Genomic DNA, 288,358 nt, shown 5'->3' on the forward strand with positions numbered 1-288,358 from the left:
GGAAGGGCTTTTGCCCAAAATGTCGCTTTGCCTGCTCCTCAGATGCTGCTCAACCTGTTGTGCTTTTCCAGCACCACGCCCTCAACTCTAATCTCGAACATCTGCAGTCCTCACTTTCACCCAATAAACACAGTCCACCGATTTCTCAACAACAAACCGACAACAAACCACAAACCTACCAACACACTAAAACAGCGACTAATGAATCTAAAGGATCCAATGGAAACAACCAGCAAAACAACTGTCATTTACAAAATACTATGCAAGAGCTATAACAAACACTACATTGGACAAACAGGCAGAAACTTGCCACCAGGATACATGAACACCAACTCGTCACCAAAAGACATGACCCACTATCACTATCAAAAACTGTAAGTACAACAAACTTTTATCTACCCAGCTCCATAACCAGCGCTCCTCGAACATTCCAGAAGATTCCCCTGGCCTCGGAAACGCCATTAGCCATGTGGCTGATGCAGCTACCACCCCCACGCTGATTGATGATGTCACTTCTGCCCCCATCATGGCCACTCCCACAGCCACTTCCGGCCCTCACATCATCGCCGATGCCACACGCACAGTGACTTCCGCCACCCCTACTGCCGTGTCTGCCACCACTTCCGACCCCACCAGCGCCACTCACCTGCATTCTGCTGACACGCCCCCCACAGACCCCACTGTCACTATCCCCACCCCCCAGAACCCCGAGGGGAACACTACCCCTGCTCATGACTCTACCCCTATTCCCCCCACCATCACACCCACTCCAGGTACTGGCTCCGACCCCACTCCCAGCTCTACACCCACACCAGCTCCCAGCTCCCAGCCCTGCCGAGTTTTCACCATCCCCCCAGACCTCCCCCTCACTGAGGACGAACGATCAGTCCTCAGCAAAGGACTCACCTTCGTCCCCGTCCGTCCACGCATCAATGAATTTAATACACGCCGTGACATCGAACAATTCTTCCGTCGCCTCCGTCTCCGAGCTTACTTTCACAATCAGGACTCCCGCCCACCTTCCGAGGACCCCTTCGCCCACCTCCAACACACTGCATCCACCTGGACACCCCGCGCTGGCCTATTACCTGCCCTCGACCTCTTCATTTCCAACTGCCGCCGGGACATTAACCGCCTCAACCTGTCGACCCCCCTCCCCCACTCCAACCTCTCACCCTCACAACGCGCAGCCCTCCAATCCCTCTGCTCCAATCCTGACCTCACCATCAAGCCAGCGGACAAAGGGGGCGCAGTGGTAGTCTGGCGCACTGACCTCTACATCGCTGAAGCCAAACGCCAACTCGAGGACACCTCTTCCTACCGCCCCCTTGACCATGACCCCACCCCCCATCACCAAACCATCATCTCCCAGACCATACAGAACCTCATCACCTCAGGAGATCTCCCACCCACAGCTTCCAACCTCATAGTCCGGGAACCCCGCACTGCCCTGTTCTACCTCCTTCCCAAGATCCACAAGCCTGACCACCCTGGCCGACCCATTGTCTCAGCATGCTCCTGCCCCACTGAACTCATCTCTACCTACCTCGACACTGTCCTATCCCCCCTAGTCCAGGAACTCCCCACATACGTTCGGGACACCACCCTCGCCCTCCACCTCCTCCAAGACTTCCGTTTCCCCGGCCCCCAACACCTCATCTTCACCATGGATATCCAATCCCTCTACACCTCCATCCGCCATGACCAGGGCCTCCAAGCCCTCCGTTTTTTCCTCTCCAGACGTTCCCAACAGTACCCCTCCACCGACACTCTCATTCGTTTGGCCGAACTGGTCCTCACCCTTAACAATTTCTCCTTTGAATCCTCCCACTTCCTCCAGACCAAAGGGGTAGCCATGGGCACACGTATGGGCCCCAGCTATGCCTGTCTCTTTGTTGGCTACGTAGAGCAGTTGATCTTCCGTAATTACACCGGCACCACTCCCCACCTCTTCCTCCGCTACATTGATGACTGCATTGGCGCCACCTCGTGCTCCCGCGAGGAGGTTGAGCAATTCATCAACTTCACCAACACATTCCACCCTGACCTTAAATTTACCTGGACCATCTCTGACACCTCCCTCCCCTTCCTGGACCTCTCCATCTCCATCAGTGACGACCGACTTGACACTGACATCTTCTACAAACCCACCGACTCCCACAGCTACCTGGATTACACCTCTTCCCACCCTACCTCTTACAAAAATGCCATCCCGTATTCCCAATTCCTCCGCCTCCGTCGTATCTGCTCCCAGGAGGAGCGGTTCCACCATAGAACACACCAGATGGCCTCCTTCTTTAGAGACCGCAATTTCCCTTCCCACGTGGTTAAAGATGCCCTCCAACGCATCTCATCCACATCCCGCACCTCCGCCCTCAGACCCAACCCCTCCAACCGCAACAAGGACAGAACGCCCCTGGTGCTCACCTTCCACCCTACCAACCTTCGCATAAACCAAATCATCCGCCGACATTTCCGCCACCTCCAAACAGACCCCACCACCAGGGATATATTTCCCTCCCCACCCCTCTCCGCCTTCCGCAAAGACCGTTCCCTCCGTGACTACCTGGTCAGGTCCACGCCCCCCTACGACCCACCCTCCCATCCTGGCACTTTCCCCTGCCACCGCAGGAACTGTAAAACCTGCGCCCACACCTCCTCCCTCACCTCTATCCAAGGCCCCAAAGGAGCTTTCCACATCCATCAAAGTTTTACCTGCACATCCACTAATATCACCTATTGTATCCGTTGCTCCCGATGCGGTCTCCTCTACATTGGGGAGACTGGACGCCTCCTAGCAGAGCGCTTTAGGGAACATCTCCGAGACACCCGCACCAATCAACCACATCGCCCAGTGGCTCAACATTTCAACTCCCCCTCCCACTCTGCCGAGGATATGGAGGTGCTGGGCCTCCTCCACCGCCGCTCCCTCACCACCAGACACCTGGAGGAAGAACGCCTCATCTTCCGCCTCGGAACACTTCAACCCCAGGGCATCAATGTGGATTTCAACAGTTTCCTCATTTCCCCTTCCCCCACCTCATCCTAGCTTCTAACCTCCAGAAACTCGATCCCCTGACCTGTCTGGACTTGTCCGACCTGCCCAGCTCCTTTTCCACCTATCCACTCCACCCTCTCCTCCCTGACCTATCACCTTCATCTCCTTCCCCACTGACCTATTGTACTCTATGCCACTCTCTCCCCACCCCACCCTCCTCTAGCTTATCTCTCCACGCTTCAGGCTCTCTGCCTTTATTCCTGATGAAGGGCTTTTGCCCGAAACGTCGATTTTGCCTGTCCTCGGATGCTGCCTGAATTGCTGTGCTCTTCCAGCACCACTGATCCAGAATCCACTATCACTAGTATCCTTGTATACAGATGAAGAATGACACCACTTTGACTGGGACAACATATCCACCCTAGGACAAGCTAAACAGAGACACATATGAGAATTCCTAGAGGCCTGGCATTCTAACCAGACATTCATCAATAAACACATTAATTTGGGCCCCATCTACCATCCTCTGAGAAAAAGAACTGGAAATGGTATTACACACCTTAAGAAACCAAGATACATAAAAGAAAGCGGGACATAACACCAGTGCTTCACCAGAGGCTCACTGATGATGTTACCTAGTATGGTGACGAGACATCTGAAAATGAGCCTTTCAGCTCAGCGTGCAAACGTACATCCAAAACGGATTAATTATTAAAATATTTTTGAATAATTGAAAGCAGAAGCAATTACTGGAGTAATAAAACAAAGAACTGCAGGTGCTGGAGATCTGAAACAAAAATAGAAATTGCTGGAGAGACTCAGCGGTCTGGTACTATCAGTGAGGAGATAGCAGAGTTAATATTCCGGTCTAGTGGTTCTTCTTCAGGACTGCTAGCAGCTAGGAAATAATGATATTTATGCTGAAGGCAAAGTGGTGCAGGGAAGGGCAAAGGTGAGCAGACAGGTGGAGATGAAAACTAGAGAGAGGAATGAAATGGGTAGATAAACAAAGAGATTTTGGATAGCAGGCTAGTGCAAAAGAAAAGCTGAATAAGTGATAGTAAGAGTTAGAAGTAAGTGAGAACGCATGACTGTGTTAAAAGCAACCCATGTCATAACAGGACCAAGTGTGGGGTGTGTTAAAAAAAATGCTTTCCAAGAAAAGGTGGATTTCCTGAGGAGAAATAAATCCAAATGTCTCCACAAAACTGTGACCTAAGAAGTCCTTTCTGTTGCAGGATCTCTTGATTTGATAAATTTTATGTCAACTTCTTAAGGTCACTGGTCACATTGATAAATAATTAACTGGTTTTCGCTTTTGACATTAATAGTCACTGGGTTTTTTTTACGCTACTGCCAATTGTGAAACGTTTCCATGATAACCAAGTAATCCTCCTTTTCCTACAGATTGTTTAATTTGTTAGGCAGGAGTAAGAGTAACGTTTTCTTCTGTCTAAGTTCATTCAAAAGCATCCATGTCCTTCTAGTGGTGTTGCAATAGGAACTGCACGTCATTTTCCAAATGTAGCCTACCTAAAGTTTGTACATCTGTAACATAACTAGCCAACTTTTAAATTCAATGCCCCAGCTGATGAAGACAAGTGTGCTGGATGCCTTCTTGACCACCTTATCCAATTGTTTTGCCACTTTCAGAGATCTGTGGACCAGTATGCCCAAATCTCTCCATATGGGCGAAAGTGAGGACTGCAGATAGAGTCATAGAGATGTACAGCATGGAAACAGACCCTTCGGTCCAACTCGTCCATGCCGACCAGATATCCCAACCCAATCTAGTCCCACCTGCCAGCACCCGATTCATATCCCCATCCAAATGCCTATTAAATGTTGCAATTGTACCAGCCTCCACCACATCCCCTGGCAGCTCATTCCATACACGTACCACCCTCTGTGTGAAAAAGTTGCCGCTTAGGTCTCTTTTATATCTTTCCCCTCTCACCCTAAACCTATGTCCTCTAGTTCTGGACTCCCCGACCCCAGGGAAAAGACTTTGTCTATTTATCCTATCCATGCTCCTCATAATTTTGTAAACCTCTATAAGGTAACCCCTCAGCCTCCGACGCTCCAGGGAAAACAGCCCCAGCCTGTTCAGCCTCTCCCTGTAGCTCAAATCCTCCAACCCTGGCAACATCCTTGTAAATCTTTTCTGAACCCTTTCAAGTTTCACAACATCTTTCCGATAGGAAGGAGACCAGAATTGCACGCAATATTCCAACAGTGGCTTAACTAATGTCCTGTACAGCCGCAACATGACCTGCCAACTTATGTACTCAATATTCTGACCAATAAAGGAAAGCATACCAAGCACCTTCTTCACTATCCTATCTACCTTTCAAGGAGCTATTAACCTGCACTCCAAGGTCTCTTTGTTGAGCAACACTCCCTAAGACCTTATCATTAAGTGTATAAGTCCAGCTAAGATTTGCTTTCCCAAAATGCAGCACCTTGCATTTATCTGAATTAAACTTCATCTGCCACTTCTCAGCCCATTGGCCCATCTGGTCCAGATCCTGTTGTAATCTGAGGTAACCCTCTTCGCTGTCCACTACACCTCCAATTTTGGTGTCATCTGCAAACTTACTAACTGTACCTCTTATGCTTGCATCCAAATCATTTTATGTAAATGACAAAAAGTAGAGGACCCAGCACCGATCCTTGTGGCACTCCACTGGTCACAGGCCTCCAGTCTAAAAAACAACCCTCCACCACCACCCTCTGTCTTCTACCTTTGAGTCAGTTCTGTATCCAAATGGCTAGTTCTCCCTGTATTCCATTCGCAGGAAAATAGACATTTCGGGCAAAAGCCCTTCATCAGGAAAGAGGGCTTTTTCTGATGAAGGGCTTTTCCCGAAACGTCGATTTTCCCACTCCTCGGATGCTGCCTGACCTGCTGTGCTTTTCCAGCCCCAGATCCCTCTGTATGCCAATGTTCCTAATGATTCTGTCAGTTTTTGTATAATTTACAGCTGAATTTCATCTTCCAAAATCCATCACCTCACTTTGTCTGGATCAAACTCCATCTGCCATTTTTCTGCTCAAATCTACAATCTGTCTAGATCCCACTGTATTCTTTGACAATCCTCACTATCTGCAACTCCACTAATTTTGATGTCATCTGCAAACTTACTAATCAGACCACCTCCATTTGCCTCCAGATCATTTATATATATTACAAACAATAAAGGTCTCAATACTGATCCCTGCAGAACACCACTAATTACTGTTCTCCATTCTGGAAAGCATCCTTTCACCACTACTCTTTCTTCTATGACCAAGTCAGTTTTGTATCTAGCCAGCTCACCTTGAATCCCATAAAACTCTACCTTCTCTACCAGCCTGTCATGAGGTATCTTGGTAAATTCAACATAGAAAACATCCACTGCCCTTCACTTATCAATCATTCTTGACACTACCTCAAGAAACTCAATCAAACCCCAATCAACTCAATATCCAGCCTCTCCTTATAACCCATGCCTCCATTACTGGCAGATCTCAGAAGGTGTAGGGACAGATTTTTATCTCTTTGCCATGAACTGGGATGTGGTGGAAACATCGATATTCAACTGTTCTAATCTTGCACCCATACTTGCTGCACAATTACATTCCGACATAAGACCATTTGTGTAAGCTGGCAATATTCAATACATAAACCAAGTTCCCAGTGCCAGAGAAGCTCAGAGCCATGCTTCCACTGCATGCCATTGCCTGATTCTGAACCCGTCAGTGAGCTCACTCAATGGTGAATCCAATAGACTCCCAGGCATTTTGGCAGGGGAATGTAAAATCGTTAATCAGTTCAGAGGTGCTATTACTCATCTACTAGAGAAGTGAGACTTGAGCCTGTGTTTCCGGTCCAGGGGTGGATACTACCAAGAGATAAGGACACCACCACTGTGTCACAGGAGGTCACATTATGGAAAGTAGGTAACCTTCGTTGAAACCCTTTACTTTGTTCCGATGATGTTAAAGACAGCCACAAAGAGGGAGTCTCTTTGAGAGTTAAAAGTTTTCAAAGAAAATGAGCAACCAGTCTGCTGTTGCATTGAATAAAAAGGAAACCATGAGGATCAAACAGCAGTGTATCTTATTGTATAAAATGTTATTTCGAAATTTTTAAAAATGCTGTTTCTCATGTTATGTCACTGCAGGAGCGATGTCTGCTTAGAGGATGAGAAAACAAGAGCCAGACAGTTTGTATGCTCATAATTATTCATACAGTAGAGGTTTCTTTTTAATTAACTGAAATTATTTATTTCAATTGAAGCAATTTTTCAGTAACACAATGTCTTAGTACCATCAGTTATGATAGGAAAACAAGTTTTTCAATGAACAAAATTAATTGTTTCCCATGGTAATGGATTTTATATTTTCCTCTGCTGTGGATATCTCAAAGCAAGTGATTTGGCACACAATAGAGACATCCTCTGCAAATATAAACGTTCTAGTAAACCTACCAATGTACCCCTTCAACCACATCAGGGGCAGCTCCAAGTATAAAAATTTCTTGTGAGTGCCCCACCCATTCGCCATAAATGTCAATGATTTCAGATGCCATTCTTTATGTTACCAGTAACAGAAATAACAAACCAGTCAATCAGCAAATACAGAAACATGGTAAACACAAAGGCTGAATGAATTTGGAGGCCCTTTTTGGCTTCGTGCAACGGTGAGGCAGCAGTCTGAAAAGCTGTACATTGAGATAAGGCACCAAGACAGGAATGTTCAAGCTGAGCTCAAGGCAAAAGCACTACAGAGCAAAAGTGAATTAAATTTAAAGAAACTATTTGACACTTAGTTGAAGCTGCAATAAGCACTGATCGGTGGGAATCTAACTAAGCAAATAAATAACCTAATAGATCTTTCTTGGAATAAATGCATAGCTTTTAGCTGGTAGTTCAAACAGAGAGATCGTGTTCAGGTGCATAAATCCCTGAAAGTTCCCACCTGGGTTGATAGGGTTGTTAAGAAGAGGTGTCAGCCTCGACACTGATGTCTCACTCTGCCAGAAACTCTCAGTCAATCACAGGCTGACACCTTCTAGGAGCTGGAAGCCATTACTGGAGGCTCAGGTTACATAGCCATGAATGGCTGTAAATGCGAGTAGGTAATAATACCTCTTAGGAGGCTACAGGACCAGGAGAAGGGGATCAAGGGGTTGGAGCAAGGGCACAAGGTGACTTTTTGCAGTCCTGCTTGTGCTCCAAATACTCTGGAATTGGGACAGGTCGAGTTTCACACCAAGATGGTGGGCAGTCTTGCCTGTTGGGTAAACAGCAATGTTTCTAATCTGCTGGGAAGGCAGGTATTCTTGTCAGTGTTTGATTAAGGACCTTGAGTGGCTGTTTATTGTCCACTTAAGAACTTTAATTGGTAGCAAGTTGGGAAGGTGACCCATTAGCCTTCCCATCCATAACCTGATTGCTGGGATGGCAAGAAGGGTGAGAGCCTCTCTGGTGTCAACCTGCTTGATTATTTGCTATTCCTGCCACTGCCCCATCTCTGGCGTCCCAAAATATTAAAGACTGTGGTGGTTCAAGAGGGTAGATCTCACCAACACCTTCTCCAGGACAATTGGAGACGGGAAATCAATTCTGGCCTGGGCACTCATGCTCACAGCCCCTGAATGAACAACAGTACTGTAGAAAATAGATATGTGAAACTATCCACTACCTCCAAGTTACATTGTCAAGGATAAATCATGAGAATCCTGGATCATTTGTCTTCCTGATTTGGATAGTCATGGCAAATTCATTAAATGCCTATCTACCCTAAGACACTGTCCCCTGCCTCCAACAGAGACCGAGAAGTTTGTGCAAATGCTGTAGGAGTGCTGGGTTCCTATGCCTAATAAACTGTCTCACATTAGCACCTGGAACTTTGCCAATAGCAAGTAAGTCAATAGCTTTGCTAAGCTTCTCCACAGTGGGTTTGATATTCAGCTCTATCATGAAAGATATGCTTTCTAAGGCAACTAAGCTAATTCAGTGAATGTATTCCTCCTAGGACACAACTCAGTGTAGTCACCTATTCAAATATTTGTTGTGGTTGGTAATGTCTTAGTTTACAATTGTTTTCAATGGAACTCTTTTCTTTGCTCATTGATTTGTCACTTCTTTGAACTTTTCAAACATGTTCCTTGACTCTCCTCTGTTAAAGGCCATTTGGATATTCTGGCCAATTTGTAGCTGATAGCCACTGATGCATTGCCCAGCGTTATGTTTGATTTTATTTTCAGTGGCTTTTATATGCAGTCTTAAACTTCTCACTGAGATCATTGTTCCAAACAGGTAACTGAATTCCAGAGGCAAGGTGAGAGAGACCAGCCTTGAGATCAAGGGTGTATTGAGGAGATCTAGCAAATCTGTATCAATGGGAATCTGGGGAAGATTAGAGCTGTACTTGGCACATAGGAAGCGGGCTGTGGTTATTAGTGGGCAGTCATTCGTGCTGTAGGACATCACTGCAGGAGTTCCTCAGGCTAGTGCCTTTGCCCCAATCAACTTCAGTTGTTTAATGATGACCTCCCTCTGTGATTCTGTTAGAAATGGGGACAATCATTGATGACTGCATAATGTTCAGCATAATTTGAAACTCTTCAGATACAGAAGCAGTCTATGTTCAAATACAACAAGAGCTACATAATATATGAGCTTGGGCTGACATTGCAAGCAAAATTCAAGCTATGCAAGTGCCAGGAAATGACTGAATATCCCTAATAAAGAGGATCTAGCCATCACCCCTTGACCATCAATGGTATCATCATTACTGATTCCCCTATTACCAACATCCTGTGGATTACAATTGACCAGAAACTGAATTGAGCTGACTATATAAGTACTATGGCTAAAAGACAGGTCAGAGCCAATAACCCATTTCATGACTCCCCAAAGCCTGTCCATTATCTACAAGGTACAAGTCATCAGTGTGATGGAATATTCTCTACTTGCCTGCATCGTAAAGCTCCAGTAAGACTCAAGAAGCTCAACGCCATCCAGGGTAAAGCAGATCGCTTTATTGGCTTCACATCCACAAACACTCACTTCTCCATTACCGATACTCAGTAGCAGCAGTATGTACCGTTTACAAGATGCACTGCAGAAATTTGCCAAGGATCCTTCGAAAGCACTTTCCAAACCCCTGACCACTACCACCTAGAAGCACGAGGGCAGCAGATATGTGGGACCATCACAACTTGCAAGTTCCCCTCCAAGCCACTCACCATCCAGACTTAGAAATATATTATCATTCCTTCAGTATCGCTGCATTAAAATCCTGGAACTCTCTCTTTAATGGCAAGGATTGCTGCAGTCGAAAAGTGTGCCAGTGGAAAAGCACAGCAGGTCAGCCAGCATCCAAGCAGCAGGAGAGTCGAAGTTTCGGGCATGAGTCCTTCATCAGGAATGAATACTGGCACAGCCAGCATGCCCACATCCTGTAAGTGAATAATCAAAAACCTCTCTTTTAATGAATGAGAGCAAACAACTAAGCTTCAATGGCAGGTTCGATCACAGTGGTGTTAGCTGCAACTCACTCAATACTTTTCCACTCTTACTTCCCATTTGATAAGCGGGCAGTCCAGTAGGTGGTTAGATTGTAGGAAAGAAGAGAAAGGGATGTGGGAACTGGACAGTTGAATGGGATTAGTACACAGTTCATGTGGAGGACAAAAATCAGCATGGGCCAGCTTGGACTGAGCAATCTGTTTCTATGTTTGATTTTTGTGTAACTTAAGGTAATGAAAGACATAAAATGTAGCTCCTTGAAGAGTGTTTGTAGTCCCTGTAGTGCTTGTCGTTGCAGCAGTGAATTTCTCTGCAGTTTATCAAATGTAGAACTTAATGTTTCCTAAATTACACTGTTCTCCTGCGCAGTATGTTCACTTCCAAATCCATAGCATGATAATTTGTTGATCAATTCCTTCAAAGCAATTGTATTAATAACATTCTTGCAAATTGAATGGAAATGGATAGGCCTCCAACAAACACTACCTCAAAGATGGCATTCAGTGCCATTTTACTACTTGTAGCATTTCACAAAATTTTGAGATAGCTACGTTGAGCAAAATCTTATTTTTGGCACAATAAGGCATTGTTTATGACCCCATTCACATTCTATGCAGCATTTCCTGCTTCTTGAAAAGACCAACATTTCTCAGTACATTCTGCCAGAAGTAAAACTCACCCAGCAATCAGACATGCCAGAACACCACAGATCAGCTGCTTACTTACCATGCACTACCACTTGTGAAAGCATAGATAATGATCTTAAATTCTCCTGATACTTGTGGCAAATGGACAAGTTTTCATGTTTGCCGCTAGTTCTGAGAATTAATCTGACACTATGCAGAGAGCTTTTTACAGAGATTGTAAAGTAACAGTGCTTGGAGTGGAATGTTATTCCACTTTTTGTGAGCACTGAATTAAGTCTACATTATCAGAACAATCAGAGCACTGAAGGAAGTGGCTTTGGAAATATTGGATGCATTGATGGTTATATTCCTAAACTTGATAGATTCTGGAACAGTTCCTATAAATTGCGGAGTGGTGAATGTAACCCCACTATATGAAAAGGGAGAAAAAGAAATAAAGAGCTTTGGACTAGTTAACCAAACATCAGCAGGAGAGAAAAAATGCTAAATGCGAATATAAACAATTTGATAACAGAACTTTTAAAAAGCATTAAAGGAATTGGACCAATCCAGAAAAGCATTAAAAAGGCCAATTATGCAAGATAAATCTACTGGAGTTTTTCACTAGTTAACTAGTAGAATAAGGAGAGGAGAATCAGTGGATGCGGTGCATTGGGATTTTCAGAAGGCTTTTGAGAAGTGGTTAGTCGGCCAGGTTAATAGGGATCTAATATATTGATTGAGATTGAGAATTGATTGACAGACATGAAACAGACATTGGGAATAAGTGGATCTTTTTCGGGGTGTCAGGCAGTAACAAATGCAAGGATCAGTGCTTGATCTCAGTTTTTCACAATACATATAAATGACCGCAATGGGGGAACGAACTGTAACACTTCTAATTTTGCTGTTGAGTAAGAATTGGACAGGATTATGAGTTGTAAGGAAGATGCAAGGAGGTGTCCAGGTGATTTTCCTGATGAAGGGCTTTTGCACGAAACATCGACTTTCCTGCTCCTTGGATGCTGCCTGACCTGCTGTGCTTTTCCAGCACCACTCCAATCTTGACTCTAATCTCCAGCATCTGCGGTACCCACCACCATCCAGGTGATTTAGACAATTCAAATGAGTGGAGAAACAAATGGAAGAAGCAATACGATATGGCTAAGTGTGAAGTTTTACACTTCAGAATGAGAAACAGCAAAGTAGAGTATTACTTAAATGGAAATATATTGGGAAATATGAATGTCCAAAGAGATCATACACTCATCAATGAAAGTGGATGGGCAAGTGCAGCAATCAATTGGGAAGGCAAATGAAGGCATCTTGGCCTTCATCGCAAGAGTTCAGAAGTAGGGTTGCCTTATTTCAGTTGTACAGGGACTTGGCAAAATCACACCTAGAGTATTGTGTGCAATTTTGGTTCCTCTACCTAAGAAAGAATAGACTTGCCTGAGGGAGTGCAGTGGAGGTTGGCTAGACTGATACCAAGGATGGCAGACTGTCCTATGAAGAGAGGTTGGTTTGACTAGGCACTAGAGTTTAGAAGGATGAGGGAGGATCTGATTGAAATGTTTAAAATTCTAACAGGGCTGAATTGGACTGACTAGGCACAGAGAGGACAATTTTCCTGGTTGGGGAGTCTTGAACAGGGGTCATAGTCTTAGAATATGGGGTAGACAATTTAGGACTGAGATGAGGATTTTATTTCACTGAAAGAGTAGTGAACCTCTGAAATTCTTCACCAAAGAAGGCTGTGGAGGCCAAGTCATGCATACCAGAAAGAGGTAGATACATTTTTAGATTTTAAAGGCATCAAGAGTATGGGAAACAAGCAGGAATATAGCATGAGATAGAGGATAAGAGGATCATATTGAATGGTGAAGCAGGATTGAAGGGCTGAATGGTCTGCTTCAGCTCCTTATTTATATGTTCTTATGTAACAATGCATCTTAACATCAAAACTGTGTTGTACTCCAAGTGTAGCTATACAAATTCACAAACACTCAAATATCCCAAACAAATTATTATGCTGAGACCATCAGTTTAATTTCAATTGGCACAGAATTATTAGTTATTTTCAATCTTGAACTTACTGTTTCTTTCTAGAAGTCCCTCAATGTGAGTAGAACACTGTTCATGATGTAAAATGGTAAGAGCCTCCATCTGAAGTCTTTTTACAAAAGGTGGGGTTATTGCACTGCAGCGACCACATGCTTCTGGCTGATCTGGAAAATCTCCTTCTCTTGCTACCTATCTTAGACATGCAGGAAGTATATATTTATTTATTTTTAGATTAGATTACTTACAGTATGGAAACAGGCCCTTCGGCCCAACAAGTCCACACCGACCCTCCGAAAAGCAACCCACCCAGACCCATTCCACTACATTTACTCTTTCACCTAACAATACGGGCAACTTAACATGGCCAATTCACCTAACGTGCACATTTTATTTTGAACTATGGGAGGAAACCAGAGCACCCGGAGGAAACCCATGCAGACACTGGGAGAATGTGCAAACTCCGCTCCGACAATTGCCTGAGGCAGGAATTGAACCTAGGTCTCTGGAGCTGTGAGGCAGCAGTGCTAACCACTGTGCCACCGTACCGCCCATAATTTGGTCACACTGTGACCACAGCTTCCATGACCACAAAGTGCTGCAGTGGGACTCATGCTTGGAGCTTGTGGGTCAGAGGTTGGGATACAATTCATTGCACCACATGAGCCTTTCCCATCATTAACTGCTGTTCATTGAAAGCTGGGTGTTGGTTACTTTAGAAATAGAATTTGATTTTGCAGAGGACCCTTGCGGTCAACAAAAATGAGAGATTTCCATTCCTTCTATGTGAACTGGTTTTGAAACATGGGTCCTAGAAATAAAAATGGTGTCTTGCTTTGATATACCATTCTCTCCAGTTATGGTGATACTATTATGATCTAATTGCTCAGTTTGAGATTTTACACAATGCCTTCACATACTGGACCACTTAGGATTCTGTGCATAAATCTCATTCTGTGCATAAGCTTTCAATTATGCTTAAAATCACTAAATATCTTGCGGCAACTAAATGAATGTTTTCCCTGATCCTTGAGCCCCCTTATTTCAATACTTAAATTTGAAATTAGTTTGGATTCACACGAGTGTGGAACTATAATAGAAAATTTAATTAGTTACTGCCTTCAACCTTCTCAGAACTATTGCAACAATTGCACCCTGTAATTTAAGTGCTAAAGGTCAGCAGGGTATCACAATAAATGAGAGAACTGCACATAATCACCCTCCTCTACCTAACAATGATACAGTTAGATCATATTTACACCTCATTAAACTGATAATAAGACACACTGGGTGGATAAAATTGTTTAAAAGCATGATACAAACTATTCTTCAACAAGAATAGTTAAGAATTAGCTGTTGTTAGAAAACTTCCAATTTTTTTCCAATAATCTCCCTCCTAATTTCCTCCCCTTCTGAAAGCATTAACTTGGTCTGATATAATAAAACAAAGAACTGTGGATGTTAGAGATCTGAAACAAACAAAACCAGAAATGTAGTTTGTTTCTCTTTTAGTTTGTTTTAGTCGTGGTTTTCATGAATGGTAATACCTTCATCCACGTGGAATGATTTTACAGGGAGGTTCAAACCAATGGTTAAGTGAGTGTGCAGTGTGGCTGAGACCAATTCATTTCCAAACCTAAATATATATATTTCTAATTTCATCCCCATCACTCAAGCTATTGACATTAATTTTAATCATGGTACCCGTTAGAAATGTTAATTCAGGCACAACCAATTAATTGAACTAACACTTTCTTAGTTCCAATATTTATAGACAATAAAATTGCTTAGCAATATTACTAACTTTTAAAGTTCCTTCTATATATTTCACTTTTTAAAAAGAATGCAACAAATAGTCTCCATTAGTGTGTATATGGTATTCATTATTGATCATGTATATGGAGAACACTTTTTCAAATGTACCCTCGAAATTATAATTAAATCCTCTGTGTAGGTGTGCCTCATCTGCTCCACTTCACTGTCGCTGCTTCCATCCCTGCCCTTTAGGGTGTTGTCACAGACTCGTAGAAATTGCCTGTGTGCTGGCACTGACATCTTGCAGACTCATTGCAAATGAGTGTAGTGCTGGAAAAGCACTGCCAGTCAGGCTGCATCCAAGGAGCAGGAGAGCCGATGTTTCGAGCATTAGCTCTACATCAGGAATGTGACGTGACATTCCTGATGAAGGGCTTATGCTCAAAACCTCAACTCTCCTGCTCCTCAGATGCTGCCTGACCAGCTGTACCTTTCCAGCACTACACAGTTTGACTCTGATCTCCAGCATCAGCATTGCAAATGAGGGCCAACTACTGAAGTCAGTGGGCCTCTAGCTGGTGCCATTGGGTAGAAAATGTAATTATTCTGGCCACAACCCACACCATGTTAGAAGTAAGGCTTAACCTAATATGTCTAGAATTGACCTACCTTTACCTAGCCGTAATGAAGCATTCACTTCTAACTTGGGTTCTGGCATGTAATTCAAAATGAAATTTCAAAGGAAACAATTATAACACTGTACACTCTTAGCAGTGCACTCAAGGGTGGAATATCCAGCCCTAATGCAAATTAACTCCATAATCTACCCGTATGTCTTATTTCATCCTAATTTTTTGGTAGAATACCCTTGTTACCTGAGAGCTGGAATTTTGCACTCTGACCTTTGACTAATTCCCTACTCATTTTATGGATAGATCAATCATCAATAAACTGGAGAAGGGATCCGGTAGATCATTTTCTCCCTTGGTATTTCATTACCAAATAATTAATCAAAATTTACATTACAATATTAAAAAATAAGAAAGGACACAGTGCATAATAGCTCTACCTTCTTGGTAGCTGTTTCAAGAACTGATTTCAATTCACAATTGTTTTGAATGATACAAACACTTATGGTCCAATTACCTTTGAATAACATCTTGCTTTAATAAAATGTGGGTGTGAGGCGGCCAATCAGATTTAATTCCATTAAACTTAACATCAACAAAACAACTTGTACCTCTAAAGTACCATTACCATTGAAAAATATCCCAAGTACTTCTCTGAAGCGTAATTATACAACGATGGATGAAGCAGACTATAAGAATAGTGAGCAAAAATGTGCTCCAAGAGCAAGGCCTTAAGGAGGATCTCTAGAGCATGTGAACAGCAAAAACAGCAACAACAACTTGGAGATGTCTAACACTTCTAACATAATAAAACATTGCAATTCATTTCACAGAAGCATGATAAAACAAAATTAGACATTGAACCCCATCAGGACATAATTAAGGAAATGACCAAATGTTTGATCAAAGAACAGGTTTTGAGACTTGTCAGAATTGTGTTTCCCACATATGGCACTTCATTTTAAAAAGTTCATAAAAGATGTTTTCATCCAAAAATTTAACTGATGTCAAAAAAGGCACTCCTAACAGCATAGTTTTAACTTGGTGCGTTAATTCCACTTTATGGGTTTCTACATTTACTATCCTGTGATAATATTTGCTGTTAGATTTTAGGCAGATTGGAAGAAATGTACAAAGAGTGGCCACTTCAGCATTCACTGAAAGGTTCGGTCTTAATAAACAGCATAGGTTTATAAAACTTTCACTCCTCTATTAAATGCCACATATGTATTCCTATACCATAAAGCTTCAGTGTAACCAAAATAAGTCTGTCCATTAACGTTATCTTAAATACAAGGGTCTAATAATATGATATTTGACACCATTTGGTACAAATAGGAGAAAATAAATGAAAATTTTGTAGTTTCTGGTGCACCGTACAATGAAGATGCAATCCCATGGCATGCTATCCCACTTACATTAAGTGTAGCGTTCAGCTCATCGGAGGCTCAGTTTGCTTCTGGAGGTTGTGTTTTTGCTGTGAATGCAAAGTTAAAGCCTGAACTGCAGCAATCATCTTTCTATTTTAAAAAAAAGCCTACTAAATGGATAGTTCATTCAAACGATGCTTCTAAAATTTGAATTAACTCTAAATTGAATTTCCTGGAATGAGACAGGCACTGTGAATTGATAATTCATAATATGTTTTCATCTTTGTAGACACCATCAGCTGGACATAATCCATCATGTGCAAACTGCAAAAGATGTTTGGAGAAACGAGTTTTTCTGTGTTTGAAGATGAATGCATGCATTAAATGGCAATGCTTCAACTTGACTGATATTGAAGATTCTCACGTAATTGTCAAAAAAGATAAATATGAGAGGGCTGCAGGATTTCCATGTTGCATAGTTGAGCAGACTTGAGTATTGTTAAATAAAAAAATAAACTATGCCCAATTTTGATATTTTAGTCGACTAATCTTGAATTATAGTATTTGTACATAAAAAGCCAGGCCAATTCCTTGTTATCCATGATTAAAGTATATCAACAAATATAAATGTTGCCTTTTCGATCAAAGCAAAATCACCTGCTGAGTTTTGCCAAAGCAAGATTTTTTAAAAAAATAGATTTGGTTTGGTAATCACAAATGGGCACTTACTTTCACAGAAAATTATTTGGTTGATTCCTGCTCTGACCTTCAACAACCATAGTATCATCTGAATGATCTCTCCAAATTGAATGAATATTTCTTCCCCAAAGGAAATCTCCTATGGTTTCTGTTTCCAAACATTCTCTGGAATGAGTTACATCCTGATAGTTCCATCTTGATCAAATCTACTAAAATTTGAAACAGAGCTGCTATCATTTGCAGTTAAATAGCATAATATTTTTAAAAACTCAACTAAGAATTTTAACTAACTGTACAACAGAGGATGATACCATTTGACTCACCTTGTTTGAATGTGTGTCTTTGAAAGTGTTATCCAATTCGTCTTACGCCTCTAAAATTAGCTGAAGAACTGCAGATGCTGCAAATTTAAAGCAAAAATTGAAACTGCTAAAGAAACTAACAGGTCTGGCAGCATCTGTGGACAGAGAAACAGAATTAACATTTTGAGTCCAGAAATTCATCTTCAGAACAGTCCTCTGCTACTGCTGCTTTTCAAATAGACACCAAATATTTTTTGTCAGTTTATATTATATTTGCTTCCAGCAGCCATTCAGGTACTGTACTCCATCCATAACAACTTACTGCATTAAAAAAAATCCCCAGACTTTATTTTGTAAATTGTCTGAAAGCTCTGTCATTGATGTATCTGCCATGCTGCTAATGGAAATAGTTCATTCCTATCTATTCTCCAAAACTCTTAGTAACTTTGAATGCCTCTCTTATTAAATCTCCCCCAAAATGTTCTCTATGACTGGAAGAATTCCAATTTCTCTGGTTCCCACAAAAATTAAATCACTCTTCCATGGTATCATTCCAACACTGTAATCACTCCAAGGCCTTGACTTATCTCTTAAAATGAGACACCAATTGTATACACTAGTCAAGTCAAGTCACAACCAGAGGCTTGTAAGGGGTCAAGGCATGAAAAATAGGTAAACCCTATCTGAAAAAAGGGATGCAAGTCCAAACTATTTAGCTAAACTATTAAATGTTCCACATAAAAGCAATGCTAAAGGAGAATCAACATTTAATGAGTTACAAAGGGATGAATCTAAGTCAGCCATTTTCCAGAAACTATAAATTTGTGAGCAGCCAGAATCACAAAATGTACATCCATCTTCGAAATTTATAACAGAGAAAAAAAACAAATCGATAACTTTTCATCTTGGCCGCAACTTGAACCAAACTGAACAGATTAATTTAGATGTTTAGAAGTCTGAATTATGTCCCTCCTCAGTGAGAGCTGAAATCTAAATATGCTCTTTCTTTTCACATTTTGACTAATCATTGCACCAATGCTATGTTTTTTGGAATTGACATTTACTTGAACTGCAACTCAAATCCCTATTTCCAAATCATCCTTGATGGCTTTTTTATGCCTTTGGTCTTTCTTACTCTCTTGAAGATTGCTTAATCCAAAATCTAATTTCTTATGAAAAATAAACACTACATCAACACTTATAATTTGCATTATAAGAATATTTGTTTAGAATAAATAATGATCTAGCCTTAATATTTCTCCAAGGTATTTAGGATTCTTAATGACTTTTCCCAGTGTTCAAAGTTCTAAATAATAGGTATTATGTGTCTTAATGAGATGGAGACTCTTAATTCTTGAAACTGGTGCTGTATTTTTATTGTAATATGGGGGCTTAATGAGCATTTTCTATTTTCTCAACAATTGCAATAAAGGGACCATACTGCCCAGAAATCTCTGTAAGGGAGGATTTGTCCACTTTGCCGTTTAAAGTACTTTGTCCAAATAAATAATAAAGCTTGACTATTGACTTTCACTAATATTGATTATCACACTAGTAGAAGCATATAAGTCATACTTCCATAATCCAGCATCTTCAGTACTGGGCTTTTGTTAGACTGGAGAATGTGAGGGACCACAGGAGGTCAAGTGTCAGGATCAGCAGAGTAGTTTTTAAACATGTTTAAAAAGTGCTTTGCAACATATTCAGAATAATTTTGTATTTTATTAATAGATTCAATTAGATTTTCTTGCAGTATATTATATTTTGAAACAATAATTGTTTGTCAATGTAGCACCTAATATAAGGATAAAGTTGCACAGCCACTAGAGGCATTTGTTCCTGCGTTTAATTTTTATATCTCTCACACCCAGCTGTCAGCAACAAAATAAACCTTTTTACTGAAGGGCCAACAAGTATGAACATAATTATTCCACACACCAAGAGCGTTTCACTAAGGTAAATACTGGTACAGATTGGGCACGTGCACACCGAGACCTTGTGATCTGAATAATGACTTTACATAGACTGAAACCAGAATTAGACCCATGCTGTTGGTGCCAAACCACAAAGCTTACCAGACTAGACAATGCTGGATCAGGGAGGTACAACTTCTACCAGGAACACATGTTACAGCCTCACCTGCCAGATGTGTTTTCAGTCAGTGAACAAGTAAAATATGCCTTTAAATGGTAGATGTGAAGAAGATGGTTCCTCTTATGGGAGAGTCTAGGTCTACATGTCACTGTATAAAAAAACCCATTTGAAATAGAGATGATGCAATACATTTTTCTCTCAGTGGATGGTGAGTCTTCGGAACTCTTCCTGAAAAGGTAGTGGAAGCTGGGTCCTCGAATAATTTTATGGCAGAGAGGTAAAGAGAGTTGAAGGGTAATCAGGGGTGGGTGGAAATGTAGTTTTAAGGTCACAATCAGATCAGAAATAATTCAATTGCAGAACAGGCTCAGTGACTGAATGACGTATGTTCATATGCCAGGTGGGACCATCTGATCCTGAGCTGGTCCCAGATGGCAGGAAGGCTGGGGAACACTGAAATTGAGAACCCACCCACCATTTTTTGGATAGTTGAGCTCGTTAACAAACCATTTGTCTAATACTACAACTATTGTGGGCAGGCAGGAAGTGGGCAGAGTGGTTGGAAGGCTGTGATATTTTACTCAAGCTGGTTAAAAGGTGGGAGGTATGAGGTATATCCTTCCAGGGTTTTACTGTGCGCACTAGGGGTTCATCCCCCATTACTGCTAGTTATCATTTCCCACCTGACCACTTCCAACCCCTTCCCTCCCTTGGCTTTGCATTGCCCCTTCCATTCTATCTCTACCTGTGATGAGGTTCTGATGTTGGGCTGGGGTGGACAAAGTCAGAAGTCACATGACACCAGGTTATTATCCATCAGGTTTATTGAAAATCGCAAGCTTTCGGAATGCTGTTTCTTCAGAGGGTGAGGTGATATTCACCTGACAAAGGAGCAGCGCTCCAAAAGTTTGGAGTTTCCAATTTTTTTTATTCATTCATGGGATGAGGATTTCACTGGATAGACCAGCAATTATTGCCCATCTCTAATTGCCCAGAGGCCAGACCAGGTAAGGATGGCAGCTTCCTTCCCTGAAGGACATTAGTGAACCAGATGGGGCTGTTGGACCATAACCTGGTGTCATGTGACTTGTGACATTTACCTCTACCTGTCCCCTCCATCCCAATCCTTGCACCAACCTCTCCATCCTATCCTCTCCCTCGTCTTCCGAATACTTCCATAGACAAAAGAACTTGGGACTTAGCTGGCTGCAGGATACACATTCTATTTCTATAGTGCTCTTTGCAGTCCCAATAATGCCTATGACTGAATTATGGCACTGCTAGATCTGCCAGCCAAACTGATGGGCTAGCAATGGTTTGAGGGCAGAACTTCCTCCAGCTGAGAGGTGGGATGTCCAATTCTCACCTGCTTAAGATTACACATAGGGTTTTATGACTGTCGGGCACCTTGTTTAACAGTAATTTGTTCAGGATCAACTTTGCCTCTGGATAGAGGGAGAACACATGGTTCCATCAGCCTGCAGTGATGAGAATGTCTGCCTCCTTTGCTGCATTATTGCATGAGATGGATGTATAGCAAAAAATTGCATGAAATGAGTTCTGAGCTCCACGATGTGCTGGTGATCATCATTTGCAAAGCACGACTGAAGATACTTGACATGTCAGTTTCTGATTCAAGTGCTTGATTCGATTCTGGAAGAAATTGGGAGATGTTGGAAGAGTACAAAAATAAGCAAGCAGACTTGTCCTCAGAAGCAAGCATGGCTATGTGATAAGCCAGGGTGGAGAAAGTCCATGAGCAAACAGTTTCGTGATTTGTAATGAGTCATACAATAGGCATAACCACAGCTGTAATCCTGACATAATTTGGCAGCTAGCATGAGCAAGGATGACAAAGCTTTGAGTCCACTTGCAAACCTCCAAATTAATGAGGGACCCAAGCGCATCTGTAAATCATTCCTGATCAGCTGTTACTGTGTACGATATAATGAAGACAGTTTAATCAGTTTTGTTTTCTGTTTTGATAAAAATTGTTAGACCACTTTGACAGAAATGATGGTAAGAAGCCTGTTGTTAATTAAGACTGGTATCACAGGTGAATGATTGTGAAATACAACTGGGATCAATGACAGTAATGATTGTACAGATGAGAAAGTTGCTGGTAATGAAAACAGCATGGCACCAAATGAAGAAAAAATTATCCCCTTCCTAGTCGCACAAAAACATCATCCCTATGATCAATCTATTGCTACTGCTTTAATGTTTAAAGCACAACATTTGTGATCTGTGATTGCGCAGGAAAGCATATTCAATAACCAATTTCAAGAGTCATCATTTATCAACTATAAATTGTTGTTTAACTGGGTGACAGACCAGAAGACAGTAACAACACACACTTGTTTAATTATGTCTGCAAGGTACAACTATATTAATAAATAGTGACCAATGTGTCAACTTGTTTGTCAAAGAATTAATTGCCACTAAAATCATGCTTGATGCTTCTAAAGATTAGCTAGAATTTGCTGAGTCTGTTTATAGTAAGAAAAAGTGTTTGAGGGATTGAAAGATGTTGTTTCATTTTTGTTCAGCACATTGTTCCAACTAATAAGTTGAATATCCTTTAATACCTTTGTGTGCAAAGCCCAACAAACCTTATATCAGTTGTACAACATAATGAGAAAAATCTTAGCACATTTCACAAGGGCATTACTTTCATAAAATCCAAGAAGGAAAGCAACTTCATTACAAATCAACATCCATTCTGACAGGGATGGAATTAATTCTATCCTTTTATTTTTTTAATGATGCTTTTTACAACAGCTTTCAAGTGATTTTTTAAAATTTTAAGGCAGATGATTTTCTATATTATAGACTTAAATCAGTATTATTGTAGTCCAGAAAAGAGTTAAATCAGAGTTATTACAGGCCAGAAAAAGTAACAGCATGTCACACCATTATATATGTGCAAATTAGTCTACATATTCAGACTGTTAGGAGAAATGCAAGGAGTTGCAAGTATCCAGAACCACTAGCTCTATCAATACTGCTCTATCATTTGTTCCATAAAAATGATGTATTGCTCATGGTTTTCTATGCTTTTCTTGACCTTTCTGGATATGCATATGTTATTACAATAAATGACAAAATTGGTTAACAATTTTGGTGAACTAAAATACAGAATTAAACTATCTCCTTAATCGTAAACACATATATTCGTAAACACACATGATGAACAAGACATTATGGCTCTGCTAAGATGATATTGAACTATTAAAAAAAATCAAAAGGCAAAAACACTGTGGTGGTCCATGAGTCCAAAGGCAAAGGATATAGTGGGAAGGTATCACCCAGTCCAATTGATTTCTTGTTAATGAGATCGAGATGCTGATAGCCAAAGCATTGATGGAATTTTCAAATCAGACTTCAATTCAGGCAAGAGTCAGTTAACAATCCTGAACTTTCAGTTGATCAAGTTCCCACAATACATACGCCAAGAGAGAGATCTTTTCAACCTGTTCAGCTTTAAAGAAAGGGAGTCAAAAGGTGTAGTGCTGGAAAAGCACAGCCAGTCAGGCAGCATCCGAGGAGCAGGAGAGTTGATGTTTTGAGCATAAGCTCTTCATCTGCAGTCATCACATTCTCCTTTAAGGAAAGGGAGTCTAGCTTTCTGCTGTAAGCTTTCTGAAGTCTTTCCTTCGGCTGAGACACCCAGGTGGTCATGGAAAACAGAAACCAGCTCCACAAGTGTGTTGGAGCAAATTACTGCAGATGCTAGAATCTGTACAGAAAACAAAACCAAAATGCTGGAGATCACAGCATCCATGGAGAGAAAGCAAGCTAACTCATCAGAGTTAGCTTGTTTTCTCTCCTTGGATGCTGCCTGATCTGCTGTGATCTCCAGCATTTTGTTTTGTTTTCTGTACAGATTCTAGCATCTGCAGTAATTTGCTCCAAAACACTTTTGGAACTGGTTTCTGTTTTCCATGATCACCTGGGTCTGTCAGCTGAAGAAAATGCAGTCGCAATCAACTATAATTGAAAAATTTTGCAAACTTATTCTTTCAGGTGATAAATTGTTCATTGAGATTTTCAAAATTTCCCAATTTATTTAGTTATTTTTTTTCTTTTCTATTTCAGTTTTCTCTATCTCAATCCAATCAATTTGCTCTTAAGTTTTTATCTTCCTGTTTCTGATTTGACTGCAATTAATTCTTCATTGCAATCCTCTTCTTATTTATTTTTCAATTCTTAAGTTGCACTGAAGTTGGTCCCACTATTCATTGAGATTGTCAATGCCCTGTTGCTGCCTTAATCATTTCATTGAGGAGCACTGAGGAGGTGGGAAGGCTGCAGAAGGATTTGGACAGGTTAGGAGAGTGGGCAAAGAAATGGCAGATGGAGTACAATATGAGAAAGTGTGTGGTCATTCACATTGGTAGGAAGAATAGAGGCATGGACTATTTTCTAAGTGGGGAGGAAATTCAGAAGTCTGAAGTGCAAAGACACTTGGGAGTTCTAGTCCAGGATTCTGTCAAGGTAAACTTGCAGGTTGAGTCAGGAGTTAGGAAGGCAAATGCAATGATGGCATTTATTTTGAGGCCTTGAATATAAAAAACAGGGAGGTACTTCTTGATGGACTATAATGGTCTGGTCAGGCCACATTTGGAGTATTGTGTGCAGTTTTGGGCACCACTGTGCCCCATTTTGGGCCGTGGGGTGGCACGGTGGCACAGTGGTTAGCACTGCTGCCTTACAGTGCCAGGGACCCAGTTTCGATTCCAGCCTCGGGGTGACTGTCTGTGTGGAATTTGTACGTTCTCCCCAAGTCTGCGCGGGTTTCCTCCTACAATCCAAAGATATGCAGGTCAGGCGAATAGGGCATGTTAAATTGCCCATAGTGTTAGGCGCATTAGTCAGAGGGAATGGGTCTTTGTGGGTTACTCTTCAGGGGGTCGATGTGGACTTGTTGGGCCGAAGGGCCTGTTTCCACACTGTAGGCAATCTAATCTAATCTAATCTAATCTAATTTTAGGAAGGATGTGCTGGCCCTGGAACGTGTTCAGAGGAGGTTCACGAGAATGATCCCAGGAATGAAAAGCCTTACACATGAGGAATGTTTTAGGACTCTGGGTCTATATTCAATGGAGTTTAGAAGGCTGGGGGTGGGGGGGGGGGGGGGGGTCTAATTGAAAGTTACAAAATACTGAATGACCTGGATAGAGTGGATGTTGGGATGATGTTTCCAGTGGGAGGAGAGACTAGAGCCTGAGGACACAGCCTTGGAGTAAAGGGAAGACCTTTTAGATCCGAGATAAGGAGAAACTTCTTCAGCCAGAGAGTGCTGAATCTATGGAATTCATTGCTACAGAAGGTTGCGGAGGCCAGGTCATTAAGTATATTTAGGAAGAGGATAGACAAGTTCTTGATTGTCAAGGGGATCAAGGGTTATGGGGAGAAGGCAGGAGAATGAGGATGGGAAACATATCAGCCATTATTGAATGGTAGAGCGCACCCGATGGACTGTAAGGCCTAATTTCTGCTCCTACATGTTATGGTCTTATGGACTTATTATCAGCTCAGATATCCAGCAGCTAATGGTGCAAAATATCTCGACCTGTAGAGTCCAAAGAAATGTACACCTTTTTTAGGCTGATAACTGATATTACACCTGCTGACTGGAGAGCTAACCAATGCCCCACATCCTTCTTGTCCAGAAAATCTGACTGGTATTATTTGAAAATCCAACACTTTTTAGATCACCAGTGGGTCATCTTCCAGGACAAGATTTTCGGCAGAAATCGCTCCCTACATCATCTTAGTTAGAGTCAAGGCAGAAAGCTAATAAAACCATCCCTCTAGCCCCAAGCCATGTTAGATTTCTCTCTGCCACCAAACTCACGTCAGCAAATGGCACAAGATTCTGCCCAATGTTTAACAAACAGGGCATGCATACTTCCTCCACTAGTACCCTCTCCTCTATTGTGGGAAATAAAACCATTTGTCGTGATATGTGCATGTAAAACAAATGTTCGTCATACACATTCACCCTTAACTCTGTAGAATGTTAATCCAATGAATTTTGCAATGGTTTTTTTTAATCCGTGAGAGGCCAAGTGCCCTTTAGTAATTTTCAGATGGAATTTTGACTTAGTTTCATCTCTAATGGTTGTGTTTAATATAAATTTGATTATATAAGTACTGTGACTACTAGTGTGTGTCATAAGGTGGAAGTAACTCACCTCCTGACTCCTCAAGGCTGACCACTCAGCTGCAAGGCATAAGTCAGAAATAAGATGGAATATTCCCCTTGCTTGGATGAGTGTCACTTCAACAAAACTCAAAAAGCTCAATACCATCAAGAACAAAGAGTGCCCATATGACTGGCAACCATCTAACACCTTCAATATTCACTCCCTCTCGTATTGATTCCCAATGGCAACAGAGTGTATTATCTATCTACAAGAAGCAATCTTCAAGACTCCTTCCAAATACGTGCCCACGAACATCTAGACAGACAAGGGCAACACAAGCGATAAAAACACCACACTCTGGGAGTTCCCATCCAAGTCACACAGCAATAAAAGTAAAATATTGTGGATTGTGAAAATCTGAAATAAAACAAAATGGTGGGAGAACTCAGCAAGTCTGGCAGCATCTGTGGAGAAAGAAACAGAGTTAACATTTTGAATCCAGGATGATGATTCTTAGTTCCAAAAGAAGTGTCATACCTGACTCGAAACATTTAACATTTGCTGCCAGAACTTTTGTGTTTTTCCAGCATTTCCTGTTCTCATTTCAAGCGACACACTATCCTGATTTTCAACTATACCATCATTATTGCTGAGACAATATCCTGGAACTCACTTCCTAACAGTACTGCAGCTGCATGTACACTACATGGACTGCAGCACTTCAAGGAGACAACTCAACTTCACCTTTTCTAGGGCAGTCAGTGACACCCACATTCCATAAATTATATATTTTTAAAATCATAATTCCTTTTTATCCTTTCCATCCCTGCTCATGCTCTTATTGTTCCAATAAGTTGACTTCCAAACATACAAAAATTGGGGAGTAGATAAGAAACAGACTGCCCATCAAAATTTGATTTCATTGAATAATTTTACAGCTGTTCAACATGTTTGTTTGACAATCTTTCAAGAGCTTTAATCAAAAATATATTTTCTAAATAAATAAGCAAATCACGAACACAGGGTCAGTTTAAATTGTATCCAATCTTTGTTCCCTCATACACAATATAAGACCAACCAAGAAAATATCATCATAACCTGGTCAAAATAAATGGTGTTTTCTTTTTAATATGTGTATAGGGGAAGTTATATATGTAGTGCATTTCACAGACAATGACTTTAATAAACTAGTAACTGATTGCCATAATGCACCCATAAAATGGATAATGAGATTTCATAAAATACAATGTAACATAGTAATGTTAGCTATCAGCTTCCAAAGCAGTTACTGTGAAATGGAATTGGTTAAATGATATTTGAGGCAATTGACTTGTGAGTACGAGGAAAACATTATATATTTCTCTCGACATTTAATTGCATTCACAGGAACCAAAGGTGCTATAGACAAACTGTGTCAATAAATTATATTAAGATTTGATTAATCACTTTAGCATGCGAAATTTAGCTTTGAAATCTTCTATCTGCCTCCAAACAGGCATTGGTTATCAAACAGGGCTGATGTGGTGAGCTATAGATTTTAGAATGGAACCTAACATCTGAGAGTGTAGGTGAGGCAAGTTCAACTGGGACCTTCAAGAGGGAACAAGAATGTTATCTGCAAAGGAAGAATATGCAGGGCTATGGGGAGATGACAAGAATGTTTCCATTAGATAAATTGCTTCTATGATGGGCTAAACAGTAACAATTCTGTGTTTCTGTGAAAGTTTATTGCAGTGTTTAAAATTAAACACTGCTAATTTTGTATTCTACAGCTCATTCATTTATCCCAAAGGTTAACTTACGGCTAAACTGCTCAGCAAGTGTTTAATTCATTAGATCCCTGCACTGCTTGTAGTCATTTTAAACTGTTACTGGAAACGGTTTTCACATGTTCTAAACATGTTTTCAGAAGTAACCCTATTGGCCATGATATCAAAGGTCCCTTTTGCCGATCTCATTACAGTTTTGCTTTATTTGTCTATTTAATACAAAACTGGTAAGTGGTTCCAGGTTGTTTGGTCAGGATCGTTAGGCTCTAGAGAATGATTCATGCAGAGACTATTATTTCCTCTGTTCTTCAGTTAGGTTGTATTTCTTGAGAATAGTATTGGTGATAAATGATAAGCTAATCTCAGCTATCTTGGTGAAACACTCTGGTGGATGCTGGTGAAATATTGTTTGGTGTTGGAGCTGTGTGAGAAACGCGAGAAGCACTTTAGAACTTTTCAACCGAATTGTAAGGGCATATTGTTTCCTCATATGTTTTATATAGTTTTAGCTTCTGTCCTTCAGTGTTTTGTTCTCAATGTAAATGGACTTTAGTCTCCCGAAAAGGTTGGAACAAAAGCAAAGTAGTGCTGATGCTGAAGATCTGAAACAAACATACTGTTCCGAAGAACTCATGCTGAACATGAAATGTTAATGCCGTGTCTGTCTCCACAGATTCTGCCAGACCTGCTGGCATTCTCCAGCATTCTCTGTGTTTGTCCCTGAAAAAATGGGACAACGTCAATACAGTTCTGTCAGTCCTTATTCGAGAGGAGTGGCCTCTTTGCTTGATTCGGCTTTTATCCATTATCATTATTATTATTATTATTATCCCTACTATTTCAGAGGACATTTGACTGTTTAACTTTACCTTTTGTTGAATATGTTATTGATCAACCAAAATATTTTGCTTTGCCTTATTCTCTGTTTTGCTGTGGCCATTGTTCTGAAACATCTAGATGATAGTAAAGGTCCAATTTGGGCAAAACTGACAGGAATATGGTCCTCAAACTATGACAGATGATTGGATCCTCAGTGGCATTGTAATTTAAAATGCAAAGTACAGATATTTTCCCAGCAGTGTCTTGCATCTTTAGGTAATGAGTTAAAAAGGGTATTGGGCAAAATCTTCCATTTTCAGTTAAAATGCTTTCTCGAGTGAGATTCAGGATGTCCAGTCTGCCATGGCTCACAGCAACATTTCCCACACAATTTTCCAAATTTCACCTCATGTAATTGAACTCTGCAACATCTTCTCTATGGAGTCACAGGGGAGGAGTGACTGCAGCGCTTACCACTGCTGCAGCTTTGCGACATTTAGATGTCTCTGGTCCTGTATTTTAATTCCAGCTGCACACCACTTTAGATACTGCAAACCACTTTTCATTGTTTTGCAGCCTTTGACATGTTATCAGTGAGAATGTGGTCCAGAAAGAGAAGCTGGCTGCTGCTTTTCAGACAGGAGCCTGGAGGTGCTGGTGGACAGGCCAGTGGAGGGGACTGCTGGTTTCTACCCAGCTGATCATCATAGAGGCCATGTCACCAAATATCACCCCCTTCTCTCTGCCACTATCTCCTCACTGCTACCTCACACTCTCAGGCCACCACACACTCCAACATTGAACCCTAATGTACTCCCTTGTCCCAGGCCCAACAGAATACAAACCTGTTCTGATCATTTAACCCCTTTGGCCATGGTATCATTCTGGTGAATGTCCACTGCATCCCAGCAAAGCTGATGTAGCCTCACAGACATATGTTTCTCAGAACTGAACACATTGATCCGGGTGTAGTCTAGTCAGAGCTTCATATGACAGTAACTTTGTGTTCACCCCCTTTGAGATGACAGCTGAAATCCATCAAACCTTTCAATTACTTTTTGAAGGAAATACTGGTTTTTAGTGATTTCCAAATTGTTCTCGTAATCCAGTGTTCCAATGTTTAATGCAAATGTTTGCTCATGTGCTTTTCATTTTGCTGACGGTCTCCTTCACAAAAGCTTTTCAAATACCTTCTGGAAATTCCTATCTAAAAAATTCCATAGTCAGTCCCATACCTATCATAAAAGCAAAGTCCCACTTGAAATATGTCATAATCCGTCTGAACAATTCGATGAACAATATCTATTATAAAAGCAAAATGTTAGGGATATGAAATTAAACCAGAATGAGTTTGAGAGACTCAGCAGGTATTACAACACATCTAGAGAGAGAAAAACAGAACATTCTGAAGGAGAATCATATTGAACTTGCAACTACTTCTCTCTCCACAGATGTTGCCAGACACAGATTTTTCAGCATTTTCTGTTCTTCTCCCATCCTGATTATGTTTGTGACCTCCTCCGCCAATACAGTAAGCTTAGTCTTACATTATATTTGCTTTGCAAAAACACATAATACACAACAGTGTTAGTTATATTAGTCTATGATTTATTCCCCCACCTTCTGAATCAATAATAATCTATAATAAGATGTGTTTTTTTTTCTGTCTGTCTCCACTGCTGTGATTGGTCAGAGGGCTGATCTAGAAGGTGAAGTAGCATATGGAAGCTGTCAATGGTTGGCAGTAGCGTTGAGATGGGGAGGTAGGGTAGGTGGAGAAAAAGGGACAGCAGAGGGTAAGGCTGGCTAATAAAGAAGTTACCCTGACTGGAAGGATTGGCCATGAGGGAAAAAGGCAGGGATGAGGGATAACAGCTTGGAAAGGGCAGTTGGCAAAGGAGGTCCAACATGAGGAGGGGGGGTATAACTGAATGATTGACATGCAAAGCAGGCTATGGAATGAGGAGAAACAGCACTGGAGATTGGGGCAATGGCATGGGAAGCTTGGAATAGGAAGGAAGGGTTGGATAGTAGGCAGGCTGGGGTTGATCGGTTTGGGATTGGAAGAAGAAAAATATATTTTTATAACATATTTCATAACCACTGGATGTTTCAAAGTCATTTTCAATCAATTTATTGTTTTTTGATGTGTAATTACTGCTATAATGTCGGAAATTTAACAGTCAATTTATCCACAACGAACCTCCCATAGACTGTAATGTGATAGTCAGCAGATAAGTTTTCTGTGTCATGTTGATTGAGGGATACATATTGGGCAATATAACTGTCCAACACTTCTTTGAAATATTGCCATTGGATCATGCACATTGACCCAAGCAGACAGGCAGGAACTTGGTTAAATATGCCAATCAACAAATAACATCTCTGCAACAACACTTGGCCAGTCCTGGGCCATTAACCTTGAATTTTAGTTCAAGATTCAAAGGGATGGAATGGCACAGTGTGGAGATTGACAGAAGTATTGTAATATTTATTTTACCACAAAAATCTCAGCTGGTTTTCTAAAACTGAATATAATTCCTATTTTCTTCACAGTTAATGAAGTCTCTGTCAACTTAAGATGAGGCCTCAGCAGAAATGTATCCAGGTTAAAAAAAATCCAACCTCACTAACAAACATTTATTATTCTGCAAACCACATTCTCATATACTGCTTATAACAAAGGAGAAAAACAAATATGTTGCATTGTTGTGTTCACATACGTGCTTTGAATATCAATGTGACATGTGCAACATGATCATAGGAGATGTTAAAAACTGCAGCTACCAACAGCAAAGCCAAAAGCAAGTTATATTCAAAGCATTTATTTTAAAGAAATGTTCATCAAAATACTTAAAGCTGCTATGGTTTTACTTCTTACTGTTTGATATTTCAAAATCCTGTGACTTTGTTTAAATCAATTTGGATCTGTTAAGTCTAATTGCCTGAGTTCTACAAGAACATCTTTGTTTAAACATTCATGTTTGAAGTTTCATTGATCACAGACACACATCCAGCTGTTTCAGAGAAGCTAATTCAAGAGTCATATGAGCTGTCATGAGAAAACAATCAAGTTAGACATGCTCATTCTTTCTTTTCTCAGAGTTGGAGTCTGAAGTTCTTGTGTTAGGCTCACTATGCCTTTACAATAATACATATTCACTGTAATTCAGGCTCAGAAAGCATATTTTGTATGAAACTAAGTTGTCGTCACCCAAACATTGAATCATGCTTTTATACAAACACTGACCATCACCCCAAATAGCCATTAACATTGAGTCTAAAATGGAATGACAATTGTGAAGCCTTGTACACAATTGTCCCAATTTTAACCTTCTCTGCCTGAATAGAAGAATGTTTCTGGCTTTAGAAAAGAGATATAGTACTTGCTACTGTGTTTAAATTGCACTTGATTTTCAGGCTGCTATTTTAATTCCAGTCTAGGCCGGTGATGCATTCGTCACAGTAGACAAGGATTTCATAATCATATATGATCAAAAGTCAGGGTCACATCACTAACTCCCCAGAAGATTTTCGATCTGAGCTGGTCAAAACTGTTCGCAAAAAGGCTCAGAAAACCTGGATACATTCAGTATGTTGGATGGTTTATTTCTGTGATGAGTGAAGTTCCTCTTGGACCACGACTTTGTGCATTACTCTTGACTTGTACTTCACTCAAAACTTCCTTTTGTGCTGATTTCCACTCAACAGTTCAACCAAATAAGCCGGTTGCTAATCTTACTCCCTCATGCCTTTAAAATGGAGGCTGATGTATCATCTGTTATGCACCATATTGTTCGGTTGCTTAGTTCAGGTTTCTGCTGCATCTTTAAAATATAGTGATTCAGTGTTGTTCACACAAAGTTCTCTTATTAATGATGAATAAAGACCAAACATGCCTGTCTGAACTTTATCTGTTGAGGAATTGCACGCATACAATTAAAACTGACCTTTTTTATCTGATTTTACAAAATAGTCCATGTGACATTTGATCCATTGAAGTGATGAGAATTTCCACTCTGCCTATATCAACAAAATAAAAACTACTTACAAGTCCTATTCAGTTCTAAAGAAGTCATGAGATTCGAAACATTGACATTGTTTTTCTCTCCACAGATGTTGCCAGATCTGCTGAGTTACTCCAGCATTTTCTGTCTTTATGTCAATGGTATAGTTTTTGTCTGTTTCTAATCTGTCTCATGACACACTTTTAGAATTGATTTTTTTGCATAAATATGAAAATACCTGTTGCATGAGAGGTTATGGTTTCTTTTCAACTGCACACAGATTCTATCATATCTGGAAAAAAATAAATCATTCACATTTTTATGCATCTTATATTTTAGCTTCTGTATCAAAACCATCTGTATGTTAAAAAAAACATTTTGCTTCTTGAAAACTGAAAGGCGGAGAATTCAATGAGGTTTGAGTCTTCATTTGCTATCTGTGAGAACACTCCTAGATGATTATTTGCTGACGTTACTGTTTTGGATACCTGATGACTCCTTTAATTTAGCATCAGATTTATTAGATGCCAAGAAAGGACAAGTATATGTTGTGGAGATTGCTAGATCTTTAAAAACAGCAAAACACACAATTGACTGTAGATTCCAATCCATTAATCTTTGTAGAATAGTAATTTGTTGTACATTTTTGAACTTGAATTACCACCAAGTTCATTGGCACCTCAGTATATGGATAACAAAATGGCGGAGGTGGCAGCTTAGGTAGTGTTTGGGTTCCTGGTCCGTCAACTTCCTTTCAGGTGAATGGCCGAATCCATTTTTATTATTATTTCTTCATATTATTATCTCCTAATTTCACCTTTTATGTCAAATTAATCTTTTCTTTCTGTGGTTGAGGTGTATCAGTTTCGGTTGAACAGCCCTGGGTCCTTGGCAGTTTCAATAGATCCCTGGGACCCAGTAGTTTCAGCAGGCCCCCTGGTCCTTGATGATTTCAGCAGGTCCCCCTGGTCCTTGATGGTTTCATCAGGTCCCCCCAGTCCTCAATGGTTTCAGATGGCCCCGAGTCCTTGATTGTTTCAACAGGCCACCAGCCCTCAATGGTTTCAGCAGGCCCCCTGGTCACTGATGGTTTCAACAGGTTCCCCCTCTTCCTCAATGGTTTCAAAAGGCCCCCAGTCCTCGATAGTTTCAGCAGGTCCACGATCCTTAATGTATTCAGCATGCCTCAAGTCCCTAGTGGTTTCAGCAAGCCACCCAGTCCTCAATAGTTTCAGCAGGCCCGCTGGTCACTGATGGTTTCAGCAGGCCCATGGTCCTTGATGGTTTCAGCAGGCCCACGGTCCTTGATGGTTTCAGAAGGCCCATGGTCCTTGATACTTTCAGCAGGCCAATGGTTCTCGATAGTTTCAGCAGACCCCCTTGTCTTTGATGGTTTCAGGAGGCCCCCAGTCCTCATTAATTTTGAAAGGCCCCTAAGCTCTTGGCAATTTTGAGAGTCTGCTGGTCCAGGGCAGTTGGGTAAGGCCTTGGTCCTTGGCAGTTGTGGCAGCGTTTCCACCCCCCCCCCCCCCCCACACACACACACACAGCTTTGACAGTTATGCCAGCTCCAACCCCCCAGCTTTGACAGTTATAACTGCTCCACCCCCCAGCTTTGACAGTTATTCGATATAACCCCACCCCTCTTTACCCCAGATTTGGCAGTTATACCAGCTCCATTCCCCACCCAGCTTTGGCAGTTGGGCAGTTCATGAAACCAAGATCTATGGAATGAACAAAAAATGATGTTTGCCTTAACTTTCTTTTTTTTATATTTAATTTATGTAATTAAATGGTGCTAGTTTTGAGGTGAGTTACACACATTTTACTGTATTTTCACAAATACAAGTAACAATATACTTGTATCTATATTGATAATGATATATCCAAAGAACAAATAGACAAAGTCTTTTTTCCCTGGGGTGGAGAGCCCTGAACTAGACGACATTGTTTTAGGGTGAGGGGGAAAGATTTAAAAGGGATTTAAAGGGCAACATTTTCACGCAGAGGTGGTGCGTGTCTGGAATGAGCTGCCAGAGGAGGGGTGGAGACTGGTACAATTACAGTATTTAAAAGGCATCTGAATATATGACGAGGAAAGGTTGAGAGAGATATGGGCCAACTGCTGGCAAATGGGACTAGATGAGGTTAGGATATCTGGTCAGCATGGTTGAGTTGGACCAAAGGGTTTGTTTCTGTGCTGTACATCTCTATGACTCTATGTTGTTTTAGGGAACCAACAAGATGAAGTGAAAACTCATAAATGTTTCAATGATAATCAGAATATAGTCAACATGAGAATATAAAGTTAAAAATCCCACAGTGCATGCCACCATTTATTAGCGTCTGGAATTACTATCATAGAAAAGTTTCTTGAATACAGACTGAATGAAAAGGCAGGCAAGGGTTTATTTTGCCAACACAATAGGATCTGTATCGACTTGAAAAGAAAACACAAGCCCCTCATTCTCCAGGTATTTTCAGTATTTATGCAAGAGGTCAATTCTGAAATCGTGAGATGGGACAGATTAGAAATAATCACAAACTAAACCACTGAGGATGAAAGATCTGGAGAGCTTGGCTGAATGAAACAGCAGTACTCTTGTGTTACCATCTGCTGGTAAATAATTTAAACATATCTTTAGGCAGTTAGAACACCTGGTGTTGCTGGGGGTACACATTCATGAAATTAAAAAGGAACTTTATGAAATATGAAGAAATAATCAAGAGATGTATAGTTCCCATAGCATAGTTTATTCAAACCAAGCCTTAAACACTGAAGATGCTTGCAAGTGTTTAATACAGGAATTATTATTGAATGTATTCAGGATCTTGCACAAAGGTGTCATGCTATTTCTTAGTTTTATTTTGGAAGATGTTGCTTTCTCTCTGAAAAGAATGACTTCAATACAAATAGGAGTAAATGGTTTTACATTTGGTTTTATAGTTGAATAATAGATAATTAAAATTAATCTTTTATAAAAGAGCAGAGAGTTATCAAGAAATTGTCATCATTAAAAGACAAGGTAACACTAAAATTGTACATTGCTTTAATGGAGGAAGGGAAAAGTAATAGAAAATAAATTTAAGTTCCTCATCATTGCAGATCTTCCATATAGACCTGACCTCTTGATTTCTCAGTTGATTTCTCAGTGCATGGTTCTACCTCAATTTATATGTGTGAATTTGTGTGTGTATATATATATATATATATACGAAGGTGGGAGATGCCAGTCCTGAAATATGATACTTTTCTAAATTATAATATCAATACTTCATAGTTAGATAAAACTAGACACATAAAGAGCATAACCTTATCCAATCTGCTCCAAAAATGATTTAATTCTGAATTGAGAATTACCAGTTCTGAGGGAGCATGCAAAATTAGATAGATCCTGAAGTTGGCTCTGGGATTGCAAAGCACACTTAACTTACCACAGGTCAAAGTGATGCAGGCAACAAGCAAATGTTGTAATTCCAGCAAAGTACAACAATTATAGCAGGCAACCCAGTGCTGAGTGCACTTCAGGATAAGCTCATCAAGTCTGCTATCATGAGAATAGGAATTCAGCTGTGTTACTTGCTGAGCATGGTCACAAGATAAGTAGTGCACTCCTTTGCAGTTTCAGTACACGACATAGTTTACAAAGCTGTGTGTGTTCTGTCGATGGCAACCTGGTCCAAGGGGAAGCTCATCGGCCTGGTAAAGGTGCCTGCATGCTCTCCTGTGCATCTTTTTTTTACAGAAAAGATAACAAAGTTTCTCCTCCTAAAACCTACTTCCTATGCCATTTCTCTGATGCAGCATCGGGCAGTGAACAGCAATGTGTTCACTATGTCTTGCATTCCAGCCTGGAAGGATTTGAGCACAAATAAATCGGTCACCTCCTCAGTCACTGGCAGTGCCAGATATACACTAATCTGAAACTGCTTGCTTCTTCTTGGTGAAGAACCCACTGAATTACAAAGAGCTTCTAACATATAGAGAGATAAGTGAAGTGTTCCTGTAAGATAAGGCCACCTTCTCATAGCTGTCCTCCCCTGATTCTTGGAATAGCTTTTTATCTTTACTGAAAAGGAGTGAGAAAGAATTACTACTATAACCTATATATCATAATCCAATAAAGTGGGCTTTGCAATAACAATTGATGCCTTTGTCATGTGCAGCCTTTACCTAATGTTATTGACACCTCCAAATTAAAAATAGCCATTCGAGATTAATCAGCCGATAGCCCAAAGTCATTGGTGCTGCCTTTTAGCAGCAGTGGAGGAGCCATCTCAGGTTGCTAAATCCACTTCCAACTATACATGGTTAATAGTAGCCGCTGACTTAAGTGAAAAGGTCCAAGTGGCTGGGGTAGCATCAAATGAGGTTTGTCTGCTGACTGATGATAATCTTTCCACCCTACGTACTTTCTGAGCATGAAGATATTGCCACTGCTAATTCCCTCATCAAAATGGGATACAGCATGCATTGTGCAGCAAGTATCAGAAATAACAGGAGTGGCAAGTTGCCACTAATCCATTAGCTATCAGCATTAGGGAGCCAAAGCTTTTCTATGAATGCCATCATTACTTTTGTAACGAGGTGTATTTTGAAATCTGCGATGTGTTGTCCTTTGCACTTACAGATGTTTGGAGCTGTCTGGAACCTTGGGGAATGGCTGGAAGATAATCTATCTCCTTAGCTGGTGATAGTTAGGAATATATAAAAAACAGAATGAAGAACAAGAAAATTTGGTAAACTGGATTCAAATTAAGTTCAGAAAGAGAAATAAAGTTCTTGGAAGAACAAGTGACAATACAGGAAGATAAAATTGGAAAAATAAATAAAACTTTAGAAATGTTAAAAAATGACTTGGAGCTTTAAAAGTTCCCTTTTATAGAATCACAATAGTTGCAGCACAGAAGGTGAGGTGCTGGATTGGTAGTGTGGTTATAGTGATTATCATATTGGACTAGTAATCCAGAGCCCCAGGCTAATGATCAGGGGAGGTAGGTTTGATTATGGAATTTGAATTCAACTTAGAAATCCTGAATTCATATCTAGTCTACTAGTGTCCATGAAGCCACTTATATAAAAATGGGCCTCTTTCCCCTAATGCCCCTTAGAGAAGGAAATCTGCTCTCATGACTTGATCTGGCCTATGTGAGATTCCAAACCCATAGCAATGGTCCAGAAATCCACTTAGTTGTACTAAACTGCTACAAAGCCTCAGGTAAGGAATGAAATCAGACAGACAACTTGATGTTGACTTAGACACCAAAAACTTGCAACTCAAATGCAGTCCTGTTGGCTCTGCAAAGTGCTCCTTAATAATGTCCAGGGGCTTGTGCCCAACATTGGAAGACGAGTCCCACAGACTCGAAATACAACTACCATGTTCCCATCATATTTTGTACCAACTTTGCAGGAAACATTTTTTAAACAGATCTAGCAACTGGGGTTCCAAGAGATTCAGTGGGCCAAATCAGAGCAGAATTAGAATTCAACCACAATCTGTATCTTCATGGCCCAGCAAATGCCCCACTCTACCATCAAGCTGGGGACCAACTCAAGTTCAATAAGAGGGGAAAAGGGCATTCCAGGAACAGCATCAGGAATATGTGATAATGAGGGATGAAGACAGGGAAGCCGCAACATAGGATTACTTGCATGTCAAACATTGGAGGCAGGATGCAATATGCTGTAATTGACAAAGCACAACAACAGATAAAATCTCAGCTCTGTAGTCCTGCCACGTTCAATTGTAAATGGCAGTGCATACTTAAACAACCAAAAGGAGGAAGGTCCAGAAATATCCCAATCTCAATAATATGGGGTTTCAGCACATAAGTGAGGTCTGGGTGAGCATTTTTTCAGGAGTGGCATGAATTATCCAGCATCCTGGAGGAATTTGTAACTCACAATGTGCCCCCTTTCTTTTCACAGATTCCTGGATAGTTTAGACATGAGTAGCAGAGTGTGGATCTAACTCTCAGATCTTTTTTCAGCAAATGCCAGACTTCAGGATCTCAAAACAATGTTTCATACCAATCTACAATGCACAATATAATCTGGCTAGGATAACTTATTTATGCATCTGTACTGGGAAAAATGAGTTAAAAACATTGCTCCCCAATATTTTATAATTTGTCATAATTTGTGCATTGATATCTCCTTCAGGATAAAGCATCAGCAGACAAGGACAAGGTCTTGTCTTTAGGTACAGCATATAAATGAATGAATGAATGAATGAATGAATGAATGAATGAATCTCCTTTCATTCCAGTTTAAGGTAACAGCCTTAAAATCAACCATGCAATGAAACAATGAAGTTAGAAAGTGTTGGACACACACTGTTGAATATCTTTGATCTTCAGGACTGGGCAGTTTGAGCTGCCTATTCTGGGTACTTGCATTACTATATCTCATAACTCCAGCAGTTGCAATCCATTCAGCCAATTCAAAATTGGAGGAACAATCAAACACCCATCTTGTTTTAAGGTACCACAGAAGGACATTTTAGTTATCTGAGAATGAAGTCTCATAACTTCTCCGCACCTTGGCTATTCATTTTTTCCTCACAAATTAAAGCTCAAAGTATACGAAGAAAAAACTTTTCACCCTCTGTAGTGCATGTGGCACCTGAGCTGCTTTTGTTTCCTTGTGGCCGTTAGACTCCTGGACCCACTGCCTGGTCATATGTCAGTCCTTGGATATTTAGAAGAAAGCTGGAAGTATAGAGTTGTGGTGGGGGAAAAAAATCAAAAACTGCACACTTACACCATCTGTAGCCTGGAATCAGAAGAAATTGTGAGCTTGAGGGAAAGCGGGATTTGAGGAGGAGGATTGGAGATGTACATTTCATTATCTTCAACCTTTGCAGCCCTGCCTGAGTTCTTCCTGCTCCAATGATGGTAGTGCTGTATCATTTATAGAGCTGTGAATACAAAGCTGTCCCCTCCTGTTAGATGCTGCTGTCTTTGGTTATATATTGCATACAATATGGAAGTGAGGCTGAGGCTATGGTAGCATGATCTGGTTGATGCAATTGTCATAGCTGAATAGATAACACTGTTTGTCTACAGGTAAGACTTGCAGCAGTATTAAGTTTGTAGAGGGTCAGGTGAAGCTATGAATAAGACATATGACTTGTAATGTATGGAAATTATTTACAGGTGGTTGATTGTAGTGTGTTGCATTGAGCAGTGTGAACAGCTAGTAGTGGAGTTATTGGAATGAGACATTTGAAGATGCATTTACTGACCTTGATCACTCATGGGAGATCATTGAACTAATTTCAGCACTGCACTCAGCTCCTTGTGAGGAGCCTCCTGGCATTGACCTGTTCAATGATCTACTTCCTTTGAAGGGATTATCTGGACGACCTTCTCCTGCACCAAGGACTTCAGTATGCTACCAGAAAACCATGAACTGAGCTCTCTGTCAAGTTATACTATTTCATTGTCTTTCTCAAATCTAATGCTTCTTCAATGAATTCCTTTACTTTTTCAAATCAAAATTGCACAACTCCTTTGAGGTGAAGGCTTGTTTTAAGTATTCCAGGCCAGTGAGAATTCCTGTTAACCCCTCAAGATTCTGCACCTTGTGATCTGGCTTGCAGCCACTGAACAGTGCACTTAGTGCTGGATATCGAATTGTTACAGTAAGTAACATCACAATGTTTTTGTGTTACCTACTTTGTAACAATTGGACACGAGTTAATTCCACATCACTATCTTCATGCTCATTTATGAGCTAAAACCAAACTTTCTCCATTATTTCTGAAATGACTGCTTCATTCACAAAAGTTTACAATCACTCACATAAACAGGCAAGGATGTAGTCATACCATGTCTTTGAAGTAAATAGTGACTGCTGATTGCAAATGACACTGTTATAAATACCCGTAACCTTTATTAAATGTGTGCTTTCAAAAACTCATAAATGAGGTAAAAGAAATTACCCAATACAGAAAATAGCACCCTCAGTTAAAGCAATCTGTGAATAAAATATTAAGATAATACAAAGAATTAGCAACTCTGTAAAAATAACAATTTCTGCGAAAAGATTTATAATTTTGAGATAACAAGTGTCAAAAACTTCTAAATAATTCCAAGTTAAACTGAACTCTAATGCAAATGTGCTAGAGTGCTCATTCTATAACCTTTTGTAATATGTAGCTAATAGTTTAAATAAATAATGCAAAAATGCATATTTGAACATCAGGATAAAATAGCCTTGCTTCCAACAGTATCACGTCCAAATTTACTCAGTATATCTTTTTATCTTATTACTTTACTCAAAAAGTCTTATTGGTAATATTTTACATGCTTAGTATTTCAGTTATCCCAACCAAAATTCTGTCCTGTCATTTGGTAAAACTTCATGTTGAAAGGCCGGTAAAAGTCTCTCAGTCTCTGAACGACCTCTGGGTCAATGTTGGGATGGGTTCTGCCTTTAGTTTTGCCCAGACAGTGGGGCTTGCTGCTGCCCTCTGGCTTCTTCAAGCAGGGGAAGCCCTTGGTCTTGTTGAAATAGAAATGTTTGTCGGTGATGATTCTCTTCAGACCCAGAAAGTCTTGTACTTTGCCTAGTTCTCCGGCTGGGTCACTGATCAGCCTCTCACCACTCACAAACAGAATCTGGCCCATTGGGAAATAAAGGAGCCAATTCTCCAGGTGCTTGGCATAGATGCCAATCTGAATAGCACTCCATGAAGTGTCGATCAGGCCTGTAGTCCTGTTTTTGAAGGCCAAACTCTCAAAACTGGGGATATCCGGTTTCTTTGAGAGAGTTTGTGTATAGTCAGAAATCGCCCTTGTGACAGGATCCCGAACCACCACTATTAGCTTGGCATCCTTGGACATTGCATAGATTCGGGCAGCTGCCTCCTTAGTAACAAAGTAACTTGGTGTTTTCTCCATGGTGATTTGTCCATCCAGTGTTTTGGGCATCAGACCCCTGTAGAAACATAAATTTATATTTTGAAAAAAAAATCATGTCAGAAAAATTATCTAGAATTCAAATATTTTAGTCATGCTAGAATTCTGTTTGGATATAATGGAAATACAGTTTATCGTTTACAGGAGACAAATTGGCTTCCTCTAAATGTCTGCACCCACTTTTCTTTCCCTTTCAAATCAATAGACAGTAAAATCAAATAGGGGTGTGATAGCAACCATCCACCAATACTCCTTTTATGCCTTTGCTGAAGTTGGCCTTTCCTCCTCATCAGTCTAGATATTGCTTTCTGAGCTTTTATTTTATGGAAGTAACACTTTGGACAACAGTTCGATAAAAATGAAAGAAAAATTGATTTCCTTTATTTCTCTCATTTCTTGTGCCAGGCACTAGGCCTCTTTTGACTTTCTTGCTGAATGCTGATTGTTTTCATGAACTACTAACATGAAGTTGTGTTTTATATTGAGGCTTTCAAAGCTGTAAGCCATTCCAATGTGTTTTACAGGAACATAACCAGACAAACAAAACTGACAATGAGCAGAAGGAATGCTTAGAACAAGGAACCAGAAATTTGATCAAATCAAGAAGTTTCATGGAAGATTTTAATGGATGGAATAGAGATGGAGATACACAGAGCTTTGGGGAAGGAAATCAAGAGTTTTAGGTCCAGATGGCTGAAAGCATGCCCAGCAATAGGTAGAATATACCCATTTAGTGGAAGAATGTAGAGTTGTTGGAAGGTTGAAGGACTGGAGGACATAGAGAGATAAAGAAGAGCAAGACATTGAGGCATTGACTATGAGGCTGCAGATGCTAACATAAATCTAAGCATAATCTTCATGTTATACTCAACTACAGTTGAAACCTTTCTATTTTTCGTGCTAGACTGTAGTACATACTGTAGCTTAGTACTGTCAATATTTCATTCCCAGTATTTGTTCTTCATTCCCTGAATTTGTGCACATTGATTGGCATTTGCTACTCTTAAACTCAATCCCCAACCTTTCCCCTTTTGGACTATTCATTCTCCTCTTACAGCTCCTCTCTCCTCAATTAATTAAGATAACTTTGTTTCTGTTTCAGCTTCCAAACTCATTTATGTCCAGTATCAGAGTTGACAGCCCCAAGGAACCTACTGATTATTTTTTGCTGTTCCTTTATAGCTGAATGTGCAATGATCCTTTGTTCCTTCTGATTGAGCCAATCTTTGACTTGCTCCTGAGATTTAGACCAATTAAAGCACAATGCTGGGTCTAGTGGGATCTCACTGTTTACACAATGCATCACTTCGGCTTTACTCTGAGGAAAACTCAGAACTACCTTGCCAAGAAATTTTATGGTTCAGACAGGATTTTCATAAACTCCAAATAAAAAAAAATCTAATTTGCAAGTCTTTGTACAGCAACCCCTCATTTTCACTCAGTGATTTAAACTTAAACAAAAGCAACAAAATGCTTTCTGAAACCACAGATTACTCACAATAGTGATTATGTGTGGCTGCTTCTCAAACAGACTTAACTAAGTTCCATGCTCTGTAAGTGCTTTTTAAAAACATGACCACTGAATATTTTATGAATGGTTTAAGATTTTGTCTTTGTAATGCGTAAACACTGTCAGTGAAAGACATGATTTGCTTGGTATATTTCAAACACAGTTAGGCCTGGCTTTTGTTAACATGAGCCTTCTATCATTGTGACAGAGTTTCATTCAGTGTGGATTTTCTAGAATTTAGCTGGTACTTTTAAAAATCTTTTTAATAGCAAGCCTGTAGCATGCGGTTAACTTGGGTACACTATCTGGAGTTTAGCGTGTACAATTAATAGATGCAATAACCCTCCTATGAATTGGTGGCACTTGGCTTTTCTCCTCTTTAGCATACTCCCTGTGAGCCACTAGAGCTGGCTACAACTCCACAAACAGCAATGACACTAACGGTGGGCCATCGGCCTCATAGACTCCTGACCTCAAGGACAGGCTGAGGTATAAGACAGGTGACAGCTAATCTTAGGAGCTAAGCCAACTCTGTATTTCCACTGCATTCAGAGGGCAACTCTGGTCCCTTTATGTCATATCATTTTTAAAAGTTGCACGCCTTTGATGCTCACAGGGATGCTGAAGACTTATAACCAGGGTAGGCCACCCACACTGCTTATTGTCAACTGGTTTCTCTGATGTGGAGCTGCCAGTGTTGGAGTGAGGTGAACAATGTCAGAAGTGATGTGTCACCAGGCTACAATCCAACAGGTTTATTTAATATCACATGCTTTCAGAGTGCTGCTCCTGCATCAGGCAAGGCTCCTCCTCTCACTCTTGTATAAGTTGTTGGTGAGGCCGCACTTGGAGTATTGTGTACAGTTTTGGTCACTCTGTTACAGGAAACACATAGTCAAACTGAATGCAAAGAAGTTTTACAAGGACATTGCCAGGACTAGTGGGCTTGAGTTTGAGGGAGAGGATGACCAGGATAGGACCTTATTCCTTGGAACGTAGGAGAATGAGGGGTGAACTTATTCAGGTGTATAAAATCATGAGAGGCATAGATAGAATAAATGCATGTAATCTTTTTCCCAGAGATGCGGAAGTGAAAACTAGAGGGCACTGGTTTAAGGTGAAATGGAGAAGATTTAAGAAGGACATGAGAGGCAACTTCTTCTTGCAGAGAGTGGTGCTTATATGGAATGTGCTGCCAGAAAAAGTGGTTGAGGCAGGCATAATAGCAACATGTAAAAAACATTTAGATAGGTACATGGATGGGAAGGGTTTAGAGGGATATGGACTAAATACAGGCAATTGGGAACTAACTGAGTGGGCACCATGGTCATCATGGAGCAGTTTGGGCTGAAGGGCCTGTTTTAAAGTTGTATTACTCTATGACTCGAAATAAATCTGTTTGCCTTTAACCTGGTGTCATATGACTTCTGAACTGGTTTCTCAGTGGGGTCTTTCAAGAATGCCTATTTTGCATAGCTAAGAGGCCTACTGCTTTAAAATGGTTTCCATGGATTTGGCAATGGGATGTCTGGGCAGATTGGGCACAAGCTATCCCACTAAATTCTGGTGCCTTGCAGCTATTTTCTGCCAAAACCAGGTGGCTGTAGGCATGTGAAAGAAAACAAAATCACAGTAAAACATGGAAATTTGGTACCAGTCCAAACTCATTTATGTCCAGTACAGAAAAGTGTACAAAATTATGTTGGACCAGTTTAACCATTTCCATGTTTTAACGCATTTTTTTCCCAGTGGTTAGCACTGCTGCCTCAAAGCGCCAAGGACCTGGGTTCAGTTCCTGCCTTGGGCAACTAGCTGTGTGGAGTTTGCACATTCTCCCCGTGTCTGCGTGGGTTTCCTCCGGGTGCTCCGGTTTCCTCCCACAGTCCAAAGATGCAAAGATTAGGTGAATTGGCCATGCTAAATTGCCCGTAGAGTTAGGTGCATTAGTCAGGGGTAAATGTAGGGGAATGGGTCTGGGTGGGTTGCTCTTCGGAGGGTCGGTATGGACTTGTTGGGCCGAAAGACCTGTTTCCACACTGTAGGGAATCTAATCTAATATTCCATGATGTACACTGGTCCAGTTTAGACCAGAACAGGTGTTTCTGTGTTTCACTTTCTTTTACACTATAGCATGGTGCTCAATGTCTCCAATAACCCATGTGATCTGGATACTCTCATAAACTTTGGAGCTGTTTCAAATAAAGCCCCCACAGAACCAATGAGAGAGTCTCAGTTTTGGATCCTGGTGTGCTATTGAGTTGGTTGGTCTCAATTGAGGTCAAGATGAGGGAGGCAAAATTGTACAAGGTTTCTCCACCTCACATAGGCATCATCTGACTTGATTGACTGTGACATTTTTCCAGTTTAATAGTCCATTTCTTCTTGGGGGAGTCCTGTGGGGAATTGCTGTGTTCACTTTGAAAGGGAATCTGTTTGAGTAATTGAGTGAAGCAAAATTTGAAGGCAGAAGTTTTCTGAAATGATAGATTGTTGTACAACAATTGTCGTGCAGATCAGTTGAAGCAATGTTGGCCAGTTCAATATTTTCTACAAGCATGTTAAGAAGTTTCAGCCACTAAGCGTTGTTGTAATGAATTATAGGTCAAAGAGAGGTTTCCAAGTTGGCTGATCATGAAACAAGACCACAGCTTTTTAAAATCCAATCTGATAAGTGAGGAGCCTTGGCAAACCATCAAAATGAACTTTTAGAAGCTGAATAGACAATTGTCCCTGAAATGGAGACGTGGCTCTTAAATGAACTTTCATTATAGATAAGTGAAATATCCTGCCAGATTCTGGGATAATGTTCAGTACTAATGTAATATCTATTGTCATGTTGCCTTGGACCACCCTCATTTTTAATAGGCACACACAATATATCTATTTATTCCTATGCTTCTTTTTATTATTTTTATATTCATTTGTTTAGCGGACAATGTGACTCTAATTAATATTAACATTTGCTCAGGCTAGTCAGGCAGCTGATGCAAATCCCATCACTCGTGGATAGTGCAAATCATAAATTCCCACGATTAGCACAACAGGTCACCTCAGAGCTTATATCTGTACAAAGTATGTTCAAGGACATCAAGCATAAGTGTGAATATGTGTGTCTGAACTTTGTCAACTTTGCCAGCATCCCACAAGGGTCTAACATCTGGTTTTCCTCTCTACAATTTACCACTAAATCTCCTGTAACACAGGACCCAGAATTGTACACAATATTCCAGCTGAGGTCCAACATGAAAATGGTCAAATTGCTCATCAGAAATGAATTAGCTCCACAGGTTAGTTTATTACCGTAACGTCTGCTTCATAACTAATAAACCAACTGAAGTGTGCGCATGCAGGTTGCAAACCCAAAGCCAACTCACAGGATCACAACATTGTATACATACAGCATATGGAATCCTTAAAGTTGAACTTTCTTAAAGACAAAGCACAACACAACAGGATTCAGGAGATAAAATCATTCTCAAAAAGGGAGCAAGGGTCTGCAGTGCAGGACACAGATTCCTGTTGGAATAGTGAATGGAAGGTGCAGGCTTTGGATGAAGAGCTCAGTGTCATGTTGAGGTAGAAGATAATCAAGATGGGAGTGTAAAGGGAAGATGTCGAGGCCTCAGCAAAGGATTGATTATTCAGTGTCAGAGAGATGTTAGGAAAAACAGAACAAGAAGTTCAGATGACATCAACTAAAAGATTTTCAATTTCTACATGCATGGAAACGATACTCAACTCCATCTCACTATCATTCCTCATGAACACTCTATTGCCTTTGAGTTTGTCAAATTGACTATCAAACATTCAATATTAGATGAGCAGAATTTTCAATAAAATATCAGGAAGACAGCAAACACTGTCTTTAACCTTCACCACAAACACCAGCACAGATTCTGGCAACTTTCTGAACCAGGCCATTCACAGCCTTGGCATCCTGTTTGAGCTTGACATTAACCTCTGAACCGAACATCCACTCCATCAACAAGATGACACTACTCCACTTCAAAAACATCATCTGATCCCAATCTGCCTCAGGTGATGTTTGGCTGAAACTCTCATAAATGCCTTTTTAAACTCTAGACTTCATTATTCCTTAATTATTCTTCACACTTAACACACTCTCCAACCTTCAACTCATCTAGAACCCTGCCATCTGCACTTTAACTCTCACCAGACCGCTCTTGAAGATGGCAAAGACCATCTCCAACAAGAGAGAATCTAACCATTGACCTTTGACATCAATGGTATCACTATTCCTGATCCGTTAATAACAACATCTTGGACATTACCATTGACCAAAAACTGAACTGAACCATGTAAATAAGTTCAAAGTTTGTGTGAAGATTTGTAGCTCGGGTGCTCGTTGTTGTGGTTTTGTTCGCCAAGCTGGAAGTTTTTGTTGCAAACGTTTCGTCCCCTGGCTAGGCGACATCATCAGTGCTTGGGAGCCTCCTGCGAAGCGCTTCTTTGATGTTTCCTCCGGTGTTTATAGTGGTCTGTCCCTGCCGCTTCCGGTTGTCAGTATCAGCTGTCCGCTGTAGTGGTTGGTATGAATTATGAATTCATCCACAAACTCCATCAACAAACACATCGACCTGGACCCAATATACCAACCTCTACAGCGGACAGCTGAAACTGACAACCGGAAGCGGCAGGGACAGACCACTATAAACACCGGAGGAAACATCAAAGAAGCGCTTCGCAGGAGGCTCCCAAGCACTGATGATGTCGCCTAGCCAGGGGACGAAACGTTTGCAACAAAAACTTCCAGCTCGGCGAACAGAACCACAACAACACGTAAATATGTAGTTAAAAGAGTATGTCACGGTCTCAGAATTTTGTAGCAAGTAACTCATTTCATGACTTCCCAAAGCTTGTCCACCATCTACAAGTCAAAGATGTGGTGGAATACTCCCCAATTGTATGGATAAGCACAGCTCCAACAAAAGTTCAGAAGCTTGACAGCCTCCAGGACAAAGCAGTCCATTAGATTGGCACAACATCCACAAACATTTAGCCACTCCACCACTGACACTTAATAGAATCAGTGTGTACTACCTACAAGACGCACTGGAGTAATTCACAAAGGCTCCTTAGGCAGACCTTCCACACCCATGACTACTTCCATCTAGAAAGTCAAAAGGTAGCAAGTGCATGGGAACACCACACCTGCAAGTTCACTCCAAGCCATACACTACTGATTTTGGAAGAAGTCTCCATTCCTTCAGTGTTGCTGGGTCAAAATCCTGCTATTTGTTCCACTGTGGGTCTAACTATAGCAAATGGATTTCAGACGTACATGAAAGCAGCTCACCACTCAAGGGTAGTTAGGGATGGGTAATAAATTTTGGGCCAGCCAGCAATGTCCACATCCCAAGAATGAATAAAACATCAGAGGAAAGGGCAGGGAGGGGGTTTTGGAGGCACACTCTCACTTCGACTTTCCCCAGATTAGGGCAACTGGATGTCTAACCTCCCACCAGGCAGGCAGGCAGGCAGGCAGACAGACGGGTTGCCATGGGTTCCTAGTTGAAACTAGTCACATTTCTTGCTCACCACAGATAATCAGGGACGAGCTGAGTTGAACTTGTAAGTGGCCAATAATTGGTCACTTAAAGGACCTTAATGGGTAACAGGTCAAGAATGTCACCCAATGGAACATCTTGCTCAGAACAGAAATTATTAAGATGGCAAGAAGTGAGTGAATTTCTCTCCAGGACAAATCTAGCCAATTATTTACAACATGCCCAAATATTTCCCTTCCAGACTCCGCCAGTGAGGTTTATTGTACCATTAAAAAATTACGTTAAAATAAACTGATACATTTTCCTATCTCTTTTCCTTACCATGTTAGAAGACACACATTAACTGAGAGCAAAAGAACTGACTGTGCAAATATTATATCAATGACTGACCAGAGCAGCATACTTACAGGAGGGGCAAGAATGGAATGATGAAGAGCAGGAGCCACAACAGAGTTTCCCCTTGTTAACCAAGGATATTGCTACCAATGGTAGCACCCATACTACCACTCCAGATCTACTTGAAACAGCATACAGACAGTATATGAAACTGGATCCTTGTTAGACTTTATAGTTGAGACAAGAGGGTCAACATTCCAATATGGATACAGATTAGCTACAAATTATAAGTTCAGGTATAAAATTCACTGGAAAAACTGCGGAGAAGGACAGGCTGTTTTTCAATGCTCCACCGCCATAGAAGTATACTCTCCCCAACACCAGTGAACCACAGATCTACAGATCGAGCTTCAGCAAGCCCCCATGGCTTCTTAGGCAGATCCTTGCAAATCTTCAGCCTCCACTACCAAGAGGACAGGGCAGCAGATGCATGGAAAAAAGCAGTCCCCCCACTTTCCTCTTCAGCTCTTCATTTTCTTCTACTGAAAGCAGAGATGAGAGATTTCCTTTGGGGACATCTATTATTGACAGTGATGAAACTGTACAACAAGAGGTCAGGTAGCAGAACTATTGTAATAACAGTTTGCTCTAAAACAGAATAACTGCTGAAAAAGAATTTTTTAACAAAAACCTAAAAACAAATGTTCAAGTAGTTTTAAAACTGATCTATTATTTTTCAAACAGGAACTTTAAATGAGCTTGTGCTAACAGATCACCATATATTCTTGGAAGTGGGTATGACTGACAGTGCAACACACATGGACATCCAGAAACTGCATTCAGCTCTTTCTCTTCTCACTCCCATGTCACTATTTATAAGACCATAAGTTTAGAAGCAGAAATAGGTCATTCAGTCCATTGAGTCTATTCCACCATTTAATGTGATCATGACTGACCTGACAATCCTCAATTGCCCTTTCCTGTCTTTTCCCCGTAACCCTTGGTGCCCCTATAGATTAAAAATCTATTGCAGCTTTAATAAACCTAACAACCCACCTCAACAGCCCTTGAAGTATATAATTTCACATGTTCATTATTCTTTGTGAGAAGAAATTCTTCCTTCGCTCCGTCTTAACTGGGCTATAAATGAAGATCACACCCATTTGAATTCCACATTCCTTGTCCCAGTTTCCCTACAAGGAAAGACAGTGCACAATGTGGCCGGTAATTTAACACATTAGACTTCTGACAATTTACAAATGGGTTTTGAATAGGGCAAACAGGTTTGGTTGGAAAATCCTCAGGCAATGATTGTTCTGTTGGAACTATGGGAAGGCTCAGAACTGACCTTGGTTCAAAGTAGTGGCACGGTGGCTTAGTGGTTGGCACTGCTACCTCACAGCGCCAGGGAACCGGGTTCGATTCCACCCCTGGGTGACCGTTTGCGTGGAGTTTGCACATTCTCTGTGTCTGCATGGGTTTCTTCTGGGTGCTCCAGTTTCCTCCCACAGTCCAAAAATGAGTGGGTTAGGTAGATTGACCATGCTAAATTGCCCATAGCATCCAGGCCTATGCAAGTCAGGTGAATTAGCCATGGGAAATGCTGGGTTACAGGGATAAGGGTAGGGGAATGGGTCTGGGTGGGATGCTCTTCAGAGGATTGGAATGGGCTGAAAAGCCTGCTTCCAAACTGTAGGGATTCTGTGAATTCATGTCATTCAAGTTAGGATTATTTGTCATTTTATTATATAGTACAAAATTATGTATTATGGGAGGCTGTTCAGTCTGTCCTGGCTGAGGGAGAAAACCAAGGCTCATTTTCATCGGGGACATGTTGTTTGCAGACGACATAGCACTGGCAATACACTTGGGCGAGCAACTGTAATGCCTCACAGACAGCTTCTCTAGAGCCTGCAGGATTTTAGCTTGGTCATCAGCCTGAAGAAGATCAATGTGTTGAGTCAAGGCGCTGAGCATCCCCCTGCCATTACCATCAACAACTACAAGGTGGAGGTAGTCCACGAGTTTACATACCTTGGCTCCACCACCATGGACAGTCTCTCCCTGACTCTGAGGTCAACAGACGGGTCAGACAAGCAGCCTCAACATTCATCAAGCTGACAAAAAGAGTCTTGGGAGAACAGAAAGCTAACGATGCACACCAAGGTTGCAGTCGACAGGACCTGCGTCCTCAGCATACTGTTTTATGGCAGCGAGACCTGGAGCCTCTACTCCAGACAAGAGTGGTGTCTCAACGCCTTCCACCTTCACAGCCTGAGGCACATCCTGGACATCAAGTGGACTGACGGAGTCACCAACAATGAGGTCCTGGCCCATGCCCTAGATACCCAGCTTCTTCACCCTGCTCCAACAATGCTGTCTCCACTGGCTGAGCCATGTACACAGCATGTCAGACGGGAAGATCCCGAAAGACTTGCACTACGGAGAACTGGACCCTGGCAAGAGAGCACAAAGGCAGCCCCTTCTTTGTTTCAAAAGTGTCTGCAAGAGAGACATGTAGTCACTGAACATGAATGTCAAGAGGTGGGAGCACTTTGAAAGCGATCGCTCTTTCTGGGGGCTGGAATTACGCATAGGTCTACAAAGAGAAGAGAAGCTGAGGCTTTCTGCTGAAGAAAAGTGCACCCACCAAGAAAACAGCACCAAGACAACACTGGAGGACAGCACCTTCAAGTGCAGTCACTGCAGCCAAGGCTGCAATTCCCATGTGGGTCTCTACAGCCACAACAGATCCTGCTCTACCAACAAGGATTGCACCAAGACATTCCAGGCGCAGATCCATGGGCTCACGAGACTAATGGATGCCACCAATATTGCAAAATAGATGATGTGATGGGAATGGCTGTTTCAACATGCCACCTTCAGACAAGAGGCTAGTTAAGTTAGGCACTGTGCCTGGGTACATTCACTGCCTTTTGGCCATTTAAAAACATTGGCTTTCAAGGCAATAATACTAAAATCAGCTGACTTTTGCCAGTAGGCCCATTCTCAAAATAATGTCTCAGTCCAGCCTGCTAAGAACTGGATCAGGTTGAGCTGTCACTCTTCCTCATCAAAATTCACTCAATCCAATCAATCAACTTGAATGACAAACTGCAGCTTTGCTTCTTCATTGCGTTAATTGGTCTTACAGGATGGACTAGATGAAATTGTTTATCACTGTGATTGTCATTATTATGAAAAGCTAAGACACCACAGAATATGAGAAAGTGCCAGATAGCTACTGGACTAGCACAGGGCTACATGCTGACAAAGACACTAAAATTTGAGTCAGTTGCCCCAGATGTGCAATAAGAAAAGGCAACTTTCTAAGGTTATTCTGCTGTGGGACATAAAGAGGTCTAGAATCTTTCATGCTGTTTGTTCGACGTGGGATAAACATTACAAATAAAAGCTGCAATTGCAAACATGCTGAGGCATTTCAGAGTGCCACGTGTATTGAGAGAAACTGATCTCATTTGCACTTTATGTAAGGTCAACTGTCTGAGAATGTACTTTCATAAACGTTATGAATAAATATATTTTCTGGGGAAAAAAAGTACCTGACAGCTATTGGATTTTCTGGCACGCTCAAATGTTAATAAGAACATCTGTGGCAGATTCTTCTTTTTGTCTTCACTGTAGTTCCATGAGTTTTGTTTGGAATTGATTTTATATCAAAGGGAAGCAGTCTTGAATAAATGTTTGGCAAAGATATTCCATCGGTGTTAAAATCATTTTTTTGAAATTGCTTCACGAAAATTGTGTCACCTCATCTCATCACTGGTACCTAAATATTTTATTGCAGTGAAAATAATTTCATTATTTTCCCTTTTCTCCCTGTAACCTCAGAGTTAATATGAAAAAAGGAAATGAATATCTATAATCGCAGCAAATTTGCCTCATTTAGACAATGCGATTTACTGGAACAAAAAATGAAATTGCTGGAGAAACTCTGCAGGTCTGGCAGCATCTATGGATAGAAAGCAGAGTTACGTTTCCATTCCAGTGACCAGCAATTTCTGTTTTTGGTTCAGATTTTCAGCATCCACAGTTGCCTGTTTTATGTTAGTGATTTACTTCAAAATGGCCTGACATTGACACATGTTTGTGTGAGTCATCTCCAATAATTATTGAGACTCAATGAGTTGGATTTTAAAGGTGAATGTGTGTATCTCTTGACTTGAGTGTTGAAACATGTTGCTCAATAACTTTTTATTTATGATGATGGTAGTTAAGTCGCACCATTCTTTGAAGATTGCTCTGCTCCAAGTTCCTGAAAATATCCTTCACTCTGCCAACAAAACAGGCAAAATTTCATAAAATCTTACAGTAGGTGATGAGGCCATTTGGCTCCTTGTGTCTCTTCCACCTCTTTAAGCAAGAGACATTTAATTGGATAGATGAGAGCTTTCGTTTGCAACATCACCTTTGTTTTCAGAATAATTGTTGCTGAACATGAATTTGTTTGAATCTCTAACAATGTGGTACTGAAGGTCTAAGAGTTAGCCTGGCTGCTTCTCGTGAAACACAAAGGGTTCTTGTATTTACAGTTAATGTGTTCATGTTTATAAGATTGTGGTTTAGGCCAACTGTGTATGGTTAGATTATTAATGATTTACAGCTGTTCTCTGCCACTTCAATCTTTTCTCAAGCTCAGGGAATTTCAAATTCAAAAGTCAAAAGAACAGTTTAATTATTTATTAAAACTGCTGGCACTGCTTGAAGGAGAGCTTTGTGTACAATACTTCAGCTCATAATAGCACTGCACAGCAAAGCAGGTTACATTCTGATAGCTAAATCCCAAATGAAAAGAGACTTGCCTGCACCACTTAGTGTGATGCATACAAACATACAGATTGTGGATATTCGTAAAGGATGACTTTAATTAGCTGGGAATCTGCTGGAACCCTAGATAAGTGAACAATTCATGAGGCTATGGAATGTTGGTCAGGTTTACACCAGATGTTTTATTTTAGGCTAAACACCACTTTAGGGATAAAAGATAAAACGTGACAGCAATTTTATTCCAATGCAAAACGAGTTGAAAATCTTACTATAAGTTTTGATGACATAGAATTCCTCTGAAAGCATGATTTTGTCAATGTAGATCTGACTTTGATGAAGCTCAGAAAGAGTCTCAGAGAAAAAGTTAACAATTACAGGTAACAGTGGTATATCTGTTTATAACCCTGAGCCATTCATCACAAAATGAATCTGTGTTGAAATATTGGTTTTCAAATCTCTTCATAGCCTCACACTTCCTGACTCCTGTTATCGTATAAAGCTCGACAATCTTCTGAGAAATCTGTCATCCAATTCTGACCTCCTGCATCCCCTGTTTCCTTCACACCACCATTTGCAGCTTTATCTTTGATATTCCAGGAAGCTCAGTAATTCCTTCACAAACATCTTTGCATCTCACCTCACCTCCCTCCTTTAAGAAACTACTGATAACCAACAGGATATGGTTAACATTGTGACTTTAAAATAAGTTAGTACTATTTCCTATTTTTTTATTTAAACTAATACTTATGAGAGTTTATAGATGTAGTAAGCAGCAGTTTCTTTAGGGCTTGCTTGTAAAATATTGTACTGTACAAGGGTCTGAGCTATTGCAGCAGGAGCAGGCTAGTTTTCTTAACTAGACCCTTGGAACCATCAATGACTTCCTTACACTCCAGAGTTGTGAGTCCTGAGGTGACTAAACAGTCCAATACTGGATCCACATGTTTTGCTGGAGGTAAGAGAGATGGTGTTTGCAAAGGTGAGCAGCTGAGACATTTTGGGTTCCCACTCACTTCTCCCACTGTTTGTGCTTGGCCTCCACCTGGACCTATTGCAGACATTCAATGGTTAGCACTTTCCCATTCACTTCTTCTCCAGTTCCAGCCAAGTTAGCCAAGAGATTTCCGTGAGCCAATAGGGATGTAGTATGTTTTCAGGGATGCTTTGAGGACCTCCTTGAAGTGTTTCCACTGGCCTCCTGGTAACTGCATGTCGTGACGAAGCTCGCAGCACAGAGTTTAGTTTGGAAGTCGTGCACATGATGCGGCTTGCCCAAAGCGGCAGATTATCAGTCGCAAGTGTCTCAATGCTAGGGCCATTGGGCTGAGAGAGAACACTGATGTTGGACTGTCTACCCCACCAATGGATTTGCAGGATTTTGTGGAGACCACACTGATGATATTCTTCTAGTGATTTGAGGTTTTTGCTTTACAGACGACCATAGGAAATAGGAACAGGATTAGACCATTTGGCCCCTCGTTCCTGCTCTGCCATTCAATAGGATCATGGTTGATTCAACATTCTTCATATCTACTTTCCCATCTTTCGGCTGTAATCCTCAACTCCTCTACTGATCACAAATCTATCAATCTTAGCCTTAAATATACATAAGGACACTGCCCCCACAGCTCTCTGTGGCAAGCAGTTTCAAAGATTCACAAGCCTTTGAGTAAAAGAAAAAAATTCCTTTCCATTTCAATCTTAAATTAGCTTCCCCTTATTCTTAGTCTATGCCCTCTCGTCCTAGACTCTCCCAAGAGGGGAACCGTCCTGTCAGCATTTACCCATTGAGAATCCTGTATATTTCAATGAGACTTCATTCTTCTAAACTCCAGTGAGTATGGAATCAAACCTGTTTAGTTTTTGCTCATAGGACAATCCCTCCATATCAGGAATTGTCCCAGTGAACCTTCTTTGAACTACTTGCAATGAAATGGTATCTTTCCTTGAACAAGGAAACCAAAACTGCCAGATGTGGTCTCTCACCAGCACCTTGGACAATAGTAGTAAGACATCCCTGCTCTCATACTCCAATCCCCTAGAAATAAGGCCAACTTTCCATTAGCCTTCCTGCTGTGTCTGTATGCTAGCTTTCTATATTTCACACAGAAGTACAACCAAGCACCTTTGTGTGGCAGCTTTTCACCATTTAAGTAATACTTTGTTCTTTTATTCTCCCTTCCAAAATGAAGAACTTCATATTTTCCCACATTATGTTCCATTGGCAATTTTTGCCCACTTAGTTAACCTATCAATATCTGGAATTCTACTGCTTTTATATGAAGACATGCTTCATCACTTTACTCCTGAATGGCTTGGCTTTCTCATGCCTTCTTCTTAATTCTTGAATCCTCTACAGAAGATAAAAGCTGCAGTGTACGAATCTGTAAGGAGAAGCTATAAGCAGAGGTTGGATAAACTTGGATTGTTTTCATGAGAATGTCACAGGCTGAAGGACGATCTGATCGAAGCATATAAAATCATGACAGGCATGCATAGGGTGAGCAGTCTGAGTCTTTTTCCAAGAATGGAAATGTCAAAAACTAGGGTCATAGGTTGAAAATGAGGGGGCGAAAGTTTTAAAGAGATGTACAAGGAAAGTTTGTTTTTTTACACAGAAGATGGTAGGTGTCTGGAACATGCTGCCAGGGGAGGTAGTAGAAGCAGATACACTAGCAATGTTTAAGAGGCATATGACATATGAACAGACAGGGATAAGAGGGATATGGACCACATGCAGGTCGGATGGGATTGGTTTAGAATGTCAACAAGATCAGCACAGACATGGTGGACTGACGGGTCTGTTCCTTGGCTTTACTGTTCTATATTGACATTGGTTATGATTGTACTCAGTTAGATTAGTGCACCCTTCAATCTTCCAAACTAAAGGGAACACAAGTCTGTGAAACTTTTCCTCATAATTGAACTAATTACATTCTAGCATCAGATGGTAGTGCAGTGGTAATGTCACCAGGCTAATAATCCAGAGACCGAGGGTTCAATACCCACCAAAGCAGTTAGAAGAATTCAAATGCAATTAACAAGTTTTAAAAAATACGTAAAGGTGAGTCTTAGTGATGGCGACCATGAACTATTTAAAATAGTTGTACCAATCTATCTGGTTCACCAATACCCTTTACTGAAGGAAATCCATCTGATCTAAATGTGATCACCTTAACTCTCATTGAATTTAACAGTGTAATCTCCAGACAACCATGGATCTTCTGCGTTACAGCTGCAACAGTCTCTCTCCCAGCACAATAAGATGACAAGAAAGAGTGAACACAGTGCAGATTAGCAAAGATACGATACATAAGCCACAATGGTGAGTAAAATCCTCAACATATGTTGGCAAATTACTGATCTTTTAGCAGTGTTCTAAATATTGAAATGAAGAATAATACATCAATGATCTACAAATTGATGATCAAGACATCAAAATAGCCAAATTCTTAAATACTCAAGGAAGTGAATGCTTGAGAAGAATTAATTCCTCATATTTCTCTGACAACAATTGGAAACATACTGAACAGATACTGTCATAGTTATAGAGTCATAGTGACGTACAGCACAGAAACAGACCCTTCAATCTAACTTGTCTAGCTTTCCTAAATTAATCTAATCCCATTTGCCAGCACTTGGCCCATATCCCTCTAAACCCTTCCTATTCATATACCCATTCAGACGTTGTAATTAAATGTTGGAATTGTACCGGCCTTCACCACTTCCTGGCAGCTCATTCATACACACACCACCCTCTGCGTGAAAACATTGCCCCTTAGGTCCCTTTTAAACCTTGCCGCTCTCACCTTAAGCATATGCCCTCCAGATCTTTAATCTCATAGAAGATAAGCTCAAGGTTAGGGTAATCTTCAGAATTCACAGGCTTGATTTTTCGTTTTATTTACATACATACCTATGAACATATGAAACAGCAGAAGTAGATCATTTGGTCTGTTAAGCCTGCTCCTCCATTCAACAAGATCATAACTGATCGGTTTGTCAAGTTAGAATCTATCCACCTCTGCCTTAAAAAATATTGAATCTGTTTCCAGTGCTGTCTGAGGCAGAGAGTTTGAAAGCTGCACAAAGTTCTGAGGCAAAAAGAAAATTCTCCTCTTCTCTGTCCAAAAAGAGTGACTAAGGGCAAGTAATCTCAAACCAGTGCCTGTCAAACCTAGCTTGTTTTTATCTACCTTTATTAAATGACTCACTCATTTAAGTTATCAATCTAGTAAACTTCCTCTGAAATAACTTCAACACACTTACATCCTTCCTTAAACAAGGAGAATGAAACTATATATATACATATATATATATATATTTGAGATGTGCTGTCACCAATGGCATGTTTAACTAAAGCATAACATCCTTATTTTTATGTTGAATCCTCTCATTATGAAGTTAGTTATATACTAGACTTCTCGATTATATGTTGTACATGCCTTTTGTTTCATATGCTTCCTAACCAACTGGGTGCACCTGATTCCTTGTAGAAAAAAATAAAGAGAGTGGTGTAGAAGTTTGATTGAACAGCATATAGATAATTAGAAAGAAAAACTGAAATTGGGTCTTTGGGTCACTGTACCCGAAACATTAACTGTGATCTCTCTCCACATTTTACTGCCAGATCTATTAAGTTTTTTCCCAACAATTTCTGTTTTTGTTTCTGATTTCCAGCTTCCGCAGGTCTATCAGCTTTTATATACATAATTATCCCAGCTTCATTCAGACAAAGTGTAAGTGTACAAAGCAATAACACCAACACATTGATATGTGGAATGATGGAAATGTGCTCAATGAGATCGTATAATATTACAATGAGCAATGGTCTATTCTCGGACAGAACAAAAGACAAGTTCAAATTGGATATGATAATCTACAAGTAAACTAGAAGATGATTCATACACTGGAACTATTTTATTAATACCAGAAGACAATATATCCATAATAAACTGTTCATACCAACCTAAAGGAGCAGACGGCACATTGAAGTATGCAGCAAAATCCAAAGAACACAATCTGGTCTTGTACATATTCACTGAAATGCATTGCAATGTGTAAAGATCAGATCTGCAAAAGCATCTCTGTCATTTTTGATGTGTGTCCATGCATATGTTTTTCATCAGAAATCCTACCATTTGAATGAAAAGGGGGATGTTGTGATCCTGCATGTATCTAAGATCAGGGAAGTATGTTCCTATTGGGAGAGTTGGATGATGATACCACTGTTATTTATCTCATGTGATATTGTTGCATGAAGATATTAAAACCATCATGCATTGCTGCTGCTGGTCTTTTTATCCGACAAGCAAGTCAATCATAAACTAGCTTAAGCTTAAACTATATCAATGATATAATTGTAATATACTTAGTTGTTCTAGAAATAATTCTTCTTCTATATGTTCTCAGTAGGAACCCAGTCTCAGTGTTCATATAAATCCAAGAACACATCAGACTTTGAACAAAATAACAGCAGAGCTTTTGACAGGATGATCTTTCTGTCAGAATTGAGGATTGGGACGAGCTGTAATCTTTTCAAAGTTTAGTTGGATAAAATTAAGATTCATCCAAGATATTGCAGAAGCTGTCTGACAGTTGCATTGGACAAGTTGAGAAAGATTACTGGAGAGCTGAGTATCAAACGTGGAAGCTGACTATCAAAGATTATAGGTGGATAATGGACTAGAAAGAATCAAGGTGATCTGGATATAGAAGTGATGGAGATGGGTTGGGAAAGGAAGCAACTGCGAGAGATGTTTTTGATGTGAGTGCTTGTGTGAAAATAGAAAAAATTGAGAGCCATTACAATAGCTTAACAAAATTGAAGATGAATGGTGTGGTTACCGTACAGACAGAATAAGAAAGGACAATACACTATTTTTGAGAAGATTTGTAGCTCAGGTTGAAGTTTTGGATATAGGTTTGCTCACTGAGCTGAAAGATTCATTTCCAGACGGTTCATTACCTTACTACGTAACACCTTCAGTGGACCTCACGTGCAGCAATGCTGAAAATTCCTGCTTTCTATTTATATGTTTGGGTTGGTGATGTCATTTCCTGTAGTGATGTTGTTTCCTGTGGTGAAATCACTTCCTGTTCCTTTTCTCAGGGGGTGGTAGATGGGGTCGAACTCGATGTGGTTGTTGATAGCATTCCGGTTGGAATGCCATGCTTCTAGGAATTCTCATGCGTGTCTTTGTTTGGCTTGTCCTAGGATAGATGTGTTGTCCCAGTCGAAGTGGTGTCCTTCCTCATCTGTATGTGAGGATACTAGTGAGAGAGGCTCATATCTTTTTGTGGCTAGTTGGTGTTCATGTATCCTGGTGGCTAGTTTTCTGCCTGTTTGTCCAATGTAGAGTTTGTTACAGTCCTTGCACGGTATTTTGTAAATGACGTTAGTTTTGCTCATTGTCTGTATAGGGGTCTTTCAAGTTCATCAGCTGCTGTTTTAATGTGTTGGTGGGTTTGTGGGCTAACATGATGCCAAGGGGTCTGAGTAGTCTGGCAGTCATTTCCATGATGTCTTTGATGTAGGGGAGAGTGCCTAGGGTTTCTAGACATGTTTGTCTGCTTGTTTGGGTTTGTTGCTGTGAAATCGGCGGACTGTGTTCATTGGGTACCCATTCTTTTTGAATACACGATATAGGTGATTTTCCTCTGCTCTGCGTAGTTCCTCTGTGCTGCAGTGTGTGGTGGCTCATTGAAATAATATTCTGATGCAGTTTCATTTGTGGGTGTTGAGATGATTGCTTCTGCAGTTCAATATTTGTTCTGTATGTGTTGTTTTTCTGTAGACGCTGGTTTGAAGTTCCCCATTGGCTGTTTGCTCTACTGTGACATCTAGGAATGGCAATTTGTTGTTGTTTTCCTCCTCTGTAGTGAATTTTATGCCAGTAATGGCATTATTGATGGTCTTGAAGGTTTCCTCTAACTTGTTTGGTTTAGTGATGACAAAGGTGTAATCCACATATAGGACCCAGAGTTTTGGTTGGATGGTTGACAGAGCTGTTTGCTCAAGTCTCTGCATTACTGCCTCTGCTAAGAACCCTGCTATCGGCGATCCCATGGGTGTTCCATTGGTTTGTCTGTAAGTTTTGTTGTTGAAGGTGAAGTGGGTGGTAAGGCATAGGTCTACTAGCTTGATGATATTCTCCTTGTTGATGAAGTTAGTGGTGTTTGGTGTATGTGTCTTTGGATCTTCTAATAGTGTAGTCAGTGTTTCCTTGGCCAGGTTAATGTTGATTGAAGTAAACTGGGCTGTTACATCAAAGGGAAGTTTTGCTGCCTGATTGCCAGAAGATTCCTTTCTCGGCTTTGTAAACCCTGGCTTTCTCTCTCAGAAACTCTCCTGCTTTTGGACTCAATCTGAAAATGGGGAGATTCAACCCATTATTCGATGAAAGCTCAGCATTTAATTCACTTCCTATAACTTATGAAAGTTACGCTGATGGGTGAAGAATCGCAGTCTGAAGCTGTGAAGTGAAGTATGTCAGATATTAACATTAATATTCTTGCTGAGAAGGGAGAACTCTCACTCAGCAGTCTGGAGGCTGGAAACTTTGCAGAAAATTGGGAAAGTATGAACTGCATTTGCAAGTTTTCAGTAGCTTTCAGAGCAAGTGAAAATAGTGAGCAGCGTAAATAATCTCTTTCTTTGTTATTGAAGCAGCAGCGCTGCATCTGATCTCCAACGTTAAAGAGAAAGAAAATCTTGAACTGGACACAAGGGAGATGAGATTGTGAGGTTCTAGAATAGTAAACAAAACCTGATATGCAAAAGACAGTGATTTTTCACGTGAAGAATACATGAGAAATCATGATTTGTATGAAATTAAACTAAGAACTTGCATTAGGAGCTATGAAGTTGAGAATTGGCAGTATAAGTGATAGGTGCCTCAATCAGTTGTGGGGCTCAAAATAATTCTCTGTGGCAAAGACAGGAACACTTAATGTTAGTCCGTGTAATACACATCTTTGGGTCGGATAAAAGAGGAACAGCAGCATTGTGGAAGCACTTCAAAACCTTGCAGCAAACTTATGATGATGTCTCAGAGCTGTGCCTCACTGAATATAAATACCACAGTGTAGGTGGAGTTAGAACACTCTGGAAGATCAATTGGGAGAAAGTGAGGATTTCAGATGTTGGAGATCAGAGTCGAGAGTATGGTGCTGGAAAAGCACAGCAAGTCAGGCAGCATCCGAGGAGCAGGAGAATCGACGTTTCAGGTATAAGCCCTTCATCAGGAGGGCTGATGGAGGGCTTATGCCTGAAACATCCATTCTCCTGCTTCTCAGATGCTGCCTGACCTGCTGTGCTTTTCCAGCACCACACTCTCGACTCTGAAAGATCACCAGAGTGCAAACTCTGGAATGGAAACTTTAAATGAGCACAAAGAAGAAAGATTAGTCCTTACCTAACATAACATTTAATCAGAGACTGATTCATCTATGATTATGAGCAAAATTTAGTATTAATGTACAATGAATAGTGTTACTTTAAAGTCTAAGCCTAAAGGTTTAACCTTCTCCTGAACCAGTCTGGAAAGACTCCAATATTTTGGTGTGGCATCAACCACATGATTAAAGAAATGGGATAAGTGTTATCTGGTGAAGAAAATGGAAACATTCTTGGAATACACAAAAAAGAAGAGAAACCTTCCATTGTGAAACCTGAAATGGAGAGAGTGAAAGAAGAATACAGTAAATTATGTATGTGATTGCAGCAAAAGACCAGTCTTTCGGGAAGCTAAAAATAAATATGTCAAAAATAATAAGTGCAGAGAAATTCAACTACATTTTGGAAGAAAAAGTCATTTGGAAAAACATATGTAGATGCAATAGCTGCAAAGACTGGGTGCTGCTATTAGTTGCGAATTAAACAATTGTGCTATTTAAATGAACACAGGAACACAAGTGGATGTCGTGTCTGAGATCACAAGCAATTATAACATAAGAGTTTGGCAGCAGTGATACTACTGAAAGAAAGCTATGTTACTGGCTTCACACAAGGAAAGCAAACAGAAGCTATCCTCTGTATTATGCCAAAAGATGTCCGTCCAATTTTTCGGTTGAAGTTCTTTGGTTAAAAAGTAAAGTAAAAGGAAAACCAAAATACTATGGATCACTTGCACTGGAATGTAAAAAACACGTTTAAGGACATTCTGCTTGCTTCAGAATACCAGATTGATATCATAATTAATAAAAAAGCTGGTCTGTTACAGCACCCCTGAGGAAAAATGCCATTTGCACTCGAGGAAAAAATAAAAGTGGAGCATGATAGAATAAAACACATGGAAGCACATAAACCAAGAGAATGAGCAAACCTGATTGCAACTGTTGAGGAAAGGGCTTGTAAATTGCAAATTTGCCTGGAAACTACATCAGGAAATCATTAGAAATTGGAAGAGTGCCTGAGGACTGGAAAGTGGCTCACTAAAAAACAATCTTTACAAAGAAATACAAAGAACTGCAAGTGGTGAACCTCACATCTGTTGTGGGTAAAGTATTAGGAGACATCTTGAAAGAGGGGATAATGAAAGACTGAGATAGGTTTTGTATGATACCAGAGAAACAGTATGCTTTTATAAGAGGAAGTTCTTGCCAAATAAACGTCCAATACTTCTTTGAGAAAGTGGCAACTCTCACAGACATGGAAAACACTGGAGACAATCTCAGATACAACTGCATTATATTAACAAGCCATGTGATTACCTGTGAGTTGCTACAATTGCAGAAGTCATTGGTGTCTTTACTGTACATCAATGATATTAAACTGAGGACAGAAACAAAGCGGAAAAAAATTGCAGATAATACTGAAGTAATATTGCACAAATAAATGGAAATTAGTCTGGGGAAGAGTAGTCACATAAATTTTAGATGATCAAACATAACAAGCTCATTGAAACTAACAGCACAGCATGTACATAGCAGCAGCAAGGAAAGCCTTTTGAATTGATGTACATTCAGAGTGATGGTGTACAAACTTTAGAAGTCGATACTGGTTCTGCACAAGATGTTTGTATAACCGCAGTATGAAACTGTAAACTGTTCTAATCACAATTCTAAAGCAGCAATATCTAAGCATTTGGGAGAGTTCAAAAACAAGCAACCGAATTGAGAGAGCTGAAAATAATGGATATAAACTGTAAGGAATTGGCCTGGGTGAACTTATTTGAATAACAGAAGGAAAAATTTAATTGTAATATATTTAAAACAATTACCGATTCTAAAATACCAGTCAGTATCAACTCAAACTTAAAAAGGAGCAACTTACGGTAAGCTCCATTTAAGTCTTGTACATGATGATGGAATAGAATTTCCCAGGAAGCAGTGAAAGCAACTAGTGTGGAAAAATCCAAGGGTAAATGGGTTAGAGATTGAAGATTATTGAGGCATATTTGGTTTTGAGCCAGCCTAGAGAACCAAAGAATCTTTTCCAGTTTAATACTTCCTAGTGTTGTGACATTGTTATGAAAACAGAAGTTATCAGAATTCTAACTTAAGAAAATCTATGCATAATTTACTACTGCTAAATACTGTATCAAGTTACATATGATCTCAGATTTCTGACAATTGAAGTTGAATTAAACATGGTGCAAGGCTATGCATCATTTCTGATAGTTATTTCCATTTTTTCTATATTATCTCTGGCATATTGTTTCAGCTCTAGACATAGGTCAAAAAGTGTGAAGGAAAGGTATATATACAATATTAAAACATTAATAGATGCCATAAAACTGTGGTTTAGCCCAAAGAGGAACAGGTTGATTGAGGGTGGGACTGCTGGAAGATTCAGATTGTAATTTTGCAAAATTGCAGAATTATTTCAGCTCAGGAGGAGGCTATATGGTCCAACATGCCTGTACTGGCTCTCTAATAGATAAATTCATTTACTGGATATTTTGCCTTTTCTTGTAGCTCTGCACATTCTTCCTTACCAAATGATAAATCAATTCCATTTTGATTGTCTCGATTGAACCTCCCTCCACCCTACACTCAGGCAGTGGATTCCAGGCCCCAACCATTTGCTGAAATATTTTCTCCTCATTTCACAATTTAGATCTGTGCCCTCATACTCGTAATCCTTCCATCAATAGGAACATCTCCCTATTCACTTATTCTAGGCACATCATGATTTTGAATACCCCTATCAAATCTCTTCTCAACCTTTCTTCTCCAAGGTAAACAATCCCAACATACAATCTATCTATGTGCCTGGAACTGGAGACAATAGTCCAGCTGAGTCTGAACCAGTATTCTATGCAGGTTTAACATAACTTCATTCTTTAGTACTGTATGTCCCCTTTAATGAAGTCCCAGGATGCTGTATGCTTTACTAGTTATAACCTCAAACTGTCCTGCCACCTACAATGATTTTTGCACATATACAACCAGTTCCCTCTGTTCCTGCAACCCCTTTAAAATTGCGCCTTTGTTCAATGTTCTGTCTCTGCACTCTTCCTACCAATTTTACATGTTTCTGCATTTAATTTTTTCTGCTACTTGTCCATCCGCTCGAACAACCTGTCCATGCCCTTTTGAAGTTCTACATGATCCTCTTTGCAGTTCACAATGTTTCCATGTTTTGTGTTATCTGCAAATTTTGAAATTAATGCCCTGTGCACCAAGGTCTAGATCATTAAGCAGAAACAGCATGGATCTTATCATCAATCTCTGGGAATGATAAACCTTTCTTCAGTCTGAAAAGCATCCATTAACTACAATTCTATTTCCTGTCACTTAGCCAATTTTGTATCCATGTTGTCCCTGTCCCCTTTATTAATGCCATGCTGATAATACAACAGATCATTTGCCCTATTTAAAATACACCACAAGTAGCATCACTGAAACCATTTCAAATCATCAATACGTTGGACTTTGTACAAATTGCTATTACATGACCTAAGGTGTGTAAAATTTACATTATGAATGAAAAGGTGATAAATTGCTACGAACCTACCTAATCAAGTGTTTAGTCAACATAGACCATTGTATCTCAGCACTTAATGACAGCATTTTATTGACACACCTTCAGGTCTAAATTACTTTAGTTGAATGAATTTGTGAAGAAGTCAGTATGCACTGTAAGGATACAATTGATAAGTATTTTGGTGGGAAATTTGACTTAAGTCTAAAATGGATGGTAAATCAGTGAAGCAATTACTGAACATGATGCACACTTCATCCATTTGAGGCCCATTATGGTCACAGAGGTCATTTTGCTTTAACACCCTGATTAGCATTGTGGAAGAGCCTATTGTCTTACTCTGGGTAATGCCAGTGAATCAATTGAAAATAGTTTTTGCATTCACCCCAAAGACAGTAAACTAAGGATCCGAAGTTACACTGCTTAATATTTAAATAGCACTGTTCAAAAAATCATTGCAATTCCTTTCCCTGCTAGTTTATTTCAAAAGCCTATTTCAAAAATGTCATTGAAAGTAATGTGAATTTGAAAAATAAAAGTACTGTATCAAAACTCCAATACAACTTGAGAGCCATAATCTGCAATGTGGCAGGAGAATTTAACATGCAGAGCATAATGACCTTGATGGTAGAGTTCATATAGGCTAAACCTCTGAATTCATTTTTTTTCATTATTTAACTTCTTACATTATTATTTCATTTGATAGTAGTCCTGATTCTGCAGTGTCTCTTGAGTGATTTCCATTTCAAATAAATTAAGTAGGGACATTTACAATATGAATATAATTTCCAGTGGAAATTAAATTCCAAGTGCCTAATGGTTACTGTAATAGAAATGGTCAACATATTTCCAAGGACTGTTATTTCACTTAAAGAAGCTATTTTCTACAGCACTACATCACTATCACTCACGTTCAGACCTCTCTTGCAATTGACTGTGACTGCTGCTTTATAAAGACGGTTTGAAAGGTGAAATAGTGTGGGCTTTTTACATTACGTCTAATGTAAGTTGGAATGAAGCCACCTAAATCAAATCTAAATAGCAGACACTACAGCAACTTGAGACTGTCTCATCTATTTATACTGGGAAGGCCTGATTAAGGGCATTTCAGATTTGTTCAACCTATTCAATCTTAATAGATAATCAACATTTCCATCATCTGTTATCAGTAAAATGTAAGCTGCATCCCAAGTCTGAAAATGCAAACTGTTATTTACCCTGGCCAGGGACCTGTGTGTTACTAATATCACCTCATTGTTCAAGAATGGTGACCATATTCCTTCTTTTACATCCCTAAAGCATCATCATCTAGAGTCACAAAACTTTGCAATATAGAAGGAGGCCATCCAACCCATCGGGTCTATACCATCTCCTGAAAAAAGCTAACCAGCTAGGCCCATTCTCTAGTCCTATTCCTGTAGATCTCAGAACTCCCCACTTTCAAATATATTCCAGCTGTCTTTTGAAACCTCCTATGGAATCCACATCCACTAACTCTCCCAGGCAGTGCATTCCAAATCCTAACAACTCTCTTAGTAAAGATGTTTCTCCTCATCTCAACTCCTAGCTCTCTTGCTGACAATCTCAAAATTCTGACCAATAGTTACTGACATACCAACTAATACAAACAGAATATCCTTCTTTACCATGTCAAAATTGTTGATAATTTTGAACACCTCAGCAAGGTCACTTCTTAATTTTCTCTAAGGAGAATAAACCCAATTTCTTTAACCTTTCTTTGTATCTAAAATCCCTCATTCTTGTCATCATTCTTGTAAATCTCATTTGAACTCTCTCTGGGGTTTTAGCATCCTTCTTTAAATAAAGTGCTCAGAACTGAACAAAATGCTCCAAATGTGGTCTGATCAGTGATTTATAAATGTGTAGCATTCCTTGCTTTTGAACTGTATGCATGTATTTATAAACTCAAGGATCTTATAAGCTTTCTAAAGAACTATTTTAACTTGCCTGGCCACTTTGAGAATTTTGCATGTGAACCATGAGGTCCCGCTGCTCCTGCACTCTCCTCAATGTTGTACCATTGAGCCTGTATTGTCTCTGCATTTCTCTAACAAAATGCATTACCTTGCATTTCCTTGCATTGGATTTCTTCTGCCAGGTGTCTGCCCATTTGGCCAACTTGTCAATGCCCCTTTAGTCGCTCAGTATCAACCTCACAATTCTTCCTAATTTAGTATCATCTGCTAATTTTGAGATTTAGCCCTCATCATCCATTTCTAAGTCATTTATATAATCAGGAAAAGCAAGGGTCCCAACACCAATCCTTGGGGAACACCACTTTCAACTTGTCTCCAGTCTGAGAAACATCACCCATACCTACCCCCTGTTTCCAACCTTTTCGCCAAATTCTAATCCATGCTGCCAAGGATCCATCAATCTCAAACATTTCTAATTTGCTAAGCCACCTGCCATGTGGCACTGTATCAAATGCTTTGTATAAGTCTAAATATATAACATCTCAAATAAAAACTGATCAATAGTTGAATTTATGAATAGAATCATGTTCTTTCTGAGACTACATGTGGGCCTATAAAAGGGGAAATATTTCCACTTGGGAGCAGGTCAGGTTTTCTTGCATGATTACATCTTATCATCAATGACATATTCATCCACAGGTAAAATGGCAAATTTTATAGGTTAGCAGGAAGGGCATTTCACCCAACACTTGGACTTTCCTGGATCCAACTTCCAGAAGTCATACTTAAAAAGGATCTTGTCAGCACTTTGCCCTCTGAAATCCAGGAGTAGAACTCAATCTCTGCTCCTGCCCACCCACCAAACCCTGCAGATGTCTGAGACCAGGCAAAAACCAACTACATGGTTCATGGATGCCTCCCTAGAGCTCCTCCTTAAAGCTGTCTAGGAAAGAAGTGTATTTCCCTAGACACAATAGCAGGAGAGCATCTTGACTGGCAAAGGCAGCCTATACTGAGGAAGCAAAGGAGGTCAAAACTATGGATGGCAGAAGAGAACATGGCTCTAGCACCAACACAAAGGATGAATGATCTGCTCTGTTCTGCCAGGGTTATTACCATACACTAACATTGCTTCATACCCCAATGAGTGGGAGTTAGTATTATAAAGTTGCCTCTGCAGTGGACTGTTGCACCCAAGATTGGGTGCCAGGCATCTCCAACAGATGCCTTGTGTGCAATGTCTATTACATCATCCCAGCTAACAATATAACATGACCTAACTCAAGTGATGTTGTCTCTCACACATTGACCAATATTCATACTTAAAACATTAAAGGCACTCTAACACAAAGCAGCTCAAGCACCATCAGCTCACCTGACCTTTCATCACAACTTAGAGAAGGTACACATTAGCTTTCCAATAAAGGCATACATGGGATAAGAAACTACCACCAAAAAAAATGACTTTGGGATCTAAACCTCACAGAGACTTTTGGCACACACATCATGTGAAGCTTCAGTAATTTGCATCAATTCCAGTTCTTTGCTGACACAACCAGCTCTCAATCAGAACCCTTTAACTCCTAAATTTCTCCAATTTCAATTCTTCTGAAGAGTAACAGTCCTAGGAACTGACATCCCTTTTGTTATCTATGAATGAGGCCCCATGCTCATTTAGGGGAGAAAGTGAGGTCTGCAGACGCTGGAGATCAAAGCTGAAACTTTATTGCTGGAACAGCACAGCAGGTCAGGTAGCATCTAGGGAACAGAAGATTCGACGTTTCGGGCACATGCCCTTCTTCACCCATGCTCATTTATGCCAGCTGATGTCACTTAATGTTTCTGTCCTGCTGGAGACGAACAACCAGCGCGATAATATATAGACAGGGGTGAGGGCTGGTGACCCTCCATCCAAGCAGGAGGTAACTTAGTCTGGTAGGAAGGTAAGGAAACTGTCTCTGTGATTGGATATCCACAACCATCTAGTGAAAAGACCTCCAATTTCCTATTCTCAATTGCACATCAAACACCAATGTCTTGGTAAGGGTGACCATTCACAACACTCACAAATCTTCGTTTTCTTCAAGACAGTCTCCAGACCCTATTAGTTTTAGGTCTAATAGATCCCAGATCTCATAGCAAGGTTACAAGGGAAGAGCCCCATCCTCAAATCCATCTCTAACAGCCCCTCTGAGAAGGAAGAGATGCAGGTGAAGACCTTATTCCCAGCCCTCCACCAGTTCATCTTGATTGATCATCTATCAAGAATATACTTGGGTTGTAGATAGAGCAGAAAGAAATAGCAGTGGTCTCCAACACTGCTGGAGAATAGGCTCTTGCCAAGCACAGTGCAAATGAGGAGTCGCTGGACTCCGCTATTAGTTTGAAAAATGTCTTTGAGAAGGTGGACTTAAGCTCTGCTTTCAACTCTTTCACCATTTACTCACCCCATTTAGAATACACTTTTCTTCCTGTGACTATAGATGGTTTTCTCCTTTTGTCTGGTATTCCTCTTCTCTTTGTTCAATCTACTCCTGCGACTTTTGATGATCTCACTATTTCTCTTGACGTTCCTGACCTTCTCCCCAATTCAGCTCTTCTTCAGTTTCACTATCTTCCATGATATTCTCGCTCTTCCCTATATTCCCATTTCAATCCCGATTCCCATTCTCCGCTTTGTCCTTACATGCCCCTTACTCAGTTCACATGCTCGTTCTCCCTTCCCAATACACCCAGTTACCTCAATCCATTCCCCACCCTTAATAAGCATTGCCCTTTTACTGTGACCTACCCCTCTGATCCCAGTTTGCTCCCTCCATCCCCCAGGATGACAGCCACATCCTATGAGTTCCAGACCACCTTTCTGTGAACCTTTCCTGATAAGTCATCCTTAAGAAGGGCACCTTTTTCATTTCAGACCCCATTTCAGTTGAATCCTGGCTGCTTGCCCACGTCAGCTTTCTGGCATCAGACAGTGTGACTACTTTGCTTTGGAAGGCCAGTGAATCTGGTCAGCCTCCACCGCTTACTCTATGAACATTTAAGAACCACAAGACAGACCGCATCTAACTGAGACGTCTCTTCAGCTGGCTCTCTTGTTGATGTTTCACCTTTCTCACTATCCATTTTAAAGAACTATAAGTAAGCGCGAACAGACTGTAACTTCTCATTAGCTGGTCAACCCCTCACATCATAAGCCTTTAAAATCTGCAAGCAAGCCTACAACTGTTAGAGACTTCTTATGAACTTCAGCGCTTACTCTGTCAGTATTTTTACAAAGAAAAGGCTTGATCATGACAGAACCATGTGACAGAAGAAATTTATATTTGGCAGAGCTTGGAGAAAGACCTTTACCCCACCAAGAGGACACATTATATGTGTCGTTTAATTTTTGAACACACGTTCTTATTACTGATTAATGATTGCTCCCATGAATGTGATTTCTGTGTGCTGAGGCATTAATGGGTATTAGATTAGATTAGATGACTTTACAGTGTGGAAACAGGCCCTTCGGCCCAACAAGTCCACACCGAACCGCCGAAGCGCAAACCACCCATACCCCTACATTTACCCCTTACCTAACACTACGGACAATTTAGCATGGCCAATTCACCTGACCTGCACATCTTTGGACTGTGGGAGGAAACCAGAGCACCCGGAGGAAACCCACGCAGACACGGGGAGAACGTGCAAACTCCACACAGTCAGTCGCCTGAGGCGGGGATTGAACTCGGGTCTCTGGCGCTGTGAGGCAGCAGTGCTAACCACTGTGCCACCGTGCTGCCCCCCAAGGCATGTTAATAGATTTAAGAGAAGTTCTGACTATGCAAATTGGGAAAATCTGACTTGCCTGAAAGAAACTTAGTAGCAGTGTTTATCCATAATTGTGAACCTGAATCTTCATCTCTTGCCCAACAACATTCCTACACTCTTCCTACTAAAAACTCAGGCCATACCTATTGTCTTCTCTTAGTTATTATATGCTATGATAAACAGAAAGAAAGGGTAGAAAAATGATTTTATTTATATATTGAATTTTATCAACTCTGGGTAAGTATTTCTCAACCAGGTATTACTAAAGTGTCGTCACTACTGTCGAAAATATGACAGTCAACTCGGGTTTAGCAAGTTCAAACAAAATTTGATCAGACAAGCGACTGGAAAATCCATTCTTGGTCGTTGAGGGATTAATGTCACTCAGGGTATGAGGAGAACTCCTTTATGCTTCTGTGAAAAGTACCACATAATCTTTGACATCCAGCTAAGTTTATTTTGCGTCTCATCTGAAAGACACTGAAGTGTCAGTATGGATGAGGTACTCAAAAGCCTGGAGTGGGACTTAAACTCATATTCTTTTGAGGTGGAGGTGACCTTCTGAGTACTGAGCTAAATCTGAATGATGAATGATTGTAGAAACTCACTCACACACATTTCATGTTGGGTTAGACGCAGACCACACCTTGCCAGCATCCATGCAACTGTTTCTTACTGGAACATCCAGTCCTCCTGAGTAAGTCTGACTTGATGTGAATATAAGGAGAAAGTAAGGACTGCAGATGCTGGAGATCAGAGCTGAAAAATGTGTTGCTGGAAAAGCGCAGCAGGTCAGACAGCAGATCTATACATAGATATTTACATTATCCATCATTCAACGATCATTATATTCACATCAATGTGTTGCTGGAAAAGCGCAGCAGGTCAGGCAGCGTCCAAGGAGCAGGAGAATCGACGCTTCGGGCATAAGCCCTTCTTCAGGAATCTTGGTGCTGCGGGTTGGCTGTAGGTTGAGAGTCAATTAACTTCACGAGGGATTTTTCTGAAAAAGAATCATATCGGACTCAAAACATTAACTGCTTCTCTCTCCACAGGTGCTGCCAGACCTGCTGGCCTTGTTATTCAATTCATTATGTTCATATCAGATTTCCAGAATCCTCAGTACTTTGCCTTTAAACATTGTTAAGGCCCTAATTAGGGGTGATTCGCGTGGTGGCACTAGGGCACCCACTCCAGTCCTTGCTCATTCCACATACTTGTTGGTGGCAATCTCTCAGTGGCAGGCCTACACCCTGACATTGAGACTCTGACTCAGACAGAAACACCCATTCCCAGCTGTTGAACTTCACTACAGATCTCAAACAGTCATTAAAAAGAAAGTCAATGATTTTCCTGAAGTTACAAGTCATCTGATTGACCTTAATTATTTAGGAGTTTCTAAAATTAGGTGGATTTGCTTTAAAAACTAACATTAAAAACAAACTGCAAAATGACTAGCTGAGAGCAATGCCAAGGGAAATTGACCAATATAATTGAAATGCTTTGAATTCTTCACTTCTGTAAATATATCCTTTTGCAAAATCATATCATGTGTAGGTAGACAATTCCTCTCCTAATTTTATGCTCTTATGCTTTTATGAAGTGCAATAATATGAGTGATTAACAATCCAAATTGGTATTTACCATTCAATTGCAGAGGCATTAGGCGGCAAGAATGCAGTCAAAGTTGTTGGTTCATGCAACACTAATTAATGCACTCAACATACATTAACGCTAGTCCTACTCCTCACTACGGTATACATTTCCCATAGCAGTAACCATAGCAACCATAACCCATCAATAGCCAACTCAACTTCAGAGCACAATGGCATTACCATAATCTCAGACACAGAAAACAATTTCTAATAATAGATCAGAGCTAAAGCTGAATCCTGCAAAGATAGTCTGTAATGCCTCAGAGCTGCACAATAAAACTGAAAAGTTCACAGTCGAAAAAAAATGATAACTGGTCCATGTCTGCCTCTGGGGAAAACCCAATGCTACATGAGTCTGTATACTTCACTGTATATGAAAAGTCACACAGCATCACTCTGCAAAACAACTTCCTATACAAATAAGTGGCTGTTTCAATTCATTTTGTTTTCATTCTTTTAAAGGCTTGAAAAATCATTGTGATTGAACAAGCTGTGGGATGAATAGAATACATTTTAGGGTGGGGAGTGTTAAACTTCCATGCCTGAGTAACCAAAATATCATCTCATTCATTAAGTATTTTCGAAGTCCTGACACAGTCTATATATTCGGTTTACTTCATTTATCACTGTGTTAAGAACAAGTATCATTACACAAACAAGTATTATTTTCTACACAACCATGGAAAGTGAGATTTTAGATCTTCTGCTGAGATGGAGACTCTTTGCCAAGCAGAACTGAACATAAAGTGCAACACAAACCAAAATATGACCTCATCAGTGATCAGGATTTCATTCAACAATTACAGGTACACAAAAAGTAATACTCTCCACTGCACCATGAAAAGGTGAGAATCTAATGATTCTACGTGAAGACAATTCCCAAAGTAGTAAGATTGCCAAGCCCAAGCCAATGTTATTGCTTGCTGATAATGTCAGGTTCTGCTAAATGTGTAGATTTCTGGAGTAACAGAGTAATGGGGCAGTATCTGTGTCATGGTTGGTTCTATGTTTCAGCAGGAATATTGCCATTCAAATGAATCTTATTGCCTGAAATGTAACCAATGTGATTTTGAATAGGACCTGATTTAAGTCCTGTCCAAAATAGATAGGTGTCTCATCAATGTATTTCAATCAGAGTCTCATTGGTACACCCATGTATTTTAGATCTTCTGCTAGTCAGAGATTCTTTGCCCAGCAGAACTGAACATAAATGGAAACATAAAATTGGACATGAAGTCACTAGCAATTAGGACTTCTCATTCAAGCATTACACTCAGTCCTTGTACCAGAATCTCTTGGATTGATGTATTGAAAGAGCTGCCATGCATTTTGTACATTCTCAGGGGTTGGACATGGAATTTTCAATATGCAAGTGGGCAACTGTTTACTATTTAGATAATATTAAATCTGACAGAATTGAAGAAAGCTTGTCCATTCATGACAAGTTTAAGTTTGTCAATGTGGCACCAGCAAAGTCTGACAGCCAATAATAGAGCTTTGTAACACTTAATTCTCCCCCTCACTGTCACTGTCCAGTGGGAATGCTCACAGCTCCAGTGGCTTCCTGGGCCTATGACTAATCAGTGTGACTCAGGACAGAGATGAATTGTACCACAGGCTGGAGAATTTCATTTTTTTGTGAGCTGATGCATTGGCAACAATCTTCAATTAGAAGTGCCGAGTGTACAATCCATCTCGGGCTCCTCCAGTGGTCCCCAGTATCACTGCTGGGGACCACTGCTTGTGATATCAAGCAATGGCTGGAAGCATTGGATACCGCAAAGGCAATGGGCCCTGATAACATTCCAGCAACAGTACTGAGATTTGTGCTCCAAAACTTGCCACCTCCTGAGCCAAGCTTTTCCAGTACAGTTACAACACTGGCATCTACCCGACAATGTGGAAAATTGCCCAGGTATGTCCTGTGCACAAAAAGCAGGAAAAATCCAACCCGGCCAATTACTGCCTAATCAGTCTACTCTCCATCATCAGGAAAGTGATGGAAGGTGTCATCAACAGCGCTATCAAGCAGCACCTGCTCAGTGTCACCCAGTTTGGGTTTCGCCAGGGTCACTCAGTTCCTGATCTCATTACAGTCTTGGTTCAAGCATGGACAAAAGAGCTGAATTCCAGAGGTGAGGTGAGAGTGACAGCTCTTGGTTAAATGTGGCCTTGAAGTCAACTATGGCATCAAGGAGCCCTGGCAAAACTGGAATCAATGGGGTATCAGGGGCAAACATTCAGCTGGTTAGAGTCATTCCTGGCACAAAGGAAGATGGTTGTGATTGTGGAGGGTCAGTCATCTCAGCTCCAGGATATCCCTGCAGGAGTCCCTCAGGGTAATGTCCTAGGTCCACAATCTTCAGCTGCTTCATCAATGACCTTCTCTCTGTCATAATGTCAGAAGTGGGGATGTTCTCCCATGATTGCACAGTGTTGAGCACCATTTGTGACTCCTCAGGTACTGAAGTAGTCCTTGCTCAAATGCAACAAGATCTGGACAATATCCAGGCTTGGGGTAGAAAATGTGTTGCTGGAAAAGCGCAGCAAGTCAGGCAGCATCCAAGGAGCAAGAGAATCGACATTTCGGGCATGAGCCCTTCTTCAGGAATGAGGATGTGTGTCCAGCAGGCTAAGATAAAAGGTAGGGAGGAGGAACTTGGGGGAGGGGTGTTGGAAATGCGATAGGTTGAAGGAGGTCAAGGTGAGGGTGATAGGTCGGAGTGGGGGTGGGGGCGGAGAGGTCAGGAAGAAGATGCAGGTTAGGAAGGCGGTGCTGAGTTCGAGGGATTTGACTGAGACAAGGTGAGGGGAGGGGAAATGAGGAAACTGGAGAAATCTGAGTTCATCCCTTGTGCGTGGAGGGTTCCTAGGCGGAAGATGAGGCACTCTTCCTCCAACCGTAGTGTTGCTATGGTCTGGCGATGGAGGAGTGCAAGGACCTGCATGTCCTTGGTGGAGTGGGAGGGGGAGTTGAAGTGTTGAGCCACGGGGTGGTTGGGTTGGTTGGTCCGGGTGTCCCAGAGGTGTTCTCTGAAAGGTTCCGCAAGTAGGCGGCCTGTCTCCCCAATATAGAGGAGGCCACATCGGGTGCAGCGGATGCAATAAATAATGTATGTGGAGGTGCAGGTGAATTTGTGGCGGATATGGAAGGATCCCTTGGGGGCTTGGAGGGAAGTAAGGGGGGAGGTGTGGGCGCAAGTTTTGCATTTCTTGCGGTTGCAGGGGAAGGTGCCGGGAGTGGAGGTTGGGTTGGTGGGGGGTGTGGATCTGACGAGGGAGTCACAGAGGGAGTGGTCTTTTCGGAACACTGATAGGGGAGGGGAGGGAAATATATCCCTGGTGGTGGGGTCCGTTTGGAGGTGACGGAAATGACGACGGATGATACGATGTGTATGGAGGTTGGTGGGGTGGTGGGTGAGGACCAGTGGGGTTCTGTCCTGGTGGTGATTGGAGGGGTGGGGCTCATGGGCGGAGGAGCGGGAAGTGGAGGAGATGCGGTGGAGGGCATCGTCGATCATGTCTGGAGGGAAATTGCAGTCTTTGAAGAAGGAGACCATCTGGGTTGTACGGTATTGGAACTGGTCCTCCTGGGAGCAGATGCGGTGGAGACGAAGGAATTAGGAATATGGGATGGCGTTTTTACAGGGGGCAGGGTGGGAGGAGGTGTAGTCTAGGTAGCTGTGGGAGTCGGTCGGTTTATAGTAAATGTCCGTGTTGATTCTGTCGCCCGAGATAGAAATGGAAAGGTTGAGGACGGGGAGGGAGGAGTCTGAGACGGTCCAGGTAAATTTGAGGTCGGGGTGGAAGGTGTTGGTAAAGTGGATGAACTGTTCAACCTCCTTGTGGGAGCACGAGGCAGCGCCGATACAGTCATCGATGTAGCGGAGGAAAAGGTGGGGGTGGTGCCAGTGTAGCTGCGGAAGATGGACTATTCCACACATCCTATGAAGAGGCAGGCATAGATGGGGCCCATGCGGGTGCCCATGGCTACTCCTTTGGTTTGGAGGAAGTGGGAGGATTGAAAAGAGAAGTTATTCAGGGTGAGGACCAGTTCAGTCAGTCGAAGGAGGGTGTCAGTGGAAGGGTACTGGTTGGTACGGCGGGAAAGGAAGAAGCGGAGGGCTTTGAGTCCTTTGTGATGGGGGATGGAGGTGTACAGGGACTGGATGTTCATGGTGAAGATAAGGCGTTGGGGAACGGGGAAGCGAAAATCATGGAGGAGGTGGAGGGCGTTGGTGGTGTCCCGAATGTCGGTGGTTGTGATTGTAGAGGTTCAGTCCTCGAAAATATCCAGGCTTGGGTCAACAAGTGGCAAGTAACATTCGCACCACACAAATGCCAGAAGTGACCATCACCAATAAGAGACAATAACCACCACCCCTTCACATTCAACAGTATTACCATCACTGAAATCCCCACTGTCAAAATCCTTGGGGTTACCATTGACCAGAAACTCAACTGGTCTCATCACATAAGCACAGTGGTTACAAGAGCAGGTCAGAGACTAGAGATACTGCAATACCTCCTGACACCCCAAAGTCTATTCACCATCTACAAGGCACAAGTCAGGAGAGTGATGGAATACTCCCCACTTGCCGAGATGGTGTGCAGCTCCAACAACACTCAAGAAGCTTGACACCATCCAGGACAAAGTAACCCACTTGATTGGCACCACATCTACTAATATTCAATCACTCCACCACCTGCGTTCAGTAGCAGCCGTGTGTACTATCTACAAGAGGCACTGCAGAAAATCACCAAAGATCCTCAGATAGCACCTTCCAAACCCTCGACCATTTCCATCTAGAAGGTCAAGGGCAGCAGGAACTTGGGAACACCACCACCTGCAAGTTCCCCTCCAAGCCATTACTACCCCGACTTGGAAATATTCCACAATTCCTTCACAGTCATTGGGTCAAAATCCTGGAATTCCCTCCCTACCAGCGTTGTGGGTCAGCCCACAGCAAGTGGACTGCAACGATTCAAGAAGGCAGCTCAGCACCACCTTCTCAAGGGCGAATAGGGACAGGCTATCAATGCTGGATAGCCAGCGACGCCCAAGTCCCACAAATGAATAAAAAATTTGTTCAGGTGAATTAGAGGAAGGACAGGCAATGAGAACATTTGGCAGGTTAACTACTTATGATGCCAGGATCTCTGAAGCAATTCTCTCTACACATTGCAACTGGATCGATTACCAGCTCCGGGTCCGTACTTCACTAGTGGAACCATTTGAAGCTTGCATTGGGTCTGAGTATCTAGTACTTAGTGCAATTGAAACCATAGCAGGTAACATTTCTGTGATCCAGGCTTAGCTACATTGGATGCAGGTGAAGTGAGCTTGCCATTACTGGAGCGTGCTGTACAGGCCAGAGAAAGTACTTCCTAAACAGCAACAAGGAGATGCCCTTGAAACTGAGGTAGAGAGCAACAACAGGGACACATACATCAGCTCTCAGCAAACCTGTAACTCCCAGTGATGCCTCTCTAGTACGTCAGTCATTTTTGAAAATTGATCTTCCAAATCTGTTCTGTTTTGGACTGAGTTTGAATATGTAAGTCTAATTTGTGAATACCACGATGCATTGGGCCATATAAAATTCATGCAGTTTTGAAAAATATTTGGTAACTTCAGGTGAACGTACCATCCTGATGGAGTGTTGCTCCTGTGTTTAATTAGAGTTGCAGTACTTGATGTTTCAGGAACACGTTTTGGAATGATTGCACTATTTCAGGTTACCTTGTCAATTCTAAGCTATAGTCTACGTGACTTGACAAGCACCTGGTATCACTGAAGGAAAGAAGATTTAATTGCTGTCATGAATGTCCCTTTTTTTCTCCCAGTGTTCCTCATTTTTGAAGCCAAGAAGGATATTTCTTTTAATGATTTCCTTCTGGAATAAATCCTCAGAATGGTTAAAAAAAACTTCACAAATCTTATATTTACCTTTACTACAATGTATCAGTGGTGTTGGATTTTGAAGCTGAAATAATAAGTGACAGGGACACTGCAGAAATACAACTACACCATGTTTTTTGACAGCTCTGAACAAATGCTTGTCACTTTGACCTTCCTCACTGCTACACCTGCTCATCCCAGCATGCTCTATGCAGCAGCTTATTGGCTGACAACACATGTCAACTCAGGTGTCTGTGACCCTCCTCATGTCATGTGATCTGACATAGAGGTCATGTGCTTGCAGTCAGGAAGTAGCTGGGTTTCCACAACATGTGTGAAAGGCATTCATTATTTGGAAACAAAGGCTTTGATCTAACTTATTTTGCTTATCACGTGACCATGCTACAGGAAAGCCCTCAAGTCTTAAATTTCCACAATCTACATGTGGTTTCTTTTACTGTGACATCAATAAATCCAAGCTTATGACTCTCAGATTCCTGAGTAAAATTGAATCATACGGAACTAAAGAATGTTTCCATTCATAGTCTTATCCGAATAAAAAAAAATCAAATACCAGCTACACTTTAATCTTGTTGACCAGGGTTGTGCAATCCAAGGTAACTGCAGCCTCATATAATATAATGCATTTCTCATACTCTGCCACATTTTCACATATCTAGCAACTGTGCAATTTAAATTGACATACTGTAGAGAAATTGGAGAGTCACTTTAATGGGGACATCTTTACAAGTAATTAGTACTAACAATCCAGACGCTTCAATGGGCTTCTGGCAGGACTAGACTGCTGAATCAATTCTCTCATTCATTTCATGAGAAAGTAAAGCTCTTTTAAAACTAGATATTGCTTGTGTTTTCCAGCATATTTTCTTGTGTGCATTATGGACTAGAGGCTCCTCTGGGAGTGGGCTATTAGCTTACTGCTGCCAGAAAAGCATTTAAGTTCATCATTTCCTACTGCCAGGAGTAAGCTTATATTTTTAAATATTTAAAACGTTACTGCTGGTATTCAGCAACACTACTGGCCAAAGTAAAGAACAGTGTCAGACAAACAGGAAAGGAAGTTTGATCATTTCAGCCATAGCCCACCTACACAGAACATTTTAAATACCAGCTACTGTGTGTAAGTCACAAATCCTAACTCACTTATAAAGCACATACTTTCCAAAAACATAATAAGGAGCATATATAAAATATAGCAGTCGATGCTCACAAGAAGGTTGTGATCAGTCTCACCTAGTAACCAGTCTGTGGGGTGAAGACACTTCCCACAATGCTGTTGGATATGATGTTCCAGAATTGACATCCAAGGACACTGCAGACATGACAAGATATGCCCAAGTCAGTGATATTTGGCTTGTGGGTGATGCCCTCATATGTATGCTACACTTCACCTTCTTGGCAATTAAGTTGTTAAGTTTGAGAAGTGTTACTGATGAAGCTTTGGCAACTCAAGATATTTTGTGAAGCAGCCTGCAACAGGTTGAGGAAATGGGTGTATAAGCTAGTGCATGGAATGCTGATCAAATGGATTAGCTTTGACCGGGATAGCGCTGCACTTCTTGAGCAACTGCACCTATCTAGACAGAGGTGAGCATTCCAACAAACAGAGGCAGGTCATAATGCTGGTACTGAATTTACATGTGGCTGATCTCAATTGTCCACTGTAATCCATAGAATCTCTACAGTGTGGAAACAGGACATTTGACCCAACAAGTCCTCACCGACTCTCTGAGCAACATGCCACCAGACTCATCCCCCACACTGTAATTCTACATTTCACATGGCTAATCTAAACTATACATCCCTAGACACTCTGGGAAAGTTAGCACAGCCAATCCACCTAACCTACACATCTTTGGATTGCGCGAGGAAACTCACGCAGACATAGGGAAAATGTGCAAACTCCACCCAGACGGTTGTCTGAGACTGGAATTGAACTCAAGTCCCTGGTGCTGTGAGGCAGCAGTGCTAACCACTGAGCCACCATGCCACCTCACAGTGATGCATCTGCAAAGGCCTGAGTAAAACAGCAAATGATCAGGACACCCCTTGAAGAATTCTGACTCATCTAATGGGATTACAGTAAACAGAATAAGACCTTTCCAGGGACGTTCAGTATACTGGGACAACATGAAACATGCCCCTAGGAAGCTTTGATTTCAGGAGTTAATATATATTATAGTCAATATGTTAATGTGTCATGACCTGAGTCAAATCAATGACAGCTACGTGATATCATCAATGTGCAAATGTATGTTTAAAATAATGAAACAATTTAGTGCTCTAGACTATATGATCATGACAAAATCATATGATAATTCCCAGGATTCAAAAGACTTTTCCATTAATTGTATGAATGATGTGAAAGGTTCACAGTCAGAAAACTGCGGTCAATGAATTTACAGGAAATCATTTTCGCCCTAAAACAGATTCTCCGTGCTCTGTTAATCAGAGGCAGCAGTCAAGAATTGAAAGAGATCTAAACACAGATTTACTTTGTAATGGTAGTGCCATCTCCATATGGTTGAAGAGTGGCTTCAGGTGAAACTGCAGGTGGAGATGAATAAGATGAGCCATCTGTTAGAATGCATAAAACGAAAGTCAATTTAAAGTCGCTAATCCATCTCCAAAAATGAGGTGGACGACCCCTCTAACTGCCTCACAAGAAGAGATTGCAATTGGAACAAAAATAACAAGATTGTGTGTTTATTACAACTTATTCTCTGCTACCAAATGCTTAAACACCCTAGTACACAGACATTCACATTTAGTGGTGATTTAGATACTGGCTCAGTTATATGAATCACAGTTGCCACCAGTAGAACGATGGTAAAATTAGGATTGATTCACCACTCTTAAATCCAATCCAGTGAGTTATTGTTTAACTTATTCTTTTCGCTTTTTATATTTAAACAATTCGATCAGCTCCAATTTCAGTCAGGTCTCAAAGACAGGCATTTCAGGTACTGATGGCCCACCTCAGTGGACTAATTGGAAGCTTGTTAAGCTAATGATGCTGTTTTACTTACACCACCAGAGTTTCTATTGCAGGATGATGAGGTAACTGGAAAAGCATTATAGCTCATTTTGGAACAATGGGGTCTTGATGTTTGCATTTGGGTAGAACCAGCTATTGTCCAGGAAGAACACCCAGCTCTGTAACATTGTGTCATATTTATCTAGAATGCCCATACAATGCATTCAGAAACTTCAGGAAATACAATTATTTGATCGATCTTAGCCATTTTAAAAACCCAACGAGGTTGTCCATTATTTTAAAAGCAATAAAATTTAATCTCACGAGTATTGATGTTAATGCAATTTTCATTGAGGCTTCTCTTTGGCCATTTGGCCATGATTCAGTTCACATTCAGCGTTCTGATATTAACATAGAACATAGAACATAGAACATTACAGCGCAGTACAAGCCCTTCGGCCCTCGATGTTGCGCCGCCCTGTCATACTAATCTGAAGCCCATCCCACCTACACTATTCCATGTACGTCCATTTGGCTGTCCAATGACGACTTAAATGCACTTAAACTTGGCGAATCTACTACCAATGCAGGCAAAGCATTCCATACCCTTACTACTCTCTGAGTAAAGAAACTACCTCTGACATCTGTCTTATACCTATCTCCCCTCAATTTAAAACATTTGAAGTGAGGATAGGACATTCATATATTTCAACTCTCATTCTCCATGCAACAATAATCTTCCAGCTTCTTTGAGGGTGGTACTCAGAATCATAAGGTTGAACCAGCCATTTCTTGTCATCTGAAGTCTGAATTTGCATCAATGTAAGTCATGGTAAAACAAATTGGTCATGGAACTATTCCATCACATGGAAGAAATGTGCTCATTATTAGGACTTCAGGTGCAAACTTAGATTAAGATTTAACTTGTATTTAGCAGCGCAAACATCTACATATTCGGCATGGACATTGGTTTAACTGGGGCTCATTTTTAGGCAGCTTTAGTGGATACAGAAGGCAAGAATTGGGGCCTTTGATGTGTTAAATTAAGGGTCCAATTTGGACTCCTGCTCAAAATTTGTTCCTAACACTTGGAATAGAACCTGGCACTGACCCTTTGCAGGATTCTTCAACAGCTTTGAGGACAGTAGCTTTACCTAGGTCAAAATCTTTCTTAAAACTATTTGTGTGGAGTTCAAAAGGGTTTCCCGTAATTCCACAGTTTTTATGATTAACCCTGCATCCTCATTCCCAATCCGATAACCCACTCCAAAACTCCATGATTGGAATGCCCAGGATGACTGCCAGCAAGGCAGGCAGCCTGATAATATTTTCTAAAGATAAGTCCGGTACCCAAGAAGGCATGACCAGCCCCAGTGGCTCAGGCTGTGTAATGAGTCCTGAGGACTAATTTCTCTCCATCTGCTTGGTTCCAGCAAACAGCACAAAGTCCCGAAGAGGCCCAGATGAAAATACACCCAGTAATGTTCATCTCAATGTTAGCGCAAAGAGAGCATGGAAATAACACAACTTATAAATTCGGAGGCCATTCAGAACCTGTTCTGCCATTTCAAGAGATCATGGCTGAGAGGTATGGTGAATTGCCATGTTAAACTGACCCGTAGTGTCCAGGGGTGTTCAAGCTAAGTGGTTTAATTGTGGTTTCGGAGGTTTGGTGCAGCCATGATGGGCCAAATGTCCTCTTTCTGGCCTGTAGGGATTCTATGATTCTAAACTCTGCTCCCTGGTTCGAGACTCCCCCATTAAGGAAAACACCCTATCATTGTCCAAAGGCATTTGTCTATTCATTTTACTCTTCATCCAGTGGATTTTTCTGTAAAACTATCAGATGTTTAATCTAAAATTCAGAGGCCCATCTGGAAATAACATTTTTCCTATTACTGACATAATCATCATTGGGCATAACCATCCAACAGAGATTCCATTAAAACTGCTACAGTTGAAGTTTTAACAAATACATTTTCTGTTACATGGACAACTATTGAAGCCATGGCCATTAATCGTATGCATATTAACTTCAATTTTTTTTCAGTCTTTGCTTTACACCAAAGCACAGCTGCATGAATCACCCCATTAATTACATTTAACACTTCTGCACTCCATAAACTCTGTTTAATCTTTTACAATTTAACCCCAACGAAAGCAATGTAGATGAAGTTTCCCCAGCTGTTAATGTGACACATTAAAGTGTTTTCATTTTCTGTCATTCTAAGTCATTAGCAAAGGCCTACAGATTTCGGACTTCACTTTGTAAAAGTTTTATGGAACAGCTGTAGAAGTAATTGGTTTATTTAAAAGGAAACCATGTTAATATAAGACAAAGGAATTTAGATTCACATTAACTGGATGAAGGATGGCTTAACAGAGTGGATTGCAAGAGTACATCTGTGTTTTGTCCTACCCTGTCACAACTGGATGATAGCATCCCTTTCCTCTAATGAGCCATTCTAGCAGTGTATGGAGTAGCAATCAAACTTAATTTCAATCTAAAGGTATGGGAGAGATGGCTCACTTCAAGAGGTGCCTATAATTTGATAAAGTTGAATTCTAATCCAGGCTGTGCATCTCCTCAAACCTTTGAATTTGAAGTTTAATTTTGTGCTGTTTATTCCTGTTAATTCCCCCCAGTTCCATGTCAAAGGTGCCTGTTTGCTAAACTCCTCAAGATAATTGGAGTTGAGCTGTTTGGTTTGGCAAATAGTCTTGAAGCTCATCCTCCCTCACCAACCAACTTTTCTTTCACACGATGATTCCCTCCACAACAGTCTAACCCTCACTAGGGTATGATTCCAGGGGTATGAGTTTCCAGTATCATGTTCCTAAGTCATTTTTTTAATGTGTATATCAAGGTATTAAGTCCTGAGAGGCATTGGACCTCTGTACATGTGCACTCAGCAATGGTGACTGAAAGTTGTTATGAATGGAGAGCTTTACTGATTAATTCCTTTCGAATTCAGGGACGTTGCAACCAGGGCTTTTACCTCTGCCTCATACTACTCAGTCAGCTAATTCAATGTAATCTTGCACTCAACTACTGCTGATTTTTCCTAATCTGTAGTGTTGGTTCTATATTGAGTCACTGACTGGTACATGTCTGAGAAATGCATTATTGATAGTTTCAGGAGAATTTGGACAAAATCAGCAGTTATTTGGTAAACAGAGGGTGTCATTTCAAGGAATAAGCTTTGGAAGTAGTAGTGGAGAAGGGAGATATGCCCTAAATGTCTCCCCAAATGTTGAACTGAACCGGGGAAGCTCAAGCATTTAAAATTAGCAGCATAGGCAAAATGAAACCTTTCATATTTTTTTTTCACAAGGGATGTGGGTGTATCAGGCAAATACTTATTGCCCATTCAGCAGTGAAAGTGTGTACATTGCTGTGATTCTGAAATGTCCATTAGGACATTAGTGAACCAGATAGGTTTTGAACAACAATGATTACAACAATTGCCATTAGACTAGTCTTTTATCCCACATTTATGAATTGAATTCAACTTCTACTGTCTGCCATGATGGGAACTGAGCCCATCTCCCCAAGGCATCAGTCTGGTGGTTGTAGATTGACTATTCTCGTGACAGCCCCAATACAGCACCACCTCCCCAATGTAGATAACTCCCAAATAGGAAAGGAAGGAAGGAAGTCATGATAATTGTCTAAAACTAAAATTAGCCCACAGTTGGAATATTGTGTTCAGTTTTGAACAGCCAATCACTAAGGATATAACAACAGTTCTGAAGATGCAGCATTGCTTCATTAGAATGGACATAAGGATGCAGTGGGCAGGTATGAAGGGTGACTTCAGAAATCCTTCAAGGAATTTCCAAAGCAAACCCTTCTGCATTTCTGAAGCCCTGTGACTGGATAATACTGACAAATGTTTACCATTAGTCACTGAGCACAAATTTAAGATAATCACAGAGAGGAATAAAAGACAAGTTAAAAATCAAAATTGTTAGAATGTGCTGAAAATTTGCCTCAAACGGCAGTTAAAACAGAGTTGGCAAATTCCTTGAAAGAAATGAGATACTTGCTTGAAAAAGAGGAAGATTGAATGGTATTAGAGGCAAGGACAAGGGCATCAGGATACTGAGCTCATGTGAAGAACTATGAAAATGGTCTGTTATCATGCTGTCGGATTCCACAATTCTACGTACAGAAGGAAAGACAGCATACTTTTTGCTTCTGTTTAAAAGTTGCAGTTATTTATAGTAAAACAAAACATAATCTGGACTTTACAGCACCCAACATGAACTTGAACATTTGTAGGAACAAGGCAGAGCTGTCATGCCACAATTTGCACTTAAAATTTATTCAGTATTTGATACTGAATAGGAAACATCTCACAGACAACACCAGGAATTACACTGAACCCTGGTTCAGCCATGACCATCTGACCCTTAAGATTACTGCCCAGCAGTGAGAAACCAGCCAGGAATCCTGATTAAGATGAATGAAGTGATTTGACCTGCTGCTTAAGGAGGATACAGTCAAGGTACATAAGAAGAAATATGATAAATCACATTCCTCATAGGTTGGACAGTGCAGGATTTTGTTCTAAGTGCAGGAATTTGAATTATTTGATTAACTTGATTAACTGAAATCACATTTTCTTTGATTCCCCATCCCCTTGCCTCAAGATACTGACTCTTGCTGAGATAATTCCATGGGCACTTGCAGCAATTCCTAAATGGTCATTTTATGTGTGAGACCAGACAATCACGGTGAATCTATAGTCAGTGGTGTCACATCTCGTTGAATTTCATTTCAGTCTTGAAATTATCAACAAAATGGCAGCCACAACCCTTAGGTTGAGGACTTCAGATTTGATCTAGGAATGGGATGAGAGCATGTGACTACAAATAGAGAAGGTATGGGGATTCAAAAGGTAGGACTGGAGGATCCTCAGCCTTTGCATGTGACTAGCACGTACAACGCTCTTGCAGCCTTTGTGAATGGGATTAGGGACTGAAGAGAAAATGAGCAAGCCGACCACAGCATGTGATTCAGGAGGTCATTCAACTCAGGGACTGTAAAGGAATCCAGTGTAGGGGACTTTATAATTGAGGCATAGCAACTCTCCTATGTAGCACAGATTGAGAGTCACATGGCTGTGTTACCTGCTCGGCATTCTTTTTTTAAATAGGAACGGGGGTGCTGGAGATATAGTTGGAATGGGAAGGGAAAAATCCAGTTGTCATGGCTCATATGGATACTAACAACAATATCTTAGGTGGGGCTAAGATCAGAAAGGAGCCCTGCTAAGAGAGGGTAAGTAGCTAGGTGTGAAAGTAAAATATGCAAGCAAAATGGGACAGAGTGCGTAAGACTAAATGGCTCAATGCATAACTCAAAGGTTGGTTGAGGATAGATGGCTTTTGAATTATGGGACACTAACACCAATACTGGGAAACATTCTTTTGGCTTCCATTGTGCTGGGGCCAGTGTCCTGGCATATCAAATAACTCAAGCTTTAGGCTGGGCTTTTAACTAAATGATGGTGAAGGGAGAGTTCAAGTGAGGTGAATTTTAGAAATTTAAAAACTGATCTGTGCAACGTACACAATGCTGTTTATGAATTTTCTTGTTCACTTTCTTTAACATTCAGTTAATCCAGTTTTAAAACCTTTTCATATTACTGCATGCTGACTTTAGTAGCTTGTTCACACTGTTCAAGCAGGTTTTACTTAGAAACACAACACCGCACCCATTAGACCCCAAAAGTCAATGTGTTGCCCTTCTGCTGTCCTCACCTCAAAGGGTCAAAAGCTGAACACCCTTTTAAAAGCAAAAGTCACTGAACGTGCTTTGCATGAATGAAGGTTTCAGATTGTCTGTGATTCCTCCCTGAAATATAAACAAGATACTTCTCTACAAATGAAGTACATCTCCCTCTGGTATACAGATACTATGTCAGTTATACACGGTTGAATATTGCAAAGTAGAACAAAATAGCTTTGAAGCTCCCTACCCTGCTGGCATGTAACAGCTGTTTCCAACCTATTGCAATGTGAAGAGGTTTGTGGGCCCTCATTGTAGTGTAACTCCAGACTAATCCAGCCCCTCTGTGGGTTGACAAAGACTCCCCAGGATAACCTGACTCTATGCATCTGTACACATAAAATGAAGTCGCCCCAAGAGAACACTTACAGTGTAATAGGCCATTTGAACATTAGAAAAGACAAATCACACTGAATACCTCTTTTCTTCATAATGGTGAAGAATTTAGTGTTTATGTCAATGCAGGACTCCTACCTGCTACTAATATGAATATGGGTAAATTTTGTATACATTTACGAAAAAAAACTGTAGAAATGGGTGACACATTCAGGTCTATGGAAGTATACATTTCTTTTGCAGGAATCCAAAGGCTGCCTCACCTGAATCGATGAAGTCAACCTTGCTCAAGCTGTTCTGAAAGTTGACATTTTCTCAGTATGATTCTGTCATTTCAAATATGTGATGTATTGACTATGCATTCTGATCTGATTCATTAGCAGGAACAGATTCATTCACAGGTCTACAGGGCCTATGCCAAAGGGTCCAGCCAAATATGGCTGTTAAAAGTCACCATTACCCAAAAGTGCTTCTTGATATGACATATGATTTTTTTTTTCAGTATTGACAGTGTGAAAGGCTTTGGTCCTGTTGGATACCATGCCAACATGGAAGTGAGAGACTCAGATCAAAGCTGAGCTAAAGGCAACAATAAAGGTAATTTTAAAAAAAAAGCATACTGAAAGAAATATTCCAAACAAATGAAGGAGGCATTTGAAACTTGTTTATTTGTTTGGCACTGATTTGTTCACATCATTAATTCATGTTAAGGGAAGCAAAATAATGGAGCAGATTTAAAGTAATTATATTTTACTGAAATTGTGCAAGCTTTCTGCTGATCTGATATCAACCCCTGAGTAGACTAAAAACCTCTCATCCAAGATGTGTTGTGTGAATTTAACTAGGGAGCAATACACCTTTTTCTCATGGAATTTCACTCTTTCAGGTGTGCACTAAGATAAGACAATAGTGTAGTGGTAATGTTACTGTTATTAGTAAGCTACCCACCCAGGCTGATCTTCTGAAACTATGGGTTCAAATCCCACTGTGGTGAATTTTGAATTCAATTAAAAATCTGGGACAAAAGAGTGGCCACTGTGTTGTAAAGCACTTTGTACTTCTCCAGTAACAGCCAGGTAATTACCATACAGAGGAGTTTGAAAGCACACTGAGTTTGGGAATAACTTACTGTAAACATTTAAGTCACAGTTGGTTGTTGAGATAAATTTATGAACTTTTCCCCTTTTAAATAAAAACAAAATGCTAGGTAAAGTTGAGATAATAATCATACATCCTGTCAGGAAGTGCAAGAAATATATAAAGCCATCAGCCTCTAAGATGATAAAAAAAATCAGTTAACATGTATGACTCTGACTCTTTTGTTTGGATTATATCTTAGTTTGACAGAGAGAATGAATTTCAAATGTTAACCCAGCTTCTCTACACTTTTACAAATATAATAAACTGCATAAATATGAGTAGAACGTTCTAATTTATATGTTTATATTGTTAAATATAGAACTTCATATTTATTATGAGCATACTGCTATTTGCCGTAAATTAAGTAAATGGAAACTGAGTGCATTCATTTGTTTAAGATTACTAGATAATTATGCAGGAAGTAGTTTAAAAATATGGTGCAAAGTAATGTGTAGGCAGACAAAATCTGAATATTTGAGTTAAGATATAACATCTGGAACAGCAAATGATTTTGCACTCCAAATTGTATGGCTACTGTTGTCTACCTGTCAAATTCTGAGGTAATGGTGGAAAATTGTTTATAACTGATTAACAGCAAAACAAGCGACTACAGATAAAGTTTTCTTCAATCATTTGCATTCAATCCATTTAAAAGCTGGTGAGTCCACTCCTACTGGTGATAGTGCTCCCATTATGATATTAGGCCAGTAATTGCTGAAAATTAAATCCATCTCATTCCCAGACTCTAATTCTTGTCATTTTATTTTATTCTACAGGCAAGCTGTAAACGTTAAATGTTACATCTTATTTATTATACGTAACATTTCCTCAAGTATTTGTTGATTATGCAGAATGTATGGTTCCAAAGCCATAGTGAATATATTTCTACAGGTGTTTGTTTTCCATTTCATTGCCACGATACTGTTACTCTCCCTCTCACCATATAATGGAAGGTTTTCTCATGGCTCCTGACTATGCTGTTCAACTTTAACTGATAGGAGCTGCTTATACGAGATATAGGAAAATTTACCCTGCTGACTTCACCCCCAATTCCTGTGATAACAGCATTCTTCAGCAAAGAGGTCTCATGGCATCATTCATCCAAAAAATACAATATTCGACTTACAATCCACAGTAAAATTCAAATGAATCTGCCTTATGATGAAAGTGACATCTTGATTGGAATGCAACTTTCCAATGTGTTAATACTTAGCTTGAATTGAATGCTGAATGCTCAATTCTACCCAAGGTTTGGGACAGTAGATGAATTTCTATAACTGTTTTCACTAGAATGTTGCAGTTAATTAAATAAGGTGGCTCATCGCAACAAGGAATGAACAGAAACAATTGCAATCCATGCATTAGATTTTCAAAGGGGCATGGAAGCATGACACAATGCAGGTGAGAATTTGGAATCATGGCTGGACCCTTCTGTTCTCAGACAGAATGAGACTGGAAGTGAGATGAACACTTAATTAGCATAGTATGGTAATTCTATCACCTTCCCACCTCCACCAGAATTAGGTTCTGGGCAGCAGGGCCCACAGTTGGACGACCAGTCCCGCTGCCAAAAGAGGCCCTGAATTATCCAGTTAAGAACCAGAGCTCACAGCTAACTTCAATGCAGCATTCCCACCAACATGTCACCCATGACAGGGATCCCTTAATCAAGCGTGATATCAAGAGATTGCTGGATACTATAGCCTCCATTAACATTCCAGCCATTGTACTAAAGACTTCTGTTTCAAAATTTGCCACACCCCAAACCAAACTGTTCCAGTATAATAACAACACTAACATCTACCCAACTACATTGATAATTGCTCAGCTATGTCCTGTACAGAAACAGCAGGACAAATCCGGCCTAATCAATTGCCACTTCAGCTAACACCCTCTTGATTGTCAGTAAAGTGATGAAAGGTTTCATCAATAGTGCTATGAAGCAGCATTTGCCTAGCAACACCCTGCTCACTGACACTTAGTTTGAATTCGACCAGGGTCACTCAGCTCTTAACATAACTATAGCCTGAGTTCAAGCATGGACAGAAGAGGTGAATTATAGGAATGAGGTGAGAATGACTGGCCTTGACATCGAGGCAGTCTTTGAGCAAGTGTGGCATCAAGGACCTCCAGCAAAACTGGAGTCAATGGGAATTAGGGAGGGAATTCTTCACTGGTTGGAGTCATATCTGGAACAAGGAAGATGGCTGTGGTAGTTAGAGGTCAGTCATCCTCAGCTCCAGGATATTTCTGTAAGAAACAAACACAGACAATGGAGAAACTCAACAGGCTTGATTGCATCAGTGGAGAGAGAAAAAGATTTAATGCTTTGAGTCTAATATGAGTACTACCAGTCATACTGGACTTGAAATGCTAACTCTGTTTTGCTATCCACAGATGGTGTTAGACTTCTGAGGTTATCTGGCATTCACTGTGTTTGCTTCAGCATCTGCAGTATTTTGCCTTTAAAATTCTAAAAGATTTCCAAGGGGAATATCCTGGCCCAGCTATCTTCAGCTGTTTCATCAATGACCTTCTCTCCAATATAAGGTCAGCAGGGAGGAGGGATGTTTACTGATGACTGGACAATGCTCAACATCATTTGCCACTTGGACGGACAAGTGGCATGTAACATTTGTGCTACAAATGCTAGGTAATAACCATCTCCAACAAGAGTTGGAAAGACAGTTACTGGCAATAAATGAGTTTGTTTCATAAGCAGCTTGTTAAGAGCTCTGTCTTGTTGGGGTTGCAATTTTTACTCATTTTTTTCCAGCCGGCCCAAGTTGTCTCATGCAATTCACAGCATAGTTATTGAGTTTGCTACAGAGAGCTATTTCTTTGTCCTTGTGATTTTTTCTTTATTCTCATTGGTCCCCAGGCAGGCATTTATTGCCTGTTCCTAATAATCCTTAAGCTGATAAGCTCCCCAGATCATTTCTGAAGGCAGTTTCGAGTCAATCACACTGCTGTAGATCTGGACTCAGAGACAGAGCAGTCAAGATAAGGACAAGAGATTCCCTTCCCTCAAGGACAATATGGGTTTTCACAACAATCACTACATGGTTACTCTGAGCTTTTATTTCCAGAAATTCTTTTACTTTTTTCAAATTTCACCATCTGCCACAGTGGCATTCAAACCCTTGCTCCTAAGCATTCGCCTGATTCTCTGCAGTATTAGTCCAGTGACATTCCCACTATACCACTATCTCAAAACCGTGGGGCCACCCATCATCAGCATTAGTGTTACACCAATGTTTGTTTTTTATCCATGGCCATTTTCCATCACGTTGGACCTCCTGGTCATCTAATGGGATGCCTGTTCTGAACAGCAGTCTGAAGAAGGTTGCTGCCTTTCTTTATAATTGATATTTGGAATCTCCCACCGGGAAGCTGAGCTCCCCTCCTGGACAAATCGGTCATTTGCATTCAAAGATCAAATTGTGAGAGGAACACGACTGAGGCACAGAGTCGAGTCCTGTAATCCATCCACATACCAGGTCCCGACTCCCAGTTTGAAAATCTGGCCCATAAGATTACTGGTCAGTAATGGTTACGTCTGGCCAGATTCTTTATGCGGTAAATATGCGTTTATAGGAACAACGGAACAAGCTGTTGTGTCAGAGTAGATAGAACTATTTCCTTTAATATCCTGCAGTTTCACATCAAAGTGAAATTGTATTCTGATTTAATCAGTCTGTATATTATTTATAAGACAGATTGAGTAATCAGTTCCGAAGATTATTCTCATTTTAGATGTGACAGTGGTTTTAAAAAATAATCTATTCTATGTTTAATGAAATCATGGTATTTGTTTCCCTTTATCAGATTTTCACATATGTGCTATTGTCTGACATAAATATAAATTTTCTTCATTCCTGAATCTCAGCAATAGCGTCAGTGTGTCAGACTGGTAAGCAGCACTTAGATATTAATAATCATCTTGTGTGCTCAACTATCTGCTAAATTATAATGAGTAGAGAAAGCCTATACTTGGTAAAAACAGACAATTCACTAATTATATTAATTATTGTGTGACTTCCGTGTTAAGATGCCTGGCCTGTTTTCCTTGTCATTTTGCCATGCAATCACTTTATCGCTGTGAATTATCTTCAGGACAGAAACACAACATTCAACCCAAATAGTCTGGAAATTTTTATTCAGTTTGTTCAGACATGTTGTGACACACCTCTGGAGCAGATGAGAAAAAGAGCTTAATTTCCAGAGAAGAGTGAGAGTGGCTACCTTTGACACCAAAGCTGCATATGGCCAAACGTGGCATTGAGGTGATCTAGTAAAATTGGAGTTAATAAGACACAGGTTAGAGGCACTGGCTAGAGCCATACCTTGCACAAAGGAAGGTGGCTGTGGTTGTTGGAGGTCTGTCATCTCAGCTCCAGGATACCTCTGGAATTCTCTAGGGTAGTATTCTGGGTCCAACCATCTTCAGCTGCTGCATCAATGACCTTCTCTCCATCATAGGGTCAGAAGTGGGGATATTTACTGATGACTGCACAATGCTCAGCACCATTTGCATCTCTTCAGATACTGAAACAGTCCATTTCCAAATAGGTTTGGGCTGACAAGTGGTAAATAATATTCAAGCCACACAAGTTCCAGGCAATAACCACCTCTGAAAGTAAGAATCTTACCAATGTCCATTGACATTCAATAGCATTACCATCAGTGAATCCCTCATTATCAACATCCTTGGGATTAACATTGACCAGAAACTCAATTAACCCTTTAACTACTGTAACTATAAGAGCAAGTCAGATTCTAGGAATTATGCAGCAAGTAACTCACCTCTTGACTCCCATACCTTGTCCACTACCTACAAAGCATAAGTCAGGAATGTAATGGAATATTCCCCCATTTGATTGGATGGGGGCAGTTCCACAACACTGAAGAAGCTGAACACCTTCCAGGACAAAGCAGCCTAAATAATCGGCACCACAAACTCCCTCTACCACCTATACTAAGCAGTGTGTGCTATCCACAATGTATAATTCAGAAATTCACCAAGGCTTTTTTGACAGTACATTACAAATCATAACAATTGCCTTTTTAAAGAACAAAGGCAGCATATACATGGGAACACCATCACCTATAAGTTCTGCACATCATCAGTACGCGTTCCACCATCTTCCCTCCAATACCTCTGACTCTCTGTATCTCTGCTACTGTACATACATTCTGCCAAGGCTCATTCTCTGTCACTTGCACAACTACCTACAACACCTTCCATCAGCCCAACCCCTGACACCACTAATCCTGAACGTCCTTCATGCTTCCTACTTATTCACCTGGAACATTTTCTTGCTAGTTCCAACAGTAATACCTGTGCCACAAGCTTTCATCTTCTGTAAGCTCCTCTCTCTCTCTCTCTCAGTTCAAGAGTAATACAGTCCACAATAGGGCAGAAAGACTCAAAGTGGGTGGTATGCTGCCCATCATCTGACTCCTCACCACTTGTGAAGAGAGCACCATGAATCTGACTTCTCCAAGCAGGACCTGGAATGGTGTCAGACACTGTGTCAGGGGCCCCTGAGCCAAAGCTATCACCCTTGTCTTGACTGAGACCTGATAACAACTATCACAATCTTCTTGGCTTTGCCTCTGCACTAAACAACAAGTGAAGCTCGCTGCAATATTTGGCTGGAGTCTCTGGCTAAAAGAGAAAAGACCAAAGAGGCAAGGCAGGACAATGCGAGGCATGGATGCTGTGAGCAGCCACATAGGCTCAAAGTGAGTGAACAGCCCAAAGATGCAGCCTGAGCACAACAGCATCACTGTGATAGTTACTCAGGCAGTCTGATGTGCAGCACTAAAGTGCAACAGGACATTTTAAGTGGATCAGAGATTAGCCATAATGGTTCTTAGGGGCTGTTGCATATCAGATGCCAACTTCTGTGAATAGGGGACATGTGTAGATAGTTATCAGTCTCTATGGGGATCATAAAGACCTGAACTCAATTTAAATACTTTAGGACATGTCTAGGAATATGTTAAATCATTACTATCTAATTTACATAATCAGTAGAAAATATGCTTTCTGATATCCGTTCAAGTCATATGTTTCTCAGCAAATGGTAACTCAAATCTTCATTAAACATTCAAATAGTATGAAGAAATATTATTCTTGAACTAATATAAAGTCATCACTTTTCACTTGGGGAATTGGAGGATTGTAAACAGCACTTGACATGAATGTATCATGCTCTGAAAGCTCTTGATCTATCAAGGTAGAATGAGTAATATCAAAGTATACTAAAAAGCCACTGGGGGTTGGAAGTAGCAATAAGCTTTGACAACTTCCAAGGCACATCTGACACGTTCAAAACTTGGAGTCTTTAGATAATACTATTTGAAAGCTTTCCTAATGTAATTTCCTTGGTTTCCATATCAATTACTCGCTAGAGACTTAAGCTAGGTGGGCATAGATCCTTCTGACCGAGTAATTTTCCCTATGATAAAACTTTAACCACAAACTACAGTATGTAGCTTGGATAACTGTTCTTAAGAAATCATTGTATCTGGAAGTGATCATGTATTTCCATGAGCCATCTGATTTTGGGATGCACAAAAATAATTACTTCACACTCCCTTGTGCTGTAACATTAACACTTGTTTTATTTGGTGTCACAAAGAGCTGCTTTTCAAGTTGTTGAAAGATATTGTGCAGAAATGGTTTCTGGAGCAAAACCCGATGGTGAGTAAAAACTCTCATCTTCTCCAATCTCAGAACCATACTGCCTTAGTGCATTGCTGTGTATGAACTGAAATGTCCAGTTTCTGGGCTGACACATTCTCCACTTCTCTAGTTAAAGTTGAAGCAGGCAATAATGTTGGTTTTGCCAGCTCCTTTGATTGAAAGCTCTAATTTCCCCAGGGAAGTTGGAGCTCCCTGCTTATGCTGCTTGCTTTCTGTCTCAAAGAATATTTGTACAAATGAAGTTCAAATGTCAATTATTTCTTTCAGACAAAATCATTTTTTTTTACAATATCCATTACCAATTTCTTTGCCTGTTGAATCTTTTGTTCCTTAATTCTCCCTAGCTTCCATCCCATCACAGAGGTTCCCCTGCCCCGGCTCCCCATCCCACTTGCTTAAATCACTCACATTTCTATCTTTCTTCAATTCTGATGAAACATTAGTGGGCGGCACGGTGGCACAGTGGTTAGCTCTGCTGCCTCACAGCGCCTGAGACCCGGGTTCAATTCCTGCCTCAGGCGACTGACTGTGTGGAGTTTGCACATTCTCCCCGTGTCTGCGTGGGTTTCCTCCGGGTGCTCCGGTTTCTTCCCACAGTCCAAAGATGTGCAGGTCAGGTGAATTGGCCATGCTAAATTGCCCGTAGTGTTAGGTAAGGGGTAAATGTAGGGGTATGGGTGGGTTACGCTTCGGCGGGTCGGTGTGGACTTGTTGGGCCGAAGGGCCTGTTTCCACACTGTAAAGTAATCTAATCTAATCTAATTATCTATTATTAACTCTCTATTTTTAGTATATGGTGGTCAAACACTCACTTTATTATTATTTTCCTTGTTAAATACCTATATAAGCATTGCTATTCATTTTAGGTTTTCTAGGTAGCTTCCTCTTTACTGTAATTTCTTTCTCCTAATTAGTCATTCTCTCTATTCTTTATATTCTGTTCAATCATCTGAACTTCCACTCAAAATTGTGCAGATATATGCTTTTACATTGGATGGTTTCCTTAACTTTTTAAAGTAACAATGGATGATGGATTTGCCTTTTGAACTTTTTTCTTTTATAGTAAAAATAACTATTGAGAATTCTAATGTAACCCAAATAAATACCTGCCACTGTATCTCTATTACTCCATCTCCAAGCCTAGTATCCCAGTTTACTTCAGCTAGCGCAGCTTTTCTGCCCACAGAATTCTTCTGTTTTAAGTTTAAAATGCCAGTCTTAGGCCCATTCCTCTCTCTTTCAAATTGGATGCAAAGCTTAATCATAATGAGCTCGCTGCTACCTTTATCTGAGGTCATTACTTTATCCGGGTCATTTCTGTTGCTTTGTGCAAATACAAGTCTAATATAACTTGCTGTCTGATTAGTTCCACAACATGCTGCTCTCCGAAACTATCTTAAAAGCATTCTACAAACTCCTCGTCCTTTTGACTATTGCTGACCTGATTTTTCCATTCATTAATGCACTTTATAACCATATGTACATGTTTAAGGGTCACAAGGGACTATTACAATACTCAATTTGATGCTGTTGGGGAAATGAGGGAACTATTCACAACATCATCCCTATCAATTAAGCTACGAATGTTGAGTTTAAATACACTGCAAAATACTTCCATTTAGTAAATGAATTTCCTTTTAATTGTCTCTAAGAATTCTAGTTTAAAAATAGCAAATAGTATGGATAATACTGAGGTGCCTTATAGAACTCAGCTAGCAGAAAATGATGTGATTTGTCACATCATTCATTTCACTTTCAGGTGTTCAGTCATCAAACTGATTTCAATGTATTCTAAATATTATGCAAACTCTGGATCAAAAGAGCATCTCCTGATTGCTAAAGAAAATCCCAAGTCCGCTCAGACACCACGATAACATAACACCTAGACAAAGAGATTAAATCTTTTTGTTGCCATGACGAACATTACTCCTGAGCATGCAGAGGAGTCAGTGATGCCAATGGCAGACTGTCGGAACTCTTAATGATCCGAACCACAATTGAATATTCCATGACAGAAAGAAAAAAGGAGACAAAGCTAAAAACAACTCGGAAAGTGCTTTCCTTATATTGTCAGAATCTGCTGTCCTGTTAACTAATGCTTATGATTAACACTCTAGGATTTGACCAGAATACCAGGCTGCTATTAATTGCCTCAGGAATTCACCAATCCTCCAAACTTCCAATAAGCTGGCAATGCTCATTTATATCAGAATATTGGCATTGTAGTTACACCATACAGGTTCAGTAATGACTTTCAAAACAGATGTTATATCTATTGGGAGAGAAACATTTCCAGGGGTGACATGATGAAAGGGCAAGGGGCTAGATTAATTCGATAACTCTTCCAAAAAGCCCAAATTTGCATTAGGCCTCATTGGCTTCTTCTCTGCTATAATTTTCTATAATTCATTTGGGAGTAATTTCTGAGGCAGCTTTTGATCAATGCAACTTACTGAGCTGCCAAACGCAAGACAACAGGATAGCAGTATGGTATGACAATGAGCAGTACAGTAAAGATCCATACAGAACAAGAACTTTGCACATTCACCTTTTGATTGATACTGAGTTTTCAGCTGTAAGGAGGGACATGTGCTATGATTGGCCTCTGTCATGTCCTAGAGCCAAGAAAGGGAAAATGTGGCCAGGGATCCTGTGCCTGATTGATGATCAGTGATCTCTGTTGGCAATGTGTACTATGAACATCAGATGAAGGCATTGCTGGAGGGTTCCTGTCACTTAATGAATCATAATCCAACACTCACAGCTTCAGAAAAGAACAGCCATGCGGAGGGGAGGACGGTGGGAATAGTTTACAAATCATTAAATGTTTTCTAAAAGTCTTATTTAATGCAGGCAAGAGCTGAGGCATACAGGAAAACCCAGCAAGTGACCAGACAATACACAGCATTCTCTAGTTGGATAGAATCTCCCTAGAGAGGAATCTAGCCAAGGTTCCTGCTCCTGATCACTACCCAGAAGTTCATATTGAATGTACGGACATTCAGTAGGGGTCCAGAGCAGGCTCAGCTATGATCTCCATTATGGTCGCTCTTCTCCATGATCAAATTGATGTATCACCCTCACTGTGAAGCTCATAATGCCTGAATAATAGGGTAATCAGAGCAATATGTTTTTAATTAGTAATTGTTAAATGTGAATATGTTTTATTTCTCTTTTAGACAGTCTTAATATTTAATTTCAATGTTTCAAATTGATATTTTGAAATAAGCATGACTTCATCGGGTTTGACATACAATGTTAACTTTTATTGTTTCTGTCTGGTCATCTTTCCATGTTTTTGGAACTGCAGATTTATTCAATTAATGGTACTGTGGAGACAATGGCGATTATTTTGAAAATGCTTCTCATTTCTGGCTAGGACCAGTAGCAAGATCCCAGCATATTATTTAATGTTTCAAACAAAATAATATTATTGCTAATTATTGTATTTGTTTCTATGCTCATTCATTTAGCCTTCATGAGTGCAGTTAGGAATGGGAGTAAACCTTGGCCTTGATAGATGCTAACAACCCACGTTTGCATTAAATAAAATGATGATTTGGAAGAGGCAGAGACTTTTATCTTGTGGTTGGCATTGCCAATGTTGGAGTAACACCTGAAACTATTCAATGTATCCAGAAATTGACAAAAGATCAAAGTATTATTGAATATTGCTGAACATTTAAAAAGAATAAAATAGAATATATAAGATGGAAAGACATTGTGATTCCAAAGTAAGATAAAACCAATATTATATGAGTAACTGTTTAACAGGAGCCAGAGATAGATTTTAATAGCTCGGGTTATAATATCTGTCTACCATTGATGTTGGATTAAACCCAGAGAGAAGTTCAACAAGCTAACTAGCGGAAAGTCATTGTTGCAATGTCAGCCTCTCAAATTGATGTAGCAGAAGATCTGTAGCTCAGGTTGTGGATGAGGTTGTAAATTTGCTCGCTGAACTGGTGGGTTAGTTCTCAGACGTTTCATCACCATGCTAGGTAACATCATCAATGAGCCTCCTTGAAGCGCTGGAGTTCTGTTCCATTTGCTATTTATCTGTCTTGGTCTGTTGTGGTGGGTGATATCTCTTCCGGTTCTGTTTCGAGAGGTTAGTAAATGGGGTCCAAATCGATATGTTTGTTAATGGGGCTCCGATTTGAATGCCAGGCCTCTAGGAATTCCTGTGTGTGTCTTTGTTTAGCCTTCCCCAGGATCGATGTACTGTCCCAGGCGAACTGGTGTACCTCTTCGTATGTGTGTACGGATACCAGTGATAGTTGGTCATGTCTTTTGGTGGCTCGTTGGTGCTCATGTATCCTGGTGGCTAGTTTCACGTGATTTTCCTGTACACCCTGTAGCTCTCCATTGGCTTTGCGTTCTACTGTGATGTCTAGAAAGAGGAGTCTGTTGTTCTTTGGTGAACTGGAGTTCATCAAAGGGGAAGAGAACAACAACAAACTCCCCTTCCTAGACATCATGGTAGAACATAAGGCCAATGGAGAGCTACAGACCAGCGTTTACAGGAAAACCATACACAGTGACCAGATACTCAATTACAGGAGCAATCATCCCAACATCCACAAACGGAGCTGCATCAGGAAATTAGTTAAATGAGCCACAACACACTGCAGCACTCAGGAACTATGAGAAGCTGAGGAAAAACACCTATACAATGGACTACTGGCCCCTAGGCATCATGTAGCCCACAAACCTACCACCACACTGAAACAGCTCCTGATGAATTTAAAGGATTCCGCACCCACAGCCAGCAGAACAAACATCTTATACAAAATACACTGCAAGGACTGCAAAAAATATTACATTGGACAGATAGGCAGGAAACTAGCCACCAGGATACATGAATACCAATTAGCCACCAAAAGACATGACCAACTATCACTGGTATCCATACACACAGACAAAGAGGGACACCGATTTGACTGGGACAATGCATCCATCCTGGGACAGACGAAGCAAAGACACACACGGGAATTCCTAAAGGCCCGGCATTCAAACTGTTGTGCCTTTAACAAGCAAATCAATTTGGACCCCATTTACTAAACTCCTAGAAAAACAACCGAAAGTGACATCATCTACCACAACAGATCAAGACACATAAATAGAAAGTGGGACAGTACAGCAGCGCTTCATCAGAGGCTCATTGATGATGTTACCTAGTATGGTGATGAAACGTCTGAGAACCAATCTACCAGCTCAGCAAGCAAACGTACAAGTTGATGTAGTACTGGATGAAAAAGTATAATCTATAAAAGGAGTTTTTTAACTCTGGATAAATTTTCCAGACTTCAAGATGAGGTGTTAGTAAACTGATCTTACCAACTGATTGTTTTATTTCAGGCTCTTGCCGAGAGTTGAAGCAGTAGCTTGGTGTATCATGGGGCTGTGCCAAAATTCTTTATGACTTGAGTTATCAGGTTGAAGGTTGTGCAAAAATTAAGTGCCCCTGGATGAATGACCTCGATCATGCCTCAGAACTGGTGACGCTATGTGACCCTATGTGAACAGTACAGAAAAGTTGTTCCCCAAATCCTGGATCAGAGAAATCAAATGATGCTACCACTGAGACACTAAAGCAAATGCATACACAAATACACATATGATCCTGAGCCTTTGTATACAATTCTGAATACCTCCCAACAAAAACTACTAGATGAAACGAGCTAATTCTAAATGTCATTTTGGGGAGAGATGATGCACTCCTGTATCTGTGAATACCCCTCCATTCACAGAAGAACCGTGCAAAAATTGTAGGCACAGCATGGAGAAGGATAAGCTTCTGTTTAAGCTCACAATCTAGAGCTGTTTCATTAAGGTGGGAGAACACTTGTGTGGGACATAAACAACAGCACAGACTGGTGGGGCTCAATGGCAGTTTACATTCTGTACGATTTGATGCATTCCGATGTAATCAGCAGGAAAAAAATCAAATAAAATCAAAAGGAAATTTTAAAAAAGTGTTTTCAACTTAGTGAGGTGAATCATGTTGTGTCCCTCTCAAGCAAATTCTAGTGAATAAATCAACAACAGCAGCCTCAGAAAGTTGAGGAGAAATCTCTGGCTATTCTTAATCAGGCAAATGTGCATAGCAGGGATGAGACATAAAACAGAACTTTGTCAAAAGTAAAATTTAATCCTATTTCATCATCTTTTCAGTGCTGTCCCTGGAGATGGTAACATTTTGTATATCTTGATTAACATTTATAATGAATTCTACTTATTCATTGACAAAATGATTTTTGAATACAATATCACATACTCTTGCACAGGATATCATAAAGCCTATAGGCTTTCAGTGCATGTTAAGATCAATTTACAAAGGCACAGTTTGTCCCTGTGAAGAATTATTGATGGTACTGCACCCTGAGCTAAATCACATTACTCATGCACCTCCCACAGATACTGTGCCTGCATGGTAACAGAACCTTTCCAAACTATTGATGGTATTTCTACTCCATATGAACGCGGCACAGCAGAAAGCTTTCCAGCAAAAAGCACGTGCGAGTCTCCAACATCTCAACCCAGCAGCAATCCACCATTGTGTGAAATATTCCAGGAACCTACAGAGTGGAAACCCGCTGATAGACGTAATGTTTGCTGATTGAAAAAATATGGTCTGAATCTTATTGGCACTGTTAACTTTACTCTAGCACAATACTCATGTCTTCTGTGCCTCTCAGTATAATGTGCATAAACACATCATGATATTCCAAAATGCTAATTGGTTATTTAAAAGGTTAGTTACAATGCTCTATATTCTTCCACCATCATCTATATCTGTGGACAAGGATAATGATTCTGATTAAGACATTCCTTACATCCTTCCCCCCCAAATCGCTTTCTCCAGTCCATATCACCATTGCTAATGTCCAGCTACTCTGAACTTTGTTTAGTAAGAGTCCAATGCTTCTGCATAAAGTGGGAGGGCTCAGAGAGAGAGAACCCACAAGCGTCGTCTAAGGGTGTCATTTTGAGGTGGTCTCATAAGTGTCCCCTCCTCTGCTGGGGCAAAACTCAAGGTAAACTAACTTCAGAATAATCTGGCATTTGCCGTACTTGATGCACCACAGCACCCTGACCCACCCTCATAGGGTATTAAATCCAGTGCTGCTCAGGGGCCAACACAAGGGATGAATGATAAATTCATTCTGTTCGACGGAATGAAAATGACCTTGCACCGGGTATCCTGCAGCAGTGTGTTTCAACACTATTGCAAAAGAAAAGAATCACATAGTACCCTGAAGATTTATTTTACGTTTACCCAGTTCCAGAAGCAGCCTGTTCATGTCTGCTTTGAAAGCCTACTGATGCTTAAGGCTTAGATAAGAAATTACTCCGTGTCTGAAGTAATACCAGCGGTGGATGTCCAATTTGTCTGGGAAGGTTTGTTTTCTCTCTGAGCTGTTTTAGCTTCTGTGTAACCATCAGGCTTGTAGATGAATTGTCTGGACAGGGAGAAGCAGTGGGGTCATATAACTCCTCTGAAGAAAGACATTAAATCATTCTGCAATCAAATTCTCGTCCTTGAAATAGACAGAGTTTCACCAGTCACTTGATTAATCTATTTATTTTGGCAATATATCGGAAATGACAATTGCCTGAGATTGAGCCATCTTATTAGAACAGGAGTAGACAAATATTTGTTTCCAGAGCAATCCTCAGCAATTGACGTCAGTTTTCCTGGCACAGTGGCACAAGCTGATACTCAGAATGGACCAAGGTGCCACTACTGAAACTGACCTGTCCAAGAAGGCACATCTGCTTTTAAATACTAACAAAAAGATACTCCAAACCTTGATACCTGTACATTTTCAAGTCTGATTTTTGTAATTCCATATCAGATTGCAGAATAAAGTACGACTGACATAAAATCTTCGAATCTTAAAACAAATACAAATTGATGTGGGTTATAATTCATCGCACCAATCCTGCCTTGAAACGCTGGCCTATAGAAACACTCGCTGGCCTGTTTTACATGATGGGACTTGAAGCACGAGGTGCACCCAGATCGGACATAGCACCGATCAAATTAATGACTGATGATTTGTTTTCTCTATCCAAGACATGTGCTTTAATCCAAAATGACAGATGTCATTTCCTGCAATTACCACTATTGCCTCCGCCCCCACGCCAACCACCAGCAGCCCCCCTGCCCCATCCCCCAACTGACTAATGTAATATGTCCACTGCCACAGATTAGTATTTCTGTGGTTTAGCTAAGTAAGATTTTAATGGAAGGTGTCACTTTGCAAATTCAAACATCCATTATGGAGTCACAGCCATGGGACCAAAGGGACTTGGGACACAATTTTTCCATCCGCTAGTTTTAATGGATAGATAATTATGGGATTTGGAACTTTAATGAGTATGAATCTGAGTCTGAATGCAAGAATTTGTGAAATTCGCCTCTGTTTTAACTTGGAGCAGATTTGTTCCAAGGTTTGGTTGCGATTGCTTAAAAATAACATTTAGGGTTTTTAAAATAATTTTTTTTTAAATGGGCATTGTTGCCTCCACTTCTAATTATGGTTTCATCATTGCTCTTGTCCAGTTAGCCTTTAACTACGTGGTCACGTGGTGTTCAGGAATCTAGAAAGTGTTTACTATTCGATTTAATGGGCATCTCTGCATACTCCATACAGTTCTCCTCTGCTCTCTACATTAAGTTATCTCTGAGCAAGAAATCACTGGATCATAACATGCTTCTCATTTCTTGACCAAAGATATTGAAGCCAACTGAGCTCTCAATATTGCATTATCAGGCTATGATCAGCTACAACAGCACAGTCTCTAAGCAAACCCTTGGTGTTTTCATCCATATGGCTCAGAAATATATAAAACCTTTGGGGAATGACCATCTTTGACATTGGCTCCACACGAATCAGACTGATAACATTCAGGGTATTCCACAAAACAAAATTTCTAATGATCACAATTTGCATTCAAAGCCATTACTCGTACCATGCTCTGAAAAAACAAAAGGGACAGTAGTCCATTCAGCCCCTTGGGCCTTTCCACTATTCTAGAACATCATGGCTCACCATCTACCTCTGAAACATATTCCCCCATTATCTCCGTACCTTTTGATGAAATTAGAAACTAACTTCATGACTGAACTTGCACAGCTCTCCATGGTATTGAATTCCAAACTTGCACTACCCTCTTAATGAAAAGGTTGTTCCCCATCTTAGTCCCAAACGGCTTATCTTTTATTCTGGGACTTTTCCCCCAGTTCTAAATGCCGCAGCTGTGGGAAAGATCCTTTTTGCATGTCCTCTGTCGTTCCCTTGAAAACTTTTGCAAGTTGTTAGGAAATCATCTCCCATTCTTCTAAACCTCAGAAAACACAGGCCCAGACTCCTCAATTTCTCCTCATAGGATAGTCCCACCATCCCATGGATCAGTCTGGTGAACCAACACAGCACAGACTCTATGGTGACTTTATCTGTCCTTTGCAAGGGGACCTGTAACTTGGGAGTTCAGTCTTCCTTATCCAACTCAATGAAGGGACGAAGGAGAAAAGAGCAATTGAACATTAATTCTGATTTCCTTTCATATTGCATTTTGTCCAATTATGCAGATATTTTACATAATTTTGGACTCCTGAGGGATAATCTCATGAGGAGTGGCTGAGGTCACCATAACCTATTTGATTAACCTTTCATTAAATAAATTGGCAGAAAATTTGTTTATGAGGAAACAAGAACAGGAAACATTCCACATTTAAGCTGCTAGTTTGAAGATACTTTGAATTTAATTCAGCTTCTAATAAAATAATCTCTTTTAATGCAAGTTCTGAAATAAAGGACAAAAATAAGAAATGAATAACTAAGTGAACAGAACTGTACAGTTTCTCCAGTAACACAATACTCCCCATGCAACACCATTGGTGTGGACACTAATCATCTTGTTAACTGCAGGGATATAATTGCTCATGATGTTGTGAACACACCTCTGAAAATTGAAGAATTATTCACAGTCAGCTCAACTCACAGACTGAACTAATAACCTGGTGCTGCTTTATGGGAATTTAATGCTTCAATGTAGCCAACCTATTCCTAATAACAGTCCAAGGAAGTACTGCTGAAAATGCACACTGACTTTGTTCTCTACAGGTTGTATGTATCAATCACAGCCCAACGCACTTAATAAACCTCCAACTACACGTTCCCACACATTGCTTCAGAGCTCAGTGGGTATCAGGAGAAATAAAACAGAATCACCACAAGCGGGAGAAAGAGTAAAAAATTACATTAGAAAGAACAGGCGTTCAAAGCAATTTACCTTCCAGCGCACTGTGAAGAAATTAACCTTCTATTAGCTTCCCGAAAACGACAAAAATAATTTAGAAACCAATTATCGCAAGGTTAACTTTGTTCATCAGCTTGTAATGAGAGTAAAGGGCCTACTGCTTTGTAGGCAAAAAGTGCAATTGTTCCCATGTCTGTATCTTGTTGTATCATTTGCATTGCAATTACTTGAGTTGTATCAAAAACCAAGTCTTAATGTCCTGAATGAGAACTGAAGTTTGTGATTTTGCTACTGTCCTTTCCCTTTTCAATGATCTTTGGTTTTAAATTCAAACCTTAAAGAAATATAAAATTTTAGATTAATCAATGCACAGTCAATTTAATGTGCATTGACTGTTGTTCTGATTGTTCTGATTGTTCTGATATTTGTTCTGATATTTGAAGAAAGATTTTGCAATTACATAGAACTTTTCACATTCTTGTGAGATCAGAAAGAATTTGATCACCAAATGATAACTTTTCAAATGTTGTGGTTATTATCTTGAAAGACAACAAAGTCCCACAAACAACAGGAGTGCTGGATATTCCAGATCGAATACTGTCTGTTTTCCCTGTGCCCTTACCAATACTTACTGCTCAACCAGCATCACCAAAATGTTACTCATCTTGTTATTCATCTAGTAATTGTCTGAGTGACCTTTCCGTGCAAAATGGTTGCTGGCATTTGCCTGCATAACCACAATAGTACCATTAAAGGAATAAACTGACTGTGAATGTTTTCAGCAACCTTAAAAAGCTTGATAATTAATGTGAATTATGCCTCCAACAGGTTATTCTATCTGATGCATTGGTATTAATGCTAGTTGACAAAACAGATGAACAAAGACATGGGTAATGTGTATTGAAGATTTCAACAGATGTTTATTAAAGCTCACTAAATTTGTACAAATATTGCATTCACTGGCATCTCAGTGTCTGGGCCTCTATTAGGCAATTGAAAAGAAATAATATGCTTTCATTGGCGTGCCATGTTTCATGTCAACATAAATAAAGTAGTATTTGAGGCGTTTATATTGCTAGATCACATGCTATGTTACAGAGATGATATCATACCCAAGTCTCTTAAAAGCATACTGCCAACCTGACTGTTATAATATCCTGAAAATGTTTTTCTTGCCCTTACTTCAAGACATTGCCACAACCTCCTGCTCCATGCTGAAACACAATGTTCTGGGGAAGTTTCATGTCCACTGTACCATTGAAACTGGTAACAGTTAGCATCCTATTCTTCTCAAACCCTGTCTGGCTAAGTTGCAATTCTGACAGCACATCAAATGGCCTCAATGTGACTGACCAGTGTCAAGGGAACTGAAGTCCAACATGGAGCTTAAATATTGGCTATACTGACATTACTAGCACATGCTTTCATTCCTCTTACAAGATATACATTTACAAATTTACAATTTGTAAAATTTAAACGTGGCATCTTATTTCTTCCTTTTTTCAATCCTGCATTGTAACTATCATCACAAATCTAAATTAATTTGCCCATGTTAAACCAGTCTATTGTGAAATAGTTACAGTTAAGTTGTGATTAACTGAAGATTTACTTGCATTATTTTACTATAACTTACCTCTCTCCCACTGATTCATCAGTTCTCTAAACCAGTGGTTTCTTTCCAAAGTAAAAAAAAAGCTTTGTTCTGTTTTCCATCCAAATTAGGGACCTTTGCTCTTCATCTACTTTCTGAATGATTTAAGACCCTGCAGAATTCTTGTCATTATTCGTTGAACCATTCAGTTTTCTTAAGAATCTGGATACATCCATTTAGTGTACACATTGGTATGATACTGTTTTATTTGTGTTTCGGCAACATGCAAAGGCCATTTACTATTCAGCACTTGAAATCCTGACCTTTTATCACATTCATTCATTAACATTCTCACTGGTTCCTTTTTCTTAAACTATTGCACACTTAAAGAGAAATCATTTACAATAATTCTAGTTAATATCTAGTTAATGTCTAGTAATTCTAGTAAATGTATAGTAGTTCTTGTCTTGACTTGCCATCAAAGAGAATATTTATTGCAGTACAGATGGGCCGCAAGCTGTCACAAATCTAATCATTACTTGGCTCAGGGCTCACTACCCTGCAGCAGAGTTCATATATTTTTCAAATAATTAAAAGTTCTTTGTTTTCAAAGTTTACATACTGCTGAACAGCAGCTGACAAGACAAATCATTTTTTGGTTTTAAAGACGCATTTTTAATGCTGGTGTTATTACAGATACACTGACAGCCAGAAGAATTGTCTCAGCAAAAATATCTATTAGTTCCTCCCACTTGCTAATGATATGGTGTATCTTTTCATCATTGGACTGTCACTGTAAACCTGTTGATTTAAGCCTCTGCCACATGGCTAACCTTCAGCTGAACTGGTCAATAATTGCTGTCAACCAATATACTAAAGATGGTTGACAATTAAATGGTCGTTCTCAGCTGCAGGTACTGTGAATTGTCATAGCAACCTAGAGATATTTTAGGCCAATACAATTTGACTTGCAAACTGAAATTAGTCAAAAAAATTGAAACATAAAACTGACTTAATCACATATCCCACAAAATTTACCCCTGGAAATTGCACAGTGATATATGGTGAGCAGATTCATGCAAATCTCTCCATGTAATTTTGGCACAAAATTGGCAGAAGTGCAGTTAAATAAATAAAATGCCTCCATGTCGAAAGGGCAAACTTAAATTATTACATTTATGTGAAACACCTTCGGACATTTGTGAGAGATGTGAAAGGCAGCTGTATGAATGCAGTTTTTTTGAACTGTTCCAAACACAGTTCTTTCAATACACAACTACTGAGTAATATCACAGATCCCTCAAATTTCTCTATGTTCTGAGCTGCCTATTTGTTGCACTGTGCTCTCGCTTTACAATTGCTGCACACTAAAAATGCCCACCCTGAAACACTTGAATTTCTTTCATTTCTTCCAGATCAAACATACAACTAAGTATTTCCTGATTTTGCTATCAGATTTTAAGTAGTTTCTGATTAATTTTTACTTTTCATTTAAAATTTCTGAATCCTATTTATGAAACTCATAACCTAACTTTGCTTTTGTTTAAATATTTGTGGTATCATCTGCTTTTATCCCAACTGCACAATAATCCTACAATGCTAAATTCCAATTGTGCAATCATACATTAAATCCCATCCATATTGTTTTCAGTTCCTACGGCAGTATCATGTTAATTCCCAAGGGGACACTTTTGAAACTGATGGATAAAGTTGTTTCTTGCATCAGTGAAGTGAAATCTCCCTCATTTCTCTCTGAAAGGTATTACACAGTTCACCGAGAAGTTTGTAATGGCTTTGATCATATTGTTAATCTATCAAGTCAATGAACCTTCATCAGAACTAACAATGGATCATCAACTTTAAAAGGAAACTGTTTCTCTCTCCACAGATGTTGCCGGAGCTTCTGGATATTTGCAGAATTTTCTGTTTTTATTTCAGATCAGCAACATCTGCATGATTATTTTATATTTGGAACACAGAAGAATAGATGACTTCTCCCCACCCTAATTTTTTCTCATGTTGTTCTCCTGCTGGGAATCCCTCACATTTCACTATGTTCTGAGATGCCTATTTGTTGCATTGCGCTCTCCCTCTATGATTGCTGCATACCATCTAATGCAGACCATGGTTTATCTTTGTATATTGCTTGAAACATTCCTAGCTACTGTGCAACCTGCACAGAGGTGGCTATGTGTTCATGCAGCTCCTCCAAGAATGCACAGACGAGACTGAAAAGGCAGACAATGGGCGAAAACATCACTTTTATTATCACTTTTTGGTACAAAACAGTGTTTCTGAAATATTGTCTTCCACTATATACCCTGATGCTTTCAACAGGTTCAACTCCTGAATTATCAAATGTTTTCCCAAGATGCATTAAACACCACCTCTTGTCTTTGTGGCATTACAAGGAGTTGGGGCCTTATGCTTAATGAAATAAAATCTTGCATCTGAGATCCAAAGCAACAAAAGATACAAATTTACCTCTCTGTCTACTTGACCTTGACTGTTTGAAAAAGGAAAATCATTTTATGGTAGCATGCAAATAGATTATTAAAATGCCATCTATAGTACAGAAAATAATCAAGAAATGCAATAGAATTCTGGTCTTTACATCTAGAGGGCTAGAATGTAATGGTGTATAAATTATGCTTCAGTTACACAAAGCTCTGGTTAGACCCTAACTGCAATACCATGAACAGCATGAATACCACACCTTAGAAAGGTTATATTGCCCTCAAAATAATGGGCTGAATGGCTTCTGTTTGTGCTGTAACCATCCTATGATTTTATAACTATGTTTTCGCCCATTGCCTGCCTTTTCAGTCTCGTCTGCGCATCCTTGGAGGAGCTGCATGAACACATAGCCACCTCTGTGCAGGTAGCACAGTTCAATCTTGCACCTGCAGTGTAATTCTACACAAGGCAGTAAATATAACGTGTCGAGCTAGGAAGAGAGCAGGCTCAACCTGGGAAACCCAGAAAAGTTCCAGTGTGTGGGGTTCTGATGTTAAATGGCCATTATTATAGAACATAGAACATAGAAGAATACAGTGCAGTACAGGCCCTTCGGCCCTCGATGTTGCGCCGATCCAAGCCCACCTAACCTACACTAGCCCACTATCCTCCATATGCCTATCCAATGCCCGTTTAAATGCCCATAATGAGGAAGAGTCCACCACTGCTACTGGCAGGGCATTCCATGAACTCACGACTCGCTGAGTAAAGAACCTACCCCTAACATCTGTCCTATACCTGCCCCCCCCTTAATTTAAAGCTATGCCCCCTTGTAATAGCTGACTCCATACGTGGAAAAAGATTCTCACTGTCGACCCTATCTAAACCCCTAATCATCTTGTACACCTCTATCAAGTCACCCCTAAACCTTCTTTTCTCCAATGAAAACAACCCCAAGTGCCTCAGCCTTTCCTCATACGATCTTTCTACCATACCAGGAAACATCCTGGTAAACCTCCTCTACACCCGTTCCAGTGCCTCCACATCCTTCCTATAGTATGGCGACCAAAACTGCACACAATACTCCAGATGCGGCCGCACCAGAGTCTTATACAACTGCAACATGACCTCAGTACTCCGGAACTCAATTCCTCTACCAATAAAAGCCAGTACGCCATATGCCTTCTTCACCGCACTATTTACCTGGGTGGCAACTTTCAAAGATCTGTGTACATGGACACCAAGATCCCTCTGCTCATCCACACTACCAAGTATCCGTCCATTAGCCCAGTACCCCATCTTTTTATTACTCTTACCAAAGTGAATCACCTCACACTTAGCTACATTGAACTCCATTTGCCACCTTTCTGCCCAGTTTTGCAGCTTATCTATATCCCGCTGTAACCTGCCACATCCTTCCTCACTGTCTACAACTCCTCTGACTTTCGTATCATCCGCAAACTTGCTCACCCAACCTTCTAACCCCTCCTCCAGGTCATTTATAAAAATGACAAACAGCAATGGTCCCAAAACAGATCCTTGCTGTGACGGCACTCCAAGATGAACCTTTGCCATCAACTACTACCCTCTGTCTTCTTCCAGCTAGCCAACTCCTAATCCAAACCTCCAACTCACCCTCAATGCCATACCTCCGTATTTTTTGCAGTAGTCTACCGTGGGGAACCTTATCAAATGCCTTACTAAAATCCATATACACCACATCTATCGCTTTCCCCTCGTCCACCTCCTTAGTCACCTTCTCAAAGAATTCAATAAGGTTTGTGAGGCACGACCTGCCCTTCACAAAACCATGCTGACTATCCTTGATCACATTATTCCTATCCAGATATTCATAAATCCTATCCCTTACAATTCTCTCTAAGACTTTGCCCACAACAGAAGTGAGACTCACCGGCCTATAGTTACTAGGGTTATCCCTACTCCCCTTCTTGAACAAGGGAACCACATTTGCTCGCCTCCAATCTTCTGGCACTACTCCTGTAGACAACAAGGACATAAAAATCAAGGCCAATGGCTCTGCAATCTCCTCCCTTGCTTCCCAGAGAATCCTAGGATAAATGCCATCTGGCCCAGGGGACTTATCTATTTTCACCCTTTCCAGAATTTCCAACACCTCTTCTCTACATACCTCAAAGCCATCCATTCTACTTAATTGTGACTCAGTACTCACATTGACAACAATGTCCTGTTCCTGATTGAATACTTACAAAAATATTCATTCAATGTCTCCCCAATCTCTTCAGCCTCCACACGCAACTTCCCACTACTATCCTTGACTGGACCTATTCCTACCCTAGTCATTCTTTTATTCCTGACATACCTATAGAAAGCCTTAGGATTTTCCCTAATCCTACCAACTAAGGACCTTTCATGTCCCCTCCTTGCTGCTCTTAGCTCTCTCTTCAGGTCCTTCCTGGCTACCTTATAACTCTCAATCGCCCCAATTGAACCTTCACGCCTCATCTTTACATAGGCTGCCCTCTTCCATTTAACAAGGGATTCCAATTCCTTATTAAACCACGGCTCCCTCACACAACCCTTTCCTCCCTGCCTGACGGGTACATACTTATCAAGGACACTCAATAGTTGCTCCTTGAACAAGCTCCACATATCAATTACGCCCTTGCCTTGAAGCTTACTTAATATTGTTCAACAGTATTATTTTCTACTTGTTTTTCAAAAGCTATCTTGCTAGGTCCCACTGCAATTAGTTATTTTTCATACCTGTGGTAGCTGGCGGATTTAAATTTAATTTATAAAATCAGGAATTGAAAGCTAGTCTCAGAGATGATGAGCATGAAACTATCATTGATTGACGTAAAAACCCATCTAGTTCACTATTGTCCTTCAGAGAAAGAAATCTGCTGTCCTGACCTGCTGGCTCTATGCTCACAGCAATGTGGATGACTCTGTCCTCAAAAATGGCCTAACAATTAGGGATTGGCAACAAATACTGTACTGGCCAGCCATGCTCACATCCCATAAGCAATAAAATGATCTCTCAAACAATCATCAGATTCTGATAGGGTGGTAGAAATGTTCAATAGTGGCTTTCTGAAGTGAATTGAATAAAGAGAAAATTATTGGAGGGATATGGGTGAAAGAGGGGCTAACTGGATTGCTCTTCCAAAGAACTGATGCAGATCTGATGGGCTGAATGGTCTCTTCTGTGCCATATTACTCTATGATGGTACGAGGAAGTTCAGTTTACCAGAACAACATCTGGAATCCAAATGTTGAAATAACAAGAGTAATTACTGAAACCAGGGTTATGTTCCCTGAATTTAGGTTAAGAGTGATTTGGTAAAAATTTAAAAGCTATTAAATGAATAGATAAGGATGGTTGGGGAAGACTATTTTGACTGGTCAAGGAGTCTTGGACTAGAAGGCAAAGGACTGTAAAGTAGAGCAAAGTGTGCAGAGGACTGTGAAACTTTGCAGAGGCACATAGTTAGTTTAAGTGAGTGGGCAAAGATTGGGCAGATGGAGTACAGTGTTAATAAATGCGAAGTCATCCATTTTGGTAGGAATAACAGGAAAAAAGACTATTATTTGAATGGTTAAAACATTGCAGCATGCTGTTGTGCAGAGGGACCTGGGTGTCCTTGTGCATGAATCACAGAAGGTTGGTTTGCACGTGCAACAGATAACTAAGAAAGCAAATGGAATTTGGTCCTTCGTTGCTAAAGGCTTCATAGGTTGAATGGCCTCTTCCTATGTTCATGTACTATCCACCTCACTGTGCCTGAAGTATACAGAAGCACCTAGAGAGAAAGCACATGGTTGTTGGATCACTGTGGAGCACTGGTGACAGTCACAGTGATATTAATATATGCAAAATGGAATGAGATTTAAGGAGAAACAAAACATATAATTTTAAAGTTTGAAACTTTTCAAAGGAAATTGTTATTCTGGTATTTGTTTAATGCTGACAGGTGAGGTTGAATAATGTGGAATAACTGAAACTTTTTTCTGATTTAATTGAAACTTGAGTCTGATATCAAAATATATTTACTGTTGGACATCAGACTGAATGCACCTATGGGGCTGTGCAACTTTAAAATAAGAAGAACCAGCTTTGAAAATATCAAGAACATTTCAAAAGGAAGTATCGTGATAACCTGGGGCAAGAATCTGTCAATCCTTGGTGGGAAAGTAAAATAACGTTCTAATCATAAATCATGCATTTGAAAGTAGAACAGGGTTGAGTTTCCATTTTGAGCGCAATTGCACCTATTTTAAAAAGTTTTTCTCATCTAGATTTTCACTTAGTCATTAGTACATCAAGAATGCAAAATCTGCCTGAACTAGTGCTTTAGAGCAATGTTTTAAAATATAACTTGAAAGAGAATTGCTTACAAAAGCAAAAATTCAAGAATGGTAACTTGGTAGAAATATCCTAACTAGACTGGACTTCAATAATCAGTTCTTTAGTAAATTAAAAGTACTATTTGAAATCTTTCTACCTACTAAAGTTCTTGGGCAACATTTAATCTCCCAAAATTGAGATTGGAAGTTGGAAATGCGTTTCATTCAGTGGAAGGTGCTGAGTGGGGACCTAATCAACTTTCCAGTACTGCCGGGCTAAGTCTGAGGAGGAAAGTTTTGAAGGGCATTCTTCCCACCCCATTGCCTGTTGATGCCTTTAAATGGTTAATTAGTGCCTAATTAAGGGCCTCACACAGTTTCCACTGATATTCAACCAGCAACAAGCAGAACCATCACCAAATAGGATGTCTGAAATGCAAACTCTGTCTGGGTTGTTTTCAACCTAACAAAGGAGACTTTAAAAGTCATTGAAAGGTACTTAGTGGCTGATTGAAGGACCTGACATTGGTAGAGGGGAGACTCACTGAGAACCCCTACCCACCATCATTCACCTGTGGCCTAGATCCGTTTGTGATCCTTGGCCCCTCTCCAAGTGAATTGCCAACAGCTCCCTGCAGGTAATGGGCAAAAGTGTCATCGTCTTAATTGAAAATACTTCTTGAGTCCAAACATTCCAGTTAGGTTTCGAGGCTCCCAAACACCTGCAAATGACTGCAATTAGTAGAAACTCCCATTGGTAATTAATTCACCTTGGGGGCATCCCCAGCTTTGTTGGTGGTGCCTGCCACTCATATCAAGTTTCCAAACCCAGCCCAAAAAAACACAGAAACTCAGGCTGCGCTGCAAGTAATTTACATTTAAAATTTTGCAATTCTCTGCATCAATCATGCTTCCATCCAGTAAATTGCAAAAAAGAAAATGGCACTATCAAGCAAAAACTCCAGGCAAAGACAGTCAAATATTTTCAGTTTAAATCCCAAATAATTGCAATGTTTTATTTCATATTAAGAAATATAGGGCATTAACTACAGTTTATTTTTCAAAGAAACTGTCTCTTTCAAAAAATGGAAACAGGTACAGACTTTGCAGTATTTTGAAACACCAGCTCAATTTTTATCTTGTACAGTCTTCTACTCAGGCATAAGAAAAGTGACCGTGCCAGAATTGATGGCTAATTTAGAATAGGTGACCAAAATCTTGGAAGCAATGATAAAACAGTGGGAGAAAGGATAGATAGTAGATAAAACAGAATGAAGAGAGGACAAAAGAGTCTAACAGTGACATCATAGGAAGATCATGAGTTGATTCATTGTTGAGCAGCTGTTGATAGAGATTGTGATTCATGTCCAGTAATTTTGGGGAAGCATAAATTTCTAAACATGCACAAGGAAAGAAAGAATTCACAGGCACGGGAGAGGGAGCTGAGTTCTGAGCAAGAGTGAATAATTTATACTTTCTGCCAATCTCTAATTTTAATTCATAACATAAAGGTAAGATTGATGTGAATTCAAGTAACTAAAGCTGCAGATAAAATAACTTCAAAATACAAGTTAATGAATGGCAGGCCAGCTCAGCCAAGTGGAATCTCATCTTGTGGCATATGGGAGCAATGTTCCCTCTAAGCTATGCATGCACACAGCTTCTCTGACATTCCATGTACAGCGATTGATGTTGGCACCTAATCACAGCATTGACTTCCAATTCCAGAAGTCACTGCTGCATATAGGTTTCAGAAGTGCATGCAGCCAGTGTGAAAATGAGAGGGAATGCTATGTGGGCACATCATAGAATTTATCACAACTTGATGGGCCCATGTACAGAACCTTGAGATCTAGGTTTCAGAGGTGGGTCAAGTAGATCAGTTAGATTGGGGGAACATTTGGAGAACAATAACCATGGTATCATGTTTAGCATGATGCTGGAAAATGATATTGGTCAATCATGAGTAAGAATAATCAACTAACAGAGATTCCCATTCTTGTCAATGGGACAAGAATGAAGCTGGGCCGAGTAGAGGGGAACCAAAGGTTGATAAGAAAAACAGTTACTGAAAAATGGGTTACTCTCAAAGAGGAGATAGTTTGGGGACAGTTAAGACACATTCCTTCAAAAGGGAAAGGTAGGATCAACAAAAGATACAGCTCTCTGGATAGGTAAAAAAATGACTGCAGATGCTGGAAACCAGATTCTGGATTAGTGGTGCTGGAAGAGCACAGCAATTCAGGCAGCATCCGAAGAACAGCAAAATCGACGTTTCGGGCAAAAGCCCTTCATCAGGAATAAAGGCAGAGAGCCTGAAGCATGGAGAGATAAGCTAGAGGAGGGTGGGGGGTGGGGAGAAAGTAGCATAGAGTACAATAGGTGAGTGGGGGAGGGGATGAAGGTGATAGGTCAGGGAGGAGGATGGAGTGGATAGATGGAAAAGAAGATAGGCAGGTAGGACAAGTCATGGGGACAGTGCTGAGCTGGAAGTTTGGAATTAGGGTGAGGTGGGGGAAAGGGAAATTAGGAAAGTGTTGAAGTCCACATTGATGCCCTGGGGTTGAAGTGTTCCGAGGTGGAAGATGAGGTGTTCTTCCTCCAGGTGTCTGGTGGTGAGGGAGCGGCGGTGAAAGAGGCCCAGGACCTCCATGTCCTCGGCAGAGTGGGAGGGGGAGTTGAAATGTTGGGCCACGGGGCGGTGTGGTTGATTGGTACGGGTGTCCTGGAGATTTTCCCTAAAGCGCTCTGCTAGGAGGCGTCCAGTCTCCCCAATGTAGAGGAGACTGCATCGGGAGCAACGGATACAATAAATGATATTAGTGGATGTGCAGGTAAAACTTTGATGGATGTGGAAGGCTTCTTTAGGGCCTTGGATAGAGGTGAGGGACGTGGTGTGAGCGCACGTTCTTGCGGTGGCAGGGGAAAGTGCCAGGATGGGAGGGTGAGTTGTAGGGGGGCGTGGACCTGACCAGGTAGTCATGGAGGGAACGGTCTTTGCGGAAGGCGGAAAGGGGTGGGGAGGGAAATATATCCCTAGTGGTGGGGTCTTTTTGGGAGGTGGCAGAAATGTCGGCGGATGATTTGGTTTATGCGAAAGTTGGTAGGGTGGAAGGTGAGCACCAGGGGCATACTGTCCTTGTTACGGTTGGAGGGGTGGGGGCTCTGAGGGCGGAGGTGCGGGATGTGGAGAGATGCGTTGGAGGGCATCTTTAACCACGTGGGAAGGGAAATTGCGGTCTCTAAAGAAGGAGGCCATCTGGTGTGTTCTGTGGTGTGGAACTGGTCCTCCTGGGAGCAGATACGGTGGAGGCGGAGGAATTGGGAATACGGGATGGCATTTTTGCAAGAGGTAGGGCAAAATGAGAAATGATTAGCAATGAATGTAAATTTAAAAACCCACATATTTTATAAACATGCTAACAGTAACAGGGTAGTAAAAGGAAGAGTAGGGTTGATTAGAGATCGAAAAGGAAATTTGCACATGGAGGCAATCGACATGGCTAAGTTTTTAAATCAATACTTTACATCTGTCTTTACCTATAGAGGAAGATGCTACACAAGAGGTGACCAAGAGGGGAAGCTCAGTCACTGGAAGGATTTAAAATTGATTAATAGAAGGTTCTGGATAAACTATCAATACATAAAGGTGTTAAGGTATCTGGCTGGATGAGACACATCCAAGTATGTTGAAGAAAGAGAAAATAGAAATTGCAGGGACACTGATGATAATCTTCCAATCTTCTCTATTTTGGCGGATGCTGCTAGAGGACGGGCTAATTACAAATATTACATCATCATTAAAAAAAAAGCTGCTCATATCAGCCAAAAGTTACAAATCAGTCAGTTTAATTTCAGTGGTGGGGAAACTTCTGGAAACAATTATTTGGAATACAATTAATAGTTACGTGGAAAAAGGTAGGTTAATTCGAAAGAGCCTGCATGTATTTGTTAATTTTGTTCTGGATTAGTGGTGCTGGAAGAGCACAGCAATTCAGGCAGCATCCGAGGACAGGCAAAATCGACGTTTCGGGCAAAAGCCCTTCATCAGGAATAAAGGCAGAGAGCCTGAAGCATGGAGAGATAAGCTAGAGGAGGGTGGGGGTGGGGAGAGAGTAGCATAGAGTACAATAGGTAGGTGGGGAAGGAGATGAAGGTGATAGGTCAGGGAAGAGAGGGTGGGGGTGGATAGGTGGAAAAGGAGCTGGGCAGATCGGACAAGTCCGGACAGGTCGAGTTACTGGAGGTTAGAAACTAGGATGAGGTGGGGGAAGGGGAAATGAGGAAACTGTTGAAATCCACATTGATGCCCTGGGGTTGAAGTGTTCCGAGGCGGAAGATGAGGCGTTCTTCCTCCAGGCGTCTGGTGGTGAAATCACCATGGATATCCAATCCCTCTACACCTCCATCCGCCATGACCAGGACCTCCAAGCCCTCCGTTTTTTCCTCTCCAGACGTTCCCAACAGTACCCCTCCACCGACACTCTCATTCGTTTGGCCGAACTGGTCCTCACCCTTAACAATTTCTCCTTTGAATCCTCCCACTTCCTCCAGACCAAAGGGGTAGCCATGGGCACACGTATGGGCCCCAGCTATGCCTGTCTCTTTGTTGGCTATGTAGAGCAGTTGATCTTCCGTAATTACACCGGCACCACTCCCCACCTCTTCCTCCACTACATTGATGACTGCATTGGTGCCACCTCGTGCTCCCGCGAGGAGGTTGAGCAATTCATCAACTTCACCAACACATTCCACCCTGACCTTAAATTTACCTGGACCATCTCTGACACCTCCCTCCCCTTCCTGGACCTCTCCATCTCCATCAGTGACGACCGACTTGACACTGACATTTTCTACAAACCCACCGATTCCCACAGCTACCTGGATTACACCTCTTCCCACCCTGCCTCTTGCAAAAATGCCATCCTGTATTCCCAATTCCTCCGCCTCCGCCGTATCTGCTCCCAGGAGGAGCGGTTCCACCATAGAACACACCAGATGGCCTCCTTCTTTAGAGACCGCAATTTCCCTTCCCACGTGGTTAAAGATGCCCTCCAACGCATCTCATCCACATCCCGCACCTCCGCCCTCAGACCCAACACCTCCAACCGCAACAAGGACAGAACGCCCCTGGTGCTCACCTTCCACCCTACCAACCTTCGCATAAACCAAATCATCCGCCGACATTTCCGCCACCTCCAAACAGACCCCACCACCAGGGATATATTTCCCTCCCCACCCCTCTCCGCCTTCTGCAAAGACCGTTCCCTCCGTGACTACCTGGTCAGGTCCACGCCCCCCTACGACCCACCCTCCCATCCTGGCACTTTCCCCTGCCACCACAGGAACTGTAAAACCTGTGCCCACACCTCCTCCCTCACCTCCATCCAAGGCCCTAAAGGAGCCTTCCACATCCATCAAAGTTTTACCTGCACATCCACTAATATCATCTATTGTATCCGTTGCTCCCGATGCGGTCTCCTCTACATTGGGGAGACTGGACGCCTCCTAGCAGAGCGCTTTAGGGAACATCTCAGAGACACCCGCATCAATCAACCAAATCGCCCAGTGGCTCAACATTTCAACTCCCCCTCCCACTCTGCCGAGGATATGGAGGTACTGGGCCTCCTCCACCGCCGCTCCCTCACCACCAGACGCCTGGAGGAAGAACGCCTCATCTTCCGCCTCGGAACACTTCAACCCCAGGGCATCAATGTGGATTTCAACAGTTTCCTCATTTCCCCTTCCCCCACCTCATCCTAGTTTCTAACCTCCAGTAACTCGACCTGTCCGGACTTGTCCGACCTGCCCAGCTCCTTTTCCACCTATCCACTCCACCCTCTCTTCCCTGACCTATCACCTTCATCTCCTTCCCCACCTACCTATTGTACTCTATGCTACTCTCTCCCCACCCCCACCCTCCTCTAGCTTATCTCTCCATGCTTCAGGCTCTCTGCCTTTATTCCTGATGAAGGGCTTTTGCCCGAAACGTCGATTTTGCCTGTCCTCGGATGCTGCCTGAATTGCTGTGCTCTTCCAGCACCACTAATCCAGAATCTGGTTTCCAGCATCTGCAGTCATTGTTTTTACCTTTGTTAATTTTGTATCTACTTAACTTGTTATCATTTTTGAAGGAGTAACAGAAAGGTTGATGATGTGCTGTACATGGACTTCCAGAAGATATTTGATGTAAATCCTCACAATAGTCTTATGAGGGAAGTCATAGGTCATGGGATCAAAGATAAAAATAACAATATGGATACAAAATTGGCTCTGTGATAGGAAACAAAGAATAATTCTTACTGGGTATTTTTCAAGCTGGAAGAAGGTTTGCAGTGAAGTTGGTATTTGGACTCTTCATTTTAATTATATAGACTCATAGAGTCATAGAGATGTACAGCATGGAAACAGACCCTTCCGTTCAACTCGTCTGTGCTGACCAGATAACACAACCCAATCTAGTCCCACCTGCAAGCACCCGGCCCAGATCCCTCCAAGTCCTTCCTATTCATATACCCAACCAAATACCTCTTAAATGTTGCAATCATACCAGTCACCACTACTTCCTCTGGCAGCTCATTCCATACACATACCATCCTCTGTGTGAAAACATTGCCCTTTGGGTCTATTTTATATCTTTCCCCTCTCACCCTAAACCTATGCCCTCTAGTTCTGGACTCCCACACCCCAGGGAAGTGACTTTGTCTATTTACCCTATCCATTACCCTCCATGATTTTATAAACCTCAATAAGGTTACCCCTCAGCTTCCGATGCTCCAGGGAAAACAGCCCTAGCCTGTTCAGCCTCTCCCTATAGCTCAAATCCTCCAACCCTGGCAACATCCTTGTAAATCTTTTCTGAACCCTTTCAAGTTTCACAACATCTTTCCGATAGGAAGGAGGCCAGAATCAGACGCAATATTCCAACAGTGGCCTAACCAATGTCCTGTACATGGTTAGCACTGTTGCCTCGCAGCGCCAGAGACCCGGGTTCAATTCCCGCCTCAGGCGACTGACTGTGTGGAGTTTGCACGTTCTCCCCGTGTCTGCGTGGGTTTCCTCCGGGTGCTCCGGTTTCCTCCCACAGTCCAAAGATGTGCAGGGCCAGGTGAATTGGCCATGCTAAATTGCCCGTAGTGTTAGGTAAGGGGTAAATGTAGGGGTAGGGGTATGGGTGGGTTCGCTTCAGCGGGTCGGTGTGGACTTGTTGGGCCGAAGGGCCTGTTTCCACACTGTAATGTAATCTAATCTAATCTAAAAAAAAACATGACCTCCCAACTCCTGTACTCAATATTCTGACCAATAAAGGAAAGCATACCAAATGCCTTCTTCACTATCCTATCTACCTGTGACTCTACTTTCAAGGACCTATGAACCTGCACTCCAAGCACTCTTTGTTCAGCAAGGCTCCCTAGGACCTTAACATTAACTGTATAAGTTCTGCTAAGATTTGCTTTTCAAAAATGCAGCACATGACCTTAATCTTGGTGAACTTGGGTCAATTTCAAAGTTTGTGGACAATACAAAATGTGAGAAGTGTAAACTGTGAAGACAGTGTAGAACTTTGAAATGATTGGCAACTTGATGGAGTGGGTAGATAGGTGCAGATGACACTTAGTGTGGAGAGGTGATACACTTAGTACAAAAAACATGGAGAGACAGTATATGTAAAGTGTATTATGCTAAAGGATGTGCAGGAGCATATAAATTTAGGTATACATGTACATAAATCATTAAAGGTGGTAGGACAGGTCAGTAACTAAAGCAGACAGTATTCTCAGCTTCATTTTTAGAAACATAGAATACAAGAGCAGGGAGTTTAGGCTGAATCTATATGAGACACTGATGAAATCTCAGCTGGAGTATTCTGTACAGTTCAGGGCGCCATGCTATCGAAAGGATATGAATCCATTTAAGAGAATACAGAAAAGCTTTACAAGAATGGTTCCAGGAATGAGGAAATTCAGTTATGAGGATAGATTTGGAGAAGTTGAGATTGTTTTCCCTGGAGAGGAGAAGGCTGAGGGGAGATTTGATCGAGGTTTTCAAAATCATGAAGGAACTGGTCAGAGGGGATAGGAAGACACTGTTGACACTTGTGAAAGGATCAAGAACCAGTAGGTACAATTTTAAAGTGTTCAGCAAAAGAAGCAAATGGGAGGTGTGAAAAAAACAGTTTTGCTCAGTGAGTGGTCTGAGTTTGGAATGGACTGCCTGGATGTGTGGTGGAAATGGATTTAACTGAAGCATTCAATATGGCATTGGATGATGTTTTAAATAGAAACAATGTACAGGGTTATGAGGAAAGGCAGAGTTTTGGCACTAAGTCAAAATGCTCAGAGAGCCAAGTGTAGACATAATGGGCCTTCCTTCTGTGCCAGAACAATTCTGATTCAGTGAAGAGGTAAATGGTTTTTAAGAAACATTTTTAAGGAAGAGAGAGATTTAGAGAGTCAAAGGGACTTAAGAAGGCAATTTCTGATTTTGGGGCCTTGATGAGTGAAGGTATAACTGCCAATGGTGAGCCAAATAAATTTAGGCGTTCACAAGCGACAAAATTGTCTGTAGTGTTAGGTGAAGGGGTAAATGTAGGGGAATGGGTTTGGGTGGGTTTCGCTTTGGCGGATCAGGGTGGACTTGTTGGGCCGAAGGGCCTGTTTCCACACTGTAAGTAATCTAATCTACTCTAAAAAGATTTTCAAAGATATTTCGAAGATTTTTGAAGGACACTATAATATAATTCCATCTGTGGATATGGCTAATTATAATGTTATGGGATTCAATGCTTTATAAACCACATCATTTTTCAAGTAGCAGCTAGTTTCTTCTGCAAAATAATTCGAGTAATGTTATTTGTTTGAATCCGGCAGGCATAAGAATTCTCAGTGATCTTCAACTTTTCAAAGAACATTAATTCTGCAGCTCTCTATTGAGTGCATCCATTCAGCCCCAGGTGACAAGGTACATTAACAACCTGTTTTTGTTTCTGCCTCCCTGTCAGATTATCCATTGCTATTTTTATTTGCCTTTGAAATATCAGGGAGAAAACATTGTAAAGCCAACAATAGCTTAAAAAAACTGGAGAGAAAGTTATGTTTGTAGTGAACCTCTATTTATTTTTATTGTTTCCTTTTATCATTACGAAATGTGCTACTGCATGTGTTCCTTAATGTTCACTTTATTTCTATACTGCAACACACATGTAATATGTCTTTGATCTCCGAGCAGAGGAAAACTACACAGTAAATGGGATGCTAGGTTTGTCTACTTGGGAAGATATGCTTGGGCATGAAATTAGTTTCCTGACAAGGGAAAAGTTTAGATTAGATTAGATTACTTACAGTGTGGAAACAGGCCCTTCGGCCCAACAAGTCCACATTGACCCGCCAAAGCGCAACCCACCATACCCCTAAATGTACCCCTTTTTACCTAACACTATGGGCAATTTAGCATGGCCAATTCACCTGACCAGCACATCTTTGGACTGTGGGAGGAAACCGGAGCACCCAGAGGAAACCCATGCAGACATGGGGAGAATGTGCAAACTCCACACAGTCAGTCGCCTGAGTCGGGAATTGAACCCGGGTCTCTGGCGCTGTGAGGCAGCAGTGCTAACCACTGTGCCACCGTGCTGCCAAAGTTAATTGGCCAATGTTGAAACATAGCTTAACATTCACAAAAGATCACTGTTGCATTCGTGATTCAGCTTAAGTGGAAATTGGGAACTCAATTCTGGGGAGGTTTCAAATGAATCCCTTGATCATAATGGGAAAAACAGATATCTGCAATCTTATTAACTGAAAGAAAGCCCTGGAAGATTGGAGTGCAGAGGCAAAGTGACTGTAAATGAATATGAATCAGTCTTTTGATCATGCGCAACGACACTAAAGCGGACAACTAAAAACATAATCATGTCCATAAACCACATCTCTAACCAATAAGTGGCAAGAGTTTTCAAGTCTTGCTATCATAAGAAACTATGCTGCTTCGAACAAGACCATAAGAAATAGAAACAGGCATATGTTATTTGGCCCCTCAGGCTTGCTCCACCATTCAATAGGATCATGGCCGATCCAACATTTCTCACCTGTACTTTCCTGCCTTTTCTCTAAGCAACCCTTGATATCCCTACTGATCAGACTCTATCACAGCCTTAAATATACGCAAAGACTTTGTCTCCACAGATCTCCGAGGTAAGGAGTTCCAAAGACTCACAACTCTCTGAGAGAAGAGATTCCTCCTCATCTCAGTCTTAAATTAGTGCCCCTTTGTTCTGAGACGATGCCCTCTGGTCCTAGACTCTCCCATGATGGAAAACATTCTCTCTTGCCAAGCCCCATAAGAATCCTACGTGTTTCAATGGGATCACCTCTCATTCATCTAAATTCCAATGAGCGGAGTCCCACCTTTTCAATCTTGATCTTTGAGTTAGCCAGACTTAAGTAGGGTTATGGGGCACTGCAAACACTTTCTGCACCTTTGTATGAGGAAGGTTAAACATCCATTAAATCTTGATTGCTGATCACTCAGAATTATAACTGGAGGACATAAGGGTCAGAGCAAAGTCAAGAAGGTAGCAGCTAAATTTTGGACTATTCTTCAATGGATGTTAAGGCCTTGAGGAAGGAGAGAATTAGAAAGAACAAAATACAAACTTAAAAACACTGGTCCATCTTTTTTCACTTTGAACTGGGTCATTGAAAGAAGCTGGTCTTAAGAAACTGTTTCTGGTCCTATCCATAATTCAACAAATGCTTCCTTCCCTAGCCCTATTTACAATGGAAATCCACTCTAATTTGAATCAACTGGATCTGTATTGATAGAATTCTTTACTCATTTCCTCCTGCACTTGTATGAAAATGTGCACTTTTACATAATGCGTCGATCAATGCAGATTAAAGAGAAACACTTGTATCCCATAATGAGTGATACAGTGTACAGTAATAGGTTAACTACTCAATGTCGATCTCTCTCTCCACCTTCTCGGCAGCTGTAATATTGCTACCTGCACTCTGTTCTGTTATCCTGATGCACTTATACAGAACAATCTGTGTGTAAGATAACCTTTTTTCACTGTACCTCTCAAGTAATAAATCAAATCAAATTTTACTTGAAATCCCTTGGCTTGCATTAAAAATGGACTTACGCTCCAATCTGTTGGGTTAACAATGCACCGAAAATGGAAGTAAATCCAAAGTAAGTGGATGTTAGTATTTACAATAACCTAACATAACTACGTAAATAAGGGAGTGCAATGACATCATGTATTTTGACCATGCCTGAAATCTCTCAGAAAAATTAATCTATAAAGCCATCTATGAGTAAAGTACCCACGGAGAAGCCTGGAAGCTCCTAAAACAATTAATGCCATATCTTTAATTTAGCTCAGAAAGGAAACTCAATCTCTACATTTTTCCAGTAAATAGATAATCATAGCAATTTTTGGTGTGTTATCTGGGCTGAGAACAGGGAGGTCATGATTAGATTCCCTACAGTGTGGAAACAGGCCCTTTGACTCAACAAGTCCACACCGACCCTCCAAAGAGTAACCCACCTGGTTCCATTTCCTTCTGACTAATATACCTAATACTATGGGCAGTTTAGCATGGCTAATTCACCTGACCTGCACATCTTTGGACTGTGGGAGGAAACCGGAGCACCCAGAGGAAACCCACACAGACACAGGGAGAATGTGCAAACTCCACACAGACAGTTGCCTGAGGTTGGAATCAAACATGGGACCCCGGTGCTGTGAGGCAGCAGTGCTAGCCACTGAGCCACCGTGCCACTCCATAAAGTGCTCCAATCGGGTGTCAGTAACTGCAACTTATGGAGGAAAACCTGATCAGAACGCTAACACCTGACCCTTACATAGAAGCTCTTGCTGGAAGTGTGTTTGGGTAAGCGCCCAGGGAGAAACCCTACCCTTGATCTCACTGGACCCACCAGAGGATTACCTTCAAAACCTTTGAACCTTACCACAATCTTCCCCTATCTATCTCTGTTTTCTCTCCCACCCTTACATTCACTTCCAAACACTCACTTGCTCAACCTCCAGTCTTCAGTGCAATCATCTACTTCCAGCTCCCTACCCACCTCCCTCACGTTCTACAACTGGTTCAACTCTTTGGACAATCTTCTCTAAATTTGTCTGCCTGTATTCAAAAATCACTCCAAGACCCAAATCTTTGATCAACTCTTTGTAGGTACCTGACATTTCCTGTCATGGTTCAGCATCCAGTCTTCTTCTTTCTATTTGCGAAACACACAAAGGTATTTCTCAACATTAAAAGGTATTAAATAAAAATTCTTCTGGACATTGTTGCTAGTATGTGCTGCAATTTTATGAGAGCATAATTCTTGGAGATATAATATAGCCTGGGCTTTTCTATCCTGTGAGATGTTCTCTCCAATATTGTGCCAAACTGGCATTCACTGAAAATTTTAATGTTTATTGTTGTTGCGTGAAAACTAAAAACAAAGGATGCAACGGCCCTCTGCATAAAAAAAATCTCCATGTTGGGATTGCACAGATGGAGCCATCAGGTTTATAACTTAATTGTCAATTTACAATGGATTCCACACTAGATTTGGACCCAGAAAAAGTTCAATTATTCGTAGTGCTAAAATACCCTATTAATGCAGCAATTATACACTGTCACCAATACATTCCAAAACAAATGAGGATGATGAGTCAGATATCATTGCAGGGACCAAAATCTGATTGGAGCACTTCAGCACAGAGTACCAGGAAAGAAGTGTATGGACTTAGAGGTAACAACATTATCAAGTGGAGAAAGAAATTAAAGCCATAGGGCAGTTGTTTGCAAGGCTATAAGAATTGAGGGTGACTTTGTGGGGGAAAGGAATATTGATCGATTTGAAAAAGAATGTAGTTTCCTGAGAATAACACACATTGTCAGCCAGCATAGGGTTTCAGAAAGAGAAGTTGGATGGGCAGTAGTTTAATGGGACAACAAAGGTGTAGGTTGCATTGATCTTACATTCTTTTGGAGAAACATAACACACACGTGTAAGCACTGGACAAAGCCTGAGAGAATCTTAGAATCCCTGCAATGCTGAAAGAGTTCATTCAGCCTAGAGGGTCCGCACCAATCCTCTGAAGAGCCTCCTACCCAGACCCACCTCATCCCTGTAACTCTGGGACAGTTTAGCAGAGCCAACCTACCTAACCTGCACCCAGAGGAAACCCACGCAGATGTGGGGAGAATGTGCAAACTCCAAACAGACAGTTGCCTGAGGCTGGAATTGAACCTGGGATCCTGGTGCTGTGAGGCAGCAGTACTAACCACTGAGCCACGTGCCATCCTGGGTTGGGGGAGAAATAGTTAAATGTTGGTGAAGAAAAAAAAGTTGGGGTTCATTTTTTTCTCTGAAAAAATAATGCACAATTCCTGTATTCATTTGCAAGTTTCCAAAAATGAATAGCATTCAACTTCAGCAGGTGTGTGGACAGCGGTGTATTGGCTAGACGTTAGACACCCCTATTGATGTCCCTGTACATTGACTTCACTTCCTATTGAAGCCATTCATGGTGTGTAATGGTTGAGAGTGGGAAAATGAATTAAAGGAATGGGGCAAGATTAGGCAGTGAGGGAATGATTCAACATTACCCAGTTTATACTCTTATCCATCAAAATCGAACGTTTTAGTCAATTTGGAATAGACGGGAATAGAACTGTTCATTGATTTTGAACTCTGCTTCAATTTACTCAACAAGCTGTCTGCTCTTCCTTTAATAGTTGGAAAGGAAGGCCACCTGAGGGGAGGAGCTGTTGTTCTAACAGCAATGATCAGAGTTAATAGTGAGGATGGCAGATCGCCTAATGAGCCTGATTAATTATTGAAGAACAAATGATGTGTTTTCAGGGACTCAGCATGCAAGACCGACCCCCAATCTCTTTCCAAGCTTACCACAACCTGACCTATGTATCTGATCTGTGTTCTAATGAGTAAGGAGTTAGCATCTGCTCCTGGAGACTGTGACAGCTACTTCTATCATTCAGTGTAAGCTTCTGAATGGAGGGAATTACAGGATTTTATGGAGAGCTTCGGCCTGGTAGGTGCTTGTCAAATTCAAAATATCATAAAGAAATGAATTCATCCTAAGTTTCTGCATTAATGCTTGAAGAGTAAGAAGTGCTTTCAATGGCCTCTGATTACACCTTTTTATAAATTAAAGGACAGTTGCACAGTTAAGCAATTGATGACATAGCCTGAAATACCTTATTAGTTGATTCTTTCCTCATGCATGCTACTTGTTCCAATTGGAAGCAATCAGACTTCCTAATAAAATTGCTTTTCATATAATAAAATTCAATCATGAAACTTTAGGAGGTCAGTGTTTTATTTAAGAGAACTTTAATGCACATTTAAAAATTATATACTCTGTTAATGGGATTAGAATAAAACTATCATAAAAATGGTGTATATTGGTCAATTGGGATTCAATGTTTTTCATGATGTTGTTATATCTTCCACAAGGGGAAGAAAAGTGTATGTATGTATAAGTAAGAATGACACATCTTCCAAGAGAAAGATCTTACTAAAGTAGGCAATGATCAAATGGATTGCTTTCTTCTAGAGGACCCCCACTTAGTAACAACTCAGCAATATGCTTGAACTCCAGAGTTCCTTAGGTAAGGGTTTGGTTAGAATATTCATCATTCTGCATTGAAGCTTTCCTGAGAGTGGCTGTGTGGTCTTTGGCAGATAGCATATCAGGGTTAAATAGGCAATTGTGAGCCAAAAATAAATGTATATAAAATATAAACCTTATGTGTACCAGGCTTGTGTTCTCACCACCTTCTTCTACAATGACCAGGCAGGACAACTTGTACAACCCATGAAAAATTGTTGAGCAGCTTTCATCATCATGCAGGGATCCCCAGCATGTTTGCCTGATTGGGTCAGAGATGACTCAAGTAGGTTGCACATGTCCATGGTGCAAGGGGGATATCTGCAAGTAACATGCCAAGTTGACTAGAGTCAGAGTTGATGCATGGGATGTCCTTGCTGTTAACTGGAGTGTCTGGATGCCAGCAATTAAGAACTAAGTGGAAAAGACAGAAGGCAAAGAAATGACCAGGTGGGAGATAAAGAAAGCCCACTGGAAAGAAAAACCCTCAGTCAACTTCAGATTAATGCTGTTCATCTGTGGCAGCTGCGGAAGAGACTGTCTCTGACGAATCAGCCACAACAGATCACATTCAATTCAGTAGTGACAACTGCTGTGTGCTGTCCATTAACTCCGGATGAGCAGATGCCTATCTTTCTATCTATCATGACACAAGCCTAGTGAGAAATACTCAAGGAGAGGTTATGCATCTGCATTAACATTTTGGAACCTTTTCTGAATCACTTTTTTGTTCTCAATGAGGAATCTTGAAAGTGAAAATGCTTTATTGTATAAACTCAACCGAACAATTGCTTGCAATTGATGGGAACAGAAGATATAATTGGTAGTCTCCTGTATCATTTTCAACCAGCAGGCTAAACCACCTGACTGTAAATTATTCCTATTAATGTATTAAATCTACTGCTCTGTTAAAGGTAATTCAACATTCTACTTTGGGCTATCATTAGGTTATTTGTTAACCCTACAACTTCAGGTCACTCCAAAAATACTGTTTGAGGACAAAGGTCTATCTGTAATCTGAGATATTCACTATATTTATTTAAGGTTCATGCCCACTTTCCCTGTATCTTGTTTTCCTGTTTATGTAAACCATATTTTTCCTTAGTTTTGTTGAATGTTTTTGTCTTTAGAGGCAATATTTTCCCTGGACTCAACAGTCTTATTTTTCAAGCTGGATTCAGCAACAGTTTAAAAACCCAAAGTTCTCAAAAGCTTTACTTTTGATAAATTAATTTGATCTTCATTATTTCAAGATAAGGTTCCATTAGCAATTAATTATAGTTGCCATAATCCCATTAAACCCAATTAGTTTGAAAAGCGAATACCAATATCTCCTTTGGAAAACCATAAATCATGATTCTAAAAAGTCTCAACAGGGTCTAAGCAGTCATACACAGAACTTTTACGAATGGTTATCGGCTGATTCTATTCTCTGACAATTCTAATTGCTATGATTTCATATTTTCAGCTCCTTATATAATGAGTAAGATCTTCTATCCCATTTCCTTATGCCACCTAAACTTCATCTGTAGTGGCTTAGGTGCATGAGGGATAATTCCCAAAGTACAAAAGAAAAGACAGGCCAGAGTACATCGAAACATAGGCTATCACTGACCAAATACCAGGAGGTGAGACAGGAAACATACATTTTTCCCTCTATTGAAATAGGCCATTCTACTAATGATGGGGCAATGCTAATGGAATTCCTTCCAACTCCTGTAAACTATCAAGTGGCAGGCAGCCCTGGGACTCTTTCTTGTATCCATCCTTTTGAGAAAACAGGCACTTTTATAACCATGAGGTCACTGGCACCACCCTGACAACAGGGAGATCCATTGCACTGATTCATAAATGACAGCTTTCTCAGATACTCCTGAGTTTGGCAGAGGCACTCATTTAAAAAAAAAAATCCATTAGTCATTTTGAGTTAAGTACTGTTGTAGACTGTAAGTGCTACGTAAGGTGTAAATTACTTTGAACTGAACACAAAAGCATCAATGTTCTTCGGTTTAAGGCACAATATTGTTGAAACCCATCAATTAAAGAGTTGGCCCCTCGAGATAGATAAATAAGTCAAGCTTGGCTGAATTAATGGCTTGATTTGAATATGTAAACTTTGAGTTTCCCCAAATGAAGCATGTTATATTTAGAAATATATTTTAGAAGTTCATTTGTTGTGGGCTTGTTGGAGTTTAGATTGCAGAAATGTTTAAAGGGAGTTGGGGTAATGCAGTGACCATTTTACAAATGTTCACTTTGTTATTCTGTATTGGCATTAGAACATATCAATTAGAAGCAGTGTAGGCCATTTGGCCCCTCAAGCCATCTCAGGATTTGAACAATAGGGAGAGGTTGAATAGGCTAAGGCTGTTTTCCATGGAGACTGAGGAGTGACCTTTATAGAGGTTTATAAAATCATGAGGGGGGCATGGATAGGATAGATAGGCAAAGTCTTTTCCCTGGGTGGGGGAATTCCAGAACTAGAGGGCATAGGTTTAGGGTGAGAGGGGAAAGATATAAAAGAGACCTAAGGGGACACTCCTCATGTAGTGGGTGTTACGTGTATGGAATGAGCTGCCAGAGAAAGTGGTGGAGGCTGGTACAATTACAGCATTTAAAAGGAATCTGGATGGGTATATGAATAGGAAGGGTTTGGATAATGGGCCAGGTGCTGGCAGGTAGGACTAGATTGGGTTGGGATATCTGGTCGGCATGGACTAGTTAGACCGAAGGGTTTGTTTTCGTGCTGTACATCTCTGTGACTCCATGACTTTATAATCATTCAACAAGATCATGGCTGATCTGTTGGTGTTCCAAATTCCACATTCTCATCTATTCCTGTTCACCCTTGATACTTTTGCCCAACAATAATTCATCCATCTTTCATCATTTAGATAAATTATTTGGATGTGAGCATAAGAGGTATAGTCAGTAAATTTGCAGATGACACCAAAGTTGGAGGTGTAGTGGACAGCGAAGAAGGTTACCTCAGATTACAACAGGACCTTGATCAGATGGGCCAATGGTCTGAGGAGTGGCAGATGGCATTTAATTTAGATAAATGCGAAGTGCTGCATTTTGAAAAGGCAAATCTGGGCAGGACTTATACACTGAATAGAAAGGTCCTGGGGAGTGTTGCTGAAAAAACAGACCTTTGGAGTGCAGGTTCATAGCTCCTTGAAAGTAGAGTCGCAGGTGGATATGATACTGATGAAGACGTTTGGTATGCTTTCCTGTTTTGCTCAGAGTATTGAGTACAGACGTTGAGAGGCCATGCTGAGGCTGTACAGGAAATTGGTTAGGCCACTTTTGGAATATTGCATGCAATTCTGGTCTCCTTCCTATTGGAAGGATGTTGTGAAACTTGAAAGGGTTCAGAAAAGATTTACAAGATGTTGCCAGGGTTGGAGGATTTGAGCTATAAGGAGAGTTTGAATAGGCTGGTGCTGTTTTCCCTGGAGCATCGGAGACTGAGTGGTGACATTATAGAGGTTTATAAAATCATGAGGGGCATGGATAGGATAAAGAGACAAATTCTCTTCCCTGGGATGGGTGAGTCCAGAACTAGAGAGCATCGGTTTAGGGTGAGAGGGGAAGGATATTAAAGAAACCTAAGGGGCAAAAGTTTCATGCAGAGGGTGGTACATGTGTGAAATGGGCTGCCAGAGGAAGTGGTAGAGCCTAGTATAATTGCAACATTTAAAAGGCATATGGGTGGGTATATGAATAGGAAGGGTTTAGAGGGATATAGGCCGGGTCCTGGCAACTGGGACTAGATTGGGTGGGATATCTGGGCGGCATAGATAAGTTGCACCAAAGGGTCTGTTTCCGTGCTATACATCTCTATGACTCTTCCCCTCAACCCCACCCCCGTGTCCACCAACTTCTGAGGCAGAGAGTTCCAAAGCCACATGATCAACTTGAGAAAAAAATTCCCCTCATCTCCTTCCTCAAGGAGTGTACCCTCATTTTATGCTGTCTGACTCTGAACGTTCCATTAAAAAGACAAACAAAATGAATGTGACAATGAAGTAAGTGTATTGAAATAATATTATCAGAGGTGGTTGATCATTCTAAATAAAAGTTAGATTTTTTAAAAAGTAATAAAAATCATTATCCTATGTTATAAATCTTTTCCAATGCATTCTCAGATTTCCAGCACAAGATTTTCTTTCTGTCTCTGCAGGGAGGATTATAAGAGTGTTTGCATTCTGAGTTAATCTTTCCATACAAGTCCTCTAACATAGTATAAAGAAGGACCTCCTGCCAAGAAGGATCTTTGATCCCACTGAATTGAAGTGTAACACTTTAACACACTAACTTCGACTAATATCACTGTTCCTTCAATCTCTGAGTCAAAATCCTGGTACTCCCCTATTCTTAACAGCATGGTGCGGGTGTACCAGTGACTGCAGCAGTTCAAGAAAGCAGCTAAACACCACCTTTGCGTGGTCGACTGGGGAATGCCATTAAACACTGGCTTTGCCAGAACTGTCCAGATCCCACAAGACAACGGAAATGTAGCAGTCTCACTTCATACTCATATTGCAGCAATTGTGCTTATGTAACCAGAATGAAAACCTGACCTGACATTGGTCATTATGAGACCTGGAAACAACCGTTCTATTCCACTTCTCCTCAAAGTCAACTTAATACCAATGCTTAACTTTGTGGTGTGAATGCGCAATAAATCCTCATTCAAAACGCTATAAATATTCTTCCAACCACAACCCACTCCCTTGCACTATCTGACCAAGCTATCAATCTGCTTTCATTTGAATGACCAGTAGTTCTGCAGTGTTTATCTGAAGGCTGTACTTTTATAAGTCCTGCTCCTCTAGCTTAGTGTGAAAATTTATGCTTTTTAAAATACAATCTGCTGAAATAGAAATCATAGCTAACATCTAAGATGCAGCCAAGGCAATGGAACAAACTAAGTAAGATTTCCTCAAGTGACCATGCATTTTCCCATTTCAAGTTTGTTTTTATGTAACCCACAATTTTAGTTCAATAAAGTGAATGCATGATAAGAAATAATTTTTAGGCAGTGGAACAACTGATGAGATTTGCACAGCAAATGTTGATTCACCACTGACCAACAATTGAACCCTCAGATTAGAATTGCTTCCACGCACAAAGTGGTATCTGCAATTTTCATACACTACTTTGAAAGCCAGAGATCAAATTTTTCATTAAGAATGGTGATGAGATAGGGCACTATTTGGACAATTCTGAGGGTTGAACAAGGGAATTTAAACGTGCCAAAAATATGATGTGTGTTTCACTAGCCCCAGCCCCAATAGCTCCTATTTGTTTTGCCAATGAGATATATTGTTTCAGAATTTTGCTTGGATTTTAGAATTTTAATTCTTTATTCAAGATAACTAACCACAAAAAGAAACCATGAGTGTAGCTAAATCAAGAACTATGAGATGAAGAATTGGTTAAGTAAACATCCCATTCTGGTAAACACTTAATTATTTTCACACTTGTTACCAAAGTCCTAACGAAACAGAGTTTCAACTAACATAAGATTGCAACTTGGACAGCGAATCAGCAATCTGTAGAGCTATTAGATCTTGATTAACTTACATTTATTGGTGTATTAATTCAGGAATACCAATGTGTATGAACATTGTGGCAGGAACTGGGTATGTTGGTATGTATTTCTGGAGATTCTTTCAATGTAGTTAATTAACGTATTAGAAATATTCTTTTCTTGGGCTACAGGTAAAGGCCAGCTCTCTGGGTCATAAATTGATAATGATTTTACCAAGCATTCATCTGCGTTTGACCTACCCTGGAAATCTGGATGCTAACACTGAATGAGGAAAGGGGATAAACAACGTTCATCTGGTGTGATCTCATCGTTCTGTGAACTGAATAGTCGATGAAAGAAACAAAGTACCCTTGTACCAGTGACATAAGACCATGTTCAGACCACCAGCTCACCCTTTTAGCTGAGCAAGAATTAAAAACTATGTGTAGAAATTTTAAAAGGAAAAGATTTGTTTTATATCTTTCCTATCATGGGATTTTAGCATCATTGGCAAAGCCAGCATTGTTGCCCATCCCTATTTGCCCTTCCTAGATCCTTTGAGAGATAACACATTGCAATGAGTCTGATTCACGTGTAGTCAAAAAGTGTGGTACTGGAAAAGCACAGCTGCTCAGGCAGCATCTGAGGCGCTGGAGAGTCGATGTCTCAAGCATAAGCTCTTTATCAGGAATGAGTCGAAACATCGACTCTCCAGCTCCTCAGATGCTGCCTGACTGGCTGTTCTTTTCAAACACCACACTTTTTGACTCTGATCTCCAACATCTGCAGTCCTCGCTTTCTCCTCCCTGAATCACGTGTAGGCCAGACCAGTCAAGTATGGCCATTTTCCTTCACTAAAGAGCTGAATTAATCCTATTTTTATTTAAAGACAATCTAAGTTTTCTTACAGTCACAAGTACTGGGACTGTGTTTCAATTCCAGATTTTTATGTAATTGAGTTTTAATCCTAACCACTGGAGTATTGGGAGTAGAACCCATATCTGCAGAGCCAGTGGATGACAGTCCAATGATATCATCATTAAAGTACAGTCCCTCTGAATGTCTGTCCTTATCAGGATGCTATTACTGCTTTGTGGGCTCTGCAAATAGTTATTCTTTATTGGAATCTAGCTCCCGGCTACCCTCTGATTTCTCAATTAAACAGTTGACATTTTTATTGGAAATTTTGACAGTTGGGGTCTTAATTTCATTTGTTCAGTTTTGGGCATGGTAGCTCTGATGATTTTGATGGAAGCAGTCAGTTAAATGCTTTGGCAGATTGACAACGTCACAAGTTTTCCCAAATGAAAAAATGAACCTTTTCAGTGTGTTTTTAATATTTTCTATGAAAAGAATTATGTGCAAGTCATCAAATGCAACTGGTAACCTGATGCTCTTTATATCACCAAGCAAATTCTATGCTAGCAGAATGCTTTGGCCTTTGCAAACACTGTTCTTGAGCTCACATAATGAAGACGAGTAACAACAACTCCTCATTTCATTTAAAGACCACCAATTCCATCACAGCGTTTAATTAGGCCCTTTGGCCCAACAAGTTCACACTGACCCTCTGAAGAGTAATCCACCCAGCCCCATTTCCCCTCTGACTAATGCACCTAGCACTATGGGCAATTTAGCATGGCCAATTCACCTGACTTACACATCTTTGGACTGTGGGAGGAAACCGGAGTACCCAGAGAAAACCCACGTGGTCATGGGGAGAATGTGCAAACTCCACATTCGCCCGAGGCTGGAATCGAACATGGGACCCTGGTGCTGTGAGGCAGCAGTGCTAACCACTGAGCCATTTGCCACCCTAATTGTTTCATGAATGGTTTGAGTTTTTGCTTTCTGCATCTTCACTGCATTTTACTAGTTTATGTTGACTTTTTTTTAAATATGCAGTTCGGGTTTACCTACATCTACCTGCTCTATGCCATTATGTACATTCAGTCCAATAAAGTCCTATCTTAGTGATCTCCTTGAAGTTTTTGCCAGTCAATACCCATAAGTTAGTTGTCTGATGCTAAGGACCAACCTTGTGACCCTTCTCATTGTTAATGAGAACTAAGTATACATCTCAAGTAGTGGCCCAACATGAAATGTGTAGAGTTTTGGCACAACATCCAAATATTTGGCAATAAAGTTCAGGATTCTGTTAACTACATGAGCAGCTGCTTCACAAGACCCAGCTCGCCAACTGTTCATCTGATTCGTGTTCCCATATCTCCTCAATCTCTGCCACTCATTGAATAAGCACAGGCCCTTGTTCAGGTTGAGGCAGACTGCCATTAAAGTACCAGCTCCCCCAGTGACTTAAATGGTAAACTGTGCTTCTAGTGAGTTCATAATTCCATGTTGCGATCCAGTCTTCATACCATTTTCCCACTCTGGCCTTTCCACTGAATCATGTGACCAAAATTAGCAATTTGGGAAAAAAACACTTCTCCATACCTGACTCCCATAATCTATAACAACCGGTGCTTTGGTTTCCTCCCACAGTCCAAAGATGTGCAGGTCAGGTGAATTGGCCATGCTAAATTGCCAATAGCGTTAGGCGCATTAGTCAGAGGGGAAATGGGTCTGGGTGGATTATTCTTCAGAGGGTCGGTGTGGACTTGTTGGGCTGAAGGCTTGTTTCCACACTATAGAGAATCTAATCTAATCATTATTAAAGCACTTAAATAACAGCATTACACTCGTCCAGATCGGTTTTTCCCTTTCAACTGCAAACTGGTTAGCTATTCGCAAAATCACTTGGCCGTAGCCTTCAGCTAAGATTTGTGACCTTGACCAACAAATTAAAAGTGTTGCTCTTCATCCATTGATAATTGACAAAATGTGGACATTATAGTTCAATGTATAAAAATGACCTGTATCCAAAATTAACCTCTACTTTCAGTCAAATGAAATGTTCATCAGAAAACAAATGTAAAGATAAAATATTTCCAAACGGGATCAGTGTATGGGTATCAGTGAGGGAAATACATTGAGGATATTTCATCAATACACGGCATTATCAGAGCACCCTGGACATGTGGTTCTCTCTAGGCTGTGTCAACACCTTCCCCATTTTCACAGCTTCCTTTGGTTTAATTTCAGACCTGAATCCCATCCTCTCTGGCTATTACTGCTTCAAAAATGGGCTTGCATCTTGTTTCACTTCTAGCTTCAATTTCTTAACACCCTTTTCCATTATGTGATTCGAACATGATCACGGTCTATCATTGTTCTGATCAGACCTTAACTCAATCCACCAATGCTCTTTTCTAACCTTCCAGTTGGTGCTGATTCTATTTAATCGCTTGTCTAAATGTCATTTATTCATTTTTGCTGAAGGATTGTTCTCTTCAAAGATTTTGTTTACATTTCTGTTGTTTTTGTTTAGAAATCTTCTGAGGTAATTAGCTCCTTTTTGAGGTTAGAAGAGCTATTCTGAAACATTGTTCTTTCAATGGAGAGCAAAATCTGAGTCGCTGCTGCAACTATTGGATATGCAACAAATGAAGAGGATCTCATTTTGATTGTGAACACATATCATCCTGCATGAAATGTGGTTGTTCATGCTGTTTTCAATCATGTATATAAACATTTTGCAAAGGTAATGCTCACATCAAATCAAAATTAATGGGTTCGGTCCTGAATATTACCTCTCCAAATTTAAACAAATCATTCAGGCTCACAGCATTGGACAGGCAGTACAACATATTAAACTCCTAGTAAAGATAATGGAGTAAATATCTGAACCTCCTACACACACAGTTTCTCCCATCTAATACAGGGCGACTGCAAACAGACTCCGGGGCTGTGCAAAGTCTATAAAATGTGGCTTCAAGTGAATTTCAATCAATCAAAAGCTATTTTGATGACAAATAAATGGCTTGTTTCATTTTTATTTTAACTTGCGTTAACATTGTATGCTATATTTGTTTATACCAGGCCAGCATTTGTTACCCATCCCAAACTGAGTGGCTTCCTAGGCCATTTCAGACTACAGCTAAAAGTCAGCCACATCACTGTGAGTGTGGAGGAACATTGAGGCCAGACAAGGTGAGGACAGAAGATTTCATTACGATTTTGGAGAAGGTTTGTAGATCAGGTTGTGGATCAGGTGGATGTTTGCTCGCTGAGCTGGTAGATTTGTTCTCAGACGTTTTGTCACCATGCTAGGTAACCTCTTCAGTAAGTCTCTGCCAAAAAACTCTGTTCACTAATGCGACTGACCATGAATGAAAAAGTACGCTAGAACGAGTCATCAACACTAAACAACAGTGGACCAAGACAAAGAAAGGGCTAGCCCTACAAGAAAAACTGGCCAAACTTACGTACAGCAATGACATGGACAATTCAGAAGCTCGGATAAAGAACTGTCAGACAGACCACTCACAGACATGGAAAAAGCCATCCTAGTACGAGGTATGAAGTTCAACCACAGGGATGTGGACAAAAAGGACTTCCTAGCAGCGCTGGAATCAACCCTGAAATACAACGGACTTACGGAAGAAACCCAGCAGACCTTCAGACAAGACAGTAGCACCAACACTAAGCAGGAAGAAAAAAAGGAACACTCTCAACACATAGGAAAGAAAAGCCCTGGAAAGACTCAGAAAAGACTGAAATATTGTAATACTACCAGCAGACAAAGGGCACATGACCATCATCCTAAACCGGACACAGTACATCGAAAAAGCAAACGCATTACTCGCAGATACTGACACCTACCAACAGGTGCTGATAAACCTGACTTCACAGCTAAAAAACCATATTACAACAAGCCTGAGGAAATTTCACAAGACAGGTGAAATTAACAGGACTTCCAAAGAATGAAACCTGAAGGATCCAACATGCCCCATTTCTACTGATTACCAAAGGTACATAAACAAGGGGCCTCCCCTCAGACCTCTGGTCTCACTTTCCGGTACACCAACATACAGACTAGCAAAGGAACTGCAAAGAAAACTGAAACAGCTAGTAGTAAACTCAAGTCACTCCATCCATTCACCCAGGAATTCTTTAGCACCATCAAAGACACCAAGGTAGAGGACGTTGAGGTCATGGTTTCCTTTGACCTGATAGCCCTATTCACATCAATAAACATCACCCACACCAAAGAAACACTGGCCTCGCTGCTAGCCAAACCAAGGACATGAACACCTGACCTCATCAACTCCATCAGCAAGGACAGCATCCTCAAACTAGTAGACCTGTGCCTCACAACCCACTTCACCTTCAACGACAAGACCTACAAACAAATCAATGGGACGCCTATGCGATTACCAATATCAAGATGCTTAACAGCAGAGGTTAGAATGAACAGCCCTTCCCACGAACCAGCCTAAGCTATGGTCCAATATGTGGATGACACCTTTGTTCATCACGAAACGCAACAAACTTGAAGAAACCCACAAACCCATAAACAACATCCTTACTGGTATAACATTCACCAAAGAGGAAAAGAACAACAACAGACTCCCTTTCCTCGATGTCACAGTAGAATGCAAAGCCAATGGGGAGCTACAGACCACCGTTTACAGGAAAGCGACAGACAATGACCAGATATTCAACTACGGGAGCAATCATCCCAACATCCACAGATGGAGCTGCATTAGTCAGCAATCTGCCGATTTCCTAAATAACAGACCTAAACAAGAAAATACAGTACATCCAGAGATGACGACCAGACTATTCTGGCCCCTAGGCATCATGGTGACCCACAAACCTACCACCACACTGAAACCCTTCCTGATGAATTTAAAGGTCACTGTACCAACAACCAGCAGAATGAATGTCACATACAAAATACCCTGTAAGGACTGCAACAAACATTACATTGGGCAGGAAACTAGCCACCAGGATATATTATCCCTAACTAGCCACGAAAAGACATGACCAACTATCACTGGTATCCATATACACAAACGAAGAGGGGCACCCGTTCACCTGGGACAATACATCTATCCTGGGTCAGGCTAAACAAAGACACGCATGGGAATTCCTAAAGACCTGGCATTCAAACTGGAACCCCATTAACAAACATATCAATTTGGACCCCATTTACCAACCTCTCAGAAACAGAACTGGAAGCGATATCACCCACCACAACAAACCAAGACAGATAAATAGCAAGCGGGACAGAACACCAATACATCACCAGAGACTCACTGATGATGTGACCTAGCACGATGATGTAATGTCTGAGAGCAAATCTACCAGCTCTGCGAGCAAACATACAAAGAAGATTTCATTCTCGAAAGGACATTAGGGAACCCAATGGGTTTCATTATAATGACAACTGACAATGGTTAAATGGTCCATTTCCAGGTTTAGTTACTTTTCACAATCTTCCGTGCTGTAAATTAAATCCATATCTCCAGGACATTTGCCTGGGGCTTAGGAACATCAGTCCAGTGTCACTAACACTACCCATTCCCCTACTTGCCTATATAATTAACAACGCTTTTGTAAAAACCTTTTTTAAAAAATGCAATGTGCGCTCCAGTTTTTCTTCAGTATTGGCATTTGAGTAACAGCATTGCAGTTGTTTTTCAAACAAGATTATAAATATTTTGCAAAGGTGATGCCTTCATAAAAGTAAACCTACTAGGTTTTACAGTAAGAGAGAATCTAACCATCACCCATTAGCATTTAAGGACATTACCATTACTAAATACCTCACTATCAACAAACTGAACTGAACTCACTGTACAATACTGTGACTACAAAGAGGAGGTCAGAGATTGGGATTCCTGCAATGAGTAACTAATTTCCTGATTCCCCAAAGACTGTTCACCACCTATAAAGCACAAGTCAGGAATGTGATGGAATACTCACCATTTGCCTGGATGAGTGCAGCTTTAACAACACTGAAGTAACTCAACACCATCTAGAACAAAGAAGCCCATGTGATTGGCATCATATCCACAAGCATCTATCCCCCTTCTGCGACTGACATTCAGTAGTAATGTGCGTCATCTACAAGATGCACTGAAGAAATTCTCCAAAGATTCCTTAGTACTTTTCAACCACTTCCATCTGGAAGGGAAGGGCAGCAGATATATGACAGAACTACCACCTGCAAGATCCCCTCTAAGCCGCACACCATCCTGACTTGCAAATATATCACCATTCTTGGAATTCTGAAACTCCTTCCTCTAAACGGACCACAGCAGTTCAAGGTGGCAGTTCGCCACCTCTTTGTCAAGGGCAACTAGGGATGGACAATAAATGCTGGTTGAGCCAGCGATGCTCACATCCTATGAATAAGGTTGCCCTAAAGGTTGGACAGCACGGTGGCACAGTGGTTAGCACTGCTGCCTCACAGCACCAGAGACAAGTTCAATTTCTGCCTCAGGCAACTGTCTGTGTGGAGTTTGCACATTCTCCCCATGTCTGTGTGGGTTTCCTCTAGGTGCTCCTGTTTCCTCCCACAGTCGAAGAATGTGCAGGTTAGGTGAATTGGCCATGCTAAACTGCCCGTAGTGTTAGGTGAAGGGGTAAATGTAGGGGAATGGTTCGGAGGGTCGGTGTGGGCCAAAGGGCCTGTTTCCACACTGTACGTAAAGTAATCTAATCTAATCTAATTATGTGGCTACACACTACGTGAGTCCACACATGGCAATCAGCCTGCTGACTCCATTCACAGCACTGGCTTCTGGATCTGGAAATCACTGCCACACAGGGAACTCTGAGATCCATACAGAAGAAAAAAAAATGGTAACAGTGCTCATGAACAAATTTTTTAAAATGACACTTGAATAAATATGAAAAATGGCTCTGCTTTATTAATTGAGGTTGCTGACTCCTGGCCTAGAACAACAGCCAACACAAAAAAAAATACCATCTACACGATGGCTATTCAAGTCACATATACTCTTGACTGGACATATACTGCTATTCCTTTAGTGCCACTCATGTAAGGTCCTGGACCTGCCGACAGCAGTGTGAGAGCTTCTCTAGTGATTGAAGAACCATACTGGACTCAAAATGTTTCCCTCTCCACGGACGCTGTCACACCTGCTAAGTTTCTCCAGCACTTTTTTTTTATTTCAGATCTCCAGAACTTTAATATTTTACTTTTAGTCCAGTGATGAAGAATTAATATGTTGCCAGCAATCCCCACATCTCATTGATGAAAAAGTGAAAAAAAACTCTACAGATCTAGGTTTTAGATTTGACACTGCAAAATAGTGCAGGTGCTGAAAAATCTGAACTAAAACCATGAGTGCTACGAGTATCCATTTTAATTTTGAATCTGGTTGTTAAGCCAAGGTTCTTTTTTGGAATCATAGAATCCTTGCAGTGTGGAGGCAGGTCATACAGCATATTGAATTCACACCAATCCTCCCAAGAGCGACCCACTCCCTTACCCTATCCCTGTAAAGCTGCATTTCCTATGGTTAATCCACTAGCCTACACGTCCCTGGATACTAAGGACAATTTAGCATGGCCAATCTGCACTGTGGGAGGAAACCTGGGCACCCGAGGAAACCCACGCGGACACGGGGAGAATGTGCAAACTCCACACAGACTGTCGCCCAAGGCAGGAATCGAACCCTGGTCCCTGGCACTGTGAAGACAGCAGTGCTGCCTGAATGTTTGATGAAGGAGCTACAATTAATGTCCTTGTGCTTGGTTAATTTAGAAAATGATACAACTGTCCTGACCACCAAATGTGAGGATATCATTTAAGGTCCGGATCAGGTTCAGCTACAACGTTCTTTCTATGGACGTTCACTCACAATTACCCAGAAGAATATTTTTCAATTTCTGGAGGTGTTCGAGGTAATGGTTAAGCAATTCTACATCAGCAAAGTGACAGGGAGGGAAAGTTATTATTTTTTTACAAATGGGAAGTTGATCTTAATTCACTATTTTTAAATGGGTTCAGGAAATGCTTTCTTTGATTTACAACAAAACTATGAAAACTGTAATAAGTTCTTCTGTTAGTTTGTGGATTTGATTAACTACATTACAACTGGGCAAAACGATTAAATAATGAAAATGATTCCTTTGAGATTAGTTTGTTTTCATCCATCAGCAAGAGATTGCAGCTTCCATTAGCCATCAATTCTAATCCAGTAGATAAGATTTGAAAACCGATATATCAAAATGTTAAGGATAAAAGCTGGATCAATTCTCGCTTTTCGATTGATCTCATTACAATTTCATGAGGTTTGGTTGGATTCCAGCCTGCGCCTGATATGGCCTGTACAAAGAGTGTAGGATCACAGCAATACCATCAAGGGGATATACCAGTCACATACTGTACAAGAAAAAAGGGCGAGAAAATGAGCAGAAGAATCCCCATAGACTGAATCCTGCACCATTTAAGCAGCCAGTGAGGCATGGATGGGGGAGTCACCAGCAGGATAACTGGCTTATCATTGCACCTGCACAAGGAAATTAACGTGGTGAGGAATGACAGAACTTTTATAAGTCAAGGAAGGAAAGAGAATTCAGCATTGGAGTGGAGAATTTCACCTTTTTTCAGTTGACCTGTCTGGTCTTATTGTCTTCTATTTGAGATTTCTCACTTAATCTCAAGTAAAATCATCTTTTTGAAGAATCATCATCACTCTTGTTATCACAGAATCTGGAGCTGACCTGAATATATTCAAGGAAATGAAGTGAAGAGAAGGAAGCAGCTGCCCTTTGCCTTGCCAAGGCTCAAGATCTTAAGCTTCATCCTCCATTTTTAACAGGGCTGATAAAATATTAAGCTGTAAATAGAAATTTAAAAAAAAAGGTTTTTGAGCCTCAGGCAATTCCAGGATTAAATCTGATGAAGCACAGGAACTTTGCTCATAAAATTAGTTAACTCTTCTTTTCCCAGTGGCACTGTCACTGTTACCAAGGTGACGAAGATGTGCATGGACACAACTGAGACAGCTGCCTTTTGTTACTTGATACTGCAGTGCCAACATGGGGTATTGGACTGGTTTTAGTGTCTGTGATAAGGCAAACCTCTTCAAACTGAAAACATATGTTTTCATTAACTTTGCTCATTTCAAGTTAACATGGTGGAATTCAAAAGTGAAACATATAGATGCTACTTTAAATAAACAATAATAGGAAATAAAAGCCAATTTACATTTATAAGGCAAGATGCATTTAAGATGATATTTTAATAAAACTTGAAATGTGTACACGTTTCCCTCTTTGTTATTCTTTCTAACATTATAAATTGAGTGACAATGTTGCCCTGAGTACCATTCAGCCTCTCCCACATCATTGACCTCGGCAGGATAATTTTTTTTTGAGGGTGGGGGTGCTGTTTCCATATGAAAATACTCAACAAAACTACATCAAAAAAATTCAAAGAGAAAGCTCTCACCAAATTCCAACAAAAACTTTAAAGTGCAAACTCTAAATTTTAATTCTGTTACGGTACTGCAACACCTTGGTGAAGATTTCACAGTATTAACTGTTTAATTTCACTCGTCGAACTGTTGAACTGATTCAAGCTAAAAGCATTCTGTCCATCGTTCAAAGGTCCATGCTTGTCTCCATTCAGTGAGGGATGAGCAGAAATTTCCTCCAACTAATTGTTGGGAGCACCGAAGCCATTGTTTATGGCTTCTGTCACAAACTCTATTCACCAATCACCAACTCCACCCTCTTCTTGATAACTGAGTAGGGCTGAATCAGATTGTTTGTACATGTGGGGTCATGTCTGAGCGAAAGATGCATTTCCACCTATATATTTACACATCAATAAGGTCCATCACTATGGAAGACGGTGGTGCAATAGTAATGTTGTGTAATCCAGATACGCTGGGCAAATGACAAAATTTGGACTCTATGAAAATCCGCAATTAAAAACAGGCCGAATGTTAGCCATGTAACCAGTGTCAATTGTCAAAAATCCCATCTCCTTCTTGAATTCCCTTCAGTGAAGGAAATCTGCCAGCCTACCTGCTCTAGCCTATGTGTGACTCTAATTACACAGCCACGTGGCAAATTCTCAAATGCCTTCTGGGTAATTAGAGTTGGGCAATAAATGGTGGTCTACCTAGTAACACCCACATCCCATGAATTCATTTTTTTTAACAAGACTGATGATGTTCATGTCCCTTACCATTTTCAGACTTCCTCCCTGTGTCAGCTAATCTGCTAGCATAACCCTGACATTCATTACTTCCAAACCTGATTGTTCCATTGCATTGCTCACACGTTTATTCTCTATAAACTCAAGGCCACCTAAAACTCTTCAAACTGTACCTTAACTCAGGTTAGGGGCAAAAAGTTTGATTTCATAGAATCCCTACAATGTGGAAACATGCAATTTGGCCCAACAAGTCCACACTGGCCCTCTGAAGAGCCACCCACCTAGACCCATTCCCCTACCCTATTACTCTACATTCATCCCTAACTAATGCCCCTAACCTATACATCCCTGAACACTATGGGAAATTTAGCATGGCCAATTCACTTAACTTGCACATCTCTGGATTGTGGGAGGAAACTGGAGCGCCCGGAAGAAACTCACGCAGACACGAGGAAAATGTGCAAACAGCACACAGACAGTCACCCGAGGCTGGAATTAAACCAGGTCCCTGGTGCTTTGAGGCAGCAGTGCTAACCATCTTTCCTGGAGGTGGTGAATTTGAATGTAGAAAGGCAACTTGCCTCAGCAAGATGGTGACATACCCAAAACCCTTCACCATCTCACATCCACCATTAAAAATTTTCAGAGCTGGTAGATCCACAGTCAACCATCTGCCATTGCCTCCAACTGCAGCACTTGAATGACCAATTAAGTACCACTTAAGGGCCTCAGTTTCATGCTACTGAACTTGTAATCAATATCAAGGAGGTTCATTTGGAAAAGCACCAAAAATATCACTTAGAGATAAGGCACAACCCTCACTTTACCCTGTCTATTCCTGTCCACACAAACCTCCCTGTATCCTGTCTACTCCTGTCTACACAAACATCCCTGTATCCTGTCTACACAACCCTCCCTGTACCCTGTCTACCCTGTCTACACAACCCTCCCTCTAACCTGCCTATTCCTGTCTACACAACCCTTGCTGTAGCCTGTCTACTCCTGTTTACACAGCTTTCCCTGTACCCTGTTTACACAATTCTCCCTGTACCCTGTCTACTCCTGTTTACAGAACTCTCCCTGTACCCTGTCTAGACATGTCTACGCAACCCTCCCTGTACCCTTTCAACCTGTGTCTACACAAACCACCCTGTACCCTGCCTACATAACCTCCCCCCGTACCCTGTCTACTCCTGTTTACACAACTCTCCCTGTACCCTGTCTACCCCTGTCTGCACAACTCACACTGTACCCTGTCAACTCCTGTCTACATACCCCTCCCTGTACCCTGTCTACATCTGTCCACACAACCGTCTCTGTACCCTGTTTACCCCTGTCTACGTAACCCTCCCTGTACCCTGTCTACCCCGTCTACATAACCTTCCCTGTATGCTGTCTTCCCATGTCTACACAACCCGGCCTACACCCTTTCTACTCTACCCTCCCTGTACCCTATCTATATCTGTCTACACAATCTTCCCTGCATCCTGTCTACACCTGTCTACATAACCCTCCCTATAACCTGTCTACCCCGTCTACATAACCCTCCCTGTACCCTATCTACTCCTACCTCCATAATCTTCCCTGTATGCTATCTACCCAAGTCAACATAATCCAGCATGCAGTCTTTCTACTCAACCCTCCCTATACCCTGTCTCAGCTTGTCTACTCAACCCTCCCTGTACCCTGTCTACCTATCTCTACAAAACTCTCCCTGTACCCTGTTTACCTATGTCGACACAACCCATCCTGCACTCTTTCTACATAACCCTTCCTGTTTCCTGTCCACCCCTGTCTACACAACCCACCCTATACCCTGTCTACTCCTCTCTGCGCAACACTCCCTGCACCCTGACTACTATCATCTACCTATGTTTACACAACCCTCTCTGCACCATTCTCATAACCCTTCCTGTATCCTGTTTATCCCTGTTTTCACAACCCACCCTGTACCCTGTCTACCCAACACTCCCTGCACCCTGTCTACACCTGTCTACACACCCCTCCTTGTATCCTGCCTACACAACCCTCCATGGACCCTTTCTACATAACCCTTCCTGTATCCTGTTTATCCCTGTCTACACAACCCACCCTGTACCCTGTCTACCCCTGTCTACACAACGCTCCCTGCACCCTGTCTACACATTCCTCCCTGTACCCTGTCTACACAACCCTCCATGGACCCTGTCTATCCCTGTTTGCATAACCCTCCCTGTACCCTGTCTAGCCCTGTCTACACAACCCTCCTTGTACCCTGTCTACTCCTATCTACATGGCCCTCCCTGTACCCTACCTACTCCTGTCTACACAGCCCTCCCTGTACCCAGTCTACCCCTCACTATATAACCCTCCTTGTACCTGTCTACATCTGTCTACACAACCCTCCCTGTACCCTGTCCACCCAGTCGACATAATCTTCCCTGTACGCTGTCTTCCCATGTCTACATAACCCAGCTGCACCTTTTCTACTCCACCTTCCCTGTACTCTGTCTATTCCTGTCTACTCAACCCGCCCTGTACCCTGTCTACACCTGTCTACACACCCGTCCCTGTACACTCTCTACACAACTCTCCCTGTACCATGTCTACCCATCTCGACACAACCCTCCCTGTACTCTGTCTTCACAACCCTCTCTGTACCTGCCTACCCCTGTCTACACAACCCTCCCTGTACCCGGTCTACTCCTGTCACATAACTCTCTCTATACCTTGACTACGCCTGTCTATATAACTCTTCCTGTACACTGTCTACCCCTCTCTACACAACCCTCACTGTACCCTGTCTACCCCGTCTACACAACCCTCACTGTACCCTGTCTACACTTCTCTACACAACCCTCCCTATACCCTGTCTACCCCTGTCCACATAACCCTCGCTGTACCCTATTTCTGTCTGCACAAAGCTTCCTGTGCCCTGTCTACACAATTCTCCCTGTACACTGTCTACCCCGTCTATACAACCCTCCCTGTAACCTGTCTACTCCTGTCTACATAACCCTCCCTGTACCCTGTTTACCCATGTCTACACACTATACCCTGTTTACACCTCTCTACAGAACACTCCCTGTACCCTGTCTTCTCCTGTCTACACAACCCTCCCTGTACCCTGTCTACCCCTCTCCGCACAACCCTCCCCGTACTCTGTCTACCCCTGTCTACACAATCCTCCCTATACCCTATCTACTCCTGTCACATAACTCTCCCTATACCCTTGCCTACACCTGTCTACATAACTCCTCCTTTACTGTCTACCCTGTCTACGCAACCCTCCCTGTACACTGTCTACACCTGTCTATACAACCCTCCCTGTATCCTGTCTACTTCTGTCTACATAACCTCTCTGCATCATCTGTCCAACATGTGGCAGAGTCCACCAATCACACACTGGTCTATCAGCCATCTCAGAACCCTTTGAAGTGGAATTATGGCAGGTTATCCTCAATCCCAAGACTGCAAAAAAAGAAAACTTATGTGAGAGCATTCTGTTCAACACTTGGCTCAAGTATTTGATCTATCTGTCATCTATCTATCTTTGTCCCTATATCTGGGAATTCCCTTCCCCAGCCTTACTCAGATCTGTTTTTATCTCTGGTATCTATTGACTAACTTGGCACAGAAGAGGAGATTGAGAAACATTACAATGACAAATAGATTTTGCAGTGGAGACCACCAGAGACTTTAGCTGCTCTGCTGAAGTAATTTCTTCAGTAAAGCTGATCGAAGCTTTGCAGAACCTTTCTGAAAAAAATTATATCATTGGTAAAATGAATGAAGACAGAATGTTTGTCTGAACCATTGGGACTGTCTAAGTGCTTTTTTGGAATCATCTGATATGGGCAAAGTTATGACTTTATTACATTTGCTGTGAATCCTAACTATGGAGAACAAGGTTAATTTTAAAATTCCGTGCAGCAAGGTGTGTTGCCAAGTATTGGTTGCAACATTTACATTGCATAGATTGAGTCTATGTATATCGGGGTGTCCTTGGATTTAGTGAGCAATATTCCTGCTTTGCAAGCTTGAACATTTGAAATATATTTAATTATGACTATTTAAATATGGAATCAACAAAGAAAATACTTCTGTTTTCACTTGGCACAATACTCTGAACTTAGAGGGATATCACCTGTCTCAGTCCTTAGGTTTAGCCCGCTCAGTATCACAAGCCCAATGCAGACAAGACAAACTCTAACAACATGTGCTGATTCACAAGGAGAACACTGTTGCCAAAAGTGCAGTAATAATTACTCAGGCATTTTATGACAGGTTAATTATAGCCTAACTTTTTGTCAGCAACTATTCCAAGTTTCTGACAGCTATAAATGCTAACAACTAAAACTTCTTTCAATAGTGTCACGCACATCACACACATAGCCAAATAAAATTCAACACTTGGCTCAAGAATTATTTCTCAACATGCCAGTGGCACCAACACTGCTGTCATCAGTCTTGCTTGATTCTGTTTTATGTTATCTCTGTTAAGCTGCATTCCTTGGATTATACAAGTATGCTCACAGAAATTTAATTGATTCTTTTCCAATTTCTTGAGTCCTGAGTGTACATTGCCCCCCAAAATATTTGAGCTATAAGCTTCACTGAATGAAAAAAAATAAACCAAATCAAAATGAAGGAGGATAAATAATGAGTATCATTTACCTTTGTTTATTGAATCATTGTAATGTTCCTAAGACAGTAAATGACTCAGAGCACAGTCGCAAATTTGCTCGCGGCTGATTCCAACAATTTATTTTTTGTCTCTGTTGACTCCTGCTGGGTTTTATACTCACAAACATCAACAGTCTTCCAATATCTCACCCAAAAATAAGAATTCTAATCACAAAATGATGCCTTGTAACCATGAGGCCTTCCTTGGCTGAGTTCAGCCTGTTCTCACATGTATCTTCCAGCAGTGGTCACTCTGAAAGTGATCAGGAACAAGATGACTGACCGACTTATGGTAGATGGTGACCACATATTGTTAAGTTTATGCAAGGTGACCTCCTGATGATGCCAAACACACTGCAAGATCTTTCTTGTAGTGTTTTGGTAATTTATTGATGAGAATTCTAGTGGGTCTGAAAGTACAAATAATTAGTACTAATGTCTATCTCAATTGTATTGGCAGGACTTATTTAAGTCCAGATACTGGAGATTGAACCTGACATCTTCTTGGTGCAGATTTCATCACAAGCAATATAGTCATTGAATAAAGCCTGAAATGACTGCTTTCTTAATTCTTTATTCATGTTATAATAGCAGATAGTGCTTTATTTATTGCTAAACCAGGAAAATGAACAATCACTGAGAAACAATCCAGTCACTAAAACCAAAGTTTGCTTATACAAATTAACCAATAATGTTTGGAGAAGAAACCATCTGATTAATTAGCAAATTTTGATATTAATCTATATCCGGTTTAGCTTCACGTGCCCTCCAGTTGTAAAAAAAATTTCAAATTTTGGCTGAAATTTCAAATTTTGTAAACAAATCTTTTGGTGACTCCAAAGTATTCAACATGACACCAACACCAAGCAATCAGACTTAACACTGGTCCCTTTTTCATATTTATTAATAAAAGTGAATTTGTTTCACAATTTGTTGATTACACATGAATTGACTGAGAGTGTTTTAAACTTTGAGGTTATGTCTTAGGAAACGGAGGGCATTTTGTCAAATCTATGTTTGAACATTGCTCAGCAGCTCACGCCACACACTCCTGTTATTTTCAAAGAAGAATTAATCCATGCAAAGCTGTGACATTTGTGACCCAAGGACATGAGATTGGACAAGTCACTTCCAGGTGAAAAATAATCACTTGTTGAGGGGGAAAAAAACTCTGTAGGCCAGAATTAGGGAGTGATGCAAAATAGATTCTGTCCTCACGTAGCATAAAAATAATAAATAGCAAGTACTTTTTAGGACTGGCCTATATTTAGTAAACAACGCAGGCAGTTCTCTTTTTAAAGAACTGTTTTAATTATTCTAATATACTGCTTGTCTATAATAGGCTAATCAATGGAAAAAGTAGTGCTTATGGGCTAAGGAAATATTTGTTCACACTTAATAAAAAAAAACTACTCTGTCTTACATAAGACTTGCAAAAGTATGTTCAACTTGAACTGTAGTAATTTCTCTTGAAGACTTTGATGTCCACAAAGAGGAGCAGTTTTTTTTTCTGATTTAAATCAAAGTGCACATTTTTTAATGAAAGCCACCATGCCATGTGCATCATTCATAATTAGCGATGCTGATCTTTATTATGTTATGTTATCTTTGTTATTTTCCTAGGTCTCTTGTGCAGAAGTTTATAAGACTGCACTGGAGAGAATATGGATAAGTGGAGTACAGAATACTGTCAATGCTGAATTATTTTACACCGCTCTCACTATTATCTTCTAAACCAAAACCCCACTCCACAACCCCCTACCCAATCTCACCCCCAACACCATTCTCTCTTTTAGGAAGAGCACGTTACCAGGATTGTATTCAATTGTTGACTCAAGTCATGTCAAAATGACATCAATTGCCAAGTCTAATCCCTGCGCTTTTGAGAGATATCTCAACAAAGCATTGATAAAACAACACGGAGCTTACTGTATAAGCTGCTTAGTTCCTTGATTCCAGCAAGAGAAAATTAACCATACCAGCAATTCCATACAGAACATATTTGGATAACTTCTTTAATGCAAAATAATTGATTTCCATTTCTTAATAAAAAGATGACAACAAATTCAACCTGTTGCTGCTGTTTGAAAGAATATGACACTCATCAATCTGTTTTTATTGCAAATATAGCAATGAAATGTTTCCCCAATTTCTTTGCATTGAGAACCAGGATCAAATTATTCAAAGTCAGTCATTATTTAATAACAGGTAGCAGCATACGTGGTGCATTGCATCTTCCTCTTCAGGACAATCAGGGATGCTCATTTATGGGCCTTTTGAAGAAGACATTAGTATTTAGGTTAAGTACTGCTTCCAGTAAAATCAGTGCCAGATCTGTTCATCATTTTTGTTACGCTGCTCAATTATCCCAAATAGCTGAAATTTCTCCACTACAACCACAAATTTTCCTGTCAACACTAGAGTTTTAAGATCTAATTTGATTTTGAAACAATTTCAGTGGACAGGATAAAATTAAGCATTTTAGAAGCTGGACAATTGCCAGTCCATCATGCAAACTCTCTCCAGGGATTGGTGGTGCTGAGGAAGAGAAAGAATATGTTAATTCAGCCCACTCCAGTGTCCCAGATGCATGTATCAGGAATGACTGTCACTTAGTTTTGTTCAGAAGTTTGCTCTGTATCTTTCCTATAGTTTGTAAATTATGTCACACACACTGAGAATAACATCTCCTTCAATGTTGACAGCTCTGAACTCAATGTGTTTCTTTATTTTGATTTGAGCGGATATGGCTATACTCCTGTTATAAGTTCACAGATGAGAAAAGTTGTATAGTACATCTTAGTTCAATCATTCAAAAGACCCCATCTTGGCATCATATCAGTTGATCAATAATTGCAAGATTTCTAATATTCTTGACCGATCTTGTAAGATAAGAAAGGACATGCTTGCATTTCTATAATGCCTTTCTCAATCTCAGGACATCTCAAAACAGTTTACACTTTAAGCAACTATGAAGTACATGTCATGATGATGAAGTATTTATGGACACCTTCCAACACGTACGTTCTTTTACCAAATAATACATACAGCCAAAAGATGACTGTGGACATAAATTCAGTGGCTATCTGGAGAGCAACCCTGGAATTTCACACCAGAAGGTGTCAAGATAACTTAATAAACTTTTAAGGGGATAGTGTCAAAAAGTGTGGCACAGGAAAAGCACAGCCGGTCAGGTAGCATCCAAGAAGCAGGAGGGTCGACGTTTTGAGCATAAGTTCTTCATCAGGAATGTGGGGGAAAGGAGGCTGAGAGATAACTGGGAGCAGGGTGGGGCTGGGGGGAAGGTAGCTAGGAATGTGATAGGTGGAAGAAGGTGGGGGGGGGAGTGATGGTGATAGGTTGGATAGTGGACTGTAATTCCCCATAGCTGTGGAGATAACAAGGGACAAACTACTCCTGTCCCTTCTCAACTGAAACTATATTCTGTGGCTGATGCCCAAACTATGGAGGATTTCCTGACCAAGAATATGGAAGCACAGAGGTCAGAAGCCAATTTCAACCCCTAATCGGTGGGAAAAGGTTTATGCTGGGAGGGCCACAGCTGAGAAATCCCTTGGCCATCCATGTGCTGTAGCTAAAAAGACAGGAAGACTCAATAATTGAGATGGACTAAGTTAAAAATCACACATCATCAGGTTATAGTCCAACAGGTTTATTTGGAGGCACTAGCTTTTGAAGCACTGCTTCTTCATCAGGTGGTTGTGAAGCAGGACCATAAGACACAGAATTTATAGCAAAAGATTACAGTGTCATGCAATTGAAATGATATATTGAATAAACTTAGATTAAGTCTTTCATCTTTTAGAATAGAACTTCTTCTAAGTCACATTCTCAAGATAACAAAAGGTGCCATCTCAGCTAAGACAATGCATTAAAGGTGTGAGGTTAAAGACAGACAGACAGACAGACCTTCTCATTCCTGATGAAGGGCTTATGCCCGAAACATTGATTCGGCTCTTCCACATCTTTCAGGTGATTATGGGAAGATGGTAGAAAAAACTCACTAGGTCTCACGGAAAGATATTTTGTATTCAGTTATAGGATGACGATATCGGTGGCTACCCCGACATTTACTTGCCCATCACTAATTGCTCAGAGGGCAGTTGAAAAGTCAGGAGTCTGGAGTTACATGTTAGCCAGACCAGGTAAGGATGGCAGTTTCCTTCCCTAAAAGGACATTAGTGAACCAGATGCTTTTTTACAACAATCAACAGTAGACTCATGATCATCATTGGACTCTTAATTCCAGATTTGATTATACTCAATTCAAATTCCATTATCTGCTGTTGGCAGGATTTGAAATTGGGTTCCCAAAGCATGACTGTGTCTTTGGATTAATAGTCTAGCAATGATACCAGCCGGCCATCGCCTCCCTGAAATCCTTCATAAACCTTGCCAAAATTGACACTTTGCTGATTTATAGTGAAATTCAGCCCATTGTTGTTGACCATTTTCCCTGTTGTTGCTTGCTGATGCAAAGTGACTCATATTTTGCTTACAATCGCCCACCAGTCCACCTCAGTTCAGTCTAGTACATTGTCTAATTGCTGTCATCAGTAATATAAATGTTGGGGAAGCTGTGGCAACGGACTAATGTCTGGATTACTAACCCAGAGACCCAGACTTATGCTCTGCGTTCATGATGTCACCCCCACCATGGCAATGGATGGTATGTAAACTCATTGAATAAATCTGAAATTGAAAGCTAGCCTGGTTAATCTGACCGTGTAACTAACATGGATTGTTATAGAAACTCACCTGCTTCACTCCTGTTCTTTTGGAAAGGAAATCTGCCATCCTTACCCAGCCTGGCCTATACGTAACTCCAGAGCTGCAGCAACATCATTGACTCTTAGCTGCCGTCTAAGCCACTGAATTCAAAGGCAATTACAGTGGAGAACAAATGTTCAAATTGCCAGCGATTCTTACGTTGCTTGAAAGAATTTTACAAGATATGCAAATGAACATGACAAGCTCATGAACTATTAATTTGCTGGCATTACTGAATGGGTTAATTAAAGGATTATTTTCTATATTAACCCGAATTAAATAAAAGTGAAAAGAGATGAATATTCAGAAACCATGGTGCCTTTACCTTTTAATTTTGCATGCAAATAGCTTCAACAGCAGGCTTGAAATAATGTCGAGATTAAAGAACAGAGACAAACACAGAAGACATAATTATGTCGCCAATAAAGATCTCCCTAAATGAACTCGATATCTTAATGGCATTAGAGATTGTGATGGTAATGAAGCTGTTATTACATGGTTATGGCTAATGAGCAGCCATCATTGAAGGGAAATGGCCCACAGGGAAATTGGTTTTGTGTTGATTTTCATCAGAAGTGTCTTCATTATCTGTTGGTGTCTCCAACTCTCCAAACACAAGCTACCCCCAGCTTTCAAGAGATGAACAGCAGGTTTTTAATTAGTTTACTCCTCTCTCTTCCTAAAGACACCAACCGGCTGGGATTTTTGCGGGCAATGGTGACCCTGTCCACTGGGCAGGAGGTCAGGAGCAACACCACCTTTGTCACTTATGGGAGCTGTAAACTGTAAGTGGTAATTAATGCCTGCCATCAGGGCTCCCATCCAGTTTAGGGACACAATCCAAATCTCCAGCAACTGCAGGCCCTCTTCAGTCCCAGCAGCCCAAACAGGAGCAGTTGTCACTTCTAGAACTTCAACCAGATAGCGGCACACCATCGAGGACAAAGGGTTGTGCTGGGCTGTACTGTCCTATGTCCTCTGTGTTCTCTCTAAGCACACAGAAAGATGATCCTTCAAGAATGCTAGGTCAGTGGGGTTCGACATGGGGTTTGACATGGGGTTTGTCTGTGGGGGCAGTGAGTGGTACTACTACCCAGAAAATGCCCCTTGCCAGTAGCGTCCTCACTGTAGGCCACAGAGTGCACGATATGTGAGCTCTCATTTCCTCCTGGTGTCTGGCAGTCTTCCCACATCACAAAATGAATTGAAGAGTGGTCAGCCATTGCTAAGCTTCATTTGGCCTAAGGAAATGAATAAGGCCTGTCAGCCTCCTTCCCTACCACAGGCCCCAGGAAAAATGCTAGCAGCTGCAAGAAGGCAATAAACATTTCAGCTACTGCCAATTTTTATGATATCACCACTCTCAACCATCAACATCAACCTCTGAGCTCCTTGGTCCTGTACAATCATGCCTACTGTTAACAAGCTTCATGTTTGTTATTCTCACTAACCCTTCAATACTTCAGCCAATGATGATCCATCGCACAGCTCTACTTTTGGCCAGAGTGAAGATGACTGAATCCTGTCAACCACACATGGAAACTGCACTGCTGTCAATAACTCTGATTGAGTTTACATACATAATGTAACTATTATATGTAACTATTCTCCATTCAATATGTTTTGTGGGGAAATTACTATACAGATCATTCTGTTATAACACGCATTTCATTAATTCAAATTCGCTGTAACACTATTGACGAATTGGGGACAGTGTTTCTAAAGTGCAAACTTTTAAAACGTATTAGCTGCAACGTGATTACATCACCAACATCTAAAGCGTTAGTTGCAAAGCGTGATTTTTCTGTAACACAGGGTTGCACAAGAACCCAACCATTGTGTTATAGAAGAACTGACTGTATTAAGAAAAGTTGCTGCAATTTCAGTAATACGTTCTCTTTGCTGCTGCATTCTGTAGAGACTCTTCTTAAATAGACTTTGTTTGTTTTACAGTTTAAGTAAAGAGACTTTGGTTTATTTTATACAAAACACACTGTTTGAACAAGTCCTGCTGTAATGTTCATCCAGCCTCCAACTCATTGACTCATATTATGGCCTCAGTGGGCTCACCACAGCAGGGTATCCTTGTGTTATTATATCCCAGCTCAATCGCCAGCAGCTTCACCTTATGCATGCGAGCTCAAGCTTCTGAATTTGAGTACATAATCCAGGCTGACAATTACTGCTTTGATGGAAGGGCCACTCTTTGGATATGATTCTAAATGCCTCTGGCGGTTCCAGTAGTTCAGGTGAATAGTATATTTTGATAGACTATTGTGAAGAAAAGCAACAAGTTATCTGATTTACTAGACAATATTCTTCCCTTAACAAACATTAACAAGAATCAGTTAACTGGCTAATAAAAATAAAATACCATCGAAGCTCAAAATCTGAAATCAAAACAGAAATATTGTCTCATTCCAGAATGGTCACTTTTCAGATCTTGATGGCATTCCTTCATGTCAAATGGTAATGGAGTACTGGGATACATGCAAAATGAATGCTATATTGACTCGCAAAGGTACTAATAAACAATGTAAAACATTTTGTTTGTTAATTGCTTTTAGAAGTGTCTGGGAAACATCACAAAACACCATTCTTTTTACTTTCATACCTGAGGCTGCCAGCAAAGTCAAAGGGCAAAATATATGTTCACTTGCCGTCAACTGTTTTAGAAAAATACATATTTTGAGTTAAATGGAATGATTATCAGCAACATTTCTCATACTCATGGAATGGGACTCTGTTAATTGCAGGTTGTCATGAATGTGTTTGTTGCATTCTCCTTAGAATCAGGGTATGATGAAATGGTCTGGTACATTCTGGTTGTGCCAAATTTCAGACTGGAGATTGTGTAGTTTGTTTTGTAACATGCCTAAGGACAAGCCACTGAGTAATTGAAATGGAAAATCGTCAAGCTAAGGATAGCATTGAGTAAAGAAATACTTGTACTGCAGGAAACAGCTGCCATAAATGTCAAGTCTGTTGCAAAGGGACAAAGAAAGTATAGCACAGGAACAGACCCTTCGGCCCATCAAGTCTGCACTGATACATAACGCCTTTCTAAACCAGAAACCTTTCCCTCTTCCAAGTCCATATCCATCTATTTCCTGCCTATTCATGTCTCTGTCAAGATGCCTACTAAATGTTGCTTTTGTCTCTGCTTCTACCACCTCCAGCACATTTGAGGCACTTACCATTGTCTGTGTAAAAAATGTTTCCTTTAAACTTACCCCTTTACTTTTAGCCTGCGTCTTCTTGTAATTGATATTTCTACGCTGACAAAAAGTCTCTGACTATTCAGTCTATCCATGCCTCTCATAATTTTGTAAATCTCTCAGCCTTTGGCGTTCAGATGAGAACAAACCAAGTTTATCCAATCTTGGCTCAAAGCTAATACCCTCCAAACCAGACAACATCCTCATATACTGTTTCTGTACCCTGTCTAAACTCTCTACATCCTTCTGATAGTGCAGCGACTAGAACTATACACAACATTCCAAATATAGCCTAATTAAAGTTCTACTCAGCTGCAACATGACTTGCTGGTTTTTATACTCAATGCCAATGAAGGCAAACATGCCATATGCCTTCTTGATCACCGTATCCACTTGTGTTGCCACTTTCAGAGAACTGTGGGCATGCATGTCGAGATCCGTCTATATGCTAATACTTCAAAGGGTTCTGCCATTTACTGTATACTTCCCTCCTGCATTGGACATTCCAAAATGCATCATTTTACATCTGTCCAGATTAAATTCTGTCTGCCATTTCTCCGCCCAAGTCTTCAACCTATCTATATCCTGCTGTGTGCACTGGCAATCCTCCTCACTATCCACAGCTCCCTCAGTCTTTGTGTCATCTGCCAACTTATTAATCGGACTATCCAAATTCTCTTCCACATCATTTATATATATTACAAACAACAAGGGTCACAACACCAATCCCTGCAGAACACCACTAGTCTCTGTTTTCTATGACCAAGCCAGTTCTGCATTCAGCTCACCACACATCCCATGTGACCTCACCTTCTATATTATCATACCATGATGGACCTTGTCAAAGGCTTTGCTAAAGTTCATTTGAACAAAATTCACCAACTTTCCCCCTATAATCTCTATTTAGAGAAGGCAATCTGTTGTCTTTAGCCTGGTTTAGCCTACATGTGACTGCAGACTGACCACAATGTGAATTGTGTCTCTTCCTCAAAAAACATAATCACGTTTGTGAGATCTGACCTCCCTCGCACAAAACCACACTGCCTATCACAAAATAGTCCATATTTTTCCAAACGTGAGTAAAATGTGGGACTGCACTAATTTTCATGAAAATTTTGAACAACAATTCTTCCCTCCTCTCCCAGCAGATTTGAAGGTTCTTCAACCAAGGAAATTTTAAGTGGGCCATTTCAAGGGTGGACAAATGCGTACGAAATGTGGAAGAGAAACTTGATGACATCCAGTTGACTGCACTTGGGCCTTATAAGTTAGATGATTGTGGGTTCAAGTCCACTTCACGACAATCCAGTGAGGACTGAATGAGATGAGACAAGGTCCATCTGCCCTCGCAGGTGAATGTAAAAGTTGTGTCAGTGTTAGTTTAGAGAACAATAGGGCAGTTCTCTTGTCTTGGACATTATTTAGCTTTCAACCAACTGGAGAGGTGGCAGCATAGTGGATAATGTCACTAGCCTAGTAATCCAGGGTTCAGACTCTTGCTGTGGAGACATGGGATCAACATCTTGTTGTGGCAGATTGTGAAATCTGAATTTAAATAATGGGGAAAGACAAAATTGGACTTAAAAGTTCGCTATGGCAGCTGCTGTTGTTTTTTTCACAAAAGCAAAGGCTGGTTTACCAATGTTCTCCGTTTAGAGAAATAAATTTGTTGTCTTTAGCCTGGTTTGGCCTACATGTGACTGCAGACTGACTACAGTGTGAATTGTAAACCATCCTCTGAAATGGCCTTAATCCCAACAGGGGATAGGCAATAAGTGCTGGACTGACCAGTGATGTCCATATCCCATGAACAATTACAAAAAAACTGATTGTCGTCGCATTGATGCTTGTGGGATTGTGGTGTTCACAGTGTGGCAATTGTGCATCCTATATTAACGCTCACAAATATATGAACTAAGATTGGGGAGGTCAGTCAGCCCCTCAAGTCTCCTCCCCCATTTCAGAAGGTTTTTGCTGATATGATTGCTCCACATTCCTGCGTAGACCTGATAACCATTCACCTCATGTTTATCAAGAATCTCTGGCTTACAAATATCCAAACTCGCTGCTTTCATCACTTTTTCAGGATGAGAGTTTCAAAGACTCATGACTCTTTGTGAAAAAAAAAATCATCTCTGTCTAAAATGAAGACTGAACAAATTAATTAATAAAACACAATGTGAAGGTGCCAGTGTTAGACTGGAGTGGACAAAGTCAGAAGTCACATGGCACCAAGTTATAGTCCAAACAGGTTTATAGTCCAACAGGACCTTCACCTAACGACGGAGCAGCGCTTCGAAAGCTTGCGATTTCAAATGAACCTGTTGGACTACATTCTGATGATGTGTGACTTCTGACTTCATTAAAACAATATTAGAGTCCAGTAACTTATAAACAGAGATATGCGTTTTCCAGTAACTGATGGAAATTACCACATGACAAAGATTCTACTGTATCAAACAATCTAAACATGAAAAACACTGAATATTACTTAGCAGTACCTAATACACCAAACCACAGTAAAAGGTATTTTCCTCATTAAACAATTAACAAGCAGAAAACCTCACAATGTACTTATATGTTACACTAAACTCTCAACATTGACATAGCCTTGGAGATGATGTTCCAAACTTCTCCTAACTCGCATCAAGATCCATTTTTCTTACATTCTTCTTTCCAAATCATGGCAAGTCCTCCAGTATCTTTAAAAAGTCTCTTCATTCAATCTCCTAATTACCATCAAGCCTATTCCCAGGGATAAAGCACCTTCTGGTGGCACCTTACTCTTAATATCTCGATATGTTTTGTCTTTTCAAACAAGGAATCCATTCTCACCAGCTACCTACTTAGTGTTTAGCACAAGAACAGTTTTTCACTCTGGCACAGCAGCGGCTGTTTTCAGTCTCCCTCTTCAGGTCCTTCTGTTTGTCTAAGTCGAAGAGTCAGTGCCAGCCAGGCCAGCTTCCCCCTTTTATACGGAGGTGTAAAGCCAAAAGAAAAAAAAATCAGTAAAACTGGCAAATGAGACATACTGGTCTAGTTTACTTCAAAATGGGGCAGTCTGTTCATTTCTGGTTTTATACTGGTTTGCTAGCCCTTGAGTTTCTTTGAGTTTTATTCTGGGCTTCTGTTTCCATGACAACCAAACCACACAGTCTTGTCACCGGGCAGAATTCAATATTATTCCCCATGCTCCATTACAAGAAAATATGTTTCACCATAAATTAGAAAAGGCAGATTAAGACACAAGCACTTAATTAATTATGGTGTTTTTTAACAACAGCCTGACTTCATGAAGGATAGGTTTTAGCTAAAATCTTAAAGGGCTCTCGTGGTGCAGTAGTAGTGTCCCTACCTCTGGGTCAGAAGGCCTCTGTTCATGTCGCTCCTGCTCCATAGTTATGTAATAAGATGTCTGAACAGATAGATTAAAAGTGTCTATAATTGCCAATATTCATTCGCTTCTACCCACACTGAAAAGGCATACAATATGACTTCACGTGAGTGATATTGCTCGTTGTACTCTGATTAAGCGAAACTGTTTACTGTTGATATTCATTGTGCTTATTGGCTAAGTGTGAATACAGGGAACAATTAAATAAACTCCACAAAGAACTGGAAGTCCAAGCCAAAGCATTAAGTAGACATTTTAAAGCCCTGTGAATAACATCTGTTTCACACACAGAAACTATTAACATTCCTGCATAGATCTAAGATATAAAAAGGACAACAGCCACCACATAATCCTCTGATAATCGCACTTTGATCAATTTAACCAGCTATTAAACAGTAATGATCACTCCAAACTCTAGCCTGTTTACGTACTAATAAAGGTATTATTGTGTAAAATACTTTTAAAGACAATTATTAAATTAGGTCAGCTTTATTGTACTGAATTTATAGACAGAAAAGCAATGCTTTGGAAGATACATTGTACTGGTGTTCTTTCCAAGCCCTGTCTCACTATCTGCTAGTCAGAATAGAATTTTGGTTCAGGATTTTAAAATGCTAGAAATATACAACAGGTAAGTCAGTATCTGAAGAGAATCCTCATGTTACTCTTTCAGCTAGACACACCTTTGGTCAGATTCCAGTTCCTGAATATTTTCAGTATTTTCGATTGTTCAGATTTCTAACATTTGGAGTTTAGTATATTTAAATCATTTTGGATTTTCCATCAATTCCAAGGCAGATATGCTCTTTATTCTCTTTTGTCAGCATTTCTACAATTCATTAGAGAGGTAAGTATGTTACTACTCAGCAGTATAGACACCTCCTCTCAAATTATTATTGTTTCTATTCGTTCATTGGATGTGGGCAGCATCACTAGCCAGGCCAGCATTTATTACCCATCCCTAATTGCTTCAGAGGACAGTTAAGAATTTACCACATTGCTGTGAGTCTGGAGTCACACGTAGGCAAGTCCAAGTAAGGATGGCAGATCTCCTTCCTTAAAGGACATTAATGAACCAAATGGATTGTTCTGAAAATCGACAATGATTTCGTGATCATTTTTTAGACTCTTAATTCCTGATTATTCTTAAATATTATAATTATGAACTGCAATGTGCTACTCTATATACACTTAAACTATTAAGCATTGCCTGACTGGTTATTTCTTGTTGAGAAAAGTCAAAAGTTATAGAATTCCACCAATTTACTGTTTTCATCAGTAGTTTGGCTTCATTTCTGCAAATGGTGAAACCTCTGTTTACATTATGGCATGATACAAACTTATCTCACGAGTAAATGTGTCCAATTAGCAGATTGTACAGTTCAACATGAGGGCCAATTTAAAACAGAACCAGATTAATCCTTTTGTCTCCATACATTTGATACTGTGATGCCAACACGTAACACTGCTATTGCACAAGGACTATTTCTTTGGTAGTGCTAAAATATAAAAAAACTTGAGCATGTGACATTAATATGGAGTACTTATACATAAAGCATAACTATCGGCGATTTCATCCCTTCATATCATAAACAAAAAACATTATGTGTCTATTATACTCAATGTAGAAGTATCAAAGTTTTCAAGCAATATAATTATTGCTTAGCAACAATAATTAAGTCCAGGGTTCTTCTGTAGCACTCTGAAGATATTTTAAGAACTTATCAGACTTTCAGGAAGCTATAAACACTGGCCAAATCTCCCCTTTGGCACAACAGCATGGATGGATTTTGGTTTTGGGCCCAGCATAACAGAGCCCAGGGCAAGATGTTGTTTCCTGTGCTTGGGGCACAGGAAGGGATAGTTAACCTGTATCCTGACCTCTACAAAATTTGCTGTTCTTGCAAGAATTACATTGTGGAGTACAATTATTTAAAAATTAAAAATTGGAACAGTGTTCTAATAAATATGCGTGGTTCATACTTAGCAAAAGAGTTGATAACTAGGAACATGTGCTGTGTTGATCTGGCCAAAACCCTTCAAGTCGAAATGAAATGGACCATTTCTTCCAGCAGCAGCTGTGTAAACTCTTCCCACTGCAGAGGTGATTATAATGGTAGTTAAAATGAAGGACAAAGTCTTATGGAATATGGGTGAGATGTTGAAATTGCCATCGGTCTGGCAGCTACAGCACTGGCAGGAAGAACAGTGAGTTGTTCCAACTGACTTCTTGTGCTATGGAGGGAAATCATAAGCCAAACACCTCTGCCAACACAATGCCTGGCATCTTCAAATAACACTCCGTTAATCACTATTTAGACTCACATATGAGGTAAACAACAGTGTGAATACTTTGATGCCACCTGGTATTGATCTCTCAGGGCATAAGTTCAGTCAGTGAGAGATGATCTGATTTTGATGACCACAGTCACAACTTGACATCATATCAATATTCTCTGTGAAATGATGGATGGGTTGAGGCTTTGTGGATTGTGATTTAGGGAACCTGGCTAGTAAAACTTGAGAAAAGTTGAGTCTTGATGTGGCAACAGATATTGATAAAGCTTTAGCCATGATGGAGGTACAGTGGTACCATTGCAAAAGTAAGCACAGTGGGATTTAGAGGTCAGAGGTTAAACAGGCAGTTCATCTTTCTGATTCAAATTCAGTAAAGAGCTGGGGAGTGAGATGAAACTTTGACCTGAGGTGTGATATTTCTGGCAGCTGTCAAGAGGGCGTTTTGATGGAACCAATGTTACACCCAAGAGTGCTGAACCATTCCAGACTTGGGGTCGGATTTTCCAAAAGATGTCAGGATCACTGCACTGGCACCAAGTATGAATCCCATACCCACACTTAGTAGCAAGTACTGGCTCAGGAACCTTCCAGAGACAGCTGTGTAGTTGGCCACCTCTGCTATCCTATTGAGGGTTGTGACTCGGCTGCCAATCAGAGGACTGGTAGTTCTAGAGCCCCACCAGGAATTGTGGGCACCTCTGCATCAAGTTGAGGATTGTAAGGACAAGCAGGCATTCAAGTAAGTCAGAGATAAGAGGGACAACAGCAATACCCTGTGAATCAGGGTGTGAAATGAGTCCCACAGAGATGTCAAAATCATTCCCTAAATTGGGGACTCAGCTTGGCTGACCTGCTCTGTGGAGTGGGCAATCAATCAATTTTATGGCCCATTACTATTTTCCAGACTCCACAGCCCACACTCAAGTCTAGCCCGCTACCACAGCATTGGGACAATTCAGTCACACATGTCAAGAAAGCCAATTACACCTTGGATGAGATATCAAAGAGTTACTGGTTGTTAGGAGTCAATGTCATCAGAAGGAAAACACTGGAGATAAAATGATCGTCAGCAGTAACAAGATTTTATGGGGTGGGGGGGGTGCAAGATGTTTCATTAGTTGGTGGTAAAAGGGACACAGGATAGCCGTCATAATGTTATCTATTAATTATACAAAGCAAAGCCAGTCTTATCACCAGTATTTCATGCTCACCTCTCCTAAATTATTGCAAGTACCAAGTACAAAAAGCTTGCCGGGGGGGGGGGGAGAAAAAATCAATTAAATTTTTAAAGCTTTATCATAATTTGTTTATCAGTATGAGTCCATCCCATCTTCAGATTATCACCCTCTGACCTATTTAGCCAGCTATTATCCTCTTCTATTCAGCAAAGGAACAAAAAGGGCCAGGATTTCTTGGTCTCAGCAGGTGCTCTCTCTGCCTTTGAATCCATTCAGCTAATAATAAACAATTAGCCTTTCTCTCCTTATAAATCCAACTTGATCAAAGCATTGTGTGTCTGTGCTTTAAGGATAAGCTTATTTGTACAGGCTAATTAAGAGTCTTTGCAGTCATTACGGGGACAACAGTCTTTATTTTTGTCCATCATCTCCCACAAGCAGAGGTGCTGTTCAGTGTGACGGGCCACATCAGTACCATGGCACCTGCTCCCTGCATTCCCCACATGCCTCTCGGCAGCTGATAAAAGAAAGCTGAAGCAGGTGCAGAGGTCCCGACTGTCTCCGAACTGCCAGGATTTATCCCAGTGTTTCCCTAATTGTCCTGTACTTGCCTAATACTGTTAAGACAACCATGAGAGACACTGGATCATGCACACATGAAGAAAGAAAATGCTGCCCTGAATTTAAGAAGGTTCCAGTGGAAAGTATTCCTAGCGTGTACACCGACGTATCCAGCGCACATTTGTGCAGGGTGCTTGAGCAGTGGGAATTGAGGGGAATGTTCCAATGACACTTCGCACCCTCCAGTCCGTTGTTCAAAGCAGGGTATTTTGTCCTCTCATCATAAGTAGAGTCTGGCATGGTTGATTACTCACTCAAAGCTGGCTGAAAGCACAACCAAGCTGACTGCTTACAATTTCCTAGAGGCTCCTACGTTGTTCACTGGAATTTCTGGCCTTTGGTCTAACAGGGCACTCGGGCACTTAAAAGGAAATCAATAGGAAATTCATCACCCTATTCTCTGACTTCAAACATGTTACTATTTCTTCATCACCGGTTCAAAATCCGGTTGAAATACTTTCGCTGCATGGATTCCAGAGGTTCAAGAAGACAATTTACCACCACTTTCTCCCAGGTAACTAGAGATAGGCAATTAATACTGGGCCTTTGCACCTTTGCACAGATCCCTGGAGTGAATCCTCAAAATTGATGGGCAAGGAGAAAGTAAAGCAAGAAATTTTAGCAAGGCTCAAAATGAATTTCAATCACTGGCAATTTTTGGCAAGAATGACACTAGCAAGAGAGACAATACAGACAAAAGGAGACAAGAAATAGGGACCAGGGGCAGAAGTTGCAGCAATACAGAACCTAATTCTCTGCTCCAAGGTTAACAAAGTGGAAATGCTACTGTATGGGTTGAGTATAAAAATAGTTGATCTGTCTGATACTCTTGAAGTCTGTTCGTGAAAGCAGCATGTTCAGCCAAGCTTGTGATGTTGACTAAGCTCAGAGGTTTATATGTTATGAAACAATGGCATGGCTAGATGGCCCAAAAGGTCCCCTTAGCAGGCTGACTGTAAACTTCACAGCTGCAACCCTCTCAGTGTGTTGAATGTTGATAGTGCTCACCTTTGATGAACCTTCACTCAAAGGTGCAGCTCTTTCACATCGCCTCATGCCTCCAATTCTCATTCAGGATCAATCCTCCAATGGGTTAATACCTTTAATGATTATTACACAATCAATTTGCATGATACAAATGCCAGGGTTCTGCATGTGTCTCTTTCACCGCGGTTTACAGCATTTCAAAAATCAGGGCTGCATTTTACTACTTTTAGCGAAATGTTAATTTCGTTGAGTTTCAAGTAGGACATCTCTCTGCAAGGCCTAGCAAGCTTTCTTACCAGACTGACATCATTAACCACCTAACCTATGCCTATGATCTGATTCGAGGATCATTCTGCCACCCTCCACACTCGGAACAGCTCGTGCTGCTTGGATATCCCAGAATGTGGTCGGCATGTTGGCACAGTGGTTAGCACTGCTGCCTCACAGCGCCAGAGACCCGGGTTCAATTCCCGCCTCAGGCGACTGACTGTGTGGAGTTTGCACATTCTCCCCGTGTCTGTGTGGGTTTTCTCCGGGTGGTCCGGTTTACTCCCACAGTCTAAAAAATGTGCAGGTTAGGTGAATTGACCAAGCTAAATTCCCCGTAGTGTTAGGTGAAGGGGTAAATGTAGGTGAATGGGTCTGGGTGGGTTGCGCTTCGGCGGGTCGGTGTGGACTTGTTGGGCCAAAGGGCCTGTTTCCACACTGTAACTAATCTAATCTAATAAAGGAGCATCTCAGTTGCCAGCACCGCCTTTAAAAAGCAAATGCTGTGAGTTCAGAAATAAAAACACAGGTTGCTGGAAAAACTCAGCAGGTCCGGCACCATCCATGGAGGGAAAGCAGAATTAATGTTTCGGATCCAGTGACCCTTCTTCGGAGCTTCCTTGCATGGCTCCCGTCATTTGCTGCAGAGATGGCAGACAAGCTAAAATTGGCATCTCACTGAGGCAAGAGCTGCAGTAAATAAGGCCGTTTACAAACAATGCTCTCTCTCAATGGGCAACTCCTGCTGCCGAGCAAGTATCTCGCCTCAATGCTCAGAATCTAGTTCAAAGATGCAAGGGGTTGATTCTGTTGCTGAGGTGCAGTTTTTTGGACTTCTCGAACAATTTTGTGACACTTTTGCCCATAACCATGTTGTTCATGTCTCTGCAAAAGTCTACTCAAAGTTGAGTACTCACAAGGAATCTGCAGATTACCTCAATATCATTTTGTTGAAGAACTTTTTTTACACAACGAGTGGTTCATGTGTGGAATGAACTTCCAGAGGAAGTGGTAAATGTGGGTACAGTTACAATGTTTAAAAGACATTTAGAGAAATACATGAATAAGAAAAGTTTGGAGGGATAATGGGTCAAGCTCAGGCAAGTGGGACTAGTTTAGTTGGGGTTATTGTCAGAATAGACTGGCTGGACCAAAGTGTCTGTTTCCATGCTGTACGTCTCTATAATTCTTTACTCTTCGTGCTTATTCATTTAATTTGTTTTAGTCGAATTTTTTAATGCCTTGCTTGGAGCATTTCAAATTTCTGTTTTTTTTCTCAAAAATCACAGATTTGGTAACGCACTGTATCAATGTTACTCGCATCCTAAAAGCAAATCTCCATCAGATGGTCAGAAGGTCAGCAAACCAGGGATCAAACTTGGTACTTAACTGGTTGATATATTTGAGTACCGTATCATACGATGCATTCACCCACTGATACTCCAGGCAATCCATTTACATTTTTTAACAGGAAACCCAGTACGGAAACTAATCTGGCTAAGAAACTGGAAAGCATTTTTTTTTCTGGATTATTGCCAGTGTAGATATAAATAATTTAGAGAAAACAGCATGTGCTAGAGGCCATTTTGACTAAACATAGAATATATTTAGTTAAAAATAGCAATTTTAATTAACAAAAAAATCACACTGGTCTAAAGACATGATCTGTAAACAGGGTCACCATAATTCCTGAACCAAATTGTTTAATTCAAACGGTCCTTGTGACTAATGGCTAATTATTACATTAAATATTGGAACATTTCTCAAACATCCTGGTGAATCAGCAAACATGGAGTGAAGCGATGGCATTTATGGAGTTGTTCAAAGACCAGGTAAGCTTGTCCTAACAAACAAGAAGTCAATTTGAAATTTCTTACCATTCTGCAGTCCTATCACAGTAAGACCACTGTGACTGCTTATTATAACAAGAATGGATTATCCTATAGGGATGGTATCCTTTGTCATACCCAATGTCCTGTCTTGGAAATATACCACCATTCCTGCAGTGACACTGAGTTAAAATCCTGGAAATCTCTCCCTAACAGCATTGTGAGTCTGCCTACATCAAATGGGCTGCAGAGGTTCAAGAAGGTCCCTCCCTTCCATCTTCTCGGAGTAACTAGGGACAGGCAATAAATGTCTGCCGAACCAACTGTGCTCACAAACCATGAATGAATAAAAATAAATTTGTGTCCAGAACTTACAAGAAGAAATGAAATTGAAATATTTCCACTATTGTGTGTCCTCATTATACAGATGTTGCACAGAGTAAAGTGAAGCTCTTTTCCTCTTTGTTTATGTAATGTTTGTGAACCTGGCAAGGCCAGCGTCTATTGTCCATCCCTGCTGTACTTAAGAAGGAAGGAGTGATTCACCTTCATGAAATACTGCTGGGATATAGATACACCCTTCATGACGTTATGAAGAAAATTCCAGAATTTTCATCCAATGGCAGTGAAGGAAGATGTGGGGCTAAGAAGGGAACTTACAGGCAGTGGTATTCTATTTGATTTTTGAATTAAGTTTAAGTTTTCTCATGACTCCCAGCTATAGTGTAACATCATTATTTGAACTGTCACTTACACCTTTCGACCCAGCTGTTTCTTTGCTTGTAGCTGGCAGCGTATTCCATTTCAAGGTTTTGTCAATTTTCCAGCCACTGAAGCTGTTGAAATTGTGCTTTTTGATATTTTACTGCAAATCCTACCATTCAAAGAATAAAAATAAACAAAATGGCCTGCTCCAAAGCTGCCTCAGATATATGGCAATATCTGCATAAAGTTAGGGCTACCATTCTTCAAAGATACAGAAGCAAAGTACTGTAGCTGCTGGAAATCTGAAAGAAGATTGTTTTAGAAGCTGGAAATGCTAACTCTGTTTCTTGAGTATTGCTGAAAAGAAAAAGAAACATTTTGTCACAGTTTTTCATCTTGCATTCATCGGGACAATTTGCAAGAATACCAATTTTAATGAGAAACTCAATATTTACACTGAATGAGAGGGCAGTCCTGACTCCATGGATGTTCTGGGCTTGTTGCTCTTTTCCAGTTTTTTTTGTTCTAATTGTCCATCCAGGCACTGCCTCTGAAGATGTTCATGATTTTGACCATCTTCCCCGCTCACTGAGGAACGTTGTCGTGAGAAGTGGCCCACAGTCTGGTCAACCCAGTGCTTTTTCCATATTGAGTTTCTGTCAGTCATAAAACTCCAGTGCAACCAAATTCACCGTGTGTCCAACATATGGTTTGCTTCAAAGTTTATGAAAGTAGCAGCAGTAAGTATGTCATTCAATTCTGCTGACTGATTCAATGTCCCCCTTTTCACCTTTATTTTACAATTGCTAAGAATTGGCAAGGGAACATCAGCAAATGATTTGCGTACATTCAATTCCTTAAATATGATTAGCATGGGTTTCTGAAATGCTTCAAACTATCATTATTGATTTGCTGCAGACGGCAAAACTCAGAAATTATACAAATCCTGTACAAAAGGGACCTGAGTGTAATCTGACCTGTAAACATAGTACCAGGGGAAAGCACTAGGTTAATAGGAATTTCCTGCTTTAAACAGGAATTTTAACAGTGGTAAAACCAGAAAATGATTGAAGACTTTCAGCTTCTGTGCACAGCAAAATAGGCACTCTTCAGGCATTTACATAAATGAAATAGTTCTCAAAACCTCAACAACTATCCCATCTAACTTTGATTTTTGTAAAATGAATGTGTTCACCAGGGCAATTTTCACTCACACCTTGAATAATTGCACTTAAGTCAATCAAATGGACACCTTTACCACTATCCCTGGGGATTGCAAGCTTCAAATTAGTAACTGTTTTACAACCATCCTGCAATAAATCTAATGATAGCCTAACATAATGATGGTTTCACAATTGTGTGAGTGAGGTTCAGGAGCATTTTCCATAGTTTAGTGCGATCAGTAATTGAGTTTTGTGTACGAATGCCTAATTTTGTTCATGAACTAACACTCAAGATTGTTGTTACTGATAGGAAGTGAATCACAGATCCCATTTGAAAGATTCCCAGGGGCTTTCAAAGTTGAAGCGTGGATCAAAGCCAACATATGATCAATAGAACACTTTCAAAATAATGCAGAGGTTAATATCATCTTCAGTAAATTCGGGATAAATGCTACAGAAACTGCAGGTAAGGAACGAACATATGGTTGTACAACTCAGCCACTGCCTCCAAGAAAATGGCATTCCACCCCTCTTTTTTTGGGTATATGTGTTTTTTCCCAGGGAATGCAACACAGTAGGAGCAAATCACTGCAGATGCTGGAATCTGTACTGAAAACAACAAATGCTGGAGATCACAGCGGGTCAGACAGCATCCATAGAGAGAGAGTCTAGATGACTCTTTGAAGATTCAAAACATTAGCTTGCTCACTCTCCACAGATGCTGTCCGACCTGCTGTGATCACCAGCATTTGTTGTTTTCTGCACCACAATATGTTAACTCTTGTTATTACAAGCAGAAGTAACTTGTGATCAGTATCATTTATATTAAAGACTGTCAATCATCCTCTCTGGCATTGAAAAGTATTTATTACAAATGTGAATTCTCATGCCATCAGGGTTTAAACTTATTCAGGAATCTTTAAAAACGTTTTGAATATTATTTTTCTTTTTAGCTTTCCTCTGTCTCTTTCTCCGTTTTATTTCACATTCTCTATCTGATTTTGAAATGTTATCCAATCCATTTAATTCATTCCCTTTGTCATTGCTTCAGCTTTTTATTTCACAATGGTTACATTTCATTGATTAAACTTGATAACTCTACTGGTTGCTCCATCCAGTCAGCTTCTATAGAATTTGTTTTCAATGGTCTGCTACAATCACCTTTCACTTTCACATTTAATGAGGCAAAGGTTTCTCCAACTGAAAAACTGCAAGAGCCCCATGTCATCTCTCCTCAGGAAGGTCCACTGAACACAAGTGCCCAACAAGCACTGGTGGACAGTGGCAGGTCTTCCCCATGATCAAGGACCCCAATCTCAACACTGCTGCAATGCCAACAGCACCAGTGAGAGTAGTGGCAGCTGCCAGCAATGCATCCATGAGAAACTGAGTGACCTCAAACCAAAAGATGTGTGAGAACAGGATAAAAGTTGCAGGTTGGGGCGGGAGTCACAGGGATGACCCTCAGTGGGGATGATGAATCCCTGGACCCGGCACTCAGTGCCTGGCCATCATGGATCACCTGGCACCCTCATTCCTCCAAACCCTCCAGTGCCCACATGCAACCAAGACAAGGTTAGCTTTCTGGGCTCCCTGCATGGTCCTTCCCCACCTTCCACTGGTTAAGTACCATCAACAACTGGAAGAGATGAAGTTGGTAATAACTGTCAACGAGTGAGGAGACATACTGCCGTGACCTTCATCAGGGAAAAGGTGGGAAGGAACAGAAACCCACCATCCTCATATCTGATTAGAAGCATACCCTAGCTTCAAACCTCTGTCAAGGGATTAAATTGTGCCCAAAGAAAGCAAACCACACTTGAGCTGAAGGGTTCAGAGGCAATTTAATGGCACATGCTAACAGATGCCCTGCTGCAGCAAACACTGGCCCAATGTTACGTCTCCTCCAGCTGTACGTTATCATCGAAATGAGCTGCCCTATTGTAGGCCGAGAAACTACAGACCTACCAACTCATCAGTCAGTTAATCATAAACAGAAATAAATCTGCATCACCTGGAAATCATGCAGTGATGAAGTGGACTTGGCAAGTCAGAGGTATCAATTTGATAAATCAATCCCATAAGCCACTCTGAAGCTAGGCCAATATCACCCAGAAACTCTTGGCTCACTTCTAACCATTAATCACACAGGGAGAATTTTCAGAACACACTGAACTTATTGGTAGCATTTGTTATGTGTATTATGAAATTCTATTCTGGAGATAGGATATAATAAGCATATGAAGGCCATTTTAAAACAGTTGTACGATCAAGATTGTTTTCATCTAATGTATAAATGGAGGAAGCCTAATAGCAACAGCTCGTTTCTGTTTCGATATTCGATATGTTCATTATTTCACTGACAAAACTTGTGTTTGCCAATATTACCCTGTGAAACTGGCAATGACTTCCAACTTGTAAACACGTGTGATTAAACGTGGAGATCCAAATTTGTTATCACCATTTCCTGCTCCTCCACAGGGTGTGTGTTGAAGGCTCCACAAATGGCAATCTTTAGAAATTTTTCTAGAATCCCACAATGTGGAAACAGGCTATTCAGCCCAACAAGTCACCAACCCTCCGAAGGGCATCCCACACAGACCCACCCCCTCCCCCCACCCTATAACCCTGCCGTTCCTTTTGCAAATGTGCCTAACCTACACATCCACAAACACTGTATAGGTAATTTAGCATGGCCAATCCACCTAACCTGCACATCTTTGGACTGTGGGAGGAAACCAGAGCACCCAGCAGAGACCCATGCAGGCACAGGGAGAATGTGCAAACTCCACAGAAACAGTCACCCGAGGTTGATAAACTTGATAACTCTACTGGTTGCTCTATCCAGTCAACCTCTATAGAATTTGTTTTCAATGGTCTGCTACAATCACCTTTCACTTTCACATTTAATGAGGCAAAGGGTTCTCCGACCGAGAAACTGCAAGAGCCCCATGTCATCTCTCCTCAGGAAGGTCCACTGGACACAAGTGTCCAACAAGCACTGGTGGACAGTGGCAGGTCTTCCCCATGATCAAGGATCCCAATCTCAAGATTCACTGCTGCAATGCCAACAGCACCGAGGGGAGTAGAGGCAGCTGCCAGCAATGCTCCGAACCCGGGTATCTGGAGCAATGAAGCAGCAATGCTAACCACTGAGCCACCATGCCACCCCTGAACCGATGAGAATATCCTTCTTTTACTCAGTAATGTTATGATCAGGTGAGGTGAGTTCAAAGGATTACCTTTTCCTTACTCTCCATTTGACAGTATTTAATAAGATGCACTTGCCAATTCAGTAGGTGTATAACTGCTTTATTCGCAGTGACTGTAAAAGATACGAACAGACAAGATATTGGTATTTATTATTCTAAGTAAAAATTATAGAAGCACTCTGAGGTATAAATTTACAAAAATGTAGGCATGCATGCATGTACACGCATACTCAATAAGTTAGAGTGGGAGGATGGATTATCTGATACTTAAAAGTCCAATGACGTGGACAATTTATCTGTTCTTCTGGAGACTGCTGGGTTGAGCTCTTTAAAATTTCTGTGCAGCACACAGATAGTCATTCAGCAGATACAGTTCAAACTTACAAGATGGGTGTAGAAGAGGAAGCAAGTGAGGCTCAAAAGTGCTTTGTTGCTAGAGTCCAATAGCTTCCCTCTGTTCAAAGAAAACAATTTCTTAAACTCAAGGAGAGTTAGGTTGCTTGTCATATGATCTCTCTCTAACTGATCACTGATCCTAACATGGTCACAGTTAATGTATTCCAGCTGGATGGGTTTGATTTGTATCAGTTATGGATGGGGTGGATTCCTCTCTCAGCCAGAGTTCATTACTGCATTGATTACATTTAGTACATAGTTCCCACCTGAGTGATTGCCTGGATATTTTGTGAATAGGTTAGGAGATGATCCATCCACACTTCTTCAAAGTAATTGCCTCTGCTCACGTTTTCAAAACAAGTTGACTCCCCTCAATGGATTTGGAAATTATTCCATGCAGTGATACAAATACATAGCCATATTAAAAGGCTTCAAGTCACTGGGATATGCTTCATCCTTCTTAAAATCCAATCAGTAGTTCATAGCCAACAAATTCACAATGCATTATTTTTAATAGAATGTGCAACATTAGAATCTTGTTAATACAGTGTAATTCCTTTTAAATGTCAATTATGGGATGGTCCAGTGCTGGTTGGGCCAGCATCTATTGCTCATCACTAGTTGCCTTGAGAGGGTGGTGGCCACCTTCCTGAACCTTTCAAGTCCAGGTTTTTGTAAGCAGACCTTCAGTGTCGCCAGGGAGAGAGTCCAAGGATTTTGAACCAGTGACAGTAAAGGAACAGCAACGTATTTCCGAATCAGGATAGTGAGGGGGCAGGAGTAGAACTTGCAGGTGTTGATATTCCCAAATTTCTGTTGTCCTTGAATTCTAAATGGAAGCGTTGGAAGGTTTGGAAGCTGCTGTCTAAGTAGGCTTAATGAATTTCAGCAGTGCATCTGCAGGTGGTATACGTTTGTTACCGCTGAGCGTCAATAATGGAGGGAGTGGATGTTCTTCTGAATGTGGTGCCAATCAAGTGGGCTGCTTTGCCCTGAATGGTGTCAAGCTTCAAGAGTGCTGTCAGAGCTGTGGGAAGTGGGGGCTTTTCCATCACACTCCTGATTTGTAACTTATAGATGATAGATGGGCTTTGGGAAGACAGGAGGTGAGTTACTCGCTGCAGAATTCCTAGCCCAGTAAGCCACTGTATTTATATGGCTAGTCGAGTTCTGTGCCTGGTCAATGATGACCCCAAGGATTTTGATTGGGATTCAGTGACAGTAATGTAATCGAATGTGAAGAAAACTGGATTTTTACTTGAGTTTTTCATCAAGTTCCCTGTCTACACTTGGAGCCAAATGACAAGTTGAACCTGTGAAATTGACAGGTGGGTAAAGAACAGCTGGTCACACAAGTCTGCCCCACACAACGATGGACAGTCCATCATGACCAAACACTTGTTTGTCCCCCTGCCCTGCAGCAATGTAATCTCCTGGGGGAAAGGAACAAAGTAATGCCTAACACTTCTGTTTTCTCTGCTGAATTCATGACTGTGCAGAGCTGCAGCCCTGTGGTCTGCCATCCTGCACTTGCACCCAACCGTGATCACCTGTTTCTTGTGTTTTAGACAAAATGTACTGTCTGTATCAATCTGACATTGTCCAGCGACAAGAAAGATCTTAAAAGGAGAAAGAACAAATACAGCAGAGAATAACAAGTTACTGATTGGAAAAACACCTGGAAATCCACAGAGTGGACCAAATGCATTTGGTTAGTCACAGCACATTCCGGCAGAGTGTGACTACAGAGGGAATTACGATCCATTGCTGAAATCAAATCCTAGTGCCGACACTACCACAGAAGTTTCTCCTTTGTTCATGTTTGCCCCGATGAGTTAACATTGCCCAGAAAGCCAACAGTGTGAATGCTTTGGACTCAAGAACAGAAATACTAATCCTGAAGAACTGTGGAATCCCTTCCCCCTTACAGCAAAGATTTTTTTTGTATGTATTCATGCTTCTACCCCACTCCTGTTACTGCAAAATTGTCCCTACAGAATAAACCAGAAATGAACTTCAGTTTAATTTTTAATTCCATAGGAATACACTATACAGCCTGCAACCTCCAAGCACAGTAACTGTGCTCCTGTTGTATTTGCTCACTCAAATCTGTCGGCTACCAACGTCAGCTCCAAGTGGGAGGGCAATCTATCTTGCTCTGGCAGGACACCAAGTTTATATGCAGCTGCATTAAAATCAATACCAGTCATCGCATCTGACCACCCTCAAATTTAAATTTAAAAATCCACCCTTGTCACTAAAACAAAATCCCCAAAGCTGTGTATTATAAAATCAATGTGCATTAAGTGGAGGTACACAGCCTTCAATCGAGCCTTCCTGTACAGTCACAATCCACCTGCAACTATTTTATTGCAAATCTCCATACTGAAATTTATTTGTTCTGGAGAGGTCAGCATCACATATTTGTTTTAAGAATGTACTGCAGAGTCAATGCAGACATTTCTTTTCAACCACAAAAGCAGAGATTGCTGTAAAAACTCAATAGATCTGGCAGCTTCTTTGGAGAGAAAGCAAAGTTAACGCTTAAGATTCAGTCGCCCAACTTCAGAACTTTCTTCTTTTCTGAAGAAGGGTCACTGCACCTGAAACGTTAACTCTGATTTCTCTCTACAGATGCTGCCAGACCTGCTGAAGTTTTACACCTTTGTGTATTTTTGTTTCTGATTTCCAGCACCTGCATTCTTTGTTGATTTTTGTTCAGATATTTGTTTAGTTTATTAAAATGTAATTCTTGAAAGCATCAAGTCAATGGAGCATTGAAACAGTTTTCTAAGCAATCTAATTAGCCATGAGAGTAAAGTTTGGAAGTCCAGACTACAGAGTCATAGAGATGTACAGCACTGAAACAGAGCCTTTGGTTTAAATCATTGATGCCAACCAGATATCCGAAATTAATCTAGCCCCATTTGCTAACACTTAGTCCATATCCCTCTAAACCCTTCCTATTCATGTACCCATCCAGATGCCTCTTAAATGTTGTAATTGTACCAGCCTCCACCACTTCCTCTTGCAGCTCATTCCATATGTGTACCACCTTGTGCATGAAAATGTCACCCCTCAGGTCAAAATCTTTCCCCTCTCAAGTTAAACCTATGCCCTACAGTTGTGGACTCTCCCTATCTATGCCCCTCATGATTTTATAAACCTCTATAAGGTCACCCCTCATCCTCTGATGTTCCAGGAAAAATAACCCCAGTCTATTCAACCTTTCTCTGTAGTTCAAACTCTCCAACCCTGGCCATATCCTTGTACATCTTTTCTGAACCCTTTCAAGTTTCAGAACATCCTTCCACAGCAGGGAGACCAGAACTGAATGCAGTATTCCAAAAGTGACCTAACCAAGGTCCTGTATAGCTGCAACGTGACCTCCCAACTCCTATACTCAATGCTCTGAAGAATAAGGAAAAGCATACCAAAGCCTTCTTCACTAACCTGTCTACCTGCGATTCCACTTTCAAGGAACTATGCACCTGCACCCCTCGGTCTCTTTGTTTGGCAACACTCTCCAGGGCCTCACCATTAACTGTATAAGTTGGCCCTGATTTGCTTTTCTAAAATGCAACACCTCACATTTATCTAAATTAAACTCCATCTGCCATTCCTCAGCCCATTGGCCCATCTGATCAAGATCCCGTTGTACTCTGAGGTCACCTTTTTCACTGTCCAGTACACCTCCAATTTTGATTTCAACTGCAAGCCTATTAACCATACCTCCTATATTCACATCCAAATCATTTATATCAATGACAAAAAGCTGTGGACCAATCCTTTTGGGACACTGATGGTCACAGGTCTCTAGTCCAAAAAGCAACCCTCAGCCACCATCCACTGTCTCCTATCTTCTTGCCAGTTTTGTATCGAAATGGCTAGTTTTCCCTGTATTCTAATTCTAGATTCACAGTGCTTTCTGAATGGTTTTACTATTGACTGCTGTGTTTGGATGTGTGAATGTCAGAAATGTGTTGTCCTTTATCAGAGCTCTGTCAGAGTTTCACTTTGGTGCCAAGCCTGAATGACTGGGTGGGATGAGAATGCATACTCATGATTCTCTCACTGAACAGCACGATCACAATTCCACCTGTGCGGTCAAAGGCAAGAACTGAATTACCCCTCTGCCCTGCTTGCAGAACTGTATTTTCACACTGAAGGAGTTACGTAAACTGGGATTTACATATCAACAAACCAAAACTAGCAAACCCATTCGAAAAGATGAAAGACTTAATCTAAGTTTGTTTAATATATTTCAGCCGCATGACACTGTAATCTTCTGCTATAAATTCTGTGTCTTATGGTCCTGCTCCACAACCACCTGATGAAGAGGCAGCACTTTGATAGCTAGTGCCTCCAAATAAACCTGTTGGACTATAACCTGGTGTTGTATGATTTTTAAATTTATGTAAATTGCACAGTGAACTGATGCAGTTCGGGCCACTGACAGCCATGTAAGTGACTTGATCTCCTGAGACCTGACAGCATTGCAGACCTATATTTTCATGAATCTCCCAAACTGCCATCAAGCCTCTAGTCAACTGTAAAACAGTACAACTGGATTCATTCTCTCTCAGGGATGGAACTCATGGATTTTCGATTTTGAATGTGTCTGAAGCTGGAATATCAGAGGCACATGAATTTGTCAGGGAAAGGCAGCGCAAGAGATTACAAGGCTGCATTTGAACAACACTCAAGCGTGACCAAGTATGCACAGTCCCTTTGCAGTTATTTCAGGGCACGTCTGATCATCTTATAGGGGATAGCTTAAGAGCTACAACGTAACAGAAGCGAGTAGATTGTCAGTCAAGCCTAATGACTGTTGAATGGTATAGAAAACATAACATGGTTAAAGAAAGTATCGAAGTTGGGAAATTATGTTGAGGTGATACAGGTCATTGGTGAGGTCTTTTCTGGAGTACTGTATCCAATTCTGGCCATCCTGTCATAGGAAGGATATTATTAAGCTGGGGGGGGGCGGGGGGGCTCAAAAGACACTGACCAGGATGTTGCTGGAAATGGAAGGGAATGAAAAAAAGTCCTAGCCTATCCACTCTCTCCCCATTACTCAATATGGGCAGAGACTGGATAGGCTAGGACTTTTTTTTCCACTGGAACATAGGTGGTTGAGGCATAACCTTAAAGAGGTTTATAAAATCATGAGAGGTGCAGACAAGATGAATGATGGGTGTCACTTCCCTAAGGTGGGGATTTCAAGACTAGGGACAGACTATTAAGATGAGAGAAGAAAGATTTTAAAAAGACACGAGGGGTTTGTGAGTGGAATGAATTTCCGGAGAAAGTGGTAGATGTAAGTGCAGTTACAATGTTTAAAAGACATTTGGATAAATGCATAAATAAGATATGTTTGGTGGGATATGGGCTAAGCAAAGGCAGATGGGACTACTTTAATTTGGGAATATGGTCGGCATGGACTGGTTAGATCGAAGCATCTGTTTCCATACTATTTGACATGATGACTCTAAAATTATGGGAGAAAATTGAATAAAATAGACTTGCATTGTATTACAAATTTCAAAAGCTCAGAACATTCCAAAACTCCTTACAGCTAACAAATAATTAATTGGTATTGAGTAGAAAAACAAATATTAGCCCCGGACATCAGGAATGAATCTATGTTCTTCTTCAAAACTCTCATGGGGCACCAGATAGGTCTTAAGATAGCACCTCCAACAATATAACTTTGTATTGCACTGGCGTTTCAACCTAGACTGTGTGCTGAAGCCTCTGAAGTGCGGACCTGAAGCTTTGTACTTCTGCTTCAGAGCTGGAACTGAGGCACATCATAATGATAATGGCAAAGGTGTTTCTGAGGCAATGCATGATAGCAGAAGGAAAGTTAGGATCAAAGACCAGTCTATGTGATATGGCTACAAAAGTACAGGACCAAGTGTCATCCAAGCCATCAACAGTTATTTTGTTTTTTATTCCAGCAAGTAATTAGCTTCAGCATAGAAGTTCAATGGACAATGCAACAGAACTAGCCACAAAGTAGATGGAGATTACAGACTTGGACATTCGTCTGCAATTTTAACCACGATTACTCATTCCAGTTGAAGCCAATTATTTTCTTTTTCACAGCATCGCCTTATAAAATCTATGCTGGTGCTTTTGCCCTAGTGTCACACGTTTCCTCCTATAGTTTTGCGGTTTGATCAATGTTCATAAACTGGAATAGAACTCTCAATTTGGCCTCTAATGATTTTCATAAATAATCTGTAATTGGAGGTTAAAGGCATAGTGAATATGATTACAGAACGTCTTTTCCCCAATCAATTCTTGAATGTTTGGTCAACAGAAGAAGTCTACAGGAAACAGTCACCAACATGTTTTTCTGCCAGTAATTAAAGTGTGGCTATTTTTCACCTTAAATTTCTCTGGCTGATTCTTACTCCAGTTATTTTCCTCTGACTCTTGTTTGTAACAGCAATCAAACCAGCTCAGTTCAAGAGAAAAATTGTCTGATTCAGGTCCAAAATGTTATAAAACGTTATAGTACTCAATTGACCGTTGCAGCCAGCCAGAAAGAATGATTATATTGACTTCCCCTTGAGCTAGTTCTGATATAGTGCACAGGACACAGTCTCTCTGTAATCAACAACAGATTAGTTCTCTGTCGACTGGGAGCAAATCTCTCACACTTACAATCCCCATTCATAAGTATTGCAGCACACAGCACTGAGCTGCCCATTTTGTACATCAGGTCTGAAAAACAGTGGTACCTTGGGAACAGAATTAACACCACCAAACTTTTTCCGTCAACAGTTTTACATAGATTGTTAACTGTCAACTACACTTATGGTATAGAGGGATATTATGATACAAGCTACCACATTTAATTCCATAAAATATACTGAATGTGTTTGCTATCCAATATTGGTGCTTTTATTGCAGGTGTGGTACAGTGGCTCACTGGTGCCTCACAGTGCTAGGGACCCGGGTTCGATTCCAGCCTCGGGCGACTGTCTGTGTGGAGTTTATACACTCTCCCTGTGTCTGTGTGGGTTTCTTTCGAATGCTCCGGTTTCCTCCTACAGTCCAAAAGTGTGCAGGCTAGGTGGATTAGGCATTGGAATTGCAGGGTTAGAGGGATAGGGTAGGGGGAGGGTCTGGGTGGAATCCTCTTCAGAGGGTTTGTGTGGACCTGATGAGCTGAACGGCCTGCTTCCCCACTGTAGGGATTCTATTTCCAGCAGCCTTAACAAGCAACAAAATGTCTCAAAGTGCTTTATATTAGGAGCACAAATTAGTGAATGCCAAACTAGATGCAAAATAAATGAAACACATTAGAGGAAGAGAACTTAATGTACACCATAGTCAGAATTACGATTATTCAATAGAAGAATATACAGTTTTATCAGGTTACAAGGGTAGACCTGAATGAATATCTCAAAGATTGACTGAATGATCATTATCAGACTTTGTGGCCTAATTATTTGACAAGCATGATGATGTTTTTGATGTTCAATAGATTAATATGTATCATAGAAGGAAAACTGAACTTGCTGAACCTAAAAGATGGTAATAGCATAACTGGACAGGATAATTGACAGAGATGTCAATGTGCTTAATTATGATTTCAACTTCTATAGCTAAGACCTGGTAAAAGGGTCAGAGTCATGGAACTAAACTACTCCTTTCTCTGGAGCTGAGGGCAAAAGGGAAATTCAATGTGAGAACTGCATAAGTTATGTGCAGGGATTCAGGATGGAAACGATCACTGAAGTAGAATGGGCCAAGGTCATGAGCAGTTTTGAATTAAGCTTGTTAATATCCACAGTGCTATTGAAACTTGTGCTGATACTAATGGGGAGTTTGCACAGATGAAGACCTGAGTTGCAGCATTTTAAAGGAATGCAAGTTTGTTGGAAATCGTGACAGGGAGCCTGTCCAGGAGAGTCCTAGAGAAAACAAACTTTGCGATGATGAAGACATGGACTTGAGTGTTATGTATAAAATGTTGCTGCAATGAAAGAAACTGGTCTTAGTAATGGAGCAAGCACAGAGGCAGAGAAAGAACACCAGGTCAAAGATTCTCCATCCTTTTAGGTCGAGGTATCACTAGTGGTCGACGTTTGGACTTGCAACACAAATACTACTGCCATACATGAGAATGAGAAAATTAAAGTAGTTATTCACCATTTATAACTTGTCGAACTAAACTTTATAATCACTCACATCATTAGATGATGAAGCCTAAAAAGGGGAAGCCAAAGACCACAGGAATTAAGAGGAATTAATGGATGATTACAGCTGATGAATAAATACATGGGTGTTACTTGAAAACGGCTGAGTTTTGTTTTTCATCTCATTAAGTATGTTAAATTGCTTAACGAGTTTCTGGATTCTATTCCTTGGCCCTGATCAGGTGATAACAGGGATTATATTAGGGTAATTTATTTTCATTGTACAAGTTAAACACCCACACTGGAGCATTTAATTTAAAATAGATCTATTACAGATATTAACCATTCTTTCTAGTTTAAGCACCTCAAGCTCTTTTCTATCACCAGCACTATAGGAAGGTCTTCCCACAGTGAGTGTCCCTCAACCTCTGGATTTCACCTCAACCAGCAACAAGAAAGACTGATATTTCACTTTGTGTCAGTGGAACTTTTTCAATGTGATGTAGAGAGTTTGGCAAATAACACAAAAAAAAGTTCTGAAGAAGGGTCAATGGACGTGAAAAATTAACTCTGTTCTCTCTCTACAGATGCTGCCAGACCTGCTGAGGTTTTCCAGCAATTTCTGTTTTTGTTGCCAAAAAACTCATTGCTAGTCTCCATATTAATGTTCTGTAAGATCATGGCATTAATATTGCATTTAAGTCTATACTCTTCAGATTTGGTGTCACTGACATGGCCAATATTTATTGCCAGTCCCTTGTTGTCCTTAAACATAGTGGCAACCCTCATTTTTAACCAATGGAATCAATACAGTGAAATGCACTTTGTGATAGAGTGCTAAAACTTTGACCCAGTGCCAAATTGGCATAAACAGCTTACATCTTTACTGACCCTGTTTTACAGATTCATATGCATGATCCTTAGTGAAAAATTGGAAGAGAATCACTCTTGACCACTCTTTGAATTCCAAGGTGAAAAGATCTTGTAGCTCTTTCCATATTTTTCACCATTTACAATCAATTTGTCAAGCAGGTATTTTGTTTCTATGCCCGTGTTAACATAGCTGACTCAATTGACATTCAAAGTGCAGGATGGCGCAGCAGCTTCACATCAGTTACAATCCTTCCTCCCAGTCCTCACATCCTCCTATAGCATCTCTTCTGAAGACTCAGCTAAGACAAGCAACTTCCTTAATGTAAATTCCAATTTGTCTGCCATAGCATTGTCTGGTGTAAAAATAATTTTCAGACTATTGTTTACAGTTGCAAATAACACATATCTATACAATGTCAGCTAACCAATCTCCTCATTCTATACACACCCCACCACCCTTAGCACCACACACCTGCTGGCTATTTTTGATGCTGACACATTTACTGGAAATACTTGCATGAGCACTAGCAACTAAAGGAATGCATTGTCATTCCAGAGACTGTTTGATCAATGGGCAATGATCCAAGGTGCTGCTCCTCCCACTTATTGTGTGACAACTGGAAACGGGTTACACGAAGATTAAATGCTTCTCCTGAATTGTCAGGTAACCTTTCATTATTTCCTTTAATCCTGCATAATAAATGTCAGGATGTCACTAATGCTCTATTATACAGGAAACAACCAGAAAGGAAGATCTGAATTTCCCTAAAGACCATCAGCACCATATGAGCATGAATTAAAACACATGTTGATTTTTACCAAGTGAACAAAGAAATCCAATTGGAGGATCTGTACAAAGTGAATAATCTGTTTCTTTACAAAACTGTACTCAGTCATTTCAGGTAGCTAGCTCTTCAGAAACAATATTAAAATGCACAGTCTATTTTCTGAAGTATGTTTGTAAAAGTTATGCAAAAGCACACTTTATGTTATTTGTTATTTTCTTTGTTATTTGTACAAAACATACAACCTTGGGTGTAACTGAATTGTATAGCTACTAATGTGTGATTTAATTTACAACTCAATTAATTCACAATATTGTTTGGAGCATTTGCAGAATTAAAGGGAGAACATTTTGTTCCAGCAACAGTGCAAGAATCTTATAAAGTCGTGCAAAATAATTATTCATTAATGAAATAACAAGTATCACTTGTGCTAAGATTGAAACTTTTAAAACTTAGATGTTTCTCATTTTCTCAGAAACCACAAGAACATCAGTACCTGTTGAACACATTGTGGGAGGTAATCTGTCAAGCCTGCACAACTGATAAAGAGAACTTATTGCAAATAGTTGAGAGGCTATCAGTGCAGTGAACGATGAGAGGAACCAATATTTTTCATCTCAGCAATGGATAAACCCCACAGGGGTAGCTTCGCACTTCTTTTCCCCCAGACCAAGACAATTTTTCCCCAATGTGTCAGCTAGCTTCCCATTCTGCACTAGTAACAACACTATTATATATAAGATTCAAATTGATCTGTTTTGACATGTTGTGACACATGTTCGAGCAGGTGGGGCTCAACCTAGGCATTCTGGCCCAGGGACAGGACCTGAAAACTCCACCATTGGGGCCTTTGAAATTATTTTTAATCAATCTACTCAGACATTTTATAACACACCTCGAGGACAGGTGGGACATTAACTTTGACCTTCAGTCCTACATGTAGGGATACTCCCACTGCACTACAAAACCCTTACAACATTCATTATATATTTTCCATTTTTCTGATTCCAGTTAGCTGAATGAATAGCCATGATGATAGCAGCATTTCATAACAACTTCAACATCTATTGGAATTACAGGTCAAGCCATAAGCAATGCCTATGAGGCAGTTGAAAGGTCATGGGGACTTAATTTAGTCAAATTTTCTTTTCCGCAAAGCTGCAGTGTCATACAGTGCACTACATTGAAACATATGTATGTTTATATTGTTGAATAGTGAGGGTTGCCATACAATGGGTTTTACAGAAGTCAACTTCATGAGACAAAAGTTTGTATGCGTGTTTCAGTGGATCAATCTAACCTGCCTACCTCTGCACTAGCCTGTCTCAAGGGTTATGTGTAAAGGCACCCCCCCCCCCGATTCAATCACATGCCTGCCACCCACTAAGGCAAAAACTTTATGTGACCAGGTCTTCAACATTAAGGTGAGTCTTCCAAGTTGAGAAATTTCCTAACCTGAGCCATCCACTTCCATAGCTAAAATCAAGTCTTCAATATCTAAGGCTGTTTGTGTTCTGGTGCTAATTTAGGTCAGATTGCAAGAGAACGATGTCCATCAGACAGCTCTCATGTTTATTCAACTAAATCTGGCAGCAGAGCCAGTCATTCATGGGACTACAGTTCTGCTGCCAGGATAAAGGAGACAGATTTAGCAGTGTAAACCAAGACAGCCAACACACAGACATTGGTTTCCTTTAGTATCCAAACAGAACAAGTACCCAGCTAAAAGTGGTCTTACCCTGTTTTCATAATTGTACTTCCAAAACCAGACAACTTTTTAAAAAAAAATCATATTTAAGGGATTTATTTGTTGCAATGCTGGCTGCACTAGTCTTTGAGCAACACCCTTCCTTCTTTTTTATTATATTTGCATCTCTTATAACTCATCAAGCAATGGCAATTGGCAAAATATTTAAGATTATCGAAAACTCAAAAAGGATGGGAAGAAAGTTAGTGAGGGTTTTTTAAGCACATTTGTCACCACAAATATTTACAGAAGCACCACTGATTGGTTGGTGAGTTGCAAATTCAAATGCAAAAATCAATTTTCATGAAGAGCTGAGCAGATATTTGCACCCATTGAAATCGGAGAGCTAGACATATTTTAAAACCTGGTTGACATTTAACACTAGAACCTGGTATATCTTAGTAGTTGTAAGCTACAGCAAAGATTGACTTCTGAAGGAGAACACATGCTTCAGATTTTGGTAAAATGGAGTAAAGTGAGCATTTAGTTTTGTTGAGTTTCTGGGTTAATAATGTAACAGGACTGGATTACATCTCGCTCTTGTGTACTGCTTTAGGAGAGATAGGAACTTAATGTTATGATGATATTCAAATTATAGTGTGTTGTATTTAATACTTTGAGAAAATTGTTTTAAAATCAATCACCTTTGCTTTAACAGGTCATTGGTAAAGGTGGACATCAAATGTAAAACAGCAAAACAAAGTGTTTTGGACTAATTAAATATGGACTATTCCTTTAAAGAACATCGTCTCATATTTTATAACGAACAGCAAGGAACAACCTTTGCCATTCATTTTGTTTTCAGTTGTACAGAGACTTTGAGCGGGCTTGTCAGCAGATATATCCTCTACCAGCGTCTATTTGAAATCAGCGCCCTCTAAAGGGGAAGTGTGGCACATGTAAGCAAGGAAAATTGATCAACAATCAAGTTAGAGAAACCAAATTGAACCATGTCGACAACAAAGGGGGAAGTCAAAACCAGAAAATATTAAAAGAACATTGAAATAATTGTATAGTAAGCAGAATTAAGAATGAGAATATACGAATAGAATTAAGAGAGAAACATTAAAGTAAAAGATGAATAAACTGGTTAAAGAGCATTTCAATGTTATTTTGTAAAAGAAATTATAGTATTAACTTTTTTCTAATTACATATGGCTTCACACTTGTAAAATTAAATTTGATGGGGCAGGGAGTTCATCGAGGATGGTATATGGTTTATTACTCCATTAAAACCTCAGTCACTCCTGATTTAATAAAACTAACTTTTCTTGTCTTTAGCAAGAATAGTGGGCAAGAAGCACAACTTAACACTATCAAATTGATTTCTCTGCCAATTTAATTGATGAAGACTCCAACAGGAGAAGAAGGGCATCAGTGACAACAAGTATTAGATTGTCTCATTTCATTGTGCATGTGCGGGCTTCAAAATTCCTGCTAATTTTACGCTGTAATAAAGACGATTGCAACAGTATGTTTCAGTAGATCAGCCTAACCTGCTCTACTCTGCACTCGCCTGTCTGGAGGGCAGACCGAATTCCAGTCCATTAACTTACTGTGGAATCTAAAGTAAATCTACCTCTTTGCATATCGCCATATTGGTTATACTCCTGTACTCAAGCATCTTGCCTGTTTCAATACTCATTTATACAAATAGGTGGCTCAGTGGTTAACACTGCTGCCTCAGCACCAGGGTCCCAGGTTCAATTCCAGCCTCGGGCAACTGTGTGTATGGAGTTTGCACATTCTCCCTGTGTCTGCGTGGGTTTCTTCCTGGTGCTCCGGTTTCCTCCCACAGTCCAAACATGTGCAGATCAGGTGGATTGGCCATGCTAAATTTCCCATAGAGTTAGGTGCATTAGTCAGAGGGAAATGGGTCTGGGTGGGTTACTCTTTGGAGGGTCGGTGTGGACTTGTTGGGCCGAAGGGCGTGTTTCCACACTGCAAGGAATCTTATCTAATCATATTGAAAGAATGCCTGCAAGTTAGAGAAACAATATTAATAAGATTAAAAGGACGAGGTAAGGCAATGAACAGCTTTCATTTCCAAGAGGATAATTCACACTGAATTTGAAGAAGGTTTGTTCTCAACTTGCAAGGACTTCACAAATGACTTTGCTCCCTTTATTTGGATTTAAATTTAAGTAACAAATAGGCACAGCAGATTTGGCTGAAGCTGAGCAGAAATCATTTTTCCTCTGAAATGAATCACCCAAAGTGAAATAAGGTTACCACAAACCACACTGCTCTTAACTTTGTCTTTCCTTCTCTAAGTATATGTATGCATTGCACAGCTGGTTGAGTTTCACATTACTTTCATAATTTATATTAATATTTTGTGCTGACAAAATACTGTGAAACTTGGGGACATAAAAGAGCTTGAATAGTCCATTCCATCAAATGACATCACAGGTTTGACATTAATGCCTTGTCAATTTACCAAATGTGTAGCAGTAGTTTAAACACATGTCTACTGATCTTAAACTTCAGGGCAGAGGATTGGGGTCACTGCAGGAAGAGAGCACCTGAGGTGAAGCAGTTATAGAATGGTATTACTACATATCACGTGCAACATAAATCCCAAAATCACTCACACACACACATACATGTGCAGACACACACAAATACATATACACACATGTACACTTCACAAATCTAGGTATGAATTTTGCACAATTTAAATGGTATGGTCAATAACAGTAATTTACATTGATTCAGAACACTTACAGTCATAAAATATAATTAGGCACTTCACTAGATCATTGAATGCAAATCAGCCTTCTTAAATCCACTAGAACCGTACCGAACCCTACCAAACCACCACACCACCCCCACCCCCCACACCCCCACCCCAGACAATAAGCATGGAAATTCTGTTTCAACGGTCAAACAAGATAAAATCAAGTATAACACCAAGCCACATAAGGTGATAGTGGGTCAGGTAACTGAACTCTTAGTCAAAGATAAAAATCAGACAACACCAGGTTATAGTCCAATAGGTTTATTTGGAAGCACTAGCTTTCGAAGTGCTGCTTCTTCATCAGGTGGTTGTCAAAGAGGTAATATCATAAAGAAAGAAAGCAAAGTTTAGGGAGGGAATTCCATGACATTGGACCTAAGATACTAAAGACGAAAACACCAATACTAGAGTTGTTCAAATCAAGGACGTATAAGAGGCCTGAATTAGAGGAGGAATGATAGCCCAGAGAATTGTAGTGTGACAGGAGATTACAGAAATAGGGTCAAGACCCTGTAACAATTTGAATACAAGAACAAGAACATTAAAATCAAGACATTGTTTGACTGGAAGCCAAAGCAGATCAGAAACAGTAGGGTTGAAAAGAGGAAGTTTAGTTATGTCAATAATTGAATGTAAAAGTACTCCTGACTTTATTTCCTGCCATTGCCAGAGAGAGGGATAGGGGTCAAAAAATAAAGAACACAGTTTAAAGTAGGGACTGAAAACAATGGCTTCAGTCTTTTCAATGCTGAGAGATTAAGGTACAATTTTTACTCTTTTATGGGCTGTGGAGCTTGCTGGCAAGGCCATCAGTTGATGAAAATCCTTATGAAATGAGAATGTAGGCTCATGTATATGTGTTCTTCTGATGTACTCAAAAGATTAATGCCTTTGTGGCACTACGTGCTGACATGGATTTGCATAATAACAACATGTTACATGATAAAATCTCCCATTGCTTAGGAAAAGCAAGCACAGAATCTGGCAGGCTTTTAAAAGAGGATGGTGTTTATCTCAGAACAAAGACCAAAGTCTATCTGGAGTGGTTCCTACATCACTTCCTTCTGGTTGCAAGACTTGAAAACCTATCAGCATCACAGAAAGCAACTAGAAGCATTCCATTTTGTTGTCCTAGATTTGCAACAACACGTGATAGAACAAGACACCCAACACTGAGGTTCTTGCTAAAGACTGCCTACTTTGCATCATTAGAGCTCAGCCTTTTTTGGATTGGTCATATGGAGGACTCCCACAACCTAAAAGTTGCATTCTACTCCCATATAATAAGTCAAATGTAGGTATAAAAACAGTCTAAAGCCCAAGTTCCAAACTTGTGAGCTGAATCCCAACAAATGGGAAAAAAAACAACCTCAAGTGGACCTAACTGGAACTTCATCAAGCAATTTTCACATTTAAGGAGACAGCATCAAGTGGCTTCGGGAAAAGTGAGTGCAGCACAAAGCCAAAGCCTCCATTGATCCTTTCAATTTGCCATTATATGCAGAATATACAATTGATTATACAAGCCAAGACTAGGTCTGACATTTCACGTGAGACATCAAACTAGACTCTAAACCACTCTTTGGTGAACATTCATCCACTGAAGCAGTGCAAGAATCAAGCATCATGAATATCGGGGTAAAACAGGATCTTGTTTTGTTTGCTTACAAAACAACCAATTCCTCATTCATCTATTTAAAATGAGCAAGACTCCTGCAAGGCATGGCAGGCACTAAGTCGAGTTTTTTTCAATCATTCACAGAAAGTGGGCATCACTGTCAACGTCAGAATTTATTTCTTATTGCTATTAATATTTGGGAAAGTGGTGATGAGCTGGCTTCTTAAACTGCTGCAGTCTTTGAAATTTAGGTATAACCATTGTGCTGTTAAGGAGGGAATTCCAGGACTTTTCCCAGTAATAGTGATGAAACAGCAATGTAGTTGCAAGTCAGTGCAGGGAGGAGGGGAACTTGTTCCTATACATCTGCTGCCCTTGATCTTCTAGGTAGTTTGTAAGATGCTATCAGAATAGCTTTGGTAAGTTACTCCACTCCACCTTGTAAATAGTACACACTGCTGTCACAATGGTGGAGGTTATGAATATGAAATTGTGGTGGACAGGATGCCAAACAAGCTGCTTTATCCTTTATGGCGTGAAGCTTCTTGAGCGCTATTGGAGTTGCATCCATCCAGGCAATTAGAGAGTTTTCTCTCAAACTCCTGACTTGTACATCGTAGATGTTGCATAGCAATTGAAGAGAGAAGAGATCAGTTATTCACTGTAGATTTATAAGTGTCTAACATATTCTTGTAGCCACAGTATTTAAAAGGTTGGTCCAGTTCAGTTTCTGCTCACAGGTAGCCACCAGGGGTTTTGTACTGGGGATTTAGCAATGGTAATTGAACATTAGCAGCCAATGACTATATTCATTATTCTTAGAAATGGTCATTGCTAGACACTTGTGCAGTGTGAATGTTACTTGTCACTTAACAGTCTAAGCCTGGCTCTTGTCCAGATCTTGGATGCTTATGAATATGGCTTCTTCAGTGTCTGAGGAGAAGTGACTGGTGCTGAACGTGGTGTAATCATCAGCGAACATATTATGATAGAAACTAGGCCATTGATGAAGCAGCTGAATAGGTTATTTTGTGGCAGATAAGACTCCACCCAGAACAAAGTATTCCTCCTCATTCCAGTTTTGCTGGTGTCCCTTAACACCATACTCAATTCGATGCTGCCTTGATGAAAAAGGAGCAGACCTCACCTCCCCACTGGAGTTCAGATTATTTGTTCACAATTGGACCAGGGCTGTAATGAGGTCAGGAGCTGAGTACCCATGACAGAATGCAAACTGAGTGCTACTGAGTAGGTTTTTGCTGAGCAAATTGGCACTTGATAACACTTTCGACAAATCATTCCATTCTTGATTAGTAAAGGGAACAAGGGTTATGAGGGGTGGGGAAGGCAGGTGAATGGGGTTGAGAAATATATCATCAACAGACTCAATAGGCTGAATGGCCCAATTCTATTTCTATATCTCATGGTCTCATGGTCTTCTCACTTTGCTGATGGCCAACAGTAGACTGACCAGACAATAATTGGGTCAATTGGACTTGTCTTACTTTTTGAGTACAAGGCACACCTTCTATTTTCTACATTTCCACATGGATGCCAGTATTGTGTGTGTAGTGGAATATCTTGGAAACAGACATGTTTAATTTTGGAGGACAAATCCAGTACAATTACTGGAATGTTGTCAGGACTCAAGTCCTCTACAATATCTAATGTTTTCAACTATTTCTTGATATCATGTGAAGTGATTCGAATTGGTTGGAGACCATCATCAGTGCTGCTGGGCACCTCTAAAGGAGGCTAACATAGATCATCCACTTAGCACTTGTGGCTGAAGATGAATACAAATGCATCAGCCTTGTCCATTGCTGGTCTCTCCCATTATTCAGGATATGAATATTAATGGTGCTTCCTCCTCCTGTTATTTGATTAATTGTCCACCACCATTCACATAGACATGGGAGGACTTCATAGTTTAGGTCTGATCCTTGGATGTAGGATTCCCTGGCCCTGTCTAATTGCACGCTGCTTCTGTATGTAACTTGATGAGTGACTTTATGAGAACACATCATATTTCTTGTTGTAGTAGCTACACGTATCAGATGCCACTTCAAAGGATGTCTGTGGACTCATGACCATAACCCATGGCATTGCAAATGGCCAATATCCATTTACCAACATGATGGAGATGCCAGAATCTTCCTTGTAAGCAAGAAAAGGATGATTGGTACCTAAATCGAGATACTTTCTTACAACTCTTAGTGACTGACTCAAGAATACCATTGACAGAACTTTGACATATGCATTGTAGGCATTCTCCTTGTTTGACAGAACAGGTTGAGGTTTAAAGAGAACCCAACGAGAAGGAGCCAATTACCTGTCAGATTAAAATACGTAAAATAAAGCTGAAATGTAATTCACATTGTCCATCGGATATATGCTGCAGAAAATAGCAGAAAACCACTTTAATAGGAAATAAGAAAGAGTATAGCCCTCAATAATCCTGGTTATTGAACATATTTGTAAATTGCCCTTGGTCACAGTAAGTTGATTCAGTTGTTTTAGATATATGGAGGACACAGGTAGGAAAAAGACATCAGAGACTTAATCCACAGAGCAACCTTGAGGTCAAAACCTGTGATTATATTGTGATAGCTTAATTTTTATTGAAAACACTGACAACACAATTTATGGGATGTAAAATTTGAAGAAAAATTATGATATCTGGAAGTTAAGTCAATACGCTGGAAGTATTGACTTCATTTTTTTCCTAGAAGCAACAGTGGAATTTCCATGGTGTTGTACATGGGATGTAATTATTATGTACAATCTTCTGCTGAATCAAGATTAGTGGGCAAGGGGATAACTGAAACAGAATTGAAGTTCTTATTCAATCTCATTTTAACGTCATACATGTTATCCTTATGTAGACTGAATTATCTTTACATTATTTATAGCTAAATTTACAGTGATTTACAAAGTAGCAAAGTAGTTGGAGCGTCCAGCATATACTGAAGAGCAAGAGGTCATAAAGTTGAAGTGTTAACAACAAGATGCAATTACAATATTACAAAGATATATAATGTATATCATTGTAAATGTGCATAGAAATTTACAATTGAAAATGTTGATATAGAGTATAACACCAGAAAGTGATATTTTATAGTCTCCACTCACAAAAGAATTTAATATATCATACAGATTTTTTTTTAAGAAATGAAATATTGCCTCTCCACAGTATTAAAGAAACTCACAGCAGAGGGCGAGCTATTTGGTCAATTGTGCCTTTGGTTGAGATCTTCATTTTCTCTGTTCCAGTTGCAAACTTCAAAGATCACAGTGACTGATACAGGTCTGTGAGAGACCAATTACCTGGCTCTGAAATAGGTGGCGATATTTAAAATTGCACAGCTGTCTCTAGAAATGAGATCAAATATTGAATTATCATGTAGCTTACTGCAACTTTTTAACATTCTTTCAGAACTTAATTGACTTTGATAATTGAAGAATTTTTTCTGAAGAATAATATGAATTCAAAATTAATGAGTTAAATGAAAAAAGTTAAAACCTAAGAATAATGGTAACAATGGTTTATTTGAAGCAAGGAGGGAGAAACATTAAAGATGCTAATTTTCTGGTTCTTCTGTCGAGCCCTTGTGATGGAGTCAGAGTTCCTGCACTTCCAACCTGTAATCCTAGCTAGCAATATCATTAACGCCTATTAAATTGAAGATTAAATGAAAAAGTACCATTTCTTTCACTCTCCTGATGCATAATGTTCACTACTATAATAATCATTTATATTATGCTTGAGGCAGATGGATTTTATGAGATACTTCTGCATGCTCTGATTGAAACCTGGACCAGAGTCCAAATTTCAGTTTTGAAAGGAAAATGAAGGCGAAGCCATGAAAACAATAAGCGGTCCATGTATATTTCAAACCTTGTAAACTATTTATTCTCTTGTGTTTTTCTCTTAATCTAATAATGACACTCAACTGAATTCAGGTCTTACAAAGTGCAGCAGCGTGATTTTTAATCTGCGATTGATAACCTAATTCCCAACACAATAGAAAAACCAGTGGAGAATGTTATTTCTTGGAAATGAATGTATGAGATGTACGGCAGCTATATTTTGAAGTACACAAGACAGGAGCAGTATGACAAGTTTTCCTGCTGTTTTTTCCCGGGGTATAATTTCAGGGGCCTGACCCTGGGCTGGTTCTGAGTCAAAGGGTAATGGTATTTTCAAATATAAAGGTCTCATTGGGAATTAGGCTACCTCAATACTAGTGGGCTTTACTACTACCATTAGCAGCATCTACTTGTAGAGCACAATCGTCAAAAGCAATGGTAAGCCATGTTGGGGTCTGCTGCTTTCTTGCAGAAAAGGTGCCAAAATATTGACGGGCTAGCAGTCTCTCTGTGCATGAAGGTGACTAAATGCCCAAATGAAAGATACTATATGAATTTCAGTACTGAAAAGTCTCAGAGTTGTTAAAGTGTGCCACCAATAAATTTATTTACATTTTCCATGCATTGATTCAGACAGCTATGTTCTAAACGGTTCAAGTTCCAAATTGATTTCCCGACTGAAAAGTTGTCCTCTGGCCTTTCCAAGTCTATTAACACATTCCTTGAGGAACTTAACAAACTGTTGAAAAGGTACCCAATTCTCTCTCTCACCCTCACTTCAAAAATTCAAGCATATCTCAGAGGCTAAAATCATCTTGGAGTGCTTTTACTCAAACATACATATTATGTGCCAAGAGATGATTGAAAATCCCAGTTCAAATCTCAGAATGAGATTAACTCTGATTTAACTTTGAGTACTTCTAAACATAGAGCCTCGTAAAAACATAAGGAGTGTATTTTTAACTTATCATTCATTTCCATAAGCATATATTTCTGTGGGAGGCTTCTAGTTTTAAAATGACAAATGACTTCATACTAAAAAATAAATTATGACAAGTATCAAAAACTTTCATAATTGACCCATATGTTTCTGGGCAAAAATGAACATTTGAAGCATTATTTAATAATGGCAATATCAAAACACAGTAGGCTTTAAAATGTTCAAGTGTAATAATCAATTCTATTAAGTAGCTCAAAAGCTACAATAAGTCATCCACATCCATATATCGGGCACTAACAAATTAAGAATGTTACACTAACAGATTCATATGGATTGGAAAATTAAACTTATTGTAAAAATCCACTTGAATATCTCTTCTGGTATAAGTGTACAAATTCCAAGCAATCTTGAGCTTTGATTTACTAAACTGCAGTTAATTTTCACTAAGGTCATATGGAGACAATTCCCGTATTACGATCAGAGTCATTTACAGAGTGAGTTTCCACAAGGAAAGTCATTTTGTTCAGTTAACTTTTTGTCAATATCTTTGATCAGGTAGTGCTGATGTTGTCTTCAATAAAGAGTCTTAGCGGAGTTGGGGCTGAGTAGTGGCACTTTGTTGGCACTTCAGTAAATGCTGTTATTGACTCGGTAGCGTCAGTGTTAGCAAGTAACCCCCTCTTGCTCCAATCTTTCGATAAAAATTAGTAAACCTCCACCAAACTCACCCTCACTGACTGCACTATTCTTATTCATTTGTATCAGTTGAAAATCTTACAATGCTCCTGTTCTACTTTAAAAAATAAAGGCAGCAAATCGCTGGAACTTTTCGATAACTTTTGCTTTGAGGGTATTTTAAGAAGTAAACGTGCATGAAGTTGTTCATGAAGATGGCAAGCGAATAAGCACAGCTGAACAGGTTGCTTAAAAAATCCATAAAGCACAAATAATCCAATTAATGTATTACTCTTACATGCCGGGTTTGCAGGCAATTTCTGAAAACTAACCCAACCGCCTATTTTGTTTTGTTTACAAATCGGAAATCACAGATAACTCCTGAATCGGAAATAAACCGAGAGAAAGAGATCTACTCCAAGATTAAAAATCACACAACACCAGGTTATAGTCCAACAGGTTTAATTGGAAGCACACTAGCTTTCGGAGCGACACTCCTTCATCAGGTGATAGTGGAGGGCTTGATCGTAACAGAATTTGTAGCAAAAATTTACAGTGTGATGTAACTGAAATTATACATTGAAAAATTGATTGTCTGTTAACAGACAATTGTTTTAACAGACAATCAATTTTTCAATGTATAATTTCAGTTACATCACACTGTAAATTTTTGCTACAAATTCTGTGTTACGATCGAGCCCTCCACTATCACCTGATGAAGGAGCGACGCTCCGAAAGCTGGTGTGCTTCCAATTAACCCTGTTGGACTATAACCTGGTGTTGTGTGATTTTTAACTTTGTACACCCCAGTCCAACACCGGCATCTTCAAATCATTCCTCCAAGATTAGCTGTGTTCACGGTATGAGTGTCAATGGGGCCACTCCATAATCAACATTTCAACCGATCATGTGAAAGGAAATGGAAAGAATCTGTAAGAATCGCTGATGGCATTGTAGGTGCAGTCTGTACGTGAGCAGTTCAGTGAAAAGTTTCAACAAGATCTCAGGCTGACACGCGCCACTCTGTGTGAACATTCTATACTCTGTGAATTCGCTGTGGCCCTGAAAGGAAACTACTGTGTTATACATACTGCTGAAAAGACAATGCAAGTATTTGAGATAGCACAGCGCTGTGAGGCGTGGGAATTTATTCATCACCCCACCCTCCCCAAACCCCGTCTCTACCAACTAGTTAGCTGAGGTAAATTTCTTGAATCAGTGGGAATGTCTGCAAATAAGTGCTGTAAATGCGGGCTGACTCTTTACCAACACCCAAGTCTTAATGGCCCAGCAACCACAAAGCAAATGACTACACGCTTTCTTGAAGTTGACAAAACACACGCCACTGGACTGACATTACTGCAGGAGAATTATTTGAATAGTAAAGGCATGTTTTGCTTCACAAAGGTGAAAAGACGAGAATATGAGGGAAAAAAGATGAGCAACCACATTAAAATTAGATTAGCGAATAGTTTCGCACAAGTTTAAATAAACGTTATGCACTGACAGACATTGGAGTTGTATTATGTATCGATATCTATCAAGATAAATTATGTATAGATGTCTGGTCTCCGTCTGTAACGCATTACATTTTAATTTCATTTAAAAAAAAACACTCTTTATCCTGGGGGACAATTGCTCAAGATTGTTTAGGAACTTCGAATCAACAAGTGACTGCTAATAATAAACTGCGTACGTAGCGTTGTATGTGTCAATTTGGAGTGAAGGGCCAAAGATCCTTTACCTGTACCAGCGCAGTCCCTCATCGTAGTGTCTGTCGAAAAAGTGCGGCTCTGCCCCCACCGCCCGGACGTCGGGATGGACCCGGACGAATTCCAGTAGCGCCCGGGTGCCTCCCTTCTTCACGCCGATGATGATCGCCTGCGGCAGCTTCCTCACGCCGTCGCCGCTGAAGCTCAGAGTGCTGGGCAGCGGGTTCCCCACCACCGAGCCGCCGTCCCCGGTCTGCCGGTTGAGGTTGAAGGACTGGAACTGCAGCCTCAGGTCTCGGAAATATTTCTCGGGCAGGTCGCCTTTCCAGTAGCCCCGCACCTGAAGCTTATGCAGCAGCGTCTTCCGGTGGAGGGACTGCCACTCGTCAAAGTCCGCGGCCAGGTAGCCTTCCGAGCCACGGACCGGTCTGGGCATGGTGTGGCACACATCCGACAGATAATACAAGAAGTACAGGGACATCAGCAGCACGCAGAACATGACCACGATCTTGCGGTAGACTTTCGTGGGTAGAGCGTCCGAAAAGACTGTGCTAAGTGCCATAGCGTGTAGCAGTCCCCGGCACAAGAGAATGCCATGCTAGGCTGTAGCCATGTATTAGCTGAAAAGAAATATTTTATTGGTGTGTATATATGTGTGATCCTTACATATGTTTGTTTAACATCTAAAACCTGATCTCTGAATTCAATTGGATGCCACTCGTTTCCCTGGATGTTTTTTGTTTGTTGTTTATGCCCTCTTAGTTTTACGGCTCCAGCCTTCAGCCTCATTTACTTGCTGGTGCATTTTGTATTTTCGCTCAGCAGCTTGTGTGTGTGTGTCTCTGTGCTGTCACGGCGCATTACTTGCTACTTTGATACATTCCCACTTTCCGCCCCAGTTACACGGAGACAAATGTAGCAAAGGTTTCCCCTGAGTTCACGCAGGGGGCGGGGATACCACCATTGACAGCACAACTGACCAATCGCAGTCTCGGCTACCTCCAGGAGCGGCCGCCAATGAGGCGGACTCTGGCCGCGCTCCCGGCCACTCAGAACGGGAGGTGGGCGGGGTCTGGGCTGCGAGCGGAGCTCGGGGAGAGGGAAGTCCCGGGCTCGGCTGCTGCTTCCTATTCCACAACCTCCGCCAGCACACACACCTCCCCCCCCCGCCCCCCCGCCCACCATCAACTGAGCGGGAGCATGAAATGCAAGAGGCTGCATTTGTAAAAAGGGATGGGGTGTGCGTGTGGGGAGTAGAGGCGCGGGGAGGAGGAGGAGGAGGACAAACTGGTGAAATGTTGGTGAATATACACAGAAGGCGCTGTTCCACTGATCAAGTGAAGGTGGAGAAGCCACATCCCACCCCAGACAATTTGCACAAACGTATTTTGCATGTTTTTTTGCGGGGGCGGGGGAGGGTAGTGTCAATAAACCACAGACACACTCCGCTGAAATCGCATTATTTTAGTTTGTGTCACATTCTGCGCGGGTGAATGTTCACGAAGCGGATTTAGAGCAGGGTTCAGTGGCTAACTCTTCCCCCCCCCCCCCCCCCCATTTCTCAGGGTGTTCCCCGGCGGCGGAGTTCTCCCGCTGGCCCGGTGTCTTAGTGTCAGGTGGTTTGAGCTCCAGAGGCCGAGGTTTGCTGGGCACTGGACCCCCACCTTTGACACTTGAAGCTGAGAACGAGTTTCCTTTTCATCACAGGCTGTCACAGTAATGTCAACAGCGGCAGATCGGGGGATAATCCATTAACTGCTTTCTTTTGTTTTAAGAAACACTTTCATACAAATTAACCGATCGCCAAATAATACTTGGAAGCCAATTGCCTGTCTCCGCGGGATGCATTGAGTGGTTGAGCGATAGACACCGCATTGTCTGATAAAGCCCAGAGAAAGGATGTTTAAAATGATTCCTGTGCAGCAATGCAACCAACTTTTATTATGACGGAACAGTAATTCCTGTTAGTTCATCACTTTGCATGTTGCACAGTTCAAAGGGAGATATCCACTATAAAATAGCGAAATTATTGGCTAAAATGTTGAACTATATTTAATTGCGACGTTGAATTTGATCTCCCAACAAAGTTTGAAAAGCATGATTATGCATTATGTCTTATACAGTTGACCCAACTGCAGATTGGAACACTGCCGTTAAACATTTGTTTTTTGAAAGGAGAGTATTTTTGGTAGGACTTGTTGAAGTGATGTCCGACCGTCAGAGAGGTTACTCCAGCCTAGAAAGTCCACACAAGTGAGTTTTTTGTCGCCGCCTGTTTAGGACAGTTCTCTCTGTCTCTCCCCAAAAGCTTCAGGGCACATTTTCGACAGCGCGTCGCTGCACTTATTAAACTCGAGTTCCAGGGAACATATCATTAAATCAAACACTAGAATAAAATTACTCCTTTTGCGGTGAATGTAAAGACGTGTGTGTCTTTATTTGACTGAAATGATTGGTGATGAATTTTCTTTTTAATGTAAAATTATCCTCAGTAGAATGAACGGTTCCTTTTCTCACTGAAAACTGAGCGCTGAGTGGCAATCTACTGTATACAAGAATGTATGCGTGATCTTTGGGTATGAAGAACTTTCTAAAAATATATATATATAACATAGTATGAAGTACTACCTAACCCCACAAAGCCGGTGCACTTAAAGAGTTTTGTTTTAAACCGTTAACCGCTTGGACAATTGGAAGTTGAATCAGTTCAGATCGTCTCCCTTCAATTGTATATCTGCCACCTCTCCAAACTTTATGTTAGCGACATTGGTTGTGGCATCTGCAGTTTGTGGGGCATTGACGTAGACTGGAGAGAAATTATTTCACCTGAAATTCAATATAAAAGCATCAGGCTGCAGTAGGTAAATCACAGGCACGGCAAAATGCCTTCTTAATGCTTTCATTTCCTAGGGCCAACGGGAGCTAAGAATTCCGGACCAGATAGTCTTCCTTCAACCCGATCGTTTCTGGTTCATTTAGCTTTTGTCCAGTTTTGTTTCATTCTGTCACTTGTTGCGTGTTAACATCTCGCTCTCCCACAAAGCGCCATTAATTTAGCCCAGATTTTGTACAAACTTCATCTTATAGCCCACCAAGGGAGATCACTTTTATTAGAACTTGCCTTGTTTCTCTCTCTCTCTCCCCCTCCCCCGGAACCAGCACGTCCTTTCGTCCGGAGTTTGATTATTTCTTCACAAGGGCACAACCGAATGTTTCACATCTGTTGCCTGATTTTTGTTATTGTGGTTGTTGGTGTGTACTTTTTTTTTCCTGGAGGTTAGAATTTGCATGAAAATAACGAAGTCAGTGCTTCAATTTGTCCGCACATTAGCGCCTGAGAATAGGAAAACGACTCAAAAATCAGCGACCTCGGATCTACCATATGTTGCAGGACTCACAACAATAGGACGAGCCCCTGGTTAACAAATCACCTCTGTCAGGGTGAATTGTGGGAATTCATTGGCCAGCAATGTTTCAAGATAGGTTTTTATAAAAAGGCTGATTACTAAATTTATTAAGTACTAATACACTTAAACTTTGTTTTTTTATATATTGGCCCCTTTATTTATACAGCATTAGGTGTATGTATCCCAGTAACTGCTGTCTGAAACTAGCCAGTGCTCTAATATTTTGTGCACTAATGAACGTTTTCTGCTTCGGTTTGTAACCAAGCGTCCTTTCCAAATATTTCAGGAATAGCACGTAAATGGATTTGAATTCCTAGACATAATCGTCCCGTTTCCCCCATAAAACTTCAGCGTAGGAAACTGTAACTCGGCAAGTGTTTTTATTAACACACTGGCGTTTCACCAAGTTTCTGAAACTGAAGTGTTGGGGCTGATTTAACTTTGTAAACTCCTGCTTTGAAAGCTAAACAGGGTCTTACAATTTAAATTAATGATCCGGATTGGGTTTTTTTTAGGGGGAAGGGGGAGGAGAACACACAAGGTTTGGAAATTTGCGAAATAGCTGTGCGTTGCTGAGCAAGTAACACTCTGTCGCTGAAGTCGGTGACGAATTTATTTGACTAATGCTTTGGCGAGCACAAGAGCATCACCCCGAGAACGAAGAAGGCGTGAAAGTATTTTTTGAACGATTCAAGTTTCGTTGGGAGAAGCTGCGCACAGTTAGTTTGTTGCGAAGATGTGTAATCTAAAATGTGGAATTCATTCTGCTGTTTCCTAGTAACGACGTTTGTACATCCAGTCACCTAAACTCTGCACAGAGATTCTGGATAAATCGTTAAACATGAAACCCCAGCGTGGCAATTGTACGTGAGCTAGCAATTCGATTTATCCTAAAGCTAGGTGAATTTCCCCATGATGTATTTTAAATGTTGTAGTGACTGGTTACAATTTATCAAGTGACTGCATTTTACCACAGAAAGTTAATTTGGCGTCCAATTGCATGTATAACTTGCCGTTTGTTATCAATCATGTTTCAAAACACAGTGCTCGAGTTCCTGTTTCTCAGCAACACTTTCATAATTAGACAAGAAAGTTCCCTCTGTAAAATCTGAAACGGAGAGTCGCTTAATGAATGTTTAGATACGTAAATATTCGTCTTATTAAGATGTTTCACTTGTTAAGTCAAAAAGTACCCCCCACCACCCCCATTGATGGTACTTTGGAATTTGCAGCTCACTCGGAGACACATACCAGCCTCTGAGAGGCAGTAAGAGCGTGCAGAAGGCAAGTGGAGCCAAAGCTGACAACACCCAACTCCTGCACATCCGAGCGCCTATGTGAATGAACCAGCAACCCCCCACCTCCCTCACCTCACTGAGAGGGAAATATCCTGTCCTTGTGATAAATCACTCGGGCAGTGGAATGAGTGGAGATTTGTTAACTTTTCACAATGCCGCAAGCCTAACGAAAGCAGCGTTTCGCTTCACGTTGTGCGAATATTGAGTGAGGGATGCTCGGTCGAGCCGGCCCACTCCCCAGACGGAATGTGCGGACAGCGGTTCACCCGCTCGCTGTGGTTGCGGCCATTTCCAACAATGTTAATTTCAAGACAAACTTGTCACCTTACAAATTGGAAGATTAATGCTGGAGGAATGATCACTTCCACCAGTGTATGCAAGCAAAAGAAACACAACGATTGATGGCCAGCTATCAATTGTGGAAGGTTTGCACTATAGGAAAGGACAAACTTGCTGCGTGGTGTTGTAACACCTTAAGGGTGTATTTAGATTTATTAGTAAATGAGCGACTTGTAAGCAGGAAATTTGGCCGACTGGGCGAGGATAAAGCATTGCTCGCAGGATATAAATAGCGTTAACATTTACAACGCTGAGTTCCAGCTGAATGGGAGAAGGATATTCCTGGTTCCGGGGCTTCAATCTACTATAACCGAGAATACAATGCTGACACTTGAGTTGATTTTAATGTATTTAAATCACCGTCTTATTAAAAGGTACTCCAAGCTTTCAAACATGTTAATGTTTGAAAGGCAAGTTTAGAAATTGACACGATCGACCTCACTCTCAAGAGGTAGACGATTAGCAGCACGCTGTTTCTTTTCCTGTAGAAAGTTGTTTCAAGTTAATATAACAATACCCATCTAGCTGAATTCAGTGAAAGTTGCACTTTGTTGATAGAGCTATCTGGTTTCTACGACGGGTGCAGTGTCACTTACTCGGTAATAATCTTTAATGTATATATTCAGCGAGATGAAAACAGAATTTGATTGATTCACCGATATCTGATTTAAGTGTAAGAAATCTGATGATGTGTGATGTGAAAATTTGGTGTTGTAACTGCCTAACCTGTCAGAGGCCAATGTTTTATGCAGAAGGTGAGATTGTAGCTTCTCGCCTTGGACCCGCTATTCCTCACTGCTTTCCCATCTTTAACCCGGAGTGAAATGAGTCAAATAAAATTTCTGGAATTATAAACATCTACATCACGAATCTCGTCTGGTCACTTGGAAAATAAGTAATGAAGATCATTCGTTAATGTCACTGAGGGGGTGATACATGGGCAGGGTGCTCCCCCATTCCCGGCTGAACCAGTGCACTGATTATATCTTCACTTCCTTGGCCACTAGTCAGGCGTGAAGGATGTGCGCGAAAATTAACATATCCAAATGACTTTATACTTGTCAAAACAGAGACGAAAATACACAAGCAAACAAAACAAAACTTGCTTTCGTCGTTGGATATTTGACGTAAGTCATGGACCTTTTTTTTTAACTTTATCGTCAGGCACGGCTAAAGACAGATTCAACATTGTCACTGGTTATGATTAGCTTATTAGGGACATACAGAGTTTAAAAAACCATTGGGTCAGAATTTGGCTCCTTCAAGTAAACTATTTATCAAAAATTATTTACAGGTATAAAGTTTTCGCATTTTTCTTTAACTTTTCCCTTCTTTCTCCAACCGTGTCTTTATTTTTATTTTTTGTCTAACTTGCCTCCGATTCACGCGATTTCTTTCACCATTGTTACTCTTTCTATCGCTATCTTTAATATTCGTTGCTTAGACTGAAAAAAAAATCCAAGGACAGTCAATTGGGTTAACAGGAAACTTTAAAATGCCACTTGTGGCTGTTTAAACTATATTATTGATTTACTTCTTCAAAAAGGTATCTTCTGTGTCTTAAAACATGGAAAAAGTTTTCAAAAAAGATAAGCATATTAGTTACAGAAAGCACCCAAATACATTGTCTTATATTTGTTTTGACATTTCTGGGCCTGCAGAATATATTAATAATCATCTCAGAGCCTCAACCTGCCTCCAATGATATTCAACTAGGCCTGTGGTGAGCCCAAACAACAAAACCTGTGGGATCTGTTTGCAGCTCCAGAAGTTCCTGAATTGTCAAGGAGATTGAAATCATGAATGAGAGCTGGTCCACTGTCATAGAATCATAGAGATGTAGAGCATGGAAACAGACCCTTTGGTCCAAATTGTCTATGCTGACCAGATATCCTAAATTAATCTAGTCCCATTTGCCAGTATTTGGCCCATATCCCCCAAACCCTTCCCATTCGTATACTCATCCAGAAGCCTTTTCAATGTTGCAATTTTACCAGCATCCACTATGTCCTCATTCCATACAAACACTATCCCTTGCATCAAAGAGTTGCCACTTAGGTCCCTTTCATTTCTTAAGATTTCATCCCACCAGCTGGCTCTCCAAGTGATACCCATGCCTCTTTTATTCATTTGTGGCCTAAGTCCCTCATTTACCCTGGGCATTTGATAAGTGTACTATCAGCTGTTACCACTGCTCCTTGGTGGTACTAAAAGCAATGATAAGTTGACAGCCTCTGATTGGTGGGCAGCTCTTATAGAAATTCCACAGGAACTATTCCCTTGCTAACTCCCCAGTTGCAACATAATTAGTTATAACTCACTAATTTCTTGCTGATAATTGAGGATTCTGCTAAGTCATTCCCAAAGCAAACATAAATTTGTCGGGTGGTATTTCCAGTTGCCCAATCCCCTCCCCGAAGTACTTGATCCTAAGGAAAGCTGCTTCTGGCCCTCAGTTTGGCTGGCCCTGCTCAAAAGAGGTAATATTAGGCTCTCACTAACTCTCAAACCATGAGAGGGAGGGACGGAGGAGCTGCCACCAACTGGATGAATGTCTTTCCTTCTCTCTTTGGCCTTGGAAATGACAAGTGTAGACCACAAATGGACCATGTGGCTCTTAGTGAATATCACTGGACCATAGAGTTATACTATGTATGTGACCTGACATACAGGAGGGAGGTCTTGTTATGAGATTACCAATTCACATTGCCAGCAAATTCTGGTGTCAAAATCATGCAATCTGAACTCTGCAGAACAAATCTAATTCACAGCATTTCCCATCAGATTCACTGCTTCAGTAATTTCTGGACAAGTGTGCATTACTGCATGGATCTGACAGTATTTCAGCTGGATGGACAGAGAGCAGATCTGGCTCTTGTCTGGAGCGGAGTGAGGCACAGGGATTGTTTAGAAGATTTGAACTTTCTTTTTGTTACTATTTTTGTCCCTGCTATATCAACCAATCAACCAAAAATATATTGAACTAAGGGAATACATATCAGATTGTTGCTAATGGAAAACAAGTGGAAAATAAAAAGTGTGACACTCAACCATTGCCTATGTTCAGAATACTTTGTTAATACCTATATATGTTTAAAAATGGTATTTAAATTGGAATGTTTCTGTTAATAATCCATTAGCATTCCAACAGAAGGAATCCTGAAATTTAATGTATTTATTATCAAAATACTTAAGCATTATGTTCATGAGGACAATTAACTGACATTAGAACACATGGCAGAAATTCCACATGAATTCAGGTAGAAAGTAAAAAGTTTACAGAGCACCTTTTATTACTCTGTGATATCCTGAAACTTTTTTTTTACAGCCAATGAAGTAGTATTAAGATCATAAAACATAGTAACAAGAGTAGACAACCAGCCCATTGGACCAGCTTCACTATTCAAAGGACTGATTTGATAATCATCAACAGCACTTTTCTTACCTTTTCTCCATAATCCTCAAATAACCTCTCTATCTTGGCCTTGAATGTACTTAATGTCATCGCCTCAATAGCCCTGGGTGATAGAGAATTCCATTGATTCACTACTCTTTGAGAAAGAAATTCCTCTTCATCTCTGTCATAAATGTGCAATCCTTATTCTGAGATTATGCCCTCTGGTTTTAGACACTCCCACAAAGGAAAACAACCTTGCTGCATCTACCCTGCCAAGTCCCCTACAAAACCTATACATTTCAATAAGGTCAACCCTCATTGATTAAATTCCAATAAGCTAAGGCCCAACCTACTCAACCTCTCCTCATACGACAGCCCCACCATTCCCAGTATTCGTCAAGTGAACCTTCTCCAATTCCTCCAATGCCAGTATATCTTCCCTTAGATAAGGGCCCAAAGCTGTTCACGGTATTCCAGCTGTTGTGTGATTAATGCTTTATATCATTTTAGCAAATGCTCCCTACTTTTACACTCCATTCCCTTTGAAATAAAGGCCAACATTCCATTTCTCTTCCCTACTATCTGCTGAATTTGGATGCTAGCCTTTTGTGATTGTTACACTAGAACTCCCAAATCCACCTGTCCTGCAGTTTTCTACAGCCTTTCTCCATTTAAATAATATTGAGCTCCTCTATTCTCTCTGCCAGATTGCATTACCTCATATTTTCCCACATCATGTTCAAAGCGATATGGGCCAAATGCTGGCAAATGGGATTAGGTCAGATTGGGAAGTCTGGTCAGCACAGACAAGTTGAACCAAAGGGTCTGTTTCTGTGCTGTATGACTCTATGATCCATCTGTCAAGTTTTTTTGGCCAACAGCGTTTCTATCTATATCCTTCTTTGTGTCATTCTCACCACTTGCCTTTCCATCTATTTTGTGTCACTCACATAGTTGTCTACAGAACACTCACTTTCCTCATCCAAGTTGTTAATATATTTTGTAAATAATTGTGGATCCAGCACTGATCCCTTTGGCACACCACGAGTTACAAGTGATGGTCTAGTGATATTATTACTGGATTGTTAATCCAGAGACCTGTAATGTTCTGGGGACTGGGTTTGAATCCTGCCAAGACAGATGATGGAACTTGAATGCAATAAAAACCTGGAATGAAGACACTAATACTGACTGTGAATCCATTGTTGATTGTCAGAAAAAAATCCCATCTAGTCCATTAATGTCATCCAGGAAAGGAAACCAAAATCCTTGCCTAAGTTGACATATGACACCAGACCCACAGCAATATGGTTGGCTCTGAACTGCCCTCTGGACAATTAGGGATGGATAATAAATGCTTGCTCGGTCAGTGCCTCCTTCATCTTGTGAATGAATTAACAAAAAAGGCATCCTGAAAGTGCCCACCATATCCCAATTCTCTGCTTTCTATTAGTTAGCCATTCCTCTATCTGTGCTAATATGCTATCTCCAAACCGTAGACTTTTATCTTACTAAGTAGTCTAATGTGTGATCCCTTGCCAAACACCTTCTGAAAATTTCAAATATATTATATCTACTGCAGTAGAGGAAATGCAGCAGCTAATCTGTTCACAGAAATTTCCTACAAACGGCAATAAAATGAATGACCAGAACATCTCCTTTTGGGGCATATTAAGTGATCAACATTGATTAGGAGGTAAGATAAACCCCTCTAGATGTAATTGTTTCCCATTTCAGGAGAAATACTGATGGCAAAAGCATATTTCCTAATTGCACAGGTCATTTGTGAAAACTTGCAATTTAAGAGCTAGGACAGTGATGCAGAAAAGTGTCATAGGCAGACATCGTTCAATAGTGCTTCCAAATCTGCCTCATGGTACAGTGGCTTTGAAGGTATTGGAAATAATCTTCCCAAGGAAGGTGTTTCTGATGACATACATCAGCTGTAATGAAAGCTGTATAAAGTAAATGATGTATTTATGATTTTTATAGGCAAGCTGGACTATATCCAGGAAATAAAAGGATGCAGTTACAAGGATGTTGCCAGGGTTGGAGTTTTTAAGCTATAGGGAGAGGCTGAATAGGCTGGGGCTGTTTTCTCTGGAGCATTGGAGGTTGAGGGGTTTATAAAATCATGTGGGGTATCGAAAAGATAAACAAACAGGTCTTTTCCCTGGGGTGGGGGAGTCCAGAACTAGAGGGCATAGGTTTATGGTGAGAGGGGAAAGATATAAAAGAAATCCAAGGGACAATGTTTCCATGCAGAAGGTGGTGCATGTATGGAATAAGCTGCCAGAGGAAATGGTGGAGGTTGGTACAATTCCAACATTTAAAAAGCAGCTGGTTGGGTATACGAATAGAAACAGTTTAGATTGATATGGGCCAAGTGCTGGCAAACTGGGTTAAATTAATTTAGGATACCTGGTCAGCATGAACGAGTTGGACTGAAGGATCTGTTTCTGTACTGTACATCTGTATGACTACGAATTGATATGTTAAAAATAATATTTTTGAAAACATTTTTAAGTAGTAAAGAGCTGGATATTCGTCCTACAGGCACATGGACTAAATGAGATGGGTGAGCTGAAAATCTGGGTTGAATATTCTGGGTTAAGTCTTTAGCAATGTTGACATCCAAATATTTGTAGTTTGCAATTCTAATGAAAGTTAACAGACCTGTTCTTTTAACAGATGCTGATTGGCCAGTTATATATTTCAACCATTTTGATTTTACCTCAGAGATTACTTGTTTTTTATTATTTTCTTCATTGTTTACTGCTTTTAGTGTATAATGTATCACATTACAGCCAGTAATGAAGAAATACTAAACTGTAGCCATCCCTGATCCATTGCTTAGACCTATTTCAGTTCTATGTATGGCATTTATAATAATGTGTTACATCCATGCTTCATAGCTATGTAATCTCTAGGAAGCCCAACTCTACATGGTGAAATGCTTCCAGAGATGTTATAACATCCATGGGCTACACAGCTACTGAGCAAAACACTACAACATTCTGCTCTAAATTCGTGCTAATAATCTTGGCTCTCCTTCTCTGTTTGGTAGCTGCCACAATCAGCTGGATCTATGTAACATAATGGAGTTAGAACATTCAAAGACTAATTCAGTCAATGATTGAAAATTTTTAAACTAATAATGAGCATCTGAATTCATAAATTAGGTTAGAGTCTTGAACTTGCTCCCTAGTATATCAGTTCATGTATAATACACTTCCAATTGCCTCTAGATGTTTAATTTTATTTTTGAGTCAATGAAGGTCATTTATGCATCATATAGCTGATGCAGGGTAATATTTTTGAAGACTATTTATTACCTTGTTATAAAATGGCTATAAACAATCCACTGAACTGTCGATTTACTGCAGTTGTTAAAATGATGTTCTTTCTGGAATTTCATCAGAGGTTTTCTTCCGTGGCAATTAATATTTACCACATTGAACACTGATGATATAGATGATATAGATTACCAGTATTCTCATTTTTTTGGATTAACAAATATAGTTTTCATGGAACAAACACTAGCAGATGCTGTGGACGGAGTCAATGGGTTTAATTTAATTCTAGTGATCAGCTGATGTATATAAGCTGCTCAGTCTACATTTTTGTGGTTTTATGATGTCACCTAACCTTTTGATAGAATTAGACAATCTAGCAGGTCACTGCATATTAACCCTTATCATATACAACAATCCTTTATTTTGTCATGTTAACAGAACTTTTTTTAAATTTATATATTCATCCGTCATTAAATTGTTTTAGATTTAAGTATAGGCCAACAACACATCCCATAATCTTACAACTATCCTTTGTTTGCCAGCATTATCCTACCCATCATAATTTACCTGGATACCACGTGCCATGTTGCCAGACAAAAAAAAACTTTAAACTGTCTCAAGGATATGTCCCATTTCTGTATTTCCAACAATCTAGAAAAGAATGTAAAAGATTCATGTTTAAAGAAGAGTAATAGTGTTTGTGAGCATTGTACTAGACTTTCTGAAGCACCAAGTGGCATCAATGAAATGTACTGAATGGCATACTTTTACTTCCAGATAGTCCAAGAAAACTTTGTAATTCTGCAGGTTCTGGAGAACAAAGCACTTTTCAGCAGTTTGCATTAAATATAAGTAAGTTACACTTCCAGCATGTGGTTACCGAGCAGTAGTAGAACAACATCACACTTCCCCCATAGCCAAGAAAGTAACATTGGTAGTTTTTGTGAACAAATGCTTAACAGGTTGATATGCTTTCTTTTCTCTTTTATTTTAGCACAGGCATTGGGTTAGCAAACCTGTTACAGTTTTGATTTTCCACATAAATCAGCTCTTTGTGTTCTTAGCCTTATAAAAGGAAAATAAATTTTAAGCCGTTGTATGGAATGATCCTCAATCTCAGTGATGAGGCTATAGGTTTGAATTTACCATATCACTTGTCACTAATTGACAGGAACATCAATTTTTTTCTCGCTCTATAAATCAAACTAATGTAGTATATATACAATAGAACCTAAAATGTTATATTGTAGATTCTTCACATTGATAGGTGCTTAGCTTGTAATTTTCCAACCTATTTACTATATTTTGGATGCAGTGTTAATATTAATTAAGCTGAAAGCAAGAGAATACGTCAATTTCTCAACCTGGCCTAAAATGACTATCGAGTGAATATCTTCAATCTATTAATATATCTGACAAAACATTTTTCTTAAAATAAGTTAATTATTGAAAATAAATTATTTTGAGACCTGAAATTTGTTTGCACATGAGGGTGGTTAACTAGGCTTGTGAGGGTCAAACTAACTAGACAGAGGTTATCAGGTCAGAGTGTGTGTAAGGGTTAATAGGGCAGAGTGCACAATGAGGTTATCAAACTGTCGATTGAACAGATTATTGAATTTGATATATTGTCACCTGATAGATAAGTAATACAGTCTAACGTCTGGGTGTACAGGACTGTTTACAAACTCCACTTAACTCATGTCTAAAAATTTGTAGTCTAAAAACAGAGTATTTTTGCTGACTGATGTATCTTTCCATTCTTAACATTTTTGACAGGAGAGATGTTTTAATGGAGACATTCTTCCATACAGATGTGATTATTCCAAGAATTATCATCTCTATCATTTATATCATTGCCCCTCTTGCTTGGCCAGGAACAAGTTCTGTCTTAGGTTTTAAATGCTTTTTTTTCTGGATTGTACTGGGAGAAATATGTTTAAAGATGTATGTTTTAGTGACAGGAATATAATTTCAATATATGAAAATGTCCACATCAGTGCAAATGGTGCTGGTTCAGCCAATATCACAGATGATGTGGAATTGGCAAGTTGTTAGACTGCTCTTATCGATTGAATAAAACTCTTGCTGCTGTGTATCAGTAATGGAAGGAATGAATGTTGCCTCAGCACCACCTTAACCATCACACAAGTGGTTTATCCAGGATGGTGTTTTACCTGTTGAGCCTTTTTGGAGCTGTGTTCATCCATGATAGTGCAAACGTGCTTTCCTGTTCCTGTCTTGTGCCTTTTCATTGGTGCACAGGCATTGGGGAGTTATAGAAGCTGGAGGATAGCCTGTGCAAGATTCCTAAACACTGCCCTGCATTTATCACCACGGAATTTATGTGGCTAGTCCATGTAGGTTTCTGGCCAATGGTAACTGCAGGACGTTGATATTAGGGGATTCAGCAATGGTGATGCATTTGAATGTCAAGGAGAGATAGTTAGATTCTCATCTGTTGGAAATAATCATTGCCTGGCTCATGCCTGGTGTAAAAATTACTTGCTACTAATCAACTTAAGACTGCATTTTGTCTTGCTGAATATTGACAAGCATTGCTTTGCTATGTGAAGAGTCGTAAGTGGCACTGAAAAGTGTGCAATCATCAAGAACATCACTAATTCTGAACTTATGATGAATGGAAGGTCATTGATGAAGCAGCTTAAGATGTTTGGTTGCAGGATGCTATCCTGAGGAACTTCTACAGTGATATTCTCAGCTGAGATGATTTGGCCTCCAACAACTACAATCACCCATAAATGTCAAGGTCAATCACTGTCACCTCACCTCTAGAATTCAGCTCTTTTGTCCAAGTTTGGACTCAGAAAATGAGGAGACTAATGGCTGAGAAAGATCTTCCACTAAGCACGTCTGGCTGGAGATGGTTGCAACCATGATAGTTTAATTCTTTCCTCCTATTTGGCTTTGTCAATATTCAGGATGAGGACGTTCTTGGAGTCTTCTCCTCCTGTTACTAATTTAAAGGTTCACCAGTATTCATGATGCAATGTGGCACGACTACAGAGCTTTAAATTTGACCTATTGGTTGTGGGATTCCTTAGCTCTGCATCCCACTTCTGTGCACTCTTTTACTGAATCTTCACCAGGTGCTGCTGTTGACCTGCTCTCCTACACCCCTCATTGAACTATGGTTGGTCTTGAAGGCAAGAGTGGGAACAATAATACACCAAGCCATAACTTTGTGGATCGTGGTGGAATACAATTTTATTTCTGGTGATGGCAGAAATAAAAGAAACAAAAGTGGGGCTTTGATTTAATATATATGGAAAAATGCTGAATCACTACCAACATCTGCCCTCGAAAAAAAGTGGAAGGAAGATGTTATGATCTTTTCGTGAAAATGTGAGGCCAGAAATTGTGATCAGATGACAGTTGTTAGCATAATGTTTTGATTCCCATTTCCATCTCCTCTTGATCAAACTTTATTTCTTTATTTGTCCCTTTACCATCTACCATCTACCATCGCAGTTGTCATTTAGTCCCTTTACTTTTCCACATTTTTCTTCTCACCCCATATCTATCCTCCCTATGCACTTGCTTAAAACTTGTTACATTGTTTTTTTATCCTCAAACAAAGGGGTCATCAACCTGAATCATTGGTTTGAATTTAGTGATGTTGACAGGCTGAAAATTGGGGTGGGATGGGTGGCCTGGGTGCCACCTTGTCAGTGGCCAGCAGTTCATTCCTATTGGGGATAGCCACTCAAACCTCAAGAACTACTAATCAGATGACCAACAACTTCATCAGCCCCACCAGGGAAAGTAGCCACTACTGGCATCGGATCATAAATTGCTGAGTCATTGGCCCTTACATGTAACTAAGTTGGGTCTGAGATCCCAGGCTTAGCTAGCAGGCTCTGGTTAGGGTAGGTGATAGAGTTGCTTCAGAAGACATTAGGAGGTTTGCTCTGTGTCCAAAGACTTCCTGAAGAAGAACCTCCACGAACTCCATCCCTCTCCCACCACTGGAGCCAACTGTGAGGCTGCTAGGGTTTATCTGGTAGCTCTGTCACACAGCAGAGCTGTCTGAAATCTCATTTAAGTCAGACCAGGTAAAGATGGCAGATTTCCACTCTTGGAAGACATTAGTGCCACGATGGATTTTTACAACCTTCTATAGTTTTACATGATACAATTTTTTTTTTGATTCCCCACTTCTTTTGAATTCAAATTTCAACAACTGGCACAATGGAACTCAAACGCATGTTCCTGGAATATTAGCCAACACCTAGGATATGTAGAGCAGTGGTATTGCCACTACACCATGCCATCACTTGGCTTACAATGAAATGATCATAGGTTTGGTGGAAGCTCTTCTTCAGCAAGTCTTTGCATCCAGAGAGGACCTCCTGCTGGCAGTTGTAGCTCCTGAAGCAACTCTGTCTTGTGATCCATAAAATATTTATTCATAAGTCTCAAACATTAAAAGAAAATACCAAATGATAAGAAAGAATTGTTTGATGAAACTTTAATGTGATTAGAATTTTAATTCCTACTTTCCAAAGATGTTTTAAATCCTGATTTTACGAAAAATATGTCTGTCAAATAATTGAAATCCAAAACCCTTAATAACCAGCGATGCAAAATTTGATGACAACAGTGGGCTGTGCACTCTGAACATTTACTGAGGATAGTCCAATTCATTTCATACAGACCTTCATCAAGCATTGGATTGCCCTTTGTTTCCTTGTATTGACCTTGGTCCCTGAAACTATAAGGTTGAACTGTGGCAGTGACCCTGATGGAAGAAGAAGAAAGCAGGAGAGGTACTGATAAGGGAGTCATTAGTTAGGGGGATATTTCTTGGCCACAGATATGACTCCAGGATGATGTGCTACCTCTGTTGTGCTGGGGTCAGGACTGTCACTGAGGAGCTGCAGGGCATCTTGAAGGGAAAGAGTGACAAGTACACATTGGTGCCAATGAGACAGATAGTATGAGGAATGAGGTCTTGCATCAAGCGCTTAGGGAGCTAGGCAATAGACTACATGCAGGTGTTAAAGATTCCCCAAGGTGCCACATGCTAGTCAGTACAGAAAAGGAAGAATAGAGTCACGAGAATCTGTGATTCAAGAGTTGGTGCAGGAGGAAGGCGTTTAGATTCTTGGATCACTGGGATCATTTCTAGGGTAGCTGGAACCTGTACAATTGGGACAGTCTGCATCTTAACCAATTTCCTTATGGCTGGGTTGGCTCATGCCATTGTGAGGAATTTAAACTAGTCGGTCAGGGGGAGGGGACACACAGTGTTAGTACAATAGGGCATGCTTTAGTAAAGGAACCAAGGCAGAAGGAGTTCAGCCATATTGAGTTTCAAAGGAGTAAGGCAAAGCTGGATGGCTTCTACTTTAATGCTTAGAGTATCAAAGGTAAGACTGATGAGTTAAAGGCCTGGATTGATATGTAGAATTGTGATATTGTTGCCATCACAGAGATGTGGTTGAGGGAGGAGTAAAACTGACAACGCAGCATTCCAGGGTACATAATCTTCAGGCAGGACAAGGCAGGGTGTAATAGAGATGTCTAGTGATCATAACATTAGGCCATTGCCTTTCCTGCTGTGCAGCAGAACATTGGAGGGGAAGGGGAGGCAGGGCTTTCTAAATGGATTTATAGACAATACAGGCCTAACATGTTCCCTTTAGAGTGAAATGAAAGAGCAACAAGCTTAAAGAACCCTGAATGTCTAAGAGTATTCAGGTCTAGGTAAGAAGGAAATGAAATATTTTTAACTAGTACAAAGACTGCAAATTAGTGGAGGCCCTGATGGAGTATAGCAAGTGCAGGTGTACTTAAGAAAGCAATTAGGAGAGCAATGGGGGAATGAAAAGAGAAACACAAGTGGGTCAGATTAGGAAGATTCTGAAGACGTTCTATAAATACATCAAGTGAAAGAGGATAACTAGGGAAAGAGAAGGGGCCATTAGAGACCAAGGTGGAAATCTGTCTGTGGAGCTGGAGGACTTTGATAGCCTGCTAAATAAATGCTACACATCTTTCTTCACTTTGGAGAAGGAGGATTCATGAAGTGGGACTGTGAGATTCTGTGAGCACTTTGTCGCAGGGAGTAAGGAGCTATTGGAGGTTTTGATGGGATTAAAAGTGGTCAAGTCGCCAGGTCCGGATGAGTTGTATCCCAGGCTGCTGTTGGAGATGAGGGAGGAAATGACAGTGTATCTAACCAAAATTTTTAATTCCTCTCTGACCACAGGGGAGAGATCAGAGGACAAGAGGGTAATTAATGTGGCTCCAATTTTCAAGAAGACTGATAGGGGTCAACCAGGGAATTATGCAATATTGAGTCTAACATCAATGGTAGGGAAACTATTGGCAAAGAAGTTCTGAAGGGAGACTTAATCTCCATTTGGGAGTCTAGATTTTATCAGAGATCGTCAGCATGGCTTTGCCAGAGGGAGATCATGTCTAACAAATTTGATTCAATTTTTCTAGGAGGTGACCAGGTGTATAGATGAGGGTAGTGCAGTTGATTTGGTTTATATGAATTTTAGCACGGCATTTGACAAGGTCTCATATGGGAGACTGACAGAAAAGCCTCTTGGAATCCAAAGTAATTTGGCAAAATTGGCTTAGTGACTGGAGATAGACGGTGATGGTAGAAGATCACTTGTGTGACTGGAGGATATCCGGTGTCAAGTGGCATACCACAGAGGTCAGTGCTAAGTCCCTTATTGTTCTTGATATATAGGGATATAGAAGAAAGTGTTGAAGGAGATGATAAGTAAGTTTGCAGGTGACATAAAAATTGGCCAGGTAATTGACTGTGAGGAAGAAGATCTTAGATTACAGGAGAATATACTGTAGATGGAGTGGTCAGATGGGAAGATCAGCAGGAGACGGAATTTAACACTGATAAGTGTGAAGTATAGTACTATGGAAGAAGTAACAAGACAAGGAAGTACTCAATCATTGGCAGGACACTAGGAAGCTCAGAGGAACAAGTGGAATCTTGGGTGCTTGATCACAGATCCACGAAGGCGATAGGTTAAGTTAAAAGAGTGGCTATGAAGGTATAGACGGCACTTGCTTTTATCAGTCAAGGCATACATTATGAGAATAGGAAGGTTGTGTGCTGGCTGTAGAGAACTTTGTTTAGGCCACAACTGGAGTAAATGTGCAGTTCTGGTGACCATACTATAGTAAGGATGTGATTGCACTGGAGCTGCTGAGGAGGAGACTCAACAGGTTGCTGCCTGGGTCAGAACAATTTAACCATGAAGAGAGTCTGGATAAGCTTGTGTTGTTTGTTCCATACTGGAGAAGGCTGAGGGGGCCTGATTGAGGTGTGCAAAATTATGAGGAGCACATGCAGGATGGATAGAAAGCAGCTGTTTCCCTTAGTTAAAGGGTCAGTAACAAGGGGGCACAATTTTATAGTGAAAGGCATGAAGCTTAGAGGGAATTTGAGGAGAAACCTTTTGACCCAGAGGGTGGTAGAAACATGGAATGTACGGCCTGGGAGGGTAGCTGGGTTGGGAAACCTCATAGGTTTAAAAAGTACTCAGATGAACACTTGAAATGTCATAACATTGAGGATATGGGCCAAATGCTGTGAAGTGGGAGAGTGTAGAATTACAGTAGTTTTTACTTTTTCATATTCAGTGGATCATACTGCCTCTTCTGTATTGTATAGTTCTATGATATTGCATTGCCAGTTATGCCATTCATAATAAAAAAGACTCCTAAAAGTGAATTTAGCTATGCTTCTGGTCAGAATTACAGATTTATTATAATGCAGGAGACCAATCAACTCATCAATGTCTGCTCCAGCTCTATTATCTTGTGCCTTTCCCCCATTTCTCTGCACATCAATAATATCTAAATCACCATCCATGCCCTCTTGAATGGCTCAGTTGAGCCTGTCACCATTGATTTCTAGGCAGTGCTCTGAAATCATGTTGAACATGAAGATGGCATCACATCTTTTCGTAATTTTACTTTCTGTTTTATTGTGTCAAAATCAAGTAGCAATGAAGACTTTGTTTTAAAAAAATTGCATGTGAAGGCTGAATAAACAGATGAGGTAGAAAGAAATACAGGGAATGTTGACAGGATTAGTTGAAGTAGGGAATGGAGGAAGCACATTTGCAATATAACACTGGACCTGTTGCATCAAATGGACAGTTTTTGTGCTGTGGCTGTAATGCTATATGATATTCAATGTTTTTCTTTCTCTAAAGTCCTTATTGTGAAACTGAATAGGTTGCAAACTACGTTGTCTCATTGAATTTTTTTTTGTTGATTTGCAGTTGGGATGTGTGTGAACATTTTCCGGTTGAATTCATTAAACCCTGATATCCCATTCTGTCTCCTCCTGTAAGAAAATGCTGTCAATTCTCTATTTTGAACCTCTGCAGGCAGTCAATTCCACAGGGAATTAAATGAAGTAAAATTACTGTAATCTTAGATGGAGTAACTCCACCATTATCTTGTTTCCCCTTCAGACAATTCATCATACTGGTACTGGGTAAAGGACGTTTCAAATTGAAGCTATTTTGCTATAATGGCCTATCCATATGTAAACACTCCATGCTGACTGTTCCCTGCAAACATTTGATACGGGCAGAGTAAAAATATTGCTGTAAAGTCTGTGGCATATGTAAACATCTTTAATTCACTACAGATGCATGGCTTCTCAAGGCAATCTTTGACTGTTCTGAATGGTCAGCTCAAATCAACCAACTAATAACTTGTTTATGCTGAGGCCCAGCACCTTAATCTTGGCTCAACCATTGAATCTATAATGTTTAATGCTTTCTACTCAATGCTGTACCTCCATCAGGTTTTTTTTTGTAGATGTACATCATGCTCCAATTTACAATTGTCAGGCACCAAATACACATACATGCAAATATTTTATATCATACATTTTAAATGTATATACACTTGCTGTAATGCTGCTGATGCAACAGCAAGTCTATTAAGTATTATGTTTAAGTTACTTTCCAATCAGCCCTAGTAGGAAACCTTTGCCATCATTGGGTTGATATTACACAATCTGGAAAGTTTTGTTGGTAAAACAAACCAATTTTTAATGAACATTAATGTCTGTGAGTGCTTGATTGTAAACAGTGAAATCCTGTCTAACATTTCAAGGCAACTAAATCACAGGTGTTTCCATATCTCTCCATCATCCTGGTAAAAACAGTTGCAGAATTTGTGAAGGAAAGCTAAAAATATTGTTCAACAGGGTCCTTGTACAATGGTTATCTTGTTTTCTCACACTCCCAGTTTTACATGCTCACAGTTGACAAAATAACCTCCAAAATTCCTTGAAACCTATGTAGATTTAGGGAGCATCATTGCAGACTAAGGGGACTCTTACTTAAAACTTAGATCCAAAGGAATTTCTTCTCTCACAAAGTAATGAATTTCTGGGATTCTCTAACCAGAGAGGTGTACAGCATGGAAATGGACACTTCAGTTCAACGCGTCCATGCCTACCAGATATCCTAAATAAACCTAGTCCCATTTTCCAGCATTTGTTCCATATACCTCTAAACTCTTACTGTTCATACACCCATCAGATGACTTTTAAATGGTACAATTATACCAACCTCTACCACTTCCTCTGGCAGTTCATTCCATACATGCACCACTCTCTAAGTTGCCTCTTAGGTCTCTTTTAAATCTTTCCCCTCTCACTTAAACCTCTGCTGTCTAGTTTTGAACTCCCCCAGCCTTGGAAAAAGACCTGTGCTTTATTGAGGCACTATCTCTGAAATTTATAAAGATGCGATGATAGATTTTTTAAGTAAAGGAGTTGGGGGTCATTAGGAGCTGGCTGAAGGTGGCATTAAGGCCTGGGGCAGACCAGCCATGATCTCATAGAAAAAAATGAGCAGGCGTGAAGAGTTGAATAGCCTACATGTGTTCCCATTTCTTATATGCTTTCAAATTAGTGAAATTGATGATGTTGATGAGTTACTCTATTTTCTAATGTATGCTGCATGACAAAATGTTGGATTGGCTTTACAGGATGTATGTAGTCATTGTTTAACTTTAAATACACAAACATGCCAGCGTTTATTGCAATAACTTCAGGATATTGACTGAAATCTTTGGAATCCTGCTTGTTACGAAGGAAAAACCATGCATAAAAAATAAACCAACAGAAAACAATGCAATGCTTTTTTTCTGGTTCAAAATGGTTTTAATCAATAAAGAGAACTAGCATTCTCAGTTCAGTTCATTTAATTTTGAAATCCAAACAACGTGTCTATTAATAATCCAGCAAACAGTTGTGTATCATACGCCATATGGGAATGAATGGTGTCAGTACAGAACATTCACTCCAAAGAAATTGAATAAACTTGATATCAACCAATGATGCAATGTTCCATCTGTGCTTGGGTGTCTTATGTCACAGTGATGGTGTTCATCTGGCCCAAGAGTCTCCAATATCAAATTCTGGGACAGCTTCAAGTCCCACCTCAGGATTTGATGACCACAGAAGGTGTGTCATAATATGAATAAACAGTTTGATGTTCATTCTGTAAATGCTTCTGATATAATAGGTGGAGAGTTTTCCGGTCAGCCAGAACTGGATGTTATCCCCATGATAAAAGCCTCTGAACACAAGTTCTTGTGCTGAGCAAGGGTCGGTCTTGAGCTAAGGGATTACCACACACACACAGACACACAATCATGCGCACACACACATGTGCACATTCACACACTCACACAAACACACACACACATATTCACTCATTCTCACACACACAGACTCTCACATTCTCTCTCTCACAAACACACATACACATTCCGTCTGCACCAACAAACCTATTACTGTAATCTCGAGCAACAAGTTGATTCATTGATTCAAAACCTTCAAGGAATTTTGAAGTTTTTTTTTGCATAAAATATTACAGCCAATCATTAGCACTTTCCAAAAAGACAGACACTTCCCAGTCATCTGCAACGGGAATATTGATCACTTTTACTGGCCATATGGACAAGATGCTCGAGGGTTTCCTAGTTTACACAGGGAAATTGATTTTAGTAACTTTATTATTGGAGTGCGATTTTTTAAAATGGAAACTAACAGAAAAGAGCCTATCAAAATTCAAATGATCTTGCCCAGCGCAATGATTTTGTTTTGAAGTCTGTACAGAATTTTAGCCCTGTGGCTGGGCCACGCTGAGAGAGTACTGAGTCTGATTTGAGGAAGGGGAATGGGCTTTGGGCTGAACTTTCTTCTGAAATCACCAAATGCCAATTTTCGGGATTTTCACAGAGGGTGTTTTCTTCATGAACCGTAGTGAGTACTCATGCTTTTCTCTGCAGCTTGCTTCATTAGCTATGCAGCATGCCTCTATGGTATCCTGTTTGTGCTATCTGACACTCAGCAACAGGGCAAGTATTTGCCATTGCTGGGATCCTCCCAGTGCTGCCATATTTTAAAGTCCAAATATGCACCAGGTCATGTGCTGCCAGTCAGAAGCTGTCCTTCCCTGTGAGAGAGGCGCTTCTGAAGGCACATCGGTGGCATTGCTGAATCTTTGTTGCAACTGCAAATGCACATTCACATATGTACAGTCACTTTGCATTGTCACCTGCTTGATGAATAGTTGTTGCAACTATAGCTACAAGAATCAAGCAAATATTTTACCTGTCCTTAGTGTCATGCCAGCTTTCAGCCCTGTCTAAGGTGGTGATATCTGGGCGATGCCAGCTATATTGGCAAAACCTATTTCCTGAGCTGTTGCATTTACCTTGTTACAGGGACATGAGATAAAGTGGTGCGATTTGTTACAAACTATTGGTCAAGGCTGTTGGGATCCCACATATGTTCCCAGTGGATCCTTAAAAATAGCCAGTTGCATCATGGTCTAGCATGGCTGTCACCTTTATAGCCACGCGGATAGGATGGCCACCCATTTCATCAGGTCACAGGACCCATTCCAGCAGTTGATGCTGTTCTGTGATGGTATTGTGGGACATATGGCAGCTAACCTGAAGGATTCTATAACTTACATATATGATATGTTCCATCTTGGCATCCCAGGAACCCATTACTGCTCTCCTCCTCTCCCCTCCAGTACAATCATTAGCCTTGGAATGCAATGCTATCTTGTACTAGAGAAGGCTGACTGATTCAATAAGCCGTGGGCGGCAAGGTGGCATAGTGGCACAGTGGTTAGCACTGCTGCCTCACAGCGCCAGAGATCCGGGTTCAATTCCCGCCTCAGGCGACTGACTGTGTGGAGTTTGCATGTTCTCCCCGTGTCTGCGTGGGTTTCCTCCGGGTGCTCCGGTTTCCTCCCACAGTCCAAAGATGTGCAGGTCAGGTGAATTGGCCATGCTAAATTACCCGTAGTGTTAGGTAAGGGGTAAATGTAGGGGTATGGGTGGGTTACACTTCGGCGGGACGGTGTGGACTTGTTGGGCCGAAGGGCCCGTTTCCACACTGTAATGTAATATAATCTAATCCTTAGTCATTGGGAACACTACACCTCTCTCACCTGGAGGAAATGGTATTAAGGAAGACAGACTGGGTCTCCTCTACCTCCTGCGAACCCTGTGACATCTTCATGTAAAGGCTGATCTACAGCCACTGAAGGTTGCTGCTGGTCCTGAGCTTGCTGACCCATGTATTCTTCTTTACCCTCTCTGCAACATGGTAACACAGTGACCATGACTCCTGCTGTGGCTGGGTCCGTTGGTCACATTCATTGTGTGGGGAATATCAGAAATAGAATTGACTGAGGGAACTAAATGTAATATCTCCAACTTTGTAGATGATTCAGAGCTGGGCTTTGAGCTGTGAGAAGGATGCAGAGACACTTCAATGTGATTTGGACAAGGTGAGTGAGTGGGCAAACCCATGGCAGATGAATTATAATGTGGATAAATGTGAGGGTATCCACTTTGGTAGCAAAACCAGTGAAGCATTTTATCTGACTGGTGATAGATTGGGAAAGGAGGAGATATAATGAGACTTGGTGCTCTTGTACGCCAGTAAGTGTGCAGATGCAGCAGCAGTGAAGAAGGCAAATGGTATGTTGGCCTTCAAAGTGAGAGAATTTGAATAAAGGAACAAGAATATATTGCTGCAATTGGCCAAGATTTTAGTGAGATGACACCTGGAGTACTATGTGCAGTTCTGGTCTCCTGATCTGAGGAAGAACATTTAGGCCATGGAAGAAATGCAACAAAGGTTTACCAGACTAGTTCTTGGGATAGTCAGACTGATATATTAAGAGATACTAAATTGACTAGGTTTATATTCACTGAAGAGTGAGTTATAAAAAGCTATAAAATTCTAACAGGACTAGGCAGGGCATACACAACTAATATGTTATTGATGACTGAGGAGAGCAAAACCAGAGGTCACAGTCTAAGGATATGAGGAAAAATTCCTTCATTCAAAGAGTGGTGACCTTATGGAATTCTCTGTCACAGAAAGCAGTCAAGGCCAAACAATCAATGTTTCACGACCTGGATGAGGGCGTAGAAGGGTGGGTTAGTAAATTTGCAGACGACACGAAGGACGGTGGAGTTGTGGATAGTGACGAAGGATGTTGTGGGTTACAGAGAGACATAGATAAGCTGCAGAGCTGGGCTGAGTGGTGGCAAATGGAGTTTAATGCGGACAAGTGTGAGGTGATTCACTTTGGTCGGAGTAACCAGAATGCAAAGTACTGGGCTAATGGTAAGAGTCTTGGTAGTGTAGATGAGCAGAGAGAGCTCGGTGTCCAGGTACATAGATCCTTGAAAGTTGCCACCCAGGTTGACAGGGTTGTTAAGAAGGCATAGCTTTTAGCTTTTATTAATAGAGGGATCAAGTTCCAGAACCATGAGGTTATGCTACAGCTGTACAAAACTCTGGTGCGGCCGCACTTGGAGTATTGTGTACAGTTCTGGTCACTGCATTATAAGAAGGATGTGGAAACTTTGGAAAAGGTGCAGAGGAGATTTAATAGGATGTTGCCTGGTATGGAGGGAAGGTGTTACGATGAAAGGCTGAGGGACTTGAGGCTGTTTTCGTTGGAGAGAAGAAGGTAGAGAGGTGACCTAATAGAGACAATAAGATAATCAGAGGTTTACATAGGGTGGACGGGGAGAGCTTTTTTCCAAGTGTGGTGACAGTGAGCACGAGGGGGCATAGCTTTAAATTGAAGGGTGATAGATATAGGACAGATGTCAGAGGTAGTTTCTTTACTCAGAGAGTAGTAAGGGTATGGAATGCTTTGCCTGCAACGGTAGTAGATTCGCCAACTTTAAGTACATTTAAGTCGTCATTGGACAAGCATATGGATGTACATGGAATAGTGTAGGTTAGATGGGCTTCAGATTGGTATGACAGGTCATCGCAACATCGAGGGCCGAAGGGCCTGTACTGTGCTGCAATGTTCTATGTTCTATGTTCTGTAAGGAGTTAGACATAATTCTTAGGGCTGTAGGGATCGAAAGGTACGTGGAGAAAGTAGCAATAATTTACTGAAATGGTGATTATTACATTGAATGGTGGAGTGAGCTCAATGGGCTGAAATGCATACTCCTGCTCCTATTTTCTATGTTTCTATGTTTTTACTGCAGATTCTTAGTCATATGAGCAGTAAGCATTCACATCAACTATAAATGATGGTTGAGCATAGTGATACAGTGCTACTTGGAGGCCTCCAACAAGAAGGGCCACATAGAACTTTGGCATAGGAACTTTATCCCAAAAAATGCAGCACAAGTCATGCCATGCAAGTACAGTAGGAGATTGGAAGTGATATTTGCTTATTGATATCTTGTCCCCTTACCTCAACTCATTAACATCACCCAAGAAAGGCAACATTGCACATAAGAGAAGGTTGGTGAATGCTTACACTTCAAATTGACAGAATACCAACTCCATGTCCTTGAATATTCTGTGAGAGCTTTGATTGTCTTTGTGAGTAGTGAGCCACAGGTGCCACTTTTCAGATCACCTCTGATTATTTCTGCTTCACAGAGATGACTCTTGTTTCACACAATTGGACATGGCATAGATTTTACATGCAGTGCGTTATGATTACTGATGTCTTCACCCTGTGCTGTGCTAAATGCCCGATTAACGCAATTCTCCCTTGAGAGAGTCTTCTGTCATTCACAAGTAGGGGTCATGTATTCAGACAGTTAAAAAACATTAAATCTGTCCACTCCGAGTGTACTCACGCCATTTTCAATTTCCATTGCTTATTTATGATTCAGATAAGAATGGAAGGCAACATCGGTGATGTTTGGTGTAATGAGTTACTGGCTCAGCCTCATAAACAAGGGGCCCTCCTAACCTCTAATGTTCCTTTCTTCCTTCCACTGCCTGTTGAGTTTATAAATAAATCTTCTGCACCTTCCCATACACCTCTTTCAATTGATTCTTTGTCTCCCAACACTACCTGTTCTAGAGATTAATCACCGTGTTACAATGTCCCTCCATTCCCCCAGAAAGTCCAGGATGGTTGTAACTGTCAATACTAGCTCTCCCATAACTTCCCATGTTGTCCAATGCACAATTATCTCCCTACCTTACCTGCTGAGCTGCTGCCCCTCTTTCCAATTATTGTATTCTCAGCACAATGCTTGCAAACCCCACAATTAACTTAATTAACTTCATGACCATAGCAGTGGTCCCTACTTAAACCCCCCCCCACCCCCTTGACTTTCATTGGCTATCTCCCTTGACCTGACTGTAGACTACTTGCCTTAGACTTGGAAACTTGGCCATTTGGTTGAAGCACATGCAATGTACTTGCTGTGTAAGCTTCTGGCACATGGTGCAGTTTTACCATTAATGTAAGGTTGAGCTGGACAGCAATATGTTCACCCCCTCGATTGATCACCCCTGAAAGCCATGACAAGCTGCCTGGCTTTACGTCTGTGCTAAAATGCAAATAAAGACAGAAGTACTGTAAGCCTTTAAATTCTGAATAAGGTGGGAAGTTTGAAAAAAAGGCAAGGCAAAGCAGAGATGCCATGAGCATCCAAGTAACTGCAAAGTGAGCGAACACTGAGAGAACAAGCAAGGAACCTTGAAGTGCAATCTGATACAGTGTATGAGATGAGAGCTTGTCCCTGGAGGCTAAATGTCCTGGCAGCAGTACAATGAAAAGTGCAGCATTGAGATGGAGAACCATATTGTGAGTGGATCAGAGATGTGACAAGGCTGGTACATATCCATTGCCAAACCTCATGAATTGGGGTGGTGCGGGTGGTCACTGCCCATGTTGGCACCTGATGTCTTAGATGGCAGTGCGGAGGAGCAAGCTGAAGTCATAGATTCCACTCTGACTTTCATGTTGGGAACAGTCCCTGTCTGGTTTCTCTCTGGTGCATGAGAGAAGAAAAAAACTATATCAATGAGGTGAGATTGGATGCTAATGGCATTGTCAATCGGTCTCTTGCCATTCTTATCTCATCGTTCAAACTTGGTTAAAAGCAAGGACTTTGGACTTGATACAAGTCACATGGATGAGGCAGCAATGCTAGTTACCTGCCTTGAAAATACAGTAGTAAGAAACAATTCGGCTGACACAAAGAGATCATGTGAAAGCTTTGAACCAGTTGCAAGACATCTATGCAGCTAAGACAATAAACCACTCTATTGTATAATTGGGAGAATGTCACTCAATGAGTTATTCTAATTTTGAATTCACCTAAGAACAAATCTCTTAGAAAGCTGTTGACAAGAGGCCTTGCAGCATATAGAGAAAAATTTGTTTCATGTCACCTAAAACATCAAATCATTTAAGCAACCACAGGCCTCCCACAAAAACTACAGGCAATTATGCATTGTAATTGCATTGCATTTTTCCTTAATCTTTGTGTGTGAGTTGAAGGAGTGAAATGTTACCAATATTTTATTACATCCAGATCAAGAGTACAATAACAAATAATGAAGAAAGTGAGGACTGCAGATGCTGGAGATCAGAGCTGAAAAATGTGTTTCTGGAAAAGCGCAGCAGGTCAGGCAGTATCCAAGGAGCAGGAGAATTGACGTTTTGGGCATAAGATTCCTGAAGAAACTTCGATTCTCCTGCTCCTTGGATGCTGCCTGACCTGCTGCGCTTTTCCAGCAACACATTTTTCAGCAATAACAAATAATTTAAATTCACAAAAATTACTGCTGGATATATTTATATTAGAACAATAACTCTAAGGGTAAAATTAAACACAGCCTTTTACATGTAAATCTCATGAGCAATAAAAAGGAACACAAATTTTATCCGTAACAACATTCGTCATTGCTACTTTGATTATGGAGAAGAGAAATCTTTATTTGAGCAACATAATTCTTAAACTCCATTTGGAATTCTACTATCATCTTTGGAGAAGCACACAACCTGGTCCAGCTTTCACAGATGAAACTATATGGGCTGGTGCTCTGATGCTGTTGCTATGTCAACAGCTACGGTTGCTCAAAACTATTCTTTTAATTTCACTGATGCTTCAAAACAGATAAGAGCCTTCAAGAAACAGGTCTCAGAGAGCAGTGCCAGACTCGGCATGGCACCAATACATTCTCTGTGGGAAAGAAATGTTAATGAAATATGCACTTATGAGTAATGCATTTAAGTAAAGCAGACTGTGCCACATTTGTTCTCCTTTCAATTAGCTCTTGAAACTATGAAAAACTAATTAATTTACAGAAGGTTGCTGTGTCAAAAGAAAAGATAAATTGAAACTTAATTTACTGTGATAATGACGGCTCTAAAATTCACTTGCCTGCATGTAAAATAGTTAAGTGTGACCCACAACAGAGCAAATCTTCTGTTAGTTGTACAATATTAGAAGGGGTTATATGGAACTCTTGTCTAATCATGTGTCATTACAGATATATAACAGTTATTGAGTGCGTTTTCTAGCATGTATGGCTTAGGATTTCACCTAAATAGCATAAATATGTTATTCCAAGATCTATTTATTTCATAACGTACAAATAATAGTTGGTAATTTAGCAACCCCAGATCTGTTCCACCAGCCAGTGAGTTTGTGGCTGATTTTTATCTTAGCCCTGTTTATAGATTATTGTTCCATAACCCTTCCTAATCTTACCTTACAAAAAAAAGTCAAAATGTTTCTACAATTGCCATTAATTTCTGGGAGAGAAAACTCTGGATTTCCACTAAATTCTGTTTGCCACTGGATACTTTTGTCCCTCTTTATTCTTTTCCCTATTAAGATACCTTTTCAGAATATTTCTGTGATATGACCAACTCTTCTTCTGAAGGTTAGGAGTATCCATGAGTCACTTTATTACCCCTCCTAACCACTTTGTATGAACTGCTGAATTTTGCTTCCAGAGGTTCACCTTGCAAAGATAATAATAACCAATACTTCATATTCCAGAGGCAGAAATCCCATTTACCCCAGAACTGTTGACCAGTTAGAAACTAGCAACTGTCCAGTGCTGTGATTGCACCAGGGAGTGATGGTTATTGCCAGTAATGCACCCACTAAAGACTCGGATCAATGAAGGACCTTGCCCATAAAGGAGTAAGGATGGGTTTGGGTTGAGGGATTGCTATCCAGGGGCAAGGAGGGTTGAAAGAAAAAAACTATGGGTAGAATTTCTGCATGTCCTCTTTCCTGTTGCTGCACACCTTAATCAGGCATTCTTTGTCTTGTAAATGCGATTCAACCTCCCACCTCCTGCACCCAATCCACTCTTGGAAGCCTGTTCTCTTTTCTAATGCCACTAGTTGAGTATCAGCCATGGCAGGATAATGTCCATAATAGGCTTGATTAGCATCTGTATGGAAAGGCCATCCACAAGATTTCCCATGTCTGGCTTGATTGAATGGACAGAGGAAGACAGTGGGGTCCTTATTTACACCATCCCATCTGATTAAATGCCAGCTCACCATGAAACCTACTGCTGGAGTTTGGCAGGAGATGGGGGTGCATTAAATCTGCCTGAGAAGTGAGAAGAACTGCTAACATTTCCTTTTCCTATAAGACAAATCCAAGCCACACTTTATTGTGGTATAAGATTCAAATAGAAGATTTGCTACCATCATCCTCTTCGCTGACCGGGGTTCACATGGCTAGCTTGTTCTAGCGTGGTACAGGAAAATCATTTCGCAATCTAATAAGAAAACACTCTTTTCTTAAACAAGATAAAATGCATTAAATTTAAAATTTATCGTATGATTACAACTAGGCACAAGTTACATTGGTATGATAGACATTGTTACTCAAACTATGAGAGACACTTTGATGTTTGATCTTACTTCTTTGAGACCCAACTGGTATTGATGTGACATCATCATTTTGAGCAATGCTTAACGTAATTCTCAGCATTAGCCCTTTCAGATCCTTGCACCCTACAGAGGAGAACTGCACCAATGGAACTGTGATCTACTGACTCCCTACAGATTATGAGGAGATTAGTCCATGAAATCTCCTTAACGTTTATGGCTGAGTTTTACACCAATCAAATGAGTCATGAAAGGGCCACCACGAGATTTAATGGATGTGAATCCATGTATTCTTCTCAATGGTTGAAATCCAAAATCCAATAAACAATAAAACTGAAGAAGTTAGAAGATAAATAATTTTGGCTGTGCTTGTTATTGTTGCTTTTCTCCTGGTCTATCAACAGACAATATTGTTCAAATTAGGAAAAACTAAATGCCAGACCATTTTATGTACATTCCTTGGAAACCTGGTACCATTGTACTAAATTCCCATTTTATGATATAAAAGACTGGATCATTTATTGTTTGAAGACAGATATCAGACTTAATCCAAATAATTCAATGGTTTATTGACGACCTGAATCCCACAGCACTGCCAGTGACAACATAGATGAATGGTCCATTGTTCTCTAATAAGTAGTTTTCTTCAGAAGTAGAACTTTTATAAGATTATGAAACATTTTGTGTTTGGAAAATCAGTCAAGTTGACATTTACAGCTGAGACTGACAGCTATAATGTCCCAAGTCCTACCTCATTCCCACAATTCATGTGTTTCCTTGAATCAACAGCATATAAACACAAAGACAGAAGTGAAGTTTATGTGAAAAAAATTTCAATTTTCCTATACATATATTTTAATGCCATTAGTAACACTTCAATTTCACCATGTTCTATTTTAAAGTCAACTAAAGCCTATCAGGAACTTTAAGTTATTTAATTCTTTTCTGCAGTTTTCAAGAATTACAGGGTATGATTTCAGTTTTAGACCTCTATCATTCTGGATGTAAGTTTCTGCTGATCTGGAATGTTCATTTTCAGATATTTCATCACCATACTAGGTAACATAATCAGTGAGCCTCCGGTGAAGCATTGGTGTTATGGTCCACTTTATGTGTTTAAGTTTCCTTGGGTTGGTGATGCAATTTCCTGTGTTGGTGATGTCATTTCCTGTTTTTTCTCTCAGCGGGTGACAGGTTAAAAACAGGAAATGACATTACCAACACAGGAAATGACAACACCAACCCAAGGAAACCTAAACACATAAATAGAAAGTGGGCAATAACACTAGCACTTCACTGGAGGCTCACTGATGATGTTACCTAGTATGGTGATGAAATGTCTGAAAACAAAACTTCCAGCTCAGCGAGCAAACTTACATCCAGAACCTCAACCTGAGCTACAAATCTTCTCCAAACTCACTAACCTCTATCATTGTTCAAGGATTTAATCTGATGTCTTGATAGATTTTATTTCCTTTATTGTAGGATAGAAAAGTGTAAAACATGACCAGTTATTCATCCAAAGGATGTAAATGTGACTGACAAGGCCAATGTTTATCTCATAGAAGTAGTTATTCTTGAGAAAGTGATGTTGAGTCTCTTGGCTTACTGCAGTGAATGAATTACCAAGGTACTGTCAGTTAAGAGTCTCCAGGATTGTGACTCATTGACTCAATAACAATGAAGGAACAGTGAGTTGTTTGAACGTCAGGATAATGTTTGATTTAGAGAGGACCTTGGAGCTAGTGGTGCTCCAATGTATGTGCTACAATTAAGCAGTTTTTGTTTGAATGAGGTTGGCAGCCTTTGGTGTAACGTATAATCTGATAGTGTTCTTATTATTAACTTATCTGCAGCCAAGCCTGCTCCAAAGTAAATCAAGTTGACTTCTATGCGGAATCCTATCTATAAAGGAAAAATAACATAAAAAGGAGTCTGAGTCAAAACTTCACAGTTTTCACGGGAGTCCAAGCTTTTGTGTTTCCATCCCAACTACATTATGAATCCATTATGGTTTCATATTAATTAATTAGTACCCCAGAGAATTGTTGATAATTGATCAGCTATCCTGACTAATGAAAAGGTTCTCAAGAGTTACCCAAATCACTGAAGACTGGGATTTTCCTCACTCAGCCCAATATAGGCTCTGCAGTCAATGTCCTAATACGATGGATTGTTATTTGTATGCTATTTTTGCTTATTTATAGGTGGGTGGGGGTATGGAAAAGGATTCACTTGTGCCAAAATAAATAAGACAGAAATCAAAGTTTTTTCATATTTCATCAGCACATATTTAGAAATGAAAAGTGGCCCTTCAGAAATTTGGTGGACAAGCAGGAGGCTGAAAGAACACAACCAGCCAGGCAGCAGCAGGGGGGTGGATAAGTCCTGAAAAAGGGTTACACCTGAAATGCCAACTTCTCCAACTCCTGACGCTGCCTGGCTTGTTGTGTTCTTTCAGCCTCCTGCTTGTCTACCCTGGATTCCAACAACTGCAGGTTTTTTTTTGTCTTTTCAGAACTTTGGGCTACGTTTTGCCTTGAAACTGATAACGTTGCAGAAAGAACCCTTCAATTCAAAGTATGATAAAGAAAAATAGATCCATAAGTGTCACAAAATGGATATGAGTTGAACTTACACTTGTAAAATAGGATTTTCAATGGGAGTGATCAATCCCACGACACAGGTGCCTTGGCAGCACTGCTACAATACATTGATCTATTTTGGATATCTTGAAGGCAATCTGAATAGTCCTGTTATCAGGGTCAAAGATAGCAGCAAACATAAAATTTGTTGCAATTTTTCTGATATTATAGAGTCATCCATATCTGATGTCCTTTATTTGTATTAGTACTTTACTTACAGCATTTCCTTCAGTTGCAATGGAATGGAGTACTCCCTAATCCCCTGCAAACCATAATTACCCTGTTTAAGAATCCCCAGACAGAAACAAATCAAGTGGACATAAATAACATAATCTGAAGGCATTGTTGTAACAGCTAATAGCTCAAACCAAGGATTTAACTTGACATTTTCCTCATTTCTACAGCTCACTGTCATTGCTGGCGGCTACATTTTCTGACTGAACCATCACATGGAAATGTAGCTTTAAATGTCTGCATTGAGGTTCTATGCTGAACAGAGTTTTAAAGTGCTTGTACATGGCCTAACAAAGACACGTCTATAGATTTTGGATTAAGTCAAGTCTTTAAAAACATTTCTGGGACCCGGTAGAACTTAGAATAGTTTGTGTAAAGTGGATCAGTGTCCTGTACAAATAAATTTAAAATAATATAATAATGCCACTGTTGGGAAGACCTGTCTGGACTTTAATGTACAATGACTCTGTCTATCTGTGTATTTGTAATTGAAATGGATAACAGCTGTAATATCTCAGCTATATATATTGCACATGGTGCCTTGTTTGTGCAACACAAATGGGGAAAAGTCAAGTGCGAGTTTCAAAGAATCCCAGCATTGTAAATGTCCTGAACCAAAATATTTATAGACGCGGGGTTAATTATGACATCATCAGGTGCATCACACAGGGCAAGGAGGAAATCATTATGACATCATTGATTTAGCAACAAGCAAAGGCCCATTAAATGATATAATCTGTTTTAGGAGGCATACCAGCCATTTAGCAACATTGGCATTAGACCAATCTTTTTCATGACAAGAGTGGCATTGTCTGAACTCTTGCCATTAGACGCACAGCAGATTCCAGTTATGCTACTTGAAAAGTACTGCTCTCCAAAACTTCAATATCTCCAAGCAGTAGCTACAAAATTGTGATAGACCTGTCAACATAGGTGGCCTAAGTAATGCCAAAGTTGGCAGGTTTGGGATGTCCTGATCTTTCCCCCCTCACATGTTGCATCAATTATTTATTGAACTATGTCGCTGCACTTCAGGGTTGGGTATTAAATGTGTCAAGAGGTTTATTATTTTCATCAGCCTTGTTTGCATCTTTCATGTCTCACCCATCATTATTAAATTCTTTTCCCCATCAAAATAAATCACAACTCTGTCTTATTTCATTGCTTTTTCTTTTGTGTTCCCACATTCTTCTCAGATAGCCTTTATTTAAATAACTTGCAAGATGACCTCCGCAGAACTTCAAGAGTATAGGTTCTTGATTTGTCAAGATTCATATCCCTTGCATCTTATTTGGGAGCATTCTTTGCTGAATGCTTACTGTTTTAGACAGTAATTATTTTACTATTATGCCTGTAGCCCTTATTAGTTATTTGTCTAGAATGAGATCATGTTTATATTGTGTACTTTTTTGTCAGAAGATTTCCTTCAAGTCCTTTGTTTATTCACGTCGCACATAGTTGAATGTATGGTTTAGGAGAATATTTGTGTTTCAAATTTTCTCTAGTAATTTGTGTTATTAGGTTATTCTGACATTTACCACACATGTTGTATGTTATTCAATAGATAGATCTATAATACAGTGAGAATTTGGTAGTTCAACAATGCTTTTGAAGAAGAGACTAACTTACTACATAAATGTATGAATTCTAGGTACTAACCAAAAAGGTTACCTTTGATTCCTCTACTTACAAATGCTGTAGAATTCTGCAGTTTTGGATAATCAGTGCATGTAAAGCACGGTTCTTACATCCATTTTCTGGCAAGTTGCCAAGCTTGTTCATCATTTCTTTTATCTAAAAGTGCCAGCTCACATCAAGATACCTTACTAGTTGTACTTCTCTTTGCCTACTCCCAAAGACCAATTCTTCATCTATGTCTCTAGACAGAGGAAGGTACCAACCTTGGCATTATAGCTAAGTTTGTTCTTGGTCTCATGGTCAGATATAAGTTTAGTGGGTGTGGTAAAAATATGATCCAAAGCAAGAATTTGACAACTGCTCTTTGCTTTCTCACACCAGGTGATAAGCGAAGGTTTGCAGTCCGTTTTAGTTCAGCTGACAGTACAGGTCAGGAAACAACATGGACATTGCTTGATCTGTAAAACTAGTTTGATCCTGGATTCTACATTTGGTATTAGGGAGCCAGAGGCCCAGATACTAAAGATTTTTTTAAAATGGTCATGGAATTTCAATAGGGAAGTCAGCGTTTTCCTGTATGCTGTAAAGTTTAAACAACACAATAAGCTGTTGATTTGTTTTCTGCTAGTATGGTTGATGTGTTTGGCTTCCTGCCAGATGGGGAGGACTTTAGAGCAGGTCCCAGGAACAGGGGTGAGGGTGCTTTGGTAGTCAGATGGAGAGAAGCCACAAGTGGCAGGGCAGGGTGGGGGTGGGGGGTGGGGGGGGGGGGGGGGGGGGGGGGCGGAGGCGGGGCGGAGACGGAGGGTGGAGCAAACACACTAGATTTTTATTTGGGGGAGGATGGGGGGAGAAGAATGCCTAATGGCAGATAAGTAAGTCACTTGTTGGAACTGCAGTTGCTGGAAATCAAAAAAAATCAGAAATTGCTGCAAAGATCAGCAGATCTGACAGAATCTGTGGAGAGAAAGCCATTTACGTTTCAGTTCCAGTGTCCCTTCTTCAGAAAGACCGAGTAACATGGTCATCTGGAGTCCACAGGCATTGCAGTATAGACACTAACATTTTATAGAAGTTGTCCACATCTCTCTTGATCTGCCAGGTTTACAGAGACCTGTAATTCAACTGGCCAGAGGTAAAAATGAGAGATGGATTAAATGTGCAACTCAGTCTCATAAAATTTAAATGACCAATCTATCTCTTGGCTTCCTATTCCACATTGCAGTTCCATTAAGTCTGAATGTGAGTTTAGATGGGTGAGAGTGAACTGGTCTCAGACTTGCAATGTTAGCGTGCCTACATTTCACTCAACCCTAATCCACTCATTTTTGAGAGTTAGCATTGCCCAAGATGTGTACTTTATGAAGTAATTTGACACACAGCCATCAAGTCATTGTTTTCTGAATTTTGCAACTTGGCCAGCAAGTAAGCAGAGTGAAGGAATTTTTCTCAAATTTAGTTAACATCATTAAAATAAAATTGAGAAAGATTACAGATAAAACCAAACCATGTCTTCTTATAAAATGTCCAAAAGAGAAATAAAATGAACTCACATTTATATAGCAGCTTTTATATAATGAAATATCCTGGGCCCTTTGCAGGAGCATTATTAAATAAAGTTTGAGGAGACATTGAGACATATTACCGAAAGCATAGTCAAAAAGAGAAATTTTACAGAACATCTTAAATGACAAAAGCAATGGGGGGGGGGGGGGGTGCTGAGTGTCACAACAGTACTTCAGAGTTTGGGACTTAACCAACAGAAGGTCGAGTCAGCAATGCCGGAGTATTATCATCAGCAATACTCAAGTAATCAAAATGAGCGAAGTGCAGGTATCTTGGAGGGTCACAGCATTGGAAGAAATTTCAGATATGGAAGGACCAGGCCACAAAGTAATTTGAAAACAAGGATAGAATTCTCACTGCTACCTCACAGTGCCAGGAACCCAGGTTCAATTCCAGCCTCGGATGAACGTCTGTGTGGAGTTTGCACATTCTCCCCGTGTCTGTATGGGTTTGCTCCGGTTTCCTCCCACAATCCCACAATTTGCCCATAGTGTTCAGGGATGTGTGGTTAGGCGCATTAGTCAGTAGGGGTAAATATAGGATAAAAGGATAGGGGAATGGGTCTGGTTGGGATAGTCTTCGGAGGATCGGTGTGGACTTGTTGGGCCAAATGGCCTGTTTTCACACTCTAGGGATTCTATGTCTATTCTAAATCAAGGCATTTCTTGACCTTGCTAATATACCATGATTATAGTACTATATATTATCATTTTGCATAATACAATTTCCTACCATTGCTTGAGATAAAAATGTATTTAGTTTGATGTATAAGTGTGCTGTGCCAAAATTATAACGGGCTAAAGCTAATCTGATTGTGTATTAACCCCGCAGCATACTGTTTCTTGGAGAATGTGATGTAGATTCCTTGCTATGTTCCATAAAACAAATGACCCAATCCTGGGTGTGGTTGGTAACTTCAAACGTTGTAAATTTGTGGTCACCTTAGCTTTAGAATAGTTCATAACCTTAATGATGATTGATAACTGATTGGGGATGCCTAAAGTTAGGAGGAGAAAGTAATGATTTTTAAATGGAGAGATATATAGCCTTCCATTTTTTTCAACTAATCTCCAATTAATCATAATTATAGGAACAACCCTGTTTTAAATAATAGACATATCCCTGGAAACTGAAACTTAAATTAGGAACATGTATGTTGAAGCAGGTTTTCCTGTTTAAATATGAAGTAACAGGAGATGGATGTATTGCTAATCCAAGACTATCAGCCCCAGTAATTAATTTAAAATTGAAATTCACTGTATTTATTTAGTAGAAATAAATAAAATGCAATGTGTAATATGCACATTTGACTAAACTAACGCTTGCTATCAATGATTAGGGAAGGAGTTACTGAGAGATGGAAATTGGATGGTTTCCTTCTATCTCTCACATTTTGGTACCTGCACCCCAGGAACATCAGGACTTTGTGGTAATGGGTAATTGGTAGTGTCACTATCCCTAAGCCAGGAGCATCAGGCTCAAGTCCCATTGCCAGGACCTTCAAGGTAGAGCTGTTGATAACTTGGCCAAACTTGAACAGCAAACTTTGAATCCTTCCAATATGCAAGAATAGAATAGAATCCCTACAATGTGGAAACAGGCTATTTGGCCCAATAAGTCCACATCAACCTTCCAAAGAGTATCCCATCCAGACCCATTCCCCTACATTTCCCCTAACCAATGCACCCAGCCTACACATCCCTGAAACACTATGGGAAATTTAGCACGGCAGATTCAACAAATCTGCACAGCTTTGGACTGTGGGAGGAAACTGGAGCACCCAAAGGAAACCCACACAGACGTGGGAGAATATGCAAACTCCACACAGTCACCCAAGGCTGGAATCAAACCTGGGTCCATGCACTGTGAGATAGCAGTGCTAACCTCTGAGCTACCATGCCATCCATAGTGTACGATTTGAAGAGATTCCAATACAGGAAAAGGACTAAGTCATGCAGTCTGTTGAACCTGCCCTACAATTCAGTACAATTATGGTTGATCAGCCACTTCAATGACATTTTTACCCCAAATCTATTTATGAGATTGGTATTTATATATCTGTCAGTCTCTACTTTGAACATAATCAATGACTGAGCTTCCAAAGCCCTCTGGGTTAGATGATTCCAAAGATTCACAAACCTCTGCATAAAAAAAAAGTTCTCCTCATTTCAGTCTTAAGTCCCTTAATTTGAAATGGTGTCCCTTTGTTCTAGATTCCCCAACCAAGCAAAGCTACCTATCTATCTGTACTCTGTCTATCCCTCAAGCGATCACTCTCATTCTTTGCAACTCCAGATAATATAGCCACAGTTGTTCCAGTCCCTGTTCAAACAATAATCCTATCATTCTGGGAACAAGTTTGCTGAATTTCTCTATGGCAACAATAGCCTTCTAAGGTGTGGTCCCAAAACTGTCCAAAGTACTCAAAGTGCATTGTAACCCTGCTTTTGTACAATTGAAGCAAGATTTCATATCACCTGTGCTCAAATTATCCTGTGATAATGCCTAACAAACCTATAGCGTTCCTAAATGCACGATGCACCTGCATGTTAGCCAAATAATAAGAACATCCAGATCCTTTTGTACATCTCCTCCTTCTAACCATTTTAATCATTTAAGAAATCGCCTGCACTCCTGTCCTTCCTATTGAAGTTTCCTAACATTTTTCACACATTATATTCCATTTGTTAAGTTTTTGCTAGCATACTAAGTTTGTCCAAATCCTCTTGCTATGCATCTTTCTCATAGCATATATTCCAATCTTGCTTTGTGTCAACCACAAATTTATAAATATTACATTTGGTCCTCAGATCTAAACCATTTATAAATACTGTGAACAGCTGTGCCTTAAGTACCAATCCTTTTAGTACTCGACTTGTCACAGTCTGCCAATACAGGAATGACTCATCTAGTTCTGCTCTGTTTTCTACCTGTTAGCCAATTTTTCATCAAAGTCAGTGCATTAATTTTTTCCAACCCATGTAGTTTAATTCTGCACATCAGCCTCCAATTAGAAGCTTTGTCAAAAACCTTTTGAAAATCTAAGTAGACATCATCTAATGATTTCCTGGATCAATTCTGTTAGTAACACCCTCAAAAAATTCCAAAGTGTTTGTCAAACATGATTTTCTATTCACAAAACTCATGCTGATTATATTAATTAGATAATTATGACCAGTGTCACTTATCATTCATAATGGATTAATTGGGAGATTATAATATCCAGGAGATTAGTATCTCCTCAGTTAAGGACAGACTCCAATCTTAAAAAGAAATTAAAATTTTTCTGATTTCAGATGTAAGGCTAACATGCCCTGTTTACTCTCTGTATACTAAAATTCTCCCAATCTTCAGGTTTATTATTACTTCTGGCAAATTTATAGGGTCTTTCTTTTAATCTTTAATTCAGATGTACAAAAGGATCTGGATGTTTTTGTTAATTGGCTAACATTCTTTGTTAGTCATGCCTGAGTTATCTTTTTGCATATTGTGCCCTGAAGAAATGTAAATTCCTAAAGGAATGAAGTTGTTGTAAACTATGGAATAAATCTTTAAAGATTAACTGTGGGCTATACATTTTCATACTTTTTTAATGCATTGTCCAAACTCACCTGTCAATTTGATCCTGATACCTTCATAATTTAATGTTTTCATGTATAACATTCTGTCTTCAGATTGTGTCAAGGTCTCCACTGATGGTAAAACTGACCCCAAGTCAGAACCCAAATTGAAACTTGACTTGATAGACCATATGTTTCACTTTTGCAGTTTGTTTACCATGGTGGTTAGGTACTGGTCTTCCTATCTATATGGCACAAAAGTTCAAATGTGTAAATATTTCATAAATAAACTGCCAAGGTAGTTTATCCTGTCATTTAGCTTAGGTCACACGCTTTCTTGGAAATGGTGCAGGATCTTATAGAAGCCTGAACAATATGGGCTATGCCAGTAAATGTGGCAGTACCACAAGAAGTCTGAAAGACAGATCTTGATGTTGGGAGCATCTTGCTGCGTGTTACAACCAAGATTCAGTCACCAAGGTGAGATTCTCTCTAAGGACCAATGCATTGCCTATTAGGAGGAGTTACTCTTTGTTGACAGCCTCATTAACTGCACATCTTACCTCATTAATATGCAACTTCCAATTTTACAGCTGATCGTGAGCAAACTAAGAGTAGAAAAGTCTTGACATGGAAGTCAGAGCATGTATCTGGCAACCTCAGCTTGTCACTTGTTTCTCAAGGATCTCCATGTTGGACAGCAGACATAAGCATTTCAGGGCATGCAATATGGGCACTGGCCAGGCACACCCACATTCATGGACATTGGCAGCCAACATATGTTAGCTTCGAAGAACGCTCACGGAACATCTTCAATCCACTTCCAGTCCATTTCTGCACTTCAATTCTGCACTAGAGGTCACAACAGCAACTACAGTTGTAATGCTTCAGCAAGGACACTGTGTGCTCAGGGACACAAACTCAGCTTATGGTCTGCATCAGAAACATCTCCTGTTAACATGCTCATTCAAATGTGACAAAGGTTGATAATTACGTTTTAAAATTTAGGTGGCTACAAGGATGTTCACAGCATCTTTGCCTTCCCTTGCCTTGTCTTGCCATTTTGCACTTTGGTGCTCAGCCCTGAAATACCAGGATTATGGTATTGCTGTATAGCCATGCTGTATAGCACAGACACAAAGCCAGAAGGCTTTCACAGTTGTCAACAGTTCTCAGTCAAGACATAGGAGATAGCCTTTGCTCAGGAGGTCTCAAACAAGGACAGCCTCCATTATAGGTCCAAAGGCTTGGACACAATTCATTAACCATTCAGAGCAGTCTGGATCCTCTCCAGTCTGGATCTTCTCCCTGCTACCTCACATTTCCAGGATCTCAACTATACACTCTAACTCTGCACTCAACAACTCTTAGTCCCCTCATCTTCCCAAACCACTCACAATTCCTTCTCTCTGTGCTTCCTACTCATTTCCTGGTGATACCTCATCTCTTTTGCCCCTGTATCGCCACATCCACATCCATCATACTCAATCCATCCTTTTATCTCACTGCAGGAACAATAGTCTGTTGTTGAAAGGTTAGCTGACTTTTTCATGAACAGATCAACAAGAAGACATTTATTGACCAGCAAAAGAGTTCAAGGAATGCAGAAATTGAAAGATCCCTGTATAATATGAACTGACTAAAGTAAGAAAGTCAAAACCCAGTTTGACTGGGAGTGCAGAGCAGCGGGATTTGACCGACTTGTCAAACACAATGGTGTACAGTTCTATAATGATCTCTTGGATATTCCTGCAAGTCATCTCACCTTCATCCTCAGAGGATTGCTGACGATCCCACATTTCATTTGCATCCAGGATAACTGCACATATTCATTCACGAAATGAGGGCATCGCTGGTTAGGCTAGCATTTATTGAACAGCCCTAATTGTCCAAAGGACAGTTAAGAGTCAACCATATTGCAGTCCAGACCAGATAGGAATGGGAGTTTCCTTCCCTAAAGGACATTAGTGAACCAGATGGGTATTTTGAACAATCAGCAATGGATTCACAGTCATCATTACATTCTTGATTCCAGATTTTTATTGAATTCAAATTCCACCATGACAGGATTTGAATCCGGGTTCCCAGAACACGACCTGGGTCTCTGGATTAACAGTCGAGAGTGTGATGGTGGAAAGGCACAGGCAGTGAGACAGCATCTGAGAAGAAGAAGAATCGATATTTCTGGCATGAGCACTTCATCAGGAATGACATTCCTGATGAAGGGCTTCTGCCCGAAACATCGATTGTCCTGCTCCTGCTCCTCGGATGCTGCTGAAATGGCTGTGTTTTTCCAGCACCACATTCTCGGACTCTGATCTCCAGCATCTGTAGTCCGTATTTTATCCTCTCTGGATTAACAGTCTAGCAAAAACATCACTCGGGCATGTAATGCAAGGCCCTGCTGCATAGTGGCTCAATGGTTAGCTCTGCTGCCTTACAAGTGCCAGTGACCCGAGTTTGATTCCAATCTCAGGCAACTGACTGTGTGGAGTTTACACGTTCTCCCCACGTCTGCGTGGGTTCCCTCCGGGTGCTCCAGTTTCCTCCCACAATCCAAAGATGTGCAGGTTAGGTGAATTGGCCATGCTAAGTTGTCCCATAGTGTTTAGGGATGTGTAGGCTGGGGCATTAATCAGGGGAAATGTAGAGTAGCAAGGTCGGGGAATGGGTCTGGTTGGGTTATTCTTCAGAGGGTCAGTGTGGACTTGTTGGGTCAAATGTCCAGTTTCCACTGGAGGTAACCTAATCTAAACTGGAGCAGTCTATGTATCAAAGCCTCTCATTAAAATGAACTATGGTCTGTCCTACTATGTCCTCCTTATCCACATATCTCCTAACCCTGTGGATAAGAAGGGTTAGGAGAGACCTTGCCACTGCCCCAACTCCCCACCCCTGTGGGTCGCAGGGCATGGGACGTGGTGGTGGTGGTGGGAGTGGATGGGGGGGAGATTCCTAGCAAGGAGAAGAAAAACTCTGGTTTCAAACCTCCACTGCCTTGCGGTCAGACCCACACATGGGAAAGCCTTCAGCAGTAAATCTCAAGGAAAAATCCAGATCCGGGGCCCTGAAGGCAGTTCATTGTTGGCAGCAGCTCCTGTGACGGCGTTGGTACCAAACTGTAATGGCTTTGCTGTTCCTTTGGATTAAGCAGAGTCAGAGGCGGGTGGGGGGAAGGGTGGGAAGGAGGGGGGGTTGGGGCGTGCTTCATGGGCAACAGCTTGTTCCCCATACCACACTGCCTAGGCATGCATCCTACCACCCCCGCATCTGGAGAAGACACTCCAGCTTCGCCCGTACTGTCGACACAACAAATCGGTGCAGATTTACGTCAGCACTAGATTGGCATAGAGAATGGTGCCAGGGGTTGCTCCCGACGGTGTGAAGGGTTTTCGAATCCCCCTGGATAGCTATTGCCCACTTCAAGCTGGGCATCCCCCAGCCAGTAAGGTTCTGTCCCACCACAATCTGCTATCCTCATTGGATGCATGGGGATTGGGAATTATCCAAACAGCAGATTGCAATCACCACACCAAACAACAAAAGAAAATAACAAGAGAGACCAGCTCTAAATTTGGGAAGTTGGAATGTCCAGACAATGATGGCCAGCCTCTCAGAAAACCTCCAGGACATCAGTGAAATCAGCTGTCATAAATAACAAGCTCAAGAGACTCAACATGGACATAGCCGCCCTCCAGGAAATAGGGCTGGCAGAGGCGGGCTCACTGAAAGAGAAGGGCTACACATTTTACTGGCTGGGAAAGGGTTCTGACGAGCCCAGAGAGCACAGTCGGCTTTGCAGTGATGAACACAGTAGAACCAGGCAGCAAAGGCTCAGAGCGATTCATGACTCTTTGTCTCAACAGCACCTCAGGCCCAGTCACCCTTGTCAGCGTGTATGCCCCAACACTGTCCTCCACACCTGACACAAAGGATGAGTTCTCCTGCAACCTTGCACCCCTCATTAGCAGCATCCCTAGGAAGGAGCAACTTGTTCTTCTGGGTGATTTCAATACCAGAGTGGGGCAGACCTTGATTCACGGCCCTCCTGCCTTGGGCATTTTGGTGTGGACATAATGAATGACAACGGACAGCAACTGCTCGAACTGTGCACTTAGCATAATTTGCGCATCACCAATTCCTACTTCCAAACAAAGCCTCAGCATAAGGTTTCCTGGAGACATCACGTTCAAAGCATTGACACCAACTGAATCTGATCCTAGTTAGGCGCACCGCCATCAAACATGTTCTCCACGCATGCTCTTACCACAGTGCAGACTGTGACACAGACCACTCCTTAGTGTGTTGCAAGATCAGGCTGTAACCTAAGAGATTCCATTGCACTAAACAACAGGCGAATCCTTGCATCAACGTCAGCAAGATGTCCCAGCCAGACCTTATGCAACAATTCTCAGAGGCTTTCAAGAGAGAACTTAGTATCACCTGACACGGAGACTCCGCCAAAGAGAAGTAGGAAACCTTGCAGGATACCATGCATAGCACATCCCTGGCTATCTTTGGGAAGAAGATCTGCAAGACACACGAATGGTTTGAAGCTAAGGCAGCCCAGTTGACCCCCATCCTTGATGCCAAGTGTGTCACCCTAGCTGAGTACAAGCGATCAGCTAGCAGAAGACCCTATGGATTCTCAGAGCTGCCAGGAACAAGGTTCAGCAGACTGCCAGGCATTGCGCTAACCAGTACTGGACCTAGCTAAGTGAGGAAATTCAGACAGCCGCTATAACGGGGAACATCATGGGAATGTGCAAAGGCATCAAGAAGGCACTAGGACCAGCTCAGAGCAAGACAGTCCCCCTGAAATTCTCTACTAGAAAATTAATCACAGATAAAGGCCAGCAGATGGAGAGGTGGGTTGAACACTACTCTGATCTCTACACCAGAGAGCATACCGTGTCTGCTTCAGCATCTGATGCCATCATGAGCGTGCCAACCATGGACGAGCTAGACGCAGAGCCATCAGTAGAAGAGTTCAGCAAGGCTATTGACAGCCAGGCCTCAGGTAAGGCCCCGGGTAGCAACAGGATTCTTTCTGATCTGATCAAGTGCTGCAAGACTAGCTTACTGCTCCCATTGCACGAAGTCCTCTGTCAGTGCTGGCAAGAAGGAACTGTACCACAGGCCATGAGGGATGCCAAGAACGTTGCCTTCTCCAAGAACAAGGGTAAGAGAAGCGACTACAACAACTACAGAGGCATCTCTCTCCTCAACAATGTCAGCAAAGCCTTTCTCGGGTCATTTTGATTCGCCCGCAGAAACTGTCAGAACGTGTATATCCAGAGTCACAGTGCGGCTTCCGAGCTAAAAGCTCAACACTAGACATGATCTTCTCCCTTCGCCAACTGCAGGAGAAGTGCAGAGAACAGAAAATGCCCCTGTATGTCACTTTCATCGACCTCACCAAGGCATTCGACCTGGTCAACAGAAATTACCTTCTCAAAGTTCTCCTGAAGATCAGCTGCCCATCAAAACTACTGGGCATGATCGAATCCTTCCTCAGTAATATGAAGAGGACAGTGCAGCTCAACGGCAACTCTTCTGAGCCCTTCGACATTGCAACGGCATCAAACAAGGCTGCATCCTATCTCCCACACCCCAATAGAGGGGATTTACCTACGCACTAGATCAGACAGTAGGCTCTTCAACCTGGCCTGCCTCAAAGCCAAGACAAAAGTATGGGAGGCACTCATTGGGGACATGCTGTTTGCCGATGATGCTGCAGTTGCAACACAACCCCAGCAGGAACTCCAGTTACTGATATACCGCCTCTCTTATGCTTGCAAAGATTTCATGCTGACTATTAGTCTGAAGAAGACGCGAGTCCTGGGAAAGGATACAGAGACACCACCAGCCTTTACCATTGACGACTACGAACTCAATATCATCCATCAGTTTACTTACCTTGGCTCTACCATCACTGACAAGCTCTCCTTGGACACAGAGATTGAGAAGAGGATTGGGAAAGCAGCCTCAACTCTTGCTCGCTTCATGATTCAAGTATGGACAAATCCAAAGCTGAAAGTGAAGACAAAAATGTCAGTCTACAACACCTGTGTCTTAAGCACACTGCTGTACAGCAGTGAAATGTGGACTACATCTGCCAGACAGGAGAGAAGACTGAACGCCTTCCACTTGAGGAGTATTCGCTGTATCCTGGGTGTATCCTGGGCATATCCTGGCAAGACAGAGTGTCCAATGCAGCGGCCCTATCTCACGCTGGCCTTCCCAGCATGCACACTTTGCTCAGGCAGCGGAGACTGGTCTGGCTGGACCATGTCCACCGCATGGAGGATGTCTGCATCCCAAAGGATATCCTCTATGGAGAGCCCGCATCCGGGAAGAGACCCACTGTGCGTCCCAAGCTGCCCTACAAGGATGTCTGCATGAGGGAAATGAAGGCACTTGATATCATTAGAAAGTCCTGGGAAAGGCTTGCAGCTGACTGCACCAGATGGAGAAGCTCCCTGATTCCATCACCTCAAAGAAGCTGATGAGTGCTGCAGCAGACAAGTGGGCACCAAGGAAAGAGTGCAGCAGCTCCAGCAGATCAATAACCACATACAGATGTGACCTCTGTGACCGGGACTGTCACTCTAGCAAAGGTCTCTTCAGCCACAAGTGACGTTGTTTCAGGGAAGCAGAATGCTAGAACAACGAGGATGCAACCCATGGTCAGCTATGACCAAAAGGGGCCTCACCCCTACTATGGCCCTGGAGGTGGCATGGGGCAATCTTGTATTTCCATTCTGCATGATTGAGGGTTTTGTAAAGTTCCTGAAGAAGGGCCTGTGCCCGAAACGTCGAATCTCCTGTTCCCTGGATGCTGCCTGACCTGCTGTGCTGTTCCAGCAATAAAGTTTCAATTTTGTAAAGTTGCCATCAGCCATATTTGGGCAGAGTTGCTCTTGGCTCCCAGCTACCTTTCCTGTATGGTGCATGGTCCTGGGAAGCAGGCAGGAATCTATTAATTCTCATTATATTACGATAGCTCCCAAGGCATTAGGCACATGCCTCCAGAATCTGGCATCGATGGTTACAGATGAGCTCACTTTGATGGATTTGGAAGCCTTTTCGGTTGTCGAGCTCCACAGGTTGGTGTTAGGGTGCTCTCAAGGCAATGCTGGGTCCAGTCTAACGCACTCTGGAGAATCTCCCTGCCTGTGCTATTTGACAGTCCTTGTGTGGGAGAAAGATATAAACTGGTGCAATCAGGAGAAAATGGCATCTATGATTTCCCAGATGCTTTTGTGGACTGAGTATTGGGAGATTCTGCACAGGTCTCAGTTTTCCTTGGAATGAACTGCTGGCATAAAATGTAAGGAAAGCTGTGACCTGATAGACACCGGAATGGAATCCCTCCGAGCACAGTTCCTGAACCGACAGATTATCCCATTTCATTGACGATGGGCCGGGATGTCTGAAATTTGTGCCTATACTGGATCTCTGATGGCTTAGCTAATGACAAAGTCTGATATTTTCAGAGTGTGCTCGTTCTCCTCGTCCTCCTGTTTGGTCTGAGCTGGAGCATCTTCAGCTGTTGGCTCTCCCACTGGAAGCTCGGTGGCAGCTGCTGGAGGTTGCAGTTTTCGCTGGGCTCACTGACAATGGTTTAATTGATGTCTTCTTCAACACTGCCATCTATCTAAGTTGCAACAATGCCACAGAAATCCTCCAAGCGCTGGTTTCATCTCCTATGAGTGATCAGATAATCTGTGGAGAATGTCAGTAATTGAACAGTGTGTCAGTAATAGCACTCCTAATCCCTCACATCAATCACAATCAAATTACATCCTGCAGCCTCAAACACTGTGGCCAATATCATGCCTCAATAAGGAGCTCTATAACTTGTGAACATCAGCAAAAAAAACAGGTACTGCTACTCTGGGTGCACTAAAATGCAGAAACCTCTTCATCATTAAAGCAGACCTCCCAAAAATGTGATTCTTAAACATCACAGAACATATCATCTAAAACTCACAACGAAGTATGATAGTGCCACATGTCTGAAGCATTGTCAATTATGAAAAGTGATGCTGAATTGGCAAAGCCAGCTGAAAGTTTAATGGTATTCCTGCATAGCTTTGCCGATCTGACATGACAGAGGACCAATTGATACAAAGTATGCAGTTGTCATGAATGCTTGAGGCCTTTGTTTGCAATATTAATTATTGTGAAAAGAATGATTACCATTCAATCGAATGATTATCACAATTGCCTTACATACTGCCTCATATGCAATCATTATAGAGAGTCCCCAAAAGGAACGCGGTAACTTAATCTGCCCAAATGCCATGATGTGGCAGTATTTTGTCTCCTCACCATTCCCTCAGTGACACAGTCCAACGAATCCCAAACACAGACTGGAGCACCCACATTCCTCAGGCCTGACTTAGCCCACCCAGCTGCTGGACAGATGTCTCCACAGCACTCCAAATGAGGTTCTTGCGAAATCTGGACTGGTTGCATTAGATCTGCAAACTGATTGCGGTTCAATACTAGACTGCAAGGACACTGAGCCCTAGACTTTGATTGAGCCAAATGCCTGAGTGACCATGGAGTGAGATCAGACAAGCTCTTTGATTGAATGTGGCTGCACTTCCTAACTCATCATAGTCCTCCCTTCACTCCACTTTGACTCTCAGGCAATGATCATCTGGTTGAGTCATATGCAGTGTGTTTGCCACGTAAGCTACTGTGCAATCTGCCAGTATGACATTGATGTAGCACAATGCTGTACAACTGTTGAAGAGTGTGGAGCTGGAAAAGCACAGCCAGTCAAGCAGAAAAGCTGGCAGCCTGTAAGTTATGGCTGAATGTCCAAAACAATAAAAAGCAATGGAAGAGACAAGGCTTGCAATCTTGAAGACAACATAAAGTGAATTAGTGCTAGGAAAGCAAAATAAAAGTTATAAGAGGGAGGAAGAGTGGAAGAAGATGGTGTCCATGGGGCATTTGGGGAAATGATGGCGATGGAGGAGCTGGATGTAGCCCTGTAGAAGCAATGAGCTACTTGCTGCCAGTTTACTGTCCTGACTTTCATGTTGGGAATTGGTTCCATCCAGTTCCTTGTTGAAGAAGGGGAAAATGCAAAGCTGCTTAAAAGTCAGTGGAGATTAGCCAATAACGAGATGCAAGTGCATGAAAATATAATTGTCCCTGCTCAATCATAAGACTCAGAACTTGCCATTTAAACCTTAAGAGGAAAATTGGACATTTTTCCCCAACTTTGGAAATCTGATATTTTTTTCATTCTCACCATTGCCCATACTACTCAAAGTTGTGAAAATTCACTTAATTTAAAATTCTGTCAAATAGCCATTTCTCTCTAAAGATTATTTCACAGCACCATTCTTAATTAGCCCCTTATTTGTTTCACAGTGCTGGATATGAAGTAGCCTGTCCTTTAGCAGTTTCCCCAACATACTGTTCAAGGAAAGCATTCCAATACACTACAGAAACTCTCCTCCACAGCATTGACTACACCTTCTCCATCTTACTGAATTACTCATCTGATATGCTTCTCTAATCTCTAGATTAATATCATACTTTGCACTACCATACTGTCAGGTGACCAAAATAATTTCTCCCAATGTTTGCTGTTCCTTGCGGTTTCTTAGCTCCACCCAAACAAATTTTATATTTTGTTCTTCTGAACTGAGATCTTTCCTCATTGATGTCCTGAACACATTCCATAATATTAACACAATACCTTTTATATTTTGTCCTTCCCTCCTAAATATTAAATACCCTTGAGTATTCAATTCCCTTTAGTCATGTTTCTGTAGTCTAAAAGGAAATTAGATCACAATTTTCATCTATTTGTGCCTTTAAGCAATTTATATTGTTGTGTATATAGTGTATATCCAAGTAGAGTGCCCTTAATTTGTTTTTTGGCCATTGTTTTGCATTCTAAATTTGGTTGATGCTCATCTTCAGCTTGTTAATCTCACAATTTTACTTATCACTTTGCTAGATCCTGCTATCATACTTAACTCCTTCCAATTTCAGTCACCCCTCACACTCCCACCTCCCTGACTGGTTAGTTTAAACCCTTCCCAATTGCAATAGTAAATCTGACAGTGAGGATATCATCACTGATCCTGTTAAAGTCGAGCTTGTAAATGTTTTACCTGCCCCTGAGCTGATCCCAATGCCTCAGAAATTTGATTTCCTCCACATATTCTCCAACCCCATGTTGAATTGATCAGCTTTCCCAGTCCTATGTTCACTAGCACATGGCACAGGAATAATCTTGAAGTTCTTGACTGTAAGATCCTGATTTTTAATTTCTATCTAAACTTGCCAAAGTCTTCTTTCTGGGCCACTTCCCTCTTCCTACCTATGTTATTGGTGCCAATATGGGCCAAGCCTCCCAAGAAGAATATCCTTCAGCTGTTCTGTGATATCCCTCTGGTACCATAGAGGCAACACACCACTTTGTTGTGATGAAGACTCATCGGACTTGAAACGCTAACTCTGCTTTATTCCCACAGATGCTGCCAGACCTGATGAGTTTCTCCAGCTGTTTCTGTTTCAATTTCAGATCTCTGGAATCCACAGTTTTTTTGTTTTGTTACAACATCCTGGAGTTATGTTTCATGTCAGTCTGATCCCTGACAATGGAATCCTCTTTCACTTTTATGCTTCTTCCTTACCTTGTGTATCGCTGAGTTGCCTATTCTGCCACAACTTTGTCTCTGGGTGTATTCTACTGAGGCACTATTGCTCTCATCAGTATCCACAATGCAAAAGCAATTGACAAACAAGAAAGATTCAGAGAACTCTTACTGCCTGTCTGGTTCTCTTAGTTCCTTGGCCATTATCTATTCCCTCCCTGCCTATATGCTTATAGTGTACATTTGGATAATCTCCGTAAACATGTTATCCACATAGTCCTCTGATTCATGAATGCATGACTGCGAATCCAGCTGTCACATGAGTTTTAAAACCCAGAGCTCAAGCATGTTCAGCCAGTGACACTTCCTTCAGATGTATTGGTTTGGACCTATGATGCAACCATGACTTCCCACTCACTACAGGATGTATATCCTACTTGACCAAGATGACTTGCCATACATAACCTTAAAACTATTTACTACGATTAGAATAGGTAGAATAACTTATTACTCACCAATTAGTTTCTTCCTCTCTAACAAAGTAAAACCCAATCACTGGAGGCCATTAATGGTTGAAAATGGAGGAAAAGGAAAGAGAAACGTAAGGCACTCCGCCTTCTCCTCCTCATCAAATTCCCTTCTACAGTAAACTCTCTACACTGTGTGGACACAAAGCAACACTCAGTGCAGGTTAGGCAGTACTAAGGAAGGCTTTATTTTAACTTACTTTCAAAAATAACAGAACTAAGCTTCTGACAACTAGTTTTAACCAGCCTATCAACTAACAGGGGTTATTAGATTACTTACAGTGTGGAAACATGCCCTTCGACCCAGCAAGTCCACACCAACCCTCGGAAGCACAACCCACCCCCCTACGTTTACCCCTTCACCTAACATCATGGGCAATTTAACTTGGCCAATTCACCTAACCTGCACATTTTTGGACTGTGGGAGGAAACCCACGCAGACACAGGGAGAAAACTCCACACAGAGAGTCGCCTGAGGCAGGAATTGAACCCGGATCTCTAGCACTGGGAGGCAGCAGTGCTAACCACTGTGCCACCGTGCCGCCCTCTCCACGATAACTGATATACCTCTGTTTTAATACTGGAAGATGACTTATCTTCTCTAAATAGGTTTTGGTCATCCATTTGCAGAAAGGACGTAATTGTACTTATGAGGTACAAAGGACATTTATATGGACGTTACCTTGGCTGGAAAATTGCCAACTCTAAGAAAAGATTGGATGTGATGTGGTTGTTCTCCTTTACCAGGGAAAGCGGAGGGAGAGTTGATTCGAATGAACAAGGTTGTGAAGGGGCTGTATAAAGTGGATGGGATGGACCTATTTCCCTAAGCAAAGGAATTAATGACTGGGTGGCATAGATTTAAACTGTTTGCCGGAAGGATTAGAGGGGAGATAAGAAAAATACTTCCACCCAGAATATGATCAGGGTCTGGAATTCTGCCTGAAAATGTGGTAGAGGCAGGGAACTCTCATTTCTTCTGAAAGGTATCAGTATATGTACCTGAAGTACTCCAACTTCCCAGGATACTTAGCAGGTACTGAAAAATGGGATTAGGCGATTCATTTTTTCAGCTTGCACAGACAAGATGGCATCCTTTGGCACCTTAACGTTTTGCACACTTTTTAAATTAAGCTGAAGATCTGAAAAGGAGAAATGTTCAGCGATGTGGGAAGTGGTGGGGGAGTGCCAATATATAAATTGTTTCTTTTGACATGAGTTGAATGGCCTTCCATGCTATTATGTTTCGATGTAAAATACTTGAATCGATTTTTACACTTTGTGCTTTTGCTTTTCTTGCTACAGCTTACTGTAGCAACTGATGGCCTTTTTAATTTCTCTGCTGATGTTTAAATTTATGCTCAAAGAAGGATAATGATCTTACCAAGTTTCAGTGTTTCTTTAAAAAGTTGGAAAGCCTTCAACATTTGTCATGCTTCCTTCTCTTCTCCGTCTTCCGTGACAAAAGGGCAATGCTTCTAAAGCTTGTGATTTCAAATAAAACCTTGTTGGACTATAACCTGGTGTCGTCTGACTTCTGACCTTGTCCACCTCAGTCCAACACTGGCACCTCCATGTCATGGCGACCATCTTCCCTTGCTCGAGCTCACTCTTATTCAAGGCTACATATGGAATCTTAATGTTATAACAGCCGGCCTTCACTTGTGTGGTAGTAACATTACATGTTGACATTATGCAGTTTCTTACTGACAGCTACTTCTCCTCATGATTTGTACTTCTCATTTTAGTATTTTATTAACACTTTCATTTACTAAAAGGTCAGCATTCTTAGGGAATGACCTGGCATTGTAGTAATGGCACTGGATTAATGTTCTGGGGGCATGGGTTTGAATCCTGCCCTGGCAGATGGTGAAATTTTCATTAAATAACAACCTGGAATTAAAAACTAAGCTAACAGTGACCTCATTGTCAATTGTTATTAAAACCCCATCTGTTTCACTAATGGTCCTTAGAGCAGGAGATCTGTCATCCTTATCTGATCTGGCCTACGTGTGACTCCAGATTCACAGCAATGTGGTTGGCTCTTACTGCTCTCTGAATGACCATTCAGTCCAAGGGAATTAAGGATGGGCAACAAGTGTTAGCCTTGCCCAAATGATACCCAAATCCTAATCAAAAATAAAATGTAGATTGCCACTGGTGTGCAGTGATATTGCATTCTATACCAGATGGATTATAAAAATAACAGTAGAAATATATATTTTTCATTCAATAAAACACTTTACAATGTCTGTGCACATGTCTGCGACTATATGTGTGGTGGAAACCCAACGATAAGTAAGAAAAGTTAGAAAAAATGACAAAGAGCAATTATATAGAATGGTAGATTTCAAGGAGATGTGAAAAGGTGGGAAGTGTTGCAATATAATAGTTGGGTTTGGAAAGGTAACTTGCAAACCATCACTAACCCTGGCTGAGAAAAGCTTAGTTAACTAGTCTGGCTTGACTGTGCTGAAATCATTCTATATTACAGCCTGAAATAATGGAGTTGTGATTTAATATGCATTACATTCAGTTATTTTGAAAATATTTAATATGCATTCATTCTATATGACATTGGTTGGTCACATCATCACTATCAGTGAAGTTTCTTTCCAAATCTCCACAATTACTAATATATTCACTGGATTTGAATGAAATGCTGATTTGCCTATTTAAACAGATTATATTACATATGTATGTTAATAAAAATAAAAGCAGCATTTCATCACAGTGTAGCAGCAAAATGCTTGAAATCCTTTGTGTGGTAGAGTAATTCACACAGCAATTAAAATTCTAATGCAATTTAGGATCATTTGATTCCATTAAAATCTAATTTATTCATCTACTGTGTATTCCAGCCCATTGAAATAATGCACAATTCACGCAAATAAGTGTCTGTAAGTATATTACTGATTGCATTATCTGATTCAAACATTTGTTATTCTTATTGTCAGGCATTCCTCAGAGAGTAACTTTGTTAATTTGATATCAAATGTAACATCGCAGTACGCTGTTTACGACACAACATTTCAATGTTTTTTTTTCACGAATTACAAATTATGCAAATGGTGTTGAAAGGCACCCAGGGCTTTGCAGAAATTGAATGAAGTTGCTACGGTTTACTTGTGGATCATAATGGCACAGAATTATATTACAAACCGTTGTTACGAATCTTGTACTCAAATTACCATTTTCTTTCCTTCTGATGGATGAGCCATTATAATCAGTAGCGACAATCAGATTTTCAGGGAGTTAACTCCTTCATACCTTGGTAGTCCCACTTTGTCATCATGAGTTTGACTCTTTCAGGCGTTAATATTGTGAAATCATTTCCATTGCAAGTTGTATTAAATAAATGCTTCTGTTCACTTTTCATAAGGTTATGATTAAATCAATAAAACTCTAATATTTCTGGCTTTAGTTTAAAGATCATTCTCATTGCACTGCTGTTTTGAAACAGAGTATGAGAGGAATGTCTTTTTGTGAGGAGGGACAATAGGGCAGTCTGGGGTGATAGAAAACTAATAAGAAATTGTACACGGGAGAAACAAAAACATTGAGCATAGTGAACAGGGAGCTGTAACCATAAGTAATTAGAAGAGGAGTTTAACAAGAGGAGTGTTTATTACCAGGAGGAGCAAGCAAGAAAGAAGAGTCGAGGCCTCTGCATGATCTTATAGAATAGCAGGGTAGGTTTGAAGAGCTGAATGCCCTACTCCAGCTCTTAATTCATAACTTTATATTTAATGAGGCAAGACACAGACTTCAGCAATAGTGGACATAATGGTCATGGTGACAGGAATATTTGTACAAGTTTACAGTGTGCTATAGATGTTTGTTTGTGTACTCCAAATAGTATTGACTAAGTAGGACCATGTTGATGTTCATGCACCTGACAAGGCTTCTCCCAACCTTCCTCGTCTAAGCATATCAACATAATCTTCCATTTCCTTCTCCCTCATGTGCTTACCTTGAATGTTAGTGACCACATCTACAATGGGAGTGAGAACCACTCCTTTCCACTCTTTCCTGAAAAAACAAATTCGGAACATGTTACCTTCAAGCTGGTCACCTTCATCCTAGATGCACCACTCCTCCCCTCCATCTACCCTTTCTTTGAAAAGAAACAAAAAATCTCTGATATCTTCCTATGACCCTAGGGATGGGAATTCTTCAATAAAGACTGCTTCCCAGTGACTTGCATCAACCCTAATTCCTGCAGCTGGTGAATAAAGAAGATTTAAAGCCACATAAGCACCTCTGCTTAATAAAGAATGGGGCTGATTTGAAATAACATATGATGTATTGGTAATCCCTCCTATTATATTGAAAGGCAGTAAGCAGCAGCTCTCAAACTCTGAGCAAAATACCCCTTGGATCATAAAATTGAATAGAGGATAGTCAGAAAAATTCAGGCTTCACCCATTTTGTGGTCTCAGAAAGAAAGGGCTCTCCAATTGTGTCTTTGTTATTATTCATGATATTTGCATATCTGGAACTCACTTGTGGTTGTGTCACTTCTCCTAACGTGGATAGACCGTGTTCTTTAGTCTCGTCAACTTCTAGGACTGCTGCACATCGGAATGATCTGTTTTAAAATTTCCTTGAATAAATTTAAATTTGATTTTGCCTCTCTCGGGCATGAATGATTGTCAGCATTGCTTACTGGATAGGCTTGGAGCTGATAAGGTTTCTGTCAAATCAATGGTGATTGCATCCTCTTCCCTCTGGTTCTGTTGTGTTGTTTTCTGACTGGTACATTTGCAGCTCTCACATTGATGAACCAAGTCAGATTCAGTGGCCTGACCCCAGGAATCGTTCTGCTCCCCTTGAATAAAATAAGCCTATTTAGTTTACAACATTCAGCCGGTCAGGTGGAACTGCACTGACTTGGCTGTTGTAAAGTTCTTGAAAGATTTTAAGAATTCCAATAATGCTTCCTTTAGCACCTAATGCAATCTCTTATGATCTCATCTCTCAATGTTCTATATTAGTAATTGTCAGAAAAGCAGTAATAGGTAATTTATAAAGCAATCAACGATCTCCCCCGATAATCTGTGCCGATTAAATTTGGCCCAGACTACTGTACACCGGGCCACAAGCTAACATACAAATCAAAGGGCTTATTTTCTTCTCAATATTTGACCATTTCTTCTTTGATCCACTGCCCCAGACTGATTGGTGTCAGCACTACTGCTAATTGCAAACAGCAATACGTTAACCTGATACTTGCCGGCTTCGAAGTAAGTCCGGAAGTAATCGGGTATTGATTGAAGTGGCAATGCCAATTGATCCATGCAGGGCTTAGTTGAGGCTCTTCATGTGGCTCATGGCCTCAGGAATTGCAATGTCTTTTTCAATCATCCCATTGACTTCTTGCTTCAGTTCTCATGGGACTCCAGTAGTGAATAGTTGCTCCAATTATTGCTGTGGGGGATTTTACAAATGTACTCTGCCAGACCAATGGATTTTCATTTCCTCAGATTTATCAGCGTTGACTCGTATCCTTGGTACATGGTTCACAACCCACTGTAACCATGTACAAATATCAAGACTAGGTTCTGATTTCTTTTAACAGATGAGGACTGGAAACCATTCCAGACCAAAGTAATGAATTAATTATTTACATAACATTAGGAAACATGGTTCAGAGGGACTCCACTAGACAAGACCCAATTCCATGGGTTTTGACATCACTAATGATACCCACTAGCAATTGGCACGATAGGCCATGTGCTACAGCAATATGCTGGAAGTCGCTGAAATGGCAATGGATTACCAGTTGAACCTGAGAAGATTCCACTTGAGAACTAGAGGAACAGAATTGTGGTTGTGGCAGGGAGCAGACATTTGAGAATTGAAGCATATTAAATGGACATTATTGCAGTGGGAACAAAACTTTTCTGGTTTTGATGTAATGTCATTGACTTGAAATCCTAACTCTCTTTCTCGCTCCACAGATACTGAAAGATCTAATCAATATTTCCAATATTTTCTATTTCTAAACAAGAGAGAAGTATGATTGATTGAGAGAGAAGGTATGGAAAAGCATAAGAACTTGTTTTATGCATTCAGGCGATGTGGGCTTCACTGGCTGAACCAATATTTATTGCCGAACACTAATTGCCCTTGAGAAGGTGGTGATGTGCTGCCTGTTTGAACCGCTACAGTTTGTGGTGTAGGTAGTCCTACAATACTGTTAGGGAGGGAGTTCCAGGATTTTGACCCAGTGACACTGAAGGAACAGTGACAAAAGTTCAAGGCCAAATGCTAAAGGAGAAATATTTTGGCATATCGCATCTTAGAAGTCTGCACCAGATTCCTTGGGATCTGCCAAAATGCCTATGTTCCTGTTGGCCGTCATGTTTTTGGTTCATTCCAAGGGCCAGAAGTCTTACAAAGATGGTTAATGGGAGATAATGGTGGCATGGTGGCTCAGTGGTTAGCACTGTGCCAGACAGCAACAGTAATCCAGATTTGATTCCAGCCTTGGGTGACTGTCTGTGCAAAGTTTGCATATTCTCCCCATGTCTGTGTGGGTTTCTTCCCAGTCCCTGGCTAGGTGGATTGATCATGCTAAATTGTCCTACAGTGTCCAGGGATGTGCCGACTAGTGGATAGATTAGGGGGATGGATCTGGGTGGGATGAGTTTTGGAGGGTTGATGTAGACGACATAGGCTGAATGGTCTCTTTCTATACTGCAGGCATTGTATGACAAGGTCTACCCCCTCTAAATTAGAGTGGTGCTGGAAAAGCACAGCAGTTCAGGCGGCATCCGAGGAGCAGTAAAATCGACGTTTCGGGCAAAAGTCCTTCATCAGGAATACAGGCAGAGAGCCTGAAGGGTGGAGAGATAAGTGAGAGGAGGGTGGGGGTGGGGAGAAAGTAGCATAGAGTACAATAGGTGGGTGGAGGGGATGAAGGTGATAGGTCAGGGAGGAGGGTGGAGTGGATAGGTGGAAAAGGAGATAGGCAGGTAGGACAAGTCATGGGGATAATGCTGAGCTGGAAGTTTGGGACTGGGGTGAGATGGGGGAAGGGGAAATGAGGAAACTGTTGAAGTCCACTTTGATGCCCTGGGGTTGAAGTGTTCCGAGGTGGAAGATGAGGCGTTCTTCCTCCAGGCGTCTGGTGGTGAGGGAGCGGCAGTGAAGGAGGCCCAGGACCTCCATGTCCTCGGCAGAGTGGGAGGGGGAGTTGAAATGTTGGGCCACAGAGCAGTGTGGTTGATTGGTGCGGGTGTCCCAGAGATGATCGATGACTCCATTTTGCAACTCCCTAACTGAGGCTGAGTGTGGTTGAATATAGAAACAAAAACGGATATTGCTGGGAAAACTAAGCAGGTCTGGCAGCATCTGTGGAGAGAAAGCAGAGAACTGGGGGGAGAGTAAACAAAAGGAACATTACCTTGTTCATCTGTCCAATTGTTGTTTTCTCTCTCTCTGAGCTTTATCTCCATCCATCGTTTACTCATCCCTCTTCCTCCCACCTCACCTTCAGCAAGGGTGGCACGGTAGCTCAGTGGTTAGCACTACTGCCTCACAGCAGCAGGGAGCCCCTGGTTAACATGAATTGGCCATGCTAAATTGTCCATTGTGTTGCATTAGTTAGAGGAACTGTAAAGTAATAGGGTAGGGGGATGAGTCTGCGTGGCTTACTCTGCAGAGAGTTGTTGTAGACTTAGGAAAATGGCCTGTTTCCACACTATGATATAACAACTTTCTCCAAACTACAATCAGTTCTGAAGAAGGGTCACTGGATCCTTTCTTTCTATAGATGTGACCAGACCTGCAGAATTTTCCCAGCAAATTCTGGTTCAGTTCTGATTTCCAACATCCACAGTTCTTTGTTTTGAAGGCAGCCTATTCTCCTGTCCCCCTTAGTCCAAAATCGACGTTTCGGGCAAAAGCCCTTCATCAGTTTTATTCCTGATGAAGGGCTTTTGCCCGAAATGTCGATTTTGCCTGTCTTCGGATGCTGCCTGAATTGCTGTGCTCTTCCAGCACCACTGATCCAGAATCTGGTTTCCAGCATCTGCAGTCATTGTTTTTACCTGGCTGCCTACTGGCTCCACCCTTTCTCCATGTGAGGAAGGGAGACTTGGAAGGGGATCAAGGACACTCTTCCCCATTGATGCTGAGCACTAAAGGCTAAAGCGATGGAGTGCAGGTCTATGTAAATCTCTAGCAGCCATTGTACAGTTTGCTGGACCCAGCTTTCCATGACAGCCTTCAACCCATTCAGGAAAACAGCCAGGCACATATACACTAGATAATACTCCTCCAACCTTCAATCCAGCTTACTGAATGCCTGACAAAGCAGCCTCATCCTGGACCTACACCTTTTCATAAGTCATTAACAGCTGACACAAAGGGGTCCGCCTGAAAACTTTCTTGTGAGCTCCAGGACTTTCTCCTTGTAGGAGGTGAGGAGATTATGTTGGCCAAGTCCTCTACTCTTCACAGGCTACTTCCTCCTGCAATGGGACAGAGGAAGGGATTGAGTGAGCTGAAAGTATCAGCTATTAATTGTGGTACAAGTGCAGGGAAGGTGGTGAGGTATCTGAAAAGAGTGAGCTGGAAGGGAAGATGAAAGAGGGATTAGTATTTTAGGGGGATGGAATAGGTAAGAGCCATTTAGGGAAGACGCTACATTTGATAGTGAGTGGTCAACAATAAGCTTTGGTGGGAGGTAGGTGCAATATCTGGTTTAGAGTGAGATTTGAGGTAACCAAGAGAAGATGACTGTAGGTGTCCTTGCGGAGCGCAGCAGCACATTAACCATCTTGTAGCCTCACTGCACATTCATCTGAATTATAGACACTGCTGAGTGCTTGGATCCAATTAATGGAGGGAAGAATTGAAATAAAGTCTAAAAATGAACTTTAAGGCACATGCACAGACACACCCCTCAGTGAGATTATTCTTCCTTTCTCTCCCAGTATATCCAAGTGCAGTACTGATGTCCACAGCTTGGGTACTGGGACCCTAACTACAATTGTCTTGGAAGACGTGGCTGATCAATTCTATGGGTTTTTGGGTCTATAGGGCCTTGGCCTGTTGAGAGTCTCCAGTTCAAATGGAAGCCCACCCTCCTCAGCTTGGACTTCTGTATGCTTCAGCATGACCAAGAGGGAAAGCTGGAAGACTTAGGCATCTTTGGAGTCTTATAAGAGGAAGCTTCCATGGGTTCTTAGTATGGCTCCTCCTTTGTCTCCGTGAGAGGAAGGTACAGCTGACGTAAGTTTGAGGCCCTTCGCCCCTCTTTTGCCTTGCTGTTGATGCTGAGCACCAATGGCTACAATGGTACTCAGCTGTGCAAATTTCCACAGACACTGAGTGTACTGGTCCCTGACCTCACTAGTTGCACACATGCCAGAGACAGCATGGAATGGAACATGTTGGGCACTCTCCATCCTTCGTTCCAGTTACCATCCACCTCTATCAAACTTGCCCTGTGGTCACTCTCTGTACAGTCTACAATGACCAATGGGATTATCAACCCACGGCTAAAGTAAGAGCAATGTGCTCACCAGATTGTGCTCCTGAGTCTAATCTAGAAAGAGAACTCATCAAGGTGAAAGTCTCAGATCTGGTGGAGGATGCAGTAAGTGGAAGCCTTGCAGGGTTCAGTAGCTTCCTCATTCAGTGTTAGCTGAATGTGGACAGCACTGCCGTCCTGCTCCTTTGAGTTTGCTGGGGCTCTGCTTAAGAGAAGAGGAGGAATTAGTTATGTGAAGAGGATAAAAGCTTATTCAGGATAAGAATGGGTTATCAGTGAAGTTACTGGGAGAGCAGTGCAGCACAGCACAATGAGTGTCACTCGGTTCATTGCTCATGAAGGTCTCAACATCTCCATATGAGCCCTCTTCCCTGGTCAAATCCAGCATTTTCTCCTCTTTTGAGGTGAGATGCCTAATGTGCACGCCACCATTGCTGGGCTTAGTTCTCTCCGCCCGGATAAGAGAGATGTTTTCCTGCAATGAGACAAAGGGAAGGATTGAGGATGATGGAGGTGAATGGGGGAGCCATTAAAGAGGAGATGAGGTGTCCTCAGGGAGTGAGTAGGGAATGCAGAGGGTAGGGAGGGTTCATGGTTTGAGAGGACAAGGTGGCTGAGAGCTGTTGAGTGGATATGCTACATGCAATGCTGAGAGTTGCAGTGCATGGACCTTGGTGAAAGATTTATGCAGTGACCGAGCGTGCATGGATAATGATGGACCTCTGAGTGTGAGATAGAGGAGAGAAAATGGCAGCACTTCATTCATGATTGCTGGGCATTTCCTTTCGCTCACAGTGTTCCAAGTCCCTATCCCCACCCAGGCTGGCTGCATCTTGTGGCATGGTCTCCTTTGCTTTGGGGGTCTGGAGGAAAAAGCACAACCCTCCACCATGTCCGCCAAGCCCTCCTGCAAGTCCCTGCTGGAGGAACAAGGTGTGAGCTTCGCTTTTTGCACCATTTGCTGAGTCCAAACGTTGCAGAACGACGGTGTAAGGAGCAGTTCCTGACTTACAGTGTCCAAACTACATGCAGAAAATGGCACTGGCAACATGAACATTGCAAAATCCCCAGCAACAGTGAGCAACCCCTTCACTCCTTTCACACTGGTCACCATGCAGAGCGATGAAATAATTAATGAGCTGAAGAGTGAATAATTGTGTGAGAAGCAACAACATGGGCTATGGTGAACCACCTGCAATGAATCTCCCTGAAAATGACACCTCACCAAGAAAATAGGAAAACTCTGCACTACATCTTGTTTACTCAACCACATTCTTCTCATGAGACCAAAAGGTAGCTATCCTCCCTCCCACTCAACCATGTAAACCCCTGACGAACCCACACACTTAGAAGATATGGATGGCAACACTCATAAGTTGTATAATTAGACATTTGCCTAAAAACAATACACAGTGCTCTCAATTATATCTTAATCATTTATCTGAAAAGGTGGAGAAATGTGTGTACTATACCTTTGTTTTGTTCCCCCTATTTACATTCAATTTGTAGAATTGCAGTGGTCACCCAGGGGTCTGTTAGGTACCTTCAGCGATAACGTGTATTGTGTGAAATTAGGAAGAAAATAATTAAAGCATATTTATTGAAGTGATATTTATTGCAACTTTAAAAAATGCCAGAGTTGGCTGTTATGAGGTAAATCAGCTAAATAAGAGTTGACTTAAGAACCTTCAAAAAAAATGGAATTTACTTTTCTGTATTTTTGTCTCTTTTATTATCTTTGCATAAATGAAGTCATTGTTATGAAGAATATAAAGTAATAAAACTGTCTGATAGTGTTTCATTGTAACATCATCAAAGGGATTCAGGTGATATTGTAAACCACAAATCTACAGTTTAACCAGTTTACAAAGTCATCTGAGCTCTCAGATTGAGTTTCAGGTTTATAGTATACTCCTGGTTACCTGCTGTTTGTTGCAGAATGTGAAATGTTAATGAGATCACAGCACTGAAACAAGATGACACTGTATGGTTTAAACTGTGGTCTTAGCTGTTGCTTACTTATCACGTCAACTGAATTGAAGATCATTTTTTTTTAAATTGTAAGCCGAATCTACAGTGCAATTTGTGATGCCTGCTAATCTGACAGTATTGGATTTAAAATTTCTAATAGCAAAATCTATTGTTAAGTCAAAGTCCAATAACATCGATATGAGTTAATATGTTGGAAATCCATTGCTGCATGTGATGAAATTGGACACTGCATTCAGTAACATTTTACATTTAAAAATAGTTTTACTGGTCAAATGAATAAACAGATCTTAAATGTACTACCAAGGGTGAGATAGATTTACTATAAGTACAAACTGGGGATGCATGAACATATGAGTATACAAATTAGGAGGAGACCATACAGTCCTTCAAGCCTGCTCGGCCATTCAATAAGATTATGGCTGATCTGATTATTCAACTATTCCCATCAACCTTCACCCTTTACTTTTTGTGAATCTATCTACTTCTTTCTTAAAAATGATTAAAGACACAGCTCTTGCCTTTATTTCAAGTAAGAAAGTTCCAAATACTCATTGCCACCTATGAGAAATTAATCCTGCTCATCTCTGTCTTATATGGGTGACCCATTATGTTTAAATGGAGAACTCAAGCTCTATATTGTCCCACATGATGAAACATCCTTTCCACATCCCTCCTGTCAAGGTCCCCATGGTTCTAATGTTTCAGACAAAAAAAACTGAAGAATTAGAATGAACATTAAAAAATTGGAACAATTGCAGCTTAGGTAAGGCAGTGCAGCTTCCAAAAGTGTAAGTGTAGACACCCAACACCCTACAGAGCCATGACCGTATGGAATCGATTAAAGGGCAACTAGCAGACAAGAGTGTGTGGGAGAAGCACTATCTGGAGACATAATTGCTGCAGTCTGATGCCGAGTTATGACAGAATTCTTTCAAAGCATTGCCTTTCAGTAGTGTTTTGTATGTTTTTTTGCATGGAACTAGAATGGGAAAGAGCAAAATTAAAATGACCAATTAGGTTAGTCTATTAAAATGCAATCAAGGGGAGAATCTCTTGGAAGAAAAACACTGATTGAATGCCTAGAATTTATTCCAATAACTGTCTACTTTTTTTTATTCCTGATCTCTTCCTGGGAAGTTGCAATGCACATACTTCAGTTTGTCTACAATTGTTTTTAAAGTAACACGTGCGTTTTGCATTTTATAGATTACTCCAAGGCATTGTTTTGCGCAGCAATCCTGTGTAAGGATTTGAAAGCATAGAGAGGTAAAAGTAATTAAGAAAATGGTTCCAGGGATAATGTATCTCAGATGTGTGAATAGGTTGGCAAAGTTGAATTTTCTCCTCAGAATGTTGAGAGGTGATTTGATAGAGTTACTCAAAATGCTGAGGAGGCTAGACAGAGTGGATCGGGAGACACCAGGGACCCGGATTCGATTCCTGCCTCGGGCGACTGTCTGTGCGAAGTTTGCACATTCTCCCCATGTCTCTGTGGGTTTCTTCCAGGTGCTCCAGTTTCCTCCCACAATCCAAAAATGTGCAGATTCTGGATTAGTGGTGCTGGAAGAGCACAGCGGTTCAGGCAGCATCCGAGGAGCAGTAAAATCGACGTTTCGGGCAAAAGCTCTTCATCAGGAATACAGGCAGAGAGCCTGAAGGGTGGAGAGATAAGTGAGAGGAGGGTGAGGGTGGGGAGAAAGTAGCATAGAGTACAATAGGTGAGTGGGGGAGGGGATGAAGGTGATAGGTCGGGGGGGGGAGGGTGGAGTGGATAAGTGGAAAAGATAGGCAGGTAGGACAAGTCATGAGGACAGTGCTGAGCTGGAGGTCAGGTGAATTGGCCATGCTAAATTGCCCATAGTGTTAGGTCCATTAGTCAGGGGTAAATGAGGGAATAGGTCTGGGTGGATTACTTTTCTGAGGGTCGGTATGGACTTGTTGGGCTGAAGGGCCTGTTTCCACACTGTAGGGAATCTAATCTCTAATCTAATCATTAACAAAGGAGCTGAGAAACAGAGAGTACTGATGTAAGGTGAGCAGCAAAAAACATAAAGGTGGCATGAAGCATAATGTTTACATAACAAGTGATTAGTATCTGAGATGTTGCCTGAGATGGAGGAAGATTTGACTTTGAAAGGGGAATGGGTTTATCACGAAAAGATAAAACCAAATTGAAGTCCTACAGAGAATGTGTGGTGCAATACGACTAGGTGAGTTACTTCTTCAGAGATCTGGCATGAGCTTGAGGAGGCAAATTGTCTCCTTGTGTGACACAATCATTCTGAGGTTAGTTTGCAGTTGACTGCTGAGCCTTTCAAAGATGGCCACAGGACCAGGTAGATCTCACCACTTACCCAATGACTGAGTGGAAAGTGCAGTGGCATCTAAACATGGGGGTGTTCAATTTCTGTTCCAGAAGAGTCGGGGGAGGGGGATTGGGGGGGGGGGGTGCCTAATCACAAAGGGGGAGCTGATTTTGATCTTGAAAGAGGAATGCAATTTCAATGAGATTTAGGGTGCAGTTTGCATGTGAGGCTGTCTGATACTGAGGGCATTTGGAGCAGGTGGAGAGAAAACACTGCTCCTGCTCTCATCCCACAAGAAATGATGAAAAGACACCTGTATTTCTCTGAGGCTGTTCACGCATCTTGGTAACTTTTGCATTTCCCAGGTTTTATATCAGCTAGACCCAAGATTTCCCATGGGATAACACTATTCAGGAATATGTTAGATGCCTGTCCTACATCCCACCTGAGTAGAACCTGAAGGCAATTTCCAAATAGATTCAAAAGTTTTGCCACTATAACCCCATTGCCCTGCCACCATCTGGACTCAATTCCACCTGTTCCCGCCACATTAAAATTCTGCTTCATTAACTCTGCTTTTCCCTTCGCAGCTGCCGGATAAACTGCTATTTCAATCTTGTTCCTTTTCATTATTTGAGTTTGAGTTGCCAAGATGGCTGCCAATCACCTACGTGTACAAATGCCTGTGATTTCATTTTTTACTCATTTGTGTGATGCAGGCAGCACTGGCTGGCCAGCATTTATTGCCCTTCCCAGTTGCCCTTGAGAAGGTGATGGTGAGCTGCCTTCTTGAACCACTGCAGTCCAACTGCTGTGAGTTGACCCACAATTCATTAGGGAGGGAATTCCAGGATTTTGACACAGTGACAGTGAAAATACGATATATTCCAAGTCAAGGTGGTGAGTGGCTTGGAGGAGAACTTGAACATGGTGGTGTTCCCATACATCTGCTGTCCTTGTCTTTCGAGATGGAAGTGGTCATGGGTTTGGAAGATGCTGTCTGAGGATCTTTGGTGAATTTCTGCAGTGAATCTTGTAGCTAGCACAAACTGCTGCTACTGAGCATCTGTGGTGGAGGGAGTCAATGCTTGTGGATGCAGTGCCAATCAAGCAGGCTGCTTTGTCCTCGATGGTGTTAAGCTTCTTGAGTGTTATCGGAGCTGCATTCATCCAGGTAAGTGGGGAGCATTCCTTCATTCTCTTGACTTGTGCCTTGTAGATGGTGGACAGGCTTTGAGCTGTCAGGAGATGAGTCACTTGCCGCAGTATTCCTTGCCTCTGGCCTGCTCTTGTAGCCACGATGTTTATGTGGTGAGTCCAGTTGAGCTTCTGCTCATTACATCACACCATCTTGACAGAGCCAATCCCCATTTGGCTCTCCCACTCACCACCCCACCAACAATCCCACGGTCTTTAAGCCTCTGATATCCATTCCACTGCTGCCAAGCTGCAAGGCCTGCTATTTCACTTAGTGAGTAGGGCAATCAGTGCAGTGATAGTTGAGGCAACAAGGGTTTGTTTCTGTAGTGAAACCACATATATTGAAGTTATAGAGTCATAGTAATAGAGATGTACAGCATGGAAACAGACCCTTCGGTCCAACCCGTCCATGCCGACCAGATATCCCAACCCAATCTAGTCCCACCTGCCAACACGTGACCCATATCCCTCCAAACCCTTCCTATTCATATACCCATCCAAATGCCTTTTAAATGTTGCAATTTTGCTAGCCTCCACCACTTCCTCTAGCAGCTCATTCCATACATGTACCTCCCTCTGTGCGAAAAAGTTGCCCCTTAGGTCTCTTTTACATCTTTCCCCTCTCACCCTAAGCCTATGCCCTCTAGTTCTGTACTCCCTGACCCCATGAAAAAGACTTTGTCTATTTATCCTATCTATGCCCCTCGTAATTTTGTAAATCTCTATAAGGTCACCCCTCAGCCTCCGACGCCCCAGGGTAAACAGACCCAGCCTGTTCAGCCTCTCCCCATAGCTCAAATCTTCCAACCCTGGCAACATCCTTGTAAATCTTTTCTGAACCCTTTCAAGTTTCACAACATCTTTCCAATAGGAGGGAGACCAGAATTGCACGCAATATTCCAACAGTGGCCTAACCAATGTCCTGTACAGCCGCAACATGACCTCCCAACTCCTGTACTCAATACTCTGACCAATAAAGGAAAGCATTCCAAACGCTTTCTTCACTATCCTATCTACCTGCAACTCCACTTTTAAGGAGCTATGAACCTGCACTCCAAAGTTACTTTGCTCAGCAACACTCTCCAGGACCTTACATTAAATGTATAAGTCCTGCTAAGATTTGCTTTTCCAAAATGCAGCACCGCACATTTATCTGAATTAAATTCCATCTGCCACTTCTCAGCCCATTGGCCCATCTGATCAAGTTCCCATTGTAATCTGAGGTAATCTTCTTCGCTGTCCACTATACCTCCAATTTTGGCGTCATCTGTAAACTTACAAACTATAGCTCTTATGCTCACATCCAAATCATTTATATAAGTGACGAAAGGTAGCGGACCCAGCACCGATCCTTGTGGCACTCCACTGGTCACAGGCCTCCAGTCCGAAAACAACCCTCCACCACCACCCTCTGTCTTCTACCTTTGAGCCAGTTCTGTATCTAAATGGCTAGTTTTCCCTGTATTCTGGCGTACTGTAGTGTCTGTTGATTTCAGTGAGCTAACAGTTAGGAGTTTAACTCTGCCTTGAGTGGTATTAATATGGATAGCGCATCTTTATTCCAGGCAATGACCATCCCATTGCATTGCAGTGATGCATGCACAGCTGCTGCACCACCTAGTGGTGGTGTTGGCAGTAGACACAGCCTTCCATTACAGAAACTGGTATTGACCCTCCCTTAAAAGATATGCTGACCATCAGGAAGTGGCATTACATCAGTGCCCAAAATTCTGCTGAATTGATTCCAATTCCCACTGCTTTTTGCACTTTATACACTGTCAGGCACATCCAGCCAGTTTCTGACATAAGCTGAGAATCTCCCCCCACAGGGTGGCAGGGTGGCACGGTGACTCAGTGGTGAGCACTGCTGCCTCACAGCACCAGGGACCCAGGTTCGATTCCAGCCTTGGGTAACTGTCTGTGTGGAGTTTGCACATTCTCCCCCTGTCTGCATGGGTTTCCTCTGGGTGGTCCGGTTTCCTCCCACATTCCAAAGATGTGTAGGTTAGGTGAATTGGCCATGCTAAATTGCCCATAGTGTTTGGTGGTTTAGTCAGAGGGAAATGGGTCTGGGTAGGTTAATCTTAGGAGGGTCAATGTTGACTTATAGAGTCATAGAGATGTACAGCATGAAAACAGACCCTTCGGTCAAACCTGTCCATGCCGACCAGATATCCCAACCCAATCTAGTACCACCTGCCAGCACCTGGCCCATATTCCTCCAAACCCTTCCTATTCACATACCCATCCAAATGCCTCTTAAATGTTGCAGTTGTACTAGCCTCCAGCAGTTCCTCTGGCAACTCATTCCATACACAAGACACCCTCTGCGTGAAAAAGTTGTCCCGTAGGTCTCTTTTATATCATTCCCCTCTCACCCTAAACCTATGCCCTCTAGTTCTGGACTCTCCCACCCAGGGAAATTACTTTGTCTATTTACCCTATCCATGCCCCTCATAATTTTGTGAACCTCTATAAGGTCATCCCTCAGCCTCCGACGCTCCAGGAAAAACAGCCCCAGCCTGAACAGACTCTTGTTGGGCCGAAGGGCCTGTTTCCACACTGTAGGGAATCTAATCTAATCAAACACAGGTATGTGCAGAGGGACCTTGTCTTGCCAACTTAAGAAATAACAAGCCGATGGAGATGTGGCTAGTGGAAGCTTTTATTTATTAACCAGAAACAAATTACTCTTGTTGTGTTTTTGTACTTGTCAGGATGAAAAATATGTCAGCAAATGGAAAATTCTGCTGCTGTTTACCTTGAGTGCTAGCAAGGCAGATGGATTAAAAATGGTAGTAGCAGTAAGATTTCAACCAGAAGAACATATAGAAGACTTTACTGGGGAAATGTGCTAATTGGCACTCTCAGCAAGCAGTTGTGTATGAAGGGAATGCAGGCTGGAGGGAAGGATGTAACCCTGGAGTGTTACTTTCTGACCCATGCCTTTTGAAGCAAGAGATCAGTGAATTTATTGTATATATATAGGTGACATGTCAAAGAGTGTAACTCCCTGCGGATTTGGGTGACAGCCATGATGTGCTTTGTTCATGCGTTTTACAATGTCAGTCAAATTCTTTTTTTTTGTACAGCCTTGTAATCCACACCTAGTTATCTGATATTTGCTATGTAATACGCTGTTAGGTCCTCCAGGTCTCTGCAATTACTGTACTTTGTACTTACTGAATAGTTCAACTTGGATATACTTTGGGCAAATAGTTAATAATGTGGATGCCAACCTTGGTTTTGAATGATGATATTGCGTCCAATTCAAGAATTATTTTATGCATCACTTCAGAAGGGCATACTGTAACAGTGAAATTTTAATTCAGAACTGTCAAAATATATTTTCGCTGTAAACTTTGCAGTTAGGTTATGCTGTATCAAGCAGCACTAATATCTCTCCATGAAACTGACCTACTGTTCATTTTGGTGTCAATTTGCACTGCAGATCATGAAATACAGCAGAAACAAAGAGTCTCTGATACTTAAGAAACACACCATAGCTTGTGGCTGTGAGAAATCCAATTCATCTCCCTTGGGTTGGCAGAATAAAATCACACTAGTGTCTCAATTTTTCAAACCAAACAACTTACATTTACATTATATGCTTTTGAATGGGAAGTAATTTGGGTTCAAATAAAGTACACTATACCCAAGAGTTAAAACGAGTCTCAATGGCTATCCACTAAATTGGTTATGAGTAATAAATAGTACAGGTCTATTATTTTTTGCAGATAATGAGTGTACATTCTGGGAAGATTTCAGTGGAGAACTAAAGTATTCTTTTGTATTTGAAGTCCCTTCAGAAAATCATAACACAAAGTAGAAGGCTGAATGTAATTTAGTCAATAATTGACTCATTTAGAACTAGAGTCATTAATTTTAATTTAGGGCGATAAATGCGTGTTTCTCTAAATCATTTTAGATGTTGCAGTTTTCCAACTGCTACAAAGTCAGATGAAAAATTATTCTAACTCACATGTAACTGAGTAGCCAACCATAAAATTGGCAGACTTTAAATTGCAATTTTCAATTTTTTAGATGTCGGAAGTTTGCATTTTTCTGTAAGTGAGAGATGTCAGTGGCTAGTGACAGCTTATATTATTCCTAGGTTAAGTATAGTATTGAATGGATGCACTACACAACCCTTCCTGCTGGAAACCATTTTAACTCCCAATCTACAACAGCCCTTGAATGTGAATTAGAAACAGAAAATGCTGGAAATACTTGGGGGGTTTGACAGGATCTGTGGTGAGAGAGAAGCACAGAGTAAACATCTCAAGTCACTCATCAAAACTGGGATAGGTTAGAGATGTAATATGTCTAGATTAGAATGGTGCTGGAAAAACACAGCAGGTCAGGCAGCATCTGAGGAGCAGGAAAATCGATATTTCGGGCAACAGCCCTTCATCAGGAATGGAGGCAGGGTGCCTGCAAGGTGGAGAGGTAAATGAGAGGGGGGGTGGGGGTGGGGAGGAAGTAGCGTAGAATACAATAGGTGAATGGGGGGGGGGTGGATGGAGGTGATAGGTCAGAGAGGAGAGTGGGGGAAGGTTTCAAAGAGTACAATGGGTGAATGGGGGTGGGGATGAAGGTGACCAGGTAGTCTGTGACTACCTGGTCAGGTCCACACCCAACAACTCACCCTCCCGACCTGGCACCTTCCCCTGCCACCGCAGGAATTGCAAAACCTGCGCCCACACCTCCTCCTGCACCTCCATCCAAGGCCCCAAAGGAGCCTTCCACATCCATCAAAGTTTTACCTGCACATCCACCAATATCATTTATTGTATTCGTTGCTCCTGATGCGGCCTCCTCTACATTGGGGAGACTGGACACCTCCTTGCAGAATGCTTTAGGAAACATCTCCGGGACACCCGCATCCATCAACCCCACTGCCTTGTGGCCCAATATTTCAACTCCCCCTCCCACTCTGCCGAGGGCATGCAGGTCCTGAGCCTCCTCCACCGCTGCTCCTTCACCACCCGACGCCTGGAGGAAGAACACCTCATCTTCCACCTTAGAACACTTCAACCCCAGGGCATCAATGCGGACTTCACCAGTTTCCTCATTTCCCCTTCCCCCACTCACCCCAGTTCCAATCTTCCAGCTTAGCACCGTCCTCATGACCTGTCCTACCTGCTAATCTCCCTTTCCACCTACTCACTCCACCCTCCCCTCAGACCTATCACCTTCATCCCCACCCCCATTCACCCATTGTAATCTTTGCTACCTTCCCTCACCCTCCTCTCTAACCTATCACCTCCATCTCCACCCCTATTCACCTATTGTACTCTATTCTACTTTCTCCCCACCCCCATCTCGTTTATCTCTCTACCCTACAGGCACCCTGCTTCTATTCCTGATGAAGGGTTTTTGCCTGAAACATCAATTTTCCTACTCCTCGGATGCTGCCTGACCTGCTGTGCTTTTGCAGCACCACTCTAATCTAGACTCTGGTTTCCAGCATCTGCAGTCCTTGTTTTTACCTAGAGATGTAATATGTGTTGAGCAAGTGCAAGTTGATAGTGGGATGAAAATAGGTCAAAGAGGAACGTCTGTCATTGAGTGGAGGACAAGAAAGATTAAGTAACTAAATGTTTCATGGTGCATGATCAAAGGGACTAATAACAGAACAAGGAGGAAAAGATTGTCAGAACCCTTTGTCCGAAAACAAAGAAAAGGAAATAAGAGAGATAAAACAAGCCAACAGAGAAAGATGAAACAGAATGGGGTCAGAGGTATGAACTAAAGTTGCTGAATGCAATGTTCTAGAAAGCGATAAACTGCTCAGTCGAACAAATCCTTGGACAGTGGGAACAATTTAGCATGGCCAATTCGCCTAACCTGCACATCTTTGGACTGTGAGAGGAAACTGGAGCACCCGGAGGAAACCCACGCAGTCACAGGGAGAATGTGCAAACTCCACGCAGACAGTTGCCTGATGCTAGAATTGAACCCACGGTCCTGACACTTTCAGGCAGCAGTGCTTACCGCTGGGAGAAAGTGAGGATTACAGATGCTGGAGATCAGAGTCGAGAGTGTGGTGCTGGAAAAGCACAGCAAGTCAGGCAGCACCTGGGGAGCAGGAGAATCGACGTTTCAGACAAAAGCCCTGCATCAGTGCTAACCACTGATCTACCATGCCACCCTAATGTATTCACTTCTGAAACCATTCTACCCTATGGTGGAAATAGGATGCAATTGAAAGTAAGTCATTCATTCAAAAGATTGTTTTCACTGCAGCCCACGAATACCAAAATTGCAAGCACTTGAAACCTTTTTATTTTATATAAATTAACAGAGAAATTGGCCCAACAGATCAGAGAACAACAGCTGTTAATCAAACAATACTTTCCATGGATTGCAACTGTTTCAGCATTCTAACACATGTCTGACTTACTGGACAAACCTCATTATGCATTCTTCATCATTCAGACTACACCTAGGACACTTTTGAGGTTCCCAGAACCAGCAGTTCTATAAAAGCGGGACAGAATTCCTGAAAATTGTGCAGGCCTAGGACCTACATAAGCCGGCAATGGTGCCTGACAGATCATGAGTACTTGGTGCAGAAACATTTCGCACCATTAATTGGCATTGATAAAAATTTGCACTGCCAGCAATTGTGGTTGGCAATCCCTGAATCTGGTCCCAGCTACCATTTTCACAAATGGAGTCTCTTAACTCCATAACAATCCAGTGTGTAGTCCATCGATATCCATTGGCATGAGATTTTGAGTTCAAAACTGACTAATATCCACTTAATAAATGAAGCCCAACAGGACCAGCAAGATGAAGTATTCACCAAGCTATCTAAAGTTCTGAGACATAGAGACATAGATCAGCCATGAAAAGACACTACATCTCTCTGAAGTGAATTTAACAACATCATTCTCAGTAGTGGTCTAATATGAATGAGTGACTAACTATTCAATATGAATAGATACCATGTTAATTTAAATAGTAATTTGATTTTCTATTGACAGATTGACTTGTTTTGTCTCTGACACTAATAGATTTGCACAGATGCTGTCTCAGTACATACACACTTACATTTAAGAATATAAATGCCTCAGATTACTTGTTTCAACAGACATACAGAAATCAGTGGAACTAATACACAAATATTAGGTTAAGTTATGATTGCTTTGTACAACATATAAATCTAATAGATCTTTGATGTTGTAACATCTTGTGCCCATATTTAGGCAATATTTATTAACTTAAGAATTGCATGAAATTGTATTTTTATTTTCTTAGATTTGCTAACAGATGATTCATCAAAATTACCTTTCCACATTACTCTGTTACTTTTAATACAGTCATTGAGCTGATATTGGTGCAGATCAAACATAAATTGTTTATGTAGAGATAATTTGTGCCTCAGTCCATTTCCTTTATTATTGGAAGAATTCAAACATTACTTAATTAAACATTTTATTAGTTTAAAATTGCTCCCTGCCAATTTAATCTCTCATTTGGTTTCCTTCCATTTTATAAAGCTTTTAACTATTGAGCTACATCCTCTTGGGAGACTTGATGAGACAAATCATGGGAATCTGATGGTTTACATCTGAGAATCCTGAAAGAAACCAGGCAACAAATAGTGGAACCTCATAATGATAATTTTTCAAAATTCAAGAAGATTATGCGAAAGGAATTTATCCTAACCTATTGCTTTCGAATAAAGGGATAGAACAGGAAATGGTGAGAGTTTGTAAATTGTCAGCGCCTATAATATTGATGAATTCACTGAGCATATCAAGAAATATAAGTTAATCAAGGAGGGCAGAATAGGTTTAAGCAATATTGCAGTATAATCTGAGGAAACATCTGAAAGTGGATGGGAGGCATATGTTTAGTAAAGTTTCTATATGGATATTTAAAAGATATATAATACAAATGTCTCATAAAAGACTATTGGAAAACATAATAGAAACGTCAGAAATATGACCCTACATGGATGGAGAAGGTTGAGGATGGATCTTATTTAACACAATTGTAAAGGATTTGGAGTTAGAGTTGAGCAAGCATTATCCAAAACTGTAGATTGTACTAAATTGAGAAGTATAACATGATATGCAAGATTGTAAGCATATGTAAGAAGGAATGAATGGTAACAGTTTAAGTTCAACCCACAGTGATAGAAGCAATATTTTCTAGAACAACAAAATTTGCATTTATGTAGTGCCTTCAGTGTGAAGGGTGCTTCAGAAAGGTGTCAAATGATTCAATATTTCAAATATTTCAGTGCTTTAGCATGGATTGAAATCTGTTTGGAAAGATTCAGACCTGGAGGTAGACATTGATTTGAGAAGTGGCAACGTATTCAAGAATGTCGAAGAAGAAAAGTAGAAAAATAAAGTGGAAGACATTTATTGACAGTGTTTTTTTTATGGATGGCATTTGAAGCTGATGTCTGTGAGGAAGGGGTCCCCTTTGACATGCTCAAGGAAACAGCTCTGGTTAGCATAAACCCGGCGAGGGGGAACTGGAAAGCTCCAGGAAGAAGGGAAAGCTGCTAAACAGATGCATTAGTGACATCTGTTAGCTCTTCACGTGAGTTGTTTGATATCAGAGATGAAGGGTTAAGGATTTAGTTTGTGTATCGGAAGCATTCTTAATTAGTGAATGATTTGAACAGAATAGAGCGAGGTCTAATTGTGCTTCATGTGGTCTGTCACAGAATCGCAGAATTGTTCAGTGCAGAAAGAGGCTATTCAGTCAATGGTGTTTGAACAGGCTTGCTAAATGAGAATTTCACTTAGTTCAATTCTCCCACCTTCTCTCTATAACTCTGAGCATTGTCCTTTCCAGTAAAGAGTCTAGTTCCCTTTGAATGTTTCAATTGAAACTGCCTCTTAAGCAATGTATTCCAGACCTTAGCCACTCACTGTGTGAAAAAGTTTTTCCTCAGGTCACTTTTTTTCTTTTACCACTATCTGTGTTCTCTCATCTTCAATCCTTTCAGAACAAGGCACAGTTTCTCTCTATCTATTCTATCCAGAATCCCCCAAGATTTCCGATGCCTCAATCTGATATTATTCCCCAGCCTTCTCTTCACCAAGGAAACCAGTCCTAACTTCTCCAAATTATTTCCTCACTGAAGTTCCTCATCCATAGAAATATTCTCATGAATATTTTCTATACCTCTACCATTACCTTCATTTCCTTCCTTGAGTGCAGAGTGCAGAACTGGACACAATGCTCCAGCTGAGCCTATACTAATATTTTATACAAAACACATCACTTCCTTACTCTTATATGCCCCTCTCCTGTTAATAAAGCTGGAATGTTAAATTTCTTTTCTGATTGTATTCACAACCTATTCTGTAATACTCAATGAAATTGTGCTCAGCACACCAGGGTCCAGGTAATTAATGTATTTGGGAAAAGTAAGGAACTCAGCACTAATCTCTGGGGAGTTCTAATACTAACCCTTCCTCCAGATGGAAACTAAAATCCATTTCTCTCTGCTTCCTGTCACTCAGCTAACTCTGTATTCATGTTGCTACAGTTTCTTTTATTACATGTGCTATAACTTTGTGCACAAGTCTATTGTCAGGACTGTTGATGAATAGCTGAATAAGTTTTGCACCAGATAAGTTCAAGACTATAGCACTGAATTGGAGACAACAGTGATAGGGGTCATTTCAGGAAGAGTGAGATGAGAGAGGGTAAACGTTTTGCTGAAAATAACAACATCAAATGTGGAGATGAGATGATTAGTTGAGCAGACTAACAACTGCAGAGGTATTGTAACAAATGGAGAGTCAAAGGGTAGGCAGCTGGGATTCAGTGTAGCCTTGTCTAGCCTACATTCTGCTTGGTATGACCAGTGAGCATAGAAATAGTTTCAGATATTGGTAAGTAAACAGCCAACAAGCTGCATCACTGAGATTGCAAAGAAGGCATGCTAAATGTTCACATCAGTGTATTGCTGTTTCTGGCGATGGATGTGTTGCTGGCAAAGCGCAGCAGGTCAGACAGCAACCAAGGAGCAGGAGAATCAACGTTTCGGGCATAAGCCCTTCTTCAGGAATGAGGAAGGTGTACCAAGTTTCTGGTGATATTCTGGATTTTTTTAAGCATTTGGCGTATTTTTGTGCTGACATTCTTTACTTTACAATAGGTAGTAGTTATTGAAGACTATCTGACAACATTTTTTCTAAAAATGTTTTGGGCATTTCTCCATGATTAATGGACATAATGGATGCTATAATTGTTTTTTTCACCATCTTTGACAATGCCTTTTGTACAGAAGCTTTTTAAAGTCACCCGCTTCTCCTATCCCACCCATCAAACTACCAATTTCCAACTTGCCAATTGCATCATCAGAAACTCTAGGTTCTCCTCACTGAAAGACGCAGTTCTCAGGGATCCTCCTGTCAAACTGTGCATAATCCTTGTACATGCATAACTCCTTTAACAGCTCATGCAGGTAAGAGTTATAAATATTCCCCACTCCCCCCACACCCCTTACCCAGAACCCCAGCAACCGATCACCAATCCAACCTTTCCATTTCTGTCAAGTGATTCTGCCTATGTCACAAATTGTCAAACAGCACGGATAAGTTACATAAAATAGCTGCGTGGGTAATCTACTACAGGAAACTGGTTCTGTCAAGTCAATTTGCTGTTGACCAAGTAGAATCCAGAGGAGTCTGGCTATCAATAAAGTTTGACGGGGCATGGATTATATTTTGCCCCATTCTGGAATTCATCAGAGAGTGTTATTTTGTTGTTTGATTTTGAATATGCATGTAGTTCTAAAACCCTGGCCTCAGGAAGAATATGGTTTCCACAGAGAGAGTGCAACAGAGGATGACAAGATAGTTCCTGGGACGGTAGAACTAAACTGCAAGAAGACGTTGAGCAGACCGAGTCGATATTCTCCAGAATTAAAAAGAATAAGAGGATATCTCATACAAACTTGTAAACAGCTTGACAGACAGAGTAAATACAGAAAATGATGTTTCCCTTAGCTGTGGTGTCTAGAAGACTATAAATCCATAAGATATATCAACAGGAGAAGGTGTTCTACTCCTTAGCCTGTGCTGCCATTTATTAGGATCATAGCTGATTTGACATTCCTCACGCTTACTTTCCCACTTTCCCTGTAATCAGTTATTTTCCTACCAATCAAGAGTGTACCTGTCTCATCCTTAAATATACATAAGGAATCTGCCCCCACACCTCTCTGTGGAATGGAATCTCAAAGATTCGCAAGCCTCTGAAAGAAGAATGTCACTCTTATTTCATTCTTAAATTGGCACCCCTTTATTCAGAGACTATGCTCCCTGGTCCTAGACTCTCCCATGAGGGCAAGCATTTACCGTGTCAAGCCCCTTAGAATCCTATATGTTTCATATGTTTCATTTGTTGAAACGCCAGTGAGGAGAGTCCCAACCTGTTTCGCCGTTGTTCATAAGACAATACCTCCATATCAGGGATTGTCCTAGCTAAGCTTCTTTGAACTTCTCAAATGAAATAATTAATTTCAATTTTAAAAAATGAAATAAGGGAACCACAACTGCTCACAGTACCCAGATGTGGTGTCCTCAGCACCTTGTACCATTGCAATAACATTTCCCTCCTCTTAAGCGCCAATCCTCTCGAAATAAGGCCAACATTCCATCCACCTTCCTGAATATTGCCTGCACCTAACCTTGTGCTGGAACCAGGGATATCATCTCAAATAAAGTCAAACCATTTAGGACTGAGAAGAGAAGGAATTAACTCACACAGAGAATCACTGAATCTTTGGAAGTCTTTATCCCAGCAGGCTGTGGAAGTTCACTCACTCTTGAAGTATGTTTGAGACAGAGATAGGTTTCTATTTACTGAGGGATATAGGGATCATGTAGGAATTTTGCTTTAAAATAGATAGAGTCATAGAGTATTACAACACAGAAACAGACGCTTCAGTCCAACTTGTCCACGCTAACCAGACATTCCAATCTAGAGTAATTGAGTCATAGAGATGTACAGCATGGAAACAGACCCTTCGGTCCGACCTGTCCATGCCGACCAGATATCCCAACCCAATCTAGTCCCACCTGCCAGCACCCAGCCCATATCCCTCCAAACCGTTCCTATTCATATACCCATCCAAATGCCTCTTAAATGTTGCAATTGTACCAGACTACACCACATCCTCTGGCAGCTCATTCCATACACGTACCACCCTCTGTGTGAAAAAGTTGCCCCTTAGGTCTCTTTTATATCTTTCCCCTCTCACCCTGAACTAATGTCCTCTAGTTCTGGACTCCCTGACCCCAGGGAAAAGACTTTGTCTATTTATCCTATCCATGCCCCTCATAATTTTCTCTGTAAGGTCACCCCTCAGCCTCCGACGCTCCAGGGAAAACAGCCCCAGCCTGTTCAGCCTTTCCCTGTAGCTCAAATCCTCCAACCCTGGCAACATCCTTGGAAGTCTTTTCTGAACCCTTTTAAGTTTCACAACATCTTTCCGATAGGAAGGAGACCGGAATTGCACGCAATATTCCAACAGTGGCCGAACCAATGTCCTGTACAGCCACAACATGACCTCTCAACTCCTGTACTCAATAATCTGACCAATAAAGGAAAGCATACCAAACGCCTTCTTCACTATCCTATCTACCTTCGATTCCACTTTCAAGGAGCTATGAATCTGCATTCCAAGGACTCTTTGTTCAGCAACACTCCCTCGCTAATTAGTCTCCCATGGGGAACCTTGTCGAATGGCCCCCTTGCTGATCTTTGAGGGGCCCTATTCTTTCCCTACTTACCCTTTTGTCCTTAATATACTTGTAAAACTCTTTGGATTCTCCTTAATTCTATTTGCCAAAGCTATCTCATGTCCCTGTTTTGCCCTCCTGATTTCCCTCTTAAGTATACTCTTACTTCCTTTATACTCTTCTAAGAATTCACTCGATCTATCCTGTCTATACCTGACATATGCTTCCTTCTTTTTCTTAACCAAACCCTTAATTTCTTTAGTCATCCAGCATTCTCTATACCTACCAGCCTTCCCTTTCACCCTGACAGTAATATTCTTTCTCTGGATTCTTGTTATCTCATTTCTGAAGGCTTCCCATTTTCCAGCCGTCCCTTTACCTGCAAACATCTGCCTCCAATCAGCTTTCGAAAGTTCTTGCCTAATACCATCAAAATTGGCCTTTCTCCAATTTAGAACTTAAACTTTTAGATCTGGTCTATCCTTTTCCATCACTATTTTAAAACAAATAGAATTATGGTCGCTGGCCCCAAAGTGCTCCCCCACTGACACCTCAGTGTTCTGAGGTATTCTGAGGTAACCTCCTTCACTGTCCATTACACCACCTATTTTGGTGTCATCTGCAAACTTACTAACGATACTTCTACATTCACATCCAAATTGTTCATATAAATACTGAAAAGCAGTGGACCCAGCACTGATCCCTATGGCTCACCACTGGTCACAGGTATCCAGTCTGAAAGGCAACCTCTATCACCATCCTCTGACTCCTAACCTCGAGCTTCTTTTTTAATCCAATTGGTTAGATCCCCCAGATTCCACATGTTGTAACCTTACCATCCAGTCGACCATGTGGAACCTTGTCTAACGTTTTGCTGAAGACTACGCTGCCACTCTGCCTCCATCAATCTTCTTTGCCACCTCTTCCAAAAACTCAATCAAATTAGTGAGACACGATTTCCCACACACAAAGCCAAGTTTTTGCAATCGCTAATCAGTGCTTGCCTTTGCCAATGCAGGTAAATCCTGTCTCTCAGAATCCCCTTCAACAACTTACCCACCATTGACGTAAGGCTCACTTTTCCTTACAGCTTTTCCTAAACAATGGCACCACATTAGCCAACTTCCAGTTTCCGGCACTTCACCCGTGGCTGTCGCTGATACAAATATCTCAGCAAAGGGCCTCACAATCTCTTCCCTGACTTCTGTCAACTATTTCCTAGAGTAGCAGAATAGGCTTAGGAATAACGTTCTCCTCTTATTTCAATCTTCCTATGTTTTTAATAAGTAAATACGCAGCACAAGCTTTGCTTATTCAATCTTGATATATTTGTTGTGTTAAAACCAGGTTTTCTTATCTTTAACTTCAGTTTCTCTGCACCTTATTCAATTGAAGAAAACAAGAGAGAATGAGTGGATTTGATTGACAAATAACTTTCCACAAGTGATTGTTGATTGGCCAATTATATTTTCAGTTGGCATCTAATGCAAATATTTTAGCTTCATGCAATTGCAAACAGGTGGAATTTGAATGCATAGCTCTGAATGAAATTGAAGCCAATGTTACAAGACAACCCCAAAAGATCTGAATTCAACTTCTCATTCATAGTAGAGCTGTTTGAAAGCTTTCCAAGGGGATTTGTTGGGCCAGTGTCAATAATCTTTCGTCACTTCAAAATGTCAATACTAGTGAATGGAGCTCTGACTATATTTGGAAATTTCCTTTTCCGTCATGGCAGACAGTGATGTGGAACTTTCAGTATTCCTCAGTTTATACTCTTGTTGTACTGCAGAGCTGTCAGTCATAAATTAGTTCCTCTGATAGAAGCATGCTCTTAGTCTGGATACTGATTCATTCATTTATTTAAAGAAATTTTTAGAGAATTATCGCATGTTTGACCAGGAACAAGAAGTTCAAATCTAATCTCCAATTTAAGCTGGATAATTAACAGCCTTTTGAGAACAACATCCAAATAACTGAGCTGTGTGCACAGTGCCAACATATTTAGCAAGTGCTGCATATAATTGATACTAGATGACGAAGAATGTATTCCAATTAGTAAAGAAAAGGCAGTGTTTACACGTCAATATTGCGGCATGATAAATCTAGGGCTGACTTATTGATGAATGATTAGAAGGCCAAGAATCATGACAGATCTGATTCCTATCGCAGTATTTACAAATTACCTGGCAGCGAAAATTATGAGTTGACTTGACAGGCAGCAAAATAAATGCACCTAATGATATCTTAAAGTTTTCTGTATTCAGTAGGCAGATAATGCATCGTCAAATAAGATATGGTTGGCTTTTCCTCTTGTTGGTGGTATTTTGTTCAACACTGTGGTAGGCTTGATTTGCGCCTTGCATTTGCTCACATTGGACATGTCTCTGGGAGAAGAACTACAAGAGAAACTAATTGTCCTTCGTCCTTACCCTCCAACTGTTACTATTACTTCGCTCTGCATCTGGTTGCAGAATGGAGTTGGAAGAAACTCAGTAATATGTTCATTTCCATTTTGTCAGCTGGAAATTTAGACACGGCAAGGGGAAGAACATAAAAGAAGGACTGACAAATTAGAACAGACGGTTATTTATATTATTATCTTAATTTGATTTAATTTGGGATGTGATGCATGTCGCTTGTAATTTTGTTACTAACTTAGATATATTACATAATCTGGGCAAAATTCCCAAAGATCCAAGAAAAATAAATATTTCTGAGTAAGAAATTATGATATAACAGTTGATCAAACATGATTTTTCAGAGTTATATGTTGAATACATCAGAAAGTTGTATAAATGTTCCATTCATCTTGCACAATTCTGATTGAATACGCCCAGATTTTGCAGCAAGAATAATGAGGAGACTATCAGCACTCGGCATTATGAAAAGGTAAGTGTACAGCACCCTTCAGCATCCACAAATACACAGTTAAATGCAGAAATGTAGATAAAGTGTTTGATTTTCCCTGCCTTTCCACAGACTTTGCTGCTATACTGATACCTCGCTGGAGATTCAGCACTCAAACAAATGAGGGACTTGAAGCTGTAGCACATCCTTAACAGAGAGCTCCTAAATAAATCAGAAAATACCATGGCTAGTACATTTAAATGAAAGTTTAAGAGTGTTTTAAGATTTATATCTGTGCCAAGTTGTGTTCCTTTAGAACTTAATTATTGTTGGATATTAATAAACCTTTTATTTCCACTTCCTTCAGTCCAGTATTCTTTTCCATTCACTTTCTGCACATGATTTTACATTGAATCAAATATTCAAATTTACACTTCGCATCTGTGAGCTAAGATGTGAATCTGACCCAGGTGCAGGCTCAGGAATTGTATTGTGCAACTACCCTATGCTGATTGTATTGATGCAGGCAGTGTGAACATTTTGTGCTACCTGCTATTTTCTATGATTGCAGTATACAGTGATGCACTGTATGCACTGCTGAGTGGCTGCACATGGACCCCCACTACAACCAGCTAAAAGGAGCCTACAATATTTAAAGTCAACTGGAACTCTTAAAAAAGTAGCACTCGCATCTCCAACAGCTGTTAGAACTGTCCTTGAAAGTGTTTTTCACAAGAAAGAAAGCGAAGAAATGGCATAATAGGCCAGACAGAGGCCTTTCACTTTCCCACTGCAGTATTAGTGGTCTTCAATCCAAGCAGTGGAAAGAATCAGAAATGTCCTTAGAGCCCAGGAGATCCTTCAGACATTTAATGCTACAGGAATGCTAGCTGTGGAAGTCAGCACAGAGTCTGGGCCTGAGGACCTGCCTGCTATGCTACTAAAAGTTCAATGTCCTCACACAAGTCATCAATGTCAGTGAATACGCCTCCAAATTCTATATTCTAATGATAAGGACACATAGAATCATAGGGATGTACAGCACAGAGACAGACCATTCCGTCCAACCCGTCCATGCCAACAAGATATCCTAAATTAACCTAGTCTCATTCGCCTGCATTTGGCCCATATCCCTCCAAACCCTTCCTATTCATATACCCACCCAGATGCCTTTTAATTGTTGTAATTGTACCAACCTCCACCACGTACCACCCTTTGCATGAAAAAGTTGCCCCTTAGGTATCTTTTAAATGTTTCCTCTCTCACCTTAAACCTATGCTCTCTGGTTTTTGACTCCCCCACCTTGGGGAAAAGACCTTGTCTATTTACCCTATCTATGATTTTGTAAACCTCTATAAAGTCACCCTTCAGCATTCAATGCTCCAGGGAAAATTCAGCATCTCCATTTAGCTCAAACCCTCTAACCCTAGCAGCATCCTTACAAATTTTTCCGAAACCCTTCCAAGTTTCACAACATCCTTCTTGTAGCAGAGAGAGCAGAATTGCACAGTATTCCAAAAGTGGGCCAAACCAGTATCCTGTACAGCTGCAACATGACCTCACAACTTCTGTATTTAATGCACTAACCAGTAAAGGAAAGCATACCAAATGCCTTCTTCATTATCCTATCTACCTCACATTTATCTGCCGAACATTCATATACTTCACTTCATCCTCATGAAGTTAGCAATGCTGGAAGACTCACATGTTTCAGAATAGCTAGGACAATGACATATTCAGGATCCTAACAGCGTGTAACATTGTCCCGAACACTCTGATCTCCTTTTCGTTCACTGAGGTAAGACATTGTGGGCGGCACGGTGACACAGTGGTTAGCACTGCTGCCTCACAGCGCCAGAGACCCGGGTTCAATTCCCGCCTCAGGCGACTCTCTGTGTGGAGTTTGCACGTTCTCCCCGTGTCTGCGTGGGTTTCCTCCGGCTGCTCCGGTTTCCTCCCACAGTCCAAAAATGTGCAGGTTAGGTGAATTGGCCATGCTGAATTGCCCGTAGTGTTAGTTGAAGGGGTAAATGTAGGAGAATGGGTCTGGGTGGGTTACGCTTCAGCGGGTCGGTGTGGACTTGTTGGGCCGAAGGGCCTGTTTCCACACTGTAAGTAATCTAATCTAATAACAAAAGCAGAAATGGCTGGAGAAACTCAGCAGGTCTGGCAATATCTATGCAGAGAAAGCACAGTGGCCTTTCCAAGTTTCTCCAGCAATTTTTATTTTTGCTTCACATCTACAATATCCACAGTTCTTTGTTTTATTTTAGTGTCAGCATAACAGTGTGGGAACAGCAGTGAAGGCAGCTACAACTGCATTTTCTGAGCTTCCTGAATGAGACAATCCTGCAAATAATTGGCACAACCATCACTCAGGTCTTTGCAACCAGTGTAAGTGAAACCAGCAGTTTGATGATCTGCTCCTGTCTCTTGCACTTTACCAAAGCCTATTCCAAACTTGTCTCACAATCTGTCAAGGCAGTAAGCTGCTGGTAATGTGACTGTAGAACTCTTTGCTTTCATGTCTCCTCCTCTAAACCTCACTCCAACTCTCTCCTTCTGTATTTATGGCTTCAGATGCCCAAGGATCTCTGCTGTGCAGTCTGATGATGAAAGGTGAGAGACATCTGCTGATGTAGTACATCACTTAAGCGGACAGTCTCAGCCACATGCTTAGATACTGGCAATCTTTTTATTTTCAAGGGTATTCAGGAGGCATATACTAAATCACTGAGTGAGCAGCAATAAGCTCAGGGAGTCAAGACAGAACATATGCCAATGGACAGAGAGGTGAGGTAGTGGTAAAGTCTGCAGCGGAGGGGTCAGTTGAGGATTTCAATGGAGCAACATAGAGGGAAAAGGCTAATGGGGATGCTCTTGAGAATCACAGTCCAATAGGGGGCCTGTCAGAAAGCTTCTTGTCATTGTTAATAAGTGTGGTAATCTGTTGCTCCAAATTGGCACAGGGCTTTGCACAAATTCATGACAGTAATTATGGATCAAGCCACAATGCAGTGTCTGATAAAGGATGTCATAGATTCTAATACAGAGCAAGCTGAAGCTTTTGAGTGCTGCAGTTTAAGCTCAGCTGGTGATCATAAAATCCATGTTTTTTCTCACATAGTCATTGACACTCAGTTGTACATAAATAGGTGAAAACAGCAACTCTGCGTATTTACCTAAGAACGGAAATATCAAAATGGCCCCCAAAAATGTGGAAAGTAAACTTCAACGTGTACATTCTGTGTTGTCAGAGAGGGAGTGGTGGTCTAGAACAAGAGAACAAGGGAAAGGTCATTTAGGTCTGAGATGAGGAGGAATTTATGGTATCGGGATAATATGGGAAAATGAGGATCAGGTAGATGATCAACAGTGATCCATTTGAATGGCTCAAGAGGTTCAAGGCGTCAGTCTACTCCTTCTCCCATTTTTTATGGCCCTTTGATTAGCTGGCTGAATTTGTTTTTCTGGAACTGGATTATTAAGTCTCATTGTTTTATGCGGGAGCATGAAAATTTTCTCACTTAGTCAAATTCTCTTTTCCAAGTGACTATTTGAAAATAATGATGGCTAGACAGATATTTCTGACATTTAGCTAGACTTTGGGCACAGGGACCCTGTGGAATTCCCAAAATAGCAGATTGCCAAGGAAAATATCCCTTTGAATTGAATAATTTGAATGATTTCACTGCAGTTAAGAAAGTAGTAACCCAGGGAAGGTTAGACTAAATCCTGAGTAATTTTTTAACTGACATCCAATTTAACTCAAGGACCTCCAACAGTACTTTCCTCAGATCTCTTAGATCCCCGAGTTGCATTCTGCATGTGATTACTACTCCTCAGAAAATCTGGCGAAAAATCTGATGTTGGTTTTGCATGAATTTGAGAGCTTGTAATATCTTCCTGTCTTCTTCAGTATATGGAGGCCACCTTGAAGTTTTATCTAATTACATTTATCAATGACACTGGATTTTTCAATGAGGCACTCCCATGAGAAGTAGTAAGTCCATTAATGCATACATCTCTGTAACTAAGTTGAGATAAAGGCACAGATTTTGCATTGTAATGACAGTGAAAATGACAGTGAATGGGAGCCATAACAACTTTGAGTTTTCACAAGTGTACAACTTAAATGTAGAAATTCAGATATTGCTCAATCCTTCACTGTTGCAGTTCTTACAATAGAACTCAATTTGGCCCATCAAGTCGACACTGACCCTCCAAAGAGCATCCCACCCAGACCAACACACTATACCTGTAACCCTACAATTCCCATGGCTAATCTGCCTAACCTGCACATCCTTGGATGCTATGGCTAATCTGCCTAATCTGCACATCCCTGAATGCTATGGGCAATCTGCCTAACCTGCACATCCCTGGATGCTATGGGCAATCTGCCTAACCTGCACATCCCTGGATGCTATGGGCAATCTGCCTAACCTGCACATCCCTGGATGCTATGGGCAATCTGCCTAACCTGCACATCTTCACACTGTGAGGAAACTTGAGCACCCAGAGGAAACCCAAACAGACGCAGGGAGAATGTGGTCGAGAGTGCGGTGCTACAAAAGCACAGCAGGTCAGGCAGCACCTGAGGAGCAGGAAAATTGATGTTTCGGGCAAAAACCCTTCACAGGGAGAATGTGCAAACTCTACACAGACAGTCGCCTGAGGGTGGAACCAAACCTGGGTCCCTGGTGCTGTGGGGCAGCAATGCTAACTACTGAGCCACCATGCCACCTTTATTTGTGATACTTCATCTTGTACCTTAATTGCAAAGTACTATCTCTTGGTGCAGGTAATTTGTAAAATTCTAAAACATGAATGACAATTGTTAATTGTTTCTCCCTGGTTTCTTGCTGGTGAGAATTATGTAATGCAGTTAGCTGCTAAGCCCATTTGATGACATCCCTATTGCTGAATGCCAGAGAGTCCTTATGGTTGGTGCTAGGGTAAAGCTGTGACAGGGAGGGTGAAAGTGATGAAGAACTCACTGGCTCATGTGGCCAGCTCTTTTCACGGCCAACAAAAAACATCATATTACCTTGCCACTGACCTCAAAATCTAAACCAACAGTTTCGTTCTTCTGCATGCAGACACTCATCCGACCTCAGTCTGGAGCCTATTTCTTCATGTGCTTTGCTGAATCTTCCCAAACTAAATGGGAAATTATCCAATTCCTGAAGTATTTCACTCAGCAGACTTGCCAGCATGTTATTCTATATGTTTGTAATTCTTCAGAAGTTAAGCTTGAAGTTCCATCTATCTTATGATTTCTTAATCGTGTTAGCATATTCTCTGGTTCCCTGCTTCTCACATTCTCTGCTTCTCTGGTGTTGCTCAAAGAACTTTTCAACTTCCACCTTATTAATTCCCTACATAATTGAAAACCATTCAATCAGGCCTTCAACCTTCTGGTTGAAATTAGAACAAGTTGAATTCCCTGACCTTCTCTTCATAGCTCTGTGATCTAAGTTCTGAAACCACACTTCTTCAATGGCCCCTATTGTTACATGGTGTCACTTGCACTGGATATAATAATATGAATGAAATCTCATAAGTATTCTGTAGGTTATCAATATACTTGCTTGGATATGAACAGCATACACCCAGGAATGAGTTTATTTTGGACTGGATATGGATGTTTTGGTTGAACAAATTCAAACAGACACCTACCGAGGTATCGAGGGCTATAATCCAATCTGGGAGTTCAGATGAAGTTTGCTATGCTCTGATGTGTGTCTGTTGTGCTTAATAGCATCATTGAACCTGCTAATTGGATTACAGGCTTGGAACATTCTCCCAGGTATCTGTCATTCCATTTTTTTATGTATGGAAATAAGCTCATGTTTTAAGCAACATCAAAGACACATTAATATTTAAGAATCCTGTCCATTTGACAAATGAATGGATAACAGCAAACTCCCTGTACAATTCTCCTCAATCTTACTTGCCAGAACCCTGACTAAACAATATCATTGACTCTTGTAAATAGGAAATTGCATATTATGCTCTTAATTTCTAATCTGAATGGGCTCCTCTGCTGTAATTGTTCTATGACACTGAGTTTAATCCCTCTTAATTGCTCTTGGGTCATGAACATTACTGGCAAGATCGGCATTTATTACCCATCCCTAATAGCCCTTAAGCACTAAGCTACCTCTTGAACCTTTGCAACTCATTCACATTGCTGTTAGGAAGGGATTTTTACAGTCAAGGAGCAGAGATGGTGTTTGTATTATGGATAGCTTGGAGGTGGCTTTGCAGACTGCAGTGTAGATTAGATTACTTACAGTGTGGAAACAGGTCCTTCGGCCCAACAAGTCCACACCGCCCCGCCGAAGCACAACCCACCCATACCCCTACATTTACCCCTTACCTAACACTACGGGCAATTTAGCATGGCCAATTCACCTGACCTGCACATCTTTGGACTGTGGGAGGAAACCGGAGCACCCGGAGGAAACCCACGCAGACACGGGGAGAACGTGCAAACTCCACACAGTCAGTCGCCTGAGGCGGGAATTGAACCCTGGTCTCTGGCGCTGTGAGGCAGCAGTGCTAACCACTGTGCCACCGTGCCGCCCACTAGCTACACGTCTGTTGTGATTGTCTATTTAGACATTAGAAATTACTGTGTTGAAAGGTGCTGTCAAAGAGGTTTGATGAGTTTGTTAGCGTATTTCGTATGTGCTACAAACTTGTCATTCTGCATTGGTAGAGGAGGGACTGAATGTTCCAAGGTGGTGAATAGGGTTCCAATTAAGTGGGCTATTTGTGCTGGATGGCGTTGGATTTCTTGAGTGTTGTTGAAGCTGTACACATCTAGATAAATGGCAAGCATTCCATCGCATTCCTCACATGTCATATAGATAGGGACAGGCTTAGGAATGCCAGGAGGTGAGTTACTTGTCATATAATTCCCCACCTCTGACCTGCTCTTTAACCACAGTGTCTATATGGTTAGCCCATTAAGTTTCAGGTCAATAATAACTCCCAGGATGTTGATTGTGGGGAATGTTGATAAATGGCAGTTCATCACTAGCTGTTCAAGAGCAATTAGAGATAAACAACAAATGCTGGCTTTGCCAGTGACAACCACATCCCATGGAAGAAGGAAAGCAATTCTGTGTTCGTAATATTATGTTCATATTGTTATGATCAGGTGAGGAAGAGTCAAATGAATTTGAATGTAACAGGGTTTTATTTGGAAATGATATACTTCCAAGTTCAGTGAGAGTTCAATCTGAACAATGTTCTTGAAATTTCGAAAAAGAATTTTATGAATTATATGGAGAAAGATATAAATAGAAAGCAGGAGACAACAGCTTTGCTTCACTTGGAGGTCGCCACTGATGATGTTACCTAGGCAGGTAATGAAACGTCTGGATATCAAACCTACAGCTCAGCGAGCAAACCTACACCCTAAATTATACCTAACCTGATCTGAGTAAAATAATAAAACAAATTTTATGGTTTTCACACACATGCACACTCAATATTTGCAATCACACAAATAGGTTATGGAGTTGGAGGGTAGATGGAGCAATTTAGAGTCCAGGAGAACTAAAGGGATATACCACTCTTGAAGGTTAGTGGCTTGGCTGGCTTCCAACTGAATGTGGTGATCCTGCTGCTTTTGGCATCAATATGATTCAAAGATGCAGCTGAACAATTTATCTGTTCTTCTGGAAATAGCAGCTCTTTCTATTTATAGTTTTTGAAATCCATGTAAACACTACCTGGATAGTCAAAATCAGCAGACAGAGTTAAATAATACATTGGTTGAAGAGAAAGTGAGGGATTGGGGATGGGTCATGTTCTCATGGCATCTCAGTTATTTGTTCCATTCTTCAGGGGAAACAGATGCTTAGAGGCACATAGGGCAAGTTGGCTTGTCACATTACTACTCCTCCCAACTGACCGCTGATACAAGTATGGTCATGGTTACTGTGTTCCAGTTGTCCTGGTTTACATTATGAGATTATGTATATGTTGTAGTCAGAATATTATTGTCCTAGTGATTATGTCTAATGGTTTGTCTCCATCCGAATACCTAGGTAATTATTCAGCTGTTTTGCTGATGTTATACACATTGTTCCCCATTCAAATGCCTTCTAGTCAATTTTTCTTGGTGTGGTAGTGCACGCAGGTTGTCTTCATCACAATTGTGTT

General features: G+C 40.9%; 1 protein-coding gene across 1 annotated transcript; it reads right to left on the bottom strand.

Moving 5' to 3' along the window:
- Positions 1-40,673: 40,673 nt before the first annotated feature.
- LOC122562344 (heparan sulfate glucosamine 3-O-sulfotransferase 3A1-like) lies at positions 40,674-203,911 on the bottom strand. Its single transcript, XM_043715221.2, has 2 exons — positions 197,880-203,911; positions 40,674-41,748 (listed from the first exon to the last, which is right to left on the bottom strand). The coding sequence occupies exons 1-2, from the start codon at positions 198,407-198,409 to the stop codon at positions 41,127-41,129; spliced, it is 1,152 nt and encodes a 383-aa protein (XP_043571156.1). The 5' UTR covers positions 198,410-203,911; the 3' UTR covers positions 40,674-41,126.
- Between the last annotated feature and the right edge of the window lie 84,447 nt (positions 203,912-288,358).

The sequence above is a fragment of the Chiloscyllium plagiosum genome, unplaced genomic scaffold (assembly GCF_037043375.1).
Source record: "Chiloscyllium plagiosum isolate Xiang-an unplaced genomic scaffold, Cpla_swu_hap1 HiC_scaffold_25, whole genome shotgun sequence".
NCBI lineage: Eukaryota > Metazoa > Chordata > Chondrichthyes > Orectolobiformes > Hemiscylliidae > Chiloscyllium > Chiloscyllium plagiosum.

What these genes read in the sequence shown, in the direction of transcription:
- LOC122562344 (XM_043715221.2), bottom strand. Translation starts at nt 198,409, where the DNA reads ATGGCACTTAGCACAGTCTTTTCGGACGCTCTACCCACGAAAGTCTAC. An exon ending in GAGGGACTGCGCTGGTACAG is followed by an intron (nt 41,749 to 197,879) that starts GTAAAGGATCTT and finishes ATGTTTCTACAG; the next exon opens with GGGTCTGATGCCCAAAACAC.